Here is a 269729-nt window from a genome sequence, read left to right as displayed (position 1 = left end):
GACATGACATTTTATATAATTACTAAGAGCCTATTTCACAAATTTCAAGTAAATTTACTTTCCCGTTATTGTATAAAACAACTAAGAACGACTGGCACGCAGGAGTAACGTCAAACGTATTGCACTGCATTTTCCATGAGTCATTAGGTCAGTGCATTCATTACACTGGCCTCGTTCAAAATCTATGCATCCATCACAGCCGTTGACATCCATAATATGTATCGATCTGGACTGAACGTGTCGCCGCATAACACGCCTCTATTGAGATATGCTTCAAAATATATGTGGCTCGGTGCGCTTACTATGTTTACACGGATGTTACGCATAGCTAATATATGGAAAGCGCTACGCATGCATCGCCCCATAAACACAAGAAGCTACACGTGTTGCACCGTCAGCAGAACGTGACCACCATTGACGTCAATCGGAGGGCACATGAAACCGTCGTAGCAACCGCGCCGCATTCTTGGTCCAACATCGATCAATTATCAACCTATTTTAATTAGTAATAATTTCTTATATTGTAATTTTCCATTTATAATTAAATTTCTTATTTTAATTTTGGTTTTTGCGACCTCCGGCTGTGAACTTCGTAATTGGCGCAGTCGGTAGGATACTCGAATATATCCACGATAAATCGCAATCCGCGCGCGTGCGATCGGGTATCCAGAATCTACGGAAGCTGCAGCCGAGGGAATCCAGACTTCGATTCGAGCAAGAAATACCAGAAGCAGTAATGTTGTAAGTACTTTGAATCTTTCATAGTCCTTACCCTCCTATTTTATCATTATCCTCATAATATATAGAGACAGGTATAGTATATATCGTATATATTATACACAATATTTTTTTTATGATATAGTTAGGTGTAATCTTCCAAAATTTTCCATCCGAGAGAATTAAGGAACAGTAGGTTAAGTAACAGTAGAGTAACTCATAGGTTGGCTAGTATAGACGAGAGAAGGAATTTGGGCGAAAATATGGCTCAATCCGACGTTGATACCATTTACAAATCGCTTAGGTTAGTACCAGAATTTGACGGGAATCCGCATATTCTGACACGATTTATAAATTTGTGTGATCAGTTAATTTTGGCACATTTTAAAACCGAACCAGGGCATGAATTAACCAACTTAGCCTTATTAAACGGAATTTTAAATAAAATAACAGGATCCGCAGCTAGGCTTATTAACTCGAACGGCATACCTGAGAATGGAACGGTATCAGGAGTGCATTAATTAATAATTTTGCTGACCATCGTGACGAGACTGCTCTATACAGTGATTTGTCGCTACAGACCCAGGGTCTAGTACTCCTCAAGAATTTTATGAAAGGTGTCAAAATCTTTTTAGCACCATTATGACTTATATTTCATTACACGAGTCGATTGGCACTACTATAGAGGCAAAAAGGGTGCTTTATCAAAAACTCACCCTTCAAGCTTATTTGCGAGGTTTGAAAGATCCATTAGGGTATAGGATACGTTGCATGAGGCCGGAAACAATGGAGAAGGCTCTTTGTGCAAGACGAGCTTAACACATTATATCTCCAACAGAGAAATGAGGGAGGTTCAAATAAAAAAGATTGGCAACCATCCCCTACTCATAATTTACCGTTAAATAATTTTATTCCAAAATCCACTCCATTTAATACACCTTTTAGACAACCAATTGTTAATTTGCCGGGTCCATCACGTCAGCCTCAAATATATCAGTCAATGCAAGGGTGGAAACCTAACATGCAACCCCATACGCAAACACCACGTGGGCTCACGCGTACTCAACAGATGATGCGCGCTCCTCCACAAAATTACAACCCCCAAAGTAATGTGTTCAAATTACCTAATAAGCCTCAACCGCAAAGATCATTTAATTTTGGAAACACACCACGCCCGATGAGCGGTGTAAGTCATTTCGTTCCAAAAGTTTTACCACCAACCGGACACGATTGGATGAAACATGGTAATCCACCACCCAGTAATTATTTTAAAACGCGCGAACTGAATTTTAATGAATTTGATAACTACGCGGATTACTATGATTATGATTATGGTTATACGGACTATGATCAGCAATTCTATGGATATGATCAGTATAGTGAATATTGCTACCCAGAACAGTATAGTTATTCCGAAACTCCGATAGTAGAGGAGGTAGAACCATCTGATGAACATTCAAAAAACGAAAATTTTCAAAAGGAGGTAAAATTAGAAAAGCCAAAATAGAAGTTAACTTTCATATCCAAAGGCAATTAGGTTACATAGAAATATCTAACCCGCCGCTTAAATTTTTAATTGATACTGGGGCTAATCAATCATTTATAAGTCCCGAAAGTGTAAGAAAATATTTCCGTCATATTCCATTGAATTACGATCCATTCGAGGTGACGAATGTACACGCCACCAGCAAAAATGATTATTCAATCACTTTGCCATGCTTCTCGGAATTTAATGAGCGGTGTAATATAACTCTTTATGTGTATAAGTTTCATAATTACTTCGACGGACTGTTAGGTTTTGATTTACTAGACGTCTGGGATTCGAATATAGATTTAAAAAATAAATTATTAATAACGCGTAACGCACAAATACCTATTCAGATGTATGATTCTAGAAACGCTAATCTTTACGAAGATATTATACCAGCTCATTCCTCGAAATTAGTTAAATTACCGATTAATTCAAAAGATGGTGAGGTGTTAATCGAAAATCAAATGATCTGCAACTGTCTTGTTTCCGATTGCTTTACTAATGTAACTAACAGTCGTGGATGGGTAGAAATTATTAACCCTTCATCTAACGATATAATCTTCTCTATGGATCGTCCTGTCGAAGCCGAGGTGTTTAATATTGAAACCGAGTGTACTCCAATTTCATCGTATCGCGTTAATGAGGTATTATCACGCCTACGGACCGATCACCTAAATCCGGAGGAATGTGAAAATTTAAAGCGTCTATGTGCAAATTATGCTGATGTGTTTTATCTTGAGGGTGAACCTCTAACGTTCACAAACAAGATCAAGCATAAAATACGAACAACCGACGAAATTCCAGTACACACGAAAAGCTATAGATACCCTTACATTCACCGACAAGAGGTCAGAGATCAAATTCAAAAATGCTTGAACAAAATATTATAAGACCCTCAGACTCAGGTTGGAGCTCACCTATTTGGATAGTACCCAAAAGGCAGATGCTTCAGGAGAAATTAAATGGCGTCTTGTCGTTGATTTTAGGAAAGTTAATGAGAAAACGATTGATGACAAATACCCCATACCGAATATTACAGATGTGCTTGATAAACTCGGAAAATGTCAATACTTTACCACTCTCGATTTGGCCAGCGGATTTATCAGGTCGAAATGGACCCCGCTGATATTCATAAAACAGCATTTAATGTAGAAAATGGGCACTATGAGTTCTTACGCATGCCCATGGGTCTAAAGCTCTCCGTCAACTTTCCAAAGAGTCATGGACCATGTTTTAAAAGATCTGCAGAATACTGTATGCTTGGTTTATCTAGACGACATAATAGTTTTCAGTACATCCCTTCAGGAGCATATCATAAATTTAGAAAAGGTGTTCAAGAAATTACGCGAATCGAATTTCAAAATTCAAATGAACAAATCTGAATTTCTTAAATTGGAGACCGAATTTCTCGGACACGTAATCTCCACTGATGGTGTAAAACCTAATCCTAATAAAATTAAAGCTATAGAAAATTACGCTTTGCCTAAAACAACTACGGAAATCAAACGTTTTCTCGGATTACTTGGCTATTACAGAAAGTTTATTCCTAATTTTGCACGTGTAACTAAACCATTAACACAATGTTTAAAAAGGGTTCGAAAATTAAACTCGATGAAAATTATATTAATTGCTTTGAACACTGTAAAACATTGTTAACTAACGATCCCATTTTGCAATACCCCGATTTCACAAAAGAATTCTTATTAACTACCGATGCATCTAACGTTGCTATAGGAGCAGTGTTGTCCCAAGGCCCAATAGGCTCGGATAAACCAATTGCCTATGCATCTAGAACTTTGAATTCCAGTGAATGTAACTATAGTACCATAGAAAAGAGCTTTTAGCAATAGTGTGGGCGACAAAATATTTTAGACCCTACCTATTTGGCAGAAAGTTCAAAATTATTACCGACCATAAACCCTTGCAGTGGGTTATGAATTTAAAAGAGCCTAATTCGCGACTTACTCGCTGGCGATTAAAACTCAGCGAATATGACTTCACAGTTGTATATAAGCAGGGTAAACATAATACCAACGCCGATGCCCTTTCGCGAATTGAATTAAATAATGAACTTTTATCCATATTAGCTAATGCATCTGAAAGTCCCCAATTTAGATGATTCTAGAACCATCACAGCCACAGAGCAAGATGACAATTCTAGAACAGCCACCGCCATACCGCCAATGAGAACCCCATATTAGAAATACCTATTTCAGATGACCCTTTAAATAAATTTACTAAACAATTAATTTTCAATATAGTTGGTGACATTAAAGGTAGGCCCATCGTAACAAAACCATTTGAAACTCATACTCGAATTTCCATCCAACTTTCTGAGTTCAACTTAGAAGAGGACGTTATTAACGCCATTAAAGAGTACGTTCATCCCAAAATTAAAACTGGTTTACTCATCAATCCGCATTTAGCCATATATCAGATCATACCCATCATACAAAAACATTTAAAAATTCCGCTCTGAACCTAACACTAACCAATCGGGAAGTAGAAAATGTTAAGGAATATCTTAGGCAGCAGGAAATTATAAGTAAGTACCACGAAGGGAAAACTAACCATCGGGGCATTAACGAATGTTTCCTTGCCTTGACCCATAGATATTACTGGCCGAAAATGAGAGAGCATATCACTAAATTTATAAACGAATGCACCATATGTGGCCAAGCAAAGTATGATCGCAACCCAATTAAACAGCAGTTTCAAGTCGTTCCGCCTGCCAGTAGGCCCTTTGAGTTGATCTCTTGGACGTGCTTACTATTCATAATGAAAAATTCCTAACCATTGTAGATGCTTTTTCCAAATATGCACAAGCTTACTACTTAAGGGATGGAACCGCCATCAGAGTATTACAAGCATTACTAACCTTTTGCACCCATCATGGCATACCAATCACTATAGTCACAGATAACGGGACGGAGTTTACTAACCAGCTAATTGCAGAATTTGTCAGAGTTCATAAAATCCAGCATCATAGGGTAGCGCCACACGCACCAAACGAAAATGGAATAGTGGAACGATTTCATTCCACCATATTAGAACATCTTCGTATTTTAAAATTAAGACAAAAATCCGAATCTATTATAAATCTTATGCCTTATGCCCTTTTGGCCTATAATAGTAGCATACATAGCTTTACAAAATGTAAACCGTTGGAAGTAATAACGGGTCATTTTGATCCACGTGATCCCTTTGACATAGATCTTACCTCTCACTTGTTACAACAGTATATGACCAATCATAGAGAACGGATGACCCAAGCCTATAATGTTATGCACGAATTGGGTAACGATTCTCGCCAAAATTTAACGAGCAATAGAAATAAAAATAGAGACCGAAGTCGAGTATTCTCCTGAGCAACAAATTTATATTAAAATCCATTCGCTGCACGTCAGAAATTAGCGCCTCGTTACACTCAGGATGTAGTAATGGCCGATCTCCTATCCATATTTATACTCGAAAGAAAAAGGGGCCTGTTGCAAAGACAAGGCTCAAGAGAGTGCCTAAAAGCGCCAAATTGTTGCAGGATGTTCCTGGTCATTCATCTTCTTCTGACGCCAGCCCTGACACAAGAGATAAAACTTGAAAATCTTGATGACGGGCCTGGAATTTTACCTTTAAATTAGGTCCCGCAAAAGTTATTTCGCATTACCACTGTTTCCTTCAAAATGTTAATTTACAAGACCTTAAGAGCAAGATCATGTCAGTTCACAATCAAATAGATAGCATTAGGCCTGAACTCACAATAAAACAAATTCATTATTCGAACCACATTTGGTTTACCTCAAGAATAAGCTTGTCAGTGTGTCAGAACAATTAGAGACGTTTGAAACAAATCGTGTCAAGAGAGGGCTCGTAGATGGTCTCGGGTCCATAGTTAAAAGTATTACCGGTAACTTAGACCATACAGACGCATTGTATTATAATAATGCTATTAAAACCCTTCAGGAAAATGAGAACAAATTAGTGTCGGAACTCAATAGTCACATTAGTATATCAAAGGATTGGAGTAATCAATACACAAAAATTATAGACAGTATTGTAGAAAACCAGCATAAAATAGAGATTTTAGTTAACAGAATTATTATACTGAGATTACGATTTAATAAAATATGCACATTTGGCTCAAGTATTCTTGATATTCAGTGATAACGTAGATTCAATCTCCCAAGAATTAATAAGGTTACAAAATGTATTAGCTTTTATAAGACGTCCACTATGCATCATTCAGTTTTAAATTTAAATGCGATACGTGCTATTATAAGCAAGTTAATCATTTTATATGGCAGAGATAGAATAGTTGATTTAGAAATAAGAGAATACTATAATTTAATTAAGATAGGTTCGTATTACGTAGGCAACAGAAATAACCATAGTATATAAATTCCCCATTGTTTTAACATATGATATATATAAATTATCCATTGTTCCCAATAGAAATCACGAAGTTATATCCCCTCCTATCCATTTCTGGTCCTTAATGAGAAAGATTTCAAGTACATAGAGGCTGAATGCCCGAAGTCCAGTAAATGGTATATATGCGAAGAGGAACGCAGCCTACGAAGTGCCCATCAAAGGATTGCATCCATCAACTCATCACCACGCAGCAGAAAACCGAAGCCTGTAACCCCGTCACGGTTTCATTAGAAAACTCCGCATACGAGGAATTGGACGAGAAACACTACGCAATCAGTCTCCCTGCAACCACGAAAGTACACTTTTCCTGCGAAAAAGACTCTTATAAGACACTTCAAGGCAGTTATCTTCCGGACGACGCAGGTACTGACCGGTCACGGCTGCTTCGGCAGGTACCTGTATCGGATCCGGGTGGAGGATACGCCCGCGTGTTTTTACTGTGCGGATCGGCCGGAGGACACGGTGGAGCATACGGTGGAGGTGTGCCCAGCGGGCTGAGCACCGCCGTGTTCTCACAACGGCCATCGGTGGCGGGAACCTCTCGCGTCGGGGCCTGGTAGAAGCCATGCTCGGGGCGAGAGAGAGTGGGACACCAGTCACCTCCTTCTGCGGAACGTGATGCTCGCAAAGGAGGTGGCGAACACGGCGCCAAAGCGCCCAACGTCCCATCCGTCACGGCAGACGCACAAGACGCGGGCGTCGAACATCTGCTGAGGATCGTCGGCCTCCGTAGGCGCGGACCGTCGGGTGACGAATTGGGTAGCCCGTCGCGAAACACCCTGGCCCGTGTGTTCGGCGCGTAGTGTTCCACGCGCGCCTCGAGCAGTGTCAGTATAATTTGCGGGCCCTTTAGGGCCGGTGCCTACCCTAGGTCTCAATGCCACCGGATCTTGGACCTAGGCACATAGGCAAAGGATGGAACACCGTAGGTTCTTAGTCGGTAATAAAAGTCTGACACGCCCTCCCGCCCATCCCAAGGCGGGAGATAGTCAACTGACGATTTACCTACGTAAAAAACAAAAAGGCAGTTATCTTTAATAATCCCGCAACATTGTTACCTGGAAACGCCTGATTTCACCATTTCAAATGACAATAATCGCCTAAGGACTACCACTGAAAATAATGGTTTGCCGAAATATAACGCCACTGTTCAAGTTGCCACACAGAGATAAGATTGAAATCAATAAATTTAAATCATTTACATACCGCAACCTCAAGAATGTCCCTACAATCAGCAGTAAAATTGAACAACGCTGCCACATACTGTTCCACTACAATAATCCCTATGTACGTGGTTATATATTAAGTGCATGCTGTAGAATTCCAGAAAACATGGAAATAATATTCTGAGTTTGTACTTCGGAATCCATTTATTTACAAACTGACATTTCTTTGAAACAAAACATTATATTAAGAAAAACGTACCCCATAACTACACTCCTCCATACTAAATTAACAAAACACTCAACTCTACAACTTAAAATGATAATACCTCACATTCTATAATCAGGAACGTTTGTTAATCTACACTGCCTAATAGGGCGTTGCCTGGGACGACGGTCGTTGGCTCATACGGTAAGGCGTCCTGAAATTCAGGTGATACCGGGGTGGCACTACCCTGAAGTTCCACTAATGGAGACCGCGTCGCGATCGGTCTACTGACCGGAGTATGAATTGCGGAATCGCACACTCTCTGCCCCTGCACCGATGATAAAGTGGCTGGCTCTGAACCTAGTGCTGACCTTAATCCTGCATTAGGAAGTTGAGACACCCTTTTCATGGAATCGCTAAGGATAAACTAGTTCTCCTTCCTAATTTGGTATTCATTTTTATGAAACTTCCTTTTAATTTGGTCTATATGCCTGTGAACTAACTCTCCCGGCTGCCTACAATCTCGTAATCAGTATTCCCTAAACATCTCTGAATTTTGCCTGAGACCCATTTGTCTCCACTCAAATACTGACGGTACCATACCTCTTCACCCTGATCAGAAAGATCTGTGTACCCCTTTCTAGCTCCACTTTGCCGTTGCTGAGCTTTCCTTACAAAATTCTCCCTGTCTGGCCTTAAAACGTCCTTCGTCCGTAACCGTCTACCTAACATTAACATTGCAGGGCTTTCTCCGTAGTCGAATGCGCAGTATTTCTATAGTGTAAAAGATAAGTATAAAGTGCTTTATCAACTTCTTCCTTAGCCTGCACTGCTTTCTTAATAACCCTCTTTAAGGATCGCACTGCATTTTCCGCGAGACCGTTTGAGGAAGGATGATATGGCGCCGAAAAACGTGATCTATACCATTAGATTTAAGGAAACTACCAAACTCATTGCACGTAAACTGGGGCCCATTATCCGTAACGATCTGCTTGGGTAGGCCCCATCTGCTAAAAGTTCACATAACTTATCTATGACCTTCGGTCCTGTTGTATTACTCATATGGAAAAGTTCCGTCCATTTAGATGTAGCGTCCACTACGATCAAGTATGTTTTCCCAAATACGGGCCCCATGAAATCTAAATGCAGCCTGGTCCATGGATGATTCGGCCACGGCCACATACTCGGAGTTTGCCGCGGCGGAGCATCCGCCTGAGCAGCACATATCTCACAACTACGACACATGCGCTCTATTTCTTCATCAAGTCCGGGCCACCATACGTAACTACGAGCCATAGCCTTGGATTTAACTATACCCATATGGGGCTCATGGAGCATCCTCAAAACTTTTTCCCTACACTTCACCGGAATCAATAATCTATGCCCCACAACACGCAACTCAATTCTTCATAGAGTTCATCTTTCCGATTAAAATAAGGTCTAAACTCTTCGATATCACAGTCTCTTGGCCAACCATCGCGCAAAAAACTCAATATCCTCGATAAAACCGGATCCTTACTAGTCTGTAGTTTTAACTCTTTATAATCTAACAATAAAGCCTGTTGAACAAAATGCAAATAAGTTTGTTCCGGCACAGTGACATCTTGCTTACTATTTATTGGTAAACGCGACAACCCGTCGGCACCATTTCTCTCCGACCTAACATACTCTATTTCAAAATCATAAGCAGATAAAATGATAGCCCACCTTTGCATACGACTAGCTACCATCGTTGGAATTCCTTTATGAGGGCCGAAGATCGATACCAACGGCTTATGGTCCGTTCTCAAGAGAAAATGACGCCCATACAAATACTGGTGAAACTTTTTGACCCCGAATATTATTGCCAACGCTTCACGATGTATTTGAGAGTAATTCTTTTCCGCGTCGGTAAGAGTGCGCGATACATAAGCTATCGGGCGTTCTCCCGTTCCGCTTGCCGCCGGTTGCGATAGCACCGCTCCAACTCCACGCGCACTCGCATCACAAGTCAGAATAAGAGGCTTATTTGGGTCGTAATGCGCTAAAACCTCTGTACTCATCATTAACTGCTTAATTTTACTAAAAGAACGTTCACATTCGGCCGACCAAACCCAAACCTTGCCCTTTTGAATAATTCGTAGAGCGGTACTAATATAGTGCTCATATTCTTTACGAATCTCGCGTAAAAGTTAATTAGTCCTATAAAAGATCGCAACTCCGTAACATTACTCGGTCTAGGTATTTTATCAATCGCCTCCAATTTCGCTGGGTCGGTTTTAATGCCGTCCTTATGTAAAACGTATCCTAAATACTTTACTTCAGCAACTAAGAAAACACATTTTCGGTTTTCAATTTCATTCCTTTAATATAAAGTCTCTCAAGCACTGCTTCTAAAGCGGCCAAATGCTCCTCCTTATTGCTACCTCCTATTATCACATCGTCTAAAAATACCTCTACATTAGGAATTCCCTTTACTAATTCACACATTATGCGCTGAAAAATGCCCGCACTAGACGCTAGACCATAAACTAATCTATTATACTGAAATAAGCCGCGATGAGTATTTATCACAGTATATTTTTTGTTTCATCTAACTCTATCTGGTTATAGGCCTGGGATAAATCTATCTTAGAAAAATATTTAGCCCCGCCTAGGCGCACCAATAAGTCATCAATTCTCGGTAACGGAAACCTATCTACATATAGCATAGGATTAACAGTAGCCTTATAATCCGCACAGATTCTCAGAGAGCCATCCGCTTTATTTACCGGTACCAGAGGAGACGCCCAGTCGGAACAATCGACTGGCTCGATTATTCCATCGCGCAGCATTCTATCTAACTCTGCGTCAACACGGTCGCGCAGTGCGTAAGGCAGTGGCCGCGCACGATGGAACACCGGAACCGCCGATTCCCGTAATTTCAACGTCGCCTTACAGCCAGTGAATCGGCCCAAACGTCCATCAAACAGCTTGTTATATCTGTCAAATAATAAGTTTATTTCTTTATTAAAATGAGTCCGATCAACATTACAATGGTTTACATTCATATTGGTAAATAGTGGTATTTTGATATGTAGTTCAGTTAACCACTGCCTTCCTAAGAGTGAGGTAGTACCTCCTTTTACCACACACAACTCTAATCGTTTAGTTTGTTCCCTGTAACGTACTAGCGGATTAATAACCCCTATGGGTTTTATACTTACACCATTATAAAAATTAAAACTATCTTGTGCGGCTTCAGTTTTAGATGATTAAAATACGCATCATAGGTGCTCTTACTAATGCATGACACAGCTGAACCCGTGTCTACTTCCATTTGTATAGTACAACCATCAATGGATATGGGCAAACTCACCGCCTTATAATTATTTAAACATAACTGGTGAAGGTTCTCTTCTACATCCGACTGCTCTTCGGCATTTTCCCGTTGATTGGCTTGGCCGTGGTGTATTCCTGTGCGACCCTGAGATCTTGCCACCGCTGGTATTACACTTGCTCGAGTCTTCGATGCCGCGACAAATCGGCACATTCGCCGTAAGTGACCAACAATTCCGCATCTTCCGCATACGAAGTCGCGGTACCTACAGTCTACATTACCATGATCTATAGAACCGCATCGGCCACAACCTGTGCTGCGGACTCTGTGCCCTGTCCGCGATCCGCTATTTCCGTGAACAAAAAGACCGCCACGAGCCTTCTTTGCACGCTCATGCGACGCGAGTAAGTGCACTTTTCCCTCTGCAGTCGTCGGTGATTCCGTCACTTCCGCACTCAGAACCATCACAGCCGCCGCATCTCTCTCCGCCGCTTCTAATGAGCTCGCCAACATCACAGCTTCCGGAAAAGACAGAATACCGTTTTCGGCAAATAGACGCTGCCGATTCACCTCGCTTTTAATCCCACAGACAAATTGATCTCTTAAATTTTCGTTCAAATTTGCTCGAAATTCACGATAACGTGACATTTTTTTTAATTCCGCCACGTAAACGGCAACAGTTTCTTGGCTTTCTTGTCTCCTCTGCCTAAATTTATAGCGCTCCGCTAGAGGCGATGGTGTGGGTTGCAGATGATTCCGCATCTGCTCCACCCCACTTTTTCGTACTCGGATTCTGAGGGTTTTTTTCGGACTGGATAAATTGACTAATAGTTCATAGGCCTCTTCGCCCATTACAGCAATTAAAGTTGGTAACCTCATGTCTTCTTTCACATTATTTACTTTGAAATACATTTCCAGTCGGTCTATATATGTTGACCACGTACCATTTTGTACGTCGAATTTTGATACCTTTCCAATCGACATTTTAACACGCTATACCCTTCCTCCGAGATAACTTATATACAATATGTTCTCAATTTTCCTCGTCGCCACTGTAGAATTCCAGAAAACATGGAAATAATATTCTGAGTTTGTACTTCGGAATCCATTTATTTACAAACTGACATTTCTTTGAAACAAAACATTATATTAAGAAAAACGTACCAGCCAGTACACTACACATGCGCACTTATTAGTGGCATACTTTATCGCAAGTATCGAATGAAACAAGCAAAGGCGTCAACAGAAACTTCCGAACGAGGACAACCTGATCTTCAAGGAGTCTATGCGTGTCCAGCGGAAAGAAGGGTTGACCCTAATCAACCCCCAGCTCAATTTACGACAAAAGTCTTCAATAGTCGCTGTTCTTCGGGGGGAGGTGTTACGCATAGCTAATATATGGAAAGCGCTACGCATGCATCGCCCCATAAACACAAGAAGCTACACGTGTTGCACCGTCAGCAGAACGTGACCACCATTGACGTCAATCGGAGGGCACATGAAACCGTCGTAGCAACCGCGCCGCATTCTTGGTCCAACATCGATCAATTATCAACCTATTTTAATTAGTAATAATTTCTTATATTGTAATTTTCCATTTATAATTAAATTTCTTATTTCAATTTTGTTTTTTTTTGCGACCTCCGGCTGTGAACTTCGTAATTCGGATATGTTCAAATATAATAATGTTTTTAGACGGTGACTTGAATGGAAGAGTCCGTTGGGAACGAACTGCCAAGCAATTTGTTTGGGTTACCGCACTCAATATTTACTTTTTAGGATCGTTAGCAAATATCACTTATAGCAGTGGTTTCTAATTTCAATATTGTTACGGTAGCACAGCGCTTACAAGTGGTCGAGAGCTCGCAGAGATCTATGTTAAAACTAATTTTACCCTGCCTTCAAAATGTTATCAAAACAAACAATACAAGCAAATACAAACATCTTTAATCATAAATTGCACAATAACGTTACAATTTTGTTAGCTCTGTTACTTTTTTTTACGATCCTATAATTAGGATCTTTGTTACCCCTGTGAAAGAGCTGATACCCCCGCGGAAAATACTCCCAGGTAAGGTACCCAGGTCTTAGAGCCTGTGTATTTCTTGAATATGATATAGAGCGACTAAATATAAAAATACTGTAATATAACTTCGAAACTAGTGGTAGGTGATCTAAGGATTTGCATTAATCACCATTTAAGTCTTGATAATATATTCCACCCTACTAGATTATGTACGCAATTGCCTGTTTTTCGTAATATTTCCAAATACATCTACAAACGGCTTACGTAAATCTTTTAAGATAAATGAAAAGGGTTAGACAATATTGCAGACCCAAATCTGTCAATAAGATAAATAAATGCTAAAGCTTGAAGTCAATTTAATACTAGCCAATGTATTCGAAACAAATTGGCTGTTGTAGAATTTTCTAGAATATTTTATAGTTCACGGTTACTATGGTAGTAGGTTGAGAGGTAAATAAACTGACACGTCTCATGCTCAGGTCATACTAACATCAATGTCATTAATTATCGGATTAGCCAAGACGAAGCGTATTGCAGTTGTAGTCAGAATTAACGGAATCATTTAGTAATAGCTTTTGCTCGCAGCTTCGCCCGCGTGAAGAAGTTTTCCGGGATAAAAGTTCCGGTCTATATTTTCTGAGGTTAGAATCCTTTCTATAACCTTCCCTAGATCGCGATAGGCTCCTGCCTATAACCTTCCCTAGATCTTAAACTATCTTCATACGAAATTTCATAGAAATCCGTTCAGTAGATTTTGAGAAAATCGATAACATACAGATAGACAGAAAAGGGTACTTTGTAATATCTATTGATGCCAATTCGAAATTGGACACTTAGCTTCAGAATTATTTATTATTGTATTTTTACTCTATATTTATTCCGGTAGTGTGAGTGAACCTTATGGTCCGAGAGTTACACAAAATACAGATCCTATCCCAAACAAAGCAACATTCAAAAGAAAATTGAATTAACAATTATTTAAAGTTCAAAAGATATTTTAGAATTTTTATTCTTATTTCAAATAAATTGTTTCTTAATATTTTCCGTTTTAACATCGACAACATTTTATAATCCCAAATCTAAAATGAGACTGGAATTGATCAAAGAATTTTATAAAATAAGACAGCAAACAAAATTGAATCAGTAAGATAAAAATGGCCGCCATTACAAGGGAACACGCATAGTTAATTACAAACAAATAAACACGGACAAACATCGTCAAACAAGCCCGGATACCACACGAGTATAAAATATCACTGGCTATCAGAAAATATATTGAAAAAAAACATAACCAAACAAGCACTCGTAAAGTACGGCGCTGCGGTACTAGCTCCGCAGCGAATTCAAATGAACGCTTGCAATTAACTTGTTTCAAATCGACTATTCCAATTTGCTTGGAAAGAAATATGTGATGTACGTTTTTTGTGATGTGGTTTTGTGAGTGGTTAGTTATGGTTCGTGGATTTTGTACTAGAAATGCTTTAATATTTAATTTAGTCAGCATTAATAACGGTCATTTTGACATTGTGTTCATAAATTAAACAAAATACGTTCATGAAAATAACACTTTAGAATAAGTTACTTGCACCGAAGATCTGCAATAAAAAGTATAAATTTCAAACAAAGTAAATATCTCTTATGTTTACGCGAATGTTAGACATTGAAATTAAACTAATTTTCGGATTCTATCGCGGTTTTTTGTATTGCCCCCGTGACCAAGAACGCTGCAAAGTCTTCGAAACGTCGGGAGAAAAATAAAATACAAATAAGTAATTTAAATTTTTCACGCTATAATGCCAATACTAGAGAATTTATCGCATTATACTTTAAGTCAGAAATACTCCTACAAACACACCATATTCGCACTAAACTACAAAATGTTAAACAAATCAGTTGAGTAAAAATAGAATTTTTGATGAACTTATTCGTTATTCTTGGAAGATTTTTGACACCATGTTAGCAGAGGTAATATAAACTCGTCTTATTGCAACAATTTATACTTCTACTACTATTTCAGACCGCATAGCCCAATGTCCACCCAGAACTTACTCCGCCCCTACTATTGGATGAAAAACCGCGCCCCTGTCAAAGCGCCAGAGCGTACAACCGGCAACATTTTGTCTTGTTTGTTTGTCACTGTGGAAATCGTTATTTGTCATGATCCATATATACAAATACGTTACAGATCTCGTTTGAATTGTGGAATTTATTTTTGCAAGCTTGGATATGCACTGGTTGGCAACACTATCAAGGATAGGTTTTTGAAATCTATGTTGTTTCGCGTTGACTATTGCACAATATAAAATGTAATTGACGTTGTTTACCTGAAGATTTATGGTACGTTTCTGAGACCAATTTATATGGTCAATTATTAAAAAATTATTAAAGTTATGATAGAAATTGCCCTATTGTTCATTCCAGGTTATTTACAATTGAATTCATTACAAATTGACTGACTCAGTGGCGTAATTATATTGCGTGAGTGTTATGACTTGCTCTGAGATCTCGGTTTCGAATCCAGGGTTCAGATATTCAGTTTCTTTCCTCTACCAGTCCGTTGCCTAGAATGCGTGCCTGATATAGCGATAAACTCGCTCCCCATCACATCATGGGACGGAACACACACGGCGAGAATTGAATGCCGTAGTTCCACCTCTCCTTACCACTTCGGGGATGTGGCGTTATGTATATGATTTTGATTACAAACCGACAAAACCACCCAAATGCCAACTAAAACAGCAGTAGACACTAGGAAAAAGTTGAGTGAAATTGTTTTACCATATTTATATTTTAACCGGGGTACGAGCGTCTCGTTAGCTGTTTTTGTTTTTGTCGGAACACTACGATGAGTGCGACGTGTGGACATTTCGCGTGATAAACGGTTTTTTCGTTTTGCTGTGGCTTGCTATGTTAAAATTTCATTCCCGTGTGTTTTAGCGTGCGCTTTATGAGTTTCTGGTGGTTAAGTAACGCGTTTGGCTAAAAAAGTTAAGATATGTTATTTTGAGATGTTCTCGCTTGATGATAAACGTAATATCCGTTCATTATTATATTGAAACTATATTGTTCCACTGCTGGGCACAGGCCTTCTCTACTACTGAGAGGGATTAGGCCTTACATCACACTGGCCTGGTGCGAATTGGTAGACTTCACACACACTCAAAGATGGCACTGCCCGATGGTAAGCGATATAACCGCCCATAAACAGTAGGAACACCACCCAACACTTTAAATTACAAATATTGTTTCATATTTCACTGCGGTCGCCATCCTGAGACATGAGATGTTAAGTCTTATGTCCAGAAGTTACAGCTACAATGGTTTTCAAACCGTAACAAAACAGTGACTACATTTCTGCTTGGCGGCAGAAATAGACATCGCAATGGTACTTAACCAGGCGGACTCGCACATATGAGAGACTTACCAGTAAAACAGCAGTACCAATAATACAGATAAACCTTTAAACTTATTTATGCAAATAAAATAAATCCATAACAAACTAAAGTTTATTGCACACAATCAATGTTTATAAATGCAAATCCAGCGCCGCGGTCGCAAATAAAATTTTATGAGTAAAAATAAAAACGCTATCAAATGCTCAAAAAGTGCTCAATTTACTCATAACTGCAAATTCAATGGAATAATACTGTAACAAGGTCTCGTAGCGAGAGGATAATTTCAATTATCATTAACAAAAAGCAAAAAGGTTGCAATATGTTTTAATATTTGAATGCATCGTAACAATCAATATTGGGCCAGAAGTACCCAAATTATAATTTCAAGTTTTGTGCTACTTTGACACAGATTTTACTATTGTCGTTTCGACTCCGCTCCTCAGTAAATTTGACTGTAAATAGTTAAACTTCAAATTTAATTATGTATTAATTATAATTGTTTGGTGTAACGATAGTTATATAGAGACCATCTTGGAAGATCATCATAAGAGTTGCATTACAAGTCACTAAGAATTTTATTTTCAATAAATTTCGCTTAACCCATTCCTATCGCTTAAAGTTAGTATTGTAATTGCTTAAAAAATATGGTTGATGGTAATCTTTGACTTCGTATGTCACCAGGTACATAGAACCCCCCTCCCGCTCCTACCACATAGTAATCATCGACTCTACTTGTCTAGTACATGACACTTTATACATTGAACCTAATTTTCTTAGAAGGGGTAACCCCAGCATAATGTTGAGAACCTCTCCCAGCAGCGGGCACCTAACCAATTCAGCTTGAGTGTATAATCCAACGGCGCCTATTAACTACGCCAATTTAATTTTCTCCAAACAACCAAGTTAGCTGTGAATGTTCTTTCTGATGAGAGAGCAAACACTGATACCTTCTAGAAACGAAATTTAATAACATTTCGACATTTAAAAATGTTATCGCCTTGTTTTTAAGAATTATATCTTTTCGTATAATTTAAGGTCACGCTTTTTCTTAAAGGGTCAGGCAGTGTAATAAAAACTGAGGTTAACCAGTTTATGTCCTGATAAGGAAGTTGGGCTAATCAAGGTCTTCGTGTTATGTATAGGGACTAAGGACGGACGTGTTTATAAAACGGTGGAGTTTAAATTATTTCATAATAAGTTACATATATATTTATTTATTGACTTTTTTTGCATACAAATAAATTAAATAAAAATAGCACAAATGGCGGTCTTATCTCTCTAGACAATATCTTCCAAAATACTATGCGATGGATATAGGAAACGAGGGGGCAGTCTAATAAATATAATAATCATCAGCCGCGGGATGTACTGCTGAACATGGGCCTCTCCCAGAGATTTCCAGATCGACCTATTGTAAGCATAAATATATTTTTGAATGAAATAATAATTTAGATTCATTAAAATAATAACTATAATTCATACTTAATACTTGCAGGCTCGTCCGGAAATATTTATCCATAAACACATAACATCAGTACTCTCATCTAACCTTCATTTCCGTTTTGATCAAAAGCCCTCGGAATGATGAATTTCGCCATTAAATAGTAGAAATTAGTTAAAATTTAATAAAAATAGAATTATTACAATTGATAACCAATAATATCATTACAAGTCTATGGTGTTAGACCATTATAATTATTGGAACTCTAGTTAAAATATAAGCTATAATAATCAAAATACAGTAAGGAAAATAATGCTCAGACGTCCCACGCACCGTCACATGCCTATTTCGGTGTTTGAAAATCAAACAGACTCTTCGGATTTGCTTTTCATCAATGAATTATAAAAATATTTCAGTAAAACGTTTAATATTGTTTTTGTATATTCGATAGAGTAATAAATAAAATTCATTTTCCAATAAAATATTCTGTTCATTTATTTTGGAACTTAGTATCAGTCTGAGAACCGAAAACGGCGATAGCCTCGTTGTTTGTGGAACGGACTGCCGAGACGAATGTCTCCAGGTTCAAATGCCAAGGGCACACACCTCTGACTTTCCTATAAAATTATGTGTGTATTCTTTGTGAATTATCGCTTGCTTTAACGGTGAAAGAAAACATCGTGAGGAAACCTGCATACCTGAGAAGTTCTCTATAGGAATTTTGGGGGTGTGAAGTCTACCAATCCGCACTAGGCTAGCGTGGTGGACTAAGGCCTAATCCCTCTCAGTGGTAGAGGACACCCGTGCCCGGCATTGGGACAGTATATAATACAGGGCTGGTATTATGATATCAGTCTGAGATAAATAAAAAGCAACAAACACAACCCTGTCTTAAGTTGCAAAAATAAAATGAAATAAAATCTTTACGAAGAGACTCAAAGGCAAGTGGAAGTTGTAATGACAACATTCTGACAACACGGAGTCAAAGCGTGTTTATGTAGCAGCCGGTTATTTCATTACTAGAGAAATATGAATTAATTTCTTCATGGCCGCCTTTTCCATGTGTGATAGTGATGGGGTGGTGTCGGTGGATCTGCTCGATTGATTCCGATTTTGAATCTGAAAATGGCTTTGACAAACTGAAATGGTAGAAAGTCTAAATACATAGCAAAATAATATTTTTTGTTTATACGATTATTTTAAAATCTTGTTCTCATCCGTGCCACTATCTTATTTATTATCACGTCAATACTTTATTCATTTTACTGTTTTACTAGGTAAAAATACGCAATTGAAGATACCTACAATCTTGAAATCAATGAAAACTATAAACCTTTTTGATAACCAATAGTTCCACTGGAAATGTGTTGAAAATGTATCAAACTAGATACACTTTAACGGCGGTTCCTGCTCCTATGCAGTGTAATCAGAGAGAGACAACACTATCGACATTGCCGACACGTCCCATCCCTAGTTTAATTGTAAATTTCACAGTGAAACAGCATTAGTATTTAATTAAAAGTTGTCTCGCGCCACGCTCCCCACTTCCCCCTAGCTTGCGGTTGACGCGCCAGTTTCATAAAATCTCAACGAGTTGGCTGTACTCGTGTGCCGTTATCTCCAACATTATAATTATATTTATATTTATAACTTATTTCGTTTGTGTTGGATGAGTTAATTATGAATTGTTGAAGTTATCTGTGAGTAGGTCTCAGTACAGTATGATTTTTTTAGTATCGGAACCTGCAGTCAACGCCGGAGGAAACCTGCTAATGGAATACTGGAATCCCTGGACTGTAGGGCCCTAGAGGAAAGGGAGAGGATATCTGGGGAATAAATTGTGGGGGAAGGAAACCCTCATAGGATGGATGAAGAGGGGAAGGCCAGGAAATTTTCGCGAGCCCTCATAGGCCTCAATGTGAATTAGCAGCCATGAGGTATACACATTTAACTGTGTGCATAGGGCCGCGACAAATGTCGCTTCGTTCATGGGCGTGCAATCGGTGTGGACCGAGCGGACAAAATTTGCCTCAGGGGGGTGGTAGTAGTCTTTCTTGAAATGAAATGATTTATTTGAATCTGTAAAATGTTATACATTATTTAGATTCCGTCAATATTAACTCTACCGCCACTTCGGAAAGCAATTTTCACCAGAGAAGAACGGGCAAGAAACTCTGGTGTTGCTCTTTTCAATCAGTTTAGGGTAAAGTGATGAATTAATAAATAATATGAATGAATTAATTTACAGTACATGATAAAGTGAGAAGAGAAAAAAAAAAGTCTTTTTAACCTAACTTTCGTTTGTTAGCCTGACAGGGCTCGGCTTATACAAACAAACCGGACTTTTGGGTGAGGGCTTTAGGCGGTCGCAACCCTTGAAAATTAAGCGACCATACTGAGGGCAACCTACTAACGGGTCACGAACCTCGGCTCAGGAAGGTCACTGGGTGAGGATGAGACATCAACGATAAGAATTAGGGGGTGAGAACTATGAATAAATGTTAGTATGACCTCTGGGTCTATAATTTTATCTTGTCTTTTAACTTGCTTTTGAATGCTGGGAAGGTTTCTATTGCCTAAAGTTCGATGGAGTTATGCCTAAAATTTTAACGACTTCATTCCCGAAGGTGCTGATAAAGGTGTAAATCATAAATGCATATCTGTTTCCAAGCTAATGAAGGAAATACAAATTCCAATCTCGCAAAGCTAAAGTATTTGAAAAAAAACTACTGTTTTGTTTACTAATCTGGGAATTAAATTCACAATGCCATAGTTCTTAATATACAATTATAACACTACACCAATAGCGGTTAATTAACTCGTGAAGGCTTTATACCTAAAAACATAGACATGTTTATCATGCATCTAATCGTAAATGGATATTATTCATGACCGCGTTCCATAATATACGATGTTTGGGTAAAAAACATGAAATATGCATGGTCAAACGTGAATAAATAACGTAAAACAAACTGCTATAAATGTTGACGGGTTTTCGATATTACATAATATTAACTATTATATTTATCACGTCTCAGGATGGCGAGCGCAGTGGAATACCAAACAATATTTTGTATTTCAAGGTGTTGGATGGTGTTTCTACTGTTTACGGGCGGTCGTATCGCTTACCATCTGGCGAACGGCAAGCTTGTGTCGTCATTCACAGTAATAAAAAAAAAAAAAAAAAAAAACCTTAGGACCTGTTTCAATATTCAAGGAAATGTTATCCATTACCTTATCAGTCTAATGTTAATATGATGTAATGGTACTCACGCCTTATATCTTTGAAGGAGTAGGTAAAGAGGCTCGTGCACCCACGTTCCGCCATGTGTTTTCCGTTCTATATATTATTGCGCGTTCATACACCAACGAGATGGACCGACCAAGTAGAATCCCTCTCAGTAGTAGAGGAGGCCCGTGCCCAACAGTGGGACAGTATATAATACAGGGCTGATATTATTATTTATAAAAGACTCATCGTCCTCTAAATTCTACACAACCGTAACAGACGCGCTGGACAGAAGCCGGTAGAGGCAGATCATCCAGATACAACCCTGATGCTGACCACGATCCTTAGATATGAGGGACCGACCAGAAAGATTCCGTTCTATGACGTGATAGTGGCGATCCTATATCGGGTACAAATTCCGGACTGATTATAAGCAGAAATACTTAATATCACTGCCCGATCCGGGAATCGAATCCGAGATCTTAGCTCTGCTATCGTAGCGTATTGCAACTACGCCACCGCAGTCTAATGGATATATGATTATCATTTATATAGGAGAACAGATGATAATGATATCTTACGTTTTACGAATGTTAGACTGAAATACACGAAGACAGAAAATTATAATAAAAAAATCGCGAAAAAATCTGCAAAATAGGTTTGTTTTAAAAACAGATGATAATTTTAAATAATTTTATATTTCCTCTTCTTAATATACTAGCTATTACGCACGACATCTTTCGATATACCACTTAACATCATAAATCTGAGCCAGTTTAGGCCTATGTAAAATTAATGATATATTTCATCCAATATAAGTAAAATAATTTCACAAAAGAATGTCTTTATGACATCAATATTAACATTCCGCCAGCGTACAATCCGATCGGTCCATATTCTTCTCATCGCAGGAGATTGGGCGTCTGGGCCAGTGGGCCGGGCGTGTAACACGGCAAATTTTAAAAAGATCAATGCCTAATAATCCAATATCCAATGAATTGGCTGTAAATTCGTGTCGGACGTGTTCTGAATGGAGACTCTAAGAACAGTCTGCGGGATGCTTTTGCTTCAAGGTTATAGAGTAGGAGACGGCAGAGACGTGCGGACTGCGTTGGAATATAATTAAGTATAGTTTTTGTTACTCTTGTTAGAGAAAGAAGGAAAGAAGAAACATTTATTCGCACTACTGGAATGGACACAAACATTTTTAACAAGATAAAAAAATACATAGAGGTTTCGGGCAACGTGCATCCTATGATACTGCCGAAAAGGTTTCAGTTCGGCACCAAATGCTGGGCAAGGCCGGCATAGTGTGTGCAATGTTGACTTGAAATATTATAATGATTAACCATAATCCCTCAAATTACTGTCTTACCAGGAACCCGCAATTCGGCGGGACAACTGATGGTTTTGTTTTTGAAAAAGGAATAGAATAATCTAAAATGAGCCTTGTTTTTATAATTCTTAAAACGATTTATTAAATGCAAACAGAATTTAAATCAGGTGTGGGTCAAGAAACATAAAATGTTACCAGAAATTCTCATATAAACTAAGCTAGCAATAAGTAAATGTTACTTTAATGTTATTGATGTGAAAGTTTGTCAAAATGTTTGTTAGAAAGAAGCGCAGTAACTGACCGCATTTGGATGAAATTTGGCAAACGGATAAACCATGTTCTGGATTAACACAAATGCAACTTTTATCACAATAATTTGCTCCCATAGGAAATGAAGCATTTTTAATCTCATTTTTAAATAGATGGCGCTGACATCGCAGTGTTTCAGGGTCTTTTGTAAGTGGTAAGGATTTTTAAGAGGACAAAGCTGCGAATACCTAGAATTTTTATATAATCATCCCCTTAAGTCTATTTAACTCGCCTGACAGATTAGTTTACGTCGCTGTGTGGATTCAAAGCTTACTAGGAACCCGATGAGAAATCTAGCTAATAATAAATAAGTTTTCACTAGTTAACTGCTCTGTGTCTACATCTAAGTAAGCGGACGCCCGGCCGCGCGTCGCGAATGTCAATTCCTAGAAAACGTTACTGTAGAGAAACAAAAATGTCCCTAGGTAAACAGCGGAGATCCAAACTCCCTTTGAATGAAGGAGATGTCTCTTAATGCAGTTCCTTAATAAGATAAAGTGTTCAGTGAAGTTTATTGACTTGCTTGGACTGCTCGCCAGATGATATTTGATCAAGAGCCCTGGATTACAATAAAGGTTACCTTTATCCAGGAAGTATATAAGTAAGGTATGCCTTTATACGTTTGCAAATTTTATTCTCATTAGGTATTTTATTCGGGCAGAGCCGAAAACAAAGCGTAGCCAAATATAATTTTAGTTTTACCTAATATTATAAATGCGAATTATGGCAATGTTTGGATTGTAGAAGTGTGCAGAGACAACTGAAGGGGTTTGGATGATTTGATACACGGATAGACCATGTCTTAGATTAACACATAAGTTACTTTATATCCCAGTAACTTGCTCCCACGGGAATATATTGGATTTTTAATAAAATTCTTCAATAGATTGTTTTGACTTCGTATCGATGACGCTACCGATCCTACATTATTTTATTTATTAGTTTTCCAGCAGACTAAATACTAAGATTACAATAATTTAGGTATTTTTTTGGCAATAACAATTCTTTACATAGGCGAAGCCGCGGTCTCTACTTAATTTATAATATTAAAATTTAAAAAATTAAAAAAAATATATGAAGATTTGAATTGACGGCGTCCCGTTTACCAGTCGACTCGTCACCACCGCGCCATCGAATATGTCATCTATTAAAACAATATCAATTCTCTACTACTCGAAAGGAAATTAACTCATTCCGAGAAAATTGGCACTTGAATTGGGAAAAACAATAGAAATACAAAAGTATTAATATAAATCAAACGTAGGTATGTCTGTATTCTTCGAGAAATTCGTTTTTTTTTCTTTATTTGGTAAAAGTTTGTACTACATATTCTTACAAATAACATTATGCTAATCGATACAATGCAATATCTATCTTCTATACTTATAATAAATCTGTAGAGAGGTCAATTCTGTACATGAAATATATTTCCAAAATAACTATCAGGGGGTGATTAGGGATCGATACTGATGCCAAAAATGCAATTAGTAAAATTTTTGTCTGTCTGTCTGTCTGTCTGACTGTCTGTCTGTCTGTCTGTCTGTCTGTCTGTCTGTATAACCGTTATAGAAACAAAAACTACTCGACGGATTTTAACGAAACTTGGTACAATTATTTGTCATACTCCTGTGCTGGTTATAGTATACTTTTCATCACGCTACAATTAATAGGAGCAGAGCAGTGAAGGGAAATGTTGGGAAAACGGGAGAAGTTACTCCATTTTTAAGCTTCCGTCGCGTGTGCAACCTTAATGGTTAAAGCTACACAGAAATCATGTATGACGGAAATGTTCTCCTTAAAATTATGTAAAAAATATCCCACGACAGCATATGTCTATCTTTTATGGTTGACTCACAATAACACGTGTAACTCCCGATAGCTTAGCAGTTCGAAGCTTTCTCATTATATTTGTCTACTCTTACGTTTATAACACTCTCAGTCATCCCTAATTAAAAAAAGTTAACATTATTAAATATTCCATAAAAAAGAATCATAGAAATCGGTATAGAAACACCAAAGTTATACATGATATGCTAATAATAAGCCATCACGCGTGAATACTGAATCCCATCATCAGACCCTGACCGAACAATCGCACCACCTGCATACCACCATACTTAAAAAAACATCCCGACAAATTGAGCACCTCCTCCATTTTTGAAGTCCGAAATCCACGCGGGCGAAGCTGCGAGCGGAAGCTAGTAACAAATATTTATGAAGTGTTTGTTTGAGCGCTGGTACTCAAGGTAAGATTAAAACTTGTGTTATGGGTACCAGTTATATCACAAGATAATTTCTCGGAAAGCGCAAACGGATTTTTTTATTGTGGTGATCTTGACTAGAGATAAACTATCTTCGGGGCTCCTACTGATCTTTTAGGATACTTAAATGAATGTGAAATTCCTAGAAATGGATAATAGCACTGAGCTCAAGGGCAACCATGAGCCACCTCCTGTTCACTTAACAGCACAATTTTTTTCTGTATTTTTTTCTGTCCTGTAATGTGACCCCATTGCACCTGATGGTAAGTGGAGGGGTGTCCAATAAAATATCGACTGACAAGAGACGATTATGCATCGATAGTTGACACAATTATGCCGGCCTGTTGGAAACGGATATACACAGGCTGATCCCGGAACACGACACACTTACGTAGGCCACTATGGCGGATTTTAACACCTTGTACGGTAGTCGCTATCCGGGCGCATATAAAATATATCCTACCACTAGCATAAAAATTCAGCTACTTAAAAACAACGTACGTTATAAACAATAAACCTTATAATAAATACCATAAAACCGATTTTCAAGTAATTTCGGATTCAGTGTACCAATAAGCATTTCAACGTCGGTATTTCATGAAACCTTTCCAAGTGACCACAAAGAAAAGGTTCCAACTGCGGATTAATTTTAATGGAATGCTCTAATTTACAATTAAATGTGTGTATGTAAAAAGTTATATTAAGGATATCCTTGGTCCAGTAATGTTCAAAGGATAGCAGTAATTGCAAAAAAAAATATTTAGTTTTTGAAAAAATAGATATTTTTGATGATTTTAAACCTATTTGTAATTAATTATGTAATTATTATGAGGTAGAACTATCTGTGGAACAAGGAATGGCGGATTTGATCCCCATCTTGGGACAAATGTTAAGTGATACTGATGTTGCTTTTGAGTCCTGAGTCGTAATCCCGAAAATACATCGTATTTACCAACGAGACTCATGTATAAATGTTAATAACTATGTACAAATGTATATAGACCCATTGGTAATGTACACTCACACGCCTTTTATCTCCAAAGAGGTAGGCAGAGGCGTAACTGGTGCACCCATTTTCCGCTGGATGTATTCCGTGCCAGAGACGACGATACCACATCGGGCACAACTCCGGGCTCATACTGAGTAGTAAAATCCAATAACACTTTTCCTGACCCAAGAATCGAACCCAAGACGACACTGCAGTCATACTCTAATGTAACAATGCCACCAAGGCAGTCTATATTGGTAGAGTGATTTATAGAAATAAAATAAAAACCATGACCAGCGCCGCGTGCCTCGCTAGACAAAACGTATCGAAACTTACAATATTCATTGAATCGCATAAAATAGACATGAAACATGTTTTTATTTATCGGAAGCGAGGGAAGAATCTCATTTCCGACGGGATATTACTGGATTTATATCGTCTCAGAACAAAAGGATGTATGCCTTTTGGGGAGCTAATCTGCGCATTTTAGTAGCTCCCTATACAAGGTTTTGCTAGAGATGGCACCGGATATCTATTATAAACGACTGCATACAGACAATACTTTTTTGTACACAACTAAAGAATGAGACAAACAAACAGCTCCCCTGATGATGAACCTGACGACCGCTCATGCATCAAATTGCAAGTTCTAGTCCCTAATCCGACAAATAACAGTTAAAGATATCGGTCAATTAGTTATGATATTAAAATAGAATTGGCAAATGCGACTAGAAGAAACGACGACAGGTGAAAAAGGCACTAAGTGGTGGCCAAAACAAGGCAAACGTATCGTTGACCGTCCTGCAGCAAGATGACGATATTGTAAAGATTTCGGGGCTAACTTGGATAGGACTAGCTCCAGACCAGGAAAGGCGGAAAGTTATGAGAAAGATATAACCAGCAGTGGAACGCTGCAGGTTAGGGATGGTGCAATGCTCGAGAGAGCACCGTTAAATCATAACTCGATTTTCACACCTAAGAACACAACCGAAATTTTTACAATCAATAACTACTTACTTAAGTAACAGCGGCAAAAAGTGAAGTTCATCGAAAGGAAACCCAACATATTATAAGTACTTATGCATAAGGACGGTCTGCAATTCGTTCTAATGATAATTAAATTCTACAGAAATTTCTATATAAAGGGATGCCCACGGGAATCTGGTTATATGGACCTTTCGCCACTGCAAACGAAAGCGACATACGTTTGCATTGTAAAATGGCTGAAGAACGTCAACATTAAATGCGTTTCTTGCGATTGCAGATATCTTATCTAGGATATAATTTACTTGTTATTTCTTATAAGCCATGGTTAAGTGTTTCTACAAATGAATGACGAAACGAGCAAGATAACAATAAAAGATATATTTATTAAAATTGCCTTACAATAAGATTTTTTATTTCATTTAATAAGATACACAAATAACTTAATATCATTAATTCCAGAGGTTAAACAATTGGGTGATACGCATGCCACTTACAGGCAAATAAAACATTAACATCTTTAAATTGTTACGAATATACCACTACTTTGAAAGATGTTATCTCTGTAAAGAAACGGTACGAGAAACCCTGTCAACAACACAACCTGTTCATCCACGGAACACAGAGCAAGTAATGAGTTTAACTGTAGCTGCACTAGTTGAGACTCTGCCTACCCTTCCGGGGAGTATATATCATGTATAAAACGTAGAACTTAAAAGTTACACGTGTAATTTTTATGACAATACATTAAACTCATAATATTTAGGATATGTGATCTTATCTATTCGGGAAATCCACATTCATAATAATATCGATAGCAAAACTATTTTTTCCCATAAATCAAAGAATCTAGACATTTATGAGCATAATGTTTTTGAAAAACATGTAAGGTATTTTCGAACCCAATAAATAGCTAAAGTAATGCAAGAAACTGTTAGTTATTAGAACAATCGTAAAAATGCTGTTGCAAGAAGCACTTACGTTATTTATTTTTTATACGTTATTCGGCAGTTCTTTACAAGGTAAAATTTCATTAATTTCAATATACACCTTAAATTACCTCATTTGGACCAAAGAATCTAATATAAAGAAATTAATAAATCATAGAAGATGTCAAAACACCAATAGAATGGACAAGAATTGTGTTACGACCCACTTTACATAATAAGATTTATCTCATAAAAAATAATCTCATTTTCTCTGAGTAGATATTAAGCCGAAGTGTTCCAAGTGTATCTTTTACGGGAAGGAGGCGAACATCCGCGAGTTTCCCTATTTCGCAGCCCTCAAAGGATGTGGGGCAGCCATCCTGTCCGACACTTGGCTTGTTACTGCTGCGCACTGCGTCGAAAACCCTAGAATGTGAGTATTTCTTAAATTCCAATGAAATGACACGTTTGACAGTAAGGCTTCGACCTCCTTCCTCCTCTTCCTTCGAAATAGTAGCAAAACCATACAGAATTTTCAATTTGTAAATACTTTGTGGCACATCACCGCGCGCAATCCCTATGTATACGATGTTAAATCTAGTAATGCAATAAATAACTTTAATAGTAAAAGAGGAAATACTAACAATAGAAACTTAGTACTACAAATTTATAAAAATATTTTATTTGATACTATCAGGAATCCAGGCAACAAAGTTTGGGTAGGCGGAGAGAGCATTTCCAACAGCCAAGAGATCACTTTCAAGAGAACCGTTATCCACCCACAATACAGGACTTTGCAGCAAATTCCAATCAATGACATAGCCCTGCTAGAACTCACGAACAAATTGAATTTCACCGACAAAATCAAGCCAATAAGACTTGGTGTTGGTCGTGGATCCAAGGTGCTGTTTGTTGGCAAAGGGCTCGATGAGGTAAGAAATGATGAAACTCTGACAATTATACATGAATCGAATGTTATTGTGAACCTTAATGATACAGAATTGAACGCATTGTCAAAATTAACGTAAATAATCTATAAATCTTTTCTTTTAAATCTTGCACAGCAAAAACTGCACTTCCTAGTAACAAATGCAATGTTACCAAATACAGTTGATCTGATATAAAGTCAGTGCCAAATGAATTAATGAATACGTGGACAAACCACGAAACCTAACTCACCAGAATGAGCCACGGTAGCAGGCAGTGGCGAAACATCCATATAACCCGATTCCTGCCGGCTTCCTTTTCGTAATTTATGTAAAATCTTATTATCATTAGAACGAATAGCAGACCGCGTTTATGCATATTAGTAACTATATTATGTTATGTCGGATTCCATTTGGGAAAATCTCACCCCTCGCCGCTGGTAGCAAGCTTACACAATTACAATTGTTGTAGAAGAATAAAGATGTTCCACAACCATCCTACCAACAATGCCCTTGTTCCAGACCGGTCGTGAATCTAAGTCTATAAAGAAATTGGAACTCACAAGGCTGACGACCAAGCAGTGTTTGAGTGAAATCCCACCAAACATGCAACGCATAGTCTTACCTTATATCAAGGAGTTGGAGAAGGTCAATATCTGCGCGAGACGAACTGAAGATCAACCGGGTATATGCATGGTAAGGAAGAAACGGCTCTAAAGGCTGATCAATATAGTCAGTGTAAATAATAAGAATCTTGAAGAGTAGTCAACGTGGTCAATGTAATTACTAGTTATTATGATAAATTATATTTTGTCTTAGGGTTACGATTGCCACGCAGTGACTTTTATTGCTCTGAAATTTAAAGTCCTTCTTAATTCCTACTTTTGCTCCTCGTCAAATTATCGATAATTCATATGGTTTTATGTATAACCATGGATCATCGTAACAGCTTTCCATCAGGCGTCTCCACGCTCTTAGCCCACATCGTGCTGTACACACTGAAATACAATATATGTTACCATTTTTATTCTATTTCCCAGGGTGACTCCGGCAGTCCACTGACTCAGAATAATCAGCTGATAGGGCTCGCGTCGTACGTCGGCAACAAAGACTGTCGTAAGACCAGGCTAAATTTCTTCACCAACGTCCCCACATATACATCCTGGATCAAGTCCGTCACTAAATTGAAGTGATGGTAATACTTTCAAGGTTTTTTTTGAGGTCGGTTTTATTTTTTTTTAGTTTATATTAACTTATGTTATATTGGATTAATAAAATAACTATTATATTAAAAGCTTTCATTTGTATTCTGGCGATTGTTTAAGCAATTGGAGCAATTGCGTCATCGAATGGTTTTCCTGGTAAATAACAATCAAGTTAAACCCGGCACAACAAGCTTGTAATGTATTTATAATGTGGAGTGCTAAGGATTTGGAACAGTGGTATTCGATTTCCATCTAAGCATCATAACAATCCTGATTGTCTCAGAATCCAACGTCTGTAGTAATTCATTATTAACAGAGCATAAGGCCTTTGATGATGATGATGATGATGATGATGATGACTTAATTACACAACCCAGGATCAAACTCAATTAAATCAGATACATCAGCACACCATCCATACTGCGTTATAGAATTACACAACCAAAACAATTAGACAACACAGTATTTACCCGGTTAGTCCTACCAAAAATGTACATATGCCAATACAAAAAGCGTGGTAACAAAGGAGTCAGCATTACTGGAATCGTCGTAATTAATAAAGTCTCGCATTACGCGTACACTGTTTGCTGCGGGCACAATTAAAATGCTAATTATTTGCCGACGATTCAAATTGCGGACCGTGTTGAAGAAGTACGGAATTTTTGGGAGCTAGTAAAGTTTGTAGACCTACATCATATTAAAAAGGGCGCTTGCCGTAAATATAGCGCGATTTTAGTATTGTGTATGTTCATGCTTAAGTAACTAATAACTTTTGTTGGTAGTTTATAGAAACTAAAAAAAAACAAGGAAGAAAAAGTTGTTCATAGCTTAGCCGTTGTGGAGGATATCCCAAAATCCGAGCAATTTAATTTTCTAAGTTTTTAATATTTTTCATTGCGACTTTTATATATTTTATTTTATATTAATTAGAGAATTTAAGATAAATAAATTAGATATTAGAATAGTACGGACTATTTTGGCAAAACCAGACAGAAGTGATAAAAAACTACTGTCTCCTAGCAATTGATGATGCTTTAGTAATTACTTATGTAACTATCACTTAGGTACATTACATTGTATGTAGTAAATATATTTTTATTTATTGTGCTTGTGTTAATATAAGTTCCGATGGAGTTGGCATGTCCTTATGGATAAAACCCCGAAATAAATATAAAATAAAAAGAAATTGCGACGTTTTTAACATTATCATTTTCTATAATAGTTACCTATAGTATTCAGCGTTTTAAAATTTCTCTGTCAAAAATACACGTGATATATAATTTTATCTGCTCACTCTAAACATATTCGCGTAAACAGCTCCACGTAGAATTGCGAAGTCAATGTTTGTGAGTTTGCAAACGCGATATAACAGAATCGCTTTATTTTCGCTAGGAGCTGTACGAATTATTAATTAAGCCAACTCAATAAAATGTTGGACCAAGTGCCACATTCCGTGCGAACACATCTTTACTTAACCGCCGACAGCAAATTAAAATTATTAACATTTCCGACTAAAGTTATTTCAATGGATATTCTGGGAGTTGAGACTGAACAACTTAGAATGACTAGCGCGATGCAATACTTAAACTTAATCGTTTATTAACCGATCTGGTAAATTATTTTTTTACTAGATTTTGCTCGCGGTTTCGTCCGCGTGACAGAGTTTTGCGAGATTAAAGTCCCGCTTTATACTTTCCCGGGATACAAAGTCTGTAATCTTCCCAGGGTCTTAAACTATCTCCATACCCAATATCATAAAAATCCATTAAGTAGATTTTGAGAAAATCAATCACATACAGAAAGACAGTAAAGAGTACTTTGATTTATATTTCTAGATTTGAAAGGATATGCTTACATATTGGCCTAAAGAAATATTATTTTAAATCGGTTCAGTAGTTTAAAAAAAAAGTTGGAGGATTCATTCATCAGTTTTTTAAAAGAATCTTTACCATTTATCTTAAACTAGCTGACCCGACGGACGTTGTCCTGTCTTAACTATGTATGCACGCGCGCATTCTGTCGATCGCTGACAGTTATTTCAAACCACTAACAGTTATATAAAATTAAGTTTTCTTAAATTTTCTAATTTTCCGCGCAATTTTTTAAATTTTTTCTTTCATAAGAAGCTTCTCCTGACAATAACAAACACAACAACAAAAAATTAGTGAAATCGGTCCAGCCGTTCACGCGTGATGGCGTGACCAAGGGAAATAAGGATTCATTTTTATATAATATATAGATAAAGCATCATAGCTAAGTAACCCGCGTGAACACCTATCGCTCGTACAATTACCAACATGACGCGTCTTACGCCCATCACGTCACAATTAATTACCCAATTATGAAATATTAACTTCATTACGCTTCATGAGTGAAGATTTCCTCGTCACTGTCGGGTACAAATTAATAGGAATAAATGTAGGACCCAGAGGAAGAGATGTTTATTGAGATTTTTATACATAAACCATCTTAACAGACAGTAAAAGTTACTTTTACTGGAACTTTTGCTGTTACTGTTAAACTCGCTGAAGTGGCAGCAGCAATAACCTAATTAGAAAAATAAATAAAATAAGTACTTTTTTTATAGAGCTCAGCAAAGGACCCCAATGCACCTGATGGTAAGTGGAGTGGAGTAAAATAGAATGTCGATTGACGAGAGACGATTACCCCTAGGCAGTTGACACAATTATGCCGGCCTGTTGGAACCGGATATACACAGGCTGATCCCGGAACGCGACTCACGTGGGCCATTATGGCAGGTTTTATCACCTTGTGTACCTGTTTTGGTGACGCCACTTCCTTATTATAACGTTGTCAATCTAAGAAATTAATTAGTTGACAATATAAGGAATTAATTCAATTTTTTACAACATGGCGAGGTTTATTTTTTTATGTAATAATAAATGTCACTCACATTTAAATTTGAAATAAGATTTTTATCCCTCTCAAGACATGTAAAATATGTTGATAAACATCACAGTCATAAAGTTTACATTGTTCATCAGATCCACACATTGATGCCGAGAGAGGGGTTCACGTGCACCCTCCTGTCCAACACAAATCACAATAAAATAACTGGATGACAATGGAAACTATTGACCACAGAGATTTTATTGTGGTTTAGCATATCCAAATACATGCGCGATTTTTATACGAAAAAAAAATTTATGATATTATGTAGTACCTACTTATACAGTTACACCTCCCCAAAAGTTATCTTGGCGACGCCCATGGATCCACCGATCAAATCTAAGTAGAGCTAACCCTTAACTCTAGATTCCCTAACTGTTCAAGCAATGTCTGCATCTTCGTCAATATATATCATTATTTTTTCTATACGGAAGATATTCTACCAGGAAAAGACATTAACACTGAATTAACACGAATTTTTGTGTAGCTTCATAAATAAAATATGGTAGTATATTATCCAATATGACGTACAGAAAACACGTTTATTTCATCTTTCGCATCATTTTGGCTTCTTACGTTCACCTGTCCACACCAGGTAAAGATGAACTGCCATTCCCAGGTACGTATTCAAGAAAATTTTAGTAAACATCACATAAATATTGTATAACAGGATTATATCTTAAATTTGTTCGAACACACATGGCACTGAATGTCTTTTGTTTATTTCTTTATTTCTTTCAATTAGAACGGATAAACCAATAACACCAATTAAGTTAATAACAAGAATGAAGTTTTCGATGCATATTTAAAATTTCGGTAAGTGAAACTAAAGCATTTTTTTTTTAATTCTAAACATTTGGCGAATGAACGAATACGAACAGCCTTTGTTAGTATTTAAAAATGTTTCTGACCTAACTAACAAAACAAAATCCGATACAAATACCTCTTTAACCATTAAATACTATAAAATACATTTAATAACCAAAAAATAATAACAAAGCAACTTGTAAAATAATTAAAGCACCAGCTTTCATAAATTCAGATATATCTTAATAATATTAATAACAATTATCCACTTTTAGCAGCTATACAAATATTTAAATTTGCATGCTATGGTCTTCTATAATTGAAGAAGCATCACACTGTCAATTATAAAAATGCTACACCATATATTTTGTTACGTCATGTATCCTTCGCTGGAAGTCTTTAAATAAATAAACTACAAAGACAAAAACAACCGAACCTAAAACAAACCTTAAACCACAAACAGAGCAAAACAACTGCAATCTGCATAATCGATAGTGAATGAGCCCGGTTGCCCCCGGTCTCGCGCGCGGCTCCGCCCCTGGCCACATCAAAGGATCCCGAATATTTGTCGAAGTAAAGGGACTCGCTAATGACCTCCATAATGTAATAGCCGTTAGCTGTTCTATCAAGGTGAAAAATAAAACTTCTAATTATAATCTAGATACGGTATCCGGGGCCATGAACAGAATGGTTTTCTGTAATCGTTAATGCTAAAAAAAATTATGGAAATAACGCACTTATATCCATAACTGCCTGCATGACTGCCTTGGTGGCGTAGTTGAAATTGTACACGAGTACCACTACCGAATAGAAATCGAATACCGGCTGGAGCCATAATAACTGCGACTGGGTTTTCCATCTTAAAATAATACTCAGTCGCAACTCGGAGTCAGGGAATTGGCGGTGTGGTACCCCCGTGCCTCGGAAAGCACGTAACGCGTTGGTCCTGCGCCTGATCTCTCTCCGGTCGTGTCAGATTGCCGTCTCAGCGGACTATAAGAGTGAAGGAACAGAGAGTACACCTGTGGTTTGTGCACACACTTTTGCACTATAATATGTCCTGCGTACTTGGCTGATCTCCGTTGAGATTAGCCGCCGTGGCCGAGAGATATATTTTATATCCGCTCAGACAGCGACCACCGTACACAAGGTGTTAAAACCTGCCATAGTAGTCCACATAAGTGTTTCGCGTGCCGGGATGAGCTTGTGTACATCCGATTCCAACAGTCCGACATAATTATGTCGACTGTCGAGGGGTAATCGTCTCTCGTCAATCGACATTCTATTGGACCCCACTCCACTTACCATCAGGTGCAGTGGGATCACTTTTCCGTGCACATATAAAAAAAAATCTCCAAATCCTCAGTATTGGCTTAAGTATATCCTAACAAACAATAATGAACTCAATCACCATCACATTTAATGCTTTAATAAACTGAACGTTGACAAATAGTTGTAAGATGACAAACGCTTTATAAATGAAGTAGAAGGCTGAATAGTGTACAATATTTACACAGGCGCTAAACAGAAGCTTTTCTGATTAATTGTTCCAGCCTAAATAAATATTAAATTCCCTTTCCTTAGTTAAGCATGTTGTGTAGCATAAAACGGTTGCTATTCGAAGCTATATAAAAACAGAAGAAAAATCTTGACACGGCTATTTTATTTATTATAACGGATGAATTCTCAACTAGAATTTTAACCTGATAAGTTATTATCAATGTTGTGAATGATTACAATTTTTTACTAATTCAAATATTATTTTGATATATTTGTGGAAGCGTTACTGATGTTTGAGGAGTAATAATGAATTATCATTGGAAAGGTTCCTTATTGGACATACGGCAACTCGCACCAATTATAAAATGTTTGTATAATTAGCTGTTGATGGTCTGATCTACGTATAATAATACATTTAATTAAATCGGAACCAAAAAGACGGGTTGCCAGCCTTCAAGACACTGTGAATTAATTCTGCGTAGATCGGAACGCTAACAGCTAATTTGAGAAACAAATAAAAAAATTCGTAGATATTATGACATGGACTTTTCGGACCACCAACAGCTCAGTCCGTCCCGTATCCATGAAGGCTGCAAATGTCTTCGAAACATCGGGAAAAATAAAAATACAAAAATGCGATAAAATCCATAAACTAGTTTTATTTTAATGTCTAACATAAGAAATTATTACCTAATTAATATGGACTAAACGAAAAACATTTTTATTCCAATAGCTAATGGGCCTAATATAAAGCCTTATTTTGAACTTTTTTATCAACTTATAATCGTTCTGTCGCTTCTCACCAAGCACTCGCCTACACATACATTTATCGTACAGTGTACAACCGACCTAATCAGCTTACTGTCCTACCCAATTTTAAGCGAATTAACATATTTTGACGGAAATTTCGGGGCAAATGAATTAAGTTAAAATAAGATTAGGTCAACGCAAACAGGCGGAGGGAGTGTGAGCAGCTGCCCTAATTGATTGAGGTGTCGATGTTCAACGCAATCTTAATTACATTTCACTTTCATCACTATTATATTGAAACTGAATTGAAGTATTGTGTATCATCATTTCAGCCAGGAATCGTCAACTGCTGGACGTAGGCCTCGCCAAGTGAGCGCTAACCATCCCGGTCTACACTCTCTAACTCAAAACCCCCGAAACAAAATAGTACTAATTGTACCTACAAGCTTAGACTACCTTTGCTAATGGTCCTAAAATTTGAAATACAACAGTGGAAATCAACTCTACGACCTTACAAATATGACCTTGACAATAATCATAATACTATAACCATAGACAATAATTTATCATACAATATAAGGTCAGTTCTTTGGCAATGAGACAAAGATCACGAGGTCACGTGACCCTGTATGATTAACGACTCTTTTAGGGCAGGATAGGTTCGGAAGCCACTCAGCGGCTCGTATATCAAGTCTTTTGTCGTCAAAATGTCTTATCGGTCGGTTATTTTTATGGAGCTCATATTTTGGCTACAATTTGTGTTACTTTAGTATGCTATATAGAATTTACATTGCATTATATAAGCGAAAGTTTGTGGAGACATTCCCAGAATTTTGATGGTAGTAAAAGAAAAATTTGAATTGATCTTGATTAGGTAAATCTGGCATACAAATAGACTATACCAATAGAATTTAAAGTCTACCAACTGAAGATGCTTTATCCGACGATCTTTATTTATTTGTTTACTAAACACATAACAGGTTACAAACGAATATGCACCATATTATGACATGAAAAATAATTACTGGACAATAATTATAACCCAAGAATAAAACATATAAGGCAATAATTATGATCGCAAGAATTGTCTAGCCTCTCTTACGAAATGTAGGCTATGAAAGAAGACACGCCAGTGAGGCCACTACGACGATCTTTTCGAGGTGCTTTCCGCTTCACGGCGCTATAGAGAGGATGCCGTATACTGAACGTAAAGGCAATCCCCCTTATTCATAGACGTTTTTTATCTAAGTACGAAGCATTGCTGTGATAACAAGTCTGTTTCTCAGTGCTGACGACATGGCAGCCTTCGCAGTGCGTAGAAGTAGGGCCGTTATGATTGGCTAATATTAAGATACATCTGGAATCTAGTTGGCTGTCAGATAAAGCTGAGAAATAGTCTTGTTATCACAGCTATGCTCCGTCCTTAGATATATAACGTCTATGAATAAGGGTGAATATTTATAATCATCCTACGAAAGAAACTTCTTCCCAATCTTACCAATTTCATAATCTTACTCCAGTATCAGCACTAAAAAAAAACTAACCAAAATCGACTTCATCCCATAAAACCAAATCGGTTTTACAAACCAGTAGTTAAGATCTCTAGTGAGAATTATAAATTGTGACGGCCGCCCACGACGTAATTTAATCACTTAGCTTTGATGTCGGGTTAAACTGTTTAAATACTATGGAACACGAAATCTTAACGATTAATTTTATTTTCTACTGGTAAAAGCGAGGTTAAACAGCCAAGAATTTTGATAGCCGGCAAACGAGCAAGTCATGTAAAATCAATGGCGAAGGATACATTATTGCAAAAATCGCCTTAGTTAACATATTGCGGCCAATTTAATAGAAAACAAAAACTAAGACAAACGCAAATAAACCTAAAAGACAAGCCGGTAGAATCGGGTTGTATGGACGCTTCGCTATTGAGTGATATCACGTGATTTTCTGTTTCTCGCTAGTGATTTAGGATAGCGCATATCACAATCTCCAAAAAAAGAGATTTAAAAGCAAATATTTATCACGGGCGCAAATTAACGGGATAAACGTAGCATATATCATTCCAGGATATCTATCTGTGTGATATACCAAATCAGTGACAAACAATTGTAGTACATTAAAGAATACCACTTCAGGCTGGTTTGTCCGTATTAAGAAATGGTGGTTCTGGCAGTAAAGAAAGAAAATATCTTTATTTGGCCAGTGTCTCTGGCCCAGATGGCAAAAAGTAATAAGACAACAGTATAGGGATAGATGACATAATTAATATAAATAAAATTAAAGACACTTAAAAAGGTACATAAAAAGAAGTCCCCCGGCATACACCCGAGCCATCCGCGTCCGTAGTATGACCAAAAAGGCCACGGGCTTAGTGTCCGCCAGGTGGAACGGTCCACCTGACACTGATCTTCAGCGAGGGCCACAGGAACAATATATAATAAACGTAACAGTAACGTTGAAATAGGATTATCCTGTGTCCTGCTATTCCGCAACACACCCTTGTTACATACCGCGCACATGAGTAGTCTAGATACGATTCGACCAGTGAAAAAATTATCTGTTTAAACGATTAGCAATTTTGCTCCCGCGCAGCTAAATTCTCATCTAATTACATGCGTAAACAAAATCTATATCACGCTTCCTTACACCAACTGATGTATTTCATTCGTTGTTACGCCTGTGGCGAATACTCGCAGGTTGATCCAAGAACTCGACACACTTACGTAAGGTACTATGACAGGTATTAACACCTTGTGCACGGTGGTCGCTATCCGGGCGGATATAAAATATATCCTACCACCATCAAAATAAACATATGTCAACTCATCGATATGTTATTACGCAGCAACCTTATGGAACCAAAAGCAAGAGTCTATTATATCAGACCAATTTCAAGATACTTAACAAAAACGTGCTCTGAGGAGCTATTAATGTCTCCTATAACGAAGTCGAAGAGAACCTGGACACAGTCCAAAATGCTGGAAAGTATGTGCCGCGATGCTCATTAAAAGTTGCCCCTCTGTCTACCCTCCAAACTTTTCAATTCACGCCGAATGAAATGTTAAATTAATCTAGCGTTACCAAATTATACGGAGTGAGTGTAAAAACTCGTAAAACGGATTTGAAATTGGTCTTAAAACGTTTACTGGATGCGGAAATTTCGACGGGTCGATCTGGAATTATTGGGGATGGATATATTCACACACACACACACACACATCACGCATTTATCCTCAAAGGGGTATGCTGAGGCGCAACCAGGGCACCCACTTTTCGGCAATTGTGTTCTGTCCCATGATGTCACAAATTCCAGACCCCGGGTTGATACTGACTAGTATAACTCAAATATCACTCTACCCGACCCGGAATTCGAACCCAGAACCTCAGGGCTCTGTCATACCGCGCATGCAGTACAACTACATCACCGAGGCAGTCAGATATTTACTTAATGTGGCTGATGATGTTACTAACACAAATACTGCATTGAAAATTTATATTATACAGTTAATATCATTCTTAACCCCATACAGTGATATTCAAGATTCGTAATCTTAATCTCCAATCCGATTTCGACAATAAGCCAATCAAAAAAAGTCTTTGGAAGCATGTCAAAAAAGCTTTATTCTGATTGGTCCATTTTTAAAATACATTGACAAATCGATTGAGATAGTTTATTGGAAACGGTTAGGTAACATTTGTATATTTTTATTCCAGTTAGGTCCGTAGTGGGGCATTTAATCCGAAAAAGTTCTTTCACGTAAGCAAAACCTGGTCATAAATATGTATTAATAATTCACTAATCCCACAACTTTAAACGAGTCTTGTAAGTAATCAACTAATTACAATTGTTTATACTTCAGAACACAATACAAGTTGAGGGTCCCGGCATTACGGCCCGGGGCTCGCTAATCCCGGGAAACTGACCACTCCGGAACAAAGAGCCGGGATTCCCTTTCATTAATGTGCGGAAGGTTTTGTTGTATAAATCACATTTTTCGGCAACGCCTTAATTCAGATGTGAAGGGTTCAATTTTAAATAACTTTTATGAATGGAGTGATCCCGGAAAAGGGACAATTAAAAACAGAATTTTCTAGAACGTCAATTGCATTAGTTTAAAAGAGACGTTTAGAACGGCAAAAACAATCATCGTACTTTAAACTATAGCTTACATATCATCAGACCTTGTCTTGTCAGTGCCCGGGTAGGCAGAGTTGTAACACACCCACTTCTCCCCAGCTATATTTGGTGCTAGGGGCGGCTGCGGTCGCAGACTAGACACTTCAACGTCACAGGAAGCCCGCAGCCGTCCCTAATGCGCCGAAGAGAGCCACCGCGGAGTTTTAGCTGGTAGGCCGTGCATAGGTTAAGTTGTATATAGGGTTAGGGACTCGGCCCGGCGGTCGCCCGAAGGTCGTCATCAAATCCGGGCGGCTCAACGCCGGGCCGTAAGGCACGGTTACCCCAGCATTACCGCTCAGTCGCCCCCCACGAAGGTTGGGCGGTAGTAATAAGGCACTTTCTCTGCGAAAACAAAAAAAAAGGTATATTTGGTGCTATGTAATAGAAGGCGAGCCTATCACCATTCTACTATAATTTAGGCAGTAATTTGACTTCATTAGGCCTTCGTGTCTAATACGCTGGTCTAAAGTGACATCCCCTGAATTTAAATTCTGCTGAATACACATATTATTATAGGTAGTGTACGACGGTATAACCTTAGTTCACCGACCTGGCTTAGAACGTAGAGTTATGTAATACAGAAAAGGCTACCTAATCGAAGTTTTGAATAAAGATCATATTTGGAATAGAGGTTCCGCGTCACCGATGCGTGACCTGACCTCGTCTGACGTCGCCTTTGATCGGAAAACATCGTACTAGTTCCCGAATTCGGTTTCCTTTAAAAAGAAAACTGAAGCTTTTTTATTTCCCTTTCGGCTTTGCCCAGGGCCAGAATGTACGATGTTTGGACATACTGTCGGTTGATGACAAAAAGAATTTGGCTTAGCAACCAACCTGCTTGACTAGACGTCAAGGAAAGCTTAATATTTGTATTAGTGACAAAAATATTTTTTTTTACAGGCACAAATTGACCTTCTGCAACTGATAGTAAGTAGAGATCTAAAAACAGTCTCATGAGAGTAATGAGAGTAATTAACTCTCGCCAGTCAATACAATTATGGCGTTTGAAATGTATGCACAAAGCTGAAGCACTCCATCCTCATACCTTAACACCCTTTCCTTCTCTGTACGTCTAATAACTCCACCACACATCCATCATCGAATCACTATTCAAATCGATAACACCGAACCCGAATCGATAAGATTATGGTATTCGTAAAGGATTATGCAACAATCCCTCCCAATATATTCAATGAACAAACAGGATATTCCAACTCGTATATAGTACGTATATCTAGAGATAGCGGGCATCGACGGGTAACACTACTCAAAGGATTTGCAGAGAGCTACTATTGCAAATAGAACGCGCACTTTCTATTAAAATTGTGTTTATTTATTTATTACTTAGTCATGGGCGCCGGGAGTGTTTGCCCAGGAAACACAAAAAATATAAGTCGGTGAATAAATCTGCAACAATGGGAACTATCGACCACAGAGGTATTTTTAAAGATAAAGCATTTTCAAAAACCCGCGCGATTTGAATTAGAAAAAAAAAATTAATGTTATTATGTAGAATGTTGTGTAAAACGGCATTGGCGGCGCCCATGTTCTTTGTATATCCAACCGCATTATCGATATTTGACTGCTTCAGTAGCGTATTACGATACAACTGCAATGCTGAGGTCTCGGGCTAGAAGGTTCGGGCAAAGTTCGGTCCGGACTTCAGTGGAAGACCCGCTGGAATGAAAATTAACTAACAATTTCATTAATATCGCTCCTGATTTTTTGGAGTTAATACGGGACACTTATTTTTATATTAGCTTTTACCAGCAGCTCTGCCCGTATGATATTTTCCGGGATAAATATTTTCCTGGAATAAAAGAAGCCCATATCACTCAAGAGTAATGTAATTCCTGAAATTAGTGCATCCAAACAAACTCTTCAGCGTTATATATTACTTGGTATATACATTGTTAGAAACTGATGTGATTTATATTATAATAAAAAGAACTATCACTGGCTACAGAAATACTTTCACTTATATTTCACCAACCTATTAACAGCCGTTTTCAATAAATGATCCCAATCTCAACCTTCAGTCCGATTTCGAGAATGAACCAGTCAGAACAACTCATTTAAGGTCGTCAAAAATACTTTGTTCTGATTGGTCCATTTTAGAGATAGATCGAAAAAAACGGGATCGTCAATTGACAACATTTCATTTTTTCAACATACCAAAATGTTTATATTTTATGAAACTAGATCTAAAATGATGAGACCCATATTTTTTCTTTTTTCGTAATTCAGATATTTTCATTCATGATTTTCGCTTTGAATTTTGTTTTATTCTAAAACGACGTAAGCTCCAAATGACGTCACATATACGGCTCAAAACGCAATGACCTTTGCTTTGCAGTAAAAAAAAAATTAAGTGACAGTTTTTTTGTTTTTGTCTCTCTCGTTGAAAGTGACAGTTGTGACGTATCTATTGCAATTTAGTTTTTTAAAATAAGTAATAAGGTGGACCAACGAACTATTTCATTCAACCGTATATGTGACGTCATCAAGCATTTTTCGGTTTTTATTTTTTTTCTCCGAAATTAAGTATTAAAAAAATATTAAAAATTCATAATCGAACTCAGAGTAGAAAAATTAAGAAACGGTATTTTTCTTTTAGGCACGTTTACATTTTGAAATGTTGTCAATTGAAAACGGCAGTTATACGACTTTTCAATGACTAACTGGATCGGTACGTCAAAGTGTTTTATAGAAAATAATTATAATAATAATATCAGCCCTATATTATATACTGTCTCACTATAGGGCACGGGCCTTCTATACTACTGAGAGGGATTAGGCCTTAGTCCACCACGTTGGCCTAGTGCGGATTGGTAGACTTCACACACGCTCGAAAATTCCTGTAGAGAATTTTTCAGGTATACAGGTTTCCTCACGATGTTTCCCTTCACCGATAAAGCAAACGATAAATCACAAATAATGCACACATATATTTTTAGAAAAGTCAGAGGTGTGTGCCCTTGGGATTTCAACCTGCGGACATTCGTCTCGGCAGTTCGTTTCACAACCAACTAGGCTATCGCCGCTTTTTTATAGCAAAAGGTGTAACAAATATTCACACAAGAATATTTCTATCCTACTAATATAAATACAAACTCATCCTCTGCAGTGTTGAGTCTACATTTTTCACAGCTGCAAGACCGCGGGACATCACATCCGCGCATATTCTCCATGCAGCCGGCTCTAAAAGACGGCGCCGCGAATGTGAAATGCCAACCGATTGTGTCACACGATACGTGATTTACAATCTGTGAGCTGCGATCGCATGTGCATTTGGTACGGTGACCTTTGAACTCGGATTGTTTTCGCTTAAATTTTGGTACAGGGAAAAACAATAGTTCACTTCTCTTACAATGGATAGTGTAGGTTTTTCTGATACGAGTTGGTTTTTACTGAAAAGATAGTGTGTATTTGTACTATACTGGGCCTTTTTGTACGAAAATTGCTAACATAAATCCTTTTAAAATCACTTTTCTAACTCAAATCTGTCTAAATGCTCAAATCAAAGACGATCAAACATCAAACAGCGACATTCAAACAGTTTAAAAGTCGCAAACTGTCATAAACCTTAGTTTTAATGTACGGAGACGCTGCGAGACCCTTGCTACAAAGAAGCGTCACATTAATTCAAAGGAAACAAAGCAATAAAACACTAAATTATGCTAATAAAAACTTAGGCCATATACTGACAGACTTACTGCGTAGTCTAGACTAAATGATATCTTATTAATATACATGCGAAAAGTTATTATGTTAGGACGTTTGTTATAAGCAGAAACAGCTAAACGGATTTGGATAGAACATGACTTGAATTGATATTCGTTCCTAGTAGGATATATTGTATATCTGTCCGGATACACAAAGTGTTAAAACCAGCCGTAATAGCCCACGTAAGTGTGTCGCGTTCCGGGGTCAGCCTGTGTATATCCGGTTCCAACAGGCCGGCATAATTGTGCCGACTGTCGATGGGCAATCATCTCTCGTTAGTCGACATTCTATTGGACCCCACTCCACTTACCACAGGACCATCAGGTGCAGTTACAGTATATAAGGCTCCAATTGGCGTGTACATTTTAGGAATACAGGGGCCTTATTCTCTATCCCGCACGTTATTTTGACAGTGCGTAACAAGCATGTAACACAACGCATCATGCTTAGGACTATAGAAATTTGGCTTACAGAATACCATTCCACGCACATTTCTCGAAGATAACATGACACGGCCGCATTACGCGTTTACACTATCATACAGAATAAGGGTCCAGCTATGATAATAAGATATTTTGTTAAAAGTCGCATTATATTCTTCTTATTTCCCGCCTTCCCATCTTTTTTCAATGCCATTACCATGGACCAACATGTCCTTTGTATTTTATTAGAAAAGACCTTAATAATCGCAACACACTCACAAAACACATTCGAATATAAAAAATCATCTCTACTATGAAAGACATCAATAACTTTCGAATCGTCAAAAGTCAATCCTCAACTGAAAGGAAAATAATTTCACTCACGTAGAGTAGTAAAAACTACGAAAGCCTTGCTGGCAGCACCCTAGCGTCGTCGGATTGATGATAAAATTTTATTGCGCCAGTTTACAGAAGTCGTAAAGCATCATTCCTTGTTAGTTTCGGGACGATTGATATCGTGAGCAACTTTGACGTGAAAGAAAGGTTTGTGGGATACATTTTGGGAATGGTTATTGAAGGTTTTTGTATATGTTTTTGTATATTGTAGTATGATAGATATTTTTATGTATAGGCGGCAAATAAAGAAATTAGTCACTTAATATAGTGATGCTAGCTGTGCTCGCGGCTTCGCCCGCGTGGCAATCAGCGTGTCACGAAGTCTTTCCCTCGTGAATCTCGATCCACGAATTTTTTTACGACCACGCGACCTCTTCAACACTAATCGTAATATTTCAGTCAATTTACATAAAACCGTAATGTACTGTTAACCTAAAAGGTTTAAGTTAGTGCTTTACTCAAGAATTACACTGTCTTTTAGTATAAAACCGTACAAAAATCCATTCAATGAATTTTAAGAAAATAGATCACATGCAGACAGACTGCTTTTAGGAACTTTGTTTTTTAATATGAATAGACCTATGGTCTACAAACATCCTCGGTACCTATAGAAACGCAGATGCGCTTCCAACCTTAAAATAAAGCTGTTTAACTTTGTGGAAATCTTATGCACCTTATAAGTAACTCGCGCCAGCCTTTGCTAAGAAACAATCAATTATGTCTTGGAATTACGATTAACGTAATATAATTAATACTCTCCATTTATACGAAATTTTGTTACATTTTAAAACTGGTAAATAAATTGTAGATACAGTTTGGAACTATTTTACATGCTTTACTCTTCTTTTCATCAAGATTAAACCGTGCCCGAACCACAATCTCATATGAAACAATTTCGTCAGAGAAATAATTATACTGTACGGCGACAGACGCCAACACCCTCAGGGGAAATTATCTTTCTGTCCGTCCCGCACGCGAGCGCCGTGAAGATGGCATACAAACTAACCTCGGAATATAAATAAGAGTGATATTTATATTTCGCCTGGGGTCGAATCTAATAGAATGTCTTGTGATATGAGTTTGATTTTAGGGTTCTGTATCCTGTTCCCAATAAGCTCCATTTATTATTTACTAGTTCAGCCCGGAGTATCATCCGCGTAGAAATCAGTATATCACAAAGTTTAGGTGTAAATGCCGAACCACGAGATTTTTTTCAACCACGCGACCTCTTCAACTGTAATCGTTTTTCCCCTGAGGCAATTCTTGTGCGCCCAAATATCGGGGAGTTGTCACGGCCCTAGGTACATAGTCAAATGCGTATACCTTATGGATGTAAGTACACATTGAGGCCTATGAGGGACTCGCGATCATTTCCCTTCCTTCTCCGCTCCGGCCATCCTAAGATGGTCCTTTCTCCTTCCTATTTGCCTCTCCCAATTTTCCTTCAAGGCCCTGCAGTCGCTAAGCTGGACGATTTTAGTATCCCATTAGCTTTTTTTCTCCCGTTGTTGACTGCGGGGTCTGTAAAAAGAAACAGTAATCGTTATATTTCGGTCATTTTGCATTAAACCGTAATAGACATTTAATCCAATACTTCCTCAAGAATTGCACTACATATAACAATAATCGTTTTAATTTTTTTTTCTACAAACCGCTGTATGCATTTCGATGAAATATGTCTTACATGTGGACACGAGTCTTATTATGAACGCAAGAGCTTCTTTTTATGCCGAGAAAACGCGCAATTGGACTTTCAATTCCACAAAAGATTCACGTTGTAAAACCTATTGAAATTAACCAGTTTTCAGATATTATCATTTTTATATTTAAATTTTCAGCCCGCCCCGTGATCATGAAAGCTGCAATCTTCGAAACCTCGGGAAATTAAAATATCAAAAACCACAATTAAATCCGAAAACTTGTCTTATTTCGATTTCTAACGTTTCATACTTTTATTTTCACTTATTTATTTATTTTAATAATCTATCAGTACACACATGTCTTATTTCTAATATAAAGTACTCTAACGTTCGCGTAATCATACAAAAATCATAAAAACTACTACCATTAAACCGTGAATTTTCCTTAAAATACTTTCCTTTAACTGAGACGAACAGCTCCCCAAAATTTGCAATATTTTTATGCCTCCCTGTCACTCACTTTGCCCCTAATTACAGGCAATGAGTTACGACCCAGGAACTTGTTAACTATACACGACATTGAGCCAAGCTCGTTAACTGCACAATTACTGAAACAACTACCGCTGTTAGGGAACATCTAAGGGTAGGCAGGGATATAACTAGCGTACCCATGATTTGACAAAATTATTTTAACCTAAATTCGTCTCATGATCATTACGAGTTTTTCTAGTAGTTAGAAGTAGCTGAACAAGTTAAAAACTTCAAGCTTCTGCATTAACTTCAATTGAAAATTTTTCTTTATCTAAAATAGAGTAAACCCTTTGAAGTTTTTTTGTGAAGAATAAACGATTGCTGAGTATGAGACAAAAAAGGCGATTAAATATTTGTTAAACTACTTTTATGGCAGACTATTTTTTATTACTTTGAATGACGAGACGAGCTTGCCGTTCGCCTGATGGTGAGCGATACGACTGTCCAATGTCCATAAACAGAAGAAACACCATCCAACAGCTTGAAATACAAAGTATTGTTGGTATTCCACTGCGCACGCCATCCTGAGACATGAGATTTTATGTTTTATTATGTTCAGTAGTTACGCTAGCTAAAATTACCTTCAAACCGGAACACAACAGTAACTACACACTACCAGCGGGAGAAATAGACATTAGCATAGTACCTACCCAGGTGGACTCTCACATATGAGAGACCTACCACCAGACTGTACCTATGGAAACAATAATGCGTTTTATTCTATTCAAGCACCAATTGATGTATTAAAAGAAACTTGCTACTACTCCAAACACTGGGAAATGATTGTTGACTAACAATTCGCAGTTAATGTTAATATTAACCAACGTATGTGTGCCGTTTTGATTAAATTCCGTGCCAAGCTGAAAATCATTAGCGCTGATAAATATTAGAGTTTAGATGATAATTTTGGTATTAATTAAGGTATTAATTCGTATGTGGTATTAATTTAGTTTCATCATGGTATACAGCGCAAATATAGAGACTAAAGGCATTCTCGATAGTGGCCAGAATTATGTCGGCTAGTCTTACTGGATTTATACCAGAAATCTTTAAATCTGGAACGGAATAAGACATTACTACAGCCGCAACGTTTATTGACGTTTGTACGGTGCTCGCTGTGCATTTAGGTACCAATAATGAAGTGTCGCTTACCAATAAGATGATTTCAAATCTGCTAATATTTGCAAAAAGTTCTAATAGAAAATTGTACATCTCTATCCTTATTTTAATATGTTCAGCGCCTCTCATGATACCTAATAAGATGTTATTCGTTAAATAAATCTACCAAATACAAGATTTGTGAACTATATACCCAAATAAATGCTAATTAATTAAGAAAAAGATGCTTATTAAAATGAGCACTGTCTACATTATTTGTGTACTACGTTTACTTTAAATTGTGAAACATTATAATAGGCCATTGTTATAATTATTAATTATTTAAATTACAAATTTTAATCTATCTTAGTTAAAAGAAATTCTAGTACCCATAACGCTAAGCAGCGTAACAAAAACCATCAAAATAGGTCTAGAAAACTTTAAACTTCAAAACGTGATACTAGACGTTAAGAAACAGAAATGTGTCAAAACACAAAACCCGTTAGCGATCCGTTTACCCACCCGTACGACACAAACAGCATGAATACAAAAAAAGAACTAAAAAGCATGCGCGGCACCGTTATTGTAGAGACTGGACGTCGGACACGGACAGGCGGACACCGGACAACCGGGCGGCCCAACAGCCGGCTCGATTTCACGGATCGACTGACCACCTCGCAGTAACCTAACCGCAAATTGTTAGAGCGATATCAGAGAGCGTTTGATTCTGATCTAATTTGTTTGTTTATTCGACAGAGTAATACATTTTAGACGTTCAAATGCAATTAATGATTGTATAGTACGTTGTTAACAGTAAATACCTATCTATATATGCTCGCACATAGACGTAAAAAGGAATGAAAAAGAGTCACTATATCCCCTTTTGTTGCCGTAATAATATTCCTCGTATGTGATCTTGTTGAGACTAACGCCATATTGGAGTAAATAATATGGGATAATTTAGGATTGTTTTTAATAAAGAAAAATTAATATTAGAATAAATCAACGACACAGACATACTCCTCCGTCTTACTGAGATATAAATCGGGTGTAGGTATTAGGAACATTCGTTTACTGATGTTTTAACCTCAAAATTCGTAACAAATACATAACCAGCCGATCACATATGCCCGAGTCTCTGTATTTACGCTATATTCTCAAAGCAGCAACCAAATTCTCATCCAAAAGGCCACCAAAATCAAACACTCAATACGAACAACGATAACGCAAACCAATGTGAACAACCGAAACACTTTTGGCTAAAATCTTTTCACACAACTACCGTTAAGCAGCATCGTCAAAACAATGTTTCCAATTAAACCCCAAGAGCACGAATACAAAGTAGAAGTAAAAAATAAATAATCAAGTTCCCTTGGTGATTGTCGTCAGGGTTGCCGCTTATAGTTAATGCATTTTCAATTATGATTGTTGCTTCTGTCTTCGAAGTGATATAAAATGTGAATAGTGCTATTCTGCGTCTTTGCCGTCATGGTTATGTTTAAGGGTACATAAACATCTTTACACGATGAAGTTTAGAATTAAATTTATAATAGATAAAACATCTATTCTGTAACAAACAGTGCTAAAAGAAAGTGGTGTGCTTGTTAGTAAATCTTTGTAATAAGTTTCCATACTTATAGAGAAATTTGAAAATAATATCGAGAAATTATTTAATAATATCGTAGATCAGTAAATTATATTTTGAACAGCAACCCTAATAAAGTAGCAATTGAAATGAAAAGGGAGGGAAATTCAATCGTTTGTTGCATTTTCAATGTTATTGGTTCGCGAGAGATGTTTGCGATGCTGTTTTGCCTACCCCCTCTTCCCTCACTCCCTGGGGTGTCTCGTTTCTTGCTAATTTACACTTTGTTTTGATGAGTATTAATCGTTGGAACAGTTTATTGCATTTAGACCTTCATTATTCATTGTCTTTTCTTTTATTCAAACATTTTATAGATTACCTACGATCTTTTTGTATCCCGGTGATATTCATAATTCGATTTTTTTTTTAGTTTCATGTAATAATCCAAGCAGTATCGTTTTTCTCTGTACTTATTGTATTCCTTTTGACATGAACGTGCTCACGATACCTCCGGCATTGTAGGTTCATAGGTATCAATGACCCTCAGATTATTAATTGTAAATAAAACAACAATTCTCACTTATATGATTACAACTGTAGCTTATACATCGACTTTCGATGCATTCCTTGAAACAAAAGGAAAAATAAATCCCAATAACAATTAATAAATATTTTACCATTTCCGTAGAAATGTAGTTTAACAGTTATAGTTCTGTTACTTACGTTAAATTTGAAACGAAATACTGCGTTAATTACCATTTAAAAATAATTCTCAAAGTTCATCTGCCTTTTCGCATTCGCATTCACCATGAATATACCAAAATTCGCACACGCGTACGTCAATATTCGCTTTCAAAAATACGCCCGCACAGTAACACTGAAAGGGCTTTGTCCGGCCGCGCTGCCGTGAAATTGGATCGACATCGTCTACATTTGCTTGCACCTGTCTTGCTTTGTTTACATATTCCTGTGTGAAATGTATGGCTTCGTGCTGCGGATGATCGGAGTCATTGATTTTTATTAGACTATTTACATCATTTTAAAAATTTGCCATTGTGTTATAAGGTTTGTGAATACACACGGACTCATGCTGTTTATCGCCAATTGGATAGGCAGAGATGCAACAAACAGAGGCGGACTTTGGGGGAGGCAAACCGGGTAACTGCCCGGGGCCTCGCGCGATGCCTCGGAGCACCTTTTTTTTACGTTCTTACCGACAAAACTGCTAAAACAAGGGAACGTTTTTATACTCTGCCCGGGGCCTCACGTCTGTTTCTTTTTGCTTTCGCCTAGGGCCTTGCGTCGTTTAGGGCCGCCACTGGCAACAAAGGCACCCATATTCCGCAATGTGTATTCCGTCACATGATGCGAAATCGGGGACAAACTCTAGCCTCCTGACTAATAGCAAAAAATCTCATAATATCCAAACAGGTGCAAAGTATTACACATTATTATATTTTCACGTCAAACAATTATTTTGTAAATCTGTTGCCAATTTTCTAATGTACTGAAAACACGACCTTCTATAAGAAAACATCATCATCATAATTTCAGCCGGGAATCGTCCACTGCTGGACATAGGCCTAAACATAAGGAAAAAATAATCTCATATACTGAAAGTAGGACATTTTGAGCATAAGGAAAAATTGTTTTAAAACATTCGCCATAAACATTTATTACACATAAATGTCGTGTTCCTGAGTGATCCCCCAGTTCCTTGCACTCAATCACGTCACGTCTAAATTCAATCCACGTTACTGATTAGAAAAGTGGACTATTATTAGATATGATATTGAAAGACCTTGATACATTTTTTCCTACTTGAAATTTCGATAAACAATATAACACAAGCCAACACTCGACTTTTGGTTTTTTTCGTCGACTGGACGTCATTTAGTCAATATTTGCTTTAACTGCTATCTTTATCAACAGATAACTGAGTACCGTCGAGTGGAAAAGTGGCGTAACACAACATTCCAAACAAACAAGCAATATTTCTTTCCAGGTTACTGATGAAATCACAGAGTGATATTTTTATAATTGAAATTGGACATGTGAACTATGTAAATTGTAGCGAAATTGCAACAAGCAATTATAAAATAAGATAGATTGAACCTGACCAGAAAAAAAGTAATACGAAAATTCTTAAAACATAGAAAAGTTGCCACCATGACCAGGCATAAATTTAAATTATTTTTATTTTGAGTAACGAAAGTCCAAGCGTATTTTACGTAAGAAAATATGCTCATATTTCCTACTTCCCTTAAATAAACACATTTAAATATTTAAAAAATAATACAACTATGTATATTTATTATGACACATGATAGAATATGATTTGTATTATGAATTCTTACAGAATTCAATTCAAAAAGACTAACGTTAAAAATTAGATAAATACTATCTATTTTATCTCACGAGCGAGTGTTTGTATCTAGACAGTTTTGTCCGCGAGTTCACTCCGTAACTGCGCGTACAGCTTATCTCTTACAATCTTCCAGTTACTTCAGCCATTGTGCCACTGTTATTGTGGAATAACAAAAAAAACATGAATATTATCCATTTTTTGAGCGCCGCAATCATATTTATGGGCGAAACCGAGCCCTACGTAGTCGAAGATTCCGTCGCCCTTGCTACAAATGAACAATGGACACTATTAAGAAAATTGCAAAATTTCAACGAACCAAGAGACGAAGATAAACCTCTCACGTGGAACGAGATTCTAGCGGACGTGTTAGTGAACAGAATTAAAATATTCTCCTTCAAACAATTGAACGGGACAATAGAAGAAAAAAAGAGTCCATTAACAAACTTCATGGGACAAATGTTGTTTATATACAAGAGGTTTATTTATGACAGATTTTCGTATAGTATAGACAAAGCAGATGCCAACACAGCTAATGCTACAGAAATTTTTAAAGAGGCAAAAAATGTGACCAATGAGGAACGCGATGTCGAAATACCTAACCATTACAACGATACGATTGTGAACCATACGAATAATTCAACAGGCCCTAAAGATGAAGTTGAAATTATCGAACCGAAATACCACGGGAAACTGTCTGTGAGTGAAGAAGTCGCTGATCTTAACAAAGAAGTTGTGGAGTGCCCAGAAGGGTTCGTGATGCTGGACAAAGTGTGTGTGAATGAAAAATCAAGGTTAATACTAGCAGTGCCTAACCAGTGCCCCATCGGTTACAAACGAGATAGACTTGGGTATTGTAGATTGATATTTTAGTAATTTAAAAAGACATACATACATTCATTAAGTTTCGTAAGCATTACAGTCTATGTGAAATTTATTTTAGTATTAAGTCTTAGAATTACTAATTTTCAACACCAAAATAATATGTAGTAGCAAAATCACGTACATTTTTTCTTTCGTTTTTGCTTAAAATTTCATAAATTAAAAGACTAGTTAGATTGTCTATTATAAAACAAAATACATGGTATAATAACAATGATGACGTGTGAAAGACCATGATCAAGATGTTGTGGTGCTATCTTATCATTTGTTTGTAGAGTAGGTATTTGCATAGATAAGTATACTATAGATTTGTAAGTAGAAAACTCAGTATTTCATAGTGATTTATTTTAAAAAATAAAACCTTTTATTCTAGTAGTTACTTTTTTTTATCTCCTTATTATATTCTTTTGAAGGAAGTAATTGAAAGATTTAGTTTTAGATAAAGTATGTGATGGAATCTGAGGAATTAATATAGATAATTTACATTAGGAGTATTACATCGACTTTTATAATAAGGTACTTTTCCATTGCCAATTAGAAACTTGCCACTTCAAAATAAGAAATATAAAGTAATCCAGGTATTGCAATAAAACTATTAGACGGATTTTATCGCGAATATTAGACATAGTTAGTTTTGTTTCAATATATAAAATTCACGTAAATATTAGAAATCATTATTGAACCAGATAGATAGAAGCAATATATAACAAGATTATTTCTGACATATAAAATATTTTATTTTTCGGAATTATCATGTCGAATTTTTTCATTGTCTAATTCAATTTATCAGAATAACCATATACTTTATAACATAAGCAAACACACACACGAAGCACCAATCACAAAACATAGAGCCGATATTTACATTACACAAATCGAATAAAGATTTACAATGTAGAAGGACCGTACGAGGTAATTTCCCATCTGCAGCGACAAACAAGTTAGACAGACAATCGAGCAAATCAATTTCACGCTAAGACGGCCGCAAAAGAAGCGGATATGGGCACCTGGCCCAATCGGCCGGCACAAAGAATCTGCCACAAATTGACTGCCGAGATAAAACGCTGCATCCGCGACACAAATCCTGTTTGCTTTAGATTGATGTTGTGCTGACGTTGGCAGTAATGTTGCAATTTTTGTGTCGCAGTCTCTTTTGAGAGGTATTTTGTGTTTTGATTTTATACGGGCATGGGAAATTGGACCTTACGTGCCTGGTTGTAAGCGGAGTGAGGTGCAGACTGGCGACCGACGAATTATGTCGGCCTTTTTGTTCAATATTAATCTGATGGTAATTAAGGTGAAAGACGTATTAGGATTAGGTACTATTAGGATGTTTGTATTGTGTTTGTTAGAAGGAAACACATAAACCTCTGCGTCTCTAGACTGTAATCACAAATAAGCCGAGCGAGCGATACGACAAAAAGTTACTGGACCAAAGTTGTAGAGAATTTAATTTGCAACAAAAAATGTTTACAATTTTTTTTTGTCAGATAAATAGTTTAAGAGATACATCGTAAAAACCATTTCAACCCAAGATGGCGGCCGTGGGACAAGGGTGGCGACCCCACAAACTTGGTTTTAGCTTTACACTGACCCCCCCTACACTTCTAAAAAATAAAATTGCGTCCTCTAAAAAACGCAACCCCAAATGTAACTTTTCAATGGACTACACGTTATTTTGACAGTGTGTAACAAGCTCGTAACATAACGCATCATGTTTAGGACTATAGAAATTTGGCTTACAGAATACCATTCCACGCACATTTCTCGGAGATAACATGACACGGCCGCGTTACGCGTTTACACTATCATACAGAATAAGGGCCCTGTACGTTGAAATAAAATTATTTACGGATTTTATCGCGGTTATTTATTTTATTATTTTCTACCGACATTTCGAAGGCTTTGCAGCCTTCATGGTCACGGGGCGGAATGAGGTGTTGGTCATCCGCAAGTGAAAATAACATTTTAACATCTCACATCTCAGAACGGCGAGCGCAGTGGAATACCAAACAATACTTGGTAATTCAAGGTGTATGATGGTGTTTCTTTTGTTTATGGGCGTATCGCTTACCATCAAGCGAACAGCAAGCTCGTCTCGTCATTCAAAGCAATAAAAAAAAACTCAATAACATTTCATCAACGCACAAATTCATCATACCGTTAAACTCCTCCAAACAAGCACTCAAACCTCATATAAAAATATTGCAACCACATCCCCGCCCTCATTAAAAGTTACTAGTTTTGACTAATTACCGCCGGTTGCGCCGGTCCCGTGGGCTTCGCCTGTGACAACCGACGGATGCTTGCGATTTGTTACCCTAACTTTGTTTTCCGGCATATGCGTGTTTATTTCATCGCCTTAGAGTGATTTATGTAGGGTCAGGGTATATAGCGGTTACTGAAGTGTGTTTGGGAAACGCCTAATTGGATAGTGGCATCGGCTGTGGTATTGGTTTTGATTCCCACGTTGGAAATAGAATTTTCTAACCCTAGAACACGTGGATATTCCAGTATTGGAATTTGTGAAAAATCTGGAGGATCCAATTTATATCACGGTAGAGAAAAAGGCTCGGGACTGCGGCGTACTAATAGTATTATGGATGCACCTTTTTAAAAGTCTAGCGATATTAGTTTTAATATTTGATGCAGGTATTACTTTTACACATCAAATTTATTTTTAACTTGAATTTACATAACCTCTCTATATTTTATGTTTTAAGATATTACGTAATATTTTTGTTGAACACGTCCGCTCACGTATTGAAAACTGATTTCTTCAAAAGTTTCAAATAGAAACGTGGCTTTGTAAGATTCACTCATTTGTCCCCAAGAGCTACCAAACTCCGAGTACACACTTCAAAGGTAAGAAGTTTAACTTTTAATTGGATTTTGCTGTCTTCAACTCCCAATAAGGTTTACAACTTACATTCTATCCGCTTCTTGTTCCGATTCTTGGTACAATTGTCAGAATGGTGTCCTCTGCGAATATGGTTTTGTTAATAATTAGTGTTTGAGTAATCACACACACACACTTCCTTACTACATATACTTTGACAACCAACGTTAAGACTAAGATAAGTTTGATCTATAATTAAAATTGTTAACTCAGCCCTCAGGTATTGTTTTAAACTAATGTAGATAGTAACCACTTGATTTCAATTTACACTGATTCAATGACTGCATGAAATCCTATTTTTATTTATTTTTCTTTATGTTACATTGACGAATCTAATGAAGTAATTACATGCATTGAAATTTTATTATATAAGAAAAAATTAAATGCATCGCAAACCGGAAAAAAATATGTGGCGTTTTTGGACCTAATACAGTGTCAGTGAGAGTATAGCACAAAGCACAACTGGAATTTAGATGTCAAAGATGCACCTTGCTCTGGTCACCCGGTAATGGAGCGAGAAAAAGTGGAGCAAGATCGACAAATATGATATAACATGACTTATATATAAAAAAAACACATTTGATAAGTACCTTATTATAATTTACTATGGATGCCGCCATACGTTTTAAATCCGAATGCAATTGGGTAGTAAACGATTTCCTGACTTTTATTTAATATATTTCTGAACACAATAATGTTGAACAGAGAGAAATAAAATAACTAAAATGGGCAATCGCAACATATACCTACTCTATGACATCTACTACCTGACAAAACACTCAAAGTCATTGGCACTGCTTACTGCTTAGTTACATGCTTTTTTTATTAAATATACTAGCTTCCGCTCGCAGCTTCGCCCGCGTGGATTTCGGACTCCAAAAATGGAGCCGGTCGCGAACGTTCGAGAATGTTCGTTTTACGAAGCTACTCGCTAGGTGATTCGCTAGCCTCTAGGTGCCAAGCAAGCCGCCTGCCTGTGCGTTCGCGACCTTATATATATACAAAAATAATCCTTATAGCATGATTCAGTATTCACGCGTGATGGCTTATTATTAGCGTATTTCATGTATAACTTTGGTGTTTCTATACCGATTTCTATGATTCTTTTTTATGGAATATTTAATAATGTTAACTTTTTTAATTAGGCATGACTGAGAGTGTTATAAACGTAAGAGTAGACAAATATAATGAGAAAGCTTCGAACTGCTAAGCTATCGGGAGTTACACGTGTTATTGTGAGTCAACCATAAAAGATAGACATATGCTGTCGTGGGATATTTTTTACATAATTTTAAGGAGAACATTTCCGTCATACATGATTTCTGTGTAGCTTTAACCATTAAGGTTGCACACGCGACGGAAGCTTAAAAAATGGAGTAACTTCTCCCGTTTTCCCAACATTTCCCTTCACTGCTCTGCTCCTATTAATTATAGCGTGATGAAAAGTATACTATAACCAGCACAGGAGTATGACAAATAATTGTACCAAGTTTCGTCAAAATCCGTCGAGTAGTTTTTGTTTCTATAACGGTTATACAGACAGACAGACAGACAGACAGACAGACAGACAGACAGACAGACAAAAATTTTACTAATTGCATTTTTGGCATCAGTATCGATCCCTAATCACCCCCTGATAGTTATTTTGGAAATATATTTCATGTACAGAATTGACCTCTCTACAGATTTATTATAAGTATAGATTATCAATGCATTCAAATCAGAACTAAGTTCACAATGTAACTTTTGTTTTTTATCGTCTCAATTCTCGAGTAACATTTAATGCGAAATAGGCACTTATATTCATCCTTAATCTACAACAGGCATCAATCATTCAATTAACACAACATTCCTCACCAATTACGCATACAATAATTCAAGATCAGTTCTCGTATTCCAATCAACAGATATCGGTCGACACAGTGTCTCTACCGCCTGTTTCAAAGCTGCACCACATGACACCGTGCCCGCCGTGTTCTCTGTTGGAAATAAGAAAGTTGGCCGCTGCAAAGTTGTCACAACGCAGGTGGCAATTATTACTTTGTCGGAACTAACGACCATCCAAAGTTGGTCCGCGTTGACTCTTATATCGCTTGTTAAGGGGGGGCGACCGGCCCTGAATAAATAAACGGAATTTACAAGTTAATTTTAGTTGAGAAGTTATTTTTACCGTATTTTATTTACTGTAATGGTTAACCTGATGTAAATCATGTATCCAGTGTTCTTTTGCAACTGTTTCGATTAGTGTGAGATCGATTTGGTTAAGTAAAACTGTGGGACGTTATTATTAGGTCTTATTGTAATTCTGCCTACATTAGTTCGAAAACGTGACCAAATCATTATTACTGTAATATATTTAATAAAGAACTCGACTGCCTCGGTGGCGTAGTTGTGTTAAGGTACAACTGTAGTGCTGAGATCTCTGGTTCGATTCCTGGGTCGGACAATTTTAGGGTTTTCTTCTCTGTATTAGTCCGGTGTCTGGAATTTTTGCCCAATATGGCGAGAGACTCGACTCCTATCACGTGATGCGACGGAATACACACGGCAGAAAATGGATGCGTTAGTTGCGCCTCTGCCTACCCCTTCAGGGATAAAAGGCATGACTGTGTGTATGTGTGTGTGCATGTGTGCGTGAATGCGTGTATGCATGCGTGTGTATGTGTGTGTTTAAAAAATAATTTAGCAGTTATATCAATTCATAAAAAGTTACACTACATCATTTTATTCCGTGATTTACTGCCAGAACCACATGCAAAACCTACTAATAAATACAACTTTAGACGATACCGAACACTATAACTGTCGCATCCTTAACAATCAAGTATAGTGTACACCGACCGGGCTCACGTTACGTCGGTAGACGTAAGCAGTTATAACCGTTATCGGGTTGATATAAATTAACGGTATTGCCGACGGTAGCACGTTATTAGCGTCAGTTCGCGCTGGCCCGTTCGTTCCCTTAATTGTAATACATTGCATGTGTAGGATTAGTTCAAGGTTTTCACGTCTTAATTTATTTAAATTATACCAGTTTTTTTTTTAATGATAAGGCGAGCTTGCCATTCGCCTGATGGTAAGCGATACGACTGCCCACAAATAGTACAATCACTTTCCAACACCTTGAAGTACAAAGTATTTTTTGGTATTCCACTGCGCTCACCATCTTTAAATAAGATGACATTTTAAGTCTTATTATGTTCAGTAACACTGGCTACAATATCCTTCAAACGGGAATACAACAGTGACTACACGCTGTTACTTAGCGACCAATAGACATTGTAGTGGTACCTACCCAGACGGACTCTCATGTATGAAAAACCACCAATGTATTTTCTTGTTTTACTAAATTTTGTGTGCCTTATAGAAATGATGACCGCCTCTTCTATTCTTCTTCTTAATATTACCGCTTATTTTAAAAGACCCAGCTCAGCTTCTATTACATCTTGGGAATATACACTTGGTGAAGAATGAGAATAATGTTGCACCACCGACTAGGTCTTCAAGGATAAAGGCATGGGTTTGCTAAAGGCGGCAACGGATCCATTTCTCTAGTCTCTGGCATTAGAATGTTCATGAGCGTTATTTATTAACTACCAGTAGATAAAAAGCACAAGCGATTGTGAACCTTAAAAATATTATTTAAAACTAAATACACAGAAAAATATAAATACCTTTATAACTAATTTAATCCCTAAAACGATTAGGGGTTTTTCAATCCTTGTATATTTTTACTATAAAATGAACCTTAATAATTTTATAAATCTAATATACTTGTAATCTGAACTAAAACTACCCTCAGTTACTAATTAAAAGCGCCAGCCAGAATCTAGTTATACCGGATAACGCAATTAGTAATTAATGTTAACAGACCGCTATAAATTGATAACATGAATTATAACGTTATTAGCCTAATTTAATTTTTTATTCGTGTAATTGATATAGTATTTTTTGTACTGAATGATGTGCTGACGCCTGTCCGTGACGTCATAATTGCTGGAGCCGTAAAACGCCTTTCTAAAATCTTAATCGTTAATACATTTTTTTATGCGAAGGACATGTACATGCGATAGATTTATTGATCGAATATGTCATGCCCTTTTATCTGATTAACACCAGCAAAATCCAAAGTTTTGAATTGTAGCACTTCGTGAATTTCCTAGCTGTGTTTTCTGCATGAATGGACCGAGTCTATCACACTGTCACTGTAAACCGGTGTAGCTTTTGCGTTTCATAAGGTCAATTCTTCTTACCGTGTTTTCACTCGTAACCCTTAATTCTTTTACGCGTTGATTTTCTTCCAGGAGTTATTCTCTATACCACACGTTATTTTGGCAGAACGTAACAAGCACGTAACGCACCGCATCGTATCTAAATGAATCCCTCTTAGTCGAATTTCGACCACGGCGGCCAATCTCAAAAGAGATCAGCCAGGTACGCAAGAGATATTAAAGTGTACATGTGTGTGCGTGTACACAGGTGCACCTTGTGACCTTTCACTCTCATAGTTCGGTGAGATGGAAATCCGACATGATCGAAGAGCGGTCAGGTGCCGAACTAACGGCTTTACGTGCTTTCCGAGGCACGGGGGTATCACACCGCCAACTTCCTGACTCCAAAAGCGACTGAGTGATGAGTGATTTTTAGGAAGGGTTTTTCCATCCTAAAAATTACTTTAGGCCCGACCCGGGATTCAAACCCAGGACCTCAGCGCCATATATGTAATCGTACCGCATACGCATTACAACTACGCCACCGAGACAGTCATCGCGTTTAATACAATTAGAAATGACATACAAAATACCATTTCACAGCCGCGTTACTTTAACACTGTCATACAGGATAAGGGAGTAGGTTCACTTAACCTTTAATCTACTCCAACTTAAAAAAAACACCCATTAAACCCTCCTACACCTATAAAAACCTATCTCATCACGAAATATAATCCACAATCCATTTCTATGGAGCGTGAAATTGCAATTATCCACTTTTACTATTTTATGGGAAAAAAGTTAAGGGGAAACGAGCACGGCTGGCAACTGCGGTTACGGTAAATTATCGTGATTAGTGAAAAACGTTAATGTAGTGCTTCCTTAATGTACAATTAGGGAGGCATTATGTAATTTGAGTTTTATGACGTCTTGCCAACGTTTTCGAGACTGTTGCTAGGCAGGTCTATGCGAAAACCTGAGGCTCTACTTCGAAAACCGAACGTCGAAACATCGGTCCGAAATGAAGAAACGACAAACTTCAGATTTAACTTTACTACCAAATTACTTCGGATCCGTCACCGTTCTCTAACTTAGCTTAGTGGTAGGATCAATTTCTTGTTTATTTTTTTACAGAGAGCATTGGAACTTTATCCTCAGAGATGGTTTTAAAAAGGGATGACGAAACCCTATTAGTTCTTACAAATGCCATGTCTGAAATATTGCAATGAACGGATCAGATCCGTCATCGAATCTGTCATCGGATCCGTAACACTTCGTAGTAACAAAATGTGCGATCCGTCATCCGAAACAACGGATTTCGTTTTTCGAAGTACACTTTCTGGCTGGGTAGTTATCAACGCAATGTCTATTTCAGCTGCCAAATAATATTGTGCAGGTTTGAAGGATTTGTGGCCTATGTAATTACTGGACTTTTTGAGACATCAGAATGAGGGAAGACGTTCACCATACATTATTGGAGTGTCTTCAGAGTGGACCTCATATTTTAGGTAATATAAGGGAATTTAGTAGTGTGTTGTCGGCTCTTGTGTCAGAAATAGCTAGGGCTTAAGAAAATATTTTAAAAATATGATGTTGAAATGTGTAGGCAACGACCAAAGTGGAAGGTATGGAACGACATAGTTGTAACACAAAACAAACTTCTTTTAAACAAGGATTAAAAAACGAAGGCGGAAGCACCACTGATTCATAAGTCATCGTTCGAATATGACCTTTCACGAGTCAGCATATCCATTTCCAACTAGCGACCGTCTTAATATCTCGTAATTCAAAAAGGACAATCACCTCAGCCAATATAAAAAATATCACAAATAGCTACACTAAAAATAGCAATATTAACACCTAGACGAAACCCTTCGAATAACACCTCCCACCAACTAAATCGGCGAAGAAACAATTCATAGCTAACGGAGCAGTGTTTACGGTAATGCCTGTACCCTGAGGATTTGTGACGTCATTGCCGAAGGCCCCTAGTTATTGTTGCTTGTTGGAGTTAGGCCCAGTTTATGGTAGGTGCGTTTTATGACCCAGCGAGAATAAGTTACTGCGTAGTTTGTCAGTGTTTCCAAACTTGGAGGTTACTTGTTTTGTTTGTTGATGTACGGGATTATTCAGTATTTTTATGCTTTTATAAATAGAGGTTCAAGAGATTAAATATAATCTTTGGATTAAGCTTATACCAAATATTTTTTTATCCGTGATAAGTGGGATGGTAATATTGTTATTTATAAATTTTGTGTTCTGTTATGAATATAAAAAATAATAGTTCTAAATATAGTCTAATCTTTTAATGGATTGGAATTAGGCCTTAGTCCACCACGTTGCCTAGTGCAGATTATTAGACTTCATATACCCTGAAATTCGTATAGAAATTCTAAGGTATGCAGGTTTCCTCAAAATGTTTTCCTTCACTATTAAAGCAAGTGATAATACACAAAGTTAACCCAGATAACTTTAGAAAAGTATAGGTGCGTGCCTCTGGGTTTTGAACGTGCGGACACTCGTCTCAGCAGTCCGTTCCACTTCCAACTAGGCTATCGCTACTTCTTATTTTGTATACCTTTTGTAAAATTGAGCTAATTTTGTCCCCTTGGTAACATGCTTTGTCTATATTTGTAGTCACATAATACAAAACTATGTGCAACATGACCTAGCTAAACATATTTAATAACAATCTCTATTAACCACTCTAACTGAATACAATTTGTAAAAATTAAACAAATTTAATTAGTCGGAATATTTTTTTAATATTCTAAAGCTATTGGATTCACTAATTGGGTGCTCATTCCACCCGGGTTCTTTTAATACGCTTTTTAATCGAATAATGAAAAATATTTCATATTAATTTCCCCTATTTTACTCGTACGCTAAAAGCATTGCGTAGAGCGATGATTATTCACAAATTCAAAAGGAAATAATGGCCAATTAACTTTAAAATTAAATTGAAAATGTTGATAGGTTTCTATCAAGTGTGTATTTACACACTTAATACTAAAATCGCTTGATGATAGATTAGAAGTGACATAAATTCAAGCCGTAAGCAAAAGACGTAAGCAAAGGTCAGGTGATATATTCTTCTGCAACCTACAATCCAGATGGTAACAAAATGCAACGTCGAGCCCGCAAAGGTTGCGTAACCGGTCTACCCATGTGGATTTTTGAACCTGATGATGCAGTTACTCCCTCGCCTGATGGTAAACACCAATTGCCATGAACTTTTACAATATAAACCCACAATACCTGCGAACAGATGCTTAGCGTCAGATATGGACAAACCGATAATAACTACCCAGGTCCCAGACGGACTCTTTGACAAATATCTATTAATGAGATTATATATCGCAAATCTTTGTGATTTCTCGCTTGCTTTAACGGTGAAGGAAAACATCGTGAGGAAACCTGCATACCTGAGAAGTTCTCTATAGGAATTTTAAGGGTATGTGAAGTCTATCAATTTGCACTAGACCAGCGTGGTGGACTAAGGTCTATTCTCTCTCTATAGTAGAGGAGGTCCGTGCCCAGCTTTGGGACAGTATATAATACACGGCTGATCTTATTATTATTATAATCCAAGTAAATGAATATCTTAATTCTTATATTAAGCCTTACGTTCTCGGCAGAAGTGATTAAGAGGTATTTCGAGGAAAATGAGCGACGTAATTGGCCGAAAGGTATTTTTGTTGCGCAAAATCTTGATCATATTCAACCAATTAACTCATGAACTGTATTGTACATTTATACTTCACATAAAAAGAGAGTTTAAGATCTTTAACGGTAAGTATATGAATATGTAAATACATTATAATTAGTAATGTGGAATGAAATCTTATTTATGACGGTTGAAAGAGCACGTTTTGGCAACCACGGCCATCAATGAAATCAAGATCAAAAGGAGTCCATTTTTCATTGGGTTTCAATGAAGTTACTAAAGTCACTGTCGTCTTATAGTGAATAGATGTCACCTATTTACATTACTATGGCTTCGGTTAGATACAGCCCTTATCTGAGCTGTGTGAAAGCGACCACTGAGATCCTCGCGGTGGAAAAACAAATGATCGTTGCTAAGACGTATTCAAGTCGGTCGTAGACAACATCGGAGGTGGACAGTGGACGCGCACTTTTAGTGTCGAATATGAAAGACGAGTAAATAATCTTTGAACGAAACATGTTTGCTCAAACAGACACAGCAGACGCTTAAACGTGATAAAGTAAAGATAGCGGCGTCTTGTCAATCACAATGGTAGAAGGAATAGACATCGCAGTGGAACTTACCCAGACTGACGCGTCAAAACAATCAACTATCGAGGTAATTGTTATTGACAAAAATGATTAACCAGATCATAAACAAATTAATATTTCCAATGCATATGGACAGAGCGGATGGGTGGGATGAACGGGTGCCAAATCCGCACCTCTACCTCGGCCGTGCTTCCGATATTATTTGGCATTTGTCCAAAATAATTACTTACGTAAACCAGACGACCAATCGGCTCAATCTCTGATTTTAATGTTTGTAGTCGCAGATTTGGATGTGGCATTGAGTGTGTAAAAAATAACAACGTAGATAACGAATTGTTTCGAGGTCATATATAGTAAATTATTAGCTCACATTTTACCAGAAAAGAGACTATAAAGTACACACTTGATGATAAATCTCCCGAAATTATTTTCTTTCGGATATCGGTAGCATTTACATTTGTCCCCAAACAAGCTGTACACAAGTGCCTTGTTCCAGTTTGAAAGGCTTTTTAAGAATTTAGTATTGTATCATAGATAATGTAGGTAAATCATCTGAGGCATCATGTAATAAAATGCCTGTATAATGACAAAAAGATTAGTATTTTATTATTACTACTTAATTTATTAGTTCCAAATCTGAAAACAGACTTTCTCTCGATACCTCTCGACTTGGAGAAACCCAAACTCGATCACTTGGATGCGTGACCCAAAAATTGTTTCAAATCCAAATATTATAAGGCAACCTAGTCGTTGATACTCACAAATCATAATTTATATGACACGATCTTCAATTCTCATAAAATACCTTATCCAAACCATGGTACATGAATGTTACAGCGAGCTCCCGATAGGGGCGTTGTATCAAATATTCATTATCTCCCCATAAAGGGTACTTTGAGAGCAAATTTTGCACGGCCCTGTAATTTGGAACCGACGTACGAACAAATTAAATAATGCATAACCGTATACGATACACTATTGTCATTATTATTCAGTTTACTGCCACCGATAACAGATGGCGCTTTAATTGACTTTTGTAAATGTTGAGGCATTTGGGTCGACTGCCAAAATAGGGGCCAAATTTTGTCGCTTGTTAAAGAAGCGGTGATCTTTACGGATATACGGATGGCTGTATCGGCAATAGTGATGAACTTCACTCCGATTATGCGCAAGCGGCCATACTGCTTACAAGAACCTTACGAAACAACATCACTACATAGTATAAAACAAAGTTGCTTTCTCTGTCCCTATGTCCCTTTGTATGCTTAAATCTTTAAAACTACGCAACGGATTTTGATGCGGTTTTTTTAATAGATAAAGTGATTCAATAGGAAGGTTTATATGTATAATAACATCCATTAAATAGTGGAGAAATACTGATATTTTGTCATGTTATACCCGTGCGAAGCCAGAGCGGGCCGCTATGTTTTTATATACAACTTTCACAGTTTTTCTGTAGTGTATTTAGTATCAGCATTGCACCCATGCGAAGCCGGGGCGGAACGCTAGTCTATTTATACATATTATAAAACAAAGTCGCCGTTTCCATCCGTTTGTATGTTATTGATTTTTTCAAAACCTACTTAACGGATTTTTATGAAATTTGGTATGGAGACAGTTTAAGACCTTAGGAATGTTATAGGCTACTTTTTATTCCGGGAAAATATATAGCGGAACTTTAATTTCGGAAAACACCTTCAAACGGGCAAAACCGCGAGCAAAAGCTAGTGTTAAATATTTTACCAATTGTAGTGGGCAACACAAATGCTTTTGATGATGAATTGTTGGAATTACCGGAAATAAACCTCTAAAAATTTACTTTAACACCAAATTATGTGATATTATTGCTCGATATGTATAGAGGATAAAAAACTGGGAACAAAAATATAATTTTAAAACGACTTTGATAAATTATTCAAAATGTAAGTCATACAAATATGAGATATACACACAAACTCACACATCAGGCCATTATCACTGGGGAGTAGGTAGAGGTCCTACCAGAACAACCACTTTTCGTCAGAAATAGGACCAGCGTATCCCCACATCGGGCACAAATTCCTATGTCCGAGTTGATAATGAGAAGAAAATACGAAATAAGTATTTTTTTTTTATGTTTTCATGCTGCAAGAATTTAATTATAATTTGAACCAAATCCCAATTATACTTAACTGCCTGACAACTTCATTGTAACACGATTAATGAAAAAGAACGTTCTTAACTATTCACATGATAGGCTTGTACCTAATTTACAAAATTCCGAAATCAGAGCACTTATCAGTTTGGCGAATTTTACTCTGTTAAGCCTCATTCTCTTTGAAAATTAAGTTTAGGGTTTGAAAAACATTTAATGAAAATCTATTATATATTATGAACAGATCATGAACTGGAGCCGTAGCCAATGTTGGCTAATAACTAAGTAAAATATTAATTTAAATTAATTACATACATTAGAATACCTTTAAAGTTTAATTATAAATCTTGAATACTGTTTTATTTACATTAATAATATACTTATATAATAATACCCAAAATAACAACAATAATCGATCTGCTAAAATATTACGAGTCTCTAGTTATACATTATAATTTACATCATTATAATGAATTAAACTTACTACACTCAGGGAAAATGTAGCTGCTTATTTAGTGGCAAAATATTCAGAAAGAAATCTGTCTTTCTAAAATCGTTATCGCAAATTTTTTGTATGGGAATGACAATACCTAGCGACGGACTTATCATTAATATACGTCATTTCTATATTTGTTTTTGTTTTCTATTAGCGTTAGCGATTTTACAGAGTAAAACTTTAATAATTGGACAAGTTGTTACTCGTTTCGTAATTTGTCCAATTATTAAAGTGTGAAAATTTATGTTTGGGTGTTTGTTAGAAATAAACACATGAACAGGTAAATTGATTTGGATGTTACGTCCGATAGACTAAGTTTTAGATTAATATAAGAAAAAAATGTGTACAGAGGGAAAAAACACGAATTTCTTGTTCTAGTGAGTACTTTCTACGCAAGGTTAATGTTTAATATTATATCATGCTGACGGGCCACGGTCCGTCAGCATGATATTAAACATTAACTGAAACAGAGACTAGCTGAAACACCCGTGGGTGTTTCAGCTAGTTTCTCTGTAGGATCAAAAAAGAGGAGTCCGTTGTGTGCCACTATCGTTGCAACGATCGCGAGAACACGATCCAACACACTTTTAAGGAGTGCCCAGCCAGGGATCTACAACGCAGCGCTCTGAGAGCAATCCTCAAAAGAGACTCTCCTCTTCTCGATACCGGCCGTAATGTTTGCCATGGTCGACGGCCGGAGGTCACGTCAGCGCCGAGCGCGATCGTAAGTAGACCAATCTCGCCGGCAGCCAGAGAAAACATTGGAGGCAGACTCCGAAGAGGACGTCAATAAGGTCTCTCGCTGTCCTAAATGCGTCATTTTGTGTTCGGGGTCAACTTAATCCCCCATACAGAGATGGGCCTCTTTGCGACATCATGCAGGGAGTGCAACAAGATACCCTGAGTCCTTCTTGTACGCGCCGAACTAGACTCGCGACAGTCGATGTTGGGCCGTAAGACCGGTGAAACCAACGTAACTGTTCCACTCACCCCCCAGTGGTGGAAGCGATAAGGCATTACTTCCCCCAAAAAAAAGTTGGTCTCTAATATGGCGATCATTTGCTTTTGAGAAGCGCTATCTTGGAGCGAGAAGCAGTAACTGGTTGCTCCAACAACGCTTTTAATCTAGTGTTTATTAATTAATAAAATTAATTGCCACGTCATGAGCGGGGCTTAAGTCCCAACCAACTATAGGTGTTATGAATTAATTAAATATTCATTAAATTATGTAATAAAATGAATGCACGTTTTCGTAAGCCTTTTACACTATGTATATTTATTTACTAGGTATTGTGTTATTTAAATATTTTAGAGTCTGTTTCGCAAATTTCAAATAAATTTGATTTCTAAGTTATCGTATTAAAAAGCTTATGTAAATAGTACTTATTTTGTTACCATTTATTTTGGAGCATAGATTAGCCTATATTTAGTCAGCTTATACATTTCTGAGACGAGTAGCATTTACTTATTAGTCGTAAACAGGCCCTTAGTATTTCACCGTAAAATAAACTAGTAGATTAACGAATTTCAGTTGAATAATTATAGCTCAAAGACGCTGCTACAAAAGTGTAATGGAAGGATGAGTATATTATATTGAGACGTGTTAATGGTTTTAGGCTCTTTATTTGACTGCACTCATAATACTAACTTAATACTATACATTACATAACTTATATACTAAGTACACACACTATAAAAGCAACATTCTGTATTTTTAATATTTTCTTTACAGAATCAAAGGATTTGGTGTTTTTTTTGGCATAATGGGTAAAAAAAGGTTAAAATAATTTTGACCAACCTAGAAGGAAACTACGGCTTGATCAAGGGAACTCAAATAATTTCAATTAAGGAACTCAGAATCGCCAACGATACTGAACATCACTTGAACTTGCGCAACCAATTTAAAGTGTCGACCAGGCACAAAGCACTTTACAGAATGTCACGTCACCTGTGAAGACGAATTACCTTTGAAGGTATTCTTTGAATTTAAAGTTGCAAGGATTTTTTTAATATTAAGTCTTGTTACATGTTGATACGACCTTCTTTGTTATAGTTCATAAATAGCACACTTTGTTTATTTCTGAGTTGAAGCATTATTTCAGTTTCATATAGAAAAAGCAAGGCATTGGCTAATGACCGTCAGGTCCGATGTCGAGACAGTGGTTTATTGTTTGTCTAAGCAAAGTACTTGGCCGTGTCATCATTTGGTTATTACTACTAGCTTTTGTTCGCGACTTCGTCCGCGTGAAAGGGTTTTTCGAGATAAAAGACCCGGAAAGAAAAGTACTCTATGTCCTTTCTACGATTTCAAACTATTTCCATGCCCAATTTAACCGATATCCTTTCAGTAGTTTTTGACATTGTCGCGTTCAGACAGAGGCGGCGGGGACTTTGTTTTATAATATCACACACACACAACATCACGCATTTTATCCCCGAAGGGGTATGCAGAGGCGCAACCATGGCACCCACTTTTCGCCAAGTGTGTTCCGTCCCATGATGTGATAGGGGGCGAGCATATCGCCATATCACATCATATATGTAAGGTTATAATAACCTTGCGCCAGAAATATACGACTTTTGTCTTTATGGTCTGACATTTTCCTAGCGTAGTGTCAATATCCTCCTTTGTAAAAATGCTTTCACTCGTTCGATCTTCAGTAGTGTGAGCTCTCATGTGTTTCTATAGAATGTTAAACCCCTTATGACCAGCCGCAAGAACTTACCTCTGTTACAATTTCGCTCAGCTAGATTAATTTATTTATAAAAATATAATTCTGTACAAAAGGATTCCATCAAACCCACGGTACTTTCTAAACACAAACAAGTTTTAAAATAACCTGTAGGCAAACAATATCTACAGCCAACGACACCAAAAATAACTTCGACGTAGACGATTCTGTTAGCATAGATCCCGTCAGATCAACTAATTCAAATGTCAATAACGTCAAGAAATGTCAACAACTAACAATAGTTTAGTTTGCGAAGTTAAGTTCAACAACGAACTGACAATTTTAACAATTAACAAGGATTATCTGCTCCTGTGGAAATGAGCTTATTCGATGAACTCAAGTTTAGAGGATCTGAATTAATTAATTTCAGATCGATCGTCGTATTTTGCTTATAAATGCTTAGGCTGTAAACAGGTCTAAAGGGAACGGCGGAGATAGCCTAGTTGGAAATGGAACGCACTACTGAGACGAATGTACGCAGGTTCAAAACCCAAGTCACGCACCTCTGACTTTTCTTGTCTTTTGTGTATTCTTTGTGAATTATCGCTTGCTTTAACGATGAAGGGGAAGACCTCGCAAGAAAACCTGTATACCTGAGAAGTTATCTATAAGAAATTTGATGACGTGTGAAGTCTGCCAATCCTCACTAGATGGATTAAACTCTTATCCCTCTCAGTAGTAAAGGAAACCCGTACCCAGCAATAAAACAATATTTAACACAGGACTGATATTTATATCTAAAGTATAAAATGACTAGTATGACCAAACAAATACCACTGATTATTAAACCGTCCACACCACGTTCAGTCGAGTTAATTAGAAACAGCTAATCAAGCACAGTTTAGCAACATCAATCTCGCTAAAAAAACTTCCAAATATGTTATAAAAACTGCACTACCCGGGTCCATCTGGCGCGGCTCCAAGCTATTAACCCTCGGACGAGCTGACGGATGCGCCCGCTGCGATATTGATATTGCTCGAGAATACCGAATTGATGTTTAATGGTGGGGATTTTATCGCTCAAAACAAAAGCTAAGTAACATAGTCCAATCAACTAATAAGTGACGCGTTCTCAATGAGAATTATGTCGGTCTATGTTAACGTATGGTTGACTATGGAACACGAATCAGTTTCAAGAATAGAAGAAAATATTTTTTACGTTAATACATAAAGTTGCACCTTTTTCCGAGAGAGAGTTCTTGTGGAGATTTTTTTGATACTATACTAAACTAATTATTATATACTTTATTCATAATTTACAGGCCGGTACAAAAAAAGTGATGAATGAGAAAAACAAAATACAACCATAATGCAAATAGACAAATAAAAAAATAATTTTAACAAAAAATTAAACCGCCTTCAAAAACCACTCAAAACCAATAAATAATTTCACATAAAAAGTATATATTGGATACCAATTTTGGAGTCGGTGCCTAATTAAAATTGCTAGTTAGCTATATTTGTTGCATAGTCCATCTATGAGCTAAATTTCTTTCAAATCAATTAAAAGGAGTAGGTTTGCGTGTACTACAACATACACAGTGAAAGGTGTAATACCAAACACATGTATGGTGTTTCATCTTTTTATTTCCTCTTTTTTCGAGGCAGGGAGTGTAATACACCCACATTTGACCAGCTATATGTAATAGGGGAAGAATTTGGGTAGTGTTACAGTTCACAAATTTAAATATTTCCTTAATAGCTTCCATTTGCTGTGCTGCGGCGATGTGTTTATCTCCGGTGACGATCTGACTTGCTGACTTTGTACGCTGGCAGCACTTTGTTTTCGTATATTCGTTAATGTATTTATCTAGCTTAACTAGCAACTTTAATTAGGCACCGACTCCATAATTGGTATCCAATATATACTTTTTATGTGAAATTATTTATTGGTTTTGAGTGGTTTTTGAAGGCGGTTTAATTTTTGTTAAAATTATTTTTATTTTTTGCTTTTTTGTGTTAGTAAAAAATAGATCGTCTCAATGGCATAGTTGTGTTTCGCTCACGATACGACTATCGCGCTGAGGAGTTACACCTCTGAGTACCACTGAAAAGGGGAAAAGGTGTGATGCTATATATATGTATGTAAGAAGTAGATTCAAGCAAACCTAACGCAAAAACACAACTAATGTGTTTCGCTCGCAGTACGACTATCGCGCTGAAATGTTACACCTCTGCCTACCCCTGAAAAGGGTAACAGGTGTGATGCTACATATATGTATGTATGTAAAAAGTGGAGTCAACTAAATCCAACTCAAAACACAACTAATGTGTTTCGCACGCAGTACGACTATCGCGATGAAATTATACGCCTCTGCCTACCCCTGACACGGGGAAAAGGTGTGATGCTATATATATTTATGTAAGAAGTAAATTCGAGGAAACCTAACGCAAAAATACAACTGATATATTTGGCTCACAGTACAACTATCGCGCTGTGGTGTAACACCTCTGCCTACCCCTGAAAAGGGAAAAGGTGTGATGCTATATATATGTATGTAAAAAGTAGATTCAAGCAAACCTAACGCAAAAACACAACTGATATATTTCGATCATACTTTAACTATTGCGCTGTGGTGTTACATCTCTGCCTACCCCTAAAAAGGGGAAAAAGTGTGATGCTATATACATATATGTATGTATGTAAGAAGTAGAGTCAATTAAACCCAACCCAAAAACACAACTGATATGTTTCACATACAGTACGACTATCGCGATGAAATGTTACGCCTCTGCCTACCCCTGACACGGGTAAAAGATGTTATGCTATATATATAAGTATGTGAGAAGTACAGGCAACCAAACTCAATGCAAGAACATAACTAAATACGTCACAGGAAAGCTAAATTCGCGATTTCGTTTTCTTGGACGACATAATTATTCTAGTTTTTTTAATTTTAAAACCAAACTACCGAAACGGTCTTGAAAAAAAATTTATGGGACCAATCTGGAGAGAAATTCTTTCGAATAAAAAAAGAATTTTCCAAATCGGTTCATAAAGAGCGAGTTCTGAGGTAACAAACATACAAAAAAAAAAATAAAAAAAAAAAAATTCACGTCGAATTGATAACCTCCTCCTTTTTTTGAAGTCGGTTAAAAATACAAATAATGGTTAGAATGCTACTGACACGCGATTAGTTTGATATAAATAAAACAAATCTAAAAAAAAGACCATTTTATATTGTAAAAGCCATCATAAAATTTTTAAATGACATCCAATGACACATTTTTATGCAAAACTATGCCAACGTTGCCAATTCTAAAAATATTCAGCGTTTTGATTTGCTAAAATTCCACTGTCGGAAATTAAAAATATATCAACCAATTAATAAATAACTACATGAATACCTAATGTTATACCCATTACAATTATAGGTATGGGCTATTTCTGTCGACATGCAACATTATTCAAGCACTGTTGTATATCGCTTTTAAGGACATAGTAGCTAGTGTAATTAGTTGCAATAAAAGTCCAGGACGGTTTGTCGTAGCTTTAAGCATCAGTCTGATAACTTAATGATTTGTCAGTATAGAAATCCTTAAATAGGCACACACCCCCGCGCAGGTTGCTAAATAATTTAATAACAATGATGATTAATTTAGTAACTATCAAGATTTCCATTCGACAACGCTTAATAGAGACGGCCGCATTCAGGTCTTACAGACCTTGAAAACGATATCACTCTAGCTATTCGTCGTAAAAACGACTTTCTGAAACTCTTACACTCTACAAGACCGCAGTTCCGTCCTCGCCGCGTTCCCTGTCCCCCTGACCCTTCTAATAGTTGCGGCCCGCCTTCTAACGAATACGATAATACCTATAGATTGATTGACTAGTACGTACATTCTTAATCATTAATGTCTCATCCTCTCCCACTGGCCATGCTGAGCCTGGGACAGTGGGTTTCCCTCAGCATGGCCGCTAATTTCCAAGGATTGCGGACGCCTAAAGAGCTCAAAAGTTCAGTGTGTTTCTATAAGTCGACCCTTGTCTGACTAACAAACGCATGTTAAAAAAACTATGAAGTCAATCAATCATTTGATAAGAAAGTTTGTTGAAACGTCAGTAATTCTTATACTTATTGTTTAAAACAACAAATAACAGCTCGTTGCCAATCTTTAGTGTCGTGTACAATACGACAGACAGCAAGGGCTGCCTGTTAACAGATAATACTCAATAATGAACCATTTCCTGTATAGCAACGACAAAAAGTCATCTACTATTCTAACATAAAGCTAATAAATGGTAAATAATTCAATTCAAACACAACAATCAATATCTGTGATGAGGACAATGCCCTTAATCCTGGGGGTGGGACACGATTGTGTTTTGATGCGGGACTCAACAGCCGAATCTGTGGTCCGATCCCGTAGGCGCAGATGTGGTGCAAGTTACAAGCTGAAGCTACAGCGATTTCTTAAGCGGATGAAGGATTGATAACTTTATACTGCTGCATTTAGATCTTGTACAAATTCATTGTCACTTATGTTTAGCAAAATAAATATCTTTTTCTTTGAGGTACTGATATTTGATGAGCAATAAGACTTTTCTTACAATTGAATTATTTCTAGTCTAACTCTAATCATGTCGACTTTCTTAATTCTATTACTAAGATAAAGATGTTAAAGACTGGTTACATGAATTAAAGTTTACTGACATCTGTATGGATTCTGAATACTAAACGTATTACTTACAAATCAACGTAGGCCGAATGTAATTCCTTCTCGAAATAAACTACAGAAGACTGTTAATTTTCACAAAAATATCCCAAAAAAATCCTTCCTTTAAACTTTCGTGTCCATATCAACAATTGGTTTTTCCTTCCCTAACCGACATTTTCAATACGATCCCAATCGCTTTTCGATCTATCTCAAAATAGACTAATCAGAACAAAGTTTTTTTGACATAAGTACTAACAAATGATTTATTGTGATTGGTTCATTCTCGAAATCCGATTGAAGATTAAGATTGGAATCGTTTATTGAAAACTGATGTTAATCAAACTTCAATAAGTTCACTTAATTTAGATAAAGACAAAATAATACTTCGATTGAAGTTGACATGTAGCGGTTTGAAGTGCCGAATTTGTTGCTCCTTTTGAGGCTGTACAGATTAAAGCTATTCAAAATCAATTTATACGTCATGTACCCAAAAGCATTCAATTTACTACCCGCATATCTCTCCCAATCTACACCACGCGCTAAGAGTTGGATTACTCGGGATTTTTTCCTACTAAGCTGCCCGTAATTGGATCCTAAATTGACCGTGGGCCAACGCCGGCACCCATCCGTTCGGTCGCCGGCGGATTTTGTCATTTGTATCCCGTTTGTATCAGATATTGGAATAAACAAACACACCGCGGACTAAACTCCGCCTGTGAGAGGCATTTTTATACATTGGTTGGTTTATTTGACCACCTTGAGTGTAGTAGAAGTATCTATACATAAGATCATGCTTCAGATTCAGTGAAAGATAGAGACGTTTCGCAAGTTAATTTAAGTCCTTTACAAAGGGACAGACCTTCTGTTATTTACCGGGCTTGTTTGCAAATTCCAGACTTCAATTGAAGAGATAAACAAAATATTACTTTATCCATTTTTGAAAAATGAAAATCGTAAGCTAAACAACAACGTCGTTTACTATAGTTGTCGAAATAATAAGTACCTCTGCGCGACGCCTACGCTAAAATCGAATAATCATTACCACGAAATAAACCCTGTCACAAACAAAACTCGTAAAATAAATTACTGTTGCAAACAATAATAATCCGACCCAATAACAATTAATACGGGCAAAAATTTAAAATGTAAATAGTGCAGTTGCCACTGTACCCGGCGAAAGTCTATTAAATAATACCAGATGTATTAAAATATCGTAAAATCTAATTAAATGTTGCCAATGCCAATAATTACATGAAACTGACATTGGTATAATCGGCAGTACTTTGTTAATATGCATTGAAATCCAAATGAGCCAGTTATGATAATAAGGAACATTATTGTTATTCATAAAATTAACCTTTTTTTATTGAAATAGTATTGTATAAATGTAAACGATAACTTTGTTATACTATATTGTAAATACAATATGCACGAAGCTGTGCCCAGACTTTCAACTGGGAGAAGCGAGGGGCAACACCTAGTTGTATACAATATAGATGTTTAATAGGACTTTCCACCCTACTTAACTGGACAAAATTGGGTGTCACATAATAACTGGAAGCTATTGTAATAAAATTGTAATTATTTCGCAAAACATTCGGCGGCCACTAATTACCGCTGTAAAGCCGGCGCGGTCGCGATGTTGTTTGCGCCGGCTTAACTCGGCTTAGCGCGGTTAATCACAGCTATAACTAGTTTATGCCTGTTTACAACTACTTTCGGCTATAACTCGTTGTAAGCCGAAACATTGCGAGTGTCGGTTCCAGAGAAACTAAGGTCGATAATTCTGTGAACAGCGAAAGTGTAAAGATAATAGCCTTAATACCTGATTGTTTAGGCAGGGATGCATCTAATGCTCTCACATTTCGAGCTTGTATCCGTCCCATAATATAATAGAAGGCGAACATATAATTGTTTCTAGTAGATATACCAAACATGTAACTCAGATGTTATCTAAAGCCGAAAAACACACTCATGATGGCACAAAAAAGTTCCATACGTAATGCACCTATTTACCCAATAATACAAATAAATAAAAATAATTTGTATTTGAAATATAAGTGTACTAACTAACCCTTAAAAAATAAAGCAGTGAAGTAATACTACAAAACCCTTTATCGATAAATACTTTCCTTCCTAATTCCTCTTATATTAACAATCATTCTTCTAAGATTTCGTAGCAAAGCAAACGAAGCGCGAGTGGAATTTAATTAAGTAAACGCAAATTTCATTGTGCACACTAAATACGATATAAACAACGGCTATGTAGTACAAATGTTCAACTTAGCACAGTCATTGAGGCTTACCTACTTAGAATTTAGTGATGTGCACTTCCTGCAGTTCATATCGATAGAACTTAGTGATGGATGATCTCAACATTATTTTTTTCAGTGTCCCTGTTTATGAGACTAAAGGATGACTAGCAAGTCCTTGTGTTCAGCATAATATCTTGGAGCCGTTCCGGACTTATTGTGTGATAACAGTATGTTATGAGGTTTGTAGCATGTTTATACTTGATTAATTAAAAGTGGTCTGATTTTAGCGAATATTATAGGCCGTGTAGCTAATTACTGGATATTAGGATAGTATCTCGGCTGGTAAGCGCAATGTACTAAAATCAAATAGTTTGAACGTAATACAAAATTGTTTCATCGTTACTTTAATAACTAAATCTCTCGCTATCATATCAACTGTTCACACATTTTTACACAGTTGCGAGTCTTATTACCAAACGTAATAAGACTCGCAAGCTCTATTACAAGCGACCAATTTGATTATTTTCACACAGTTCCGAAGTCAAATTATCGAATGGGAAACTTAGTTTTACTACCGAATTACAATAACATAATTTGTAACACCTATTTGACAGCAAATGTAAATAAAAAATCGTATAGAGATCTTTCTATCGACACTCACCCATCCCTACCAGGTAGAACTCCTTTAGAATGCAACAAGCATTTTTCTTTCAACCCGCCCGCTCCCGTGGAAAATTCTCCGCCTCACACTTAGCAGCTTTACCTTTATGCAACTGGATAAAATGTACAGAGTATTTCGGAGTCTGTGAGAATCTTACCGACTCGCTCCGTCGACTCGATAAAACGTATTTTAATTGGATTTCAAACGTGTATTGTGATTAAAACTGCATTGTGGATGGAGAGGAACGATTTTATACGTGGCAAAATTATTTTCTCGGTTTATCGAGTGAGTGATGTTCTCAATAAAATTAAACTATTTTTTCGGATTTTATAGCGGTTTTAATATTTTAGTTTTCGAAGACCTTGCAGCCTTCGTGGTCACGGGGGGACTGAGGTGCTGTTTAAAACGGAAAGAATATTTGAAGTTTGCTAAGTGTTTCATAATAACAAGCTAATCCTGCATCATAAACAATATCCTCCTCCTCCTTGCATCGATTCCCCAATGCTGGGGGTCGTGAGTCATCAGGGAAACAGTCCTTTGCGCACAATGTTTTGCCATCTGGTTCGGTTTTTGGCAACACGAACCGTTTCAGCCACATTGATGTTGGCAGCCACATAAACAATATAGAAGAACCTAACTGGCGCTATTACTAATAAGACTGGCGATATTAGAACGTAAATGGCCACGTCGCCCCATGAGAGATTACGCTTTCCATATATCGACGCTGGAAAGCATAAACGCTGTAACCCTTGAAATATCGAAAATACGTTTTTTACACCGTTGGAATCAGGAAATTTTTCTGCGTCGAATGAACCCATGCTCGTTGCTCTAGGATGAAAAAAAATTTTTGCACAGCGTAAAATTTTGGTGATTTTTTTACATATCTCAGACTTTATATTGCTGTAACCCACCGAAAAACTAGTGTTTTTTGTAGTTAAGGTACTTACACCATTTGATCGATTGTAATCTAAAGTGTGACCATGGTTACTACGTTAATACGGGACAATATTTTTAGACACACTCAGGTTACAACGTTTATACGGTATGTAAATAATATACACTCTAAAGGTTACAACGTTTACATGGTATGTGACATGAGGAGATTACTAATTTAAATCCTTTTACATCGTTTGAAAATACGATCCGTACCGTATCGATCGTTTGAAAATATTTGAATTACTGCGTTAATACAGTCGCGTGGCACCTTTTGCAGCCGACGAAACGTCTTAGTCGCTTCGTGTCGTGCAGTGTTGTGTTTGCTGTAAGTTGGAGCTTTCCGCCAATTGGGCGTTCTTTTAACGATAACTTTTTAATTACATTCATATTTTTTTTTATTGATTATATACTAATTAACCATTGTTCAATGTTTCCTTTTATTATGATTTACTGTAATAGGTAAATTATAACCTAACTACTATCGTTATGTAAAATGTAGGAGCAATATTAATTTTAGTAATACAATTTTGAAGCATTTCTTGAGATCTTGAATATCTCTTAATTGACATGGAATAAAATTTTGTAATTTTGATAAGCAAAAGCAGTAGATAAAATAAGTCTGTGAGTTATAATAAAACATCCTGAGATTTTTTTTTTCATTTTAAGAATAAATGTTAAAATTACTTAATTAAATAATATATTTAGTAATTTGATTTCAGATGTCGTTTGAACGTCGTATATGGCGAAAATATTTAATACTACAGTGTAATTCCATCTCTAATAATGATGTTATGACAGATGAAACTGAAAATTATAATAATAAAAAAATAACGATTCTCAGTGAAAAAATCTATAAAGAAATAAACGGAAAATTGATAGAAATTCTTAATACTAGGTTTTGAAATGAGAAATTGGCATTTTGTATGGGAAAAATTCATACTGGATTTTTTTAAAAATATAATTAATTAATCAAAGTATGTGCCATTTTTATCTATGCATTTTTACTATTTGTAGGGAGTTCATTGATCTCTTTACTAAAAAAACATGGGGGCGAGAATCAATAAACTTTCTGGAGGCGGTTTGGAATGCCACATCGGAGTCGAATTTTTTCCTTGTAAAAGTTATTGAATTTACTGAAAAAATGGTAATTGTTAGAGCAAGGTCCGGAGAGAGTACGGCGGATGTCGCAGACATTTAAATTGCAACTCCTCTAGTTTAGTGGCTGTCTGTTGTGCAGAGTGTGATCTAGCCTTGTCCTGAAGCAGCAGTGGCCTACAGCGATTGACCAGCCTCCTTTTGGCAGCTAGTTTGCCCATCATGGTTTGCAGTTGCTGATAATAGATATCTGCCATAATCGTTCGGCCAGATTTTAGAAAGCGTTAGTGAACATTTTGAAGAACTTTTCATTACAGGTAATCATTCGATTACAAATCCTATAATGATAGTGTAGGTTGAGCAATGTAACGCAGCATTCGACGCGATTTTGGTGGTTTGATTCACTCAATCTATGAGGTACCTTTGAAGCATTTTGCTTTCCTGATTTGCTTCAAAAGGATTAAAATACTTTTATCGCTCACACCTAACCCTGCAGCTAACTCTAAAGTGGTTTGCGATGGATCCGCTTCCATAAAAACTTTTAATTCCACAGTTTTCACTTTCGTTTCCAGCCGTCCACGGGGCTTATTCTGAAGGTCGAAATTTCCAAAAAGAAAACGTTGGATCCAAAAAGGTACCGTGTACCATACTCATCGTCAATACCTTATAATAACAATAATGTTTCTGAAGAAACAAAAGATCCTCAATAATCGAACGTACTATGATAAGGAAATATTGACCAAAGTTAATTTTCTCTATAATATTTAGTTAAAGAAAACAATTATTATTACCTATTTATTTATTGTATTTGTTTCATTTATTTTATAAATTGTATTTATATTATTTGTTGTATTTAATTATTAATATTGCTTAAATAGCTTTTAAAGCTAGTTGTTATGATTCGATTATGATTTTTTTTAAGAATTTCATTTTTAAGTTATTTCTTCGAAGATTCCAAAGCAAAAGAAGCTGATTCTGAAGAACGCTGTTCAAAAGGAATAAAGATGTTCAGAAGATTAATGAGAAAGAAAAGTCTATAATATAGTAGAGTTAAAAATCAATGAGAGGTTGAATCATAAAAGTAAAGGATTACTCATTTTTATATTTTTAGATTGTTTTTATTGCTTACCATTTAATGTAAGAGAAATTTCTACAAAGGAATATACAGTAGAGTAATAAAAGTTAATTTAATATAATAATTTTGTAGTCAAAAAGAGAGTACCTAATAAAAATATTTCTTTTTAACTTTTTAAAAGTCTTTTATATCAACTTCTACCATAGTTACAGCATTTTATTGACGTTTAAGTATAGTCTGTTCCATTGCTTATAGCATTTTAAAATAGAGAGTATGCTAATTACAACGTTTATGCTTTTCCAAAAAACGTGACAAAATTAATCTTTCATACTTTGTCTAATATGGTTACAGCGTTTTCAAGGTCTCAAAAAAAAGTTCCATTTGCTGTAACCCATATTAAATCTTGTCCAGGGAACTTTAAATGAAATAGCTAATGACCATATTATAGCTGAGCATAAACTGCACAACTTTGCTAAAAACCGCAAGCTTGTAGGTGTAACGGTTCACGAGTTTGATTTTTTTTTCTAAAATTTCAAAAGTTTTTTGGCTCTGGTGTAAAGTTCATACTTTCAGGGTTACAGCGTTTATGCTTTCTAGCGTCGATATTATAATTCTCATTTCATTACGCCTAATGCTTCGGAATAATAGCACTTCATTACGAAGCAGACCTTCGTAAAAAGTTACTTTTGTTAATACATTTTACAGGCAATCGTAACACTATCAGACATACATAAATCATCTCATCACTGAAATGAAAACAAAATCACAATATTGACAATTATAAACATTTGATTTTTGAATTACCTACCATGATTATCTTTGCACCTCCCTATGGTTGACTGCTAGAGAATACCTATGGCATTTAGTCTGTCTGTATACATTTGTATATGTAGTGCTAGATAAATAAATAGATATTCTTTTGTTTGATTTTATGTTCATAACCACAACTTTCCCCATTCATAAAAACAACGCTTGAAAGAAACAATATAAAAAGGGGCCAAAAACATAATGTATGTCCATTGCAATAAAAACAACACATTTGCGGAGTTTCCGCCATCTCATTCATATTCAATACAGGAGTAAAAAGTGCAAAGCGGAACACTTTCTGTTTGCCGTAACGATACCCAGGCGTTTGGTTTCTGGAATATTCTACCATGTTTTATTGTGTAATTAGGTATATTTTCCTTTAGACATTGATGGATAATATTTCCCAAACTTCTTTAAGTTGAAGTTTTGGGTATTTTTATGTTATCAAATATTGCACGGTTCTCCTTTTGCTTGACGTTAAGTGCATAGAGTCTCCCATCCTGCTTAAATAATTTCACTTAGCCCTATCAAGCATCTTGGTAAGACCTCGAAATATCTTCCTATTAACTCTTATATTGTTTTATATCGTCTGGAAACGTTAACGCATGCAGTAAATAATACGCAAAAATATGATGTTCAAAATTGAAATGGATACACAAAACGTGCAATTAATAATACGTTAGTTTTTAAATAAGCTTGAAATTAAAATGGAATAACAAAACGTGGAAGAAAAATCCGCAAATAATATCACCGAATTAAAATTTCGTCAGCAAATAAAAACAAAAGTACACAGAAGTTGAGATTGCTCCACGTCTTCACCGCAAATAAACGAGATAAAACCACATGATTATCACAACTGTGTGCAAATCTTGAAGAGTTTGCAGCCAAGCAACTGCAGCTTAACGTACATACGCGTACTCTTAACATAAAGGAAACTTATCCGTGAAAATGTTTAAGCAAGTATTTTTCTTTCCAATTTTGCTTCTCTTCCTTTATAGCTGTTTAAATACCGTTAGCTCGTTTGTTTTCATGCTGAATGAAAGATAAAATAAATAGGGATTCATGGCACCTACCTATAAATAGTAGAACTACCAAGATCTAATTGCAAAGCACTGCAGGGACGTATAATACGCTACTTTTGATAGACACGGTCAACTTGAGGTTAAAATGCCTCCTTAGTTAATTATTTTATCTCCCGCTTTGCTATGCAGGGAAATGGATAATTAATATTTCCAACTCCTACTTATCTTTCTATGTAATTAATTTCGTTGCGGGATAATGACAAATTAGTGTTCTGAGACTCGCCGAGCTTCATCGCTCGGTGTCATAAAATGCGTGCCATTGCTGATCCTGGATTACAGGAGTTGTATTTGAGAATAACTGTAGTAATTTATAGTGTCATATAAATGAATCTTTATAAATATCCCATTATTTGTCATACGAGCTAATCACCGGTATAAAAATCCTATGAGTTAATCCAGAGCATAGTCTATCCAAGTGCCAAATGTCATCCAAATCAGTTCAGATGTTTCTGCGTTTACTTCTTACAAACTCACATCTATACCGGGTATATTATAAAACAAACTCCCCTTTTCTGTCTATCTGTATGTTATCGATTTTCTCAAAATCTACGGAACGGATTTATATGAAATTTGGTATGGAGATAGTTATAGGTTACTTTCTATATTGGGAAAGTATACAGCGGGACTTTTATCCCGAAAACTCCTTTACGCAGGCAAAGCCGCGAGCAAAAGCTAGTTTATGATATTAATAAGGCAACAGCTTTCAAGGGGAAACAGGACATTGGTTGCACTTGGTAAAAATACACAAGGAAATGTCTCTACCCACTGGACAAACGGGACCCTAACTAACAACATCTCTACGCCACAAATAAAGAAGTTAAAGTTCTAACTGCATTATCTATTCCGATATTCGGACTGGAAACGCAAAAACCACAAAGCGGTTATTTATGTGGGTCAGGAGTGGTCGAGCGCCCCACGATAAATATTACACAAGTTTTGTCATATTTTTGCCATATTCATAAAGAGCCGACCTCCCCCATTAAGCACAGTTGCTAAGAAACGTTGGAGGCAATAAAATGTTTGTTGTATTTGAGTGGTTAAGTTCGGTTATTTCTTTTCGTTGATAAAGTTCAAAACTTTATGTACTGCGTATTCTAGTTGTAGTTTATACAAGTGAAGTTAAAGAGTATGTTCAATAATAAAAGGTTTGCGAATTTGTTAGAATAATTTCTAAAGTCGATCCGAAAAATTTATTCACTAACCAAAAGTTGCAGTCTCCGAAAGATGTTAACTTGGTTTTATTTTAACTCTTACGTTTTTCTAAGTTTGGTCGCGCGAATATTTTTTCTGAATAAAACTGCAGTTTTCTGAAATATAAAATACTATCTTGTAACAATAATTAGGAAGTCAATCTCACCCGCCTGCCCTTAAATGTAATGTGAGCTAAACCCATAAACATCTGAACGAAACTCGAAACTGTGAAAAACAACTTGTTTTATTCCGGAAAAATTTACACTGAGACCTTCCTTCTGACATTCTCTATCACGCGGATTGAGCCGGTAGCAAAACTCGGTCTTATTTGTCTATGCGAGCACAGCAATGCGACCCTACTGCACCTAATGGTAAGTGGAGTGGGGTCCAAAAGAAGGTCGACTAACGAGAGATGATTACCCTTCGACAGTCGACACAATTATGCCGGCCTATTGGAGTTGGATATACACAGGCTGATTCCCGAACACGACACGCTTACATGGGTCACTTTGGCTGGTTTTAACACGTTGTATACGGTGGTCGCTATCCTGGCGGATATAAAATCCTACCACCAGCAAAATCTAGTTTGATATATTATAAACTATCCAAAACTATTTCTCAATAAACATTTATACCATAAACATGGCAATCATAACTTTCCAATCAGTATTTAGTACAACTACGCTTACATATTTATAATATTTATCGGTCAGATTATTTATGTAGTTATTGATACAATTGCTAAAGTTGGTAAGTTAAATTGGCTCGAGTTTTGTTGAGTATCTCGTTGGTGCGTGATTATTTTGATTTTTTTGGATGTTGACTACGGAGAGTTATATTAGGTCTTGAATCAACATTAATAATTGTAGTTTATAGTTTAGTTTTTGCTTAAAATTTAGTCATAACATATAACCTTAACCACTGGAGTAAGCGTGTTCTGGAGTGGAGACTGCGTCTTGGCAAACGTAGCGTGGGACGGCCTCTGGCAAGATGGCGGGACGACTTACACAAGAGCGCCGGCAGCGACTGGATGCATAAAGCAGCAGACCGGGCTCTGTGGCTTACCTAGGGAGAGGCCTATGTCTAGCAGTGGACTGCAACGGGCTGATGATGATGAAATAGCAAACTTTAGCAAACATAGCTTTTGACTGTTTAACATGTCCCTAAACCCTGTATTTGATTGGGATTAAAAGACGAGAGATGATGACGATGATCTCATTATGATTGTTGAAATTAAAAATAAAAAAAATCGAAATACAGTAATAGGATACAAAAAATAAATGGATGTCCAATATATGCATTTACCTAAATATATTTTGAATCACACAAAGCCCAAATAAGAAAGAAAGTCGAGACAAAAAGGCAAACGCAAAACATCAAAGAATTTTTATTATCGTATACTTTTGATATACCAGTATTGTAATACTTAAATTAAAACTTATTTCCCTTTCTGCTAGCATCGCGAAGCAACATTTACAAAGAATCATAGACAAAAAGATTCCTAGAGTTACGATTTCTTTGTAAACAGTACAAGGCAGGCCGACAGATACAGCCCAAGGTTGCTAATTAGAAAAATCTTTGCAAGCAGAAATAATTTTCGCTAATTAAATTTCACAATCCGAGCGGTGCACACCTGCTCCAAACGAATTGGTAACAAACGTTGTTTTTAACAACAAAAAGACAATATAACTGTCTGCCTAATTAGTGCTTCTGTAATTACAAACATAATTTGATACTTTTTTAAATTAGAGACCTTGATATCTGCATGCCAGATGGCGAAGAGACAACAAATAATATAGGTTTTTAACAATGTCTTAAGATATAAACAAATATTCTTTTGTAAACTTAACCCTGAACATCCATTTTGTTTGAATTCATGTAGTTTGAACTACCACTGCGCGTGTTTTTTCTGCAGATATTAGTGAAGGGTCTATTGCTGGCATCCGCACATCCCAAACACTACGTAATACAAATGCAATAAATAAGTGCATCCACAATAGTTTTACCACCCTAAAATATAAGTAGCTACCAGAGATCTCCATTTCTTCTGCCATTGTTTAGCCCTCGCCTAAAATAGACGTCAAAAAGACGTAGGTACACGACGTAGGTACATTAACATTAAAAAATAAAATATAAATATCTTCAGTAATATCAAAAACAAAACTGTTCTAACGCGACTTCACGATACACAGGAGAGAAATTTTGAAAATTAAAGAACATTAAATCACAATACCTTATAAACTTTTTGGAACTGAGGAATAAATGCAAGAGCGTCGTCCAACAGGGAATAACCGTGACTAAAATATCGTCATCATAATATATTTATTTAAAAATGTATACCAGTGTAAACATACGTATAAATAATTTGGGCAGGCGCGCGACGTTTTACTAAAATGGATAGTGCCTACAGCTTAGTTTATCGGCACTAATGTCGTCATAGTTGTATCGATAGACATTAATTAATATTTACCATTCTTTTTTCTGATACTATATTATCTCTTAATGATTTATGTTAATCCGAATGTTAGACATCGAAATAAATCTTGTTTGCGTATTTTATCGCGTTTTTTTGTTTTAATTTTCTCCCGATGTTTCGAAGACGGAACCGAAATTGACTTTTCAGACGACCAACACCTCAGTCCAGTTAAGTCAGAAGACTGCAAAGTCTGCGAAACGTTGGGAGAAAACTAAAATACCAAAAACCGCGATAAAATTTGGAACAGTTTTATTTAGATTATGTTGTCAAAAAGTTTTTTGTTAAATATTTTTTTTTCACACATTACGCAAAAGTACCAACTCTGTCCATACATTAGTCTTCAGTTTATACTGCGTATACCAATATTATGCTTATCACGCTACGTTATATATGTATTATGACTATTACTCTTCATACATCAGAAAATACAAGTACCAGAGCTGCCTTCGCACGCAATATCAACTTAATGACGTAGATTAATTACATCCCTGTTGCGAAGTTAATAATATCTCGTAAAACATACGTTATAAAAGTAGTCGGGTATTCCCTAAGCCAATGACCTAGTAAGTATATTATACGACTATCAACTGGAGAAAAGCATTACAACATCTATAAAAACAACCGCGAATTATAATACGTGATTTTAGAGAATGTATAAGTAATATTTTTATATAATTAGTTTTTTCCTGACGAGTAGACAGTATGCCTAATGCAAGTGCCACACTTTTTATATAGTGCCAATGTTATAAAACCGACTTCAAAAACCTCTACAAAATACAATAATTAAATTTATATAAGGATTTGCGGGGTATCAGTTGGAAGGATACACTGAGTCCACTTAAAGTCATGTATTTGCTTAGAACGTGTAAATTACTGGAAATCAAGTAGTACACAAATAATACTAAACATAATGACAAAAACAGAGTTTGTTATACGGAAGCCATTGCGGAAAAAATGAGAAAGAGGTAATATGCTAGCGACGTTTGACCATTAACCAGCTCGAGATCATGCTGAGCACAAATATGTGTGCTGTGCAGACTAGAACGCGTAATTCACGAAAGTGCCTGAACGTCATAGAGTAATGAGAATTTATTGAAACGAGCAATATAATTTAGGTGTTCTTTACATTGTATGAAGTACACATTACTAGTAGTTATCATTTACCATCAAATAACCTGCATGCACCCTTACTACTATAAAAACGCACACATTTCCCGCCCGTATGTTCCTAGCCATAAGATTTTGACTCGTAGTTAAAAATTAACGGATACCGTGCCCAGATCATTTTCAGCGGAACCCTCTCTTAACGGTGAATAATGAAAACCTTAGCAGGTTAGATGTTTCACAACTTTGATAATATTTGTGGACTTTGAATGGTCTTAAACTCTTGGAAATTTTGTAGAGTCCGGTGTTTGAAAAATCTTTGGTGCAAATATTTATGTTTCACGGAATTCATATTTTTGCGAGCGTCTGTAGAAAGAGATCTTTTAACAAATTATATATTTTTTATGGCTTTAAATGACGAGACGAGCTTGCCGTTTGCCTGATGGTTAGCGATACGTCAGCCCATAAACAATAGATACACCATTCAATACCTTTACTTACAGAGTATTGTTTGGTACTCCACTGCGCTCGTCATCCTGAGACATTAGAGATTAAGTATTATTTTGTCCAGTAGTTACACTGGCTGCATTGTTCTTGAAACCGTAACAGAACAATCACTATACACTGCTGCTTAGCGGCAAAAGTAGACACTGCTGTGGTACCTACCGAGGCGGCCTCATGGGAGAGCTACAACCTGTAAAAGTTCTCTAGTGAGCAAAGGAATTTACCATAATTACCTCAGATGGGTACTATAAGGTACTAGTTAAATAAAGTTTGGGTTGCATGTTCAATTACTCCGACCTCAATCAAACATTTCCAAAGAGCCCAACAAACCACACAAATTTCTAATTCCTATTCTGTAATTACTTTCCTTTACCATCAGGTGTTGCACATACTCATTTACCTACAATATAAAAACAAGCCGGCATAATTGTGTCGACTGGCGAGCGACAATCATCTCACATCAGTCTCTCTTACCATCAGCTGCAGTCGAGCTACTTTGGCATGCCGAATAAAAAAATAAAAAAGCTATTAAATTAAAAATACTTTCCCTAGTCTATTCCAAGAATTTCAATAAAAGCCTTTAATATCATTAAAAAAACATTATAATGGAAAGAAGTTAAGAAAAATCACACAAAACTTTTTCAATTATTCTATAAGTAACAAACTAATTATTAGTCGTTCAGGAAGTAAAATACTGAGTTTTCCAAACAGCTCTAAGTTAAAGCGGGTAACGACATTATTTCAGAACGAAAAAACTCATTTTAGTACCGTGGCAACCTATAAGAAAGTTCCTTAAGTAACCAATTCATTTTAATAATACATTTAGGTTTTCGCTCTAAAAATCGGCGTCCTGTTCAAGAACTAAGGTCTTGGCTTCATTCAAGTCACAAGCGACAGCGATTATAATCACTAATTCTGCTTAAATTATATTTAAATAAACTGTGAAAGTTTTTGTCCATATTTGGACGCCTAGATGCTCAGACATTTTATAGGAATAAACGTGAAAATTGCTGCATAAACAGTAAATGAATACTTAATGAATTTGGCACACAAATAGTATAATAGCTTCGCTTATGAATCCGCTCTCGTTCCCGCTCGCATCGTGCCCGCGGCCTATTGTGTAACAGCGGCGCGTGTAATGTGCAAAGTTGTTTTCGTTACGATTCTCGCGTCTATTACTTGCTGGTGAGGTAACGCACCCGGCCCCCACCGGATCGTGATTCAGCTGCCTATGTGCTGCAAACGGGCGTTTTATGGCGGTTATAAAAACGCTTATGGATATAAATGGTGTTTTGCCGGTAATTCGGTTAATTTATATATTTTTTAAAAAAGCTTTATTGAGCATTTACGTAATATTAAATAGCGTTGGCGTATATTTTAGAAAAATCGGTTTACTATTGCCAGCTACTTAGAAGACTACAACCTGAAGTTCCATATTGATGACAAAGGCTTATAATTTGAATATTTTATTTTGCAAAGAAAACGGCGGAATGTTTCGGAACTTTCAGCATTTGTTTGGCGTTTAATTGTCCACAACGCTCGTCTGTATGACACAGAACTGCGGAATAATGCTAACTTTTTCAATAATTCGCCCTGTTCCGTTTTGTAGGCACAATTAAAGGAAAAAAAAGGGAGGCAAGGAAAAGCAAAACAAAAGGTCGGCCGGCGCGCGTTACTGTTCAAATTACAAGGCAATTGTGAAAGGGAAAAAATTAAAATTCACTTTGTGTCGTCGCGCTTTTTTAATTAAGTACTTATTCAGATTTTAAATATATTTTACACGATTCTTAAACACGATTTTGCCGCTTACCGCTTTTTGTAACAGTGTCCGGTATAAATGGAGAATTTGAATATAGAACTCGCGTGGATATTTCGGTATTCAAATCTAAGATATTAAGATACATGGGATAAAAATGTGCCGACAAACCGCGAATGTACTGATGGCGTGACTATCTTTTTAGACATTACCACGTAAGCTTATGATATATTATACTCCGCAAATGTCATTATACAATTTAAACAGACTATATTTACAGTTATCGAATGACATTGACATTATATTCATATTTACAAATTATCTATATATTATCGCCATAAAAAACCAAATATTATGTCCACAACATGTAATTATTTTTACGCAAACAAGCCTTTAGTGTTGCTTCACGTCCAATATCGCGAATTATGTTGCCAATTCAATAATAACCAAAATGTCATGTAAACAAATCGCGCCGCACTAATTGGCCACACCGAACGGCCCGAGGCTGCGGCCGGCAAACACCGATATCGATACACAATCGAATTATGTCAATTATTGATGCTGTATCGATTCCTATCGATATGCATTATGTTTTTGGGAAATAATCTTTATTTTTTATTTTTATCTCGGTATCGTGCTGATACTACATGTGTCTAATAGCGTTCATTATTGAATTATTTGATGCGAAGCGTATTGCTACGACATTTGCAAAAATTATAAAACGACAAGGCATTCTATATTTAAATTTGACATTGATTGACCGCAGTATTTTTACTTTTTTATGGAGATAATGAGTGCAATTTATTGAATGTTTCGATTAAAATGAATATGGTTTCAAGAATTAGAATTATAGATAAGATCATCTCCTGAAAATAAATCGACTCCAGCTTATAAATATTACTCACCAGAATTTAAATTCAAAGTGCAGGCACTCCGCATTAACAGAAAGTTAAGCCTCATGATGACCTGCTTCAGTCGGGCTTTTGTGTTTTTTATACCGAAGAAAGAATTGACTTGTTTGCAGAATTATACAACACCGGTTGTTGCAGCCATAATATGAATAAAAACTTTTTAAATCGAAACTGACGTACTGGCTGCTTGTCATCGAATTACGAAATATATTATTTTATAAAAATGGAATATAAAAAAATGATTGTCATTCTTCTTTAATAAAATCTATGTCATGATTGTATCTCCTAAAATTATTTATTATTTTACACATAAAACTATCAGATTAAAACGAAGCTTAAACATGGTCCATGTCGAGCCGGATAAATAAGGAATCAGAATAATATAATATTGGACGGTGGAGTAACGCTATTTTATTAATTATTTTTACCCAGCACTCTCGATTAATATGTACTGAGGTAATGGTAAGCTGACCTATTATTGTTAACATTGTAAAAGGTTAGTGTTATTTCAAGAGTTGTTACTTACCACCATAATATTGTAATTACTAACTATAGTTTTATGTGTTTTAATTATAATTTACTTATGTAAAGTTGCAGGACTGCAGCACTCGTCTCCTAAAATGACCGACATCAAAGTTCTTCGGCGGAAACGAGGCAGCTGTAAAGCTCGATTAACAATTTTTGCGACCTACTTATCCCAGTTGACGGATTCGGAACTGAACCCCGACCAGGTATTGGACAATTGCGCGTCGATAGGTTAGGAGAATTGTTTGACCAATTTAATGATATTCAAACTCAGCTTGAATGTTTATCTGATAACTTAGATGAAGAATTAATTGAAAGATCTGCTTTTGAATCGGAATACTATGCACGATTTGCCCAGGCAAAGAATAGGCTAACTGTTACGAAAGCGGATGAAGATGATTTCAAAACAACAAACAGTAGTTCAAAGCGTAAGGTCGCCCAATTGCCCACTATCAATTTACCAATATTTTCAGGTTCATATGAAAATTGGCTCGCATTTCGGGATACTTTCATTAGTTTAATCCACAAAGATGACGACATCGACGAAATTAATAAATTTCATTATTTAAAGACATCATTGGAGGGGTCAGCTGCTGATGTTATCCAATCAGTGGATTTTAGTGCTGAAAATTACTCACTGGCGTGGGATCTTTTATGTGGTAGGTTTGACAACAAACGTTTGTTGCTTCAAAACCATGTTTCGGCAATTTTTGACCTCGATCCACTAATGAAAGAGTCATCAAACAATTTGAAATCTATGATAGACCAAATTAATAAACATATTCGAGCTTGTGAGAAATTAGGCGAACCTGTTAATAGCTGGGACACACTGTTAATTCATTTATTTAGTCACAAATTAGATGCAAGGACATTTCGTGAGTGGGAAGTGTATAAAAAGCGACTTGACAAATCTAAGTCCATTCTTTTTAAGCAGTTTATGGAGTTTATGCAAGAACGTGCAGACTTTATTGAGACATTAGAACGCGCTCAGCTTTCTAAAACTAAAAAAACCTGACATTCCGACAAAGCATAATGCGAAACTTAAGTCTATGGTGTCTTTGAGCGATAATATTAACTCATCTTCTCATAGTTTTCTTTGTCCGGAATGTAATGGAGATCATTACCTTAGTACTTGTCCACAATTTCTAGCATTGAGCATTGACGAGAGAATGTCAGTTTTGCCTAAATATAAAGTTTGTTATAACTGTTTTCATCGCGGGCACTATCCTAAAAATTGCAAACGATCAGGGTGTAAAGTTTGCAATTATAAACATCATACGCTGATTCATAACACGAATTATAAGTCAAAACATATTAACAATAAATCAAAGCATCGCTCGATTGGTAGTGAACGATCCGAAGTGTCCCCATCCGCGGGCGCCGAGGACTGTGCTGTCACCCCTAACGCTCACTCAGTTGCACTGTCGGCAAATCTTACTGCACATTCGCATACAAGCAACTTGCCCGACATTCTTCTGTCGACTGCTTTAATCAGATGTTACGATAATAATAATAAAGAACACATTGCACGTGCTCTTCTTGACTCAGGCAGTTCGTCGTGTATAATGTCAGAAAAACTGTTTAAGCAATTAAATATACCATCTAAATATACTAATAAATCTATACAAGGCATTAATAATTTACTGTCACAAGTAGAGAAAATGTGTCGTGTTCGTATTAAGTCACTATGCGAATCTTATTGTGATAATTTATTATGTTTGGTTTTGCCGACAATTACCGATAATGTGCCTCATAGGCAGATGCATTTAAATATACCAACAGATATACCTTTAGCTGATCCGTATTATCACACTCCAGCACCGATAGACATGATATTAGGAGCTGATGTATTCTGGAATTTACTAGGATCAGAAAGAATCGTATTAGGGAATCACCAGCCTATTTTATTTGAAACTAGACTTGGTTGGGTAGTCAGTGGCCCAATTAATACCGGTTTAGCTAATAAGTTTAATCAACCTGTCAAATGCAATTTTGTAACCATTGCTAATGACAAATCTTCACAATTAGATGACTTACAAACTCAGTTATCGCTGTTTTGGCAAATAGAAGAAATAAGCCAGCATGAGTCATCCACTTATTCAGTTGAAGAAGCACTTTGTGAAGAACATTTTGTTAAGAATACAACACGTTTAGAAAACGGTCGGTTCTGCGTTAGAATTCCGCTGAAAGTATCTTCTGATACTTTAGGTGATTCATTTCATCGTGCAAAACGATGCTTTTTAGCCATAGAGCGTAGAAATAGGAAAAATCCATCACTCGACAAAATGTACAAAGACTTTATGTCAGAGTATATTTCTTTAGGACACATGTCGGAGTGTCAAGAAGAAGAAGAAGAAGAAGATAACGTGTCATATTTTATACCGCATCATGGCGTACTACGAGAAAGTAGTACTACCACGAAACTACGCGTAGTATTTAACGCTAGTGCTCCTACCACATCAGGGATTTCTTTAAACCAAATACAGATGGTGGGGCCTACCGTTCAAGACGATTTAACATCGATACTTCTCAGATTTAGGATGTACAAATATGTACTTTCGGCAGACGTAGAAAAGATGTATAGACAAATGTCAATACATCCATTAGATAGGCATCTGTTAAAAATAATTAGGCGTGATGATGAAGCTAGTTCTTTCAAGGTTTACAATTTAAATACCGTAACATATGGTACGGCGAGTGCTCCATTTCTCGCAACAAGATGCCTCAAACAAGTTGGGCTTGAATGTAAAGATCCGCGGGTTGCAGAAATCATTCAACATGATTTTTATGTCGATGACCTTTTGACCGGTGCAGATCAACTTGATGAAGCTTATATGTTGCGTGATCAGGTAACTAATGCTCTTGCTTCCGCTTGCATGCCGTTAAGGAAGTGGAAGTCTAACGAACCTGCCTTAGTTTCGACCCAGTCTGGCCAGTCACTGCCTAGTCTAAATATAGAGGGTGACATGATAAATAAGACTTTAGGTCTTAGCTGGCAAACGCAAACAGATACGTTATGCTTTCCTATTAACGTCCCTGAGAAGGTCGAAAATACAAAACGTGACATTTTATCAGTTATTGCGCGAATATTTGATCCTTTAGGTTTATTATCGCCTTGTGTCATTCGTATGAAAATGTTACTTCAAAAGCTATGGCTTGAAAAACTTACATGGGATGAACGGTTGTCCACTGAGGTCATTGCCGCTTGGACGTCATTGATCAAAGCCTTACCAGCACTTAATGATTTGACGATCTCTCGCCGTGTTGTTGTTGATGCGTATAAGCACATGGAATTTCATATTTTTACCGATGCGTCAGAACGCGCTTATGGTGCTTGTTTATATGTGCGTAGTATCAATGCGAAAGGTGAAGTCGATGTCCGTCTTTTAATGGCCAAGAGTCGCGTTAGTCCGATCAAATGTCTGACTATACCGAGGCTAGAGCTTTGCGCTGCCGTGATTGGCGCTCGTTTATATAAAAAAGTTACTACGTCACTTCGAACTCAAGCCTCGAATGAAGTTTTTTGGACCGATTCTATGGTAGTATTAGGTTGGCTAAAAATGCTTCCTATAAAATTAAATACTTTTGTTCGTAACCGCATCTCAGAAATTTTAGACACAACTAGTTTGTGTACGTGGAGACATGTTTCCACACATGATAATCCTGCGGATTTCATCTCACGAGGGGTTGAAGCTACCACTATGCACTCATTGGATTTGTGGTGGTCTGGTCCTTCTTTCTTACGAAAAGACAGCATGTCATGGCCTTTCATTGAAGAAACTTTACACGCTTTACCTGAACTCAAAACACATGTTTGTTTTCATAACATTTATAACGACAAACATTTTGACAATGGTTTGATTAATTTTGAGCGTTTTTCAAATTTTATAAGGTTACAATGAGCGGTTTGTTTTAAGTTTCGATTCATTAAAAGGTGTAAGGGCCAGTCAATTAATAGTGAATATTTATCCGCTCACGAACTGCAGGATTCACTCAATTTAATTATTATTCAATCACAAAAGGAATCATTTTATGAATATGATTTATTATTAAATAATCAGAAATTACCTCATAAAAATCGACTTCTTAAGTTTAATGTTTTTCTGGATGAAAATAAAATCATCCGTTTAGGAGGTAGATTGCATCATTCAGAATATTCTTTTGGGAAAAAACATCCAATTTTATTACAGTCCACTCATCATTTTACAAAACTTTTATTTAAATATGAGCATCGAAAATTAATGCATGCAGGTCCCCAATTATTATTGGCTACAATAAGAGAAACTTACTGGCCTTTGGGTGGTCGCAACTTAGCCAGATTATGCTATCGTCAGTGCGTTCGCTGTCAACGTTTTAAGGGACAAGTTGTTCAAACACAAATGGGCAATTTGCCATCAAACAGATTGTCACCAGCTGACTTTCCTTTTCAAAGTGTAGGCGTTGACTACGCGGGTCCCATAACATCGGTTAATCGTCAAGGTCGTGGATGTAAACTAATGAAAGTTTACATTGTAATTTTTGTGTGCTTTACGACTAAAGCGCCATACATTTAGAATTAGTGGGCGATTTGACGAGCAGCAACTACTTACAGGCTTTGCGTAGGTTTATGTCCCGAAGAGGAAAGCCTCTTTATATTTATTCAGACAATGGGGCATCATTTGTAGGAGCCTATAATGATCTCTCTACATTCCTTAAGCGCAATTGTAACTCCTTAGCTGAAGATGCGGCTCATGATGGAATCAATTTCCACTTTATTCCTGCCTACGCCCCACATTTTGGTGGTCTTTGGGAGGCGGGTGTTAAATCCACTAAACATCATTTAGTTAGAGTGCTGGGCAATTGTCACTTAACTTATGAGGAGCTAAACTCCACCTTAATCCAAATAGAGGCAATTTTAAATTCTCGACCGCTCACTCCGCTGTCATCAGACGCTGAAGATTTGCTGCCGCTGACTCCAGGTCATTTTTTAATCGGAAGACCAGTTACTTCATTACCTGTTCAAAACTTGCGGGACTGCTCTTATGACCACCTGACTCGGCATCAAAGGATCGAGCAACTCAGGCAACATTTCTGGGTGAGATGGAGCAAAGAGCACATTTCAGAACTTCAAAAGAGTCAAATGGCAGAGTGGCAAAGATTATCATTTAAAAATCGACGCCCTTGTCATCATCAAGGACGACAATTTACCACCAATTAAATGGAAGATGGGCCGAATCATAGCACTACACCCTGGTACTGATAATATCTGCAAGGGTGGCTGGCATACGGACTGCAGGTGGCGTAATAAGAAGAGCTGTCTCGAAGATTTGTCCCTCCTCTAAAGAAACTTCGGGTTGAAAGCAATCTTTCAACCGCTGGGGGCCTGTTGCAGCCATAATATGAATAAAAACTTTTAAATCGAAACTGACGTACTGGCTGCTTGTCATCGAATTACGAAATATATTATTTTATAAAAATGGAATATAAAAAAATGATTGTCATTCTTCTTTAATAAAATCTATGTCATGATTGTATCTCCTAAAATTATTTATTATTTTACACATAAAACTATCAGATTAAAACGAAGCTTAAACACCGGTGCCCTCGGCCGGTACAATAACATTGAAATAAAACGATTTCTCGGATTTTATCGCGGCTTTATTTTAATATTATTTTCTCCCAATGTTTTCGAAGACTGCAGCCTTCATGGTCACAGGAGGACTGAGGTGTTGGTCATCCGAAAAGACAAAGTTATAATATCTAAATATATTTTACAAATATACAAAATTTAAAATTGTATAACCGTTGACGGTCTCATCTACGCAGAATGAGCTCACAGTATCTTGAAGTCTGGCAGCCGGACTTTTGGGTTCCGATTTAATTAAATATAGAACAGGAACCCAGGTTTATGATTTTATAGCGGTTTTTTATATTTGTATTTTCTCTCGACGTTTCGAAGACTTCATAATCACGGGGCGGACTGAGGAGTAGGTCGTGCGAAAAGTCAACATCACAACCTAGTAAAATAAATTCATAGCTAGAAGGATGAGTTCACTAATATAGATTTTTCAAATGTTAACAAATAAGGATTGTATTAGCTTTGTATTTCGGACCAAAGCCGTAATAGGAGCGGTCCCCATGAACGTAACATCGAGCGCGCTTCAATTAGTCTGAAACTACAATGCTATCGAGTTCAAATTAGTGGCGTTTATGCAGCACGTCCTTTGCGTTAGTTAATACGCATGTATCTTCTTACATTTTAACTGATGAACTAAAATATACATGTTGTACAGCAGCGACTATTGCACCTGAAAATGATAAGTAATTCGATTCCAGAGCAACAGCCTCGTACATAAAAGTTACGCTGTAAGAATAATAGCTTGGTTTACGAAGAGTTAAGCTACAATCTGTCATCCCTTCTGAAAACTGTCCTTTGATCAGAACGCCCGTAATTGCAAAAAGACGGATATGCTCCTGTAGACGGAATAGGGCCCCCTGACCTTACACTCACTTGTAATTTCCATCCATACTTATATTCCCCACCTATATTATAAACGCGAAAGTAGCGCTGTCGGTCTGTTACTCTTTCACAGCTATATTATTGAACTGATTTCGGTGAAATTTGGTATGGAGATCATTTGAGAACTGGAAAGGTTATAAGATTAAAGAACCTCCATTATAGCGCATAGGCACAGTTCGCACGATCATTATTGAAGCACGAAACTAGCCATCAAACACAAGCTATCCTCATGCTACAGCTAAGAGATAATCGTGTCGATCAACGCTATAACAACGTTCCAGCACAAATCGTATCGTTTAAGCTTAGTTGATAAACTGGCGGATCCACTTCGCTTATTGCTGTTGCAGCTGACTCCGGCAATTTGCCGGCAGCCGTCTACCACGTAGATCTGATTTGTCGCCACTCCGGCCTGCGTTTCCGAACGCCTTCCATTTCAAACTAGCAACACTAAAAGTCGGAACATTACTGTGGGTACAAACGAAAGTGGACTTTATTGTTTTTTTAAATTTGTTTCTTTAAGCCATATTTTTCTGAAGCTCAATTGCAAAGTTTGTCTGAATGAACATGAATGAAAAGAACATAAAGTTCATTATCGTTTGAGAAGGGTATGTTGTTTATATTGGCCAAGATAGGAAACCGTTCTGCTAGTTATTAAGGAAGTTAGCTTACATTATTAATACTAATACTGATTCTCGAATGCTTACTGCCAGCTCAGGTATTGTGAACGGATTTGCTGTATTGAATCTACGGATTGATCTGGTTAGGGAAAGAGCATCGTAATTGAAACTTATTCATTCTTAAAAGACCATGAAATAGCTTTAAAAGTTTCTTTTATATATAGCGATGGATTTCCTGTTGCAACAAGGAACATAAATAAATCAAATGGCAAACCATGAACGTATTAGTCACACTACCTACTTAAAACACACAGTCGTAAGGTTTTCGTGAATTCCTATCACAAACTTTTCTTTGTAGGGTCTGACTATAGGCCAAAACGGTCACTTCCTATATTGGCTCATAGCTGCAGGGCCGGCCCGCCCTTATAGGCAAACTAGGCAACTGCCTAGGGCGCTCGTATTTGGGGGGCGGCATAGCAATGCGAGCGGCATCACCACTGAGCACGCGGATCGATCAAAAATGGTTCAATCAATCGTACGTACGCGCGACAGACGTGCGGCGCGACGCGCATCGCAACTCGCGGAGCGCGCCGCCGCCGTCCCGTTCCCCGCCGCACCCCACGCATGCCATCGCCGCCAGGCGCCAGTCGCCGCCGCGCCGCCCGCGCACTCTTAACTATCTCATGTGTTCTCCGTCAACTCTATGCGCTAAGTGAATTGCTCGGACTCTCATTGTGAATAATAATAATTGCAATCACCTACAGGCTACAAGTAAGTAATTCGTGAAGGTATTATTTTATTTAGAATAATAATTAAGTTTTTATTAATATAATTTATGTCTAATGTCCATACAGTAGGCATGCATTTTTCGAGTGTAATGACATCTGAAAGATGTATTCGCTTAGCGAGTATTATGAAATCTTTAGATCCTACATCTTGAGTGGAGAGAGTTTAAATTGAACCTACTTAGATGGGTTACACACGTTATCACACGTACCACTTCCAAAACAGCAGTGCTTAAAACAAACGGACGCTGTAGTCGGGGTGCGATTTTTAATTAAATTCTCTATTGTATAACGGTAAAAATTTTTATTTTTCGCTTAACACAAGTAACATAACTGTAGGTACTTCAAAACTCTCCATTACTCTTACGTCAATCTCTCAGCCAATCACAGATTGGTTATGGCCGGCGCATTTCGGATACGCGCTACGGTGAATAACGCGTAGGCGGGACACCTCGGCCTTTGCGCTCATGGCGCCTAGATGTATCCGGTATAACGGATAATTGTTGAAACTGATATTACACAAATGTCTTTTTTTCTGTTCCAGTCATTTCTTGAGACATGGCAGATGACAAAAAAATGTCTGGAGCACAATTTCGTAAGAGAAAATTAGAGAAACAATTATCGTTAGCAAAGCAAGCAGACTCGTTCAAGAAGTATCTTCGTCCAAATCTTCAAGAACCGCAACCATCAGGCAGCAATACAAATGATGATATGAAAGAAGACATAACCAATCCCACCACAGGAAGCTGTACTACAGAAGGTCCCGCTTTATTTTCAGCAAAAGAAAATACTCCACAACAGCGTGAAATAACCAAACAACCACAACCATGCAAAAGTACAAATGATGATATGGGAGAAGACACTAATAATCCTCCCACAGAAAGTTGTCTCATTTTAAACTTCAGTGACCCTGCAACATGGGATGTCTCTACTGATCATCTGCGGCAAATCCTCGTCAAACACGGGCCAGATCAAGTGAAAAATATCGAGTTCCCATTAGATAACCAGCGAAGAAAGTTTTCTACAGTGTATTATAAGAGAAAACTAGTCAATGGTGAACGTGTGCCTCGTTCATGGCTGCAATATTCAGCTTCAAAGGATTCTGTGTTCTGTTTCTGTTGTAAGCTATTTTCTACAGATGAAAAATCCGCTCTATGCAACAAAGGTGCGAATGACTGGAAGAATATTTCATATATATTATCAAATCACGAGAAAAGTAGTAGCCATTTAGCAAACTACCAACAGTGGAAAGAGTTAGAGCTTCGGTTGAGGACTAATAAAACAATCGATGAGGAAAATTTACGTTTGATAAGGGACGAGGAAAAATACTGGCAACAGGTTCTCGAAAGGTTGATTGCATTAGTGAGAGTTCTAGGAAGCCAAAACTTACCTTTTCGTGGAACGCATGATGAACTATTTACTCCTGGCAATGGAATTTTTTTGAAAATGGTTGAATATCTAGCTTTATTTGATCCTATAATGAATGAACATCTTAGAAAAGCGAGTAACAAAGATATTCATGTTCATTACCTCGGAAAAATATCCAAAATGAACTGATCAGTGTTTTGGCTAAAGCTGTCCAGGAGAAAATACTGGCGTATATTAACTCAGCTAAATATTATTCAATAATTCTAGATTGTACACCTGACGTTAGTCATGTTGAACAAATGACCATCATCGTTCGAATTGTCAAATTGATTACTGATGAACGTAAATGTGAAATCAAAGAATATTTTTAGGATTTGTCCCTCTTGCAGACACCACCGGTGCTGGCTTAACTGAAAAAATTCTTGATCAGTTAAATGAGATGTCTCTCTCATTAGAAAATTTACGTGGGCAAGGGTATGACAACGGAAGTAACATGAAAGGTAAGCACAGTGGTGTTCAAAAAAGGATTTTAGATATAAATCCACGTGCTTTTTTTTGTACCCTGCAGTTCACACACGCTAAATCTTGTTGTGAATGATGCTGCAAAATGTTGTCTGGCAGCGACATCCTTTTCAACTTGGTCGAAAAAAATATATGTATATTTCTCTGCCTCAACCCATCGTTGGGAAGTCCTATTGCGTCATGTGCCTAGTTTGACACTGGAAACCATTGAGCGATACAAGATGGGAAAGTAGGATTGATGCATTGCGTCCATTACGTTACCAATTAGCTGATGTGCATGATGCACTTGTGGACATTTATGAAGATCATACTCTGATTGGTGCATCTGGAAATCAAACTCGAATTGAGGCTCAGTCTATTGCTAAAAAATTGGGGATTTTAAGTTTGTTGCTTCACTTGTCGTGTGGTATAATATTTTGTTCGAAATTAATTTGACTAGCAAAGTTCTTCAATCCCAGGAATCTAACCTCAATACCGTTACAAATGCTCTTCTAAAAACGAAAACATTTCTTGAAAGCTGCAGAAGTGATTTGGGATTAGAAAAATGCTAGTAGAAGCTAAAGAAATATCAGAAGAAATGAATATTGAAGCATCATTCGCATCAGAAACGAAGCCAGTGCGCCTAAGAAAAAAGAAAAGACAGTTAAGCTATGAAGCGGAAGATGAGCCAATATGTGATGCGAAAGACCAGTTCAAAATAAATTTTTATTTTGCTGTGCTAGATACCGCAGTAAATTCAGTTGATGAGAGATTTAATCAGCTAAAAATATTAGTCATGTGTTTGGATTTCTCTACAACGTTCATGAGATGCAAAATAAAACTTCCAAAGTTGTTCTGGAACACTGCATAAAGTTGGAAGAATCTCTTAGTGATGGAAACTCTAAGGATGTTGATGCAACTGAGTTATGCAGTGAATTACAAGCTATTGCAAGAAGAGTACCAAATAACACTGCGCCACAAGACGTTTTAAATTATATTTGTGCAAATGGGCTTCTAGATAGCGTACCTAATTTAGTAACAGCAATAAGGGTATTGCTCACACTTCCCGTGTCTGTGGCCAGTGGAGAGCGCAGTTTTTCTAAACTTAAACTGATTAAAACATATCTACGGTCCACAATGACTCAAGAAAGGCTTGTGGGGTTATCGACTCTATCTATAGAGCAAGAAATTGCTGAAACAATTGATTTAAAAGAAATGATTTCTACATTTGCAAGAATGAAGGCAAGAAAAATTCATTTTTCATAAATTAATGTCTACAGCCTAGCAACAGAATCGTGTCATAAGACTATGCTCTAATTATTTGATTAAAAAATACACTTATAATCTGCTTTGCTTTAATTACCTGAACCCATGCCAGTACCTAGTAAAAATGTTTTTTGATCTTTGAATATGCTATTTCCGGGTTATTCAAAAGTACAGAATTCGCAGTTTTGTTTCTGCGGAGTTTTGTTTTGTCACTCTTTAATCGGTGTACCTAGTATTTTTTTTGTTGTGTTTTTTATGGGCGTCGTTCCAATGTTTTGCCTAGGGCGCCAAGTTTCGTTGAGCCGGCGCTGCATAGCTGCATTCTACCTATCGTAGATCCACAACACACGTTAAGTGTATTGCGTCTATTTTCTCCGCAGCCCAAAGCCCCTGAGGGTGCATTCTCTAATTGGTCCACTCCCGTGCCCCAGCGCTCGATTATTTCTGCCACTCCACTAAAAGCCTAAGGTAAACATCTATTTTTATTGGAAATTAATGTTTTATGGAACGAAGTGGCATGTGCTTTTGCCCGGAATACAATTTTATCACGAGTTAAAAATTGGAGACGAAAATTTTATAATTAAAAAATATATACATATATCTATAAGTGGTTTCTATAACCACATTTTTATGTATCGTTAAATATCCACATGGCCGAGTCAACTACCTACATTGTGTTATTAAAATCTGCATAAAATTGCATTTTTGCTCTTGCGATACGTAAAACTTATCCCAAAATTCAAGAAATTACACTCTTAATGCCGTCAAACATTTACTAAACACACACTAATGGCATTAGAGACAATTTATACCATATACGAAGTAGGTATAGACCCTAAAATACAAATAATCAACTTTCTAACAATAACAAATCAATCTTTAAAATATTTCAACTAAGCTCATACAATCAGCAGTCGTTCTACCGCAGCGTACCTGAAGAAAACTTCCCAACTTGATATGACTTCGCTAAACTCGTAGCTAAACTAGTTTACAACTTATCCTGTTACACAATATTACTTAATGCAGCTTTGGTCGAGTGCTTGTATGCTAGAGCTATAAAGTGATTGTGGTCATCGTTTCAAATTCCAGGACGGTTAATCTTTTTTGTTATGAAATTATATTAATGGCCAGAGTGACGAGCGCCTCCTGCGATGATTGCGGTTGCATGCACTTGCGCACCCCGCGAACTACTATATTTGGGGGTGAAAGTCGAATTGTTATAATCGGTAGGACGGTTTATAATGGAGAGTCCGGCAAAAATCCGTAAACAGGTTACCCTGCGTTGAAAAAATAGGGTGACGAGCGCAATGCATTATAATTCGACGGTCGCCTGTGTTATCACTCCTAGGTCAGACTTACCATGAGAGCAACTTGCTCGTGTCATTCAGTGGTTTTATTCATAACAATTTCAGCTACATTATGCTTTACAATTTACTACACACAGAACCACATACAGTCCAAAATCCGGAATAAAAATATAATCTAAATCCAACACGCCCACAGTAAATAAACCTCACAGTGCAGTGGCCAAATCCATGAGTAATCCATCCAACAAGAAGCTTAACTTTGTATGGGCGAGATTCGAGCCGGAATTAAAATGGAGTTAAATCAAGTAGTGCAGAGTTGCACGGAGCTGAATCAACGAGGGAATTAAAAAAACTGATATTCGGATTCGAAATTTTCAATGACGTGTCTTAGTTTTATAAAAACTTCAGGTATTGACGTATTGTAAATCATGCGAAATACATATTTGGATGATAGGCTTCAATAAAATAAGCATCTATGTGAGAGCGATTTCCTAACATTAAGCGTCATAGATAAATATTGCTTAATGACAATGCATACACAGATTAATGGGAAACTCCTTTAGGGCCTATGACATTTATGTCTATCCAAACGATAATTAACAGCCTAATAGATGCAGTTAATAGGTAAGATGACACCGTCCAATATTGGGGAGCGTTTGTCGCTCAGTCAACAGGCGTGCAGGCTGTCACAAGCAATTACTGTGGCGGCTTTGTAGGCTCATTGTACCTGAGAGCTAGATTAGAGGAACCCAGCAGTGTTAGCAGGAACGTATGGTTTCGAGCTTATAATCAAAATCGATTATGGGGTAGCAATCTCTCGTCAGGCGACATTCTATTGGTCTCCCACTCCACTTACCATCAGGTGTGGTGAGTTGACTAACGTACCAGTATGAAAAAAATAATTACGTATAAATTATGATGTTCTTATTTCTAATATTAGCATGGATTGGCAAAGAACTGATTGAGTTAATATGCTAATTAGTAGTATTATTCGAGAAGGCAGCATGTTTCGGTGTTAATGTTTATCGAACTGTGTTTTATAGAAGCTTTTATTGTCGTTTCTACTTATAACACCACAAAGTCATGAACATTCGAGAAAAAACCTATCAAATGCACAAAGAAAATCTGGTATCAACCACGGACTGAATTCCCTCGATCCTTTTAAAATCCGAACAAAATCGGATTTATCCAACTAGCAACCCCGATCGTGACTCATCGGCCATTCACGCGTTACCAAAATGGCCGCCAGTTGCTGGAAATCAACATAAAATGGAGGATTATTCCTTTTATATAGCAACCCGTATCTTTTATATCTAAAATATAAGCCTTTAGAAAATTAGTACACACATTGGTCAAAGAATCACGCCTCCTTTCACCGAAGAGATAGGTAGATGAACATTATGTACATAAATGTATGCACTTTTCATCGTGTATTCTGTCCCATGATATTGAGTAGAAAAACTCAATATCTAAGTATGCCCGACCCGGCATTCGAACTCGAGACCTCAGAGCGGTATTCATACCGAGCACACAATAATATAACTACGTCTTCGAAACAATTCAATCTAAAAATATTTATAATACAGTAATTGTTTGTTCTCTGAAATTTAACTTATTATAAAACATTTACTATTTTGGAGTTTTTTTTTAATTCTTAATATTATCAATGATGTAGTTATAAACCAATTTAGAGATAAATTTTGGCGCACCAAATGGTAGTCAAGGAGAAAAAAAATAAAGTTTACCTTTACTAGACAGATAAATTGACTGCAAATCTTTACTAACAATAATAATACTTTAGATACATTTAAATTTCTATATTAAATTTCGTTTCTTTTACGACAAGTTTTGTTTTGAAACATTCTATTTATAGATAAAAAATATACGTTGCGGAATGCAGAGCTCGGGAGACATCAGGCGTGTGCAGTGACTAATAACAAACGCTGTGGTTTGCGTTACACTGGAAATTCCTAAGTGCGAACTTCATATCCTAGTTCGCAGCAAACTATTCGAAGCATTGTATTAAGACACGGGTGCAACTACTTACCAAAAACTTTCATGTACAGAGTTAATTAATAAACATGGTTTTTATATATATTTATATGAGTTTGGTGGCCTGCAAGTTTGTGGCATTTTTAAAGTTTTAATAGAGTTATTTAGGGAATGTGATTGTTTTCTTTATTAATTAAAAATATGTGGTATTGTCTCAAAAACATTTAATAACTAAATCGGAATTTTGGATGATTATTAAGGATCTGTTCAAGTTGATTTAAACAACTATATTTAAGTTCCGTTTATCCAAAAAATCAATAAATAAGACGTTATCATAAAAACAGATAAATCCATAAGTTTGTCTGCAAGATATATTACAACAAAAACTCAACTATAAGACTTAATCACGAACGTTTAGCACGAAAGAACAATATAATTTACCACAAAAAGAACAATCCAACGCCAGCGCAGTGATTACACGCGCCATTAATAACTAATAGATGTATAATCGCTGTGTATTACCGATTAATGTACGTAATCACGTGGGTAGTGGGTACGCGCCGCGCCGATCCAGTCAATCGGTGCAATTACCACGCTCGGCGAATCCCAGGTCGGCGCTGAGGTAATGGCATTAACCACTCGATTATTGACGCGTGTGTCAATTGCTCTGTCTGCTAAACAGTCTTTTGGCGGGTAATTAGCTGTTTCGTTCGATTTTTGAAAGAAATAAAGGTGTTCTTAGATATAAGAGCGGGCTATAACATAGCGTCAGGCCTTTTTTCCTTCTCGGGTAAACAAAGGTGTGATACACACTCTTTGGCCGGCTATGTTAAGTCTCATGTAGTAGGGGTCTAGTGAACGAGCTAATCAAACAGGTTACTTAAATATTTCAATTTTACAACACTGTTAGAAATGTAATTAGTCTGTTAAAAGTTCAGTAAAAACGCAAATGGTTTACAATTTTAAAATTATAACTTTATTGCTCGCTGCTATACTATGTGCTGAAAAATTTTCTCTTTCATATAAAATCGAATCTACCAATAACTAGTTTAATAGAAAATTCGGGCTACCTATGTATGTAAAAAAATATTATTAAATGTTTCGAAATTTTTCCAAGTACCTGAATAAAAATGTTTGACTGTCCTCATGTAGTTGTACTCCGTAAGTTGTACTACGAATGCCGTACTGAGGTCTCTAGCTTCGATCCCCGGGTCGTACATATTGAGATTTTCAAGATTCGATTCTGAAAACATGTACATGGCAATGGATTCACGCCTAATACATATCTCATGAAATCTAGTTCGATACACCTCTGCCTATCCTTAATAAGGAAAATGTACGTATAAAAACGATTTCATTCGGATTATTTTTTTTATTCATAACACACGACTTTACTGTGTATTCATCGAAATTAGATTGAAAATACGAAGTTATGTAGAGTCATTCGAAATAACACGCATTTATCCCCGAAGGGCTATGCAGAGGTGAAACCAGGGCACCTACTTTTCACCTAGTGTGTTCCGTCACAGTGTGATAGATGGCGAGTCTATCGTCATATCAGGAGCAAATTCCAGAAAAACCTATATAAAATCGGAACATTATTCGAAATAACATTTCGATTTTATGTTGACAAATTCAGCTTCAATATAAACTGCAATAAACACTTCAATCCGAAACATTTCTATACGGAACCAAAACTTATGTCACTGTTTGATTTATTGCCAACCCGCACTTAACCTATCTTAACTCAACCTAATCTTGTGTAATGGCGCCCGTCTCAACTATGTACCATTTTGCGAACTTTACCCACATAACCTTAACAAATTGTTCTGAAACTGTGTTAGTGCGACGTAAACTTAATTTTATTAATTGTAGTAGCTAATTTGTTGACTAGGGTTCTCCTTTATGCATAACCCAGGGTTTTGTGTTTGGTAGATAAAAAGCAAATATCGTCTAGGCGCGGGTAATGTGAGTGATAAGTATGAACGCATATATACACTAATACTGACTGAAAGGCGACTGTAAATTTTATTATTTTTTTCAACTTATTTCAATGTGTTTAGAAATATAGCACTGCCTCTAAAAAAACATGAAAAAAGGAATAATTGTAGGTAGCGCCTGCTACGATCATTTAGAAAAACTGTTGATTCAGAAATCTTCGAGCGAAAAAATAATGGAATTAGAATTCGGCTTAGTTAGTATATATACTTAAAGCACTTAGTTAGTTAATAATGCTTATTTTGCTAAACTGTACTAATTCCACAATATTGCAAACATAAATGCGATGAGGCCTGCTAATACTATACTATATAGTTTGTCGAATTTGCTGCGAATACCGGACTAGTTCAATTTAATTATACCAATTAACAGATCTAAATAGCAAAATTAAGTTTCCATATCTGGAATTAACCGATATTAATGATCGTCGTAGAACTTGGCCTGCAGAGCAATCGCGCTAATGTTTAATTCACCACCAATTAGTGAAGAAACTTTTTACTACGAACTGTGACCAATTAGAGGCCCCACGGCCACCTGGTGTATCGACAATTTTGTGCCGTGATCAAAATTATATCCACGGGGAAATCGAACGGCATCGGCTTTGGCGGGCTCGGATTTGGATTTTGTATATTGGGTGCGAAATATATTTTAAATTTCGAGTCGTTTTTTTTTAAGCGGCTGATCCCGCAGTCAATACCGGGAGGAGCCCGCGAACGGTATACCGGTTTCCCCCGGCTTAACGACTGCGGGGGCCAGGAGGAAGAAAGAAGGAGGAGAAATGGGGGGGGGGAAGAAAGAGGAAATACTAGGATGGGCGGAGAGGAAAGGGAGGTGAACTGTTCTACGAGTCCCTGCCAGACTCCCCATGTGAACTTGCAACCATGGGGGTATAGGCATCACCTATAGTGTGCCTAGGTCCGCGACATAATGTCCCCCCGTGCATGGGCGTGCATTCGGTGTGGAGACCGAGCGCACAAGAATTGCCTCGGGGCGGAATTTCGAGTGTTAGATTTTATTACATTTTTATGGTAGATATAATATCGTCGTATTCAATTGTGAAAATGATTAACCATTTTAATTCTTCTAGCATTGAGTTATCATTTAGGATTAGGTTTGACAGTCTTTGCTATAAAAATTGTAAATCTCTGTGAGATTTAGTTCAAACCTGAAAGGAGAATAAAGTGAGAGAATAATTTTGAATTTGGAAAAAATGTTTTAATAACAATAATTATAAAATTCGCATTGCATTTTGAATACGAGCACATGTTTTCTACTAAGTATTTTATCTTCTTTCCGCCCACTCTAAAATATGGTCGCTACAATATATTTGTCCAATCGTGTTGTGGGTGTAATTTAGCTTAGTTTTGATCATTGGCGATCTGTTTGACCTAAAGCCTGAGAGATTGTACTACCTTTAACTACCAAGAATATATTACTATTCTAAAAATGTTTTTTATACTTAAAGGGGAAAAAATGCTAAAAGTTTCTTAAATCCAACCCTGCAGTCCGGTAATTGTTATTGCGCTCCAGCGGTTATCGGCGCGGCGGATTACGATTTTTGTCTAGACATCAAATGGATGACGAAAAAAGAAATTGTCATTCATTTTGTTCGTCTCGCGCTTTTTGCAAATTAGTTTACTTTACATCAAAAAGATTCGATATTAGAATTTATTTTCCAATCTTTTTTTCTTAATAGTTTTGATTTTTATTATATTACTATGTGGAAGATTTCACGTACCATAGCGTAACATATTTACAACAACGCGCTTGAGCGAAATGCAATATAAATAATCTTTTACTCTAGTAATTTATTGTAACCACCTATATTTTTTATCTAAAAAGTAACACAAATCACGGGATTCATGACATAACTGCTTCTAGATAATGTAAAATCTGAAAGTGAAAGAAGCCTTTTCTACTGACGCAGCCAAACATTAAATAAACGACGGGAGATATGTTACAGCTAGTATTACTGGATAGTTTCCGTTTCCAATTCGCATGACAAAAGGCAGTTTAGTGAGGAAACAGATTATGTTAAATAATTCAACGGGACGGGTCATGCTTAATGCTGTCTTGTCTATACGCAAACCTATCTTATAAGTGCTATTGGAAACTACTCTGTAATACATATATACTTTATGCTTGACTAGTATGGAGTTCATACAGTTATTTGTTCAAGTGTTCGTTCCTCCGCGTCAAATGTGTTTTGGAGAGTAAAAGTTCTATCTGTAAAACTATTTAATTATTTCGCACGAGGTTTCAAAGACATCTTCATATTTACATATCATTTAATAAGTTAAAATTAGGAGCATATTCGCTGAGTCACTATTATAAGGTCCTTTGTTAATTTTTATTGAAATTGGAAATATTAGATTTAAAATTTTATTCTATTTAATATTTTAGTAACACAAATAAAAATCATGTTGGAAAAATTAGAGAGGAATCATTTATAGTTCTCCCTTTACTTATCTTTCGGGATTATTTGTATAACATATTGCAGTCCGAGCTACAACTGTCCATAAATAAGGGTAACCAGAACTTTGAATCACCTCTAATGAAGTAGATAGCGTAAATAGCACCAATAATATCTTTATATCATCCCTGAGGAAGGCTGAGACGCAATTCATTCACCCAAGGTTTATTAAGCTCACTTCAACCCCATGATATGGTACAGTGTAACCTTGCCGCTATATCGTACATAAATTGCCAGACAACTAAAATATTTTTAGAGTCGAAATTCTCTTAATGATTATGTTCATCCCGTCTTGGAATTGTACCCAAAACCCCCATTGTTTACTGACCAAATCCACTGTCATTAAACTAATCTATGGGAAGAAGATCTATGGGCTAGTTTTGTTATCCTCTCATGTATATTTGTAGAGGAATATTTATGTACTTAAGTATATTCATCCATTTACACATGACTTTTGGACAAATACGAGGTAATAACTAATGCATGGTTGAACTAGAGCCGGTAATGAGGCCTTTTTCTACAAATCGCCATCTTTTCTCTTCTTTCCCGCGCGCTAATGTCCGCCATTTTGATCCGCCATGATAATTTCTAGAGGTAATACTAGTAATCTTAACCAATATGAAAAATGGCTTAAATTATGTGTAAACTGTTACTATGACACACATAAAATTCTTATGTTCTTAGAAGAGTAGATCTCTATGTAGTAGGTTAGGTAGTATCATTTTATTTGTATCTGTTAGGTACAATTAATTGTAGAGAAAAGCTCTTTTTAAAGACGGTATGTATCCAACAGTGGAACAATATTAATTATATTTTTACAATTTTTCAAACAAGGCTTTGCTAGCCAGATCATGGGTCATACGATTACCTAGGCAGTACGTATTATGAAAAAAAAGGCTCAATATTTTGAATAGTACGTAACCGCTCTGTAAAATGCGCGCTGTAATGGCGGGGCAACCGGACGGCGTCAGGGCGGCGCCGCCCCCGGAAACGACGGGTCGGATGCGTTCGCAAACTCTCACTCGACGTTCAATCGCCCGTGAACGTGTGTGAACACTTTATTTAGTTGTACACGCTCGAGTAGTGCCGTGCAACTCTACTGGCTGCCTGCCCGCGTTCGAGAATTTCTTTGCCTTGTATTAGCCGATGTACGAAGGCAATAGTTGCAACGTATGAAATAAAATGTTGCAATGTGAATAAGTTTTATTACGTGTGAGGTCTTGGGAAAATATATTTATTAGAATTATTTTTATTTCTATACAGACATTGTCTGGACAGATACTTAAAATCGCTTTGATGATAAAAGTTATGCAGTGCGAGGCAGTAGGTTTTTGCTTTGCAATTAAAAATATATAAGTACTAAGCGATATTGCTACTATTCAATGCGCAGGAGTGGCGCTTATCAGCCGCAAGAGCGACCTGCTCATTTAGTTCCCTAAAGGTCACGTCACGAATATAATTTTTTATTTTGATCAGGAAACAAGAAATCCCTATCAAATCAAATGGCCGAATGATCTCTGGAAAAATTCTGTCACTTTTTGCGACTAAGGAAGTAGCGCACAAAAAAGTTTTTTATCAGCATCATATCTACGATATCTCAGACGATATAAGTATTAAGAACGTAGATCGTTCGTAACAAAAAAATTGTGACTATTATCCTGGCGTCTACGTAAGAGCCAAGTTCTGAAGGGCGACGCAAAAATCTATAATACAATATATAGATGATAATGGCGCTCTAATATGTTTGTTTACTGGCCGAGACTCAAGCCTACGAGCTATTTGAATATATCGAACTTGTTCCGTTCTATTTGAATAACAAATCCAACACTAGTTCTGTGCGAAGGTTTGAAGAGTTTTTCGTGACGTCCTAATGTATTTTATCTTTAATGTCAATTTGAGGACGCATCATCCACTAATACTATTTTAATCTTAAAGGCTAACACCTAAAGTTAATAACCAAGTCCTAAACTAACCCTAAACTACAGACGAAGGCCAAATGTAACCACGGTACAGTTCCAGTCGGCCTATAAACAAATCACAATATATACGCCGCAATGGTTCGCCAACAATTCTTGGGAAACGTTTATACAAACAATGGAAAGCATTTAGAGACCATAACAATGCGACCCACCTTCATTGTCCCGGGCAGGGCTGTCACGCGTGACTGTTCCTAAGTTTATAATTGGTTTGGGCTCCGGAAGGTCCGCTGGGCCAGTCCAATGTATATGTCTATAGTGTTGATGCCTATTACCATTGGATTTGAATAAAAACAATAATGACAATTATTAAATTTAGAAACATGGTCATCAGAATAAAATAGCATCATAAATCATTAATCCAATGTACGTAGAAGTCATGGTATGAGTTTGTTTAGGTATTTTATGGATATAAAAGGATTTAAAATTATTTAACAATTTTATACGCATCGTAAGCTATATCAGTGAAAACTTGGTAACTATCGGACCTTCGTTAGCCAAGAGCTTGGCCTTGAATCCAATCCGTTAGGAAAGTCTATGCGGCAATGGAATCAGCTACTAAGTAATTGATTACAACCGGCTCCTCGCTCGCTACTTCTTGGCTCACTAAGTAGCACAATAACAAGTCCGAGGAGGCGAGACTAGCCCATACTTACTACAATCACAAACAGAAACACATAAAATATTGGAGACGAAATCTATAATTTAAAATATAACCCATTTACCACAATTACACCTATTGGTAACCGGACCTATTTATTTCATCTCTACTCTCTACGTAACTACTTGCATCACTGTGAACCTATTTAAGTTACTAATACCTATATAATATTAGAACAGTGGTATTATACAACATTTTTATTATACAACGATAGACATTAGATATGCTTCAATCACAGATATTGATCGATTCCCCGTAGAGCTAAATTGGAAACGACCACTTCGTTAAGGAACCAAAATTGTAGAACGCGAGCCAAAATGAAATTGTTACTGTGATTAATTTATATTTTCTCTCGGAACTATTCACCTCTAGTGCAATCTTTTTGTTTTCGGACTATCTATACTATATAAAAACGCGTTTTCGTACCACCACATGTGATATGAGTGGAACGGTAATGTCGGTTTCATCATTATTACGTCTCAATGTCGATTCGCGAGAGCACCATCCGAGTGGACATTGGACCGAGTTCTTGCCCCTATATATGCCCTACACTGGCATACCAACCAAAGCCCGCGGTGACCATCAGTGCATACGGAACGGCCTCTGACCCATCTTGTACACTGAGATAGTTGCGCGGAATACTAGAGGGACACTCTAGTGTAGTCTGCTAAATTTTGAACGAGCAAAGCACCGCTCTAATGTCACCATAATTATGACGACCACACAAATTGCTTGTGTGCAATTTCGCTATGTTATTAACCAACTTTAGGGAATCCAGCCCCGGGCAAGTGTTACAATAATCCACTCAAAATTTCTTACTAAGCATCGAAGCAAATATCCTTGTACACAGCCTATTTTCAAGTTTAGCCAGGCGGTCGGTCGTGGAAAATAGCCAAAGTAGTTTCTACACCATGCATAAGAAAAATATTGTTACTTGAGCTGACCCTATACTTGAATGGAATTATTAAATAATATATTTACTGCTAAAGGTTTTGAAATAGTTTTAGAATGGGCAGCCCTGCACTGTGCGTTGATGAACACGCGGCGCTCTCGGCCGGATTTCGCTTTATATTGAGCCGAGGTAAATCCATTTGCAACGCCCTCCACCGGGGAACAATCCAACATTTTACCATAACAACACTAACATCGTTTCGACCTCAACATTTTTAATCATTGTTGAATCGCCTGATTTTGTTTCATTTTTTACCTCATACATTTATATGTTTATGTCTGTGTCACCAAAGCGCTTTAATGTCTGTGTCACAAATGCAACTAGCGCAGCGCATCTTGAGGATAATTTTATTTTACTTCTTACTAATATTATAAATGTTAGAGTTTTCAATATGTTTGGATGATTGTTAGAAGTACTTAAATGTAGAAACTCCTGAACGTATTTGGATGCAATTAGGTACATGGGTAGACCATGTCCTTGATTAACACATGGGCTACGATTTATTCCCATGGGACTTTCATTAATTTGTTCCCAAGAGAAGTACTGTAATTTTTAAACAGATTTTTTTAATAGATGGCGCTGGCGTCGTAGTATTTTAAGGACTTTTGTAGCGGGGAAAGATTTACACGCGGGCCAACATCTAATATTTATAGGTATGTCTGTGTCATTAAAACGATAGAAATGTTAGTGCATCATCATCATTCATCATCATGATTATCGAAAATAAGAAGTCTCTTACTGAAAACTCAATTTTTATAACACGAGCTGAATATCGTGCAAGTTCTTTTTAGAAATAAGAGGTTTTAATATTTTAGACAAGTTGTGTACCTATGTGATTTTTCTTATACGGGCCCGCCAAAGTGGTTCGATTGCAATCAATAAAAGTCGAGGCCAGAATATAGAGTCAATGCTGGCTCCCAGTGCTCTTGAGAGAAGAGATCATTATCGCTCACTAGTCGACACATTTTTCGTTGGCTCCTAAATAAACTAAGTATCTTATCTGAAAAAAATACGAAATTCACTTTTTTTCGTTTATTAACTTTAAATTAAATGTTAGGTAGTAAATAGTACCTTGATAACGAAACCCTAAAAAGTGAATATTACTATTTTTCCAAATACGATAGTTTACTTAAGAGCCATTGTTTTACCTGTTCAAGTGCGATATATCTATCTACACAAGCCGATGCCAAAACGCGACACTTGTGTAGGCCACTTAATCACCTTATTTGTAACGAAGGTGGCTATCCAGGCGAATACCACTTTTGAGCACAGGCCTCCTCTACTGCCGAGGGTTTAGCCTTTAATTTACCACGCTGGCCCAGTGGTTGGCAAATTTCACATACCTTCACCGTTAAAGCGAACGATAATTGATAAACAATATACACATAATGATTTCTTATATTTACGCGAATGTTAGACATTGAAATTAAACTAATTTTCCGGATTCTATCGCGGTTTTTTGTTTTTTATTTTTCTCCCGACGTTTCGAAGACTTTGCAGCCTTCATGGTCACGGGGGGGACTGAGGTGTTGTTCATCCGCAAAGTCGAAGTTACAATATCTACCTACATTTTACAATTATACAACTTTTTTAAAATTTTAGCTGTTGGTGGTCCGATCTACGCAGAATGAGCTCACAGTGAATATACATATAACTTCAAAACGTCAGAAATGTGATCCTTGAATTTTCAACCTGCGGTCATCAGCACCATGCCATTCTCAATAAAGCTTTCGTGCACTTTGGCAAACGGAAGCTGGTTGCTCGATGATGCACATCATTTCGTCACTAAGGTCCTATGGACCTTAAATGGGGAAGAGGGCTTCCATTCAATTAGGTTTGGGCTTCGCGTTTTATTTCGTTTCACGTCGGCCAATCGCAAATTTCAGCAAATCATACCTTTGAGGAATAGCTTTCATCAAGGTTGTGAGGATTGAACCCCTTATTCGCTTTCAAGCTGAGCAGAATTTGACAATTTACCCATTATTATATACTTTATAAAAACAAAAATCTAATTAAAACTCCTTTGAAAAAGTCGTCTTTATTAAACTATACAATGAAACAATACCAACAGATCAACAACGGAGTATAATAAAATTTTAATTCACAATAATAAATATTTATAAAATATACCACATGTATGTATAATATTTCTACTGTAGCGGACGCGGTTCCGACGTCTGCGGATGCGGACATTCTGACCGCCAATAAATCTGTCGCTGTTACAAAAGATATGTGTATTACATTTATATTTCCATCAAAATTAACCAAACATTATTTACAAAAGTTGTAAAGAACAACAAAAAAAATGTAGGCGGTTCACAGTACTTTCGGTCCCACAATCAACATGTCCGCATCCGCGCGGACACAAAAAGCGAACAAACATCCGCAAAACCTCATCCGTACTTAGCCATCTACACAACCTATAAAATCGCTTATGAGCCGCTATAAATTAGCCTAGTTTGTACAGCGTAAGTTATTTTTTTCCTTTTATATCAGTTTTGTCAGCACCCTGTAGGTAGTGGTGGTTGATGAAGCGAGCACCCTGTGTGAGCTGCGCGCACTCGTTGGTGAAGTGGCACGCGAACAGAAGCAGGTTCCGCGGCTGCACCTTCCACGCGAACCGCATGAACATCAGCGAGTACAGAGAGAGAGCTGGAAGGAGACACATTTTTCTTTAGGTTATTGAAATATTTGTATTAAGAAAATAACGATAGATGGGGTAAGGTGTGTGAAGTCTACCAATCCGCATTAGGCCATCATGGTAGACTAAGGCCTAATCCCTCTCAGTAGTAGAGGCCCGTGCCCAACAGTGGGCAAGTATATAATACAGGGCTGATATTATTATAATTATTATGGGGTAAGATTGTCACAACGAATCCAAAAAGGCATTAAATCTGAGGCTATGTATCAGTCATCATTAATAAAATGGCATTTTTTATTAAATTTATTTATGAAATACTATAAAATATTTATCTAATGATAAACAAATATCTAGTCAAAATATTGTGTGTTATAAGTAATTAAGGATGTCAAAAACACTTTAAAAAAGGATGCACAATAATCTCTTGGCTTTGCCCATATAAAAAAAAAACTAAATTAGCTTCTATGTTTGCTGGTAAGATGACGTAATTTTAAATCGAAATACACTCTTAAACCAACAAAAATAAATACTGTGTTAGTTGCTTAGCATGCCTATATCTCTTTATTATGTGTACATATATCACTTATCTGTTGTCAGTGCCATGAGATAAATAGGGTCAAGATCTTACCTAACACATAGATTACTTGAAATGGCAGGCAGGTTGAATATGGAATCATACATTCCGACTGTAATCTTAACACCTGATATGCTCTATGATAATTTAATACTTTGTAATGCACAATGATTTATGTGTGTATATTTTGGCAATAAACATCTGTGTTAGCGGTTCTAATAATCAGAAAACAATTTTAAAATGGGCTAAATGCGAAAATGTGTTGCAGTTCAATAACAAAAAATGTGTTGGTAGAAATGAATATCAAATGCCAATACATATTGGTAGTTTGATTGGGATATGATTAGTCCATTTGTTGCACTTGACTTGTATTAGGTTAGTGTGAACAATCTATAATAATTTGTTCATGTATATTTTTATCATACATTTTTTTCCAAAAATAAAAGAAAGTTCTATGATGGACTGCATATATTTTTTATTATATGCACTTGCTTCATTTCATTTTGTCACACTTTTCTCTTCATGATGAAAATTTTGTTATCGCTATGACCATTGGGAAGTAAGTGGAATAATTATATTGTTTTCAACAGTCTTAAGGCCTAACAAAAATACTTATGAAGTAGACACATACTATATGACAATGGAATAATTATTATTTTTATAACAATTATAAGTTTTACACACACACACACCATCACGCATTTTATCCCCGAATGGGTATGCAGAGGTGCAACCAGGGCACCCACTTTTCGCCAAGTGTATTCCGTCCCATGATGTGATAGGGGGCGAGCCTATCGCCATATCGGGCACAAATCCAGACTCTGGGCTGATACTGAGCAGAAAAACTCAATTATCACTTTGCCCGACCCGGGATTCGAACCCAGGACCTCATAGCGCTGCCGTACCGCGCATGCAGTACAACTACGCCACCGAGGCAGTCAGTCATTATAAGTTTTAGTATTTTCTTTATCGTACGACCAACCACCTTTCATAAAAGATGACAATTGCATCTTTTTATCATTACAAGTATATTGTTGATAAAACAATTGTTTGCTAAACTTAACTCAGAGTGCACTATGATAATGTCCAAGTGGATTTATGTACATTAAATATTATTTTATTTATACCTAACATAAATTTAATATTATAAATAAAAAACTTGACATAAGATTTAGATTATATTTTAGTATGTATGGTAGGCCCAGTATTTTTACTGGGGCAAATATGTAATGGAATTTTGTTTCTCTGCCATTACTGGGGTTTGATTTGTGCTTTAAAATTCTTAATGGCCATAGACAATAAAAAATAGATAAAACAAAAAAAAAGCACAACCTACCAAATGTCATTTTTCCACTAATAAAGCTAGGATCCTTCCTTGTGTCTGCAATAGCTGCTAATGGTATACCCCAATTGGCTACAGGCCCCCAGAAATGGGTGCTGAAAAAAAAATAACAAAAATATAAACAAAAGTTTAAAAAAAAAAAGGTTTTTCGGATCACTCAGAGGTCCCATATCAAGAATGTATTTCTTTACAACATGTTTAAAAATGGAATAATGTTATAGAGTTAAATTTTCCTTATATTATTATGTTTAGAAATCCACCTTCAAGATTATTTAATTTATTGTTGTTACATAGTAGAATATTTTACATAAATTGTAAGACTTACTAATGATTACACAATTTAGGACCACGTACCTCATTAAATATTCCCTAAATTCTTTGCTTTTCAGCTGCTTCAACAGGTTTCCCACTAAACCCATATTGGCTGGAAAAAAAATTAAAATAATTTAGCTTATATTCCAGAACGAGGTTATGGGCTTTTCACTATTGTATATATTCATAAATAAATGTTCGCGAGCGAGTTATGGTAATTATCATTTGAATTGGTTCAATGTTGTATGTTGTCGTAATATATGGTCAAGGTTAGTCATTAACATTACAATTATTTTATTTTATTTGTGAATGAAATACACAAAACTATAAATGAAACACTTACTTATAAACTATGGGGCGCTAATTAAAATTAAATTATATTTTTACAACTTTTCGTAAAGTCGTCCTTTGCAACTTTTTCTATCGCAATGTCACTGTCACTGATAAAAAAATAATGGCGATAAGCCTACGTTCCACATAAATATCACGATTCATACAGTTAGGCAAGAATTGCTGTGTAAATTTTGTACAGATAATACACTAAAATACTATGTGTCGAAAGCTATTTATCACGATTAGTTTAATGGTAAACAGTAAACAATATGTTTTTAAATTTATAAAATGCTAAAGTTTTACATGTCACCTTTTTAACCGACTATGTGAATCGGACTTAAAATCGTTCAGAAATGTGTAAATTAATTGTAGTACATACACATTATAAATATTATCTTATCCTTTCATACTTCCCACATAATACCTACGTAAACAATGTATTCACGTTTGAAATTCAACCTTAACTCTGTATTTTTTTTTTTTTTTTTTGTAAATAAAACATGTCTAATAATGAATCTTTTTGAAAAGCCTGTACTTTGCACAATTTATGAACGAAGCTGAACGTCGCAGGCCTGTAGCGGCAATTTCAAAAAGTTCCGCAAGCAAATCTTTTATCTATTTAGTTTTTTTATGACGATTTTTTGACAAAACGCATGATGACACGTTGTTTAATATTGACATCATTCATCCAAACCGGAAAATCATTCCAACAACCATACAAAAAACAATAAAACGAAAAATGTAGGGCTTTCATAATGCAGTTTGAATTATGGGCTTACTCCGCATGCTGGTGGTATCCTACATGCTCATATACATCACAATATATTTTGGTTTGGTTGGAAGTTTGATTTATGTACGGAGTATATTTTTAGACCCCAAGTACGTAGAATCAAGGTATTAAATTCCTTTTTAGTGACTTTATTTCTTTCATTTCGTGTCACGGTATTTAGCTGATAGATGTCCAAGATTTTTTTATTTAGTCATTATTCATTATTGATTAGTCATTAGTCGCCTTAACGACGTGATGATTTCTTGTGTTTACAGTTTACGCAAGTGTTAGACATCGAAATAGAATTTTTTTTCGGTTTATACCGCGGTTATATACAAAAATATTTTTTAAACAATATCGGATAATACAGGTAGATTGTAGTTAAATGACTTTCCGTACGGCCAACACCTTAGTCTTCGAAAAGTCAGTAGAAAATCATAATATAAAAAATCGCGATAAAATCCGAAATTTTATTTGGACGTCTTAACGACATTCCGTGTATTCCAATAGTACCTACCTACACTATGTAACCATAGCCTAATTCACTTTATGTACGTTTAGTACAATGTGATAAAGTAATTCATCATGTTTAGATAATAATTATCATTTACTGCAGTTGTTAATATCACTTGGATTATCTGAGATAATAGCGACTATTAACAGTAACTCAGAGCATGTAATGTACTTTGAAATTGCAGATATACCAAGCTAAGAAGAAATAATATTTCTTACTCTATCCAAGAATAAGCTTGTAGTATTTGCTATTTCTTTAATTAGTTAACAAAACGTCTGAGTCAAGACCAAGTCAGGTTTTTCTATTTAGAAACACAAATTTGATCTACAATCTGTTTAAAAAAATAGGTTACAAAAAAATTAGACAATATGCAGTATAAAAATTTAATCCATTATTCTTCTATACTACAGTCAATATATTTGAGTTATTCTAAAACACCTCATTCTTTTACAGTATATCAGAAGAGCTGTATTCACAACAACGATAATAAAACAACTTATAATTATAAAAGTATATTAAGACACTACTGGGACGGTTCAAACAGTACAAGATTGAAATACGAGGTAACAAAACAACTTAAAAACATGACAGTCACACTGACCGAAGCGAAATCAAAGGATTTCCTATACTTTATAAAGATATGAGATTGCTTTTTTAGTTACTTAGATTTTAACTATTGTATAAAATATGGGATCAATTTTAGATACAAAGAATAAAATATTTATGCTTGATAATTTTAAATTAAACAATTAATAAAATTGAAACTTCTTGGATGTACTTAAAAATGGATGTTTAAAAAAAATATATGAAAGTGTTTCTATTACAAAATATCGACAAACATACAATAAACAGTTTCAAGGAATGAAATAATGGTGTAAACAAAAATATATCTTACATTTATAAAAAAAAAAACTTATATGAAAAATACATAGTATGATATATATTTGCTTTTTATTTCAAACCAAAATATAGGTATTTTAGGTTCATGAAATTGCACTTTCTTGAAAGAAGTTTGTGTAATAAACTGGAATGCTTAATGGGTATAAAAATAACAAGGATATCAAAAAAAAAAACAACTTTTAAGAGATTCACTGTAAAAACTATTACTACTTTAGTACTCAAAACAAATGCAAAAGTTTTCACTTTTCAATCACATTTTAAATATTAAAAAGTAGCATAAATTTTATATAAAAGTACAGTAAATTAAATCTTTGAATACATATAACCTTAATGTGAGATTCGCAACCTTTTCTTTTGTGTTACATAAGCATAATTAAAATCCTACCTAATAACAAAACATGTTTAGTTATTTTTTTACAACCAGTTTCAATAAACAGTTCCAATCTCAGTCTTCAATCCATTGACGTATATTCTATAGACACGGATGTCCATATAAACTATTTGTTCAAAATGGCAACCAAAATATCAGTTATTAAACCTATTATCCACTGAACAACAAATAATTTTACTCATTCCACTAATATTTTTTATTCACAGGTTTACACTTAGACTCGAGTTCTTATATTATGAGCGCCACTCCGTACATAACCACACGCCGTCAATGTTGCAATCATACTAGTCAGGTGTACGGATTTCAGTACAGTTAAGTCGAACAAAATGAGTGTACAGAAAGTCAGATCTAGTACATAGTACATATATATCGATGATTTATTTCAATTACTAAATTGAACCAATCAAAACAACTCATTTCTAAGCATGTCAAAAAAACTTTGTTCTGATTAGTCCATTTATGAGGTAGATCAAAAAAAGGATTGGGATCGTTTTTTGAAAATGGCGGTTAGTCGGCTATCTCTTGACAATTCTAAGCCGGAATTTCATCCTTTGAATATTTAGCTCTTATATTTTTAAGGCTACACACTAACACTTGATGTTTTGTTTGTCTTGTAAATTAATGATACTGATCACTATTTCAAATAATATATGCTAACTTAGTCTAACATCATAAGTTGTATAAAATCACACATTTTATTTAAGTAGATAATAAAATAATGAGAAATACACATATTTTAAGTTGATTAAATGAAGGAAACATTTTGTACGACTTTTGAATATAATAATACAAGCTCAAACGGAGCATTGGACCAAAACATACATAGTCAAAGGAGATTTAAAAATAACATTCTGAAATTCATGTGTAATTATTTCTTTAAAATGTATTTTAAATTAATGCAAAAGACTATACACTATAATATATATCATAAATCTTGTTTTCAACCACAAACTGTTGCGCACTGATGCATTTGGTCAACATATTTTTCAAAAACACCTGTCTTGTACATATCTTCCAAAAAATTATGTAAAGAAAATCTTAAAACTTATAATACCAGTCTGAAGATGGACGGAAGCATCTTTACATCTATATCGATGGGTTGACACCTTTATAGGTATCTTACAGAATAAAGGAAAAATATATATAGCTGCTAACATATTACAGAATGGTTCTGAGATTTAAGATATTTACATGTGATTTGTATAAAATCTTTGTTTCTGAGTAGCGTCAAACTTGAACGCTTAGCACAGTCGAGAATCGTATAATATAGCTACATCTAAAATTCTTTACGCATAGGTACTTTAGAGGCATGATACCTCAAACTAATAACTGAGAAAACAAAACTGCAGTTTTGCGAATATAGTTTTACAAATTACCAGTGGACTTTTGTTAGAAGTTCTGTTAAGGCAAGTTTACCGCCGTTTCCAATAAATAATCCGAATCTTATTTTTCGATCGATCGCAAATATTGACCAATCAAAGCAAAGTAATTTTGACATGCTCACAAAAAAGAAGGTTAAGAATGGTTGGTTAAATTTCTAGATCAGATCAAAGATTATGATAGGGATAGTTTATTGAAAACGGCCGTAATTCTAAAATCTAGCGTGGTTAAGAAACGTGCCGATTACTACCACACTACGTTAGCTTTAAGCCTATTTTCAAGTTTCTTTTTAAATCTTTTGAAATAAAAATACTGTAAAATGACAGCGATCGACAGGAATTATCGCTCGCTTCGGCAAAGCCATATCAGACATTTTTTATTGCATGTACTTACCCCGTTAGTTACAATTTTACAATAATATTTTGGGTAATATAGCTCTAACAAAAATAATAAAAAATGCATTCAACATTTTACACTGTTTAAGTCTACTTCAAAATTATCTACAATATGGTCTCTTGTAATCTTACATTTTAATGTAATAATGAAGTTCCTAATTATTAAAGTACAAAAATGGAAATAATATCATTGTCAGTCACATGTTTAAGTAGAGATATGTCTTACTTGATATATTTCGTTACATATTATACAGCTGATGAAAAAAAAATACAATATTTAAAACAGGTTTTTTTATGCTTTAATCTTTTTAGTGAATAATATGCATAAAAAAAATCTAGACCGTTTCCTTACTACTCTGTTTCAATGCAAATTTATAGGTTTCTCCGACGCCCCGTCTAATGGTCGTCTGCTGTGTTTACTACATAAGTATAGAGTCCTGTTATATACTTCTTAAACCTTCTCGACTACAAAGAGGTAAGACTAATTGTCTTATAATGAAAATAAAACATAACTACATACCCGATTCAAATAATGCTCACAATTTTTCACATCAACCTGTATAACAATATAACAATGAAATTCGAAACCTCTTACCTGAGCTTAAATATAACCATTAGAAGGCACATTAGTACAAGGAAACTGCTCTGTAGTGCCGCGGCGCCCGCCAACCTGCATTTAAACATGTCTATGCGTGTCTGTTTGTCCGCTATTATGTTTTGGAACTCTGCTTCGACGATCTGCCCGTCGTAGTACGTGATGGGGTCTTCGAACGGGTACTCGTACCCTTGGAGACATTCGCACTTGTACCCGCCCGCTTCGAAACCTCTTCCCAGGATCGGTACGCACTGAATAATGATATTTAATAATTATATATTATTATAAATGGAGTTGGGCAGGCCATATAGTTAGAAGCAGCGATGACAGGTGGAGTAAAGCGCTGACTGAGTGGTGACCAAGGCAAAGCAAGCGTAGCGTGGGCCGTCCAGCGGCGACATGGGTGGACGATATTGTAAGAATCGCGGGTCGAACCTGGATGCGATTGGCTCGGGAACGAAAAAGGTAGCATGATGTGAGAGAGGCCTATACCCAGCGGTGGGACTCTACAGGTTGTGGATGATGATGAATTTCAATATTATTCATAAAAAAAATATAATTATTTTTGAATTCATCAGACATCATTAATGTTTAAGTAGATACTGAAAATTGGCTCTAATACTTGATCGTAAATATAGTGTAGATAAAACGAAATGTAAAAAGCTCTACATCTATGTAAGCTGAATGTTTCGACGAACGGCCGACGACGATCGGTGGTTTAAAATAAAAAGACAGCAAGATGGCGAGGCTCGGCAAAGCCGCGCAATGTGTAAAGTGTACAGCACCATATAATTTACTAATGCGTTAAAAGAGTTTACCCTGTTACCCGATCCTACATTTATACCACAATATTTATTTAACATTGCACTTTTTTTATTAATTCATATAATATCCATAATGGTAATAAATATCCATAATTAGTATAATATTGAGTATGATTAATTGATTAATACGATTACAATAAAAAAGTTACAAAGAAAATCGAGTGCAACTCACGTAAGAAGACCTCCTGTCACATTTGTCAGTGCCTTTGAAGGCGTTCGGCACGTAGTACTTGTCTGGACATTGGTTGATGTCCAACGACATTAGGGACATCGTGACTGCGACCACGCCCCTAAAACATATAATTGTGTGATTCTATCCGATAGAACCTATCCAGTTCGAAGGACCCAAAGTGTGGCTCGAAGGACCAATAATGTGAACTCAATTTATTTCAAATTTTAAAAGTTCGTCTAGGCCTTAATAATGGAATGAAACACGAAATTCATACATTTTCAACTTTTGCTTGCGGTTCCTTTTAAGTAAGCATGTCTGTGATGTTTGTTGCTACAAAACTGGTACTAAATAAAGAACTATGTATCTAGCTACCTCCTCCCGTGTCAAAATGTTTTCACTGAATAAAATTCCCCTCAGAAACATGTATTTATCCATGACAAAAGTAATCCATGTCACTGGTAGCGTGTCGTATAGATCCCAGACTGCGTAAAAAAAACAAATTGACATTTTATACTACTAAATATTTCATTAGTATGAATACTCACTTGAACTCCAACTTGACTTTGACGTTATCCCATCCGAAGAAAGGCGAGACGTATGTAATGACCCATTGTTTGAGATGTCCATTGCAATCGTAGTACGGCTGTGTCCAATGGCCGTGCTTTAAGTTCGCCGCGCGGTAGAACGTCGGGTATTTCTCGTTCTTCTTCAAATATTTACCCATTTCGTCATCACGCAACTTCATCTCGAGATTGAATCGCTCCAGAGCGTCGAAATTCGTCAACCAACGTTGTTTCAGAAATTGGAACCATGGTTTACTTGTGTATATTTCATCTGGAAGTGTATGGTCTGATAAATAATTTTTATTCGCCCAAACCACATAGGTTGCCAAGAAAAATATACCAGTAATATCGCATTCCTAATTATAAGAATAGAATAGGTACAGAAACATGGTTTCAGTTTCCACAGTCGCTGACATCCATTGTTCATAAACATCTACAACTCCAGAAAAATTGAAAATCAAAAGGCAAAAGATAAAACTTAAGGCGATACCTCAAGGTCCATTTTCATACATTTTGTTTCACCTTTAAGGCGAAACCTCAAGGTCCATTTTCATACATTTTGTTTCACCTTTAAGGCGAAACCTCAAGGTCCATTTTCATACATTTTGTTTCACCTTTAATCTGGGTAACTAAACAAGTATTGGCAAGTAAAGAATTTAAAATTTAGTATGACGAAATTTTAAAGGCAGAAATATCCATGATTATTAATTATTATTACGTTTTTCTTTCAACTGCGAGAACTAATCACTAACTAGACGTGAATTTAAATTCTTTACTTGCCAATACTTGTTTAGTTACCCAGATTAAAGGTGAAACAAAATGTATGAAAATGGACCTTGAGTTATCGCCTTAAACAGTTTTGTTTAACGTTACCTGTATTATTGAGTCGAGCTAAATCTTCCACTTTGAACTTCCTAGTATTAAGTTCGGTCTTGTAAGCGAAGGGAGCGAAGAACGTCCGGTTTGTAAACTTGTTTCTGTCCCAATATGTACCTTGAAAAAAACATTATTAAAAGTAACCATAACAGGCATCATAGTGAACTATTCTACAATGAACTGGTCGTTACGAATAAATTCGCAAACAAATGTTTGTTAAATAGAAACAGTATCGGAAGAGGCTAAGAGTTTATTAAAAAAATATTTTGATTTTATAAAAAAATAGTAGACATGCATAAAAGTGGACGTACGGAGCGACATAGTCGTGAAATAACGACCAAGCTCCTTAAATAAAGATTAAAAAAGAAAAAACAGTATACTATATCCAGATAATGAAAATATCCAACCAGTTATATTTGAGTTGAGCAATCCTTACCTGCCGACCAGATCTTAGAGTCTCCCAGTATGATGGCCAAAGTCTCCCCAATCATTTGATCCTCTGTCAGGGGCTTGTCCGCAACACGATTACCGCTGAACACTTCTTGAGGATCCGAAACCTGAATAAACAAAATTTCATATTGTAAGATAAGTAGAAGGTCAAGAATATTGACATAAGCGTCTCATTATGTTTGAGTCTTTCTTAGAAACATTGACGTATATTCTATAGACACGAACATCCAAATAAACTATTTGTCAAAATCTAAACTCAAATGGCATCCAAAAAGTCACTGTTATAACCTATTTATTCACTTGAACAAAAATAATTTTACTTATGTAACTAATATTTTTTATCTAAACCCAAGTATACACTTAGACTCGAGTACTTATATCATGAACACCACTGTGTACACAACCACGAGCTGTCAATATTGACCATACTAGTCAGTTTGAATGGATTGCAGTTCAATTCAGTTGAACATAGTGAATTTTCAGAATGCCTAATCTATTACATAGTACATATATATTGATGCTTAGAAAACTATACACACACTGTTTACAATGGATCCTCATGTAGGATGTAATACTCAAAATCTGGTTTGAAATGTCATTTATCATACTGTTTTTGGGATATGGTATTAAAAACTATGGGTACCTGTAAGAATGCACTGATGAAGTTGGCAAGACGCACAGCCATCTTAGCTTGGTTCTCAAACTGTTCCTCGGCGCCGAAAGCAATGTCTCCGTTCAGGAATAGATCGGTCGGATTATACCTGATGGTAACAAAAAACGAAATTCAATGTATTTATTTGTCGTACCTATTCATGCCGATTGTTAAATTTTTTTAAATGTTTTTATTAAAAAAAAATCCTCTGTTTGCATCTTTATGTGTTTATATATTTTATCAATGTCACTTTACATCCATTAGGATTACCAAACAAAATTCCTATTTAGCTAACGTATCAATTTACGGCAATTATAAGAGACTCGAAAGGTTGAAGATACCAGGCCACGAGGAAGAGCGCCTATGAAGCGGACTGACCAGATAAAAGCGGCAGTAAATGTCTCATCATCACTACATGGATGCACGGAGGCTGCCATCAGAGAAGAGTGACAGTACGTTCTGAAGCTTGCCAACAACAACTGAAATGACCACGACCACTGTCAAGAGTGATACCAACAAGAAAGAAGAATAAGAGACTAACTTGGAACAGTTACTCGGCTGCACCCCGCGTATGAAGTTGAGCACCTCGTAGACGTTGACCCGCTCGGTGTGCAGCGCGTCGGGGCCGGCCGTCGCGTTCACGTACTCGTAGTAGCGGTCGCGGTAGATGGCGCGCAGGAACGGGTGCGCGCGCTCCCACTTCACGGGGAGGCGCTGGATCCCTAGGGGGGGAAACGGGGATTAGGGAACTGTCACAAATAATTTTATATTCATTCATGAATCTATAAAACTGACCTGAGTAAAATTAAATTATGAATTTATATGACGGGTTTTAATATTTAAAAGAAAATGTATCAAAATATTATAATTTATATAAATTTATTATTTGACATTGTTATACGAACTAGGATTTATAAAAATATTCATTGTAAAAAGCGGCAAAATGAAATTGCTGCATATGTCCATAAGAACAAACCTACTTTACATTGGTATGTATAAACTCACAAGAATTACATAATGAACAAATTTATAATAATAAAATACAAAGCAACAAAACATGTACTCACATCCAATCTTCTTACAGTCGAAGTTGTTATAGTACTGGTCGGCGGTGGCGCGCTCGATGATCTCGCCGAGGTAGGGGCGGCGCACGATGTTCGGCAGCCGGTAGCCGGGGCTGCAGCGGCACTGGTACCCGCCGCGGCGGAACCCCCAGCCGTGGAGCGGCTCGCACTGGGAAATAAAGTTATCAAATTTTCTCAGCCTGACCAACACAATAAAGTGCCACTCAGAAATTTTATGGTTTTGAATGGTGTTGCTACAGTTTCTGAACTGTAGTAATGATTATTACCTTACAAAAGCTTACTTATCCTTTTGTCGGGTATAAAAAAAAAATTGATGGCTTCGAAATTAAATGAAGACAAATTAAACTGTACCGTCAGTTCGGCAAGCAGTTTTCATAAGAGAAGAATGGGCATGAAACCAGTGTTGCTTTTTTCAAAATCAGTTGACAAGTAAAAAGTAGGTTCAGTACCTGTATAACATAAACAAAAATATTTAATTATTTTTTATACTTTGCTGCATGGTTGATTGGTACATTGTAGCTTTTACTCATGGTCGACTCAATATATCTAAATTCTTTTACTAAAGAAAGCTATGCTGTCCCTGGGTAAAAAAAACTATGTATTTAAATAAGTAAAGCTCTTACTTCTGTAGTCTCTTTACATCTGGCTGTAGATGCAAATCTGTTGGGTGGAACATTCCCGTCACTCAGTGGACACTGATTTATATCTATTCTGTCATAATCCATTTCCATGACCACTGCAGCTGTGTACCTGAAATCATTTATTGTATCCATAATTAACATATCACAGTGTGACGAAAAACAAACTAAATCACACATAGCATGTTGACCCCCAAGGGGTAAGCAGAGTTTCAAACAGTACTCCCTTTTCACCAAATATATTAAATTAATCATAGAACAAGTTTTGCAGATAACAGTATGTTTTGAAATGTGAATAATTACATAAATCACAACATGGAAATCATGAACACACATCCTTATCAAGTCATTATAGCTTGTTAAGAAACAGTTTCGTTTTTTTTCGTTGGTACGTGGATTGGAATGTAAAAGTAAAAAGGATTGTAAACATTTGTAAAAATTGAGCCTAGAAAGGTCAATATTATCTCAACATGCATACAACTTACGTGGGATACTCAATGTGTCTGAACTGCGTATGCCGAGGGAATATGTCAGCCACAGGGGATACAGCTGCCACAAGCCATTTACCAAGCCTTCCACAGTCATAATAGGGTCGAGTCCAGTTCACTGGTCCAGGAGACTGAAAAAAATCGTACACTAATCAAGTTCATAATTTGCTCAGTTTTGGTGCAGTGGCGAATTAGTCAATAGGGCGTATAGGATATAACCTAAGGGCTGGCATATTTTAAATAGAAACAGCAGAGTTGCAAATGAGAACATCTTTCATTTTATTTCACAAAATAAGCACCCAGAAGTAGGTCATGCATTGTAACAGAAACTCAGTGGCCTCTTAAGGGAAACATAATTACAATGCTCTTTAAGAGTAATAGTGTCATCAGATGCATTTAAACCTCAAATTTGTCATAAACATTGTAATTATAGAAACATTGTAGTTGCAGAATTGGATTTACCATCAAACCATATTCATACTGTAGTACATACTTGAATATGCATTATGTAGAATACAAAGACATGTTGACGCAGTGCATCATAACATTATTATCTCTATGGACTAGGCTTCATTATTCTTTCATACATAAATTTTACACAGAAAAAGAAAAATAATTCATAATTACTAGTTTGATGCATAGAATGGTGGAATCACTTAAATATTTTGAGAAAAAAAATAAGTAAACACTCAACCCATCGAAAAACCGTTCCAAGATTATCACCTTATTCAATTTCAAAGGATGTGAATACCAACCTCATCATTACCAGGAGGTCCGTGGAACGTAAATGTCTCATTGGTGTTATTTGCATATCTAATTGTAACTTGATAGGTAGTCTTAGTGTCATGTCGTCTCTCCACCCTGTCTGGCAACCAAAGCTTGTACCACTCATTAGTGCGGTAAAACTCTGATGTGTAATCTTTAGACAAGCTACTAGGATCAAAAGCACCCAAATCTTCCACATAAAAAGTATTCAACGTAGATATCTTTTGTAAATGGACGGGATCGTTGAAATCATCAGCTCTGAATGCTCTCGGTGCGAACCTAGGTAATGTCTTGTTGAAGAAACCTCTGTATGAAGATGTGTACGACATATTCGGTGAGAAATATATAGAACTAGCGTTTATGTACGGATTGGCGGAAACGTCAGCAACGGACGACAAGAAGTAATACATCATGCCTGGATCGTAGGTATCGTTAATCGCTGGCCGTATAAACCTCGACTGAAGGATATAACTCCAGAAGAACGCCCTGTTCATAGCCATATTGTGTAGGTGTAGCATCGCGGTTCGGTTCGGAAACACCGGGTTTACGTTGATGTCTTTCACGTCTGGATGGTGCGAAACCGAATCTTCGGGTAAGTATAAGTCATCAAGATGGCTGATATAACAGTTTTCGGCATTAATCTTGTCCATTTTCCCCCGTACTTCGTCGAATGCATCACGTATTTGCCACTCGTACTGGCCGGCCACACCCCACAATAATGCGCACACCGATATTAACAATAAACTACAGTTTATTGTATCCATTTTGATTGCTTTTAACTCGCAACGATCGAAAGTATGAGCACAAATTATGACTTAATTCATTTTATAGAAAAATATTGAAAATGTTTTACGGAAATCTTATTCACTTGACAGCTTTGTTTTGTTTGATTCAGTCAAATACCGTAATACGTTACAATGAATGGGTTAGTTTATTAAGGTACATATACATGTACCGCGAAATCAGACGATAAAGTTGATTGTTTTTTTTTACTTTTCGATACTAGGTACGCCGTGTTACAAGTTAGGTATTCTAATTTTTATGATGTTTTATGGCGTCGTGATTTATTTTCTACTGCAATTGCTGCATTGCTGTATGTACTCATACAGCAATGAATAAATATAGAAATATGAACAGGATATTCTATTGCAGTTGTAACGGAGTGGTGTAATAAAAAGGAATAGCGCATAACTAATGTAATAAAAAAGAAATTATAAATAATATAAGGTTTAAAAAACAACTATGTGTTTCTTTAGGCTTCGTGAATTAATAATAATAAATCTCGATAATAATGTTGTGTCGCGGTCGTCACAAACGTTTGATTTTTTCTAAAATGTAAATGGCCCTTAGTAGTGTCAGAGACAATTTACGTCTTAACAGTTTGAAAACGGTTATTACTATGTTTTTATTGATTTATGGAATAATGAATTTTAAATTACCCAATATGTTCTCATAAATTTCATGATTAAATGATATTATTTTTAAGGTTCTATTTTAGGTATAATTTCAAGCTCTCCATTTGATACCGCAAGGTTCTATTTACTTATATAAGTAGGCGTTACGATTTCTTGCGGCCAACTGTCAAATTGTTATTGTCCATGGATAACCTCTGAAAAGGTTTTAAAAATATTTTCAATGTATTGATAAATAAAGATCAATTAATCTGTTTTTGAATAAAGATTAAGTTATAATGGCAAGTACATTATTTCGTGAGTATCATTTTGCTGGACATAGTTGCTTATTTCGAGTATGTTACAGTTTTGTTACAAACACTATTTAATTTCAGGTTGTATTTTAAATAACGCTGTATCAGTTTATAAAACCAATACGACAAACTTGGTAAGTTAATTTTAAGCCTATACTGATACAAATTCACTGCCCTTGCATTTGTTTATATTAAAAATGATCTCTTCATTCAGCGAACAATTCATACGAACACTGCATACTATGCGGCTCGTAAAGGAACCAGAGCAAAGGCACGCGCGAAGAAAGTTAAAGTGGAAGTGACTAAAGTGGGCTTCATACCCCACAACCAGAGGGGAAGGAAGTATGTATTAACATAGCATATCCTAGATCTGTAGTGGATCATTGCTTTTCAGAATACATTTTATTTGTGACACAGTCTATCAAACTTTTTGTTATTTTGAAAATTTCTAAGTAAACATTTTACACAAAACCTATCTAAAAATACTGTGGTGAAGGGAAATTAATCATAGACAGTTAATATTGAAGTTATGACCGCAAGAAAGGTCATTTAAAAATATATTAAATCACTTTCTCCAAAAATTCAAATTTCTCAAATTAATATTCTATTGCTATTGATTTTCCATCAACTGAAAAATATATGATTTTACTTATAATTACAATTTCAGAGAAGTAACACAAGTAAGGGACAGGCATGCAGATGATAGCTACAAACCATTGCCTGTTGATGATGTGTACCTGCTCAAGTACTATAGATGGGTGGTGTACACTGTGGAGGATGCCGTGAAGGCTCACCAAGAGACACACCACCCCACCATGTTCAATGTGCCTGATGCATTGGTTTACGCGAAGATTGAGTTCAACATGGAGGCTGCTAAAAAGGTATGATGAAACTATATGTAAAGGAAGTTGTTGGATTTTTGTTCATTGGAATGGTCCATACAAATCCAAGAGTGACTAATACAGCAGCACCGCTGCTGCTACGTTGCCATGTGTAAATTCCCTTATAGAATAATAATTCGGACACTTGAAACACTTAATGATGTAATAATTGTCCTAGACCTACAAAACCTATATCAAATGACACAGAAAAATATGGCAATTCTAAATATTTATGGAATACATTTTCAGTATATTTGTCCCTAGATATCATTGCCTTTGAAGCGTCGATTTGCATATGAAAAATATATGGGTTTCAAAACAAATACCTTTCTTTTCATTTTACAATAATTTACTTTACAATAAATAAAAGACTTGGCTAGTCTTTGCCTTCCACAATAAATATGAAAGATCTGAACTTACTAATTATTTTTATATTTTGCAGAATAGATACATAGACGGATTTGTGAAGTTGTCTCTCCTGCCACATCCCTTCCCACGTGACGAGGAGCGTACCATCCTTGTGTTTTGCAAAAACCCTGACTTGGCTAGAGACACTGTTGCTGCCGGTGCCACAATGGCTGGTGGTGGTGAGATAATAAAAAAAATTCAGGTAATATATAAATAAAAATCCTTTTTAAGCATTTCAGAGGATGAAAATATTAGGGAACTGACAGAAAAAATAACACTGGATTTTAAAATGGGTTATTTACAAGAATTAAATATATTTCTATTTGATTAATTTTTTACATTTTTTGGCGGACTATTGTATGACTGCAGGAGTTACATTACAATTTTCAAACCATAGATAAATTACAATTTTATTCAAATAAATTAATTTGTTATTTCAGGACGGTCAAATCAAGCTAAGTGATTATGATTACATAGTGGCACATCCAAACATTCTCACTGAGCTGGTGCCAATCCGTGGTCTCATGAAGAAGAGATTCCCTAATGTACGCAGTGGCACCCTGGATCCGAACCTCACGGAGCTGGTAAAGAAGTTTGCTGGTGGTATACAGTACCGTTTGATGAAGGATGAAGTACAACCAAATTACGGATGCATTGAAGTGCCTATTGGAAGGGTGAGATTATAATATATTACTATTAAGATATAAAGCTAAAGATTTTCTTTGTTTTATCAATCTTCTATATTAAATAAATTATTTTACTACTAGGATGCTATTTTATCTGTGAATGTTATATTCTGTAGATAGACTTTAATTCTGTCTTACTGTGACAAGAACTCGTTCTTTATAAATAAAAACAATATATTTTGGTTCCATACCTTCATCTGTAATATGATTATAATTCACACAATCATTTAGCTTTATGATAGAGTTTTCACTATCTAATATTTCACCTACAAAATGCAATATCCACGTTTTCAGAAATAATTAAAATCTGATTTCAGCTAAATATGGAGCCAAAACAAATTGCTGATAATGTTGATGTTCTGTTAAAAGATATGCAGTTAATGCGCCCAAGAAGAGATGGTCTATTCATAACAAGGTATAATAATTTATTAAAGACGTTTTATTGTATCATTATGTTGTCCAACTGCTTTATTTCCAAACTGACAAAATTTCAATATAAATTTTGCAGGTGCCTGATCAAAAGCCCACCATCTAAGGAAATTTTTAAAATTGATCCCTTTGTATATGTGGATCGTGAATTATCAAAGGAGGTTCAAGAAGATAGTGACGACGAAGACGAACCCGCCGCAGCTGCTTCAAAGGCTTAGATATTTGTTATAGGACCTATAGATAGTAGTTTTATGTGTAATATATAAATTATAATCAAAATTATTTATTTTTATTTAACCTATTTCCTATTCTCCAATTCTTTAAATAATTATGAACGATTCCGTAGTATTGTATATAAGAACGTATCCAAGAAGTTGGCACATATGAAGTCACCGAGTAACGTCAAACCAAAGTGCGTTCTGAATCAGATTTTTATACTTTAATCCAATAAGATTTTTTGATGAGTACCATTGAAGTAATATATTCGTGTATCAGTTGGAATAACTTATATTTTTGTGTTATCAAAATAAAAAAATATTATTCAGAATTATTGAAATAATTATGTATCGTGTATGCTACTTTAGTGGTCACTGTTACATAAGATAACAGCAATATTTCTTATTGTATGTTCCGAACGCACCCAAGAGGGGCGTAAAACAATCCGCCATTTTGTCTCTATGACAATTTAGGATTTTATTAATTTGAAACCGGTGTAAATCTAATTAATCTGTTAAAAGTGTGATATTTGAAAAACAGTGCAGTGTTTTTAGAGGCTGTGATATTTGTGTGTCCTGTTATTTTTTGTTTACGTTTATCTTGACGTTTTATAGTTGACCGATTTTGACGTCGATTACAGAACTCTAGATAAATCAAAATGGGCACAAGAGAGGACGAATACGATTATTTGTTCAAAGGTAAATACCCCATCACTGTTCATTTATGCATTTCTAGTAAAAACACGGCCGGTATTTGTTTGGACAGTTAACTTTTTGATACCATTGTTTCGTATAGTGACGTAGAAAAAGTGACTTGTACGATTTTCTCCTTTGTTTTGTATTACAAAACTCTCATTATTGTGAGTTCTAATTAGAAACCAGCTAATAAACATTGTAAATGAGTTGTGCAGTGAGAAATGGGAGGTTGTTTTAGCATCAGCTGATTGCTATCGTTTCGATCGATTTCGCGTAAAATTTCGTTGTAGGTGACTCATCCACCGAGCTCCGTATATGATCTAATCGCCAACGCACTGTGGAACACACGAAAACATGTTGAGAGCGTTCCACAATGCTAGTTTTTGCTACTAAACGCATATGTTTTAAAACAGGTAACTTTCTTTGTTTCAGTTGTGCTAATAGGCGATTCCGGCGTAGGGAAGAGCAGTCTTTTGTCACGTTTCACTAGAAATGAATTCAATTTAGAGTCTAAATCTACAATAGGTGTGGAATTTGCAACAAGAAGTATAGAGGTATGTATTTCCTTGTACAGATCCATGATAGCAATTACATTAATTGTTGTAAGTTGTCATTGTTGATTCTATATCATTGTGAGACATCTTTGTTTTGCTACAATTATAATTACACTACTTCTTAACACTGAACATTAATGTTACAAAAGTAAATGCAACTTCCACAATATTTCCTTTGACTGATATTTTTGTGGCATTCAAAACAGAATGATATGCCATTGGTAGAGGCTAAGAAGCTTGGATGGTCAGTTATTATCTATAAATATACTGTATTAATGCAAATACTGGTTTGAAACTATATTATTAGAACAATATGAATAAGTGAGTTCACAGTAGTGGTTAATTAAGGAAACCACCAATCTATTTCCCTTATTAGTTGACAGTTTTTAAATGCATTGGCATTTTTCATATATTTTACCTTAAGTTTATTTTACACCCATAATTCCATACAGTAAGGTATACACAGGATATTACAATTTGATTATTTTATTAAACTAATTGGGTATATAATATTATGAAGGGTGAAATTTTTATCGGTGGGCTTTATAATAGCATGAAACTGTATGTGTATTAAATAATAATGCAATATTTTCGTGTTAGGGATGGTGAAGTGAGATGAGGGAGTACTTTTTTTGTTGAAAGGGATTTAGTTTTAAATTAGAGTAGACTATTTCAAGTTAAAGCATGAATGGATATAGAATAATATCCTTCCTAGTAACGGTGCATTATTTTATATATTCATTAAAAACAAGCCACATGTTCAATTCCTGTTTAAGCATCTTAGGAGATGACTTTTAAAACAATAATATATTATCCTATAATTTTATCAGTTAGCGATTAATGTTAATTTTTATTCCAAAATTTTCCCTTGTTGTAGTTTGTATCTTCTATAGGTAAATATATATTTCCTTTAGTTATTACTTTACTGAAATCCTATACATTTAAAGCCCTTACCAAATAATCAATACATTGTATAATGTCTAAAGTTAAGTTAATAATATTCTCAAATTTATTTATTTATGTGTTATTTAAACCTTGTAGTGTTATTGATATAGTTATATTCACAGTTGTTATCAGCTCAATGTGAATCATTTGTCGCTAACAACCAACAAGTGTTTTTATACACAATGTCTGATCAAACAACTCTCTATTAATCCTTGTATTTTTTCTGAACAAAGCATAGTCTTATCCCATTGTGTTAATGATAAAAATGAATATTTTATTATTCAGACATTCTAAAATCAACACTATGGTGATGGAGCCTTGATATTTTATTAAAAAGAACTAGGTAGGGCTTATTTCTTTATCCATCCATTGCTGTGTTTTGGTTTAAGAAAAATTCTAGCCAGGGTGCTTATTAATCATTACAAATGTTAATATCACAGCAACTTAACCGAGCTTTTATAAAAAAAAATCCTATGCCTGAAAATGACAAACTTATTGTCAAGACAGGTTCTTTGCTGATCTCATATTTTTTTTTAATTACTAAAGGTTAAAATATACTGTGTTAAAAAACATTTTATGATTACACAATCAATACTGTAGGTCAATGAACTTTCCATCAATAATCATTTTTTCAAGAAATTACTCATATATATTCAATAATCATAATAATTTGTGAAATATTACAGTATTATAATATATACAATGCACTTTAAAATAATGAGAAGTTAATGTAATTCTTATTCGAACCTGATGCACTACTGGTCATAAAAAACATACAATATCTTTAAAAGCTCATAAAATAAAACAAATAAAGTACTTATATCCATAAATAACTTGTAGATAAAACATAATGCAATGTTAATGTAACACTTTTTTTAACATTCTATGTGCACATTCAATGTCAGTGTCATACAATCAAAAATAAACATAGATCTATGTCCCAAACATAGTAGCCTGAGGTGTAACTTGCCACCAACAGTATCCTTACAATTATAAAACAAAATCCACCAGCGTGTCTCTCCATCTGTTTGTCTCAATATGATAAACCCAATAACTACCAAACGGATTTTGAAGGAATTTGGCAAGGGGATAGCTTGAGTCCTTGGAAAGGACAAAGCTTATTGTGTATCCTAGAAAAATATATAATCGGACTTTTGTTCCGGAAAACTCTTTCACACCGCCGAAGCCGGCAAAAGCTAGTAATCTATAATAACATCACTTTTACAGTATCAGTAATATAAATGATATTTTTGAATATTTCATTGCATTTGTTTAATTTGTTAACACACATGCTTGCCTTTAATTTTATTTTATTTTATTAGTAGGTAAATCAGGATTTTATGTGTATGTTTAAAAATGTAAGCAGTTGTCAAGTGAGAATCGTCTAATCAGTCGTATTTTATGCCTTATCAATGAATTCATAAATTATATTATTTGAGCAATATTGGATAGAAATTTCGTCATGATCTAGTTATTTTTAATCAGTGATTACTGATTGTTGGTGTCTATTTTTGAACCAAAAGACATTCAAATAAAAGATTAAATTAAGTAATCACTACATAGTATAAAACAAAGTCGCTTTCTCTATCCCTATGTGTGCTTAAATCTTTAAAACAACGCAACGGATTTTGATGCGGTTTTTTTAATAGATAGAGTGATTCAAGAGGAAGGTTTATGTGTATAATAATAACATCCATTAAATAGTGGAGAAATACTGTTATTTTTATTATTTGGTATCAGCATTGCACCCGTGCGAAGTCGGGGCGGGTCGCTAGTAAGACGTAAAAGTGCTTAATAATTACAAAAACGGGTTTAATTCTTTATGTATAATTATTTTTGGGTGATTATTTGTTTCCAAAATAATTATGTAATTTTATTCTTTAATAGTAAAGTAGTTGTAGTTTTGTATTTAATCCCCATATCAATAACTGAGGATTAACACGATTTTGTCGAAATAAAATACGGGCACAAACGCAAATTTGTTTTACGTAACTTTGTCAGTATCGCATTGAACTTTAGTAAAAAGTTTTGTAGATGTCTTTTATTAAACAAAATAAATATTATTACTAATGTTATATCGTAAGATAATATTTTCTTATTTACTATATACAAACTGTTTTACAACTTTTTAAATACTACGATTCGTCATCCATTGAAACACATCGCATGTTAGTTGAATGCCAACGTAGCATTTATCATTAGACGGTCAGTGAGGAGAGCGTGAGACCGAGCGAATTGGGGACGTAAAAGTAGGAAGGTGGACTCTAGTACTATACCGGGATAGCGCCAAACTGAAGTTCTTGTGGCTTAGACAACAAGACTTGACTATTGACTTAACGATCTGGATCAATATTCACGGATTGATCATGGAAATAGATCATTCCGAATAAAATTTGATCGTAACGGTGCGTGGATTGTAAAATTTTAGATCATTAATTAACGTTTATATGGGAGAGGGTTGTGCAATCATATGGACATTGAAAATATTTAATTTTGCAAAAATAACTCTAAACAAAATAAAATATATATATAAATGACAGTCTCTCTTTTTCGATATGTCTGTTAAATATATATGTCGACTACGTGACAATAATCCCCTACACTGTATTATATTGTATCATGTGTTTAAACTATATTATATTGTATGATTGTTGAGTGCACTTATCTTTTAAAAACAATCTATTGCGTTGGACGAGATTTTTGATTAGATAATATTTCAATAAAAATTTTATATCAGTTGCTAATGCGTGTAAATCTGGTTAGTCACGTTAGGTAACAATGAGCTTGTAAAGTAGAAAATATATTGTTTCCTGGTAGCAACGATACAATGAATAATGTATTTGCGTGTATTAGGTCGTGTTGGTTAATTTTTGCAACATTGGTTATCAAACGTTTTCGTTTACGCGATAAAACAGTCCGCAAATGGTATAAATTTTTTAACTTAATGACGAGACGAGCACTTTACTCGTCTAGTCACTGGCCTGGCGCCATGACTGCTCATAAACATTTGCAATGCCATCCAAAACTTTGAACTATGTAGTTCTGTAAAACTGCGTTATGTATTCACTAGGGCATAACGTATATTCTAAAACAAAATCAACTATCTTTGCACATTTCTGGACAGTCTCGCATACGAATCTCACCACAATAATATTATTGTTTAATTATAACAAATTGAATTAATTTACATGAATGAATTTTTATTGAGCATACGGGACCCTCATCCAAGCTATTTACAAACAAATTAGGCTACAAACGTTCGTTAGCTAAGTACGGAGCAATGCAATGATAATCTGCTTCTCAGTGCTTTTAGCCTGACAACGTGCGCAGGGCTTGCGGGCGCCACGCTGTCGATTGCAACATCATTCGTACATCGTGAAACACTGAGTAGAGCGACAGTATTATACCAGACTCTGGACAGGCGTAGTTCTGCCGTAGAATATTAGGATGTCCTTTGATCTGTTAATGCTTCGGTGCCCCTGCTAGTTAATATGGAGACGAATAGCATAACGGCAATACGCAAAGACGGTTTCGTCATGAGCGCGCTCTTCGCCTTATATATCCGAAGCCGTTTCTAATGGATTGAAAAGGGACTCCGCATAGTTTTGGCTGGTATGTCGTTGTAGAGTACACCCAACACTATACCCAGTGTTAGATTAGGTTATAGCCGGTCGGATGTCATCTTTCTCAGACCACTTAACGCTGGGCCGTTAGACCGGTGAGCCGAACGTAGCCGTCCGTCGGCCTTTCCCAACGGCCTGAACGGTATCGATAATCTCGTTTTACCCGCGCAAAACAGGCATAGGGGCGTTGAAATTAGCTAATATTGAGATACGACTATATTTCAGTTGGCTGTCAGATAAACAAAGGTGAACAAAACCAAAGAAAAGTTAAAGATGGCCGACATTAGCAGTCTTACTTATAAAAAATTCGCAAAGCTATGTTTAGTTAAACCACAAATTTACTCGATCAGCTGTAAGTCAAAACCCGCCATCTTGTCTCTTAATAAGGTTTAAAGTAGGAAACCGGTGATGTTTTGACAGCTATTTAAGCAATCCTTAATCACCTCTTAACGCTTTATAAGTAAGACTGTATACGTCCAGACGCTTTGTGTTTCCTCATAGTACTGTTTGTGAAAACGGGTGTTAGTCCCCGAACAACAGCGGGCTTCAATAGTGCCCAATTTAGAGCCTAACTGTACTTTAATTTGTATGTAGATCTTTTGATATCGCAATTAGATTCAGTGCGTGACAATACGATAGTTGAAGGCGTCATGATGAATACACAGGGGCTTATGAATATGTAAATTACTATAACCCAAATATTATATGTATATCAAAACGATATGGTTAGTGTATTTGTGTGCGGGCAAGTCTATAATTTCGCCGCGAGAAAACGCAGAGTTTTTATTAGGAATTTGTACGGATTATCAATTTCTCTTTATAGGGTTATTACCCTATACTTAATAATAAATCCACGTTTCGAATGAAATATGACGTTGGTTTTGAATTTTGATTTAATTTAGCACTGAATTTTTAAATAGATCAAATTGATATTTCTAATAAAACATATTTATATTTAACCTGACAATATTTGAACCCCCGTATTCATAGACGTTTTTTATCCTAAGGACGGAGCAAAGCTGTGATAACAAGTCTAATTATGTCTGTTTTAAATGGGAGTAAATGTTTAACAATCCGTCCATTCTACCCACGTAACTATACTTTTAAATTTGTTGATGTCATATTTCATTCTATGAATAACTGAATGATTGATAAATCAGCTCTGAAAGTTTTGATCGCTTTTTGCTATCCAGTACTGGACCAATATTTTACGATGCAACTTTGCCCATCCATCATTTACCGCAAGGTGTTCCGAGGCAAAATAAAAATAAAAACGTGCAATATAACCGCACCTGCTGTTGATATTTTGCCAGGGGATATTAAAGGAATCACTAAAAAATAAACAGGTGCGTATTATAAAACCTGGTCCGAAAAAACATGATTATGACTAAGTAACAATTTTGAAATTATTGTTCTGACCATTCGCCATGTCTCTTGTGTTAGTTATGAACGAAACAAAGTAGTCGTGATATAATAGTTCGGGTCCGTATCACTAAATCAATCTTACCTATGAGTAGAATCTCAAGTAGACATTTAATGTATTGAACTGTCCTCAAAATATCATTATAGAGCTTTTTCTCAGCTGAGTCATTTTTTATTAACCAAAACTTCGCTGTCAAAAGCCGTCGTGTGCGTGTACTTAAGATATCTTTTAAGATGTTGATATCTGTTTATTAAGTAACAAGGACCATAAGATGTTGACTTTAATTTGACAGCGTCTCAGCTGATGTGGCCTCTTAAGAGCGAATTTGAACTGGACCTGTTAATACAGTCTTAAGTGTGAAACGAGCATGACATCTAATAAGTTGTAACTGCAAGTGGTCACCATCCTCATAACTACGTGGTCATGTTATCTGAGGGTGCGTTGCCGTAGAGCAGTGGTTCCTAACCTTTTCAATATTGTTACGCCTGTGATCAACGTGACAAACTAATTTTACCCCGCCTTCAAAATGATATCAAAACCAACAATACAAGCAAACACAAACGTCTTTTTTAATCATAAATTGCACAACCGCGTTACAATTTTAACGTCAGCTCTGTTCCTTTTTTTTAACGATCCTATAATTAGGCTCTTTGTTACCCTCGTGAAATAGCTGATTTACCCCTGCGGGGGTAATTACCGCCAGGTTAGGAACCTAGGCCGTAGAGAAAGGAATTGGAATTGTTGCATATGTTTCACTTACTAAAAGAGGTTATATTATCACTTTAGTCTCATTGACCTCACAAAACACGATAGCAAAGTTTAAATAATCAGTTTTCTGTATAAAATACAATGAATGCAATTGTTTATAAATAAAGAAATGTCACAATAGCGATTAGTAAGCTGCCATATAGTCCATTGAAAAGTTACATTTGGGGTTGCGTTTTTTAGAGGACGCAATTTTATTTTTTTGAAGTGTAGGGGGGGTCCGTCTAAAGCTAAAACCAAGTTTGTGGGGTCGCCACCCTTGTCCCACGGCCGCCATCTTGAAAATAGGGGTTGAAATGGTTTTTACGATGTATCTCTTAAACTATTTATCTGCCAAAAAAAATGTATAAACATTTTTGTTGCAAATTAAATTCTCTACAACTTTGGTTTAGTAACTTTTGTCGTAGAACTATAAATAAAAAGTTATAAGCGAAAATTTTAAGAAATTCAATGTTAAGCAATGTCAATTGCAACGTCATCAGAACGTGTGTTAATAAGGTTCATAATACTTTTTTTGTACTCATTAATACCCAAATACCCAAGGGACCATTAGGGAACAAAAGAACATCTGCCTGCTATTATTATTATTATTTCTAACCTCTCTTATTGTAAAAATAGCTGATAATATTGTGTTGAAGTTGTCGTTCAACTTATATCTTTTAGTTGTGCTACATATTTCTGTACGTGCGGATGTATTTTATTCTGTTTTTAATTCTGCAGACGATTTCGAATGATTTTTAGACACGATTTTAACTTTAGTGAAAACTACTTTTTTATTAGCATTTTGACATTTTGACTTACTTACGACAACTTCAACACAATATTATCAGCTATTCTTACAATAAGAGAGGTTAGAAATAATAATAATAATAGCAGGCAGATGTTCTTTTGTTCCCTAATGGTCCCTTGAGAATTTGGGTATTAATGAGTACAAAAAAAAGTATTATGAACCTTATAAACATACGTTCTGATGACGTTGCAATGAACATTGCTTAACATTGAATTTCTTAACATTTTCGCTTATAACTTTTTTATTTATAGTTCTACGACAAAAGTTACTAAACCAAAGTTGTAGAGAATTTAATTTGCAACAAAAATGTTTATACATTTTTTGTCAGATAAATAGTTTAAGAGATTCATCGTAAAACCATTTCAACCACTATTTTCAAGATGGCGGCCGTGGGACAAGGGTGGCGACCCCACAAACTTGGTTTTAGCTTTAGACTGACCCCCCCTACACTTCAAAAAAATAAAATTGCGTCCTCTAAAAAACGCAAGGTAAGGCCTAAAAAATGTAACATTTCAATGGACTAATAAGGAATCGTTCATTGTTATTGGCTATAAAATAAATTAAAAACATGCAGTGTTCGCCCTTATCTCTTATCAGGAATAAAATACAGGTATAGTCGTTCGCGATGCTTCATTGCAACGCAATTCTTTTTACCCGGTTACAAAAAATAACTAGACGGTCATGATTTTGGAGTTATCAATTACGTACATAAGTAGGTTTCCTGATAAATATATTAAGATAATTAGTGCATTTTGACAGATTAAATGCTATTTTGTGCGTTTTAAAACTCCGAGTTATTGGGTTATATTATGAAGCAACTAATATATTATGTTTATTTTATAAAAAAGGGAAATCTTTCTACACACACTCTGCACTCTATCCTCGGAGAGATAAGAACAAATATAGAAAGACCTGATACTAAATAGATAAAACCAATATCACTTTTTCCGATCTGAGAATCGAACCTGAGATCTCAGCAGTGCTGTTGTATCGTAAAACAACTACACCATCGCGGCAGTCAACTTTTTTTTATAAATATAGAATCTATAATCCATTTTGAATACTTTAAAACAAATTTAAATACATGAAATCTATTATTTTTTTGGTCTGCATTTAAGGCACGATAATGTCCAAGTATAGCCAAGTATCCGGCTTAAGTTCTTTTTATTTTATCAAGATTTAAGGTGGTTCGACCTCGCTTACAGAGACTTTCCCGCCCTCACACCCACCACTACAACTCCTGAAGCCAGGATCAGCAGTGGCACGCATTTTGTGACACCGAGCAGTGAAGCTCGGCGAGTCTCAGGGAAAACTAATATGTCATTATCCCGCAACGAAATTAATCAAATAGAAAAAATAGGGAGGAGTTGGAAATATTAATTGTCCACTTCCCTCCAGAGCAATGCGGGTGACAAAATCATGATGTAAGGAGGCGATTTAACCTCAAGGATAGGGACGTTTACAACTAGATAAGCTAGTTATAAAGCACCACGGATAAAATTAAATGAAAGGGTCCTATCACACGGGTCCTGGTTCGACCTCGCTTGTCGATTTACCCCCATTCGGGTGAATCACGGGGTAAACCGTCGCCAAATACACTAGAATCGATAATAATTGGGGTAATTACGCTCCCACGGCTGTGGATTCCGGTTAATGTATATTTTTATTAGATCGAGTATTGCGGGTCGGACGGCCTCACAGCGTCCCTGAGGTGATCGTTATGGTGCCCTAGTTTGATACAATATAATGCGGGTTATAGACAATAGCTTTTGTTTATAGCTCCGAGTGTTATTGAAATAGAAGAAATTAAATTAAGCTTATGAGAGTATGTTGACTGCCTCGGTTGTTGTATTACGATACGACTGCAGTGCTGAAGTCTTGGATACGATCCCGGGTCAAGCAAAATAATGTTGGACTTTTCTACTTAGTATTAGCCCGGAGTCTGGAATTTGTGCTCAATATGGCGTTAGGCTCGTCTCCTATCACATCATGGGACGAAATACACACAGCGGAAAGTGGGTGCACCAATTGCGACTCTGCCTACCCTTTTTGGTTTCAAAGGCGTGAGTTAGTGTGTGTGTGTTAAGTACATTATATAAAATAATTTTAAAAATCAATTCAGTTATTCCAGAAGCTATCTGTTTCCACAAACACTTAAAAACTACTTAGTGATGGGATTTATTGTTGATATCATTAATGCACATTTTAACCCTGAAAAGTGCAGGTAAAATGAAGTATTTTTCGCCGCTCTGTTTGTAAATAGTTTCTAATACTAATGATCTCATTCCCGGCTCTACGATAACACACGTCTAATTATTTTTTCAGCAGAACTCTCAGACGTGAACATTAAACTTTCAACATGAGCTTTTACAGGGCAAACGCAATGCTCCTAATTATAATTGGTTTTCATTCTCTTTTTTTTTTTAAATGCGTTACAATAGTAGATGGACAAATTTAATTTTTCAAATCGCCTTTAAACTTTTGTATCTTTGTCAATAATCGTTTCTTCTCTCTAATATAAATTTCAAAAAGTTTACTTCATTTTAGATAAAGAAAAAAAAAGAACGTGTAGAAGAGTTTTAAAGTTTTTAATTTGACTATCTACTTATATGGTTAACGTTTGTGCACGATAAATGCAAACTAAGTAAGTAATTCAGTAGATCAGATTGTTTGGATTGTCTACGAGGATTTTGATATTGTCTATGAATGTATAGTCAGAAAACCTTTTTACGGCAACTATAATGAACAACATATATTTAGATAAATCGTGTGTATGCAATATAGGATAGATTCATATGATACAGCTGAAACTGCCTGTTGTTTTGGGGATGGGCAATATAGGCCATACAGCAGTACATGGCCTAGATAAGTATCACCAATAATTAAGTTGACCGACTCACCATAACGCTTGGCCCCAACAACAACACGTGTTTAGGTTTAGAATATACTTTGTATCGACCAGTCGGTTATCGTATTTAAAACTGAAAATAGGAGGGTTGGTACACCATTAAGTGGATAAAATTATAGACAATCGACTAATTATGAACCCAGAAATCGATTGTGCATCGATGTACCTAACCTCAAGGAAGAACTAGGGATTGGGAACGGGCACTCTAGTAACTCCATTAAAGGTGCATAATAGTACAGTTGTTATATTGATGCGTAACCTACTACAAGCCTCTCTACCATATTTAGTTAAAATACTTATATATGTAAACTTCATACATACCACGTAAATGATCACGAAGGCATTCTCTATTAGTCAAACTGGGGTGGTGTAGAGACAATAAAAACATAGTAGGTACTGACCCACTGAATTCAAAGAATATTAATGTTAGCATGTTTGTTCTCTGTCGAATTTTGAAATACCGGATAGTGTGTATGTAATGAATCATCAATGAAATCACTTTAGATGTTGAATCATACATTTGGTGTGACCTACACCGATCACGATGATTTCCATCTCACCGGTATGTAAATTGAGAAATGAATTATAAGGCAGTAAAATTCGAATGAATTGATTTTACTAGGTATCAATAAATTTTGACTCTTGGTCTTATTAGTCAGTGTCCAGTTTGTCCGTTTCACCTCGTTCGAGTTTTATGGGGATTTTTGTTTTCGTAAATTAACGTGATTTTTGTATGTGTTTCATTTTAAAATTTAGGAAAATGAAGAACGATATTAGCAAACTTTTTAGCCGTTGTGTGAATTTGTAACTTCAAGCCTTGTCAACGCAAGACGTCCTATCACGTTCATGGCAACATACATCAGTTTATTTATACAGATACTGTTTTAAATATAGAGTTGCATTACTTTAGTATTTATAACAAATAATTTAGCCCCATATTTAATCTATCTACATTATTATGTACTATTTGTCCACAGGTGGACGGTAAAACGATCAAGGCTCAAATATGGGACACGGCGGGTCAGGAGAGATACCGTGCCATCACGTCGGCGTACTACCGCGGCGCTGTCGGCGCCCTGCTCGTCTATGACATAGCCAAACACCTCTCGTACGAGAACGTGGAGAGATGGCTGCGTGAACTGCGTGATCATGCCGACCAAAACATACTGATCATGCTCGTCGGCAACAAGAGTGACCTTAGGCACCTTAGGTGAGTTATTATATACATTATACATAGTATAACATGCCTTCCCCATTTCAGACAGAGGTGTGTACATACACATATTTGAGGAGTTAGTGTTTGTGCCCTTGTGTACGAAGGTTAACATCCAGGCGAATGCAAAATATCCACTATTACTCAAAACAAGAATAGGCAAACAAATCATCACAATGCGCCCGGTGTGAAACAATTAGCAGGTGATACGGCGCCTGTTAATGGAACTGGCTATGTGGCTATACAAAAGGAGAACAATTCGCGCCCCAATAACAGTAATTACTCGTTTAATGCCAAAGCCTGGTTCTTTGTAGTATTGTGGAATTGTTGGCCGTATTTAATCATTCCTAATTGTGAAGTCTGGGAAGACGTCTGTAGATTTATTATGTATTGGCGCCAAGAAAAATGCTCTATGTTTAAACTTGTTTTAATTGACTAGGTTTCTTGGTTTTATATCTGTATTTAAATACGCAGTAGAAAAACGTATATGAACTAAACTGCTTCAATAGCATCAAATTTAATCATCAATAATTATAATTAATAATAATATTGATAATTTGAACAAAAAGTGGGCGTGTAGTGGAAAAATATGATTGTTATCTCCCTCGCACGTCCGCATCGAAATTGGTGAAGGCATTGCAGCAATTTTGGAACCTCATTTGATTCACCTTTCCACCAGAATGCCATGTAAATTCCTTAGATACAGCTGGACGGTAGAATGAGATACAAAGCATGGCGTGTTAGCTGTAATGGTATAGTCAAGTAAATCACGTAGTAATTGCTTTAATCTTTGGCTTCAGTGTCTTGTTGCTGAGGTGAATAAACAAAATGTGGTACCTATGTAAACGGACACCTGTCTACCTACTAAATGAAACACATTTCATCCAATATTCAAGGAATCATAATATTCCTGCAGCCATCAACTATTGCCTTAGCCATGATCTTCACCTTGTGTAATTAAACACAAAACCTTGCAACAGGATGACCCAGATTGATAATAATTGCATTCTAGAAACTACTTCCTTGCTCCAAACAATTTTAGACTAGGTAGTTTTAAAATACACTGTTTTGTGAGCGCTCGGCATCGATCCGACGGCCTTGAATTTAAAACGCGAGCGTGAAAATAAATGCATCTGAATGTTGTTTACGTTGACATGTACTAAGATTCTGTTTATCCAATATACACTTACAAATACATACATAGATTCATAAACTTATATCAGAGGTAGGAAAGCAACAAGTAAAGATCAATGTAATTGAGTAAATAGATTACATAAAGGGTTTTTAGGTCTACAAAACGATGTCATAGGCAGCAAGACTATTCCCACATTATAATGAGTTTAGAACTGGAAACCTCCAAAATGAACGTACTGTATTGTGATAGCCTTTATTGCGTGTTTACTTCTCTTATCTCATCCTAATTTGCTTCAGGCATTAAGGCCACCAGAATACATCTACTGTATATAGTTTAAAAAAATAAAATTTTGGTAAAAAAATTTTTTTTTACTTGTTGCCTAGATATTTAATTAAATATGCCTCTTCCAACATGCCGGTCTGAATATTTTGGGGCAAGCCTTAATCATCAGCGGACTGAAGAGTCCGCAAATGTCCGAATCAGCAAAGGCTGATGATAATGACAAATCAGACAATTTGTTAATGATTTGAACAGCATTTTAAAAGTAATTTATGTTATTCACCCGCAGATCCATCCCAACGGAGGAGGCGAAGGCATTCGCGGAACAGAACGGTCTTAGTTTTATTGAAACATCCGCTCTTGACTCTACCAATGTGGAGCCAGCATTCCAGAATATACTAACTGGTGAGTATCATTCCGTATATGCTTTATTTATATGCTAAATGACATTTGTGTGTGCTCGTGTGAATTCTTACGAGCAAGACATACACATAGAACTGCAGGTAACTGCATAGTGCATTCCTTTCGCCATGCTAATGCACCAGATTTGGTCTCTATGTCCTTCAATTAAATTGGTCATAATATAGTTCTTGAATTAGAAATATGACAGTGTGTTTGTGTAGTGTACCTTGTTATAGAAATAATTAAACCAGACAAACTTTCTTATATGGAATACATAACTAGCAAAGGTACATTATCTTATTTGTTATTTATCATTTATGATATACTACATAATGGTAGTAATCTTTTTACGCTTTAAAGACGACTACTGCATACTTTCTGCTACGAGAATGAATTTAATATTATTTCCAATGAACCAGTAATAAATCAAAAACCTTTTATCTAAAAGTGTGTGTAACAATCAAGACGTCATATGACGTTCGTTTGAAACAAATGTAAATGAGTAACGTGCTCGCGGTATGCGCAGTGTAAACAATGGGCGGAACGTAACGCCCCCGCCCCGATGTAATATTGGACGTAATGTCGATTTTTACATTAGCAATAAGAGGTAAATTATGTAAGCTTGTAGCTTTTTACGAAGTAACGGAAATACTGAGTCAATTTTGAAATATTCTTTCACCAATGGAAAGCTACATTGTCCTTGCGTTAATTCTATATTATTTCGATTTCATTATTTTTATAACACTGCTGCTTGAAAGCAATAATTGACAAAAAGTTGTTCAGTTTTTTTCCGTGATACTACATTAAATATTGTAAGTCTTAATAAAATTACATTTATGCGATAAAGCATTGTAAATAAGACACAGGATTTATCGTTTCGTTTCAATGTTATTTGTACACATTATAGTACGAGTTATGAGTATTATTGATTGTTTTCAAACCACGTCTGTGTAAATACAGAAGAAAATATCCAAGGTATCAAAAGAATTTTATAGAACTAGCGGTATAATTTATACAAAGATTTTCTTATTCAAATTTATTCATAATTATTTGGAATAGCTCTAATGGTAAATTTAGTTACTACACAAAGCACTTCACAGTGGTATAGATTTGTTATAAAAATGACGTGAGTCTAAATGGTCATTTCCGTTACTAAGCTAGATGACTTGCATTATTAGTATATATTAGCTTTTCAACTCAATATATATGACGTCACCACATGAGTATCTTGTGTTCTTAAGGCTTTATCGTAATGTTCTAGACATGCCTATACATATAAAACGCCCACATATGTCATAGGCTTAGAGCCGCACCTAAAAATGATAGCGTCTTACAATTCGCATACCGATGTCTATATCCACCCTCGCAATATTATAATTATTGCTAAGATAACAATCTTGACGGCCTTCAATCGAATAAGTAGAAAGGAGAGCTTGCGGATCCTATGTTTAATGAGACAAATTACAGTTACAATCCTATGGTCCTCTTAACTCAAAATAATTCAAAGTACAATCTATTTTGTCAATTTTCATCGAATTTTAGAGTTAATAGGCAGCTCCTTCGCCACCGCCCATTGCTTGTAACCTCTGTCTATTTCCCGTATTTACCTCTGAATATCAAAAAGCGATCTCTCTATCCTTGTAGACGTTCATAGGCGGACCACAGCAATCCCTTATCAGAACAACCTGACCCAATCGTCTGCCGACCTACTATAAAAAAATATTGATAATTGTCCCCAATATATTCTCTAATACAATTCGGCAGTATACACGTCTCTGTACGATAACGGATATACCGATAGCCCGCGCCGGTGCCCGGTGTCAACGTCCCGAGGCGTTCGGGGCGGCGGTGTTCTCGTGACACGCGCGCGTTAACCTTTCGCTGTGTGGCTGATGTATGGGCGGTTAATTAGCCGACTGTAACTGCTGTATTTGGTATTTTTGATGGCATTTACATGGTTAATAATTATTGATTATTGTATATAATTAGTCTTTTACTTAGTTGTTGAATGGGTCAAAATTTGCATCATAGCTTAGAACTACCTAATATTTCCAAAAAAACTTTAGTGACTTCTGTTTCTAAAATATTTTAAAATATTGAAATTTTAATACATACAGAAAATGCTCTATTGTGAGGCGTTGAAACCTGAAGGGGCTTTAACACTATTAAAAAAGAAATACTCCTAATTCACCTTCTTTCCGATCCATTAAAAAGTCATCCTTTTTGTTACCATTCCAAACAAACATCGCATATTTTTACAAAATCAAAAGCTATCCTTCCACTGACATTTGGCTAGTTGGTTGTGGCGCGGGGGTAGAGGATCGTCATGTCTGGCTGGCTGGTTGGCAAGGCGTCGGCTGCATGACTGGCAGGCATAATGTTGGCTGAGTGACGTAACAACTTATACTAATTTTATTACATTGGAAAATAAATAAATTCACAGTGTACAGTCCTACATACACCTGTCCTAAGTTTTTACTTATATTTATTTACTGGGCATGAAAAATAACACCTAAAGTCTCAAATTGTCGAACATATCGCAACGCCAAACACTAAACAGTATTGTGCTATTGAAAACCCTGGGTAGAGTTTTTATAATAACCATACCATCATTAATGATTTCTATAATACATAAAAAAATACAAACTAGTAATGCTAAATACTACTTTAAGTATACTAGCTATGACTCGAAATACAATGGCGGTATAGTCAATTCACAGGAAGGATATATACATATATGGTAGTGGTATGCGGGCTTCGTTAACACCGTGGTACACCGCCGGTCACCGGTGTTAAGGAAACGGTCGCCATAAACTTTTCCCGTTCCTTACAATTAACCTATTTTTAGATTGCGTGCGTTTTTGATTTGTTGGGGAACTCCGTTTAATAAGTTATTATTATTTTGTAGACCGATGTGCGAATCGTGAAGAAACCAACATATTTAAGGATTAATAAATCTCTATTTACAAGACGTGAGTGTGGGAAGTGAATGCAATTTATTTCGTACAATTGAATGATAGGACGAGCGAGTCGCTCGCCTGATAATAAGTGCTATGAACAGTAACAATACCACCCGAATTTCAAGCTCCTAGGGACACCAAACTGCTCCTTTCATTCTGTGTTCATTGGTTACAATACAATTTCTACATCAAAATCTACTAAACTGAATTTTATAAAATTTGGTATCGAGATAGTTTAAAACCTTGGGATGGCTATAGGATGCTTTTTATTCCAGGAAAATATATAGCGGGACTTTAACCCGGAAAAATCTTTCACGCGGGTGAAGCCGCGAGCAAAAACTAGTTTGTTTATAGTTTATAATCTTGCGCACACTGCACTTGCACACGGCGCAACGGACTGACGTCGGTCGCGATACAATATGATCCGTTTTGTCCCTGTACTCTATTTTCTTTTTTTTATACTAACATATATACTTTAGAATATACAATATTACAAACAGTATATAATAATTGTCAGTTTATTTGATATGTTGCAATAATGATGTTTTGTCTGTGGTGTTGTAGAGATCTACAGGATCGTGTCGCAGCGGCAGATGCGCGACCCGCCGGAGGGCGACGTGATCCGGCCCGACGCCGAGCCCGCCGACGTGCGGCCCTCGCAGGCCGACAGCGTGCGCAAGCAGTGCTGCCAGTAGCCGCACAGGCACGTACCACACACCACACACCACACACCGCACACCGCACACCGCACACCGCACACCGCATACCGCACACCGCACACAACACACCGCACACCACTTCCTCTACTACCTCACACACGCTACACGGTACACAGGGTGTTCAAACCCGCCATAGTGGCCCACGTAACTGTCGCGTTCCGGGATCACCTTGTGTATAACCGGTTCTAACAGGCCGGCATAATTGTGTCGATTGCCGCGGAGTAAGCATCATTCTTCAGTCGACATTCTATTGGTCCCCACTCTACTTACCATCAGGTGAAGTGAGATCACTTTGCTGTGTACATGTAAAAAAAAAAGACGACAAAACCATGTGCCCGTTACTCTAGGAATTACTAATGCCAGTTTTTAATAAACGATACCAATTTTATAACCTTTTTCACGAAGAATACTATGAGGAAGCACAATGCGAATGCATAGTAATATTAATTTCATAGTTTTCATTAGCTTTGTTAAGATCACAGCTTATTTAAATAAAGTTGTATCTCAATAATGAACAATCACAGAGCCCTATTCCATCATATGCCTACGGGCTAAGGAGGTTGTCATACCAAATGCAATGAAAAACAGACTTTATCGTAGCAGAGGACTGAGAAACAAACTTCATCACAACATTGTTCTATACTTTGCTAAGTAGCGATTGTGGATACGGCCATATATCGTTGACCTGATTCTGAGTATAAACCAACCAAAATAAGTAATTATAAACATGAAAAAAAGCTTTGTTCTGATTGGTTCATTTGAACGATGCATTGAAAAAAGCATTAGGATCGTTTATTGAAAAGGCCTCTTAGAGAGTAACGTTTGAAAGCCACACACAAAAACTAGTTTACATTTGAAATTTTAAAAATATGTGTTGGAGATTGTAACCTTCGTCGTGACTTATTATTTTTTATATGTTCTATTTTTAGAACTAATTGTATTTTGTTTGCCATAGTTACTTCTTTTTAGTCCGAAATAAACACTCATGTCAATAACATCTTTTTACTAACTTTATTTAATTACTAAGAACATATACCATATTTACAACACGTTATCAGCACGAGCGCTTAGTTCTTAATTTTTTTTCACGTTATTTAGTAAAATAAAGTTGTATATATTTTTTGTGTGACTAGGAAATAGTAATAGTCTGAAAATGTCACATGAATCTGGAGATGTTTCGAGTATGAAAAATTCCCTGCGTCGATCACATCTTTTCCATTTCCTTGTTTGAGGATAAAAGATGGATATCCGACTTGGAAGTTCAAGATGCGAAATTACCTTATCCATGAGGATTTATGGGAAACAATTAGTGGATACCGAGATGGAGACACAACCCCTGCCTCTACAAAGGTACGCAAAGACGCAAAGGCATTAGCAAAGATATGCTTATCAGTAGAAGGTGCAGCGATAACCCATATAAGATGTGCGAAAACTGCATCTGAGGCATGGACTTGTTTGCAAAAAGCCTTTGAAGATAAGGGAATAGGACGAAGATTATTTTTGGAGCGTAGACTGTACAGGTTGAGTCTATCAGAGTTCAAAAATATTGAACTATATATTAACGCAGTTATGTCAACCGCACAGGATCTTGCGGATATTGATGTAGTCATAGAGGACAAGTCTATTGCTGCAATACTTTTGGGAGGTCTAACTCCAAGGTATGAACCTCTCATTATGGCTTTAGAAAATTGCAATGTAGACGTGACTACAGAGTTGGTGAAAACAAAACTGCTTAATGAAATGTCCAAAGATGTGGCTACATCATTAGACTCTGTCTTTCATGCGAAGAAGAAGCCTAAGTCAATGAAGAAGAATATAGTTTGTTATGAGTGCAAGACACCTGGACATAAGAGACCAGACTGTCCACAGAGAAACAAGAAGGAGAAAGGCAATGCGGTAAATACCAATGATACGATATTTACAAGTCTTAATACTTCTGGAAACCCAAGAAAGGACATAATTTATGTAGATTCAGGTTGTACTAGACACATGACTTCTAGACGGGACTGGTTTCAGAATATCTCGATACAGAATCAAGGTACTGTTACTGTCGCAAATGGAGAACAGATTAAGTGCTGCGGAATTGGAAATATTTCAATAAACACGCCCGAGAACGTGGTCAACAATATTAGTGATGTTGCTTATATACCAGATTTGAAAGCTAGTTTGTTATCTGTATATAAAACTGTTGAAAAGGGTTTTATTTGTGTTTTTGATAAAAATGGATGTAACTTTTATAAATCTGATACTTTTAATTTTACAGGTGAATCTGTTGCTCATGCCTCGCCCTGTGGTGGACTGTACGTTTTAGATGGTACTGTAAATGTTTCCGAGAATGTGGCGGATAATTTTTGACACAAGATGTGCACTCTGGTTGTCAGGATAGTTATCAAATATGGCATAAGAGGTTAGGACATTTGTGTCGTATAGGCATGAACCAACTGAAAAATCACAAGGTAGGTATAAAGTATACAGGAGTAGATAAAACTAGTTGTATCGCTTGCGTGGAAGGTAAACAAGCAAGAAAACCTTTCAAAAGGTTAGCGTTTAATAGGGCTACTTCCCCTTTGGAACTGATCCATATGGATTTGATGGGACCGGTGTCTACAACTTCTTTTCAAGGAAATAGATATATGTTGACAATAGTAGACGATTATACGCGAAAAGTGTTTGCTTATTTTATTTCTTCTAAAACAGAAGTCAAAGATATATTTTGTGTGTTTCAATGTTTTGTTGAAAATCAGTTAGATAAAACAATTAAAGCAATTAGGACTGATGGAGGTAAGGAGTTCGTGAATAAAGAGTTTGTTGATTATCTTGCTTCAAAAGGTATAGAACATCAAACAACGACGCCTTATAGTCCTCAGCAAGTTGGAGTAGCGGAACGCACCCATCGTTCGGTTACAGAAAAGGCAAGAACGTTGCTAGCTGAAAGTTCACTACCGAAAGCATTCTGGGAAGATGCATTCCAAGTTGCCATTTACCTTAAGAATAGGTCTCCTCATCGAGCCTTAGGTGGACAAATTCCTTATGACAAATGGTATGGACGAAAAGGTGATCTTAGCTATCTAAAAGTATTTGGTTGTAGAGCTCTAGTCCATATACCTTCGTGTCACAGGAAGAAATTAGATGTCAAGGCACAGGAAGCAATTTTCGTCGGTTATTCTGAAAATCCAGGCACTTATATTTTTAGGGATCCTGTTAACCCACGAAAAGTTATTATATCCAGAGATGCAACCTTTTTGAAAATTGCTTTACAGCGCTAAAGCAGAAGCAATCTGAGTCTGTCGCACAGTCAGAATCTATATTGTTATTTGATGAGCAAAAAGAGATTGAGTCTGAGTTTGATCATGACTGTCAATTCTATGACTGTGATGAGAATATCAGCCCGGCGGCTGAAGCAACTTTACCAGTAAATCTAGAAAGTGCAAAAGAGTCAGTGACTCTGGAAGAGCGAGAGTCTCTCAGTGACTTAAGGCTGCCTAGTGTGGAAGAAGAGACAGCGAATTTGGAACAGGAATCGCACCCTGAGCGCAGATACCCTTCCAGAGATAGAAAAGCAACAAATTTTTATAAAGCTTACAATACGTCAATGGTAGATTCTAATGAACCTACGACATATTACGAAGCTACTCATGCCGATGATGCTGATAAGTGGCAACATGCTATGGTTGATGAGTATAGTTCCTTAAGGAAACTCCATACATGGAATTTAGTAGATAGACCTAACAAAAGGTTATACCATGTAAATGGATTTACAAAATTAAAAGGGATGCTTATGGTAATATTACCAAGTATAAAGCGAGACTCGTCGTCAAAGGTTTTCATCAAGTTGAAAGTGTAGACTACAAGGAGACGTTCGCACCAGTGATTCGTCATTCTTCCCTCCGCACGTTGTTTGCGATAGCTGCAGATATGAAGTTGAGAATGAAGCACTTAGATGTCGATACAGCTTTCCTTAACGGAGATTTAGAAGAAGAAGTTTTCATGGAGCAACCTCTTGGTTTTATTGAAAAGGGTAAAGAAAACAAAGTTTGTTTATTGAAGAAATCTCTTTACGGTCTTAAACAGGCACCGCGAGCTTGGAATAAAAAGTTAAATGAAACGCTTTCTAAAATAGGTTTCATAGGAACTCCTTCCGAACCTTGTGTGTATACTAAACTGTTTGGTAAAGAACTTGTAATATTAGGAATCTTTGTTGATGACATAATAGTCTTCTTTAATTCTGATTTGACATTTGACACTGTCAAGAATGATTTGTCGAAATATTTTTCATTAAAAGATCTCGGAATACTGAAATGTTATTTGGGACTACAAGTTGAAAGTGATTCCGAGAGTATAAGGTTGAACCAGCGAAATTATATTCTTTCTATATTAGAAAAATTTAATATGAAGGATTGTAAGGCCGTGGATACTCCATTAATTAAAAAGAATATGGAAAAAGAATGGATGGTCAAGTCAGTGAGTCTTATCCTTATCAAAACTTAATAGGATGCCTCATGTATCTAGCGGTAAACACACGACCAGACATCGCTTACGCCACGAGCTATTTAAGTCAATTTAATACGTGTTTTACTAAAGAACACTGGAATGCTGCTAAAAGGATTCTGCAATACCTAAAAGGTACCCTAAACTATTCATTGGTTTACAGGAAGAATAGAGAACCTTTAAAGGTTTTTGTGACGCAGACTGGGCAAACTGTCCAATCGACAGAAGGTCATACACCGGTTATGTTTACAAGTTAAGTGGAGGTCCAGTATCATGGGAATCCAAGAAGCAACCTACTGTTGCGTTAAGTTCGGCCGAGTCAGAATATATGGCATTAGCGTCTGCCACGAAGGAAGCGTGTTACTTACGTCGGTTTATATACGAGATAACAGGTATACTTTGCTCAGTTAACTTAGCTTCTGACAGCCAAAGTGCCATTAATCTTGTTCGAAATCCTGTACACCACAGCAGGACGAAGCATATAGATACTAGGTTTCACTTTATTAGGAAAAGGTATCTAATAATATTGTTAAGTTAGAATATAAAAAGTAACGATATGCCTGCTGATGTACTAACGAAGGCCCTCGGACCTCTAGCACACAAACGATGTGTAGTTAACTTAGGTTTAGAAACTTAATTATTGTATTTGTTTTGTTTCTGTCACAACTGCGATTAAGGGCGGCTGTTGGAGATTGTAACCTTCGTCGTGACTTATTATTTTTTATATGTTCTATTTTTAGAACTAATTGTATTTTGTTTGCCATAGTTACTTCTTTTTAGTCCGAAATAAACACTCATGTCAATAACATCTTTTTACTAACTTTATTTAATTACTAAGAACATATACCATATTTACAACAATATGTAATGTACAAAATAATTAATAAATATTTTCATTCCATTTCAGAATGTCTAGTTAACATTGGAGCCGAAGTGAGAGAGAGAGAGAGAGAGAGAGTCAAAACGGCTGGAAAACTATTACGCAATCATAACCGAATCATTCCCAGACAACGGTCTTACCAACATTAAAACATTGCCAGCAACGAAAACGTTCTGTCCGGTACACATAATGCACAGATGGTGTTACGGTCCTATTTAGTCTATGCTCGTGGCAGTGTTTTCATCTGGCAACACTGGCGGCGTGGCGCGCGGCGGCGGTGGCTGTGTGGACTTCACACTGTTGCCTATCGGAACGAATGACGCGCTGCTTGCAGTCGTGTCTAACTGCACGCTCAAGTGTGCGCCAGCGCAGACTTGAAGAATTCGTAAATGCGCTATTTTTGTTCTGATGAAATTTCATTCTTATTACATTGTGTTATACTGTTGAAAATAGCAAGATTTAAGTGCACGTCGGCTTACAGTCACACGTCGCTTGTATATTTTGAACTGTATTAACATTTTTTAAGGTTGAGATTAGTTTGTACCCGAGCGCGCGTGCAGCAGCTCCTCGGCCGCGTCGCCAGCCGAAGCGTTCAAGAGTGGCTCATGTAGATAGCTTTGTGTAATTATTGATATTTAGTGTCTGAACGATGGAAATTTAAATACAAAACGTAACGGGATGAGGAGTCAATGTAAAACACGTTTTAGGTACATGCTTTTGTTATAGATAGCACCTTTATTCATTTGGCGCTCCTAGTTATACACGAAACCTGTGTAATTTGTACCAGAAAAAATGATTTTTTATTATTATTATTATTTAGAAGTGTACCTCTTTTTAATTAGTAGGTAATTCATAATTGTATGTATTTATTTATGGAAAAGTTGGAAATGGCTAGCGCTGTGGATGCGACAGATCGCCGTCGTGGAGAGTTCAAGCAATATACCGACGACAGTCGACACATACACTCATAGCTTCACTATGATAATACTAGCTGTTAGTTATCTGTAAGGGGCGAGATAGCTTTTTTAAAAATGGATCATTTTCTTTACCGATATTTCGTGCCTTCTGTGAATTACGGCGTACGTGTACATTGATATGCTTATGTTGTTTATTTTTGCATATCGTTGAAATTTGAATATTGCATATATGGTGGCTGCAAATGTAACATAGTATAACAATACTCAGGTATGGGCTCCGTGCCATCGGGCAGCCGTTGTAACGGTTGTCGTGAATAACGGTATTTAAATAACGGTTATTGGTAGCAGATAGCCGTTGCCGTTTCTGATGGCTTGTAACCTCTTGAGGAGACAGACATGCGGTGTTCGTTGTATCTAAGGAAATATTATTGTATTAATGTCTTACATATGCATGGTTATTTTTTTAGTGCCTACCTGTAATTACTTTATTAAAGACAAAGATAATAAAATATAATGTAAATTCCTTGGTGTTTTCATGTCCCGCCTTTTTTACAGCAATGTTGGTAATGTTGCTCGTGAGCATAGACAATAATGTGTATCGTATTTTAGACATTGACGTATATTCCATAGACACGAATGTCCATAATATAAACTATTTGTTCAAAATCTAAACTAAAATGGCAACCAAAACATCACAGTTATAACTTATTTATTTACTTGAACAAATAATTTTACTTATTTGACTAATATTTTTTATTCACATCCAGGTTTACACTTGACTCGAGTTCTTAATTTATGAGCGCAACTTCGTACGCAACCACAGTAAATATTGACACCATACTAGTCAGTTTTAATGGATTGCAGTTCAATTCAGTAGAACACAGTGAACGCTAAATCTAGTGCGTAGTACGTAGAGTACATATATATCGATGGTTTTAGGCCTACACCAAAACTATATTTTTCGCTAAAATTATAGCATAAAAATACTACGAATTTATATTATTAAATCTTAAAATTTTGAATCAATTAGGAAATATCAAATCTGGAAGCTCAATGCCACAAACCTCCGTTTTCAAATTATCCCTATGTGTTTTGGCTGCACCTACACTTTATTTCTATTATACTAGATCTTAGTGTGGTCCTAGCACATTGATAATGTGGTGTTTGGTGTTTTATTATTCTGCACTACCCTGGTACCGGGTTTGTCCATAATTTGATAACTTGTTTATAATAATCCGCATAGTTATTGTTACTGATCGGATAAGAGTGTTCTAAAGTATATTTTTCAATATTTTATCATAAGTTTATTAAACGGTTATAAAATTATCTTTTTTTATAACACTGGTCAGCTTTATATGTTTGTACACCACGAAATACTAATGAACCGGCTCGCTCAACGGAGTGACAACACCTGAGAGAAACCACCTTGAATCACAGACAACTGATGAAAAGTAACAACTTCGTTTTTATGTTCTTTTTCTAATTTCTGATCTTCAAAAGTAGAACACCAAGGAACCCTTTGGAATTAAATATACTTTCTAATAGTTCTGGCCGGCGCGGCGTGCCGACGAATACGGTAATAATGGTTAGATAGTTGCCGGTAGCCATCCTGAGCCGGGGTTCAGAACCCGTTAGTGGGTTGCCCTTAGGTTGCTTAATTTTCAATGGTTGCGAGCGCCTAAAGAGCTCACCCAAAAGTCCGATGTGTTGGTATAAGTCGGCCCTTGCCAAGCTAACAAACGTAGGGTTAGGTTAAAAAAAAATCTCATTTACTGTGGCGCACCGATTTCCTGAAATATTGTTCGTATGCTGGTCTTTGCTGTAATAAAATGACTGAAATCAACAACCATAAATAAAATAAACACCGTGATGTAGCAATCAAACAACAATGATAGTAAACCGATAAATTTTATTGTACAATATTCGCGGGCAGATGATACGTTATCTGGGTATATTTTTATTTGGTCGGGTGATAAGGCAATGGCGTCTAGAGTCCAAGGCTATCCGGTTTGATTGGTTGCGAGCGAGCAGTCGCCCTGCAGACTGCAGACTGTTGAGTTATACTTAGGTAAATTTGTTTTAAATATTTATTGCTTATATCCTTATGCTATAAATATAACAGTGTGCATATAATAATTATTGTTCTACAGAATTTTTAATAAGATTATGCAGCATTCTAGCTACAAATGGTTGTTGTAAAACTTGTAGGCAACTAGGAATTATAGCTACTATTTAAAAATCCTATGTTCCTATTTGTCAATTTTTGAAACTTATGAATACACTGCCTTCTCCAAGTGTATGTATATAGAGTCGCCGCAGAGTCTTAAATCCCAATTGCTGAAAATATGTATATATGTTATGCACCTTAGCAATGATAGGTATGTACTTCTCCAAGAATAGTACTAGACGATTTAAGCATAGCCAGCGAGAATATCTAATGGTGTCCTTATGATGCTTTTTTTGTTTTACTGAAAAAAAAGATTGTCATGACCGCCCAGCCTCAAGAGAGACTGAACGGAGATGATATCCTGGTAAATAAGTTGTAGATATCTTTCCCTTTTGACACCCGGAAATTACATTCTTGTCGTTACCTACGTGAAAATATTTAAAATAGAGTAGTCATAAAAATGTTTTTCGATACCTCGTATATACCATTATTCGGTTGAACATAATAAGATTATAACATTATGTATCAATTATCTTGCAGAATTACAACATGGCAATCGATTTTTACTATACCCCCGGCTCTGCGCCCTGCCGCATTGTCATGTTGGTCGCTGCGGCTCTCAACATAGAGCTCAATTTGAACTTAGTAGATTTAGCAGGTCAGGAACATCTTAAACCAGATTTTTTAAAGGTAAACCATTTTTTACTAAAGATAAATTACCTACTTATAAAAAGTCGGGAGAACTAAGGAGTAATGACGATTATTCGCTGTTTATGATTACTAAGGAGTTTTAAAATGATCCTTTGTTTACTTGGGTGATCGCAATATGGGGAGATGGAATGAGATCAAATCGTTTCCATGCGAAGCAGAGAATAGAGGCCTAAAACAACACAACCTAGTCTAATGGCTGGTTGAATAACTTAGTTTCGGGTCCTAAAGAGGTTTATTATAAAGTAGAAACTTATAAAAGCCTGCTATATTTCAGCTTAACCCTCAACACACAGTACCAACGATAGTAGACGATGGTTTCTCTCTGTGGGAGTCGCGCGCAATCAGCAGATACCTGGTCAACAAGTACGGAGGCGACAGCGCTCTGTACCCTCAAGACGCGCAGGCCAGGGCACTGGTAGACCAGCGATTGGACTTCGATATTGGCACATTGTACCCCAGATTTGCGAAGTATTACGTAAGTTGTTTTAATGTATAGTTGAATTGGTGTTGATCTTTATGTACTAATTAGTGGTGGTTGTAAATGTTTTCGCTGTTTTTGGTAGCCTTGGTAAAAAAGGGTATTTCACTTCCTACATAACCATTTACTCCATTGAAATGTTACATTTTTTAGGCCTTACCTTGCGTTTTTTAGAGGACGCAATTTTATTTTTTTGAATTGTAGGGGGTCAGTCTAAAGCTAAAACCAAGTTTGTGGGGTCGCCACCCTTGTCCCACAGCCGCCATCTTGAAAATAGGGGTTGAAATGGTTTTTACGATGTATCTCTTAAACTATTTATCTGACAAAAAAAATGTATAAACACTTTTGTTGCAAATTAAATTCTCTACAACTTTGGTTTAGTAACTTTTGTCGTAGAACTATAAATAAAAAAGTTATAAGCGAAAATGTTAAGAAATTCAATGTTAAGCAATGTCCATTGCAACGTCATCAGAACGTGTGTTTATAAGGTTAGCTATTCTTACAATAAGAGAGGTTAGAAATAATAATAATAATAGCAGGCAGATGTTCTTTTGTTCCCTAATGGTCCCTTGGGTATTTGGGTATTAATGAGTACAAAATAAAGTATTATGAATCTTATAAACACACGTTCTGATGATGTTGCAATGGACATTGCTTAACATTGAATTTCTTAACATTTTCGCTTATAACTTTTTTATTTATAGTTCTACGACAAAAGTTACTAAACCAAAGTTGTAGAGAATTTAATTTGCAACAAAAGTGTTTATACATTTTTGTCAGATAAATAGTTTAAGAGATACATCGTAAAACCATTTCAACCCCTATTTTCAAGATGGCGTGGGACAGGGTGGCGACCTTGGTTTGACCCAAAAAAATAAAATTGCGTCCTCTAAAAAACGCAACCCCAAATGTAACTTTTCAATGGACTAATTGGAGAATGGAGATCGTGACAATGTACAAAATGTTTTAGTAGATAGTAAATACTCCTGTTAGTACACAGGGTCATTTTGTAAATGACCCTGTATATTAATCTCCATAATTATCAACATTGAATTCTGTAAGATTCATCCGTCCTTCGATTACGTTCCAGTATCCCCAACTGTTCGGTGGAGCTCCAGCTGTTGAGGCAGATTTAGAGAAACTGAAAGAAGGCTTACAATTCTTCAACACGTTCCTCGAGGGTAGAAAATATTCAGCTGGAGAGGAACTCACACTCGCAGACCTAAGTTTGGTGGCAACTATTTCCACGATCGACGCTGCTGGCATCGGCTTGAAGGAATACCCTAATGTTGAGAAGTAAGTAGAACTTCTGTAAGTGCCACAATTCTGAGAAGGTTGGCGTCAAACATGTGTCCAATTGTAATCGCCAAATCTTCCCTACCATATGCGTAAAAAGTGTGGCCGTGTTGCCCTTCTAACATCTTCTAGATTTTTGAATACCTAATTACATGCAAGTTTTTACGAATATAAAAATATCTTTCTTTATACTCGGGGATAAATATTGATTATATGTTAATGCACCATATAGCATATCAGTTTACCAAACTTTAAATTCATTCCATGTTTTATGTTTACTTTACATCCAAATATATTAACGTATTTTCACATTAATCAATATTTATCTTCTACTATATAACCCCGAACAGTATATTTGCTTGTTTGAACGCGCTAGACAGTAAAATATTCTAACATTGACCAATAAATAATGCATTCGCAGATGGTTTGAGCTGGTGAAAGCCACTGCGCCAGGATACGAAGAGGCGAACCAGAAGGGCATCGACGCGTTCAAAGGGTTCATCGCTATGATGAAAGCTAAAACTGAACTGTAATCTATTTTAGTTCCTAATAAAATATTTTTTACAATGTATTTTTTTTATTAATAAGTTGGCAATACTTTCGGTGTGGGTAGTTATAATTAACTATTTCATGGGATACACAACTAAAGTTATACTGTTTAATGTCTTTGATTTTACACGATTGCTTTTCGAAACGGTTTTCGAAATCCCTTATTAAAATTTTTAAAGAAAAAGATAAATACCACTCCAAATATGTCAAATACTTAAACCCTCGTGATTACGACTGTTTCTCCTTGATGAGAAGAAGAGCCAAGACGGCATATGATAAGTGCTTTAAAACATATATCTCTTCTATTGAGAGCAGTCTCCATAATGATGTTAAGCCTTTCTGGCGATATACAAAATCCAAAAAAGAAACGAACTCGTACCCCACAAATATGTTTTACAACGATGAGCATGCCGATAATGGTACAGATATTGCAAATTTATTCGCCAAACACTTTGCAACAGTTTACAATAAGATTAGATTAAAACCTCAAATAAGTGATCTCCCTAAAACTAGTCACTGTATGTCAGCAATACATATAACGTATAAAGAAATTGAAAACTCATTAAACAGTCTCCAAATAAACAAGGGTCCTGGTCCAGATGAATTACCCCTATATTTATAAAAAGGTGTGCCAAAGTACTTATCAAACCACTTAATATAGTCTTTAACAAGTCCCTAGTTGAAGGCTATTTTCCAGACATATGGAAATTATCTAAGATAGTACCAGTGTATAAATCTGGCTGCAAAGAGGATGTTTGCAACTACCGCCCGATTAGTATTTTGAACTGTTTTGCCAAAGTCTTTGAGTCTTTAGTGTACAAACATCTCTATTACCATTTCAAACAAATAATTAGCATCAAGCAACACGGTTTTGCCAACTCCAAATCAACAACGACCAATCTCCTTACGTATACTAATGTGCTCTGTAAAGTTTTTTGCGTAAAAGGACAGGTAGATTCCATCTACACAGATTTTGCAAAAGCGTTTGATAGAGTCGATCACAATATTCTCTGTGCAAAAGCTGAATACTTGGGTATACATGGCTCTCTACTACGTTGGCTAGAGTCGTATCTTCTGAACCGCAATCAACTGGTCACTGTACATGGTTATGAGTCTGTTCCTTTTGAAGCTAAATCAGGTGTTCCGCAGGGTTCTAATCTAGGACCGTTATTATTTAACATCTTTTTAAATGATTTGCTGGAACTATTCTCATGTGACTGTCTCGCCTATGCCGATGATTTAAAAATCTTTAATATTATAAAAGTCTTGATGATTGTCATAAGCTTCAGGCTGATATTAATAAACTTGAGACTTGGTGTAAATTAAATAACATGTCTTTAAATATTGGGAAATGTCAGTGTATTACGTTCACTAATAAATTAAAACCTATAACTTTTCAATATAGCGTTAAGAATACACACTTAGAACGTGTAAATGTTGTAAGGGACTTGGGCGTTCTGATTGACTCTAAGCTCAGCTTTAAACTGCATTATGAAACAATTTCATTGAAAGCCAGAAAAATGCTGGGTTTCATAAACAGGGTAACACGCCCTTTCATACATCCCTCAAGTCTGCTTACTCTATACATATCTCTAGTGCGAAGTATACTGGAGTATGGCAGTGTTATTTGGTCACCATTTTATAAGGTCCATATAAATAAATTGGAGTCGGTCCAAAACGTTTTGTCAAACAGTTGAGTGCAAGATTTGGTTTGAAGCTTCTTAATTATCAGGATAGATTACATGAATTTAAACTAGACACATTAGAGTTTAGACGAAAACTATACGATCTTATGACATTATATAAAATTGTAAATTCGAAATTCGACACCACTTTGTTGGGTCAGGTGTCTCTCAGAGCCGCTAGCAAATCTAACCGTAGACAACACTTGTTCTCAGTACCTGCAGCTACGATCAATGTAGTACATAATAGTCCGTTACGTCGTATGTGTAATTGTTACAATGAACACTGCAAGGAGTTGGATATATTTCACCAGAGTATTTACCACTTTAGAACAAATATAAAAAATTTAAAACTACTTTAAAATTTATATCTTGTATGTACCTTTATCATTTTAATTAAAATTTAGCGATACCGTTTGAATGATGTGCGCGGGTTTTATCGATGTACAAATTTTAAAATGTTATTATGTAAACCTACTGTATATTAGATGATTAAGTATCTTTGTACATTGTTTCTGTGCCTAATAAAAATAAAATAAAATAAAATTGCTTGGTTAGATTGTTAATAAATATTAGTATAAATTAGATTTTTCCTGCGGCTCCTACTGTGTTCTTTTCCGAGATAAATATGTTAACCGGGGTCATTACCTATATACAGTTTTACAATATTGGAGTCGGTGCCTAATATAAATTAAACATTAGTCATTAAAATTGCTAGTTAAGCTAGTTAAATGAATGAACAAATATACAAAAACAAAATGTATACGTCAATGAAAAACAATGTTTAATTTTTATTAGGCACCAATTCTAAAATTGGTTAACTGTATATACTTAGGTAATGTTAAATTATTTTTTGGTTTTTAGTGGTTTTTGAAGGCGGTTTAATTTTTTGTTCAAAAGTTTTAAGTTTTGGTTTTGTTCAGTTACTTTTGTGACTGACTGTGCCTACTATTCTGTATTTTGTGGTTTTATAGATACAAAGGTATTATAGTTAACATCTGGATGTTAGGTTTAAAAACTTGTAGAACCAGACAGAGGCTTTTCGATTAAATTAAAAACCAGGCTGTGTTTATTAGTTTTATTTGTGCCTTACAAACTAGAAACACTTAATTACATAATAAATGAAAAATAAAAACTGTGACTTGAAAATTAAAACGTGACAGTGAAGAGTGGCAACACTCGATAAAGACAGGTGTACATGAGTGTACGGGTAAAACATATCGGTGACAGTACAAAATATTTACGTCTTATCCATATCCATAACGTTAAAACTAGCACAACCGGTGGCGAATAAGCTAAGCATAAAGTGTATTAGCATGTTTGGATATCGACAGACTAGTATCAAAATATTTTACACCATCGAAAACAAGAATAAATATTACATTCGTTCGTACTCTTGTTGGTTATCAACTAAGAACTGACCTAAGTTTCAGTTGATTTAGCTTTGAAATCCACATTTGAATATGTTCAAATCTCACGGCTACCTGAGTTAGCTAAATCCAGCAAGCACAAGATCGCTGTTTGTAGCTACCTTAGCTTAGTTTTTATCGATAACCAGCATTAAAACGTGAACAATTAAGCTATAATTTCCTGTGAATCATGTCCAAAAGGGCTTTATTATCTATGATGCTGTACGGTGCGAGGGTCCCGTACATCCATGTCCAATCGGTGCCGAATAGTGGTTACTTCTTCAGCATGCTGCTGACCAACGCCTTGAACGCGTCCAGTCCCTTCTCGTTCGCCTCCTGGTATCCGGGCGCTGTGCTTTTTACTGTCTCGTACCATCTGTGAGGAATTGTGCAAGTTTTTTGTAGGATTTTTAATGTTACAGGTTTAATATTTATGGCCTTTGGTGTCATAGACAAGTTATGGTGAACTGAAATTTTCGTTAAATTCAAATTCTTTAGTTAGGACGTACATTGAATGAAAATTATTCACAAAACTCGTCTTGAGTCTACTGACAATGATTAAAAATAATAAATAACAAAATTCTCATTAAACAATGTAATCTTCACGTCCAATTCACTTTTATGCTGTTCTAAGTTTACAATCTTACCTCTTGATGTTCGGGTATTTCTTGAAGTCAATGTCAGTCGCCTCGAAGCTAGAGACGCTGGCGATGAGGCTCAGATCGGCGACGGTGAGGTTGGGGCCGGCCACATACTTCTGTCCGTCGAGGAATTTGTCCAGGAGTTGCAGGGCATCTTCGATTTTGGCGAACTTTTCTTTGTCAGCCGGCGCACCACCGAATACTTGTGGGTACTGTGAACAAATAGTTCGTTATGGCATGCTTGTTTGATATAGTTGGAAAAATTTAAAGAGTCCGTTTTAGATACCTCTGTCTAGGGATATTTCAGATGAAAAAGAATCAAAGTGGCACAGAGATTCCAAATTACATGATAACATATAATAGTATTGTTGGATTTCGTCCCTTTTTTATAAGTAGAGTCTTCTCTACAGTTAGGTAGATCATTTGCTTAAAATCGACTTCAAACACCGTTCTTTTACGGAAATAAATAGTTTTTTAATGGCCGTGTAATTGAAAGCACTGCATCTGATTGAAAGGGTTTTCCAGATAGAGTATCAACTGACGTGAGCTGGATAAAGATACTTACGAAGTAATCTCCAAATCTCTGGTAGAGCGTGCCGATGTCGAAGTACAGGCGCTGGTCGACGAGGGCCCTCGCTCGCGGCTCCTCGGGGTAGAGGCTGCTGCCCTTCGCATATTTGTTCACCAGGTAAGTGATGATGGCACGCGACTCCCAGATGGAGAGGCCATCGTCCACTAGAGTGGGGACTGTGTGTTGCGGGTTGAGCTAGGGAGAAGAAAGTGGTTTGAATAAAACTGTAGGTAAAACGTAGTAATTTTTTTTTGACAGCGAGCAACAATGGGAGCTGTGTTGGAATAAGATTATTTTTTTTTTATTTCAAAGGCTAAATGATAGTCCCCTATGGATCATGGAACTGTATATATATGGCGGAAATGATCTACTGCGCTTCTGCCTTCGGGAGTAAAAGGGTTAGTGTGTGAATTGATAGTTGCAAGACGCCACAAAGTATTTTAATTTTAGGTCCGAAAGACAATGAACATTATTTCCGAGTTAATCATTTGGGGGAAAGTATTTATATAACTAAAAAGTAGTGACCTTCCAAGGTAGATTGCTTTCGACTGTAATTATTTTACCGAGCGGACACGCCAAACCAATTTTTGTAATAACCGCTATTGATTAATTTCATTTGAGTCATTGTAGCCGGATAATTGGTCTGAAAATAGACTGAAACCTTCTTTTTACAACAATTAAATACTTTCGTGATGACAGGATTCCAGTTTTATTTACAATATATTTTACTACGTCAGTTCGTTATCAATTATCTGCTAGATAACATTGCACTTATTCAACTGAGTAAAGAAACTGGCAAATCCCTCGCACTTTAATTAGCGCCATGACCTCACAGTAGTATTACAACAGTAGATACTTTGGAGTTCGAAACATAAAATATCTACTATATAGCGCTTCACCGCGCGCGTCATCCTGAGATAAGATGGATTAATAAATCCATAAACATAATATTTTGGGGGGTCTTCAAATCTGGCATAAATAAAAAAAAACACTAACCAAAATCAAGAAGTATGATTGCATCAAAAGAAACTATTAAATGCCTTAGCAACAACCGGTTTGAATATCGAAAGGGAACAACACACGTTCAAATCGCCAACGTCCATAATTACGTAACACTTGAGGCTGCTACAAATTGTTGTTTCGAAATTGTATTTCGTTTTTAGAACCCATTGTTCGTGCGTGGGAACACTTTATTCTTAAAAAAGAACCTGCCAGTGCTACTTCACTTTTTTAATAAAAAATTATAGGTTCGAAATTTCGGAGAGCGCGACAGACGTTCGTAAAAACTGAGCCTCATCACTTGTGTAATATACTTGAAACAGTGTGTTGATTTGACTCTACATTGTAATGAAGCAGGGGCAGGTAGAGATTATAGCTTCGGAATTGATTTTAAGAACATAATGAAATTTATAAATTTAAGTGAAACTTATATTATTTTAAAGAAAAAAAAGAATCATTAATCAAAAATGGTAAATATTTTTAAAGAAAATTTAGAGCGACATGACGTTTTATTTACTTACTTGATTAAATCACTGTTTGTCGGTGAACGACATGCATACCTACTTATCATGACTTGTAAATAATACTTAAGTGTATGTAAGATGTTACGTAGTATGTGATTTATTATAAGCGAACCTTGTAGTCACAATAGCAACAGGATTGACTGGTTATAGAGCTGGTTTACACACGTAGAGTCGTAGACGTGGCGTATACTACGTTATACATGGTCATTTTACATTGCGATACTAAATGCAACCATATGTTCGTCTTTACCTCTGGTAAAAATCATCCACAAAAACGAATGTTATTGCCAAAAATCCCGGTTTTAGTTCTTGATTATTTGACCACCTTATAGTTTTTAGTTTGAGTGTATTTCTGTCTGAAAGTACTTTTTGCGGTAAATTATCTCTTGTAGCGTTTTAAGGCATGAAAATATAAAATTACTTTTTATTCATATTTATTTTGTCCGAAATTTACACTTTTTATTTTACGTCTATTGTTAAAATAACTGATAAAGTATTTCAAACAAATATTTTCAACAAATATATGGATTTATTTATTAACGCAATGTTAAAATTACCCTGTTAACATAATTTCATATTATTAGGAAATATATTAAGCACATGATCGGTTTAATACTAAAAAACCACAAGAGCTTACTGTAACACTAAATCTCTTGTATGAAGCCGATTCAGAGACAGTTTTCTTCAAAGATACTTATATTTTTGATCCATCTCATTCCTTATTGAAGTTAATATCTGTTGATCGTCAGGAGCAGAGCGATAAAAACAGTGATCCGTGTAGGTAGAAAAAACGCGCACCAAAGAAATATTCTCGAATGAATCGACGTGTTTATTGTCAATTGAAAGATAAGCGTCATACAATTATTAATAACAAGACGAAAGATAAGATAACCATGTTCATTATTTAAACAACAATATTGCAATGCAACACACTCGTTCCCGTAAAAGTTCATTGCACCGCTGCAATAGCGAAATTACATCACTCAACTATTCGTACGACCTTCATTACTAACTATGGCATTTTACACTTATAGGACAGTGTAATACAGTTTAAATTGACTTGTTTGTGAGATTTAAATGTGTTGTTTTGGCTTGAGACAGTACGACGGGAAACGCTGGCCGAATGCCACTAGTTCCAACTTCCAAGCATTCTACTATCGCGGGGCTTGGCTAGATCGAATTCCTTTGCGTCTTTTACTCCGTTAGACGAATGAGAAGTAGATGGTTGGAAATATTTCAAGTTCTTGCTTTACGGACTTAATACTTGATCATTGGAATCTAGTTCAGTTGTTTGAAGCTGTATTAGTTCTCGAAAGAAGGCATAGTTCACGAAATTCTACATTCCATAACAAGTAAGTTTATATTTTTTTGCATTAAATATGAAAATTTAAAATTTGTTACATCAGGCCCAGTTACCGACTACTGTCTAATACGGAGTCTAAAGCTCCATTTAGCAATATTTAATTTATAAGAATTATTAAAACTTTAAAACATTTGACCAGACTTCGTTAAATCGTCAAACATTGAATAAAGAAATAAATTGTATAAATTGCCTTTGGGCAATGGCGCCCAGAAATATTAACATCTAAAATAGCAAGTCTGTATTTTTCTAACAAGTTGAATGACTCCAAAAGTTACCGCACCTGTTCGATCATAATTTTTATTACATAGTTACTTATTTAGTCGCGATTCGTGAATCCAGTTTGAGAAAAGTAGATTACATAGGACAAGTATTTACAAGTGATGTAACTGGTCTCGCTAGCTTTCTATGCGACAGTACATTAGGGTTAATTATGGTGAGAAAGTACATTAGGGTTAATTATGGTGAGAAAGTACATAATATAAGGTTTGTTAGGTAGGTAGGTTTGCGACTAGTACATTTAATTAGAAAACAATAAAAAATTAAAAAAAAAAAAAATGTATGTGCACTATATTAGTTACTAAGCAAGAAATAAAAGGCTTATTATTATTATTATTAGTTTTATTTTGACTTGATAATGATCCTTATTAAGTTGACACTAAATATCATTAAGAAGTAAAAATAAAACAAAAAAATCTCCATAAAATACGAAAACTAGTTTTACTTCGATATCATTATAAATATAATTAACTTACGATCTACCTGCCTGGGTGGGTTCCATTGCTTTTTCTATATCTGCCGCCAATGGGTACAAGATATTGATTCAATGACATTATATGCAGTTTAATCACTGATATACTCACGCAATGTATACTTTGTAATTACGTTTCTTTGTTGATGTTCGTATACAGATTCATTATAAGACGGAAATATGGTCAGATATGAGTATATTAGTTGGGGTTTTTCCCTAGATCTTCAAGTATAAATGCTGTGAGGTAATCGTATGGTCGGTCCTTAAGTTTTTGTTGCATTGTGTAAGCGTGACGCCCTAAAAAACTTCACAATTACGGTTTAGTTGTAAAAAATATTTACATAAATGGTGGTAGTGTATAAAACTAATTAGTTTAAATGTTAGTAGAATCGTTTTTAGACAGTAGAATTGACTGCTGAGACGAAGGTTACAGGTTTGAACCCTGACCCAAAACACACCTCAGACTTCAAAAGTAGGTACCTATGTGTGATAATGCTTAATTATTTGTCGCTTTAACAGTCAAGAAAACTAAATTCATCAAGCTAAGTCAAAGTTACAATATCTACCGGCATTTTACAATTAAACATTTGTTTTTATACAAAATTTTGTTGTTGATGATTCAAACTACGCAGAATGAGTCGACAGAAAATTAAAATTTAAAAAACAGATGAAATCCGAAAACTAGTTTTATTTTGATAACTAACATTCGCGTAAACATAATAAATAATTACTGTAAGCTAAGGCTAAATAACTGTACTTGTAATTACATATCATTTACTTTCATCGAGCCAATGAGTTCATTGTTAGAACATCATGACTTGCAAGTTGCATCTAAATACAAGGAAAACTATAATACCAATTGTGATATATGGAAATTATAGCAAGGTTTATCAATTACAGCACGCGTTACAGGAAATCATTATTTTATATTTGTGTTCTGAACGACACCGATGCTAGAATATAATACATAGTCCATAAATTGTTGAAGGTCACGATAGTATAAGTATTTCATGGAATTTAAACTTCGAATAAGGTAACATTATATTGCGGTAGCAATATTGAGCAAACAAAACAATAAAAATAGATATAAGTACGCCTCCAACACTTTTTCAGCATTCATTGCACTGTATTCCGGTTTTAAGTAATAATTTAAACCTACTTTTTTTGGACTTTTACCTAATACGCAATGCACGCATGCCAATTTCGCCATCATATTCAATCCATGACATAAAAAGGAGCGAATTTCTTACTATTCTACACAAGTTCCAATTGCCAACTGGCTCTACTGCACCTGATGAGAGATCACTACCCCTCGCTAGTCGACACTATTATGCCAATTTGTTTGGACTGGTCTTTCCTTACCTTCAAGAACTCAGGTTTGAGGTGTTCTCCGTGGTGCAAGTCTACGATCTTCAAGTTGAGGTTGAGCTTTAGCGCCTTGGCGGTGAGGAGCACGGCTCTGCACGGAGCCGAACCGGGGACGTAGTACAGGTCGATGGTCATTGTGCTGTTAACAAAAAACCATTCATGTCAATTAAATGATTACAAATATTTATATCGAGTATTTTAGAGGTCAAGTGTAAGTAAAAACAAAATGATAATTCAAAATAAAAGTAATAGATAGGAAAGAAGATCAAAGGTGAATTGTTTATTCTGATTATAATGTTAAAGTGAATTTTAATAACTATAAGCGATTATAAGACAAGAGAGCCAGTCAATCGGACAGAAAATGTTGTGATGAAAGTTTTATTATCCCAGATTGACATAATAATGTGTGGTAACTTGATGGCTAGAAAAAAGAAAGAAGCTAGAATTCATATAAACAAATATTTATCTAATACCTAAGTGTGTAAAGTAACAGGGAAGAACGTTTTAATAAAAAATATTTGTCACCAACCAGGAACTACTAAACCACGCTAAACTGCATCAAGGTGAAATGAACCGTGACTAACAAAAAGAACGCTCTAGAACCAAGGATACAATCCTTCGAATAAAACTTACAAAGTTTTATTCGAAGGTGGTAACCTAAAAAATTCAATGTGAAGGTGAACTGTCAGTTTGCCACAATGATGCGGAAATTAATTAGAGTTATAAAACCAATATCAAACAAAATAGTAATAAAGCCTTGACTACGTTTGATATTGATAATGAGACTAGTAATTACTATTTAGTTTTGGGGGTTTCAAAAGCGGTAGCTACTATGAAAGCACCGCATATTTTTTTTTATTGAATACTCTCCACTTCTCACAATGGCGCATTATTGAAACCCGTATTATTGTGTTAACCTTAAGCGTATCCAGGTGGTAGGGTAGCAGCCTCCCGGCTAAAGATTCGGCGTAAGAACTGTTAGTATTGCATAATGTTTTGAATTATTGGAACTACCCATTTGAAATGTCCGCTTTTAAGGACCGCTACCTTAATACTGATTACTGTGAAGGAATGCAACATCTAAATATGTCATTATTTGGACTACACTGTATTTAATGATAAACAAAACGTTTCATATTTCCATTACTGGATTTTGCACGCGTTCCTGTCAGTTCTAAGTAAATGGATGTAACCTACAACTTTACACTATTTTTAATACTTATCAATTAAATAGTCAAATAGGTCATTACCATACGAGACACCTTTCAAAGGCCAGCGGGCAACAAGACATTAAGTCGTCTGAATTTTGTTAGTGATGTTATATATATTTACAATCTTATTGCTATAATTGATTGTTCAATTTAGTTTCACACCCGACTATAAGTTGCTAATACGTTAGATCGATAAATATTTATTTAGAAAAACCCACTGATAACTAAAGAAGATTTTCTTTCATTAGCATTCTTAACGCATTTGTGGGAAGTACGCTACTGGAATCGATTCATTCATTTAGTATATTACATAAGTGTTAATTGTTGACTAGATCTATTACTATTACATTGATGGGTTGATATTTAGTATGCACAAGTCCTTTTGTATGGACTACAATACATATATGTCTGCTTCCGCCAAGCAGCAATGGTATTTTTATTATCGGACCATTAATCTAGTATTTCACTTGTCCGTTCCTGGCGCTAAACAGAAATGTTGTAAAATGCATAACATGTATAGGTGCTTTTAGCCGCTATCACCACCAAGTGACCTACTAGATATTTTTTAAAATTTTTGTTCTTTGAGAAACGTGCGGAGTGTAGAATTTACCATGTATTATGCAATTTAAAAGTCTCAATAGAACTGTTGCATACTAAAACAGGTTCTTTAGCGTGTAAATTAATAACTTAACGTTTGAAATACAAAATAATATTCTGATCTCTAAGACATTCCTACTTATTTGTCATATTAATGTCTGAATAGTGTGTGTGTAGCGCTTATTTCTGCATCTTTAGTTTTCCTCGTCATATCTCTAGATGTTTATATTTAGACGTTTTTTATCTAAGGACGGAGTAAAGCTGTGATAATAAGTCTGTTTCTTAGTGCTGACGGCATGGCGCTTTCGCAGTGCGTAGCCATAGGGCCGTTGTGATTAGCTAATATTGTTGTATCTCAGCTTTACACCGTCCTTAGATAAAAAATCGTCTATGAATAAGGGGGTTTACGTTTAACGATTTTATATTATTATTAATTACATAATGTACGAACAAATTTGTTGTACTAAAGAATCAATTACTCAAGTAATCAACAATTGAAAAAAGTTGAATATAGGCATAGATTATAATTTGCGTTGATGACTTTACCGTGAGAATGGATGACAATACGTTGGCGGTTACAATGTTTTTGCAGCATACCTTATGGCAATCAGAGAATATGTTGGAATAACGAATGTCGGGGCACTAATTACGTGCACTAAACTGCTTGGATTCCCCGAGGTTTTCGAACAAGGTTTCCCTAATATCTTTCCTTTCAATTATCTGTTTAACTTTTACATCATCTAATTGAGAATGATTAATATTATTATAATTTAATAGAAATTAATCTACAATTAAATTAAACTGCATTAACTTTCATTATCATCATTAGACGCGAAGTCCACCACTGAACACAGGCTTCTCTTAAATTCACAGACGGACCTGTCAATTGTTTCTAAATCTACACTATAATTTATATGCACTAAGTATCGCTGTTTATGCTAAAATTCCGCGTGGAAATAAAATATATAGTTTACAACGTTAGAATGACTTAGCAAATACCATAGGAATTAAACAACAAGCCGCTCTCTGGGCCAGTATGCTTTGGCCTTGACGAAAGCTGGTATTAGTCTAGGGTTGCCACCTTTTTTCGGTTAAATTGAAGGTAGAAATAAAGTACATTGGTAAATTGAAGGTAGAAAAAAAATGTACATGGTATCAAATTAAATACAAAATGTATTATATTTTATTATATTGCTTGTAAACATATTTTTTATTACCTTGGCAACTTTTAACAAATAAAATTATCAGATGCAAACACGAATCATTTGTTTCGTCTTGCCATTTGGTTGGTTGATTGGTTTTGATATTCTACATCACAAAATTTAAGCTCTCTCTGTGAATGCTGCCATGGAAGGAATCGTTAATAAAAATGTAATTAATGCATACAGTTAAATATATCATCAAGCTGATCAAATATTTGCTGCCATTTTTGTATCATTACTTACTGCTTTACGCAAAAATTCTTACGAACAATCCCCGAGCATTCAAATGATGGTAAATTAAGTATTTTCGCGTTCTTTATTGTTCTCTTAAAGTATAGATTACAATTTCCCGAAGTAACGTAAATTACTTTATTATAAATTATTTGTGGCAACCCTAGGTATTACCATATCTCAACAGATAGTTACCTAGATGTATGTGTAATCTAAGATTTATAACTGCATTAAAAATATTTAATAACAATTAAGATTTTATCAGAATAGGAACAGTTATTGCATCATCCACTTCAATTATCGACAAGCAAGTCATAATCTTTCACAGTGCCGGATTAGGAACGCCGAAGTGGGCAACCGCCTCATCCTGGCGCTAAACGGGAGGGCCTCGCGCAGTGCCCAATTAAGAACCTTTTTTCAGGTCCTTTTTTAACAAAGCAGCATGTTACCAACGAAATTGTTGGAATCAGGGACTGTTCTTGCTACCGACCGGGACCACCAGCTAGTACTGCCACTGATCTTTAATATATTGTTTAAGTACTTTTTTTTACTACGTAGGGAAGTAGGTACCTACAATCTGTATTCTCTATAATTGTGATTTTATGTTATACCACTTATTCCAGATATTCAATTGTAATGACTATTAAATTACTAATAATTAAGTTAAATTACGTAGATTGGACATTTTTCCTCAAATCAATATCAAACGGAAGAATCAGAATAAATTAACATATTATGTTATTTATTTAATAATTTTTCGGTCCTGTTTATTTTAACATTTCATGTTACAATGTAATAATGTGTAATTACAATGAAGAAATCAATTTATTGTTGGTTATTATTTCGCGACGCTGGCCTAACGCATTTTCAATTGATTTGTTCTGTGATTATCTTGTACTTAAGTACATTTGAGTGTGGGCATACAAGTAATTATAAGTTATACTTAATCATGTATGAATTAAATAATAAACGTTTAGGTACTTCAAAATACCCATAGTATAAGCTCGAGCATTTATTATAAAAGGGATAGGTAGAGAATAAAGTTCGGTGGACGGAAAAGTCTGAAATGCATCCCCATATAAGTTTTCCGTCCTATGATGTGATAAGGGTGGAGGTTTTCGCTAATTCAAGCATAAAGCTGTAATCATGAATTAGTGAGATTTTCTTTTATTGGAACGCTTTTTTAGTCCTAGATTTCGAACTCAGGACCTCAAGGGTCACAACACAACGCTCTAAGTAAACTAATAAAACGATTATGTCATGAAACCACTACTATTGATTTTATGCCGTGGTTATAAAATTATATGCTTTATTTTTTGTCTTATCAATAATATGGTATACACAATTACGAGTCTAGAATGGAAAAACCACATATTTTATGACTTTAATCGTTTTTACTAGCAAAGGCGGAACGTATGTTTTTATAACTTGTCAGTTTTATTTAGTATGTAAGTATATAGGTACTACAAAACGTATGGGTATCGTGTTCCAAGCACTAAGATTACAAACAGATAAAACCGGCCGGCGAATCTAGATAACATTTTGTGATAAATAGCGGAAGATTGTTTACCTAAACACGGTAATCAGTGATATAAGTAGTAAATATACCTAAATTTCTTATACAATGATGAAGCTACATTAGCTCTGGATTGTTTATGCTACTTTTAACAAGAGATCGAACTTTTTACTGTGGAGCAGCGAGCAGAACATATTGAAATCAAAATAAAATTGGAATCTTGTGTAAGAAAAATACAATTTTTTGTCGCTATTTTAAGATCGAACATGCGACGAAACGTGACACTCTAAAATATTTTCTGTTATTGTTGACTACGTATAGAGACTACAAAATGCATTCTCAAATATTGCCGATGGTAGAGACGTCAAACCTATCCAATATATATTTAAACAAAACTCAAGCCACACATTGTAAAAGTAAACAATACGTATATCAGTGATAAGTACCTACTTCACTCTAGGTAGTAAATAACTCGAATTAACATTTCGTTGTTACTTTATTTATTTTTGCTGGTTAACATACGTATTGATCCACATACGGTTTGGAAATCCGTTAAAAAGTATTTTGTTGTGGCTATTTTGCAATTTCCGCCGCAAATCAAAATCTAACGTGGGTAAACGTAACAATTTTTTTTATGTTGCGTATTCAAGTTAAATGAACTGGTTAAGTAATTTACTTTCACTATGCGTGTCTTTAACATTTTTATCAGAGTTGCAACTATTGTCTTTTGGGTTAAATTAATAATATAGTTAAACTACTATTGTGAAAGAAACATTATTACGGGTAAACATTGTTTTATCTAGTTACATTGAATTGCCAATTAGTCTGTTAGCGAGTAATTTAAACGTGGGAACATAATGATATCTATTTTTTGTCACTGTACAAACTTTATTTTGATTTTAAAAAACAGGCTGAATAATTAAAAACCTAAGTCACGTCACTAAAAAAATAAAAACTTACATATTTGACAGTTGATTTTTTTCCTAACAGGCACACACCGCAACACGTACAGCCAGCACGGCGGTTTGAGACTGAATAACCGCGAGAGGAGGGAGGTCATGTGTTTTATACCGGGACTGAATGCATGACGCATGTCGAAGGAGTAAATGGACATTTCCCCTCAATGATTCGTGGCCGGATTACTAGCAAAACATGATCAGCATTACTTGCAAATATTCAGAAGGGCCGCGTAGTACTGGATGAATGAAACAGTCTGGATGTTGTGCAATGCGTTTACGTAAATTGGCATTAAGTCTGCTGATATACATGTTATGTATGTAAAGTGCAAATAAATAAAGAAAATGAGTTTGTAGTTTAAGTAAATTATATGGAATATCGTAGGTCACGTTTCCCCTGTAAAGTGAAACAAATGTACAAATGGTGAAAGAATCTCTCAAATACGAAGGACATGAATTATCTAGAAGTGCTATAATATGGAACGTTGCAAATTTTCAATGAATGTAAGCTAAAACTCTACAAGAAGAAAGAGTGTTTTTAAGGCTGAATGAGTAAGCATAGGAATTTTGGGTCCCTGCAAATCTCATTAAGCTTAACTAATAAACAGTAAAGTTACAAGTTCTTATCAAATCAAATGTCATGGCAAAAGTCAGCTGCACTGCCCTTGAAAAAAATATGCTTTTTTTTACAAGGTTAGGACAAAAAAAAATTGTCGCTTTCCGGGGTCAGTCGTGTTACAAAGGTTAGCATAATTCTGACAACCTACGAAAGGTTTATCGTCTTTCGTTAATCGACATTTATACTATACTAGCTTTTGTTCCCGATTTCGCCCGCCTGAGGGAGTTTTCCGGTGTAAAAGACCCGTTATAAATTTCCCGGCATAGAAAGTCCTTCCCTGGGTCTCAAACTATCTTTGTACCAAATTTCATCGGAATCCGTTGGATAGTTTTTGAGACTATCGCGTTCAGACAGATAGACATATGCGGCAGGAGACAATGTCTTATAATATATTTTTTAGAATTTTTTATGAGGAATAATTCCGTCATACATGTTTGTTGCGTAACGTTAACCATTTACGCGGCACACGCAACGGAAAATAGCAAAAGAAATAAATTTTCCCGTTTTTGTAACATTTTTTATTAATGTTCTGCTTCTTTTGGTCTCAGCGTGGTGTTATATAGCCTGTATCCTCCTAAATAAATGGGCTATCCAACACTGAAAGAATTGCTAAATTCGATCTAGTAGATCCTGAGATTAACGTGTTCAAACAAACAAACTCTTCAGCTTTATATAATAGTACAGAAATATAGATAGAATTATATATTGTACCATGAAGATACTACCGTGTAAAGATTTGAAACATAATTTACCGTTTATGTTATTCATATATCCTGAATGTACATGAAGTTGTTTCTGAATTCTGAGTTAATCATCGGAGGTTAGTAATTCTCGTGCACTCGTGCACGTTCTATATTTGCACTAAACTATAAAATGATTAAAACTTTTTTTTGGAAAATATTCGTTATTCATGGATGATTTTTGCAAAACGTTAGTAAAGTAATGTCAAATGACCCTGTAAAATCAAATTTTACATATAGTTACTAAATACTTATCACTATCAGCGTCATTCGTAATAGTTCAATGACGAGGCGCAAAATTCGTGCACCGCACTATGGACGCGGTGCGTAAGCTTTAATCATTACGGCTGAAAGAAAAAGCTTTACTGGTTGTTTGTTGTTGTTGTTGTTTCTCATATGTGAGAGTCCGCCTGGGTAGGTAGCACAGCAACGTCTATTTCTGCCGCCAAGCAGCAGTGTATACTTACTTAGTCACTGTTGTGTTCCGGCTTGAAAGACATTGTAGCCAGTGTTACTACTGGACATAATAAGACTTAACATCTCATGTCTTAGGATGGCGAGCGCAGTGGAATATCAAACAATACTTTTTAAATCGTGGTGTAAGATGGTGTTTCTACTGTTTATGGGCGGTCGTATCGATTACCATCAGGCGAACGGCAAGCTCGTCCCAACATACAAAGAATAAAAAAGAAATGGACGATGATTACCACATTCTTAAAAATTAAACATCATATTTCTATATGTTTCGGTAAGCAAAGAGATAAATTACTGGACAGTGAATATTGGTTTAATAAATATAATCAGTTAGCGCCGGCCTTGTAGTGCGTCATCTCTGTTATTGAAATCTATGTGACGTGTTGTCCCTGTGTGTGATGATTGTTCGAGAAAATAGGTGAAGGCAGACGCGGCCACGAGTAAAAGCTAGATAAGTAAGTATATCTTGAATATATAATAATAATAAAAAAAGCAATGACTTAATCAATAGTTCACTTTGCTCGACCTTGCAACGTGATTAACTCATTCTTGTGCGCTACCATTAAATATTAATCTAGGGAAATGGGTCTTCGCAACAGCGCGAAAACTTAATTGTACCTACGTTTCAACCAGCGACGTCTAGGTAGGTGGAATCATAAGTCATTCCACCTACCTGGACGTCCCAGTGACCCCTTTAAGATGTTTTTTGAATTTTATAATGTGAATATTTTTGAACACAAACCCTAAATTCATTGATACCTATAAATTTATCCACCCGTGGAACAAATAGTCTTGATATTCAGGACATAAGGTTCGACCAGAAAATTGTCTAATTTAGTAGTTTAGTTGAAGCAACTGTCAACTAATTACTTGTTAGTTTATTCGAATCAATTGTAATTTTCATGATAAATTAAACATTAACAATCAGTTGTGACCATTTTCTGGTAGAACACGTCGACAGCGTGCAGGTGAAGCAAATGCTACATTTCGTAATGGGTATCGGAAACTACTTTTGCTCTCGCCGCTTCCTTGAGGCGGCAAGACCCCATGATACGCCAGTGCTCGCTGCACAACAGAGAAACATCAGAAAATACTTGATAAGTGGCTACAAGCTTACAACTGCATTCAAAGAAGGTATGAATATACATATAAAAACTGGATTCTATTGCGGATATTTTATATTCGCCTGAAAAGCGACCCCGTAAATAAGGAGTTAAAACCCGCCATAGCGGTCCACGTAAGTGTGTCGCGTTCCGGGATCAGACTGTGTATATCCGGTTAAAACAGGCCGGCATGACTGTCAAGGGCCAATCATCTCTCGTTAGTCGACATTCATTGCTTCATTCAGTCCACTCCACTTACCATCAGGTGCAGCGGGGTTAATTCATTCTGCCGTGCTGGTATAAATATTTGATCGATTCGATTTCCGGCAACGCTTTGTGGCTGTTGTGAATACGCTTATGTGCGGCGAGGGTCTAACGGCTTATTTGGCAGCGCCTTTTTTATAGAAATAGCAATCATTCTATCGCTGTTATTGCTATATTATTATTCTATAAATATGCTAAACCGAGGGCACTGAAAAAATAACTATTTGTTTAATATTAATAAGGGAAGATATGTATAGTAGAACCTTTTTTTGTTTACGGTATTGCCACCTTAAAGGCTAGAAACTTGCCACGCTCTGATTATGGGTACTATTGATAATATTATTGTAATGTCATTAAACGACCAATCAATTAAAATAGAGTGATCCAACTGCTAATAACCGCCTCTTCTATAAAAGTGCAATTCGGTCAAGAACTAAACCAGAACTTACAATATTAAAAAGAGACAAATATAAAAAAGAAAAAAGTTTCTAAGTTTGTTTGCAGGTTTCTACGCACTGATCTCTGGAACTACTGAACTGATTTAGAAAATCCTTTCACTAATAGGTAGCTACATTATTTCCGAATCCTATAGGCTACTTTTTCTCCCAGAATAACTCTTTCACGGCGGCGAGTCGTGGGCAAAAGCTAGTATTTGTAAATCAGAAGTTGTATTTCTAGTGCTAAGTACCAAAGCACATTGTTGTACCTAATTTGAAATTTAGTTGAAAAGCAATGGGGGGATTCTTAATATTTATTGACAATCTATCAGACGACATCTTCATCTCATAATTAAATAGGAAAGTAGAACACAAACATGTATCCAACAAGAAGTTCAACTTGGAAGAGACTGTCCTCGTTTCACAGACCGACTCTACATAAATGGGTCATGTAATACATGGGACAGGTTCTGACGACCTTCCCCTGGTCGATGCCTGCGTGTCGGGTGTCCGGCGACCTCCCGCGCAAGGATGACAGCTACATTATGTCCACGGATGCGCTGACCGGAACACCCCTTTGTTTCGAATAAAAAGTTTGTCTATGGCGGTGTCAAATATTTTTTCTTTTGTTTGGATTTTTTGTTTTGATGTTGTTGAAAGCTGCTGCAGCCGCTATGAAAGTTACTTATGTAACTTGATAGACAAAGTCGTTTTGAATTACCTGATAATCATTGTAATTATTGGTCTAGCTACAAATTACCGTAGCTTGTAAGTTGAAAGCTGAAATGTTTCGAATTAAATTCCTAAATCATCAATTACAGCCATTTCTCATAATTTTTATCATAATTCACCCATTATTGTTATCAGGTATATTGTCATACGTCGCAAGCTTGTTTATAAGGAATAATATTCTGTTATACCTAAATAGATAAAAAAAGGAAAACAACAAAATATCTTGAAGATATAAAAAGGATAATTATATTTGAAACATAATTTTAAGATATTGAAATATAGAACTCATAAATTACTTATGTACTATTTATTACTACCGTTCTTGCAGTACAAAAATATACTTACTTATCGATAAATTTAAAATTATACTCATTTTGTACTAGACAAATTAGGTCTTCACGCATGCCATTGTTTGGCTGTCCACCTATTACTTACGTACAATCTCGTTGCAGACGAAACGGCGTCTATTGTCATAACAAACAAAAGGCATACTTGCAAATAAACAAAATATCTGCTTACCTCACCCACAATATTTTATCTGTATATTTAACGAAGTTTATTTGCATTCATTATTATAATTGAAAATTAAATTCGTGAGATAAGTTATCTTGGACTTCAAAATAAAGAAGGATTATTTTATTTTTTATTATTTTGCTTTTTATGCATGTATACTAATTAATTCGAGATTTCGGAGCTGATTAGCGGAATTCCTTTCTATATTTAGTAAAGTTCTCGCGATGGTTCCGTTACAAGAAATTTTAGTTTAAGTATATATTTGTATTTTTTAGTTTTTATGTACCCGTATTGCCAAAACGCACACACTCACGCCTTTTACCTACAAAAGGTGGGCAGAGGTGCAACTAGTGCACTTAAATTTCGCCGCGTCTATTCCGCTCCATTATTTGACAGGGGGGCGAGTTTATCGACATAATATTGGATATAAATTCCAGATTCCGGCCTGGTACTGAGCAGAAAACCCTGATATAACTTTGCCCAACCCAAGATTCGAGCCAGAAACCTCAACGAGGTAGTAGTATCACACATGCAATACAAATACTCTACCAGGGAAGACATTATTTTAGTAATAAGTAAATAAGTATTGTTAATAATATAATGTCTTCATGACCCTCGTTTTACGTTAATTTTTGTAAGACCGTGGTTCTAACATTGTCACGCATGCTGGCTCGTTCGTGTTATATACACATATCAATCATACGCAAATCTACAGAATTGCTCTCTTCTATCTTCCAGGATTAAAATAATAATAATAAATATCTATAAGTACTTAACTACACACAATGGGCGATAGTAGAAGTCACGACAAGAATCAGAGGACAATATCAAAAGAACAAATGTCTATATAGACAAAAAAAATACCTCAATGGTACAGTGCGTAGACTCTAGACCGCGACGTTTAGAGTTTGATTCCCAATTTCTCATTCATAACATACACCTAAATTGTTTGGGATTCGAATTTCGAGCTTGTGCCCGATTTTTTATTATCAGGAAAAATCTCTTACATCGTGGAATTGATATCAACGCGACGAACTGTGTGAACAATAGTTGCGTTTCTACCCAAACAAAAATAATTTATAGGCATATTATTGACTAGCTTCCGCCCACAGCGTCGCCCGCGTGGATTTCGGACTTCAAAAATGGAGCCGGTCGCGAACGTTCGAGAATGTTCGTTTTACGAAGCTACTCGCTAGGTGATTTGCTAGCCTCTAGGTGCCAAGCAAGCCGCCTGCCTGTGCGTTCGCGACCTTATATATATACAAAAATAATCCTTATAGCATGATTCAGTATTCACGCATGATGGCTTATTATTAGCGTATTTCATGTATAACTTTGGTGTTTCTATATCGATTTCTATGATTCTTTTTATGGAATATTTAATAATGTTAACTTTTTTAATTAGGGATGACTGAGAGTGTTATAAACGTAAGAGTAGACAAATATAATGAGAAAGCTTCGAACTGCTAAGCTATCGGGAGTTACACGTGTTATTGTTAGTCAACCATAAATGATAGACATATGCTGTCGTGGGATATTTTTTACATAATTTTAAGGAGAACATTTCCGTCATACATGATTTCTGTGTCGCTTTAACCATTAAAGTTGCACACGCGACGGAAGCTTAAAAAATGGAGTAACTTCTCCCGTTTTCCCAACATTTCCCTTCACTGCTCTGCTCCTATTAATTGTAGCGTGATGAAAAGTATACTATAACCAGCACAGGAGTATGAAAAATAATTGTACCAAGTTTCGTTAAAATCCGTCGAGTAGTTTTTGTTTCTATAACGGTTATACAGACAGACAGACAGACAGACAGACAAAATTTTTACTAATTGCATTTTTGGCATCAGTATCGATCCCTAATCACTCCCTGATAGTTATTTTGGAAATATATTTCATGTACAGAATTGACCTCTCTACAGATTTATTATAAGTATAGATAGATAGATAATAATTTATAAGCAAAGATCACAAATAAACTTTATCACAACCTAAACTCGTACTTTGAGATTTTTGTATTATAAACCAGCATTACCAACATGGATATTTATCGCCTTAATGTAAGCTTATACTGGACGATTCTGATCAAAATTAGCAGGTAACACGATATTGTTATTTTTCTTGTATGAAAAAATTATTATTTTTGTTTTTCAATTAATTAAGGTATTAGGCAGTATTGTCTACGCTGTGCTGAAAATACCATTAAAGATGTTAACCATGAATAAAATGTTATATACCATGGATATCAATAAAAATATTCTTCTATTGCGATAAAAACGCAATAAGTACTATAAAATAAGCGCCAGACTCAGAGATTGAATTCCTCCAAGGTTAAAGTATTGGGATACGAAAAATATTATATAGCATTAATATGTTCTCTATCCTTCTCGTACTAAGTACAGTTTGCAAAAGACAAACATTAAATGACAACTAAGTTATTTCTCAGAAGCGTAGGTAATATCTAGACTGAATTGTCATTTTATTATCTGTAGAGTTGCCAGACAAAATTATTGAATACAAAGACTGTACAAATTTCTGATTTATATATCCGCATTGTAACATATTAGATTTATTATCTGTATATATTACATGTAATTATGTAAAGGTAAACTAATAAATAATTACATTTACCTAATTCCACTAGTTGTAATTTTTGTAACACTAAGTTTTCTCTGTAGTTTTAAATAAGTGACTGCAGAATAAAAAAAAGTTACTGGCTACTCTGCGTATGAATGAAATGCCAAACGTCAGTGGTGAATAAGGAGACGATTCGATTGCGGTTCAATTAATTTGTAAAAATATCATGTTTAACACCGCGTAATGATGTAAAATTTGTCATGCTAATTGAGTATTAGTGTTATATGTGAAAGCTATACCGCTAAAATGGCTGACAGCAGCGACTCCGAGGAGTTTTACGATGCTGAAGAATTCACACCCGTCAAGGGATCAAAGTGAGTGAAACTGTTTACACAAACATTTAATTGTTGATTTTACGATTATTTCATACTTCTGAACCTAAATCCTGCTCTATGAGAGCTGAAATACGCGAAAATATAAATACAAAATGCCATAAACGTTGTTAATGTGAGCATAAGATATACAGATGTAATAATTTTAAACAGATGTTTCGAATTATGATATATTCGCGTCCTTGATGGCAGCGACAGGTTGTCGTTGACGAAAGACCTCCAGTCATCCATGCACAACCAATTTGAATGTGGAACAATGGGTGATTTGTATGAAAATGTGAATATAATGGTTTGTGTTGCATTACTGTACATATTTGTGATGTTTCCATGATGGAAGTAGTCCCCTAGTTGGGATGATGAGATGAGTTCTCTATAATTGTGGAATGAGTCAAAATATCTTAGGAACTAATCTTGAAGAAGAAAATATAGATTTGTATACATTGATAGTAAAGCATCTTTTTCTTATAAGACATTGATAATTTAGTTTAATGATCTTGTTAATTCCTGAATGACTACATCTATAATGCTTCAAATGTAATAAAGTATTATTATGTGTGCAAAACTTCCTATATTATTAGCCTTAAGTCTTTTACTGTTCAAACTGTTCATTATAAAAGTTATTAAACTTGTTAAACATTTGTCACTCTTTCATTAGACATATACCATGGTATTTCAGTCTGTATTTCGGTTTCGGGGAAGGAAAAAACTGAAATAAAATTCGAATTCACTTCCTATTGTTTGTGTTGTAATTAGTTAGTTACAAATACACTCAAAATTATGCTTTTGTTATAATATGAAGGTCCAGTTCCAGATAAATTATGTTAGAAATATATGGACAGTATATTCTGATTTAGGATTTGAACCTAAAGCTGATAGTTCAGAGCATAAGAATGTATGCAGGATATTTCATATCTATATATTTGTAACAATCATCTTATTTTTTATTAACGTAATGTATGAACATGTATGAATCATGTAATGAGTCACAATGATTATTCCTATTAGAATGTTCTATTTTTACTTATGTTCTGAACATTATCAAATAGGCTAGCATAAATGTTGCAACTGGCAAAAGGTAATCATCTCCCATCAGTTGATACTATCTAGACCTCATTTCACTTACCATAAGGTGCACTGGGGTTCATTTTGGTATGTATTTATAGAAAAAATCCTTAATTCTGACAGCAAGCCAGGTGAAAACATAGCTATGTATTTAACTCATGATAGCCTCCTTGAGCCCCACACATAACACAGTGATAGACAAAAGTATTGTCTGCATTTCATTCAAACATTGTCTTAAGAAGCTATTTAGCATATAAAAGGTGCTCATGAATTTGGAGAAACAATAGATGTCGGACATTTTCAATTACATTTAAATGGTTTATTTCAGGTGAACCTGATAATGTAAATAACACTTAGTGTTATCCTCACTTTAAGATACATAAATCTTGTCATGGTATCAAGATCTATGAACTGAGTTCTGTTCTATGAAAACAAATATTTGCAATTCATTCAAATATTTGTCCAGGAAACAAGTAGAACAACTTACATCATAGTAGTATCTGCAGCACAACACTAATACATAATCTCCATTTGTAGACGCTCCTCCCTCTGTAAAAGCATAAGTGTGACAGAGAGTGGAGATGCCCAAGAGAAGACCCAGGATAAAACACAGACGCTCAAGGCGACAGACCTGTCCCTGCAAGTGTCAGGGATCACTAATGTGCCTGCTGCCGAAGTCACCCCTGAAGATGACAGGACCACTGTTAAAAATGTATGTTCTTGTTTACACAAATAATAGACATATTTTTCTCTGATAGCATTTTGCTTGGTCATGGTAGCTATATAATATTTTTTGATACAGCTACTTGACGAAATAAGTAGGTTGCTTGCTAGATAATGTAGCCTGGTGCTAGAACTCTAAGTACATTTTAAGAGGTACACGTCAAGTAGCTTTGAAAATAAAGTGTATAATATAAAGTTATAATCAGCCTTGGCTCTCAGATTGTTCAATAAAAGGGTATGATTATTTACCTTATACAAATGGTATGAAAAATAATCACTATTGCAATAACATTATGATTTATATTATTTTATTTAAGGTGGTGCAGGGGAGGCGGAGATTCCAAGAGCTGCGCCGATGTATGCAGACTGAGGAAGAGGACGAGGGTCCTGACCCCGCTGACACAATAGACCACCAGCCACTCACACTAGAACATCCATTTAAGTGAGTAAATTACACTCTCTATATGATTGTGGTAGGACATCGATATCCATCTGGATATCAATATTGCAGTAGGATATATGTATCCGTCTGGATAGCATACATGCAGCATACACAAGTTGTAAAACCTGCTCTATGAGCTGCATGTTTTATTTTCCAGGATCAGTTTGTATATATCCAGAGATGTGAATTATTTGAAATATATGTATTTTAAATACAAATACAAAATACCTATTTTTATTTTACATTTGAAATACTTTTTTCGAAAAGTATTTAGTATTTTATTTGAAATACTTTATATAATTATTTTGTATTTGTAAGATACAAAATAGTTTTGTTAAATTTTTAATTCATTTTTCTTATTCATTCAAAATATTCAAAATTAGTTTATTTATGAACGCACTAGTCGTGATCCTTAATGTTATCACCATTGTCACCTAAGATGTTTTTATTACATAGATACGTTGTCCGAGCTATTGAGCTCGGACTATTAGTCAGTATTGACTGGCAAGACGAAAGCTAGGTAATTGCCCAACGTTCACTTGTCAACCTCCAACCACTGTCGCGGCTAGTCGGCTTACCAACTATTTGTATTTTTAACAAGAACAACATTATGCCAACATTGCGCGTCAAACACATTTGAGGTCAATGGCGATGACTACATTAGATCTGGGAACACTACAATATTTAAAAGATGAAAACAATGCTTTAGAATCCTTGGTCAGATGTCCAAATGTAAAAAAAAAACTCTTCCTTAAATATTACCTGCTTACCAAGTTCTGAACCTTTTGAACGACTTGATTATGAGGCCCCATAGATTTAACATGAAAAATAAAATCTTTGAACAAACACAAGTATTAGAAAAACAAGGTATTTTGTTTTGATATTACGTATTTTGCATTTTGTATTTAAATACTTTTATTTAAAACTATTTTGTATTTATATTTTAAATACTAAAGTAACAATGCATTTGTATTATGTATTTAAATACTTTTACTAAACTATTTTTCACATCTCTATATATATCTGGTTTCGTACAGGCCGGCATATTATATTCGACTGGCGATGGTTTATCTCCTATCACTTACCATCATGTGCAATGGAGTATAAGACAGATTTATAAACTAGTGTATTGAATAGAAGAAAAATAGTAGGAAGCTAATTAAATGAATTGACTCATTGATATACACTGGCCAGGAGTTTGTTATCCAATAAGACAGTGTCACTGCTCACTTCCCACTGATCGGTATCAACATCGAGCTGTATTCACAACATTTGATTTGCAGGATATTATCCCAGGACACGATGAGCTTGCAGAGTATGACGTCACTCGGCAGGATTGGTAGGATGCTGAGTGGAGCGTCCGAATCACACCGTAAGCGTACGATACATTTCCAACTTTATTTATTTAATTCATTTTATATTTTCTCTCAGGATTATGGTTACGCTTTTCATTTTTAATATACCTCATTTGTAAATACACGCTTATATTTTCTTCTAGATTATATTGTTTACAATTTTGTACAAATTCTTTTCTTTAATAAATATCTTCATATGAACCTTTACTCGAAAAATTTATATTTATTTCCAGCCAGCATTAGGGATTCCATGCCGTTACCCTCGTCCTCATCTAGGGAGCCATCTACAATATCTGATGACCCTCTGCCCACAGAGAGTAGAAATCAGAATGGTAAGTGTTTTTTTTAATGCTGAATGGCGATGTAACATATTTACGTCAGGCGTCGCTGATGTTAAAATATTGCATTAGGTTACGCAGCTGATGTATGCTTGTATCATCAGCCGTTGTTGCTGATGTTAATTTGTTACATCAGTCAATGTTACTGATGTATAATTGTTACATCAGCTTATAGTTTTGCTGAGTTTTGAGACAGTTTGAAGTTGACGTAGAATTTTTGACACTAACAACACAATAAATTTATTCATGGTGCAGTTAATTTATTAAAATTATACAACAAATTGAAGAGTCTTTTACCGACCACGTCTTGTGGTTAAATCTCGAGTCCTTTTGTGTATCAGAAGCCACAAACTATGGTCTTTAAGTTATAATCCTCCAGGTTTCTGTACAGTCGAATGGCAAGCATTATTAATATGTGAGAAACATTATAAATAAAAATTACAGTCTTAATTCGATAACTCCATCCGTCCACAAATTCAAATTGAGGAAATTACTCTAAAAATACAAAAAAAAGTTATATTTTTTTATGCAGACAGTTTGAATGTAATTTTGTTGTCAACTTTTGAGTCATTTATTAATTATCACTATTTCAAAAAGTATCGTGAGAACATCTGGATATCTGAAATTTTTAACCTAACCTAACTCCACGAAGTGGGCTATGTATAGCTGAGACAAATCAATGGCTGATATTAATATATTCACTAAAATAACAGTAATCTCATCTAACATTCATTGACGCTTGCTTTATTAACAATAGAAGCTTTAATATAACATTATTTAGAGCATTTATACAAGCATGCATTGTTAAGCTTGCTTGCATAATTACACAATATACATGTAATAGCGTATATTGTAGATAATGCTGATGTTCAACTGATGCCGATGTTAATGTCAGATTAAGCCTAGTAATGATTTTTTGTGTACATATTTTGGATATCTTGTGCGTTTCAATAACTACTAATTTGTCTCTACTAATTTTTTTATGTTCAACCTCATTTACAAATTTGTGTTGTCTGGTACGAACGGGACTCGAGATTATAACCATCGTCATTTAACGTGTTTAATGTTAATATTAATTTATGTGACTTTATTAACAAATAAACTTACTCCCGATTCATCACGTTACACGTATATATTGTGCAGATGGCAATTATGGTACAAACAAGTGCGTCATTTGCTGTCAGTGATCACAGCTGTCCATGAATATTCAAGAGTCCAGAGTAATTGTCGTGCCATTGTATTTTTGACCTTAAAGCTTGTTGGAATTATGACGATTTCAACCCGCAAGAAAGGGTACATCACAACTGATACTTCAAGTCATTATTCGGTGGTACTTTGTATATTCATCCAACATCACAACAACAATTTTAAAAATTTTGTCAAACAAAAATTTATATCGTTTTTTTTTCTTTTTACCAACGCTTTATAATTGTAAATGGCACATAACATGGCAGCCCTAACGTGCCATATCGCGTTCTAGTAATGGCAATGGCGGAACCGGACGTCATAGCGAGCACGAAAGCGAACAGTCTGAAGCACAGTCGCGGTCCGTCGGCGGCCATCGTGGCCATGTCTGGCGCGGCGGGGGGTGCGGGCGGTGTGGGGGGGCCGGGGAGTGTGGGGGGCGCGGGGGGTACGGGCCGCCCCGCCAGCCTGCCCGCACACGGACCCGTCGCGCCGCCCAGGAAGAAGAAGCGCAGTGAGTTACTTCTGCTTCTTACGCGAACCCTTCTATTTTGTTATCAATTTGATAGAACGAACTATTTTTAAAAATATTCAATCAAAGCTGTATTACGTTGCGCATTATTTTATACAATGTCTGCTCTGTTATTCTATCAAATGGATTATAAACTAGAAGAAAACAACGCACTTTTCATGCCTGGAATACGTATGCTAACTAGTGGTGCGAAAGCTTGCTAATGTCACCCTGTAGCCGGTTCTCATTAATAATTAATATTTAGCAATGAACTAGTAATGTGGCTAACTCATAATTTAGTATTTTCCTAGTGCCGAAAATTATGGAAGTAAAAGAGAATCCTTTCTTAGCATGTGTATTTCAGGCTTTGTACATATTACAAGATTTCTGCTTAATAAACAATATAACTACATAGCTTTCTACAGACTAAGCTGGCTCGCGCATTGCTAAAGACCTCGAGCATTCTCTTTATTAAACAAGCTTACATTTCACCCTATCATGAGTTTTTGTATGAATGAAGCAATTTAAACAGGCCAGAATAGTTATAGCGACAACCGTCAGAAGTTGTATGTATAGCTAAGGAATAATATTCTGACGATGTCATCAGTCTTTGAAATGTTATCATTTCAGTGATGTATCAGCACTGTACTTCGGTTTAATATTGTTGCAAATTTTACCGCAACTAAAATAGCCGTGAGTCGTACAAATTAAGAACACGAGGAAGAAGTTGGATATGAAGAAAATTGTTGAAGCGTTTTCAATAAGTGCTGTGTTGCTTGTGTGTTGGGGAGGAAGGAATTGGATATAACGAAAATTTTTGAGTCTCTGTTCTTGTTCATTGCTGATGTACAAAATTAACAGCAATAACCATCATCCAATATAACAGATCACCTAATATAATTGTATCGAAATATTTTCTTTCACAACATTCGACATTCTGACGGTGTCATCAGCTGTCAAAAATAGACATAACTTTTTCAGATGCTTAAGTTAATAACTAAATAGCTTTATATCTTAATGCGGGTTAGTGGACGGATGGAATGAGGGTAGAGGTTGCTTGCCATCCATTGCACAGTGAATTTGACACTGAGAATTATAACACGTTTGACTTTATTATTTGACTGTCTCAGCCTCCGGTGCCTGATTTTTATTATTGTTAATGAGGGTGTCATCCACCTACATCCCCTTTAATTCAAATAGCTCCTCCTTGAATAATCCACCTTTGTCAAGTAAGGCAGATATGCATTAAAGTGTGACTGGTGCCTGACTTTTATTATTCAAATACAAATGACTCCTGCACAATCCCAGCATTGTCAATTGAAGGAGATGTACATGAAAGTGAATTGAAATGTCTCTCTCCTTGAATAACACATTTGTCAAGGCAGATGTGCATTAAAGTGAGTATACGTATGGTACAGACAAGCTGCACGGGTCGCAGTCGCTGTCGACGGCGGACGGCGACAACGTGAGCGTGTGCACGACGGACACGGACGAGTATCGGTACGCGCCGCCTGCCACCCGCCGCCCCGACAAGCCGCAACTGGACTCGCTCGTTGTAGAGGTAGCATCATTACACAACATCGGGATACAGTTAAATTAGTTTTAATTCAATTTAACGTACGTGTATAGCTAGTGTTGGCCCGGGAATAGGTCTAATTGTCGGCAAATAATTTGAGCACACTACGACATGGCGATTTTTTCGTGTTTGAGTGGCGCTAAATGTCCTAAGCGGCAGTGTTTGACGGCTCAAGTTGTTTGAGGCTATTGTAATATTGCCTTCAGCGTCGACTTCATGCAAGAGTGAAAAACTAATATCCTATTCTAGTATCCTAACTAATATGAAAGTGAATTTGTTTATGTGTTATGTCTTTACTTCTCTAACCGGTGGTATTGAAATTTTGCATATACGTTGTCATGGGTACAAAAGAACATTTTATGGTACCTTAAATTCCGAAATAAGTAAGTACTGTTCTTGAGAAATAGAAATTGATTTATAAAATTTCCATTAACGTCACCCTTTACCCGCTGTCACGCCTCCCTAGGTTGTTCCCCACTTTGAAAAGCAATGACTTAAATAAATGTAAAAAGTATTTTTTTGTATTTTTTTTTCATAAGTATTTAGACACTCCATACGTATTCGTATACCTGTAATGTAGAATCTAGTATCAGTTTCTATGTTGTGTTGTAGCCGCCGCAGTCGAGTCCCGCGAGCCAGTCGATGGCGCTGCCGAGTCCCGCCAGCACCATCGAGTCCCTCACGCGGGAGCTGCAGGACTCGCTCGAGCTCGACCCCACTAAATACGGTATGGAATTTCGCTATAATTTTCTTGATACGGGTACAGTAAAGCGACTTCACTATAAAACTTTTATTTTTTGTTATGTAAGTGATAAACAGCTGTATTATGTCAATTGTTTAATGAATAAATAAGTTTTAAGTTTAAGTTTAATTGTTGGTATATTTTGAGATTTAAGAACCCTGTGTGTGTGTGTCAGGTGGTCACGAGCCCCGCGCCTCGCTGCGCCAGCCCGACCCCGCGCTCGAACTCTCTCGCGCGTTATCCGGTGAGTACTCACTCTTAGTATCTCATACTTCCACATCCATGTATGTTTCTAGTGTCTTATAACTGAATGTTTTTTGGGACATTGTTTAATTTTAGTTGTTAGTTTGTTGTTAAATTTTAGTAACAAATGAAGGCGTTGAAATCCTTTTGAGAATAGTGATGGACTCTTTGAAAGTAAATGTAACACGCACATTCGCAAGCACGCACGCATGCAAGGACGCACGCACCCTCGCACACGCACGCATGCCCACACGCACACGTACTCTCGCACACGCACGCACACATACGTCGTACTCTCGCACACGCACGCACACACACGTGGTACTCACGCACACGCACGCACGCAAACGTCGTACTCTCGCACACGCACGCACGCACACGTCGTACTCTCGCACACGCACGCACACACACGTCGTACTCTCGCATACACAATTCTAGACGCCGGATTGATACTGAGTAGAAAAACCCTATATCACTTTGTACGACCCAGCGATAAAACCCGAGTCAACACTGTAGTCGTACCGTTAAACAATTACGCCACCTAGTCATCGAGACATGTTGTGTTAAAAGTGGTCGTAATGTTCTACAGGCGAGTACGTGGTGCGGCCCGCGGACGAGGAGCGCGCCCGCGCCGCCGGCGCCAGGACGCACAGCGAGGGACGCACCGCGCCCACCGCCGGACACTCCAGCCTCGGCTCTGCCACCAGGTAATGTTCTACAGGCGAGTACGTGGTGCGGCCCGCGGACGAGGAGCGCGCCCGCGCCGCCGGCGCCAGGACGCACAGCGAGGGACGCACCGCGCCCACCGCCGGACACTCCAGCCTCGGCTCTGCCACCAGGTAATGTTCTACAGGCGAGTACGTGGTGCGGCCCGCGGACGAGAACACGCCGCCGGCGCCAGGACGCACAGCGAGGGACGCACCGCGCCCACCGCCGGACACTCCAGCCTCGGCTCTGCCACCAGGTAATGTTCTACAGGCGAGTACGTGGTGCGGCCCGCGGACGAGGAGCGCGCCCGCGCCGCCGGCGCCAGGACGCACAGCGAGGGACGCACCGCGCCCACCGCCGGACACTCCAGCCTCGGCTCTGCCACCAGGTAATGTTCTACAGGCGAGTACGTGGTGCGGCCCGCGGACGAGGAGCGCGCCCGCGCCGCCGGCGCCAGGACGCACAGCGAGGGACGCACCGCGCCCACCGCCGGACACTCCAGCCTCGGCTCTGCCACCAGGTAATGTTCTACAGGCGAGTACGTGGTGCGGCCCGCGGACGAGGAGCGCGCCCGCGCCGCCGGCGCCAGGACGCACAGCGAGGGACGCACCGCGCCCACCGCCGGACACTCCAGCCTCGGCTCTGCCACCAGGTAATGTTCTACAGGCGAGTACGTGGTGCGGCCCGCGGACGAGGAGCGCGCCCGCTGCGCCGGCGCCAGGACGCACAGCGAGGGACGCACCGCGCCCACCGCCGGACACTCCAGCCTCGGCTCTGCCACCAGGTAATGTTCTACAGGCGAGTACGTGGTGCGGCCCGCGGACGAGGAGCGCGCCCGCGCCGCCGGCGCCAGGACGCACAGCGAGGGACGCACCGCGCCCACCGCCGGACACTCCAGCCTCGGCTCTGCCACCAGGTAATGTTCTACAGGCGAGTACGTGGTGCGGCCCGCGGACGAGAGCGCGCCCGCGCCGCCGGCGCCAGGACGCACAGCGAGGGACGCACCGCGCCCACCGCCGGACACTCCAGCCTCGGCTCTGCCACCAGGTAATGTTCTACAGGCGAGTACGTGGTGCGGCCCGCGGACGAGGAGCGCGCCCGCGCCGCCGGCGCCAGGACGCACAGCGAGGGACGCACCGCGCCCACCGCCGGACACTCCAGCCTCGGCTCTGCCACCAGGTAATGTTCTACAGGCGAGTACGTGGTGCGGCCCGCGGACGAGGAGCGCGCCCGCGCCGCCGGCGCCAGGACGCACAGCGAGGGACGCACCGCGCCCACCGCCGGACACTCCAGCCTCGGCTCTGCCACCAGGTAATGTTCTACAGGCGAGTACGTGGTGCGGCCCGCGGACGAGGAGCGCGCCCGCGCCGCCGGCGCCAGGACGCACAGCGAGGGACGCACCGCGCCCACCGCCGGACACTCCAGCCTCGGCTCTGCCACCAGGTAATGTTCTACAGGCGAGTACGTGGTGCGTGACTCTGAGAAAGAGCGCGCCCGCGCCGCCGGCGCCAGGACGCACAGCGAGGGACGCACCGCGCCCACCGCCGGACACTCCAGCCTCGGCTCTGCCACCAGGTAATGTTCTACAGGCGAGTACGTGGTGCGGCCCGCGGACGAGAGCGCGCCCGCCGCCGGCGCCAGGACGCACAGCGAGGGACGCACCGCGCCCACCGCCGGACACTCCAGCCTCGGCTCTGCCACCAGGTAATGTTCTACAGGCGAGTACGTGGTGCGGCCCGCGGACGAGGCGCGCCCGCGCCGCCGGCGCCAGGACGCACAGCGAGGGACGCACCGCGCCCACCGCCGGACACTCCAGCCTCGGCTCTGCCACCAGGTAATGTTCTACAGGCGAGTACGTGGTGCGGCCCGCGGACGAGAGCGCGCCCGCGCCGCCGGCGCCAGGACGCACAGCGAGGGACGCACCGCGCCCACCGCCGGACACTCCAGCCTCGGCTCTGCCACCAGGTAATGTTCTACAGGCGAGTACGTGGTGCGGCCCGCGGACGAGGAGCGCGCCCGCGCCGCCGGCGCCAGGACGCACAGCGAGGGACGCACCGCGCCCACCGCCGGACACTCCAGCCTCGGCTCTGCCACCAGGTAATGTTCTACAGGCGAGTACGTGGTGCGGCCCGCGGACGAGGAGGCGCCCTTGCGCCGCCGGCGCCAGGACGCACAGCGAGGGACGCACCGCGCCCACCGCCGGACACTCCAGCCTCGGCTCTGCCACCAGGTAATGTTCTACAGGCGAGTACGTGGTGCGGCCCGCGGACGAGGAGCGCGCCCGCGCCGCCGGCGCCAGGACGCACAGCGAGGGACGCACCGCGCCCACCGCCGGACACTCCAGCCTCGGCTCTGCCACCAGGTAATGTTCTACAGGCGAGTACGTGGTGCGGCCCGCGGACGAGGAGCGCGCCCGCGCCGCCGGCGCCAGGACGCACAGCGAGGGACGCACCGCGCCCACCGCCGGACACTCCAGCCTCGGCTCTGCCACCAGGTAATGTTCTACAGGCGAGTACGTGGTGCGGCCCGCGGACGAGGAGCGCGCCCGCGCCGCCGGCGCCAGGACGCACAGCGAGGGACGCACCGCGCCCACCGCCGGACACTCCAGCCTCGGCTCTGCCACCAGGTAATGTTCTACAGGCGAGTACGTGGTGCGGCCCGCGGACGAGGAGCGCGCCCGCGCCGCCGGCGCCAGGACGCACAGCGAGGGACGCACCGCGCCCACCGCCGGACACTCCAGCCTCGGCTCTGCCACCAGGTAATGTTCTACAGGCGAGTACGTGGTGCGGCCCGCGGACGAGGAGCGCGCCCGCGCCGCCGGCGCCAGGACGCACAGCGAGGGACGCACCGCGCCCACCGCCGGACACTCCAGCCTCGGCTCTGCCACCAGGTAATGTTCTACAGGCGAGTACGTGGTGCGGCCCGCGGACGAGGAGCGCGCCCGCGCCGCCGGCGCCAGGACGCACAGCGAGGGACGCACCGCGCCCACCGCCGGACACTCCAGCCTCGGCTCTGCCACCAGGTAATGTTCTACAGGCGAGTACGTGGTGCGGCCCGCGGACGAGGAGCGCGCCCGCGCCGCCGGCGCCAGGACGCACAGCGAGGGACGCACCGCGCCCACCGCCGGACACTCCAGCCTCGGCTCTGCCACCAGGTAATGTTCTACAGGCGAGTACGTGGTGCGGCCCGCGGACGAGGAGCGCGCCCGCGCCGCCGGCGCCAGGACGCACAGCGAGGGACGCACCGCGCCCACCGCCGGACACTCCAGCCTCGGCTCTGCCACCAGGTAATGTTCTACAGGCGAGTACGTGGTGCGGCCCGCGGACGAGGAGCGCGCCCGCGCCGCCGGCGCCAGGACGCACAGCGAGGGACGCACCGCGCCCACCGCCGGACACTCCAGCCTCGGCTCTGCCACCAGGTAATGTTCTACAGGCGAGTACGTGGTGCGGCCCGCGGACGAGGACGCGGTTACGATTGTAAATATATTATATTGCAGATCCAGGAAAAGTTCTGGACTTACTGAGTTCAACAATGGATTTCATGTGGCTGATGATAGTGATGATGCTGTTTGCAGACGCAGCAGCTCGTCGCCGCTGGGCGCGTGCCGGCGGCGGTCGGCGGGCGACGAGCACGCGCTGCTGCCGGCGCTGCGCACGCGCACCACCTCGGGCCACCAGCTCAGCGACATCGAGATCCTCGAGCAGGTCACCGTGCTCAACCTCGACACCGGTACTGACACACTCACGCGTGCGTCTACACTGTTCTGTCTCGCTACTTATCACTATAGCTTTCTATCTTACTGTAGCTTAGTTAAAATAATACAATGTGTTCCAAAAAGAAGGTTACATAAAAAACCGAAATAATTTATGCGTTATAAATAAGTTGTATAAGGTGACGAAACCCAAGGCGTTCTGCGACTCGCTTGGTTCTATGCTGACAGCGACTCCGCGCAAAGTAGCCATTTTAAACAGTGAAAAAGCTCGGGGTTTATTTTTAGCTCTCATTCCATGATTTAAAACATCTACCATGTCTTCCTTTTGTGGGGGTTTCCTTTTAGTCTGCACGCCGTCACCCGCGATGCACCCTCTGAACTTAGCCCATGGTTACAAAAACTACAATTAATTGTTTTGATTTTAGTTTTATTTAACGACCCTGGCTATATTCTATCACTGTTTATGCAACTGATTACCACCTTCAATGGATACTAAGATAAAACACGATATAAATACAAACCACAAATTTCAAAACATGTAATTAATATAAACCAAAAATTTCCAAACATGTAATTAATACAAACCAAAAATTTCAAAACGTGTAATTAATACAAACCAAAAAATTCAGTTCTATAAACAGTTTACTAATAAAAGATGTTTTTTTTTTATTTCTACTTGTACTTGTACATACTCGTAATAAAACTTATATTTGGCGTTTAAAAGCTTCTTTTTAGAACACAGTATATTTTGGAAGGGTATTTAAATATTAGGTTTAAAATCTATGTAATTATTATTTATATGTATTAGAACAAACTGTTGCTAAGTAGAATTGCTTTTTGTCTGTTGTTTGTTTCTTTTTTGTTATTGGAATATCGACCTTATCCAGGCCATTTTTTTATCAGAAAAAAATCCGCAGATACCTTTCATTGAAATAAAACTTATATTAATTCGCATTGCTGATCACCGGGCAATCAATTATTTTGTACAGTAATCTCACCATTTTGATCCAAAGATTGCCGGTTTTTTGGCTTAGGGTCCAAAACATCCACTAACCATCCACCCATCATATCACGTAGTACTTCAATGACGGTTGAATAGGTTCTTTATTGGCAGGCGAACGCGTCCCATTGAGCGTCGCGGAACACAAGCTGCCGCAGTGCATCAACCCGCTCAGCTTGCACATCATGCGGCTAACTTCAGAGTACATCGGCCGGTCCAACGACGACGATAACACCAGGTGAGCATAGAGGCCAAAAATGCCCGCAAACACAAGTGACCCCGGACAAAAGTGACCCCGGACAAAAGTGACCCGGACAAAAGTGACCCCGGACAAAAGTGACCGTGAACTAAAGTGACCCTGGACAAAAGTAACCGTTGACAAAATTACCGCGCACAAAATTGACCGCGGACATTTTGGCTAGCGGTGTAAGCGTATCCGTTCTAAAATTAGGGACAAAATTAAATCATATATTCGTATTTATCTCTGCTAAAATTGTATCAAAAAACAAATACAACATTTTCGCTTATAATCCCGAAGCTTTTCTGATGTTTTTGTCATGATTTTACTGTGAATATTGTGTGTGTATTTTTGACTGAGATTGTGATGCCTGGTAGTAGTAGTAGAGGCCTAGGTCATGTAAAATTTAATAATTATTTATGAATATTTATTTTGTTTGAAACTTACACTTTTTTATTTTACATATTTGGTTAGAATATTTTTGATAAAGCGTTGTTTTTAAGAAGACTAGTGTATGATTTCATTTATTTACGCAATATCCAAAATGACCCTGTCTAATGATTGGCAGATAAAAAAACAATTTACTTGTTTCAATACTAGGAATCCTTAGGGGACCATCGGGGTTAATAAATCATTATAGAAACCTAAACCTAAATTAGGTGGCACGCAAAAGGCCTGCCCCCTATTAAATGGAATCTATCATAGCGGCCGATATGGGTGTATTACACATCTGCCTTCCTCTGAAAAGGGAAAGTGGTGATAGTATGTGTGTATATAATACATAGGAGGATGAATGGTTGCAGGGCCGACGCCCGACGCAAGATGTCGTGGCGGCGGCGGCTGTCCGTCACACTATACGAGTCCAGAATGGGCATATTGAGGAGGTCACCGCCCGCCACCCTGAGGCACACCGCCTCAAACCTCACTGTCACATCTAGGTTCTCAGTTTTTATTGTTTTTGAACACGTGGCGCCTCTGTCGACGAAATGCGGTACTAACCAGTGATCATACTAACAAAATATATTCACTGCATATTTTTTACACTAGTTTAATATGACATGAATATCTAGTAGTATGAAGTTTTTTTGGTCCTTCAACGCTTTAATTGAGTTTCACTAATGAACCTTATTAATGTATAGTTATTCTGAGTACTTTTAGTCCTAGATAGTTTAACCCAAAGTAAAATAGTGAAACATAAGGGATTTAATTTATAGAAATATTGATAAAGCAGAAAGTTCTATCACTGTCCAATGTTCATCATCTTATACGGAATAAATAAGTCAATTAATGTGTATTTATAAAAATAGAAAAATGTTTATTTATAAAATATTTATTCATTAAAAAATAACAAAACAATGCTAAGAACGCCTGTCGAAAAATTGACACTGAGCTCCGTTAAAAAAACTCAACTCCATTAATGATAAAATTGTAAAAAATACATAAATTATGTATGCATGTATCCGCATAATATGACGTTATCTTGTACAATTCTAGTGTTTCTTATATCTTGGCTCTTCTCATCTAGGTTTTGATAATGTAGAGACAAGCCTGAACATAGCAACAGGTTAATCACATCACATTCATTAATTAGAAATGTTTTAATCTAATTATGTTTGTATTTGCCAGCAATAATCTCACTTTAGTTCCTCATTTTATCGATAGAGGCACGCGTGTAATTCGCAAGGGACAATTGGACTTATCGTTGGCTTCTATGTATCCTCAGCTTGTTTGTGATCTACAATACGCGAAATAACTTGACTGGTGTGAAGTTAGCCAAATACTCTTGACATTCCTAAGACAATAACTACTGACACCTGACTAACTTCAGACCAGTACAGTCATATTACGCGTATTGTAAGTCTGGTTAGTAGTTTTTGTTTCCTATCATGAGTTATATATAGTATTGTTTGTTGTACCTTCGTTTGTCTCGGGATGACGAGTGTAGTGCCGTGCTTTTTTCATTCAAAATTTTGTTTAGTTACTAGACTTGCTATAATATAATAATTAGACTAGGGACTGGTTCATTCAGTTGTGCAAAAAAAAAATCAATATTTTTAAAATCAGGGGGAGGTTGTGTTGTCCATTATGTATGAAGGTGTTGGTAAATTGTAAGGTTTCAAAACGTAAAAAAAAAATGCGTATTGGCTTATTTTGGATTGTATGTATTTTCGATAAAATCGATACGTCTTTTTGACAAAAAATATTTAATAATAAAAGTAAATTGATATTTGTCAGTTCCTGTCTTTTTGGCATTAGTTCTATCGCGTTCATTGGAAGCACAAATAAGATCAAATATAGTTTTTTTATAGCTTGGCTTTTCATCCCTCAATCAAATGTTCTAAGGATCCTTAAATAATATTTAAAAATCATTTTTGGATTAAATGCCATTCTCTCCTTGACTTCAAACCAATATTCCATATTTAAACCTCGATTCCTCGTTCTCTGGTCACGCAAATGGTAAAAGGCAATTTCATAGTACGCTTCGTTTTGTATTGAAGATGTGTAATGTCGTCTATGAAGTGATTCATTTCATGTTACCATTGCTAGACTTCATTTTGTGAACGTCTTGGGTCTTTTAAAGGCTTGGTATTTCAACATAGTATAAACGTTTACATTTGTATCGAAATAATTCGTTTTATTTTATTTTGGCAACAGTCATACAAGTTTATCTATTACAATTATAGGTACGTTACTTATTCTATTATTATTACTTCTTCTAATAGTATTCTTAAATCATTATTTTGGAACCGCAATTTGGCTTCAAAAAGGCTCTTTTCTTTCATCTGAAATTACTTAAAAAAAAAACATTTTATTTTATAATCCATCTATAAAAAATCTAAATTCAATCTATCACTGAACTATAATTCTTTTGAATCGGGCTCAAAGGACCAAAAACATAAATTTTATTATGTTTGCAGAGAGACGGACGAAGAGAGCGAGAGTGTGTGTGCAGGCGGCACCGAGGACGAAGCTAAAGAGGCGAAGAGAGAATCCGCCGACAGGCAGACCACCGGCATCAAGAGGAAAACTGAGAAGTGAGTACTGGCATTTTTTTATAAAAAAAAGAAAGTAGAAAAAAAATAAACTGAAAATTACAATGCTCATGTTTCCTCTAAAAAAAGGAAAAAAAAGTTTTTTTTTTTGTCAAATATTAGGAATGTAAAAAATAAATGTAGTAGCGGGTCTAAGGGACCCCTAAAAATCCAGATATATAAAGTGATTTTCCAAGCCTAGGAAATCTTCACTCCATCATCATAAATTCATTAGTTTCGTTTTTTGTTTCTAGTTATACAATATTTTGCATTTTAGTAATGAAATTTTATGTTCATTTATACTACCATAGGTTAGCCATCAATTTAACAAAGAGTCATTCGCACGACAACATAAACAAGAGAGTGAGGGAAGATATGAACATGAGGTGAACCAATACTAACTGGTTTTTGGCTTTATAACCATACGTTTTTGAGATTTTTGTGACGTTATATCTTAAAAATGTTTTTTTTTATTTATCATAATGATGACTGCTAATCGATTTTTATTGTGAGATTATTAATCTTTTTTTTTTTTGGTTAACTTACTAGCGTTGCAAAAATTATCCTCGCATTAGTGTATCCGACAGTGTGTGTAAAAACGGGAAATTCTACATATTCTGCTGTATTTGTGCCCAACTGATTTGAATTTTATATTAAACAATGATTTATAAACCATTGTGAAGTAACAGCTTGCTCTTCGTTTCCTATGAGTGACATTTCCGATGCCCTAAACGTCTCTATTTCTTCCTTAACCCTATAGATTGAAGGTCAATTCCTAACAGAATAAACTGTCAAAAACTACTAGACCGATTTAAAAAATATTTTATATGGGACCAATCTGGAAGTATCAATTAAAAAGATAATTTTCTAAAACAATTAATAAATTACTGATTTTTGAGGTGAACATACAATAAAAAAGATAAAAAATATACACATGTCTAATTGAGAACCTCCTCCTTTATCATGCTATAACTAAAAGCATTATTACATACAAATTGATATACTCACACTTACACATTTTCAGACTGAAACGTTTCCTAGGCAGCACGGTGAAGAAGACAGTGGACGCCGCGAAGAGTCTCGCGCAGGAGGTCTCCCACGCGAGGCACAAGGAGGACGTGGCCGACATCGCGGACGACGTCAGGGGCGAACACAATATCAAACTCAAGGCCTCCAACTCGCATAAAGGACCTTACGACTTTGATGGCTGCGTGAGACATGTTCAGGTGGGTGGTTATCGTAGCCCTAGTGTGCTTGATCTGAAGTAGGGAATGGAATCTCGCGAGATTTTAGACCTAACCGAGATCTCATTTCAACGAGATTGCATTCCCTAATCCGAAGCCTCAGAGTAATTTTTGTGTTGATGAAGACACACATCAGGTGTTTGGACGATTAAAATCAGTCATACCCCGCATGAGGATCATGAGATCAAGTGAATTTTCTTCGTAAAAAAATTGGTGATCGATGTCAGCGGAATTTAGTATATGATCACAATAGGTGTCTTTGGTTCCATTGTATAAATCGACCAAACAGAATGAGGTTTATTTGGAATTTTTACAGGTGACTTATTGTGATTGGTTTATTTTCCCCGTTGATCTGAATTCTGGTTGAGATGAGTAAATAAAATCAGATTTAAATGCCTTTGACATGGATCTGGGTCTTAACACGGATCTAGGTCTTAATACAGTTAAACAGGAGACTACGAAATTCAGCAAAACTTATCAAAATAGGCTGTTAACACACTGTAATGTACTGGCTACAAAACTAGAAGGTGAAAAGAGTAAGGCATGCCAGGCTAAAAAGGCACAGTGTTTACTCACTAACAAAAAGATTTATTTAAATTGGACAGCATATAATAGAATGAGTTCTCACTGGAGACTTCTTTTAAAGACTCAATACACACAACAATATAATATTACGGTTAACAGCGTGGCTCATTGTGTTAAACACAGATCGCCACAGTGCAGAATGAGAAAAAAAAAAATAAAACCCGTTGAAGTAATATGTAACAATTAAGCTAATCTAATTGATTTTACGATCGATCCGTGGATTAGGATTAAGATCGTTTTCAACTCAGTTTATCATTGGTAGTGTATTGTAGTGACCGTGTGTGTGTGTGTGCAGGAGATGGGCAGCGGCCACTGCGGCGCGGTGTGGTGCTGCAAGTTCAGCGGCTGCGGGCGCCTGCTCGCCACGGCCGGCCAGGACCGTCTGCTGCGCGTGTGGGTCGCGCGGGACGCTTACCATCTCTTCCAGGTCAACACATCCACAGGGAGACACATCACAGTCACTCAAGCAGATAAATTGGATTAAACTCTTCATACTTGATGAATAGTTTATCCTCCGGACCGATCATATTATCTTAGATTTTTTATAACCAATAGGTTTAATACGTTTATTTTTAAACCAAATCATAATCTGACATAATTGTAAAACGTACGTCAAAACCCGCCCGCCAGTTTAATCATTACACAAACACATGAAAAGACCACAGAAATTTACTGTGACATACAAATTGAATGAACAAGAAAAAATATATTTTCTTCAACAGGACATGAGAACAAAATACAACGCCGAACAGAAATCATCGCCGACACCTTCACAAGAATCGCTGGCGTCACTCAGCGCCCCACCCCCGGCACCAGAGGACCAACCTCCCCTGGGACCCTCCGCTCCCTTCTGTCCAAAGCCGTTCTGCGTCTACTCGGGACACACTTCAGACCTCCTAGACGTTTCGTGGTCCAAGAACTACTTCATTCTGTCAAGTTCGATGGACAAGACTGTGAGGTTGTGGCACATATCTAGAGGAGAATGTCTCTGCTGCTTCCAGCATATAGATTTTGTGACTGCGATAGTGTTCCATCCGAGGGATGATAGGTATTTCCTGTCTGGAAGTCTGGATGGCAAGCTGAGGCTCTGGAATATACCTGATAAGAAGGTTAGTTTGTTAGTTATTTATAATATGTATAGTGGGAGAAGCGGGATGATTTTTGAACATAATTAAATTAAGCTACAAATAAGGTTTATGCGCTTTTCAAATTAAAACAGTCTAAGGTGTCGCATGTTAAGATTTATCATATCAAGTTATTATTAATAATTATTATTATGACTTAGCAAATATTTCATATACAATTAATAAGGTACACTAAAACGTGGATATAAAAATATTTTAGGTGGCAGTGTGGAACGAAGTGGACGGCAAAACGAAACTGATAACAGCGGCGAACTTCTGTCAGAACGGAAAATTCGCTGTGGTGGGGACGTACGACGGCCGCTGCATCTTCTACACCACCGACCAGCTCAAATACCACACGCAGATCGACGTGAGATCCACTCGCGGCAAGAACTCCACCGGCAGGAAGATCAGCGGCATCGAACCCATGCCCAATGATGATAAGATACTAGTCACATCAAACGACAGCCGCATACGACTCTACGACTTACGAGACTTAAACTTATCGTGCAAATACAAAGGATATGTTAACGTCTCAAGTCAGATAAAGGCGTCGTTTTCCCACGACGGGAAGTACATAGTCAGCGGATCAGAAAACCAATGCATATATATATGGAAGACATATCACGATTATTCAAAGTTCACGTCGGTTAGGAGGGATAGGAACGACTTTTGGGAGGGTATTAAGGCTCACAATGCTGTGGTGACTTGTGCAGTGTTCGCGCCCAATCCGGATCATATGATTAAGATGATTAGCGAGAGGGAAGAAGAGGCTAAAGCGGCGAATAAGGAGGCTGATAAGGAGGACGAGATGGTGAGTTCAAAATGTATAATTCATAGCATCCGGTTCGAAGGACCAAAAATAATAGTCTAAAGGTATTAAAGCTGTGTTGTGTGTCGCAGAAGGGTGCGGAGGGCGGCATGGTGTCGTCGTCGCAGACGGGCCACGTGCTCGTCAGCGCCGACTTCAACGGCTGCATCAAGGTGTTCGTGCACAAGGCCAAGCCCAAGCACAGCTCGCTGCCCGCCTCCGCGCTCGCGTGCGTATACACACACATCACACTACACACTGTACACATCACACTATACACTATACACATCACACTATATACTATACTCATCACACTACACACATCACACTACACAGTACACACATCACACTATACAAATATTTACTTATCAATGCGAAACTATTTGTCTATCTGTTACGCTTTCACGCCACAACCACTTAACCGATTTTTATGAAATTTGGTATGAAGATAGTTTAAAACCCTTAGAAGGACATAGGCTAATTATTATTCCGGGAAAATATAATATTGCTTTGTTATTTCAGGAATGGCAAATCCAGCAGTCGTACTGGTTGAACATCAAATTCGTAGGATTGGAATCAGTGAGGTAACAAGAGGCTGCGACTCGAGATTATACGAGATAATATGTTAGCAATAACGATGTTCGATGTAGGGTTATGTTACACAGATATCACAATTTTATTTATTAATAGTAGAAATAGTAGATATATTCCATAATCGTGAAAATTATATTAAATACCTCAATGTTACGTACGTTATATTTGCTGTTTTGCTTAACTTTTAACTAAGTATATTATTTTTAAACATATGTCGATATCTTATTGCACTTAAATTTAATTTGTTCAGAAATGTAATCTTCAGTGTACTAATCCAAGATTATTTAAACCTGTTGCTATATCAATGGATGCTGTTTTTAGAAAATGCACAGAATATTAATGCAAAGCAAAAAATTCTGAGAACAAACGTCCGGAAACATCCAAAAAATAAAAAATAAATATTCTGTTCTATAATCGAGAAAAAAAGTTTATTTAACAGTCAATGACTACTGACTAAACTGACTTCTGTCAGAGATAAGAGAATGTTATTACAGTACACGGCAGTAAATATTACACATCAAGCTATAGAAAGAGAATCCTCAAATCATCCACGTAATACCAAATATGTGTGTGACAGAGACGACGTTACATGAAGCCGAAGTTAACCGATTATCTCTTTCTAAATCAAATATGTGATGTTACAGATAGAGGCACGAATCATGAGCACACTCGTGAATGTTCGGTTTTATATTTCGCGTGATTGGTTCCTCAGTCGATGCTCGTTGTCTATTGACTTACACGTGCCATGCGGCTATTATAATAGGGTATTTGACTGTGGTTGATTTTGTGTATTTTTGATATGTAACAGCAATTAGTACAAAAAAGAAAGTCATATGTGAAAACAGCTTTAAAATTCGATAAGAAATGAGGCAGTCATTAAATTTCAAATATTACTACGTGCAGGGATGATATCGCTCCCTCTCTTTCTTTCGCACGCATCGCAATGCCCGTTGACGTCACATGCAAGCATTTCGTCTCTTTGCTGTTTCTTTGCTGTGTTTTGCTGCTGACACTACTACCCAATTTCATTGGCTTATAACTTGTAGATTATTCATCAGATTTCAAAGATTTCTTCTGTTTTAGAATTTATACGACGTATATATTTTTAAATAGTTAATCAAAAAATAAAGTAAAATACCCTAATTGGCCAATTTATACCTACATCCGTTCGCCCCCACCACTGTTTATCCGTGCTCATGACTTGTGCCGTTTATAGTCCCTCCTCTTTATTTTTCAGTCATGGTGAGAGTATATTATTATCTGAATAGAAATCATGTTTAAACAAATTTACATGTGGGAAACTAGAAATCTCGTTATTATATTTAGAGCTTTGTTTAAATGTCAATAGAATTGAAATTTGTTGGTACATTTTTATAGAATTTGTCCGAAATGTGAACTGTTAAAAGGTTGTATATTACATCAAATCAGCTTTAATTATTTTTTATTTGATTAAATCATAAATTGAACAATTATTTTGAAAATTAACCAAAACTAATATAATTCATGAAAATAACATCATTTTTTTACATTTAAGACAAACACTATTGAAATGATTAGTGATACGCAATACCGAATTTTTCTTTTTATTTTTTGTATATTAATGTATTTTAGGGTTAAGTTATATTTTTCAAAAAAGGTGATATTTCAAGGGCCAATTTTTAAGGGTTATTTTTAGTGTTTTCTCTGAGTCATTAGATTTATGAAATTTTCTTCTTTCGGTAATAATACGTGTGCAAATTATTTTTCTTTATCCTGAACAGTAAAGAGTTGAAACTTCTAACTTTCGCCGATTAATCTTAAACTCTATTTGAAATGCTTTGTCTTTACGTTGGATATTTGATGAATTTAAATTGTTTACCCACTAACTTGGCTCAGAAAAAAAAACTTTAACCAAGTTTTATATAATTTAAAATAATTAAGCTATTTTTGGTTCCATATCCCGCTAAGTTCAGATTTATCCTCAAATTTAATTTCTGGTCTTATACTTACATTACTTGGTGCAAATTTCGTCTTGAATATTAAAATGTCTTCCAATATTCTTAGTTTTACTAAAGGAATCCCTTAAAATTGGCCCTCTGTCTATGTATAAATATTTTTACTATTTTATAAATTGTTCATGTATTTTAATTATTCAATCACTGTACAGAATATATTACGTTTGGTCTCTTATGTTTAGCAAAGAAACTATGACACCTAGGCAGCTATCTATAAACTATATAATTATAGTGTGCGCTATGTTTAGAGAAATCCACGTGTCGACAATTGTCTGTAGTCAAACTAATATTGGCTATTTTCATATCTATATCCGAAGCATCCTCATAGCAATTCATTCTGTTTCCAATAAAATTTGCGAATTTGAAAAATAAGTAATCAAAACGTGAGCGCAAAAAATATCGATTTTATTTGATATTATGAATTTGAATTTGTCGATATCGTATATCGATATATTTATAATCGATAGATATTGAAGTTTCAGATCAGCTTGTTGTAAATTTATATATTGCACCACACCCTGTATATTTCAAACACTACGCGCACTAGTGTTATTTTTGTGAGATTTATTTGTACAGAAAGATGAAAATTATATTTTATTTATAGTCTTTTATAAGTCGTGCAATTTTTTTTACATTTGGCAATAAAAAATATCGTAATGGTTTTTAAATTGTTGGGACCGACATCAAAATTATTATTTATATGAAATTACAATATGATTGAGTTTTTACATTTACGTTGCGTTTGAAGGCAACAAAATCGCGTTCTGCTGTATCCAGTGATGAACAACTAAGATTTTTTTTACCCAAAAATATTAAGGAATGTATAATGTATTTAAATGTCGCCTAGTCTTAAAAACAATATTCAGCCCCAACAAAAATATATCGGAATAATTAATATGTATATTTCAGTCATACAAGAGTTTATTTTTTAATATAGTCTTGCCCATTTGTAATGTAAGTTAGTGTTAGTTGTATAGATATTATGATGCCATTGTAATAATGTATGTATGACTCGCATTTACGTGTATCAATAAAACGTATAGTTGTATGGAGTTTTCGTTATTTCTGTGATTTGTTTGAATCCCTATCCGCTCTAGATAAGAAATCGTCTTAGTTCCTGAATAAGCAAATTTTTCTTTCACGATTTAAAAAAACACTTATTCGCAGTTAGGCTAGCCTTAAGTGCATCCTGGAACTATGGTGCCAATCGAGCAAGCGAACTGGGAAACCATTTCAACCAGAAATTGTGCAAACCATCCGGACCAGGAGCCTTCCAATTTTGTGTTGGAAGTATCGCCGCCAGAACAACTAATGGACTTATTGAAATGGTTTCCATAGTTGGTATTACCAAGCTCATTCTACAATACCAAACCAGGGTACTTCAGTGTGGGAAACAGCCAAGACCAGATACAATCCAATAATTGTGCATATAACGAGCACGTTATTTATTTATAAATAAATAAATAAATAACGAGCACCAGGCAGTCGCCCATCTGCCACAACGTGCCGAGAATTCTTTCAACACCAATACCTATTTCGATCTCTTTTAAAAGTAGGATTCTGCTGAAATCGATCACACCATTTCCTATAGCGACTAATGGTGTTCACCCAGGCATAGAGTTGTTATTAAAAATAGACCCAAAGCCTATCAACTTGCTTGGTGACAGAAAACGCCTACAGTATTTTTGTAATTTTGATTATTATTCTGAATTAACATCAACGATAACATAAAACTGAATTATATTTGGTATAAAATATGGCGCCATAAGTAAAACAAGCTTTAACATCAAATATTTTATTAAATATAAAAACATGGAGTGAATTGGAATGTAATCGAGAAACTTCATAAATATGTCAAAACTAATATAACTAACTTTAACTACGTACAAAATGCGTATAAAAGCACCTTTACATTGTACAAAATTATCTTTTAGAAAGAAAAAAATATTTGATACCATTATTAAACACTTGTAAACATCGAGGAATCTTTATCTAAATACGTAACACACAAACTTTCAATGTGGATCCACAAATTACGCCAAAATTAAAAGTTGTATAAATTATGCTCTAATTCCATACAAGCACAGAAATATTTTTTATACTAAATCTATTCAAATATCGGTGGGAATCGGGTTCAAATATAGCTATTTTATGCAGGTTGCAGACCGAAACTAAAATAAACCAGATTAGCTCCCATAGCTAAGAAATGACACACAGAACATAGTTTTATTTCCATACTTTTCGGTCAAAAACTTGCATTAAAACCCTTATAAAATGGCACGTTTTTTGTAAAATGGAATTAACTCGAAAGAAATAGGAAAGTGAGAATGAAGAAATTTACGAGGCGTAATTGGTGGACTGTGAATTTATACCACTGCCAAATTTCAGACTAGATCAATGAACTCTAGAATATTTTACTGTTAATTTAATTTAACTGGGAACAGTTGTTAAGTAATAATTCATTACTTTATAATCATTTGCAGCACTATATCAAGAAATTTAATTAACAGCACAGAGAATAAGACAGGTAGTCAGACACAGAGTAGTTCAACAAAGTCCAAACTTCAAATCGCCGATACACATTCAGTTTACTTGAGATATTTTTTCTTTGTAAGAAGTAAATAATATTTATTTTAATACTTATTTTATTTTCGTAATGAAAAAATATTGTTGCTAAGAACACAATAATGTTCAGGCGATTTGAGTTTTGAACTAGTTCATCTACTTATGTGGATGACTACATCTTGGACCGTTGAGAAGCTTAAATTTTCCGTCAGATCTCATCCAATAAGGCGTTAATAGAGTTATTATTGATACCCACATTCTGTTACACCCTGTATATACATATTCTTATTTATCCCATTCATCATCATTTTCAACAATCGATCCCAATCGCTTTATCCGATCTCAAAGATGGAACAATCAGAACAAAGTTTTTTTGACATGCTTACAAACGAATAATTGTGATTGGTTCATTCTTGGATTCGGATTGAAGATTGAGGTTGGGATCGTTTATTGAAAACGGCTGTTAGACGTTAACTACGCTTTCCACGGGGGTTTGTTCGGGTTGAGACTGCGTTTGGCCTTGTCCTTCCGGTCGTGTCGGTCGGGCCGGTCGCTCGTGGGCTCCTCGTTGTATTCCCGGTGCGGGTCCGCGGGTAACGTGTCGCCGCTGCCGTCGAAGTTCGGCGGTTTTGTTAATAACTGGAATAAATAAAATTTATATATACACGAGATTAAACTTAAAATATGTTCTTGTGTAATATTAGCTTAACAAATTATTTATGGGTAATGGTGAGTGTGCCCATCTATGTAATAGCAATAGGAGTTTTGAATAAATAATGAAGAGAACAAATCCAGGCAGGGGTTCACCGAATGCACACCCTTGCACGGGGCCACATTTGTCGCGGGCCGCGGTCCTTGGATCACATTTAATTGTGTGTAACTCATAGTTGCTAATTCACATTGAGGCCTATCAGGGCTCGCGAACATGTCCCTTCCTTCTTCCCTCCTCCCATACTAAGAGGTTTCCTTATTCTTCCCCCACATTTCCTTGCCAGCTATCCCCTTCCAACTTTCTTCCTGGACACTGCAGTTGCTAAGCCTTTCTTGTATCCTACTTAAGATTCTAGTATCCCAATCGCTTTTTAAAAAAAAAAACCAAGCAGGGGTCAGACACCGTACTCTTACTAATCTGACAGTGCCGACAGTTCTTCTTTACCCTCAAAATTGTTTTATATTGAAAAGTCTCAATTCGAATACTCACCATTTTAACATAATGCTGTAATTCTGTATCTGTGAGTCCGTCTACGTTGAGCGGTGAGACCGGCGCGAGGCCGTGGGGGAGGCTTTGGGTGAGCCCGGTGGGGGGGCCGGGCGGCGCGGAGGGGGAGGGGGCGGCGAGGTGGCGGCGCGGCGCGACGGACTCCGGCACGAACGACGGTAGCGGAGTAGTTACGGCTGGAACATACATACAAGTATTATTTTGTCTAAAATTTCATTCGACTAAAACACAAAGATAACTAATGTATAATGATCATATTAGTACTTGTTAGCCGACACAATTATGGATGGTGGACACAATTATGCCAGCCTGTTTGAAACAGAATATACAAAAATTGTAGTCTGACTGGATAAGGCGAAAAACAAAGGTCACTATAGCAGGTTTTAGACCTCATGTACGGTAGTCACTATCCGGGCAGATACAAGTGTTCTCAGGTCCAGAGAGGCAAAGGTATTATTGTAGTAGTTACCGGTGTCGGGGTGGTGCTGGCCGCTGGTGAGTATGCGCAGCGCCTGGGTCCACTGCGCCTGCATGACGCCGTGCAGCTGCGAGGCCATCTCGCCGCGCCGGCGCCGGTACGACTCCAGCTTGCTCTGCCACAACACAAACATAGTACATCTATGAGGATTTGTGCAAAATAAAAATGTACTTTTGAATTGAATTGCTTCTAATTAAAATAAAATCATTACGCTTATTTATTTCTTTATTACACTACATTGTATACCAGACAAAAACCATGGAACAAGAAAAAAAAAATGTTTTTTGTCTCTGTCTTATTGCACAAGGCAATTGCTTATAGACTACCATGAGATGGATATAAGAGAAAATGGAATACTATGGGGCATATAAGGTGTACGAACGAAATAATTAATTAAATAAAGAAAAAAAAATATATACAAATATCGTACATATAAATACATACAATTGCATATACTTATATGAGACAAATAAACTTTTTACACATTTAGGGGTTCTTTTATAGTAACAATATTTAATAATTCTTCTTTCATATGAACTTTACCTCTAGCAAGCCGATCTTCTCGCTGGCCTGCGCTAATTGAAGCCGGTACAGCTTGATCTCTTCTCTCTGCTTCTCTTCTAAAACATTCACTTCTAACCTGTGCCTGGAGACATTTAAAAAATATTTCATAACCATTACATTTATTTATAGGAATTATGGTCTACTCAGATCATTGTAATTGTGGAATTTTACTGTCTTCATGGCGTAGTTGTATTGCCGTACGATTGTAATGATGGGGTCTCCCATTAAATCCCTGGATCAATTTTAACTTTTAGGCAATGGCAAAATATGTTAAATTAAACCTTTATTTTTTTTTATTTTTATCGCATGTACCAGCAGAAAGGGGGTGAGCATGACCCTTATCTGTTTAAAACGTTTTTCGCCCGCGCCCGGTACTTGAAGCGACAAAAACCCAAGCTACTCCCTTTTCGCTTAATATGCGGCGCCTAGAAGTTGTATCATCGATGAGCAATATAAAAGTTATTTTCTACTTACTGTTCTTCTATCCTCACAATCTGTTTATTAAAGCTGTCGACAATGCCATTCTCTTTGCTCCGGGCTTCACTCTCCATGTCCTTTTCTGCCAGGTCGAGTTGCTGCTGGAACTCCTGCAGCTTGGATAAGACAGCGTCTTCCAGCTGCTTCTGGTAATGGGACTTTAGCTCGTTCTTTTGCAGTTCCATATGTTTCCGTAAGTTCTTTACTTCGTTGTCGAGAAAATCCTGTAACAGTGGATAATGGAGTTTATACAAATTTTATCTTTTATATTAAATTTGAAAAAGCGTTGTAAGATATTGGTACTATACATTAAAAATCGCACCTTTAGAATTACAATGACGCAAGTGCAAAAAGCTGTTAAATTGATGATATAATCCAAAACATTCTAAAAGGGGATGAACTATCGAATGCAACATGGACTGTTATGTAATAATCGAACCGCACCGAACTTGCATCATTGTAATTCTAAAGGTGCGATATGCAGATATTACAAAAAATAATTTGTAAGTCTCAGTTTTTTCAACTCAATATATGGTTTTGAGTGTTATGCATAGTCAACTCACGCATTTCTTCACCAGGTCACTGCACTGGTTCTGCTTGTCAGCGAGCTGTCGCTCAAGTATGTTGCATCTCGCTCGCTCCTCATTCACCTTCTCTTTCAGCACGTCTCGCTCTTGCAGTATTATTGTCGTCTCGTCCGTTAGTGATTGTACTTTGTCGTACAAATCTTTTGACTTTTGTTTCGTTGATTCGTGAGATGATTTTTCCTGTCAAAATAATTTAATTATTAATGAACTAGAAGAAGTATCGGTGGCAGCCTTAACAAATGCAAGTAATATTTATAGGTGTGTTTTAATTTCAAAAAATTCAAATACCAATTACTTTGCCATTATTGGGGCTACAAAATACTTATAATCTTTTGTTTTTAAAATTAATAATTGACGGATAAATATTTAGTCAAGGACATTATATTTACCCAGTCATACGCTAAGAACTCACTACTTTTTAGCCGCACCCGCCGCGGTCAAGAGCTATTTTATTTCCAAACTCAAGTCAAACAGAGATTGGTGCGATTTGCAAGACGGGCGGTTGTATAAATGTATATATGATGTGTATCTGCATGTATACAGTTATTCTTTTATTATACTTATGCATAGGAGGTGTTAATATAAACATCCAAACTTACTTTTTCCAGAGCATCTTCCAAATTCTTGACACAGTCTGTTGACTGTTTGTTCAGCCGCATCACAGTTTCATAGTTCTCCTTCAGCACTTCAATCTCCTTGTCCTTGTTGGAGATTACTTCGTTCTTGGCCGCTAAAGACTTCTCCATGTTCTCTTGCAAATCTTTTTTCTCAGATACTAGTAACTTACATTTCTCTTGGTAATCGTGAGCGAGATCCAATGCTTTGTATAGCTCTGATTCGAAATGTCGAGTTTTCTATAAAGTAAATGTTTGTGATAAGATATTTAATAAAAAAAAATTTGGTAGGTAAGAATTTAGCGGGAGAGCTTGTTTGTATAAAAAGCAATAGTTTATAGTTCTGTTGATGTTAAAATCTATGTTTAAAAGGAAGGCTGAATTTTAAATGACAAAAAGACAAGGGAAGTCTCCACTCCATATAAAAAATTGTTCCTATGTATATGTTTCACAATAGAACCTAAAATTGTATACCTTCTGTGCATCATCGGCAACCATCCTGAAGTTGTCCACTTCCCGCATCATCTTCTCCAATGCGTTTCGATGCCTCTCTTCAGCCTTATCCAAGCTGCCTGTGAGCTTAAGCCAAGCCTCACGCAGCTTCGCTATAGCAGCATCTTTAGCTTTATCCACTTTCACAGCCACAGCTAATTTCTCTTGCTGTTCTAGAATCTTCCTTTGTAGCTGCTGTATCATGGCTTCGCAGTGCTGAGGAGTAAAAAGGTTATGTGTTCATAATTTGTTTACAGAAGCTAATGTTTGACCACCACCATCCATCTATAATACAAGAGATAATAAAGAGAGCTTAACTCTTGAAGGACATTAAATTGGAGATACATAGTTATAATTAAGCAATGGTTAGTACCATTAGTATCACATAATTAATAATATTCATAATTTTTTTTTTATATGATTTGTAAACTAAAGCTAATTTTCCTGTTACCTCTCTTTTTAATCTCTCCTCCTCCAGTTTGACTCCTTCTCTATCTCCCTTCTCTCTGTTATCTCCCCACAAGTCACTCAAACTCAACAGATCTGTATCAATAGAGTCCATAAACTTATTCTGGAGTAGTTTCATGCTCTCTCTATTCTCTGCAAATGGTCTCATTTGGGGTAATTTAAACTCCGTTTTTGGTGACATTGTGTAGCTATCTACTGAATTCTGGGTGTTACGACTGTAATTCTGTGCTTTGTATTGTTCCAGAACTTTTGTAGCCCTATCATAAACTTTGTTTGAAGTAGGTCGGAATGTGTCTAGGCAACTCTGGGGCTTTTTTGGAGTTGATGTGGGTTGCACATCCTTTTCGAAATTCAATCTACGGACACTAGGGGACTTTGGGTCTATGTCTTTATTGTCATGAACTTTAGATTCAGAAGGTTTTGTTTGAGATTCGTTTACAGTTGTATTTTGTGTTTGTAATGGTTTATCTTGTTGGGTTGGGTTATTGTTTTTGACTAAATAAATATACTTATCTAAAACATTGCCAGATATTGTTCTTCCACTTGGTAGCTTAATATCATCATTTTTAGATGACAATTTACTTGTTATATAGTCACCGGTAGCTTTGATCACATTTTCAGGGCTTAAATTTGAATCTTGATGTTTGTACCTTGATTCTGGACTCTCATAGGCCTCCACTTTAGTCAGAAACTCATCTATTTCGTGAAGAAGTAGTTTATCATTTTTTTTATTTGGAGTTGAAACAATGCTACTTATATCCCCATCCATGCTTTGTAAATCCACACTTTTGATAGGTTTAGAATATACATTAATGTCTTCATGTAACTTTAGCCGTGGAACTGTTGTCCCAAGAGTACTGGTGGAATCCAGGCTGGTAAGTGACAAATCTCGTTGTTTCTCACGTTTAATAAACTTTCTGCGCCTTCTGCGCGGAAATGTGAAGCATTTCCGGTCTATGCTATGAGTGTCAATGCTATCCGTGCTGTTCCAAGTCTTATTTCTTGACCGAGTGTCCAAAGTTGACACTTCGCTTGAAACTTCTAAGCTTTCTAACCTCGTTTCCAAAGTTTGTACTTGGTTTACTAACTTATCTAAAACTTGTGCTGTACATGAAAGTGGTCTATGTACAACTGTTCTAGAAGAATCTAGAATGGAATCCTCTGATCCTGAGCTATGTACCAGGAAGAAGTTTGGTGGAATCAACAATAGAACATCCGTGTCGTCGGTCTCACTCATCACAGACACCGCTCCGTTTTCCACTGTATCACTCGAGCCATTATATGATCAATATAAAAAAATCTACAAAAAAACTGTTTAAACGTTAAACTTTCAATTATATTTTGTAATATTTACGAATTACAAGCGGCAGTTTGTTTGTACACAGATTATAAAAATTACAAATGTCAAATGCACGCGTCACAGACTAAAAAATATTATAGTCTCTCAAATAAAATAACCAAGAAAATTTTTATCGAACGCAGTAAACCATGGTTGCACAGACTTATTAAGACTAGGGGCCACTCGGGCAAATCATAAACTGATGGCGGGCCGGCCGGCTGAAGTATAGGTAATTGAAGACAATAAAGAATTGATAATAATTTATTAAAATTGAAAAAGAACTTATTAATTTGAAGCGTGGCACTGCATAGTGCTTACAATCTTTTTTTATATTTGGCTCAAATTTACTTCTAGCAACACGTAAAACTGCTTCCAAACTTTCATTTGCAAGGCGGTTTCGATTTTTTGTTTTATTATTATTTAGTATAGAAAAAGTTTGTTCACATATATAAGTAGAACCAAATAAGCTGGCTGGCTGGAATAGAATTCAATATTTTTCGAATGTACGAGAGTATTATTTTTTGGGCCGCGGTCTGTGCATCCATGCAGTAAACCAATATTATTATTAAATATAAGAATTTAAAAAAATACTAAAATAATGCAAAAAAAAAACATTGTCTATTTCTTCAATTTGCACCTATCCTGCTCCAACATTTTTTTACATTTAATGCATGTAACAATAAACCATATTTTAGTTGTGTTGATGACTGCTATCCTGCTCGATTTTAATATCTGCTAATTCTGTGCAAATAGGAAAAAAGAGCTTTTCTTCCCTGGGAAGCAAATCCTGGTCAACTATAAAATATAGTTCCCTACTAAGAGTTCAATCAACGAAGCAAAAACAAACATTATGCATACTACAATACATTGTTACATGTTTATATTGAAAGAGGCCAACTATTAGTACATTTCAATGTGTGTAGAGACTATGAGCTATGGTTTAAATAAGGACGATAAAAACACTTCACATAAGTACTTAAATTTACAATTATTTTATTATATACTATGGAATAAATAAAAATCATGGTTTGATAACATACAAAAAAATATAAGACCTAAAATATATTTACATTTTACTTATCAAAATTTATGAAGCCCTCACAGTATGTATAGGTGCTTGTTTGATGAATGTATCCAGTTTATTTTTAAATAAGTCACTAATAATAGGTTCACCACTAGCACATAACGGATTCCTAATAGCATATTTGACATAAACTTCTGCATAAATCTTTTTAAGTAGATCTCGGACTCCTTGTGCCTGGTTGTCTGTGTTCATTACAAATTTCAAGCCAGATGGAGTCTCAAGACAGTGCAGGGTGTACTTGGAAGTCTTGTAATGCAAGAAGCCGTCTTTTGGGTCCAATGGAGATATTTTTGCTACAAATGATTTTATTGAGAACAGCATGCCATACATCAATTTACCTTCCTGAAACAATTTATTAATAATTATTGTCAACATATCAGTTTACAGCAGAAATTCTTTTGCAATGTAAATTGAAAGTTCCATATAGCATTGGACCTTTTTACTTTTGATCATGTTTGAAACTATCTTGCCATTAAATTGGTGTAGCTATAGATTATCAATTATTGTGGTCAGTTGACTGGTGCACCAAAAAGGTTGTCTAATTGAATGAAAGGTCTGCACTATGTAAGGCTGTTGTAAACACAAGGTTTTCTGAAGGGGGGACAAGATGTCTCTTGGGTAGGCGCCGCCCAGCCCCTCCCCCTATTGCGACCTTAGATTTATTCATAAAATGTAAAATATTAAATACTTAACATTGCCATTGTCTTATTGTTATTTACAATTACAAATGTATGTTTGCTATCATCTGCGCAACAACAGGTCTAGCAATCACTCGTTTATTCTTTCTTTGACCTGTACTAAACTTCTATAGGGTTTAACGTATAAATTTGTAGACGGACATAGGAACATTTATACACTGTCTTTTCCAATTCACAAAAGAAAGTAGACGCTTATAATGATGCAAATAGTACTGAGATGTTTCTTGAATTTGTGTAAACAATAATTTGTAAATCAAAATAAGTTTTACTTACTTCTTCCCTGGACATTCCGGATTGTTTTGTTCTGTTCCATTCTCCGTAATACAATAGTGTACCATACCGGTCAAAAATATACATATTGTGAATTGTCATTACGACTTTTTAAGTTACTTGTAATGCTAATTATTAATTAGAATTTCTTACACTAAAATTCGCAAAGTATCGTAATTTGCGATTTGTATCAATTGACATTGACGTTTCGACGGATGTCAAAAAGGGACTTGATTTTTTGTCAGGTTTCGTGGTGGTATACATAATGAAACCTAAAACTTCTTACCATGGAGTAATGTACCTACCACATAAAGTTAAATAAAAACAAATCTCTTGCTATTTAAAGAACATAAAAATAATTCTTTTATGATTTGCGTGTTATTATGAGGCATACAAATTCTGTCGATTTTTACGTTGGTAATAAGTATTGATATAGATTTGTAATAATCAGTTTGGCAATACCACCAAGTCTCTTTGTCAAAAAGTCGAATTCTAACCATGGTGCAATATTCGTGATAGTTTACAAAATCGTTAAAAAAGCAGTACGAGATAAGTTTTTGTGAATAAAAATCGAGTAATTCTCAGAAGAAAGTGTATCTACACAGTAAGTACGGATTTTCAATCATTCCTTATTTGAACATGTAAAGTTTGAGGTTAAGTTCTTACCTAACATTGGGTGTTTCAGGGTGAAATCAATAAAAAATGGATGAATACACGAGAGAACCTTGCCCATGGCGAATTCTTGACGACTCTGGTGGTGCGTTTATAATGGGTGCCATCGGTGGCGGTATATTTCACTCAATAAAAGGATTCAGAAATGCGCCAGTCGGTTTCAGCAGGAAAATGGTATGTTCCATTTGGCCTTGCTTACGTATTTGTCTATATTTTTTCTGGATGTAAACATGTAAAAAAAAAATGTGTTGTGTATGTTATAGCACTAACCATTACAAAAGGACTCAACAGTTTTCATTGTATGCAATTTTGTTTTACAAGGAAAATCTAGGAAGTTACCACTTATGTTTATACAGAAATGCGAAGAAAGCAACTATCGGATATTTAAAGCTTTGGACAGCGCAACATGTTTTGGCATCTGTCCACTACACTTGTATAAACATAAACTATAGTGAATCATTGAAATGCTCACAAAATAGCTGCTATTAATTCAATTGATTATCATGAGTTAATTGGTTACACACTTTTTTATGTACAGCACAAGTAAACAGCAATTCAGTGGAGGAAACTACCAAACAATTTTATGTCCCTGTAAATATAATTGCACTTGCTGACTGATTGTAAAAAAATAGCACAATGGAATGATTAATAGAGATTTATTTTTTTATGTACATCTTTGCATTCAATATCTGACTACCATTTATAGCCTTGATAATTTGTCACCTAAATTAGAATATAATTTAAATAATTTAACTTTTTCTTAATGATAACAAATTACAATTTTTTCAGATATGCTAGTTTCTTAGGAGCCATTGATTTATATATGAAGTCCTGTACCAAAAGAAATTAGCATGGAATTAGGCAATGTCACCTTTTCAAATATCTCTCCCATTTCTAGTTAGGCAGTTTGGCAGCAGTCAAAGAGAGGTCACCAATTGTAGCTGGCAACTTCGCTGTTTGGGGAGGAATGTTCTCCACAATTGACTGTTCACTGGTATACCTGAGACAGAAGGAGGATCCATGGAACTCCATCATGAGTGGAGCACTTACTGGTGGCATCCTGGCAGCTAGGAATGGTGAGTGATGGGTGAAATGTTATGAAGACAGTTCTATGTATTGTCTGTGTATCTAAATTGTTTTCTTGAAATAGTGATCATGAGATCAAAGACTTTATTTAATGTAAAAGTTGTAAAAATTAATACAGTTTTCAAATGTCCCTGAGTGTTAGAAATATAATATTAAAGTAATGATTTTGAGTGATTATACTACAGCAAGGCTTGATACAAATATATTTTATGTATTTGCATATTTTTCCTAACTAAAAATATATTTTAATACCTGTTCAGTCTGTTCAATGCAGTGGCTGGTTTAGTCATGTGTATTGGCATTATGTAAATGTTGGATCATGTTTCAGTGCCACACAAGTTTACTTTATAGTATGTTTTTCTTTAAACACAACACTTTTATAAAGTATTACCTAATCTTTAGATTACACATTCAAATATAGTAGTTACACCTTGTAGTTGTTTGTATTTCTGTCTACAAGTTTCAATAGCCTAGACAGCACATTTCTAGAATGTTAGAAAGCTTTTTATTATGATTTAAAAATACAAAAAAAGACATATACAAATTATATATACATATATACATCATTTTATTTCTCCTTCCCTGCCAGCCCGAGCTGGCTTCTTTGTTTACTAAGTATATTTTTCATTTATTTTATTTTCAATATAAATTGTCTTTGTTTATATAAGCTAATTTAATTAAGTAATAATTAAATATTCTCATGTACCTTGACTTATCATAAGTGCAACTATGTTCGCCTACGTGATGAATAAAGCATTTTATTTTATTTTTTTATCACTTTATACACTAACTTATATAAGGATTTTATAAGAAAATTAACTGATAAGGTGTTTACTGTTCAAATAGCATCCGCCAGTTTATGAAAACTATGCCTTGTTTGCAACATAAGAGTAGGTAAAATAATGCTCATTTTGTAATATTTATACAGGTGTACCAGCAATGGCGGGCAGTGCACTCGTAGGCGGCGTTCTTCTCGCGCTGATCGAGGGCATCGGTATCATGTTCACAAGGATAACGGCAGAGCAGTTCAAACCACAACAACCAATATTTGAAGACCCCTCTGTGCTTGGTCAAAGTCAAGCACAGAGTCAGTCTTTCCAATAGAATTATAATTTATAATTTGTACAGGTTAAGCAATGTTGGGTTATTATTCTATTGGTTTCTGTTTAATTTAGATGTTGTTTATGGTCCTCTCTAATCTCTAGTAGTGAAAATTCTTTATTCTTTTCTTGGAGAGCATTCTTGATCTGTACAAATTTATATTACATCTTGCCACTTGGCATTGTACGTATTGTAGAATACTGTTAAACATGAATTGTTTAGTCATGTGTTTGTTATAGTTTCCTAAATGTAAACCTGCCATCACACTTAAAATTAATAGTTGATCATGAATTTTGTCAAGTAAATTTATGTTTTGTCTGGGAAATATTACTTTATTATTGACATTGGCAAAATCACTAATGAATAGATGGAGCCATTGAGTTTCACAAGATCAAGAACTTTACCATACCATGAACATTTTATTTTCCTCTTTACTTGAAAATAGGTGAAAAAGTGTAATTTAAAAAAACTTTCTTCTTTTGACTACATTATATAAATTAAATTAGCAGGTCATGACAAATATATGAGTTAGATTGTGGCTTAAATTCATGATTACACCAGTAATATAGTTTCCAAGTGACAACTCAGAATGTAGGTGAAGTGATAACAAACATATTTGACTTTTATAATTTTGTTTATTACAGTAAATATTCAATTGAATTCAGATCTTTGATGACACAAGTGATTTATTTTGCATCTGTGATATTAGCAGCACTGTGCTGTTTGCATAAATTTCACTTGTCGCAGGTCTCCGACAATGCACATGGTTTAATTCATCCAAAGCTCAATGACATGTTATTTATGTAAGATTCTTTTTAGATTAGAAAACTTGTGGTTTTATTAACAATATATTGATGGACAGGTTTGCGAGTGGCAAAATACACTATATCCCAATGTTAAGTAGTTTATTAAAATATCCCACATAGATTAATTTGTTGAATTGTATAAAGTAAAACCTTAAATAACTTAATCCAAATATTAAAACTGTTGTGTTAATTTTTATTCACCTAGCAAGCATTTTATTAAATGCTTAGAGTAACTAGCCTGCAGGAATATATTTTTTAATCTAGAAAGAATCTGTAACCATTTCATAGACTGCCACATGTTTGTCGTTCACAACTTATTTATTTTTTTCCATATAGTTGTGAGAGACAAGGCATTATTGTTTATACTGGTTGTGATCAATATTTGTTCCCTAATCCAATTAGTTTTACATAATGCTTAAAAAAATAAATGCCATTTATTTTGACATGTAGCATTCTGTGAAATGGAAAGTCCTATGTTTTATAGTGTTAGTTATTAAAACAGTTTTATAATTAAAATTAGTTGTTTTATTCATTATTACAATACAATATTAAATTACAATTATTTACATTTCAGTTAATAATATTTGAGTAAATTGGGGCAAGTCAGACTTATTGTAGTCATTAGGGAATTTACAATTGTCATTTTAATCTAATGAGAAGTATATAGCACAAGAAAATTAAATGTAATGGATTCAAATATTAATATAAGCTAGTTCAATACATATAGAACTGAGAAATACTTATCAAATTACAATAAAAAATGTCATGTTTAATTTAAGTGCACATTACCCTTTAGAATAGGCAGATACAGTCCAGTTAACCCTATATCTGATGGTATGAAGCTTTTATGATTAAAATAGAATCCAGATATTGTACATTTTACATCCAATTAACTATCACATCACATTTTGCTATACAACAGCAACAATAACTACATATATCAGAATAGAAAATAACATTTGCCAGAAATTGTCAATGGTAATGTAACAAACTTGTTTGAAATAGGGTAATTAAAATAAAGGCAATTCACACAATTCTTTAACGGGTCATTTTTCTACCGTCACGAATGTACATTACCAATTTTGTTTTGTGTTGCATTTTCGCCCATCTTCCTTATTTCCTTGATGACGTGCGCCAATACTTCAGGGTCTACGCCCAACTCGCACAGCCTGATACATGTCGAAAGAGTTTCCGCATCGAGCCCCGTGCTTAGGAGTTGAGATATCTGATGCATTAGTTGGAAGGCTTCCCGTGCTTGTCCAACTTGTGCGTTTTTCTCTGTCATTGTTTCTAAAAAATTAATGAATCATAGAAGGCTTGTAGTTGCAAGGAACGAACTGTATAAAAAGGTTAAAAACCACAATAATTATCAAAAATAAGGATTGTATTGGATTTTTGTGTAGATATTTATGAACGCGGGAATTGATGTTTCAGTTGTACATATTCGCAGGTTATAAAGCTTAAGTAGGGCAATAAAGAAAATTGATTTACCTGGGATTGTAATACGCACGTCTTAGAGAATAATTATAATAAAAAAGAAAAGTTAAGTCAGGAAACTCTTAATTTTTTAACGTCTAAAAAATCATAACAGATTTCCGTCAGAAACAAAACGTCAATGTCATTTTTTCTTTTTTATTCTTCGTCCTTAGAGGACAGGCTATAGTCTTACGACCATACTGCCTAGTCTTACGTAATAAAATGAGGCACTCCGTTTCTCGCAATAAATTATTAAAATATTATGTTGGCATTGATTATAATTTATGTGAATTTTTATCGAATTATTTTCGTAAAACATTACATAAAAGTGTTTCATCGGTAGTAATTTACTATTAAAGTAGGTAGAACGACGGGACAAACTTGTACAATGGACTTTTAGAATTGCTTTTAAACGCGACGTGACGCAATTTATTCACAGTCAGTCAGTTCACAGTTAGCCAATAGTAACTGTATCCACAGGTTCTAAGTACCAAACTGTTTCTCAGAATAATAATTATCACTTCAGTATTGTTCTAATGTCTTTACAAAGTTTCATATTTATTTCTTCAGTGGGTTTTTACATTCAATACATTACAATTTTCATTTTATTAGAATTATAATTAAATAATGTAAGTATTTCGCAAACTAACCACTCAGCGCGAATTTCGGCAATTCGTGAACTGCAACTAAAATTTTTGGTCTACAACAAATAAACATTGTCGTCTCCTACTTGATTTGAGTGACATTTTCTTTTACCCTTTGTCGAGATGAGCTCGACGTTCGCATAATGGTAAACGGCACAAACGTCCATAAATAATAGCAGTCATACAAAACTTTGAAATTCATGGTACTGCTAGGTATTAAACCATGTTCATCACCCTGAGACATAATTGTAACGAATGAATTGAATAATACACGCACACTGCTTTTTGATGATAAAAATTTATATTGCGACCAGTCTAATTATAATTTATTTGGTATTCAGGTACGAAACCGCCCTACCCACTTACCCAGGTGGACCTTTTCATTCGAGATAAGTACATCAAAGTGTGTAGGTATGTTGCACAACAAAGTAGTATGAAGAAATATATTTTTTTAAAGGAAGCTTTGTTATAACATTGAAAGAAAGAAGGAAAAAATATAATTTATTTGTATCCAATAAAAATACACAAAAACCACACCTTAATAAAGCAGCAATTCTAAAGCTTGATGATGGAATCATTGGTTCTATTCATATAATATTATACTGGAATAAAACTCAGTCTACAAAATTATAATAAGGTTATGGAGACTTTCATACTATGTGGTACAATGCCTGAGATAAGGATTTGCGTGCTCAATTCCTGCACGAGTGAAAAAGTTCCTTTCAACCGTAAAATATTATATATATATATATATATATATTGTTTCTGCTCATGCTGTAATTAGTTAAGTAAATTTTCTCGTATAGGTATCTCCTACGATAAATTGGCATAGCTTACGGGATATTGAGATTGCCAATGCTATTCCCCTGTCTCATGGTATTTAGATTATTAATAATAAAATGTTCGTAAATTAAACCTTCGCTTATGAAAATACTCCTTTAACCATTAAATCTGGTAGGTTACGGAATGAAGTAACAGTTCATACAGGAATAGCTGAGTACCATTATTTTCGGGCTATTTATGATAACAGCGTCTTGGGGGATGGCAGCAAATTTATTTTACTCCACAAACACTTAGGGAATTTATTATTCATAACCGTTTAGTGTTGCTCTCGTCAAAATTGAAATTCACGCGGGAGCTTTTAAACGTTCTACGCCGTGCAATACACTGCTATTTTTAAAACACCGCGTCTGCTTTGCCAAGAATAGATTGGTGTAGTTTTGAATCTTTCACTCGATACTTGTGTTTCGTGCTTTTCAAAATTACTCTGAAATAAATACGCTTTAGCAAATTATGGTAAGTGTGCCACCTTTTTGTGTTGCTTATTTTTTTTTGTGTGAAGCAAAGGCGCTATGTTTTTGATTATGATGTGTAACTTCAAAATTCGTAAAATTGATATTTGAGATAGCTCGTACATGTGATATTCGATGCATATTTAACTGTTCAATATGCGATCCATATGGACTAGAGTGCGAGGATTTGAGGACGTGTGGGTAAGATGTGAATATCATGCATAATCTCTAATATCTTTAATGCACATAAAAAACAACCTCTACACTCAAATACTTATCTACTTTAGTAAATAAATTTCGTTGTAAATACGATAAATTTAATAAAAAAAGATATTTTCAGAAAGACTATTAAGTACTTGACTAGATTTCTAGAATCTTCGTTACAGATGATAAAATAAAAAATGCGAGTAGCTGGAGTAAATATGCGAAAATTTAAATGACTTAGCATAAACTAATAATAGGATTCCAATAACAGGATACACACGCGTAAATGTCTTGGTTACTGACGTAGCTCGGAGGAGTGCGTAGGAGTTTTTTAAAGAAAGATAATGTTTAAAAGATTATATCTAATTGGGTTTTTTATAAAGAATTCGAAGATCTGGAATAGAATTATAGGATTACTTAGTTAATTTTACATTCTATTACTTTTAGCTATATTTTTATAGGATTTTCAATAGAATTTAATTTAATTAGATTGAGAATGTGGGCGAGATTACGTTTGTTTGTTTATATAATTAGAGCTTAAGCCGTTTAATTTCTTTATAGCTTTTATAAATAATAACGATTTGATTACTCAACTATACATATAATAAAATTAATTTAATATAATTCGTTTTAGTGCTTGTAATAAGCTGTTTCTACTCAGTCTTCTCCATAATAACAATTAACAACATTTTACGATGGAAATTTGGTCCACCCGTGTTTATTAAATTATTACGTTTATTACGTTTATAACACACAAGGTTCATTTTATGTCCGATACCCTAGTCTAATAACGAGTAACTGTCGCGAATTTTCAAGGCTAAATGCTACAAATATAAAAACTACGATAAACATAATGCGAGTGTTTTTCGAATCATTGGTAGAGACGCCGCTTTACGTTTAATATAGTGATTGCGTTTCTAACTTAACAGTTAATATGCAGGTTATTATTAAAAAATAGTCTGACCGGTTAATTCAAGTTATTCGTGATGTGCGTACACACAATATCTGTCTGTAGCAGCATGTCTTTTAGATATAAGATATATGCCTTCCTAACCGAATTTCGGTCACGGCGGCCAATCGCGACAAAGGAGATTAGTCAAGTACGCAGGAGATATTATAGTGCACAAGTGTGTGCGCAATACATAGGTGCACTCTCATAGTTCAGTGAGATGGTAATCCGACACGACCAGAGAGAGAGAGATCAGGAGCAGGACCAAAGCTTTACGTGTTTTTTGAGGCACGCAAATATCACACCAACTTCCTGACTCCGAGCTGCGACTAAGTAATGTTCTAAGATGGAAAAACCCAGTCACAATTATTTTGGCCCCACTCGGGTTTCCAACCCAGGACCCTAACGCGGTAGCCGTACTCGCACCGTATACAATTACAGTTACGCCACCGAGACAGTCAGCCTTTTACATAATTTACGATTTTCTACCTAAACTATTAGGTAAATATGGTGAAAATAATAAAAGCGAGTATGTGAAGATGTTTATTAAAACGGATACTATTATCTTACACGACTAAACAATGGGACTTCTCTTTCGTGCAATTCTTCCAGCTGGCGTCACCGCGAGAAACACCTAGAAAACATTAAGGTGGTAGCTCAAGGTCCATTTTCATACATTTTGTTTCGGCTTTAATCTGGGTAACTAAACAAGTATTGGCAAGTAAAGAATTTAAATTCACGTCTAGTTAGTGATTAGTTCTCGCAGTTGAAGAAAAACGTAAAATAATTAATAATCATGGATATTTCGGCCTTTAAAATTTAATATGACGAAATTTTAAAGGCAGAAATATCCATGATTATTAATTATTTTTACATTTTTCTTTCAACTGCGAGAACTAATCACTAACTAGACGTGAATTTAAATTCTTTACTTGCCAATACTTGTTTAGTTACCCAGATTAAAGCCGAAACAAAATGTATGAAAATGGACCTTGAGCTACCACCTTAATATTAAATCAAACAACGCAAGAAGTGAACAAAGAAACTAAATCCCAATATCAATTTAATTAAGTTAATCCATTTTGTCCCCGGGATTGGTTAAAACACATTAATGCTGCCGCACGACATTCGGTTAAAATGTGTGTCCGTCGGTTCCAAACGTACGATTGCTTCGTTTGTCTTTACTCCGATGTATTCTGCAGTTTGTGATTGTTTTCGTGTTATTTCTGTTGACTTTCCAGCCACAGGCTTACGCCATTTAGTAATGATATTAGAAAGCGCAGGTCTCTGTTTTGTTTTATATTTAAATTTTATGTATTCAACAGTTATTTGAATAATTTAGGTTTTATATAGTTCGAATCCCAAGGGCACACACCTCTGCCTTTCCTAAAAATTATGTGTGTATTCTTTGTGAATTATCGCTTGCTTAAACGGTGAAGGAAAAACATCGTCAGGGAACCTGCATATCTGAAAAATTCTCTACTAGGAATTTTCGAGAGTGTGTGTAGTCTACCAACCCGCACTAGGCCAGCGTGGTGGACTAAGGCCTATTCCCTCTCAGTAGTAGAGGAGGCCCGTGCCCAACAGGGGGACAGTATATAATACAGGGCTGATATTACATTATTATATAGTTCGGGATTTGCAGTTAAAGTATGCTATACATCAGAATGATGTCGCAGATATTAGGAAAGAACTTTTAGCTAAATTGGAACAAATATTTGAGTTATTCGTCGGTATTACAGTGGCGAAGGGTCCATATAACCCAATTCCTACCGGCCTCTCTTTGTATAGAATCTAGTTAACATTACAGTGATTTGCAGACCGCATTTATGGATATTGGTACCTATATTTTGTGTCGGGTTCCCTTTAAAAAAAAATTACCCTTCGCCACTGCTGTATGACCAACAACGTCACAAACTAAAATGTAAGAAATATTTGGATGATAACAAGCCGCTATTTAAATTACATAACTTTTATTTTATTAGTCTAGCTGCACTTTACCTACAATGTAACAATTGTAATTAGATTGTATTCGGTATTTGCAGTCTGATTCAGTCCAGAGTCAAGAGGCGGGCGGTGGTGAGACAGTGGCACCGGCGCCGCAGGCAGCACCGGTAGCACCCGCACCCGAGGCTCCTAAACCCGTGAGTATTTATAATTATCCATGAAAGAAATTAATTTATTATTTTATAAAGTAAAACGGGATAATTAGAATTAGAGCTTTTTTATTTTCGTATTACGAACTGGTTTTTATTAACGCATTTACCTTAATTTGGTGTCCGATAAAAATACTTTTTGTCTAGTAAAGAATATATTTTTGTTTACTTATTACTTTGCTGTATAATATATTATGAATAAATACATATTACTATATATTTATCTACGAAAAAAAAATAGAAGTTGTTGAGTGAAGTCTTTGATTATCGGATTCTAAGGTGGAGGCACCAGTCCCGGCACCAGAAGCTAAAGTTGAAGACCCAAAAGAAGTGAAAGAAGAAGTCATACCAAAAGTAGAAGAAAAACCAGCTGATGAAGTAAAACCGGAGCCAGTTGCTGCCAGCTCGGCAGAACAAATTAGTATCCCTGAACAAAAAACAGAGATCCAAGCCACCAATGGAGATGTAATTTGTATTATCACTACTTTTAGTCTAATTACCAATGGTAGGAAAAAAGCAACTAGAGAACCCATAATATTAGAGGAATTAAAACGAAAGGGACGAAAATTGTACTGTAAGGGTTGGAGAATTTTCAATTCCAACTTTTACTAAAGATTTCGTACAAAGGCAAAGTTTATAACTCTATTTCATGAATCGCTTCTTGTTATTAGTTACGCAGAAGTTTTATGGATTTAATTATCATCAAGAAATTTTGGCAAAAATTGGCTTTTTCTCTACGCGTTGAACTGGGAACGTAGTTAATATAGGAAAATTGTAAGTCTTCATTGATAAGAAAATGGTCTTTGTTCTACGATGTCACGAAATATTATTGCCGTATAAAGTTGTGAAAGTTAGGTTAACTAATAAAATAAAACGGAAAAATAAATCTTAGTACTTTAATACGATAATATATTTGGGTAATAAGGTAAATTGATTATTTAGGGTTTCGTTCGAAAACTATTTGTGGACTTCTTTTGGTGCGGTATGTGATTAATCTATACTATTATATAAAGCTGAAGAGTTTGTTTGTTTGTTTGTTTGTTTGTTTGTTTGTTTGTTTGTTTGTTTGAACGCGCTAATCTCAGGAACTACCGGTCCAAACTGAAAAATTCTTTTTGCGTTGGATAGCCCTTTGTTCGTGGAGTGCTATAGGCTATATATCATCACGCTATACCCAATAGGAGCGGGGCAGTAATGGCTAATCTCAGGAACTACCGGTCCAAACTGAAAAATTCTTTTTGCGTTGGATAGCCCTTTGTTCGTGGAGTGCTATAGGCTATATATCATCACGCTATACCCAATAGGAGCGGGGCAGTAATAGCTAATCTCAGGAACTACCGGTTTCAACTGAAAAATTCGTTTTGTGTTGGATAGCCCTTTATTTGTGGACCGCTATAAGCTATATATCATCACGCTATGACCAATAGGAGCGGAGCAGTAATGGCTAATCTCAGGAACTACCGGTCCAAACTGAAAAATTCTTTTTGCGTTGGATAGCCCTTTGTTCGTGGAGAGCTATAGGCTATATATTATCACGCTATATTCAATAGGAGCGGAGCAGTAATGGCTAATCTCAGGAACTACCGATTCGAACTGCAAAAATATTTTTGTGTTGAATAGTCCTTTGTTTGTGGAGTGCTCATAGTTATATATCATAACGCTATGACCAATAGGAGCGGAGCAGTAATTGCTAATCTCAGGAACTACCGGTTTCAACTGAAAAATTCGTTTTGTGTTGGATAGCCCTTTATTTGTGGACCGCTATAAGCTATATATCATCACGCTATGACCAATAGGAGCGGAGCAGTAATGGCTAATCTCAGGAACTACCGGTTTGAACTGAAAAAATCTTTTTGTGTTGGATAGCCCTTTGTTCCTGGAGTGCTATAGGCTATATATCATCATGCTATGACCAATAGGAGCGGAGCAGTAATGAAACATGTTGCAAAAACGGGGAAAATTATGAGTTTTGAGAGCTTCCGTTGCCTGCGCTGCGTAAACGGTTAAAGTTATGCAACATCGATGTATGACGGGATTGTTTCACTTAAAAAGTTCTAAATAATATAACAAAGTCCCCCGCTGCATCTGTCTGCCTTAACGTGTTAAACTCAAAAACTACCTAACGTATTAAGATGAAATTTGGTATGGAGACAGTTTGAGACCCTGGGAAGAACATAGGCTCCCGGGAAACGACTATTTTTATAACGGAAAACTTTAGCCTGAATAACTTTATAACGCGGGCGGAGCCGCGAGCAAAAGCTAGTGTAATTATAACAATGAAGTTTTTTTTTTAAATACTGTATATAATGAAATCCATTGAAATGGAATGTTTCTCTATTTTAAATTACAGAATAGCTGGCAAGAAAGGGAAAAGCAGCTTCTTTTAAAGATAGAAGAATTAGAAAAAATTAAAAACGAAAGGACAGAGGATGGCCTGAAATTAGAATTAAAGGTATGTAATAGTCCTGTAATGTAATAAGGGGCGATTTTTCGAATTCCAGAATTCGAGTCGAGACTAGGAAAAAATTCCAATATTACTTTGTTTGACTCGAGCTTCGACCCGAGACCTCAGATAGAGCATGTGATACAATACCATCGAGACTGCCAGAAACGCGCAGATAGGAATAATTATTAGATATTTATAAACACTTTGTAATTATATATACCCTAAATAGGTTCGTGAAGAAGAAATCGACCTTCTAAAAGCTAGAGTAAAGAATTTAGAAACAGAACTGCAAGCCGCCCTGTCTAAACCAAGCGGAAAGAATCAGGAGATGATTGAAAACATCAAGCAGCAGCACGAAGAGGTAATTAGTTTCTTTTGATTTATTGATTATTGTTCTGTTCTTAATTATATTAATAGCAAAATTATTACAAAAACTTTCAAGTAATTGGAGTAGTTACTAAGAATAATGGCTTCGACATTGGCAACTTTGTTCGCGAGATAGTTTATGCTTTAATCAATTTCTATAATAGCGATCGCAAACTTATAACACAAAACATCAAAACGAAAATTGTTTTGTTCTTTTAACGAATTGTGAAACGAAATGTAGCAATTAATTATTAGTTGCTACATTTAGAACAATGGGTTATTTTTCTTTGTGCTCGTAATAACTTGGGTCAAGTGAAATTTGGAGACATTGTTATATTATTATGCATTTAAAATGTTCAAGAAAGCTGAAGATGTAATAACAAAAGTTTTCGTAACTACCTTACATGTTGTAAGATTTTATCAAACAGTTTCAATATGGGGTAACTGTAAGAATTGAAGTAGGTACTTACACATCTTCGTAGTCCTTAGATTCTTCACCTAAAGCTCTTAAAGTAAACTTTATGCACTGTTTATTAAAGTTAATTCTTGGTCTTATTTTATTTAGCTGCTAAGCAAAGCACGCGGCATGATCTTTGATAAAACGAAGATGGTGAAGAACCAAGAGTTGCAAATCGAGGCGCTGACCACGCAGGTGGCGTCGCTCAAGGATATCAACCAGATCACCAAGGACCTGCTCGAGATCAGGAACGGCGAAGTCAAGGCGATGGAGGTGAGCGCCTCTTAGTTAATGAAAATATAGGATTATATAAATATATCTCTACCTTTATGGTTGAAGAGTTAAGGAAAGTAAATACCAACAAGGGCATACGTCTCATCGAGTTTATGTCCTCAGCACGATTTGATGGTATTGGGCTATATCGTTGTGTGAGTTAGTAGAATTTTGTTCTATTTATTCCTATCAATGCAAGTTTGTGAGTCTGACCAGTAGTACCAATGATTAATCCGTTTCAAAAAACTCTAGCATTGCATATGATGAATATCAGCAACGGATTGCAAATTAATTCCAGGACCGTCTGCAAGTGATGGAGGCGAGGTTCAAGGCGGAGAAGAACAGGTACGACCTGGTGCTGCAGCGGGCACAGACCAGCACGAACATCAACGACGACCTGCGCAAGGAGTACGAGACGCAGCTCGCCATCTTCAAGGTAATAGGTTCAACTTCGTATTCAAACATATGCTGCCTTACTTATAGCCTTGTTTTAGCGTTAAGAGGTGGTTAAGAATTGCTTAAATAGAAACTGAGCAACCCAATATCATTTTGCCTGACCCGGGATTCAAACCCGAAACCCGAGCGGTATCGTAACAAAACATCCACGCCACCAAGGCAATCACTGCTCTATGACATAAATAACCCAAACGATAACACTCACACAGAAGGACATTTGAATATGAGAAGTAAATCTACTTTAATCCATTAATATCCTTGAGTAATATCCTTGAGTCTTGACCCAAAAATGTCATTTCACAAATTTCCTTATTCAATTTTATATATAAGCTTTTATTTGGAAGATGAACAAGGCCAGATTAAAATCATTTTCAACCCTTTCGCAAGACAACTTGATAATAAATAGCCTTTCCAAGAAGCGTATGTACCTATAGAAATTGTTAACAAGTTTGAAATAAAATACCGCTGGGCTTTAGGAGTAAACGGAATTTGTAGAATATCCAATATCGAAGTAAAATATGATGAATTTACTATTTATATAGGGACACAAGAGTCTGTTAATTTATATTCTTATCATGGGAAAACTGTTGAACAGATTTAGTTGCAAATTTCATTGTTTTGTTAAGCGAAACTCCAATAAACATATAAATACGCAATAAAATTCAGCAAATATAAAGATGCATAACATATTTCAGCTAGTAGAAATTTAATAATGATATAACTTTGCTATAGGAATTAATATGACAATTGACGGGGACAAAATAATCCACCTTCTATCTTTAAAGCAACCGTTATTAGGATAAAGTTAAGGTTCTTACTTAACAAAACAAAACATAGTGTTGCTAGCGAATGATTTATGTTGTACATTTTAGTTGAATACTTTAATATTATATTATGATTAAGTATAAAACAAGCTCAAGTGAATACTAAGAAATGCAAGTTGAAATATTTTATTTATTTTGCAGGAACTCAGAGAGAAATACGAGCAAAGGGTTCAAGCGTTAGTGGCTGAAAACAACAAACTCAAAGAATCCGTGAAAGAAGGCACTTCGTCGTAACAAACACCATTGTTGACTTAAATAAGACTGTTTTTATACGTTTATGGTCTTTTGATAATTGTATTATTGTAATTAAAATTTTTTGAATAAATTTCGTAATTTGCCTTCGTTTTTCATTTAGTAAATTATAATGCATATAAAAATGTAACATCCTCTGATGGCGAAGCTCAAGGCCCAAGCCACTGGTGCTTAGGGATTCAAAAGTGACGAATCTCCTCGTATTGCGTGCTGTGTCCAGCAATACTGCCTTCTCTTCTAAAAAATGCTAACATGCTTACATAATTAAAATTAATTTGTCATAATTGCAATAAGTGCTTATTTCTTTTACTAAACATTGAATTTTGTATCCTATTGACTATCGATGGATAGGTTTGAGGTGTTGGAGCCCAGAGTAGGTACTTATAGAACAAATTTAGATTTCTGGTTTTGACCAATTCGAATAAATAATCTTGGACGAGATGCGTTTCTGCTGACGATATTTGGTGAATTAATGACCATCTCCTCCATTTTGTTTAGGCGGCCATTTTGAATTAAGGACGGACCAGGACAATCAATATGCGTTTCGTACGACGCAGATTGTCCAGTGTTTACATCACCGGACATGATTAATGCGAGATGATAATGCAGAAACGTCACCTCCTCGTTACTCTTCATTATTGAATCATGTTTGGTATTGCACTAATTGTCGATCTTGGTTAATCTAATTTACATTTTACTCTTTTATTGGACTTAGGTTAATGAATGAAGGTAAACCTTGAATTTTGCCGGCGAGGTTTTGAGGAATTTCTTGGCGGACGGAATAGACATAACGATGTTACTCAGCCACACTGAACAATGAAATTATCTTACAATTTCACAGTATACATCCACGATACAATTCGCAAACATTGGAATTCAGTTCCTAGACGCAACGTGAAATCAAATTTATCTCTTGAGTTTCCTACCTGGCTTTGTATATGGAGATGTTATTAACCACACAAAGCTTGAAGCAAATTAATTATCGTGCAACTTAACAACACAATGCCGTTTATTTCGTTTTAAAACAGTAAACAATTTATAACTTAAATATACTTTCATTGGTATTATTAATACTAGTTTTGTATTTTCATTCTGTCCCGTTGCTGGCAATTTCATCATTATTATCATCAACATCACCCCGTATTTACTTTAACTTAATGTTAAATATTACTTACGTATATATAGATATCGGCCTGTTACAATGTAATTAAGTACCTGTACTATGTAAAAATCACACTCCAATTGAGGTTATAAATGATTTTTTTTGTTAGTTTTCTTTTTTTTTTTTCTCTTTCTTGGTCTTAGATTAGATACCTCCGCAGGGAAATTAAAATTAAGCAGCGTGTGTTTGTCACAGGAATTTGAATTAATTATATACTGTATCACATCATGGGACGGAAATAATCTAGTCTAGCTTGAAGTTACAACTCTACTTATCCGTAAGTGCAAGTGATTTTTATTTTGACCTCTTCAAATTGTAAACCTTAAGATTCTTCATAACTTTCGACATGAAAGATTAAATCTGGTATACAATTTGAATGTCTTCGAGTGTATATGCGACCCTTATGTACGGACCCGTAATTAACTAGTCTCAAGATTGTCTGACCTGATTGCTGTTTAAATTAGTTCAGTAAAGTGCCACCGGGAGCCAGTCACGCACGCAATTTATAGATTTTAGGCTAATTGCACTCTGAATTTATCTGTCTTTCTATAATATCATTATAGATTGTGAAAGAGTGTTGTTTTGTTTTACAAAAGTACGACATAATTTATATATTATTAATAGTATTTATAAATGAACAATTATAGCTATTTTGTCTACAGAACAGTATTTTAAATTGTAGTTTTTTAGTTAAATGTTAATAAACTTCGTGACAAAAACATGAAAAACTAAACTTAACATGATATTAAAAGAGAAAGTTCATTTTTTAACTGAATATGATTGACAGGCTTTTTATTTTATTTTAAGAATGTTAAAATATTGAACAAAATATATTCTAAAAATGTTTATTTAAGGACGCATAAGATATTTTTTTTGTAATCTTAAATAATACTTATTTGCAGCTCCAATTTATACAGCGGCAGCTTAACAGCGCCATCTTTAAGTTGTAAGCATGTCTTCAAGGTCATGACTCATGACTACACTAAATATAATTAAATAATTCGAGTGACTTACATTACAAATTTTAAACAATTATAAGAACTTTGATACGGCTTGGAAAAACGTTTATCCTCTAAAAACCTATAAGCAAGTTGTGCCGCTGTGCGGAACTTATGGTGGCTGTGATGACCATTGCTATCGTGCATCACGATCTACAATTACTGCACCAAGATTTGCTAATGTCTAGTGTGGGCGGCAGGAGTTGAAAGTCCATATGGCAAACCAAGCACCGGAGACTTCGCTATGTCCAACTTAGTTCAGTATAATAGTGCTGGCATATGCTAATAATATGCCTAACTGCTATTGGATCAGCATTTCGCATGTTAATTATTATGAGAGAATTGTTTACAAATATTTGTGTCCAACTCCCCGACTATGCCATCGCTCTATAGAGACGTTCTGATAGTTCGTCAAAGTTAGTTATATATTTTGATCCCAACGTCCGGGGAATCCTCACAATATCCCAATAGATTGATTAACATTGCGTGCATCCTTCGTTAGCTCTATGTATATTAGGAACTGAGCTAAAGTATGGGGCCGCTAACATAGTTAACACCCAAAGCAAATTTTTAGGAACTGTTTAATAATAAAATCTTTGTCAAAGTTTGAGTAGTGATTTGGTTACTTAATAAGTATCTATTTTATAACAATAAAAACTCAGCTGTGTAAAAGTTCTTTTTTGGGTGTTTTCTTAATTTTAATAATATTCAAAACAATACACTCGTAAAAATGAAAACCATGCGGATAGGAAAAAAAACGTAAGTTTTATTCCATAACTTGAAGGCTGTTCTCAGTTTCTTCATAGGTTAAATTCTTTAAATATTTAGAAATACGAATTTGCAATACTTTTAATTCAGTGGATAAATAAGTAATTTACTTTATTATGGTACCCATTAGAAAAAAAAGGTTCGATTGCTATGCTTAGGATTTCGTGTTCGATTCTAATATAAAGTGAGTGAATATTGAGATTTTCTGCTCTGTATCAATCCGAAGTGTAAAATGCGAGACGGAGTACCCGGTGAATGATAACAGGCAGGATGGTAATATTATTACACTACCTAATAGAGCCGATGATTTCATAGGGGTTTGTTACATCTCTGCCTACCTCTGAAAAGGAAAAAGACATGCGGCTATGTTCTCTACGGCACATATTATGTGTATTGTTACACCTCTGCCTACCCCTGGAAAAGGAAAGGTCGTGCAACTACGTCCTCTACGGCACATATGATGTGTAAAAAAAGATTTTACTCAATAAAAACACCATTCAAATAATTGCGGAACCGATAAAGGCCCGGCGGGATCCAGAGCTCATCAATATGCGCAACCCCTTCCATGTTTGGCAACTCAGTTTTATCGGCAAATATTAAATTAATCGTAGAACTGAATGCAAATGAACGTTCGGCGCGCACTTGTTTTTGTACTGAACGATTTGTGGTGTGGCGTCAATGTACTGTAATTGGAACGAGCTTGAGATAAGGGATTAAGGGCTGCTATTTTTTTGGACACCAGTGCGGCGCCGTTATGCAGAGTGTAATTTGACACTTCACACTTTTTTTAGTCTGTGGCTGCCTACCTTGCCTCTTATTATCTTCCTTTGTACTTATGTTATAATGCAAAATCTTATGAAAATGTTTGGATGTTCGTTTGAATTAAACGCAGAAACAACTAAACAGAGTTGATTGAAATTTGAAACACGGATAGACTGAGTCTTGAATTAAAAAAAAATTCACGGGAAAGAATGGAATGTTTAATTTTTTTCTTAATAGATGGCGCGAGCAGCTTGCAGTGTTTTTGCTACGTTTGTAACGCGAAAGGTTTCACGGGAGAAGTCGCGAGCAAAACTTAGTTTTAATCCATAACGACTACCAACTTAGATTCAATATGTGTCGCAATTACATAAGATTTAGCAATTAAACTATTTAATGGAGTATAAAACAAGAATAATAGTGGCACTAGCACGGATGAAATCACAGGCAACATCACTTTATGGTTCATCTACTTCACTCCGAGCGAAATGTAGCAAGATCTCTAAATGGAAAAATAAACAATTATTGTACTAATGACATTGCAATGGTTTATTGTAATTAAATACAACGTTCTTCGTTATCTCGGTTGTTTTGACTATTTGTAAATGTTTGTTTTAATTAGAAGTATTGGTTTATTGATTATTTTACTAATAAATATTTTTAATCAGCGGTTTACCCTTTTTGGTCGCGCGATAATCAATTTTGTCTATGAAAAAAATTCATGAATCAATATCTATACTAATATGTAAAGCTGAAGAGTTTGTTTAAATGCTTTAATCTCAGGAATTACTAAACAGTTTTACTAATAGGTTTCACTTTTTTTTTACTAATAATTTAGTACTAATTACTCTTGAGTCTATAGCAATTAAACTTTATACTTACTATAAATAGCGATAACTTATAGTCGTTTCACACTTCAGACGTCAACTCGTCAATCAGTTTAAAAATCTTTAAAATGTTACTCACAATATGAGTTAATTTGATGAATCCCGTGTAGAGCGTTTTAAACGCCGTCTATTTTATTGAACTAATTAATTAAACATGTTTACGAGTACAGCAAAGACTAGATGGATAATTATTGTAATCTTATCTTACACGTGCTGGATTAAACATTTGATAAAATAATAAATTATCGTATACTAGCGACCCGCCCCGGCTTCGCACGGGTGCAATGCTGATACTAAATACACTACAGAAAAACTGTGAACGTTGTATATAAAAAGATAGCGGCCCGCTCTGCAACAGTAAACGTTATATTTCAATTAATTTATATAAAACCGTAATCTACTGTTTACCTAAACCTTCCTCAAAAATTGTACTATCTTTTAGTAAAAACCGTACAAAAATCTATTCAGTTGATTTCGAGAAAATCGATTACATACAGACATACACCTTTTGGGGACTCGTTTTACAATATGTATAGATGAGAGTTCTGCAAAATTATAAAAAACAACCAGTCCTGTTATTATACGTTATAATTAAAAGTGAACTGCATGCCGCTTATAATGATCACTACAAGAAATATGTTACTGTGAAAAATCACAGCGCAAAATTAACACAGTTAAAAAAATAGAACCCTTTAAAACCGTTCAGTCACCGAGGCGGTGCAAAGGCTTCGTAAAGTCTTATTAACACATTTTGGTTACGAAACTTTAAATGGTACAGGACAGCAACGTGTTTCGTTCTTTGTATAATTCCTTTTTCTAAATTCTTTTATTCCAGTTCTCATAGTGGTATTTAAAGATTGAAATATTGTTATAGAGTCTAGAATTCGTGCCCAATACGGCACTAGGATCAATCTCTATCGCACTATGGGACGAAACACACTTGGCAAAAAGTCGGTGCCCTGGTTGCACCTTTGCCTACCCCTTCGGGGATAAATGCGTGACGTGTGTTCATTTTGATAAAGAAAGCACTGTTGTATTCCTTTGCGTTTCTTTGTAATATTACGTTTTGCTCCAGATATTTAGTGAATGCTAAAAGGATCGCTGTGTTCAAAAGCTCATTTTGTGTTTGCCCTGGATATTTAATCCATTGTGTCCCGCAGCCGCTGGACCGAGCCGTCCGCGCGCTCCATTGCGCTCGAATCTTGTTACCAACCATAGTACAGAGACATTCAGTGACCAATCAGGGTTCGGATCAAGAATTGTGATCGATTTAGTAATTTACGCAGTTGTACTAGTCTTGTAGATGAGACTGGGGTTAGTAAGGAATATTTATGAACATGTTAATGGCATTAATGTGTATTATTTTTTATTGTTTGGGGCATCAGTTCAGCACTAAGGAGGCGGATTGTTGGCAACACCGCTTTTTGGTTGATTCTGTTTTTTAATAATTTATGTATTTTATTTAAAATAAGATTTGTTACATTGTAAACGGAATTAAATTTTTCTCAGTATTCATTGAGCATTCCTAGATATAGTTTATTATTTTAATTAGTCCAGAGCCCTATCGCTTCTCTGTCCTTAACAAATGGTATCCACAAATGTCATTTGAAACGTAATTTATACCGCGCTGACAAAATTTATACCCGACAAAATAATGGATGGAAATAACAAGAAAATTAACTATAAAGAGTAATTCGCAATGAAAAGTGCCGCCAAAGTCGGTCGACAGGCAAACCAAGCTAAAGATAATAAAATGAGCGCACCACAATATTAATTTCGGGCTTCGTCGTTGTGCAATAAAGTGGTTAAATTTGAACAGCACCCACGCGCTCTAGGCTAATATCTTCCACCCGCAATACGTGAGGTGTGCTATCTTTTATGTACATTTGTTGATGCCTTTAAAACTTTAATAGATAAGGAGCAAATCTATGTGTGAGAGTTCATCTAGATATTTAAGTTTTGTCTATTTGTACTGCTAAGTAGTGTGCAGCATTTATTAGTTCCAGTGAAAGGATATTGTGGCTAATACTTATATTTACTTGGTTTGATAGTCTTGTTTAATATGTAATTATTTTACTATTCTTAGTCTATCTTTAAATTAGTTTCAAATTCATTTATTGTCAGATCTAGCGATTGTAAACTTTTACAAATAATGTTGTATACATCTGTAAAGGTTTATCACCTAGTATAAGAAAATTCATTGTATTAGTTGTAAGGATATAGTGGTAAACCGATGGTGTAACTATTGCATAAGTAAATAAAATGTACACTGTACAAAGTTATGCGGGTTAGCATTTTTTAATAAGATTTCTACGTCCACATCTTATTCCATATCGTTAAAGAATTTATTATTAAGGTGGCAAATAGAATCTGTTATCACTGCTTACCAGACCATTAATCAATTTTTTTCACTATCATTCTCAAGCCAAAAATGGCCTATTGAACAACAAATAACTGACTAAAATTATTTATTGATACGGACTCTAGGAAACTAATCATCTTTGATCAATAAATACCTTCACAGTTTTACCACTACTGCGTCAAAGAATAATAACTGAACGGAATAATCGTATAGTAGATGGCATTATTCACGCAAGCACTTCGTTATTCTGTTATCGGCGAGCACGCAGCGGCGTGACGTCTCCATTACACCAGGCTGATGTACTGGGATGGAATGTACTTCCATTTGTTATAATACCTTTATTTTATACTTTGTTTTGTTCACGTCTTCGTTGAGTTTACGTTCTACAACCCCGCAGCTTTGTCATATTAAACTGGATATGATAGAATGTTGGTGGGCTCTGACAGTGTGATTCTAAAGACTTTTGAGGTTAGTGGTAATGTAAATGCGGGATTTCTAAAAAAACAATACTGACGAAGAACTCGCCGAGATTTTGCGGGCAACAATTGCTAATGACGTAAAACGAGCACAATAATGCATCTCCTGAAGGGGCAGTAATTTGATCGAAATATTATTTCAACTTGTAGTAAAACCGCATTTAAATACTTTCTATTAAAACAGAGTAATTTTTACATTCACAAAAATAGTAACCAATTAACACTATGATATAATTTTACCCTATAATATATACATTATACTCATCACATGAACTCCTGTAAGGGATAAAAAAATATTCAATCAGGTGCAAAGTACCCGCAGGATAAAAAGAGAATGCGAAGGTTTCGCTTTCCTATTTACTGTGGCTGCGTCGGGACCGGAAATGGTACAACTGCACAACCATTTCCCGCGACACACACCTCAAATGTCACCGGCATTCGACGTTTCAATTAAAAGTTCTCGCTAACCTTTTTTGAACCTGTAATGGCTGCTATAAGTTTTTGAATGGATTTAAAATTATAGAGGTTTAATTACATTTGGAAAGAAAACATCTTAACCTACATGCCTTCATTAATATTTGTATATATCGTATTATTTATATTTATTGTTGTATTTGTATACCGCTACAGTTATATTTGATGCACCTACCTTGTTTACCTCTGTACCACTATAAGGTTGACTGGTAGAGAATGCCGGCAACATTAAGTCCGCCTATGCACAATATTTAATTGTATATGAGTGTAAATAATAGTTGGGCCGTAGCCGAGATGCCCTTCTACAATCGTTAACGCTAACGTTATGTATGGAATACATAGATAGATATACATAGATAGTAATGATAGACTTATCAACACGATATGTCATGTTACTTATATGTTTTTTTTTTCTACCGGTGTTATAAGTTGCGAAAGTTTTTGAATACGTTAGGATGTTTGTTAGAAGTAAATGCTAACATTACTCAACGAATTTAGATTTGGATAAAATTTGGCATACACATATTCCAGATCCTAGATTAAAATACAGTCTATGTTTAATCTCGTAAATATATATAATGGATATTTTAGACTATGAAAAGTCTTGGACGCGGGTAGAACGGCAGGCCATACCAAGTATATACCTATATTATAAATTGATTAACAATAGAACTAACTTCGTATGGCAGGCTTATAAGATACAAGCACAAACAAGCATTAGTTTGTACTTGCGTGCACTTCAAAAAGCAATTAAGTGTGAAGTTGTCCCTGTAGTTAATTGCAGTGAAGTTAGCAGGTTGCGGTGCTCAAACTTCCACTTAACGAAGTTTGATCGCCTTTGAGTGTTACAATCTAATGATTCGTCCGATCGGGAATAGGTACTGTATCTAATAAATAGCTGATTAGTTTGATTATGTGTTTTATTTCTATCCTATAAGATTTAAAAATCCAATGTGACATGGCGTTATGCTATCCAGTTCTTTGTAATTATAAAATTTTATAAAATGTTTATCTGTTTATGAATAGTGGTGGCAAATGCTTTGTTTATTACGTCATTTTTATATTAAAACATCTACTCTATTGAAAAAAAAAGAGGTAAAATAATTTTGTCGCGGATACTTAATCTTTCTAACCATTAAGCTGAATTCAAACATTCTTTCATAGTAAAAAGCTATTCGTGAATAACGAAATGCTATATTTTACTTGGACATCATTAATTTTATTCCGGAGAGATTTTTACACCCGAGTCACGGATAAAACCTAGTTGCTTACTTGAAACGCTGGTTCGATTAAGTAGGTTGGTCAATCACTCAATCTGTTGACTTGTTCTTTGTTTGCTGAATCACCTCTCCTATAATTTCAGCAGTTACTTCGCTTAACATTTTATTTATGGTTCGGTGGTATTGAAAATTAAAGGGATGTAATCAGTTGCGAATTTTACGAAATAGTTAATGACTCAAGTTCATTTAAAACGTAATTGATCAATATCATCATCATCATTATCAGCCGCGGATGTCCACTGCTGAACATGTGCGTTCTCCAAATATTTCCAGATTGACCTACTCGAAGCGACCTGCATCCAACAACCTCCTGCGGCAACATATTGATTTATCATTGATAAATCTAATATAAAAATTTTACTATTAAAAATGTGTCTTATTTTAGTATTACTACGAAAACCCGTTCAAGATTACGTACTCAATAAAGAGTGTCGTTGCGTTAGGTGTTCAACCCGTAAGAGTATTCAGACCGGTTTCAACTTGACTTGAAGAATATTGACTCAAGTCCCACCCTTTGGTGCGTGAAATCCGTTAAAACGTCGAGCAGCCGGACGGGGGATTTCTTCAAGACTCTTCAACATAAATCGGGGATTTAAGAGCTAAAATTATATGAGTCAATAAAATGACTGTTTTAGTCTGCGGCTTTAGTATCGGGAATTGTCTTAATTGGTATACGCGTCGAAAATAATATTGTAAGCGGCGATAGCCTAGTTGGTTGCGGAACGGAATGCCGAGACGAATGTCTGCAGGTTCAAATCCCAAGGGCACACGCCTATGACTTTTCCAAATTATGTGTATATGAATATATATCTTTGTGAATTATCGCTTGCTTTAACGGCGAAGGAAAACATCGCGAGGAAACCTGCATGCCTGAGGAGTTCTCTATAGGAATTTGCGAGGGTGTGTGAAGTCTACCAATCCGCACTGGGCCAGCGTGGTGGACTAAGGCCTAATCCCTCTCAGTGGTAGAGGAGGCCCGTGCCCAACAGTAGGACAGTATAAAATACAGGGCTGATATTATTAATCCACAATTGATTTCTTAAGATATTTTTCTATGAAACCAAAGTAATAGCGGATTAGAGCGGCATATCGAGCTTAAAATTAGATAAAGTGACAATCGTAGCCAATATCCAATGACATAAATACTCGAACGATTATATACATCTGTAGGCTGTACGTTCCGATTACCTTAGCCAAATATATATAAGTAAGAAGGCACAAAAAAAAGAAACCATTGTATTTTATAGTTCGGGTTTATTGAGTAACGGACCTCAGCCGGTAAATGAAAAAGCCAGTGGAGTAAAAACTCAAAGGGCCTTTGGGTCCGTTTCCTGCCGGCCCGGTCCCTTCGACATCACTGCATCCGACAACGTCACGCACAAACATAATGTATTCCTATCTGTTTTGTTGAAATACTTTTATTTCACAATACATGTATCAATCTGTAATGTCTAGCTACTCTTATGGGGCATGTGTCTTATTTGTAATAAACTTATAACACATATAATATCACGCACATGCACTTTTAAGTATAAGTTAGAGCGGCTTTAGAAGTCTATGGTAGTTAAGGTACTCAGCAGTATTGTATGAACCATATTAAACATCTTAAGGTAACTGGTGATCATATGTAGGATTAAATGTTGTGATTGGTGTCGCTACCATGGGTCTAGCAAAAAGGAGGAGTAGGGAGGGACGAGGTGCCCCCGAAATTTTGGGTCTACCTGTATGCGATTTCCGCTTTACCTCCAGGATCAAAATTTGATATTTGCCACCAGTAAGTTGGCTGTTGGATGCGGCACCAGGCGAATGACTTGCTCTTCTTCGTAGATTAAAAAAAGTTTGTCTAACTCATCTTAATCTCAGGTTTCCCTATTTTAATATAAAAAGCATAGCGTGTTTTATTATCTGTGGAGTATACAGGGTCATTTTGACATTGCGTTACTAAATGAAACCACATTCTCGTCTTCACCTTTGCTGACATTGAGCCAAAAATCGTCCATTAATAACTAATGTTTTCATGAAAAATCCTGGTTTTAGTTTTCTGATTTTTTGATCATTTTGTAGTTTAATGCGAATATGGCGTGTGCGTGAGTATATTTCTGACTGAAAGTATGATGTCGCCGCTGCGACGAATTCTCTTAGAGTAGAAGTAGGGGCTTTAGGGAGCGTAAAATGAAAAATACTTTTTATTAATATTTATTTTGTTCGGAACTTACACTCATTTATTTTACTTCTACGGCTCAAGTAACTTATTGTAAAGTGTTATTTCCAAGTAGATAAGTATGTATTTTAATTTAGTAACGCGATGTCAAAATGTCCCTGTATACTAAACTAAACCAAAAAGTTAACAAATTCCAAAATCACGTGCAGATGGACATCGTAGAAATTTTTTCCTATTGTTGCCGCTCAAGAGGGCAAATAGAGTGTTTGTGAGTGACAAGCGATCAGGGCAAGGAGTGTGCGCACAGTCGGTCACGTGACGGCCAAAACAGACGCACGTGGCTTGCACGTTATATGAAGATTTCGGATGTTCATTTATTGATGTTACAGTTCTTATTAACATGTAGAAGCACTTTAATAAATTGAAACTGATAAACAAGGGGATACAAGCGTTTAGAGTATTTTGTTCAGCGTTTTGAGTCTATTTTTCGCAAAAATATCTATTTATACTTATATACATACATATTGACATATTACATAGGGAATTAATGTTTTCTTGACTTAAACGAAATTATAATATTAATTAAAATCAAGTTTGTTACAATAAAAATCCAAATTCACGGACGAAAATATTAAAATAAAATAAAATGTTTTTTTTTTTTTTCAATGGAAGGTTACACTATATATGGGCACGATGACTATTAATAGCGCTGTGGGTTTAGTTCCCAGTCGTAGTAGTTTGAACATTATTACTTTTCGAATTATTCGCTCAGTCCGATAGCTGTAACAAGACCCCGAATACAGTCTTTATGTAAGACAATAAACCTTTTTCGAGCCGGCCCTTGTCTTGAGTTGTTACACCCTTAACGCTCGTCTCTAGTACCCTTAAGCCCTTAATACTAAATCGAAAATCGACCGACTAGCAATGTATTATATTTTTAAGTCGTAGGACAGTAAACGCGCACGTGAGTTGGTGATATGAGACGACGATTTGTTATTGCGTAAGCCGACAAAGAACCACGTGGGTTTCCCTTAAACACGCACTATTATATAGAACTAGCTTTTGCCCGCGGCTCCGCCCGCGTTATATAGTTTTTCAGGCTAAAGTTTTCCGTTATAAAAGTCACGCTATATATTTTCCCGGAAGCCTGTGTTCTTCCCAGGGTCTCAAACTGTCTCCATACCAAATTTTATCCTAATACGTTGGGTAGTTTTTGAGTTTAACACGTTCAGGCAGACAAATTCAGCGGGGGACTTTGTTTTATAATAAATTTTTATATAACTTTTTAAAAGGAACAATCCCGTCATACATCATTGTTGCATAACTTTAACCGTTTACGCAGCGCACGCAACAGAAGCTCTCAAAAATAATATATTTTCCCCGTTTTTGCAACATGTTGAAACTGTTACTGCTCTGCTTCTATTGGTCATAGCGTGATGATATATAACCTATAGCACGCCACGAACAAAGGGCTATCCAACACAAAAATATTTTTTCAGTTCGAACCGGTAGTTCCTGAGATTAGCCATTTCTGCTCCGCTCCTATTGGGTGTAGCGTGATGATATATAGCCTATAGCACTCCACAAACAAAGGGCTATCCAACACAAAAAGAATTTTTCAGTTTGAACCAGTAGTTCCTGCGATTAGAGCGTTCAAACAAACAAACAAACAAACTCTTCAGCTTTATATAATAGTACTAGCTTTTGCCCGCGGCTCCGCCCGCGTTATAAAGTTTTTCGGGCTAAAGTTTTCCGTTATAAAAGTCACGCTGTATAATTTCCTGGGAGCCTATGTTCTTCCCAGGGTCTCAAACTGTCTCCATACCAAATGTCATCTTAATACGTTGGGTAGTTTTTGAGTTTAACTCGTTCAGGCAGACAGATGCAGTGGGGGACTTTGGTTTATAATATATTTTTGTAGAACTTTTTAAGAGGAACAATCCCGTCATACATTATTGTTGAATTACTTTAACCGTTTACGCATCGCACGCAACGGATGCTCTAAAAACTAATTAATACATTTTCCCCGTTTTTACAACATGTTTCATTACTGCTACGCTCCTATTGGTCATAGCGTGATGATATATAGCCTATGGCACTCCAGGAACAAAGGGCTATCCAACACAAAAATATTTTTTCAGTTCAAACCGGTTGTTTCTGAGATTAGCCATTACTGCTCCGCTCCTATTAGTCATAGCGTGATGATATATAGCCTATAGCACTCCACAAATAAAGGGCTATTCAACACAAAAATATTTTTTCCGTTCGAATCGGTAGTTCCTGAGATTAGCTACTACTGCTCCGCTCCCATTGGGTATAGCGCGATGATATATAGTCTATAGCACTCCATGACCAAAGGGCTACCCAACGCAAAAAGAATTTTTCAGTTTGGACCGGTAGTTCCTGAGATTAGCGCGTTCAAACAAACAAACGAACAAACAAACAAACAAACTCTTCAGCTTTATATAATAGTATAGATATAGATTAAGGAAGAATCGGGGTTAGGGAAGAACGGATTTATATAGAATTCTTGATATTTCATTGAGCATACGAAACAAGCGCATTCCGTCACTTCATGTCGATTTTGTTTTTACACGAGCATGGCTAATTACCCCCAGCACATTGTAGTAAGTGTAGGGTGCAGATAGAGTAAGTTGACTCGCTAGTAGACGTAATTATGTCGGTCTACTCCACCAATGAACTGATGCAGCGAGGTAACTTTCCCGTGCCCATCTTAAAAATAAATTCAATCCCAAATCTTATTCCAGTTTACTTTCTTACAATTCTAATCCCTATTGTAAGGGCCTAACATACAATGATTATTCAAAATTCTAACCCACTTTCCCTAGCTGTTAGTAGCGGTGGTAAATAAGGCGTTAGGCAGGCGTCACGCGGTGGGGGTGTTCGTGCGTTCGCGTTAAACGTTCCTTATCGTTTGCCCGTCGTACGTGCCTCATTAACTTTGCTAGGAGGTTCGGTTGGATATGGTGTGGTTTTTGTATGGGGCCAAATAATTTTATAGGAGACGATCCAGAAACTGATTTTTATTCGACAAAAATTTTAATCAAGATAATTTATATATATTAGTTTTTTTTATAATACGTTTGAGGTTGGTTAGAATTTGAGAACTAGCGCCCATACAAAAAGCGAACATGTCCTTTACAAGTTGTTGCCTAGAACTATTAGAGGGGTGGACTTTAGACTGATATCCGTGGTTTCATTCGTACCAGTATCTAATATTACATCGGTCAATAAGTTCCGAGCCTAGGTAAGAAAAAAAGTTTTTTTTGACATAATTCGTTTTTATTCATCAAGATAGTCTCCTTCAAAAGTGATACAATCAATCCAGCCCAACGATTTGTCTAACCCTTCGAAATACGCTTCAGTTTCAGCGATCACTTCTCCATTTGGGCCAATTTTTTTTCCGGAAAGCATTTTTTTCAGTTTAGCAAACAGGTAATAGAAGCTGGGAGCCAAAGCTAGAGAATATGGTGGGTGAGACCTCAACTCAAACTTTAATTCATGCAGTTTTGCCATTATGGCGACCGCTGTGTGACCCGACATTGTCTTGATGGAAAAGCACTTTTGACTTTTGCATTTGAGGCCGTTTTTTTCGCGATTTTATGCTTCAGACGCACCAGTTATGCCATATAATATTTGCTATTGATCCTTTCTCCCTTCTGAAGATAATCAATGAATATTATAACTTGCGCATGCCAAAACACGGAAGCCATAACCTTGCCAGCTGACATTTGTGTTTCTGGTCGCTTTGGACGCCTTTCATCGATTGCCGTCCATTCATTTGACTGCCGTTTTGACTCTGGAATGTAGTGGTGGATCCAGGTTTCGTCCGTTATCACATATTGCAAGAAAAATCCGTTTTATTTCGCCTTAAAAGCTCCAAACGGCACTCTGAGGCTTCAACACGTTGATGCTTTTGGTCAACGGTGAGCAAACGCGGTACTCACTTTGAACAGAGCTTTCTCATAGACAAATGTTCTTGCAAAATGACAAATGCATTGCCTTTTGATATCTTTAGAATGTCAGCTATCTCCTGTAACATCACTTTACGATCTTCGAAAACGATTTTGTATACTTTTTATGTTATTTGGAATCACAACCTCATTTGGACGTCCTGAGCGTTCAACATCTTTGGTGTCTGTATGCCCACGTTTAAATTCAGCAAACCAACGTTTAACTGTTGCTTTTGATGGAGCAGGGTTCTCATAACATTTATCGAGCCAAACTTTTGTTTCAACGGTATTTTTTTCCATTGAAAAACGATGTTTAAACAACACTCGAAATTCTTTTTCTTCCATTGTTTTAGACATACTCAAAGTAGCATCACTAAAATCACTGTAACTTTTTTACAAATTGTTAAAAGTTTATGAAATTTTGACATGTGTTACATAGAGGTCAGTAATTTTTGAAAGTCGGTAGTATTTATCCGTAACAGCGCAATTTATATATTAGGCTCGGGACTTATTGACCGATGTGTTATTTAAAATATAGGAAAGAATACAAAATATGAAGTGACTCTTGGATCGTGATGTCCAGAAACGATCTAACCTACATACTGGTCGAAATTAAAGTAATGATTTGGTAAATTCCATCTACGTAGGGTTTTACGTCACAAAACTTATGAAGCTGTATTATATTTTTTCCTGTATGAATAATTAAAATAGCGTTTTACCCTTAAAACCGGGTTCACAACTTATGAGCCACAAAAAGTAATTTTCACTGCAGCATTGCTAACCCGTCAAAGGCATTACGCACAGTCATGGAATATTATAAAACCCTTGAAGATCGCTGTCTTTGTTTCGTTAAACAATGACGAACAATTTTGAAGGAGACAATGTTGCTAGCTAAAGCTGATTAAAATGAGATGGTATTTCATACCCCAAATATGGAATGTCATTTTGTCTATATATTTTTTTTAGTTTTATCCTTCGTTATTATATTGCGATTAAAGATCATATATCCTGCCGTCTAATGTCAAGGATTTATGATAGGATTCCTTTACTTTGGAAACTTGTGACATGAGTATTATGAATTTACTATACTTTAATAGTAGGTCAGTTAAGACGTAATTTTTTTATTTACTCTCGACTTACTATTATACTGACCCTGTCCTCTCTCATCATGGGCGTCAATACTCTTCGTTTGGAGTAAGTATATCTTACATCTTATCTTACTAATATAAATGCGAAGGTACGTGGTAATTTTTGGAGGTCTGTTAGAAGTAAGCGCAGAAACAACTAAACGGTTTTGAATGAAATTTCGCCCAAGGTTAGAATATGTCTTGGATTAACACTTTTTATCCTGGTAATTTGCTCCTATAAGAAATACTGGAATTTTTAAATAGATGGCGCTGGCTTCGTAGTGTTTTAGGGACCTTCGCAGCGGAAAAGAGGCAAAGTCGCGGGTAACATTTAGTAAGTAATGGTAACATATATTATGAAAGTTAGTCAATCAGTTTTAGAGGTTATTTCGTAATGTCCAAGCATGTACAATCCGTCAGTTAATGCGTTTGACAGTCGATGTAGATTGTCTCATATGATTACAATTTATCTAGTAGTGCACTTCGATATCCCTTTGGAATTAAATGCGTGAGTTTATGATAAAAATCCCGCACTGTAATTCAGTGCATGTCATGTAATGTTCGGCGAAGGAATCCCGTGGGATTTGGAGGTCTGATTCTATCTCCATCGAACCTTACAGTCTTACATAAGAGTTATATATAGCTTTACTTTTACCTGTAAGGGTCTAGTGGGTTAGTTCGTGTAAAATGTTTTTAGTTTGATTGTTGTGTTGAGTTTCACTGATTCTTTCTCTCCTGTCATTGGTCATAAACAATAGTTAACATACGTATATATAATGCTTACCAGGACATCGCACTGGAAAGTGCTCTATACTATGCTCTACATTCTAAGATATTATATATTATGCTGTGTAAAAATATACGTGTTTGTAAGTTCCAAAATTTCTTACACTAATAGTAAGGTACAGCATTTCTCAAGTCTGAACCCTATAGCTTGCTTTTCATTCCGAGAACGGGATTTTAACTGAAGGAGCAGGGATAAAGGTAGTAGAACTTAAACAAGATAGTGAGTTAATCATATACTCACCCCTTTTATCGCCGAAGGGGTAGACAGAAACGCAACCTGTGCACCCATTTTCCGCCGTAGATATTTCGTCCCATGAACACAAATTCTAGACTCCGAGCTGATACTAGAAAAAAACAATATAACTTTGGCCGACCCGGGGATAGAGTCTCAGGCCTCAGCACAGCAGTCGTACTGTAATTCACTACGCTACCAAAGCGGTTAATTTTGTTCATCAATTTACAACAAATTATCGTTGTATTAATACTTGATATTCTGAAATGTTGATAGCCTCGACCTCGACCGTATTTAGACGCGTTATTTTAGGGGAATTATTGGGTTGGAAGTTATAGATTGTCTCCTAACAAACATTTTTGATAAGCGATTAACTCCATCAGAGGTTTGCCTCATTGACTCGCCAAATATATATTAAGAAGAAAGTAACAAACTAATGACATTAAACGATACTTTTTAATGGACATTAACAAAGTAAATGCAGCTTGGAGTAGTATTAAATATTTGAACAAAAATATAAATATTATATTTTCCGTTAGACAGAGGTATTAAAAACGTCCATATTATAATTATTAGTTTTAGCTAGCATTACGTATCTTTATCCGAAATTTTACATGCATATACTAAATATCTAGGGTAAGCCCCAGATACAGATATTGGTTTGTAAGAAATGGATTTTTTTTGTATATATGTGTGTGAATCCACTGCATCTGATGGTAAGTGGAGTGGGGTCCAATAGAATGTCGACTGACGAGAGATGATTGCCCCTCGACAGTAGACACAATTATGCCGGCCTGTTGGAACCGGATATACACATTCTGATTTACGCAACACACTTACGTGGGCCACTATGGCGGATTTTAACACCTTGTACACGGTGGTCGCTATCCGACCGGATATAGACATATCCTATCACCAACTATTTTTAACTAATATATAAAAATAACAAACAAGGGGCCCAGATTCACATACCATTTCCCCAATACGGCTCAGTTGTCAGCAAATCGCGCGAACAGTAAGCGCCCGAGGCTTAATTTACATACACTATCCAGCATTAAAGTTGTAACGTTAATGACTATGGACGGAGCCGATAAACCCTGCTTCAGACTTTAATTCAAGCATATTGAGTGATTTAGTATCTAAACGTGGATGTTCTGATCAATCGTGTATGCGAACGGCTATCTATATTTTGAATTTTTTTTTAAATGTTTCAAGATTAGTGCTAAAATTGATAACAATTAATACCAGCAGCAGCACTTATACAGACCAAACATCATGAAATAACATTTTCTAATGTATCCGAGGTGAAGGGTTCATATTAATCGATTCCTGCCGGCTTCCCTTTCATAATTTATGTCTAATTATTAGAACAATTTGCGGACCGCATTTATGCAAGTACCTGTATCCTTATGCGGGTTACCTTTCGGAAAACTTCACCCTTCGCTACTGTAATGTACCAAAATTGTTTGATCGTGTGTTAGTTTCAGTTCAAGTTTTTGCAGTCATTTTTCGCTAGGGATGATTTAGAGATGGGTTGGAATAGGGATTTAGATTTAGGGTGTCGACAATATTTATAAATATTAGTTAATTTTGAGTCACTACAAATTTGGAACTTCATTTTGATTTTCTATGACAGTGCCTCTTGAGCTAAACTTATAATTTAGTCTAAATGTTCACAACACGTTTGCTCTATAAACCATAATTTTAAAAGCTAATAAATTTTATCGAAACCATTTTTGAAACAGTTTTGTAAAGTGCAGATCGTCGGTGTCTTCATTTACTAGATTATATTTAACAAATTACGCAATTTTCCCTCGAGAATTTATGTTAAAAAGGCTAATACTAAACCAGCATAGCCTGAATTAGCCTTAAGCACCGGCCAGTTTAATTAGAACCTAAGCCTAGAACTAAGCCGATTTCTCAGCAATTTGGACGGGAGACTGAAGTGGTAGAGTCATGCTGTAGACAATAATATGTCTACAGATGAGCTTAACCGAGGCAATAACACTTACAAAAAATCAACACGAAGTGACAGATTTCTGCCATGTTTTGTATCATGAGATTTCCGAACGCCCTTCTTTAGAGATCGAGAAGCCTTATTGGTTAACGTGCCCTTTATGAAAAAATATAAATATGCCATCCCATTGGGCCAGCTTTGGTTATTTGGGCGTTTTCTGAAGATCTTTTTTAGGTTCTGACAGACATTCTCATTTTTATTGACTTTCCCGTATTCTTTTCACGCGTGCATCCACCGACAACCCGTGTTGGTTTGTCGTCCCTGTTTTTTTCCTTTATACTATAAAGTTTATAGCCTCCATCTATGATTCTAGCATTGTAGTCGTTAATGGGCCGTGTACATCTCTTAATGTTAAAATCTCCTTTGCCAGATTTTTAAAAAATAAACACCGAAAAGCATTTAAGAAATTTGAACTTACTAAGATTAAAGCAATGAAATTATATTAAGAGCTGTTTAAGCTAAATTCTGCAAGATCTTAGAAAAAGTCGCGTTTAATAAAAATAGCTTATGGATATACTCTACTGTGCTTATTGTCAAAATGAAAAGCCAATTGTGTTTAATAAATAGAAAATAGATAAACTTAAATTTCATTTATTTCTAGGTATTCATTTCTCTCGAGTGGCCGATTTTTCGTCCCAAGTTTTATAACCTTAGTTCATAGTTTTAGGTCGTTTGTACATTACATACATACATACAAAAAGTACGACGCGCATTAGATTTGTGCTCTCTCTTATCTCATTTTGAATAGGTGTACATTACCATTGCAAATAATATGCGATAATGGTGTTTGTCTACAATATAAAAACGGCAATAAATTCCGAAAAATAGGTTAATTTTAATGTCTAACATTCGCGTAAACATAAGAAATCATTAAGGTGCTTGTTAGTTTAGTTTGAAACGTCAATCTGCTTAAAACATCCAGTGTATCTACTAAAAGGTGAAATGTATAAGCAATTTTAAATATGGTATGCTCAAACAGCCCCAAGATAGACGAAAAGCACCTGATGACGAACTAGTCATCTACTACATATTTTTAAAATTATTTTTGAGTAGGTATTTTCAAATATTCTATCATTGTCGAAAATTTGATTGTAATTTTTTTTTATCGCTGTGGTGAAGAGTCCAAACCTTTAAAGGGGATTTTTGTGCCATATTTGTAGTAAAGTGAGCAGTAAACGAGCAAACGCGCGTTCCTCCGTCTAGTACGCGCTCACACTAAATTTTACCAACAAATTCAAGTTCATAGAATATGTTGTTAAAAATTCAATAAGTAATTTTCGTTTGCTGTTAACGTTAAATAATGCAAGCTCACGAACCCTTTTAAGATCTCTTCGAGATGGAACTTTGTGGACGAAGTATTTTGTTTCGGGCGATTAGATGGCGGCTTTTAAAAACTGTTGGGGATCAGTGACTTTAGAATTTATAAAGATTGCGGCTTCCGATTTTTTTTGTAGACTTGAGTCCGTTGGTTATGGATTAGGAAGCGACCAAGCGTGAGATATCGGACAATGAAACGGTATAGTCTTGTATATTTCGAAATAAAAGGCTTTAGGAAATGTTTAAAAACTTCTGTTTGAATGCTATTCGTCACATAAATGTATAAGCTGGCTAAACAAGCACACGACCAGTTTTATATATACATAAGTATAGATAAGAATGTGATGGAACAGTGACTAGTAAAACACTAATTGCTCAATAAATCATGTATTCCAGTCCCTTTTAAACGTTCCCTTTCAAAATCATACGGAGAAGAAAGCTCAGTATGTTAAGATCTATAGTATTTCTGCGTATATCATTAACAGCACCAAAATATCGAGGTGACTTGGTCTTAGCAATTTCACTGATGGTGAACATTAACCATTACAATAGAATAGAAACGACTACTTAAACAACTAGAAGTGTTATAACAGCCATACCGACAATGACATAAGTCCATTAGGTAACACGCTTCAAGGAAATATAATAATAATCCGTCAGTTAACACTCGTAAATCGAGCATTTACAAATGGAGCACCTTTGCGTGTCCAGAGACGAATTCGGGAGTTTATACTCTTTAAGATAAAGTTGGTAGATGGGTCTGAATTTGACCTCTAGCAATGCATCGGTAAAAAGTGCATTCGATTCCTTGCAGCCATTTTTCACTTCCGTTGCTTAAATAAAGACCCCAACCACCTATATGAGTTTTTGTTCAATATCTATAATGTACGGACTTTGTTATATGTAAAGATATCATTCGAAGTCTGCAGGGAGAGCTCCATTACAAAGTTACTAATACCGAAGACGCAATTAATTCAAGTCTAAGTGTTCCCCCGATAACACACATCTTAATGTGGGTCAAGATTACGTCAGTTGTATTTAAATACGGTCCTGAACATCTCTTTATTTTTTTCTCTTAAGCGGAAAATCTAAGAACTCCTTTGAAGATTGCTTTATACAGAGCACGCTTCGGTGGACTGCGGGGGCGTGGGGTGGCGCTGGAAGGGAGAAGTTTGTATGAAAATTTGTCATGAGTCTTTTCTCCACTTGTATCATGCCATTTATCTGTGCTTTGTGCGGACTTTTATTGTTATACTAGCGTCGGAGTGGGTGTTGCTTGCTATCAATAATTTTCCTTGTTATGCTTCAAAAAATTTATTGTAGTTGGAATTTTAAAGTATTCCAGTCTTAAAGTTAATTTAAACAAAAGTGACAACTATATTTCGCTTGGTCTTAGTTTATTCAGTGTTCTAATTAGTATAAATTGATTGGCGAGTTTATTTCCGTTAAATGATGACGTGCCTACTAGTCTGTAACGTTATAAGCATATTGTTATACAAGTGCCTAATGTGTGGAGTACCTACATAATGTCTTGCTGGTGGTAGGATATATTTTATATCCGCTCAGATACCGAGCACCTTACACAAAGTGTTAAAACTAGATATAGCGACTCATGTAAATGTGTCGCGTTCCGGGATCAGCCTGTGTATATCCGGTTCTAACAGGCCGACATAAAATAAAAAAAAAGTGTTTTTGTATTAAATAAAATCTCTCACCAATGTTAAATAATTACAGTCTAATTTGGAGATTCGTCCTCATTAACTTTTCACACTAAGTTGCTGCTACACCAACAAGAAGATTAAATACACAAATAAAACGTACAAATAACATCACTATGTCTAACACGTATAGGCCGCCATCTTGAACATTTATTTTTTATTCCAACTATCCCGCCAATGAAGATATTGTTTTTATCTTCTTAATTAACGTTCCCTAGTGAAATAAAGTTAGAAAAAGTATTACGTGAGTCTGGCGCGGGTTAGGTCTTATAAATATTACTAACCGCCATTTCTTTGGTCTAAGCGGACGAGCACAAAAAAGCTATTTATCTAATGGTCAATAAGCAACCTTTTTTAGCAAGGGGTGTGTTATGGAAGAAAGGTCTTACATAAGCCCTATATTACTGAAGGGGCAGGCAAAGACGTATTTCATGCAGCTTCGGCCTAGTTTATTTATTTCCATTCTCTGTAATAGGAGAAACGCTTTATTTTTGTATTGATTGCGTATAATAAGTTTTATTAACAAGAAATTAGAATTACTTTGAGTTTTCCATTTAAGATCGATCTGAGTTATAGTGATTAAAATTATTAGCTGATATGACGATAGAGTGTAGATTCGCCCGGCGCCCCTAGCATAATCTTGAGATGAATATGATCTGTAAAATATGGGCAGTGGTGGCTCTAAACGACGCAGGGCCACAGGCGAAATAAAAAAACGAAGCGAGGCCCCAGGCGGAGACAAAGATTCCCCGGTTTTAATAGTTTCAGTAAAATAGTAAAGAAGGTGCTCCAAGGCACCGCACGTGGCCCCGAGCAGTTGCCCGGTTCGCCTCCTCCAAAGGCTGTCTCAGAATATAGTTGTAGTAATTGCCTAATCTTTTGAAAATAAAAGCGTAATCTTAGTATTAATTAATAAATAAATGGGACACGTATTTAAATCACTCTAATCTCATAAAATGTACCAGGCGCACATAAAAACAAAGGTATCGTATACCTGTTTTGGAAGGGTGTTCGCTGCCGACTGCCAAATGCGGATTGCGTCTCCCTTCGGCACTTCGGCATCGATTGGGTGGAAAATTCGCCGATCCTGTTCCAGATAAGACGTCGGTTACACTCCATTGAATATTTTCAACAGTATTTTTTTATTTCAAAGATAAAATAACTTCCCTCGGGATGCTCGGGTGTTACTTTTTTAATATCTTATTTTTACAGCTTCATTCGTGTTTCGTGGTTGATTATGTATCTGTTTATTTGTGCTGTATTTCGACGTGTATTGTGTTATGGAGTTTGATACGAATGTTGTGTGACTACAATTTACTGAGTTTAGATGAAAAAATTCAAATGCAGAATTTGATTGGAATAGTATCTTAATATTATCACATAGATAAAAAATACGTAAATTATATTCAAGTTAATATTGACAACTTGCATTTAATTCCTTTTTGGCATCGAATTCAGTGTATTAGCTGTTCCAATAATAATTCGGTTCTGCTTTTGTAAAAACTTTTATTATTCACTTTGTAATATTTGACATTTATTGGTAACCACTTTATAATATGATGTTTACTGTACGACACTTCAACCTCGAATGTGCGTGTTCCCATCGTTGGTTCTCAGGAGAGCCTTCATGAATAAATGAATGAATGAATGATTGAATGAATGAACGTTAAAAGTCAATTCACTATCTGATATTATGGGAACACGCCCATAAGGGGCATATATATTCTCACAAAACAAACAAAATAAATAGTAATTACAATAAATAGTGTCAGAAACACTCATATGAAGTGTAGCCGGATTTAAATACAAACCCAGTTCATAAGTTCAGCTACGAAACAAATACGATTCGTTACAAAATCTTTTACTAGAAATCTAAAAATCAATTAGACCCTTCCCCAGGATATGTAATAAGGCATCGGGGACTATTGGAACATTTTACCTTCATCCAGAGTCCCGTTCCAGCCGTTTTTGCGAAATTCCCTCACGTACCGCGCGTGACCTAGCGAACCTTTTCGTGAAGTGTTTAGATTCTGATGTAGACTAAAGGTTAAATTCGAGGTCTTATACGGATCATAGTACTGTTTGTTTTGCTGGTGGTAGGATATATTTTATGTCCGCCCGGATAGCGACCACCGTACACGAGGTGTTTAAACCCGCCATATTGGTCCACGTAAGTGTCGGCGTTCCGGGACCAACCTATGTATTTTTGGTTCCAAAAGGCCAGCATAAGTGTGTCCCCACTCCACTTACCAACAAGTGCAGTCACTTAGCTGTGCACGTATAAAAATAACTAATAGTTTCTGGATGATATACGACAGTGGCTTTATAGTGTATTCCTTTACAATAATTTTCCAGTGCCTGCCCGATTCTTTGTTTTAATATTAAAAAATTTATTAAATCGAACACAGTCATTAGTCGCATATGATTGAATCCCTCCTCGTCGAATTTTAATTTTAATTTATAATTAGGGGTCAAGCTCTACGTAGATCAGTTAGGTACCTACTCAGGTGATAATATTATAGTGCACAAGTATGTGCCCAAAGTCTCCCGCCGCGTCTGTCTGTCTAAATGCGACAAACTCAAAAACTGCGGATAGATACCGATAACGGACTTAAATGAAATATACTATGCTTATAGTTCGAGGCCCTGAAACGAAAATATGCTACTTTTTATTCCTAAAAAACTGTTTTACCTGGCCAAAGCCGCGAGCAAAAGCTAGTTGATTAATATAAAGTCTTTTATGATCTTTAAAACGTAAAGATAATGTAGACTCCGGAAATTATATCAACCTTAATCCATATTCAGGTAATCCACACATTGTAAAAGACGTTATCTTGGAAAATTTTATCCCTGGTTATTAAGCATTGGAAGCTGCAACTAGATTTGAGGCTCCGACGAGCTCGAGGACTACGGCTTAAGTCTAACAATGACTTATGCTTACAAGACTTTATTATAGACGAGCTGTCTTAGGTTAGCTATTGTGTGATAGAATATAGAATTTATAGTTCTAAGCAATTTATGGATAAGAAAGAAACGTATGTGTGTTGCCATATGCGCACTTTATGTAGAAAATCATTTCTGTAACATTGTACTAAAGCCTGCTCTGCAGACTGCCCTTGCAGTGTTGTTATTAATTTGAGAAGGAATCACAAATCTTACTAAAATTACAAATATATTTTAGTAATATTTATGATTATCAGCCCTGTATTATATTATATCCTACTGCTAAGCACGGACCTCCTCTACTACTGAGAGAGATTAGGCCTTAGTCCACCACGCTGGCCTAGTGCGGATTGGTAGACTTCACACACCGTCAAAATTTCTATATAAAACTACTCAAGTATGCAGGTTTTCTCACGATGTTTTTCTTCACAGTTAAAGCTAGCGATAATTCATAAAATATACACACGTAGGTTTAGAAAAGACAGAGAAGTGTGCTCTCGCGTGTTAAACCTGTGGACATTCGTCTCGGCAGTCCACACCCAACTAGGCTATCGCCGCTTCTTCGCTTGCCAAAGTTTGTGAAAATTATAATTGGATGGTAGAATTTTTATTAGAAATAAACGCAGGAACTGCAGAACGGATTCCGATTAAATTTGGCACAGATGTACAAAGTTATGGATTAACTTATAGATGATTTTTTTATCTGGAATAGTTTTTATAGGCGGGCGAAGTCATAAGCAGCGCCTAGTGAGCACTCAAACGCCAGATGTTAAACGCGAGTAAACGGATTCAATTCGCAAATATTTGTTTAGGATCGTAATGTTTTGTCACCAGGTGGCCCTGTAGTTCCTTACACCCATGAGAAGGTAATCGGATCATGTAGTGTGATCTACTATGTATTACTGGCATACTATATACATATACTAGACTATCCCAATGGCGTATTTGTAATACTTACACGGCACGAGTACGATAACTGCGCTGCCCTGGGTTCGAATCCCGGGTAGCGACAAATATAATTTTGGCTGGGTTTTTCCATATTAAAACTTACTCAGTCACAGCTCAGAGTCAGGAAGTTCAGCGGTGTGTTAGCCCCGTGCCTAAGAAAGCACATAAAAGTGTTGGTATTGCGCCTGAACTCTCTCTGGTTATGTAAGAAGATAAGTATGTGGTTTTACTACGTTATGTCTAAATGGGCCTGTATACAAGATACCAACAAGTTTTCCAACGTTAATATCTAACTCGAATCTAAGATATTGTCTCAAACAGATAACCGATAAACGATTTCACGCTGAGCTGACAAAAGCCAGTCTAAACGTAATAATAAAAATACTCAATATTTATAAATAGCTTCAGGGGTCTCATGGGTGGGGGTGGTGTCCCCCACGGCTTCCTGCTAGCTGCGGTGCTGTTGCAATAGTGGTTATAACACAAATGTTTTTCAAAAGACAATAAAAATAAATGCGAACAAAGATAATTATTTCTTCTGTTTGAAATAAAATCTTAAATAGTCTTTCAGGATAGATTCTATATTGACGCTATATTGCGTTGAACAATAAATAAAATAAAATGCTTTATTCATCACGTAGGCGAAAATAGTTGCACTTATGATAAGTCAAGGTACATGAGAATATTTAATTATTACTTAATTAAATTAGCTTATATATACAAAGCCAATTTATATTGAAAAAATAAAATAAATGAAAAAATATGGTAAACAACGAAGCCAGCTTGGGCTGGCAGGAAAGAAGAAATAAAATGATAATAACAATAACAAAAGAATGAAAAAACAACAAGAACAAAAACAAAATACGTTAAAATGAAATGTTACGTGAAGAATTTTCTCATGATATGTCAAAGGAATATTTTCTTATAAACATTATTGTGCACAAATATTTTATTTCATATCTACTTATTTATTCTCACGACGCTGCTCGTGTAAATGTCAATTACTATTATTATTACAGAACCTTCTAAAGACTTAATAACGTCTTGTATTTCGGGTTTTATTCGTTTCGTGAAAGATCATTGAGTGAGGTAGTCAAAACTTTACACGTAATTATCTAAAAGTATTAAAACATTATAATTTTCATATTCATAATAATAGCTTAAACTCGCAGCTACGTTTATGTGACCTTTTTAACGGAAAAATTAAGGCAGAGCTGAATAGTAACTACTAACTTATGAGTAAATCTATCTATGTGTTATTTTTCGGAAAATATTCAATGCAGTAGCTTATACAATAACAATTCAAAAATTTTTGCATTGTAGGTTTTTTTAAAACTAAAATAGCAAATACAAATCCAAGATTTTCATAAATGCTTGATCACTTAAACATCACTTATATTTTGATACATTCAAACTAAAACTTAATTCGAAACTCGTTTATTAAAACGCTTTGAAGATCCAATTCTCCTTTGATATTACACTCAACTTCAGACTTTGAACCAAATCCAACTATCTTGAAAACAGCCCATTAATTGCAATAAACGATGTCCAAAATCTCACCTGTTAACCAGACGGGCATCCAGTGCGCATGTCTTGTTTGTAAATCGGGACAGTGCCGTGTCGGCGACGTTACGCTGAGCACACGTCACGACTCTCCCAAGACAGTCGTAACACGCTCGCGAATCGCAACTATCATTCATGAATAAAACTTTATTCCAAATTTAATTGTAATAAAATTACCATATCTCTGATAACTTTCAATTAATTATCCAGTAATTTGCAGTCATATGTAATCAGTATTTAAATTTGTTTTTGGAACGTGAATGGAATATGCGTTTTGAATTTTGAATTTGGGACTGTTCAATTTAATTGTAATATTACAACTGTCATTTATCTGTAATCAAAATGTGGTGGATTCTGCGACGTGCTCGCCTCACCGGCGCCTCCCTCTTTAGCCAGGTGTCGGGCACCAACAACAACAACAACACTAAAACAGGTACGACTAATTACAGACCATTTTGTTTTTTGTCGACTTTTTACGGTATAAAATTACCTGTGAATATTTTACAATGCTAACAAATAAGTTAGTCATATATTTAAATGAGACACTTTTTTAGAAAAATAAAAATTTTCATATTCACACGATACTATGTATTATAATTATTTATCATTCATTTGTTAACGTATTAAGCCTGGAATTTCAAGTCAGTTTGGTGTTTGCCCCTTAGAACGTAACGCGGTCGTCGGATTACCCTATCCCCTAAAGATTCTCAACTTAGGCATAACCAATTTAAGACCTAAATTAAGTTAATACAAGTATGAATATTAAAATTCAAGACTTGTAATGGACAGAGAATTTGATCTTCATTTTAGGATTTAGTTTGAAGAAAGTTTATTTAAAGTAAATAAAGCACTTAAATATACTTAGACTAAGTTCAATAGATGAGAAATTATTATAGAAGTAGAAGTTTTCAAACGGTGTATCACCTGCGGCATGATTTATTGAATGAGTTACTCCAGATAATTCATCTTTTCTTTTGTCCTTCTCTCGAAATTTTTTACAGAATTCACAAGAAAACTAAATTAATAATTTAAGTTCAGAGTCCAATGCAACACCTAGAATTTAAAACAAAACTCAATATGTGTATTTGTTTTCGAACATGCCATAATTGTTTCGACTGATGGGATAATTGTCTGTCGTTAGTTGATATTATATCTGGACGCTACTTCACTTAAAATCAGGTGCAGTTGAGTCATTGAGTCGCACAAGTATAAAGAAAAATACTATAAATAACGTTTGTAGCTCGGTGTATGACTTATATTTCGAGTCTTTGGGAGATGAAAAGCTGTCATAAGACCGGTAAAACCAACATGACTGTTCAGCTTTCCTTAAAGCTGGGCAGTTGAATCAATATACCTTTCTTTCGAAAGAAAAATCACCTAGCTATTTGATAACGGAAGCTTGTACCTGAGTCTAGTTAAAAGATGCTGGTATTATCATAAATGTAGGACTGATAAGGCTGAATGGAACTTTGAGGTTATACAATAGAAGTCATTGGATTTCAACTAGGTAAGTTGAGGACGTTGTAGAGCAAGGTATGCGCAATACAAAAAATACTTCAATATCGTTATATTTTATAAGAAGTGAATCATAATATGGAATACCAGACATTAAATATTGTAGGTTAGGCTAGTATAATTATAAGACGATTAGGCTGTCGCGCTATCTGCAGGGTAAGCAGCATGACTGGCCAAAACTATAACACCTGATTTAGATGCGTGCTTTCTTATTCGGATGTATCCATTTTTCATAATTCATAGTCATATTCGTGCATAAATTACTCATCAAAATATCATTAGACGAAGATAAAAATATATTTAACTATAGTTATCGTTATAATAGAAACAATTCGTTACATTATAAGAAATAAGACAAGACACAGGTTTCTGAAAAGAAAAAAATAATTATTTGTCCTTTAAAAACTGCGATACGAAGATGTCACGTAAAGAAAGAATAAAAAAGGATAAAAAGCAAATGTAGAGCAAAGCAATGATGGATTAAAACAACATGTCGACGATGAGATTGAATCCAGGATGAATATTAAGCTGGCAAGAATGGATGAGGAAATATGACATATCGACAACATCTGTGAATATTATATTGTTTTTAATAATTGAAAGATGGTACGGAATAAATGTATGGCAAAAAAGGATCAATAAATGATCCCAAACCTTAATATAATTTGGAAATTGATCAAAATTAACCAATCAAAATATTCTAATTTCCTTTTTTTTAAGAAATCTCCAAAACATACACAATGCTTCGTAATTATGATATTATTGAGAAGTAAGATTTCTCTGGGATGGGATATTAACAGATATTACTTACGTCAGGTTGAAACACGCTCAGATAATTATTCACACGTATGAATATAGCAATAGCATTTTAAGAATGCATTCGCAGAGCAACACAATAGAGCCCCGTAAAATAAAACGTTCACTGGAGATTCTAAGCGCGAGCTAAGATGCAGTAACATATATTTCCATATTTTTAGCGAAATCCCGCCGTGGTACACCGACAATAGCCAAACGATATTCGACGTTCTTTCGTCTATAAATCTCCCGTCGGAATTTCATTTCTATATACCTTGGCTTTGTAGCGGCAGGCGAACCTTTGTATATAGGTATTTGTGAGTTTTAGACTCTTAAATCTTTGGAGGAATTTGATCATTATTATCATTATATGTGATATCAGATGAATTTTAATTTAATGTCGAGCAGCGAGAGTTTGTATTTCGGAAAATTTTAGAGATGCGCTGTGATTTCTGAAAAGTTTTAGAAATAAAGGTGAACATAAATGCAAATATAAAACCGTTATTTATGCTTAAAATAAAACATGAAAAAATTAAATGAACATTAAAAATCTTTAGTCAAGACAAAACATAAAAAAGTAATATCCGCTTAAAATAGGACATCCGCCTAAAAAATATTGCGGCATTGCGAATTGTGAAACCAATAATTAGGTTACCCCTGATTTCAGTGCTATCATCACGATTAAACTAAATTATTTCAAATTCAGTCATCCTCAGCAGTAAACTGAGACTGCGAGAGGTTCTGGTTTTCTAGTTTAGGCATACGAGTGTTGTTCCCTTTGAAATCGTGAGGTTCAAAGTATGGAAGTGCCTGGTGTGGCGTACACAGTCGACAGCACCTTTGTACAATGGAAATAGGCTCGGTCAACCGTGAGTTGTTTGGCCTTCTGCCTACACGTTGGGAGTTGAAGCGTGAGGTTATGTAATAAAGCAGTAAACATTGGCTGGCTGGTGGCTTTCGTGTTACAGCAGTAATATTATTAAACATGTTATGTGGACGTTTGCCACACGAAACGTTATGGCATTAACACTTTATAATTATTTTGCCCTAAAATTTTGAATGTTTTATACTTCATGAGGATGAGCAAGATCCTCATTGCTAGGTATCTCCCACAGCGAACAGGGACGTAGCTACCGTGTTAGCTCTATCAATGATATGACTCATGGAAATTATAATTGGGAACAATATCCAAACTGGAAGACAGAACACAGCAGTACTTGTATCCGCGACAAAAATAGACAAAAACAATATTTCTAGGATATAGATAAAGCGTACTTACCTTAAGTACTTCTTAATATAAGAAAGCTGACATCTAATATAATCTATAACACCTGTTAGTAGTCTTTGATTCCACGAGAAAATAGGTCAGTGGGAGACATGCAAATTGTGTGAAGAACACGAATATACATCTTCAATGAGGCATGACTATGTTCGAGAGATTCCCACCTACACGCGCCGCTGTGGCTTCTGAAGGATCGACTCCATCGAGAATTATCCGATTTCAAACGATCCCTATCGTTAACTATCGCTAGCCAAGAATAATTATTAAGTCAAATACATTATATTCAAATTCCCTTTAAAACGAAAGGTACCAGTTAAGATTAATAATGGGATTTGTCGGTATTCTTTTATATGGGCGTGGCAAAGTGGCCTCAAAACACTGGCAGTCTATTTAAACTGGATATACACAGGCTAACGGTGAAGGAAAACATCGTGAGGAAACCTGCACATCTGAGAAGTTCTCTATAGGAATTTCGTAGGTCTGTGAAGTCTACCAATCCGCACTAGGCCAGCGTGGTGGACTAAGGCCTAATCCCTCTCAGTAGTAGAGGAGGCCCGTGCTCAGCAGTGGGCGAGTATATAATACAGGGCTGATATTATTTATACACAGGCTGATCTCGGAATACGACTCACTTACTTATGGCACTATGGCGGGTTTTACACCTTCTGTATGGTGGTCGCTGTTTGGGCGGATACAACTCATATCCTACCACCGCTCGATATACCAATGGAATTGCTGAAGGCACTAGAAAATTAGACGATTCAAATTTGTTTCGATTCACCATTATGTAAATGATATTTGTCAGTTTATAAGGCTGTTTTTACATAAAGAAATGGGTGCCTCTGTCAATGATATTATATTTACTTTTTAATAAGTCATTGACCTTAGTAACATTTCTTCCTACGCCTTAGATATAAGCTTATGCATCTATGTCAATATTCCTTTCATCGTCAACGAATAATAACTGATTTCCATTAACATTTTTGCATGTCATTTCCACGAGCGCAGTTTAATGCGATCATGCATTCAATCCCCGTTTCCGATTGCTTTTTACAGCAGGCGGTGGATCCGAGTGCGAAGCTAACATTTGCATATGTGCTAGTGAAAAGAATGATGGACTATTGCCAATATTTTCTTGAATAGAAAGAATATAGTGTGGACTATGTGGTTTTTTAAGTAACGTATTAGAAACATATTGATAACTATTGCTTTAAGGAAATATATAAGATGCTCGTTTAAAAGGTTGGTACCAATTCGAAATTTTAGGAAAAGAGTGATGCACGTAAATATTCCGAGACGACTACTATTCATGATAGACTTGTTTACGGTGCTAATCCCAAAAGTCCCACGCACTCCTCTATCCAAAGACACTAAATAACCTCTTGGGTAATACAAAGACTACAAGAGAGTTAGTCTGTAGCGACATTCGGACATACAGAAATTAGAATTAAACAATAGAAGTTTTTGAGCACCTTTCAGTATCCGCTCCTAAATCAACCATTGAAGAGACGACGGCCGGTCACTACATCCACCTCACTGAAGATCTTCCGTTTTCATAGGGG

General features: G+C 36.3%; 13 protein-coding genes and 2 long non-coding RNA genes across 26 annotated transcripts; 9 read left to right on the top strand and 6 right to left on the bottom strand.

Annotated features, from left to right (window-relative positions):
- Nucleotides 1-28226: 28226 nt before the first annotated feature.
- On the top strand, nt 28227-30446 carry LOC115451324 (chymotrypsin-1-like). The gene is made up of 5 exons (XM_030179609.2): nt 28227-28336; nt 28523-28676; nt 28941-29175; nt 29692-29865; nt 30210-30446. Exons 1-5 carry the CDS (start codon nt 28273-28275, stop codon nt 30360-30362), a joined length of 780 nt encoding a protein of 259 aa, XP_030035469.2. The 5' UTR covers nt 28227-28272; the 3' UTR covers nt 30363-30446.
- Nucleotides 30447-52406: 21960 nt separating this feature from the next.
- On the top strand, nt 52407-53547 carry LOC115451314. The gene has a single exon (XM_030179601.2). The coding sequence runs from the start codon at nt 52474-52476 to the stop codon at nt 53161-53163; it is 690 nt and encodes a 229-aa protein (XP_030035461.2). The 5' UTR covers nt 52407-52473; the 3' UTR covers nt 53164-53547.
- Nucleotides 53548-115348: 61801 nt separating this feature from the next.
- Nucleotides 115349-118880, bottom strand: LOC115451318 (mitochondrial pyruvate carrier 1). The gene is made up of 4 exons (XM_030179605.2): nt 118549-118880; nt 118248-118317; nt 117888-117988; nt 115349-115988 (listed from the first exon to the last, which is right to left on the bottom strand). The coding sequence occupies exons 2-4, from the start codon at nt 118310-118312 to the stop codon at nt 115810-115812; spliced, it is 345 nt and encodes a 114-aa protein (XP_030035465.1). The 5' UTR covers nt 118313-118317; nt 118549-118880; the 3' UTR covers nt 115349-115809.
- A 285-nt stretch (nt 118881-119165) lies between these two features.
- LOC115451321 lies at nt 119166-120762 on the top strand. The gene is made up of 2 exons (XR_003939359.2): nt 119166-119432; nt 120275-120762. It is a non-coding gene; the product is annotated as an uncharacterized LOC115451321 (long non-coding RNA).
- Nucleotides 120191-130943, bottom strand: LOC115451319. The gene is made up of 11 exons (XM_030179606.2): nt 129986-130943; nt 129228-129361; nt 128728-128854; nt 128087-128252; nt 127561-127741; nt 127011-127128; nt 126354-126474; nt 125915-126034; nt 125024-125312; nt 124479-124596; nt 120191-123733 (listed from the first exon to the last, which is right to left on the bottom strand). The coding sequence occupies exons 1-11, from the start codon at nt 130757-130759 to the stop codon at nt 123479-123481; spliced, it is 2403 nt and encodes an 800-aa protein (XP_030035466.2). The 5' UTR covers nt 130760-130943; the 3' UTR covers nt 120191-123478.
- Nucleotides 130944-131537: 594 nt separating this feature from the next.
- LOC115451322 (50S ribosomal protein L1) lies at nt 131538-134383 on the top strand. Its single transcript, XM_030179607.2, has 8 exons — nt 131538-131704; nt 131782-131834; nt 131915-132042; nt 132368-132581; nt 133024-133191; nt 133430-133663; nt 133993-134090; nt 134184-134383. Exons 1-8 carry the CDS (start codon nt 131686-131688, stop codon nt 134320-134322), a joined length of 1053 nt encoding a protein of 350 aa, XP_030035467.2. The 5' UTR covers nt 131538-131685; the 3' UTR covers nt 134323-134383.
- Nucleotides 134384-134724: 341 nt separating this feature from the next.
- Nucleotides 134725-159539, top strand: LOC115451323 (ras-related protein Rab-11A). The gene is made up of 6 exons (XM_030179608.2): nt 134725-135018; nt 135448-135569; nt 147001-147233; nt 148940-149055; nt 152577-152715; nt 158127-159539. The coding sequence occupies exons 1-5, from the start codon at nt 134979-134981 to the stop codon at nt 152705-152707; spliced, it is 642 nt and encodes a 213-aa protein (XP_030035468.1). The 5' UTR covers nt 134725-134978; the 3' UTR covers nt 152708-152715; nt 158127-159539.
- A 1401-nt stretch (nt 159540-160940) lies between these two features.
- LOC115451316 (glutathione S-transferase 1) lies at nt 160941-164239 on the top strand. Its single transcript, XM_030179603.2, has 5 exons — nt 160941-161084; nt 161724-161873; nt 162169-162369; nt 163463-163668; nt 164090-164239. Exons 2-5 carry the CDS (start codon nt 161733-161735, stop codon nt 164199-164201), a joined length of 660 nt encoding a protein of 219 aa, XP_030035463.2. The 5' UTR covers nt 160941-161084; nt 161724-161732; the 3' UTR covers nt 164202-164239.
- A 2723-nt stretch (nt 164240-166962) lies between these two features.
- Nucleotides 166963-179393, bottom strand: LOC115451313 (glutathione S-transferase 1). Its single transcript, XM_030179600.2, has 5 exons — nt 179240-179393; nt 173517-173661; nt 168515-168715; nt 167956-168161; nt 166963-167684 (listed from the first exon to the last, which is right to left on the bottom strand). The coding sequence occupies exons 2-5, from the start codon at nt 173655-173657 to the stop codon at nt 167582-167584; spliced, it is 651 nt and encodes a 216-aa protein (XP_030035460.2). The 5' UTR covers nt 173658-173661; nt 179240-179393; the 3' UTR covers nt 166963-167581.
- A 6923-nt stretch (nt 179394-186316) lies between these two features.
- On the top strand, nt 186317-211361 carry LOC115454067 (WD repeat-containing protein 44). Of its 10 annotated transcripts, none has more exons than XM_037440960.1 (20): nt 186317-187071; nt 188689-188863; nt 189192-189316; nt 190600-190688; nt 190905-191003; nt 192490-192708; nt 194124-194266; nt 194894-195008; nt 195199-195267; nt 195856-195973; nt 199549-199721; nt 200801-200924; nt 201728-201862; nt 203843-203959; nt 204981-205182; nt 206081-206212; nt 206508-206894; nt 207130-207723; nt 207813-207949; nt 208243-211361. In XM_037440960.1, exons 1-20 carry the CDS (start codon nt 187004-187006, stop codon nt 208271-208273), a joined length of 3252 nt encoding a protein of 1083 aa, XP_037296857.1. In that variant the 5' UTR covers nt 186317-187003; the 3' UTR covers nt 208274-211361. The 10 variants fall into 10 exon arrangements, with proteins under 10 accessions (XP_037296857.1, XP_037296856.1, XP_037296855.1 ...); XM_037440959.1 differs by having other exon boundaries at nt 190600-190694; nt 199549-199703; nt 200786-200924; XM_037440958.1 differs by having other exon boundaries at nt 190600-190694.
- Nucleotides 211362-212087: 726 nt separating this feature from the next.
- On the bottom strand, nt 212088-219509 carry LOC115454066 (centromere-associated protein E). Its single transcript, XM_037440917.1, has 9 exons — nt 217756-219509; nt 217287-217520; nt 216798-217052; nt 216175-216378; nt 215609-215835; nt 215114-215216; nt 214562-214685; nt 214075-214268; nt 212088-213512 (listed from the first exon to the last, which is right to left on the bottom strand). Exons 1-9 carry the CDS (start codon nt 219007-219009, stop codon nt 213348-213350), a joined length of 2760 nt encoding a protein of 919 aa, XP_037296814.1. The 5' UTR covers nt 219010-219509; the 3' UTR covers nt 212088-213347.
- Nucleotides 219510-219966: 457 nt separating this feature from the next.
- Nucleotides 219967-221399, bottom strand: LOC115454992 (trafficking protein particle complex subunit 1). Its single transcript, XM_030183694.2, has 2 exons — nt 221167-221399; nt 219967-220537 (listed from the first exon to the last, which is right to left on the bottom strand). Exons 1-2 carry the CDS (start codon nt 221263-221265, stop codon nt 220199-220201), a joined length of 438 nt encoding a protein of 145 aa, XP_030039554.1. The 5' UTR covers nt 221266-221399; the 3' UTR covers nt 219967-220198.
- Nucleotides 221400-221517: 118 nt separating this feature from the next.
- On the top strand, nt 221518-225344 carry LOC115455526 (mitochondrial import inner membrane translocase subunit Tim17-B). 2 transcript variants are annotated; one of them, XM_037440920.1, is made up of 4 exons: nt 221518-221767; nt 221849-222009; nt 222734-222911; nt 223850-225344. In XM_037440920.1, exons 2-4 carry the CDS (start codon nt 221866-221868, stop codon nt 224023-224025), a joined length of 498 nt encoding a protein of 165 aa, XP_037296817.1. In that variant the 5' UTR covers nt 221518-221767; nt 221849-221865; the 3' UTR covers nt 224026-225344. The 2 variants fall into 2 exon arrangements, with proteins under 2 accessions (XP_037296817.1, XP_037296818.1); XM_037440921.1 differs by having other exon boundaries at nt 221613-221771.
- Nucleotides 224638-226503, bottom strand: LOC115454918. Its single transcript, XR_003939718.2, has 2 exons — nt 226320-226503; nt 224638-226118 (listed from the first exon to the last, which is right to left on the bottom strand). It is a non-coding gene; the product is annotated as an uncharacterized LOC115454918 (long non-coding RNA).
- Nucleotides 226504-227902: 1399 nt separating this feature from the next.
- LOC115454337 (remorin) lies at nt 227903-236709 on the top strand. Of its 2 annotated transcripts, none has more exons than XM_037440919.1 (8): nt 227903-228244; nt 231439-231537; nt 231829-232014; nt 233900-234001; nt 234225-234356; nt 234927-235091; nt 235390-235527; nt 236513-236709. In XM_037440919.1, exons 1-8 carry the CDS (start codon nt 228242-228244, stop codon nt 236603-236605), a joined length of 918 nt encoding a protein of 305 aa, XP_037296816.1. In that variant the 5' UTR covers nt 227903-228241; the 3' UTR covers nt 236606-236709. The 2 variants fall into 2 exon arrangements, with proteins under 2 accessions (XP_037296816.1, XP_037296815.1); XM_037440918.1 differs by lacking the exon at nt 227903-228244 and adding an exon at nt 228318-228441.
- The last annotated feature ends 33020 nt before the right edge of the window (nt 236710-269729 follow it).

This window comes from Manduca sexta, chromosome 21 (assembly GCF_014839805.1).
Source record: "Manduca sexta isolate Smith_Timp_Sample1 chromosome 21, JHU_Msex_v1.0, whole genome shotgun sequence".
NCBI lineage: Eukaryota > Metazoa > Arthropoda > Insecta > Lepidoptera > Sphingidae > Manduca > Manduca sexta.
The sequence above is the reverse complement of the archived record's forward strand: the minus strand, read 5'-3'. Positions and strand labels throughout refer to the sequence as shown.

Excerpts from the sequence above, each read along its gene's own strand:
- LOC115451324 (XM_030179609.2), top strand. The coding sequence starts at position 28,273 with ATGCTGTTGCAAGAAGCACTTACGTTATTTATTTTTTATACGTTATTC. Across the intron at positions 28,337-28,522 it reads ATTCGGCAGTTCTTTACAAG|ATATTAAGCCGAAGTGTTCC; the intron begins GTAAAATTTCAT and ends TTCTCTGAGTAG. Across the intron at positions 29,176-29,691 it reads TTGGCAAAGGGCTCGATGAG|ACCGGTCGTGAATCTAAGTC; the intron begins GTAAGAAATGAT and ends CCCTTGTTCCAG.
- LOC115451314 (XM_030179601.2), top strand. The coding sequence starts at position 52,474 with ATGAATATTATCCATTTTTTGAGCGCCGCAATCATATTTATGGGCGAA.
- LOC115451318 (XM_030179605.2), bottom strand. The coding sequence starts at position 118,312 with ATGGGTTTAGTGGGAAACCTGTTGAAGCAGCTGAAAAGCAAAGAATTT. Across the intron at positions 117,989-118,247 it reads TTTAGGGAATATTTAATGAG|CACCCATTTCTGGGGGCCTG; the intron begins GTACGTGGTCCT and ends TTTTTTTTTCAG. Across the intron at positions 115,989-117,887 it reads TAGTGGAAAAATGACATTTG|CTCTCTCTCTGTACTCGCTG; the intron begins GTAGGTTGTGCT and ends GTCTCCTTCCAG.
- LOC115451319 (XM_030179606.2), bottom strand. The coding sequence starts at position 130,759 with ATGGATACAATAAACTGTAGTTTATTGTTAATATCGGTGTGCGCATTA. Across the intron at positions 125,313-125,914 it reads AGCTCGACTCAATAATACAG|ATGAAATATACACAAGTAAA; the intron begins GTAACGTTAAAC and ends ATACACTTCCAG. Across the intron at positions 124,597-125,023 it reads AAAGTCAAGTTGGAGTTCAA|GGGCGTGGTCGCAGTCACGA; the intron begins GTGAGTATTCAT and ends TATATGTTTTAG.
- LOC115451322 (XM_030179607.2), top strand. Across the intron at positions 131,835-131,914 it reads AAACCAATACGACAAACTTG|CGAACAATTCATACGAACAC; the intron begins GTAAGTTAATTT and ends CTCTTCATTCAG. Across the intron at positions 133,192-133,429 it reads AGATAATAAAAAAAATTCAG|GACGGTCAAATCAAGCTAAG; the intron begins GTAATATATAAA and ends TTGTTATTTCAG.
- LOC115451323 (XM_030179608.2), top strand. The coding sequence starts at position 134,979 with ATGGGCACAAGAGAGGACGAATACGATTATTTGTTCAAAG. Across the intron at positions 135,019-135,447 it reads ATACGATTATTTGTTCAAAG|TTGTGCTAATAGGCGATTCC; the intron begins GTAAATACCCCA and ends TCTTTGTTTCAG. Across the intron at positions 149,056-152,576 it reads ATTCCAGAATATACTAACTG|AGATCTACAGGATCGTGTCG; the intron begins GTGAGTATCATT and ends GTGGTGTTGTAG.
- LOC115451316 (XM_030179603.2), top strand. The coding sequence starts at position 161,733 with ATGGCAATCGATTTTTACTATACCCCCGGCTCTGCGCCCTGCCGCATT. Across the intron at positions 161,874-162,168 it reads TTAAACCAGATTTTTTAAAG|CTTAACCCTCAACACACAGT; the intron begins GTAAACCATTTT and ends GCTATATTTCAG. Across the intron at positions 163,669-164,089 it reads GAATACCCTAATGTTGAGAA|ATGGTTTGAGCTGGTGAAAG; the intron begins GTAAGTAGAACT and ends ATGCATTCGCAG.
- LOC115451313 (XM_030179600.2), bottom strand. The coding sequence starts at position 173,657 with ATGACCATCGACCTGTACTACGTCCCCGGTTCGGCTCCGTGCAGAGCC. Across the intron at positions 168,716-173,516 it reads TCAAACCTGAGTTCTTGAAG|CTCAACCCGCAACACACAGT; the intron begins GTAAGGAAAGAC and ends TCTTCTCCCTAG. Across the intron at positions 167,685-167,955 it reads AAATACCCGAACATCAAGAG|ATGGTACGAGACAGTAAAAA; the intron begins GTAAGATTGTAA and ends AATTCCTCACAG.
- LOC115454067 (XM_037440958.1), top strand. The coding sequence starts at position 187,004 with ATGGCTGACAGCAGCGACTCCGAGGAGTTTTACGATGCTGAAGAATTC. Across the intron at positions 205,183-206,080 it reads GCTGCGTGAGACATGTTCAG|GAGATGGGCAGCGGCCACTG; the intron begins GTGGGTGGTTAT and ends GTGTGTGTGCAG. Across the intron at positions 206,213-206,507 it reads ACGCTTACCATCTCTTCCAG|GACATGAGAACAAAATACAA; the intron begins GTCAACACATCC and ends TTTCTTCAACAG.
- LOC115454066 (XM_037440917.1), bottom strand. The coding sequence starts at position 219,009 with ATGAGTGAGACCGACGACACGGATGTTCTATTGTTGATTCCACCAAAC. Across the intron at positions 215,217-215,608 it reads ATTGTGAGGATAGAAGAACA|GCACAGGTTAGAAGTGAATG; the intron begins GTAAGTAGAAAA and ends AAATGTCTCCAG. Across the intron at positions 213,513-214,074 it reads TACAGCATTATGTTAAAATG|TTATTAACAAAACCGCCGAA; the intron begins GTGAGTATTCGA and ends TATTTATTCCAG.
- LOC115454992 (XM_030183694.2), bottom strand. The coding sequence starts at position 221,265 with ATGACAATTCACAATATGTATATTTTTGACCGGTATGGTACACTATTG. Across the intron at positions 220,538-221,166 it reads CCGGAATGTCCAGGGAAGAA|GAAGGTAAATTGATGTATGG; the intron begins GTAAGTAAAACT and ends AAATTGTTTCAG.
- LOC115455526 (XM_037440920.1), top strand. The coding sequence starts at position 221,866 with ATGGATGAATACACGAGAGAACCTTGCCCATGGCGAATTCTTGACGAC. Across the intron at positions 222,010-222,733 it reads TCGGTTTCAGCAGGAAAATG|TTAGGCAGTTTGGCAGCAGT; the intron begins GTATGTTCCATT and ends TCCCATTTCTAG. Across the intron at positions 222,912-223,849 it reads CATCCTGGCAGCTAGGAATG|GTGTACCAGCAATGGCGGGC; the intron begins GTGAGTGATGGG and ends ATATTTATACAG.
- LOC115454337 (XM_037440918.1), top strand. The coding sequence starts at position 228,397 with ATGCGATCCATATGGACTAGAGTGCGAGGATTTGAGGACGTGTGG. Across the intron at positions 235,092-235,389 it reads GCGAAGTCAAGGCGATGGAG|GACCGTCTGCAAGTGATGGA; the intron begins GTGAGCGCCTCT and ends AATTAATTCCAG. Across the intron at positions 235,528-236,512 it reads CGCAGCTCGCCATCTTCAAG|GAACTCAGAGAGAAATACGA; the intron begins GTAATAGGTTCA and ends TTTATTTTGCAG.